This window comes from Pelobates fuscus, chromosome 3 (assembly GCF_036172605.1).
Source record: "Pelobates fuscus isolate aPelFus1 chromosome 3, aPelFus1.pri, whole genome shotgun sequence".
In the NCBI taxonomy this organism is placed as follows: Eukaryota; Metazoa; Chordata; class Amphibia; order Anura; family Pelobatidae; genus Pelobates; species Pelobates fuscus.
In genome coordinates this window covers 294,374,647-294,656,885 of record NC_086319.1, presented here as the reverse complement: position 1 = coordinate 294,656,885, position 282,239 = coordinate 294,374,647, and the positions used below count along the sequence as shown (strand labels likewise).

Below are 282,239 nucleotides of genomic sequence, written 5' to 3'. Positions count from 1 at the left end.
TTATCATATGCACTGTTAAAGTGATAGGCATCTAAAAAAGATCTATGCCAGTAGAGTAGTGTTTTAAGTGATGATCCGTACAGAAATGATGGAAAAGTGACGTGCCAATATAATGAAGTGCTAATAGTGATAAACAAACTTAACCCAAAAAAGTGCTTGAGGTGCCATCATATATATATATAAAAAAAAAAATCCATTCATCACTGGTTATTTGTACTATAACTATATAAACCAGTATAGGTGCATATGGATTAAAAACATATATAACTAATACTATATACTAAACACATATATATAATTAATACAACTATACACACAAACATTCTAAGATATACAATCCTATCCATACCAGTGTTGTCTTATAAAGTACACATTAGACTGTTCAATTAAATACACCTTTATAATATGGTATGAACTATAAATACTATCTCTAATCATACGCCATTCTAATGGCCATAATGTATAGACATCAACTGTAGTATATCGTATATCCAAGAATGTGTATCCTAAAAGAAATAAATCCTAGCTGGAATGCTGCTCCAGCTGCATATACTAAAATTCTATGCAGACACTTTGACAATTTAGTCAAAGAAATGAGCATAAAAAAATATTTTTTTCATAAAAATTCCCTTATAAAAAGGAGTGGAAGGAAATAGTTTCGTTCAAGCCTCTTGGGGACACTGTGTCTAATTCATAGATCCAAAAAGTCTCTCTATTCAATAACAACTTTCCCCGGTCTCCCGCTCTTCCTGATACAGGGACGTGGTCAATAGCTATAAATTTCAAGGTGGCTAGTGGATGTTTCTGCTCAAAAAAGTGCTTAGCCACAGGTTTATCGGACACCTCGTCTCTGTACGCCAGTCTGATGCTAGACCGATGCCCTCTGATCATAGGCGTGCGCAGCCTATTGCATTAGGGTGTTCACCCTAAAGCACAAACACACGCCATGTGTGTGTGTATGTATGTATGTATGTATGTATGTATGTGTATATATATATTAATTATACACACATACATTGCTCTGTGTGTATGTGTGCTGCATGAGGGTGGTTTGAGGGTGTTTGTGTGTGTGTGTGTGTGTGTGTGTGTGTGTGTGTGTGTGTGGGTGCTCTTTCTGTGCTGTATGTGGGGGTGGAGGTGTGGGTAGATTACTTAATATCCCCCCTCCCTTCTTACCTTATGTAGGGAGGGGGGATCCTTATTCCTGCTGCCTTCCCTGGTGGTCCAGTGGAGAGTGAACTCTAGCCCCTGTCGCGAGAGGAACCCGGCGGAGCTGCTCGTTGAGCTCCCCGGGTCGTCTCCTGCCTCCCTCCATGCTATGTGGGGAGGGAGGCTGAGCGCAGAGCCGGTGCTCGGATAGCGCCGGCTCTGCATGGACCGACAGGGGAGATCCTGAGATCTCCCCTGCCGGTCTCACTCCATAGGCGTGCCGCGGGGATTAGGGTGTGCCCAGACACACCCGGCACACCCCGTGCGCACGCCTATGCCTCTGATCCTCTCACACAGTGCTGTTTCCGTCTTTCCAATATAAACAAGGCCACATGGGCATGTAAGCTTATATACAGTTGCAAGAAAAAGTATGTGAACCCTTTGGAATGATATGGATTTCTGCACAAATTGGTCATAAAATGTGATCTGATCATCATATAAGTCTCACAACAATAGACAATCAGTCTGCTTAAACTAATAACACACAACGAATGAAATGTTGCCATGTTTTTATTGAACACACCATGTAAACATTCACAGTGCAGGTGGAAAAAGTATGTGAACCCTTGGATTTAATAACTGGTTGAACCTCCTTTGGCAGCAATAACTTCAACCAAACGTTTCCTGTAGTTGCAGATAAGACGTGCACAACAGTCAGGAGTAATTCTTGACCATTCCTCTTTACAGAACTGTTTTAGTTCAGCAATATTCTTGGGATGTCTGGTGTGAATCGCTTTCTTGAGGTCATGCCACATCATCTCAATCGGGTTGAGGTCAGGTCTCAATCAGGTTGAGGCCACTTCAGAAGGCGTATTTTCTTCTGTTTAAGCCATTCTGTTGTTGATTTACTTCAATGCTTTGGGTCATTGTCCTGTTGCAACACCCATCTTCTGTTGAGCTTCAGCTGGTAGACAGATGGCCTTAAGTTATCCTGCAAAATGTCTTGATAAACTTGGGAATTCATTTTCCCTTCAATGATGGCAATCCATCCAGGCCCTGATGCAGCAAAGCAGCCCCAAACCATGATGCCCCCACCACCACACTTCAAAGTTGGGATGAGGTTTTGATGTTGATGTGCTGTGCCTCTTTTTCGCCACACATAATGTTGTGTGTTTCTTCCAAACAACTCAACTTTGGTTTCATATTTTGCCAGTACTGCTGTGGAACATCCAGGTGCCCTTGTGCAAACTGTAAACATGCAGCAATGTTTTGTTTGGACAGCAGTGGCTTCCTCTGTGGTATCATCCCATGAAATCCATTCTTGTTTAGTTTTTTACGTATTGTAGATTCGCTAACAGGGATGTTAGCATTTGCCAGTGACTTTTGTAAGTCTTTAGCTGACACTCTAGGATTCTTCTTCACCTCATTGAGCAGTCTGCGCTGTGCTCTTGCAGTCATCTTTACAGGACGGCCACTCCTAGGGAGAGTAGCAGCAGTGCTGAACTTTCTCCATTTATAGACAATTTGTCTTACCATGGACTGATGAACAGCAAGGCTTTTGGAGTTACTTTTATAACCCTTTCCAGCTTCATGCAACAATTCTTAATCGTAGGTCTTCTGAGAGCTCTTTTGTGCGAGGCATCATTCACATCAGGCAATGCTTCTTGTGAAAAGCAAACCCAGAACTGGTGTGTGTGTTTGTGTTTTTTTATAGGGCAGGGCAGCTGTAACCAACACCTCCAATCTCATCTCATTGATTGGACTCCAGTTGACCATAGACTAATGACATCTCACTCCAATTAGCTCTTGGAGATGTCATTAGTCTAGGGGTTCACATACATCCAGATATTGAACTCTTTCAGAGCTGATGTTTGCCGTCATTCTAATAGGTGTTGATAGCTTGTTGAGTTCCTCCACCATGGTGTGTGCTTCAGAAACCTTTCCATATGATTAAGAGGTCATCTATATAGCAATAGTACCCCTGTATTAGATGGCCGTATGGTATCAGGATATTAATCTATTCATATACGGACATATATGCGTTCGCATACATGGGGGGGGCCATAGCCGCCCCATCGATGTACCAGAAATTTGTAGATACCATTGATTTTCAAACCGGAAATAATTCCGTTCCAGTGTTAATGCTAGAATTTCCAAGACATATTCAATGGGTGGCCCCCTATATACTGCTGAAGCTGTAAGCACCTGGCCCATGGCTCCTATCCCCCCTTCATGTGGAATAACAGTATACAAACTTTTCATATCCATAGTGATTAGTATAGGTTTATCATCCAGGAATCTGATGTTGTTAATTTTACTTAAGAGTGTAGGTGTATCTTTAATACAAGTTTCTAGTTGTTCTATCGGTCCCTTAAATAAGGAATCAAGCCACTTGGCTAGAGGTTATAGGATTCCTTTGATTGCGGACACAATTGGGCGTCCTGAAGGTCTTTGGGCATTATTGTGAATTTTCGGAATACTGTAGATGATAGGACTATGTGGGTGCTTCTGATTAAGGAACTGAAACGAGTCAACGTCAATAAAGCCTGCTCTTAAGCCCATAGAGAGAGTGTCATATAAAACACGTTGGAAGTCCACAGTGGGATCGTGGTCTAGGAGTTGATATGTGCTTGTGTCCTGTAATTGACTCTTCAATTCATTGGCATAGTCCATATCATTCATTAAGACTATGCTCCCTCCCTTGTCTGCCGAGCGTATAATTATGGATTTATCCTCTGCCAATTTTTTCATGAGGTGGTGCTGATACTTTGAGACATTCTTTCGTCTATTAATGGATTTGGACATTGCCACATGTGCATCCTTGTTGGTTAACGATAGATAAGTTTTTAATTGAAGATTTACCGGTTGGTGGATCAAAGGTTGATTTGAGACGAAATTTCTCTTTCATTTCATCATTGGTAGTGGTTATAGTAGCATCACCTTTATTAAAATATTCCTTCAGTCGAAGATTCCTGCCAAACTTGTACCATTCTACCTCCCACTTAAATTGGTTAGCATTGGCCGTGGGGACAAATGATAGTCCTCGACTTAATAAATCAATTTCTTCTTTGATTAACTGCCTGTGGGACAATATTATATATGGGGATTATTTATTGTGCGGTGGCTTGCCTTTTGGCATCCCTCTTGGTTTTCCCGCCTCTTCTGGTTCTGCGCTTCCTCTTCCATGGCTCCTGGTAGAGGCGCCCATTTCTGTGGCCCCTAAAAAAAAAAAAAAAAAAAAAAAAAAAAAAAAGTGGAGTTTGAGGCGTAGGTTCATTTATGTCATTGTTTGAGGCCGATTCCCCAGACGTGGTGTCAATGGTTACTATTCTGGGTTTGTCAATTCTTTTACATTGCCTTCTTGGTCTTTGTGTACTGTTTCCAGATAACCACCTATAGACTCTATGGTCCTGGTAGTGCTGTTGGACTTTCTCAAACTCCTCGAGCACCCAGGGAGACAGCGACAGTTCAAAAAAATTTTTTTTTCCACCAGTCTACCACTCAGATCTCCTCAGCCATCAGAAAAAAAATGGAGAATTTTGGCTGCAGATGATACTCTCCCTAAAGTCTTCCAAGAACAGCCTCTCATTTGCTTTAAAGGACCACTCTAGGCACCCAGACCACTTCAGCTTAATGAAGTGGTCTGGGTGCCTGGTCCAGCTAGGGTTAACCCTTTTTTTTTTAATAAACATAGCAGTTTCAGAGAAACTGCTAGGTTTACACTGAGGGTTAATCCAGCCTCTAGTGGCTGTCTCATTGACAGCCGCTAGAGGCGCTGGCGTGCTTCTCACTGTGAAAATCAGTGAGAAGACGCCAGCGTCCATAGGAAAGCATTGTAAATGCTTTCCTATGAACTGGCTGAATGCACGCGCGGCTTCTGCTGCGCATGTGCATTCAGCCGATGACGTCGCTAGGAAGGAGGAGAGTAGGAAAGCTCCCCACCTGGCGCTGGAGAAAGGTAAGATTTTAACCCCTTCCTCTCTCCAGAGCTCAGCGGGAGGGGGACCCTGAGGGTGGGGGCACCCTCAGGGCACTATAGTGCCAGGAAAACGTGTGTGTGTTTTCCTGGCACTATAGTGGTCCTTTAAGAGGAATAGGAATTTAAAAGATCTTTTGGTCCACACAGACCCTGTTTTAAGTTATACGGATAAAATCATTACTCAGAACCGAGGTAGTGTACTCTGTCTTGGCTGCGTAACGTGTGGACACATGACACCATCGAGAACTTTTTTACATCCAAATATTAATAAAAAATATTCCATAAAGAGCACTATTACGTGTAAGACCACACATGTCATATATAAGCTTACATGCCCATGTGGCCTTTTTTATATTTTAAAGACGGAAACTGCACTGTGTGAGAGGATCAGAGGGCATCGGTCTAGCATCAGACTGGGTGTCCGATAAACCAGTGGCTAAGCGCGGGAGACCGGGGAAAGTTGTTATTGAATAGAGACTTTTTGGATCTATGAATTAGACACAGTGTCCCCAAGAGGCTTGAACGAAACTATTTCCTTCCACTCCTTTTTATAAGGGAATTTTTATGAAAAAAAAAAAAAATTTTATGCTCTTTTCTTTAACTATATTGTCTGCATAGAATTTTAGTATATGCATAAGAGTCTTGGATACAGCGTTCCAGCTAGGATTTATTTCTTTTAGGATACACATTCTTGGATATACAATATACTACAGTTGATACAAGCTGTATGTGTTTATTGAATAAATCAATAGTATTAACAGGACTTAGTGGAAATGGAACTTAAGGATAAAAATATCTTAATGAATAGTAAAATATAAATGTATCAGCTAATCGGATCAATACCTCCCATATACAAGGGTAGGGGAAACCGAGAATCCCTGAAAAAATAATATAGTAATGGTTCTTAAACACCACTGTGAGAGAACCTATACAAATAAAAATAAAATAAAATAAATCAGAAAATGACTCATACCCCCTTAGAGGGTTAAAAGTCCTTGAAATAGTGTCAATTATATAGTGTAGCAGACAGAGTGCCTATTACAGATGATTTTATTGGCACATTAATACTGTCAGTACAATACACACACACACACACACATATATATATATATATATATATATATATATATATATATATATATATATATATATATATATATATATATATATATATAGATGTTCTTGGCACTCACCCCTCAGTAGAAAATATCTGTTGTAATTCTGCCTGGGTGCAACCTCAGCGTCAATATGAATATAAAATATACATTTCAAAATTTGGGATACATCTACTAAACGGTGTGTTTAGTTTACCATATTGTTTCAAGAAATTCACATTATGGAGGACTTTTTATCCAGAGCAGGAGCTCTGGCAGACATTGCTGAAACATTATCTATCACAGACATACAAGCACAAGCAGTATTATGGCCTGGGTCGGCTAGTGAATTAACTCACACCAACACTGCTAAAGATTTATACAATGATCTTATGAAATTAAAAAGACGAGAGATTGATCTCGATTTGCATGGGATCTTCATCTCCGATTACTATCGATCCAAAAGGATACCGAGAGGCTTTAGGATCAGAAATGCACCAACAATAGGGAGACAGAATCCAGATTTCTGTAAAAAATGGATGAACATCGCTAATAAATGCTCCCTCGACTGGATGGTCATAGTAGTCGAGGAAGTAGGAAAATAATTGATTCTGGTGAAGCATTCCATTCAGGAGTTCGAGATCTCCAATGTACTATCTCTGCAATCTTCAGCAGTAACCACCCAAATGTTAAAGTTACAAGATGATATTAACAAATACAAAAATGAACTTATTAGGCTCAAAAAGCAAAAACTAGCCAAAGTTAACCATGACTACCAGTACCATCAGGTGTACAGATGGCTTAGTGGCACATCATCGGCTAATAGAGAACAACCACCAAGATACAGACATCGAATCAGAAAACCCACATTTCAAACAGTGGACATCAGTTCAGGGGAGTCAGCGTCTGATGCTGATAATAGAGATGACAGACCACAAGGCGGATCAGAACATTTTTTAGAAAGAGACCCAGCACCTCAAGAGTCCCCAGGTACCTCTCGAATGGGCACCAGAGGCATAAGAAGAATAGAGTCCCACGTAGAGGACAGAAAGGAATACAAAAACATAAATTCCAAAGGCAAACCACCCTTGCGGAAGAGGTAACGAATGTCTTTAACCTTTCACACAAAATACTGACAACCGACCATGACTGCTGACCCGGACCAAAACTCCCACCACCCGTTGCCCAATAAATACACAACACCTTTTGTATGGGTAAGGGCAACGGCCACAGCTTTATTAACAAAATTCACATAAATCACCAGCGTCCACAACCTGTCAGCTGTAGGGGGATTACCAACAGACAGCTCTATCAAATGAATCCCACGAGTCCGATGCAGCCTGCCCCCGCAATCAGCTCTCAGCAGGCTGCGACTCCCCAAGCCGCTTGGGCACTTTCCTCCGAACCTCTTCGCTGGCCAGGACTACCGCGAGCTGTGACAAAACAAAGAAAACAACAGCACACAACCAAAACAACACCATCATAAACACTTTTTGGGTGGGCGGGCGGGAAGCTAGTAGCACTACACCTCTGCCCGGGGAACTGGTGAGTACCCTCCCATTTTTCCCCATTTTTATGCCCCCCATGTGCCACAATGTATCCCCTATAACCCAACCCCTTATCCCTGCCAGCAGTCATGTCCTCCCTTCCTTAAGATTTCCAGGGAGGTACTTGACTGCTGACCCGGACCAAAACTCCCACCACCCGTTGCCCAATAAATACACAACACCTTTTGTATGGGTAAGGGCAACGGCCACAGCTTTATTAGCAAAATTCACATAAATCACCAGCGTCCACAACCTGTCAGCTGTTGGGGGATTACCAACAGACAGCTCTATCAAATGAATCCCACGAGTCCGATGCAGCCTGCCCCCGCCATCAGCTCTCAGCAGGCTGCGACTCCCCAAGCCGCTTGGGCACTTTCCTCCGAACCTCTTCGCTGGCCAGGACTACCGCCACCGCGGTTCCTCCCTACCTGCTCCCCTGGAAGGAACCGCGCCCCCCGCAGCCAGCGCCTCCTCAATACCCGCCTGCAGACCCGCATTCAGGATATCTAACCCTATGAGGGAGAGGTGAATCCCATCCTTTCGCATCAGGTTGGAATTGTCCCCTTCCAACTCCCTGTGCCTAATTACAAAACCGCCCAGCCGGCGGACAAACTTACCAATGGCCACGTTCAGCTTACGCCTACTACGCTCAACACCCTTGGCATGAGGCAGCGAACGCCAACACGGCCTGGACACTATGTCCGACCAAATAAGGGTCAAATCAGGGAACAGAGCCATACACCTAGCCAGATCGTGTCTAATCGCATGCAGGAGGTCCACTGACCTACTGCGCCCTAGGTCATTTCCCCCTGCATGAAGCACCAGAGTCACTGGCCCGGACACGTACCTCCGAAGGGATACGCATTCGGCATACAGCTGCTGCCACAACATACCCCTAATACCCCTCCACCTTACCCTGGCCATCTCATAGGAAACCCCCAAATTTCTCCCGTAGGGCCGCTCCTCAGCTCGCCGCGCTGCCCAATATACGTAGGAATGTCCCAGAATCCAAATGCAGCGGGGCCGAGGACCTACGGAGAAAATGCATTATAGTAAATGAGGTCTGACATAGGACCTATAGCGCCGTGAACCCCATCTACCCAAGCGCTGGATCGCTGCGTCTGAGAAACCCCACAAACTAGCCTGGGTGGCCGCCCCTATACGGAAAGAGTGAGCAGAGTAATGACGAGGATCCACCCCGCATGCCACCAAGGCAGCACGGAACCTGGCTGAGAATTGATAACGAGTGAGGGGGGACCCATCCCTATGAATCAAAAAGGAGAGACACCCCATCGGCCTAATCTGCAAATAGACTGAGCAAAGACGGACTGGACAGAACCTGCCGCCCGTAGCCCCGATTCGTACACACGAACCCCTACCTACCTGGTCCGTCTTGGAACGACTTATGAAAACGTCCTCTGACCACCGGATATCCGACAACAGCAGAGGCCCAACCGACCTACGGTTGCGAGCAACCAACTCACCCACTCTAAATGCTCCAAAAAAACAAAAAGAAAACGCAACCCGAAATAAAGCGTCTTCGTAATCTGAGAAACAAACGGCCTCCAGAACCCCATGAATCCGTCCCAGCAAGTCAGCAGACACCGGGCGGCGGCGGTCTGGGACCCTCCGAAGTCTCCAACCCCGGATAACTCGCTGAATTCCGAACCACCGAGAAACATCTTGCCAACCCATAAACCTGCACAGAAAGGACAGGGCGGTTAATGCCTTCTCGGCCGCCGAGCAAGACTTACCCTGCGCCAACATAGACTCCAACATTATTAAAGTCGCCTCCAATCGCCCGGACTCCGACCCCAACACCAGGCTCTGCGAAAATGAGGAGAGCCATGTCCGCCAGACGGCTTGATATGCCTTCCAGGAAGAGTCAGCTAAGGAGTCCGCCACCAAGCCTCTCAATCCTCCAAATCGATCTCCCATAAGGAAACCGGGCATCGGATACCCACTGCCTTCGCGGCTGGAGCCGACTCCCGAAAACGGTCCCACTGAAACCGAGAAAGAGAGTCAGCTACCACGTTATGAACACCCGGAACATGACAAGCTTTTATCCAAACATTAAACTTAAATGAAAGAAGTACCAACCGTCGCAGGAGTGCAAGAACAGGAGGGGAACTGGCGGTTGAACGATTAATCACATGGACAACACTCATGTTGTCCGTGTGAAAAACCACTGTCCGGTTGCCTAGATCCTCCCCCCAGAGCTCCAAAGATACCACGATGGGAAACAGCTCTAAAAACGTCAGGTTGCGCATAACATCCAAGCCCAGCCAGTGTGCCGGCCATGCCTCTGCGCACCACTGACCCTGAAAGTATGCCCCAAACCCCACGGAACTGGACGCATCCGTGAAAAGGTTCAACTCTGCGTTAGACGCCGCCTCCAGCAACCAACAGGAGCGTCCATTGTATCGCTCCAAAAAGGAGCTCCACACCTGGAGGTCCGCGCGCAGCCGCCTCGTGACTCGGATAAAATGAAAAGGCTCCCGAACCCCTACCGTGGACAGAGAAAGGCGCCTGCAGAACGCACGTCCCATGGGAAGAACTCGGCACGCGAAAGCCAAGTGCCCCAGGAGCACCTGCATTTGTCGCAACTGAACCTTCGTCGCTCCACGAACCAGGTCAATCAGCCTCAAGAGGACCGACAACTTTTCATCTGGCAGCCGGAAAACCATACCGACAGAGTCGATCTCAATCCCTAAAAACGACAGGACCTGAACCGGACCCACCGTCTTAGCCTCCGCGACGGGGACCCCGAAGTATCCCATGACTGCCCTAAATGTGTTTAACAGCCGCTCACACTCACCCGAACCCGGAGGGCCAACGAAAAGAAAATCATCCAAGTAATGAGTAACCGATTCCAGACCCGCCTCCTGCCTCGTTACCCAATCCAGAAAACAGGAAAACATTTCAAAATAAAAACAAGAAATAGAACAACCCATGGGTAAACACATGTCGTAGTAAAAAACCCTTGAAAAAAACATCCTAATAGGTGAAAACAGGAGGGATGAACCGGCAAAAGACGGAAAGCTGACGCTATGTCAGACTTCGCCAACAAAGCACCGGGACCGGCCCGGCGAACCAACTGCAAAGCCCTATCAAACGAGGCATCCACCTCTGCCCGGGGAACTGGTGAGTACCCTCCCATTTTTCCCCATTTTTATGCCCCCCATGTGCCACAATGTATCCCCTATAACCCAACCCCTTATCCCTGCCAGCAGTCATGTCCTCCCTTCCTTAAGATTTCCAGGGAGGTACTTTACTCTGTACTCACTAAAGGACTTACATTCGTGCCTGTGTCTAAACCAGATCCTTTTAAGGTGGAAGTAGAAATGTACCAATTGCAACGCACGCTAATCAACAATGAACATCGGAAAGAAGTTCTACCACACACACCTAAGATTCCTTTCAAAGTGAAGTACACATCTGAGATAAAGACATCAAGTAACTCTATTAAGACCTTCATGCAAGTTCTAAAGAAAGACAGCGACTGCATTACTAAGAAACCACGGGACCATAGACAAAACTTAACAAAAGGTGAATGGGCAGCACTTAAAGATCTCAAACAAGATCCAGAGATCATTATCCGGGCGGCTGACAAAGGGGGAGCCATTGTTATAATGACATACCGCCAATATCAAACAGAAATCATGAGGCAATTGTCCGACACTACCACGTACCGAAGACTAACTTTTAATCCTACCACTAAATTCCAAAAGAGAATTAAAGAACATATCACAATAGGATTACAAATGGTATACGTGGATATGAACACATCTAAATATCTTTTCGTTGAGCATCCGATATACCCAGTATTGTACACCATCCCGAAAATTCACAAAGACACCGAGAATCGCCCTGGCAGACCTATTGTGTCTGCCAGAGGAAGTTTGCTAGAACCCATAGCAAAATATGTGGATTTCTACATCAAGGACAGTGTCCAGCAATTGCCCACATGCATTCGCGATACTAAAGATCTATTGAATAGATTACAAGACATCTCCTTTGAAGAACAAGATAGTATAATACTAGCCACCTTAGACGTACAAAGCCTGTACACCATCATACCCCATTCGGGGGGCATAGAAGCCCTCAGAGAAATACTCACGACATCGGACAAATATCAAGGACCGCCGATAGAATATCTTCTTGAATTTCTAAACATCGCATTAACTTGTAATTATTTTAAATTCGAAGAATTATTCTATTTACAACTGGAGGGGACAGCGATGGGTGCGGCTATGGCACCTTCATATGCCAACGCCTACATGTCCCAATTTGAACACCGGTATATTTTGAATTCAACACAGGATAAGATCTTGGCTTACTATCGGTTTGTGGATGACGTGCTTATGATATGGAAAGGTTCATCTAAAGAACTGGAAGACATGATAGTCCACATTAACAATCTGAAATCACCGGTTAAATTCACCTTGGCTCACAGTGAGAAAGAAATACCTTTCTTGGATGTTACCATATATAAAGACGGGAATAAATTTGGACATACACTTCATCGCAAGAGTACGGACAGAAACACTCTCCTTTCAAGCACCAGTTATCACCCACAACACTTTAAGGATGCGCTGCCTATATCCCAATTTATGCGGGTACTTCGTTACAATAGTGATGAGAAAAAACGTGAGGTACAACTACAAGAAATTACCCTCAGATTTCAAGAGAGAGGGTACCGGATTCAAACACTTGAGAAAGCAAAAACTCGGGCAATTGATAAATGGACACAGGAAATAATGAAGACACAAGTCAAATCTAACATAGATCCACCTAAAATCTATGTACCACTCACCTATCATACAGGGACCACACAAATCCGAAATTCAATTGAAAAACATTGGGACATACTTCATTCTGATAAACAATTACCTTCGATTTTCAACAGAAAACCTACTATCAGTTATAGAAGAAACCGTAATCTAAGGGACATCCTTATCCGCAATGATCCCACACAAAGTTACCTGAAAAAAGCAACATATAAGAAACCTGGATGTTATAAATGTAGTGGCTGCGTTACTTGCAGCCACATGATCCCGGGGAATTCGTTTTCCCATCCCCACAGTGGGAAAAGAATCAAAATTGCACACCACATTACATGTACCACGGACCACGTTATCTATCTCATCACTTGCCCATGTGGGTTATCCTATGTAGGGAAAACGGACCTTACCCTTCGTGACCGCATCCGAGGACATAGGTCTGGCATCATGACAGCCTTCAGAGATTCTAAAACGGACAAACCAGTAGCCAAACACTACCTTGCGGCCTCACACAGACTTCCCACATTGAAATTCATGGCCAATGATCATGTCCCCCCGTTACCCCATGGGGGTGACAGATCTAGAACATTGCTTCAAAGGGTAGCTTATTGGATTTTTACCCTGGACACAGTCACTCCTAGAGGTTTAAATGAATATAATACCTATTCGATGTTTTTGTGACATGGCTATGCACTAAGTGTATTATTATTTTCTAGGCCCCATGGTTGTAAAGCAGATAGAGTGATGTATCTTAACATATTCTAACCATAGAATTTCGTAGATCAGTAGACATTTTCTTTCTCGTTTAATTTGGTGAATAATACTTACAGAATATTATTTAAATTTTGGCAATAGATTTGCCTAGTTTGTATGCCCAGTCGGCAGCATTATAGACTCACAGCCAAGTCTCATCCCCCTATAGGATATCTCATTTTTTCAGCTAAGTAGATGTACACTATTACTCTACAACCATGTAACAGGGATTGAGGTAATGTTCTGTGATCTGGTAAACAATAGTATAATGTTAAGGCAATGTATGTAGTATACCACAAATTTTTATAGATTTTGCATAATAATTTAATCAATATATATGTATGGATCTATGCATTCTACAGATCAGTTAATATTGTATTATAGATTTGGTCTGAGAGTCTTAGGCAGTGGTGGAGTTACTAGGGTTATGGGACTGGTTCTTTGTTTTCACCATCACTATATGTATAGCTATGTCACTTGGTTCACAGTGTGCTTATTCTCTAGCTGCCCTATTCTCATAGAAAGGATTAAGATCCTCAGACTATATACATTTACATAATCCTCCTTTTGTTATGTTTTTAAAGTTGATAGGCATCCTACTATTGTAGGATCGATTTTAATTTCAGCAGGCACTTAATTCACACTCTTTTGATCCCCCCCAGAGCTGTCTTTAAGCTCGCGGCAAACACATATATCCACGGAGGATTTGTTTACTACGTTGCTTAGCAACGACGCACTATACACGCGGCATCACGCCCAATCACGTGGTTGCACGGGCGCACTTCCGGGTTTTGGATGGTCGGGCGGGAGTTTGTTGCTACACACCTGTTAGGTAAGTTTATCCTATTTACCTTCCTATATAAGCATGTTTATTTCACTGTTAGTTTGATCTTGAAAAAGACCCTTTAGTGCATATATATATATATATATATATATATAAGACTCATAAGTAAAATGTCAAAATGTCCCAAGTGAAAAAAGCAGAGTACCAGGTATGTATGCTTTTAGGAGTTTTATATAAGTGTTGTGGTCATTTTCATAACTAATATAGCTTGGTTGCTGCTTCAAAATGTGTGCTTGGAGATATTCTGGAGATAAACTGGAGGTAATCCGAGGTACACAAGAGAAACAAAGTAAGATTTATTTGATTTAAATTGCTCATCTCATTAAAATGGCAGACTTGGTTCAGTGTAATAGTTGTTATGCATTTATTTCACGTTCCACATTTTGGAGATTTGGATGCGGTCTAATATGTAGACCGTTCTCTATATTGCGGGAGGAGATTGTAATTTTGGAAGTCTGAGATTTGTAAATTATCTGTTAAACTCTGTCTGGGACTGTTGCAAAGCCACTGCCACAGAGACGTCCTAGGAATGGCAGATGGATTACTGTAGGGTCATGTAGACTTAGAGTTGTGGATAAAAGGCATATTGTACAGTCTGTTCTACATAATTCATTTTCAGCATTTTTTGATTGTAGTGCTGTCATGGAGATAAGCTCGGGCACTGAGGGTAGTGGTGTTGTGGAGACCGGCTCAGGCAAAGAGTTTGTGGAACCACCATCCTCTGTCAAAGTTATGCAAGACTGCAGCCAATGACAAAAAGGATAAGGTGAGGCCTGATCGAAAGCAGTTGATGAGGGGGATTGTGTCATAAGATGTGTTTAGCCGGACAATAGTGGCTTTGTGAAATGTCTTCCTGGAGCTACTGCTCACAGAGACAGGAGATGTATTTGAAATAATGTTAAGCTAACAAAGCAGGAAGGGGAATTGGATGTACTTGTCCATCTAGGGACAAATGAATTGGCTTGTAATGCAGTTTGTCTCTAAAACAAGTCGTTGAGGAGCCAACTCGTAAAGAGGCGATACTAGATTTAGTGTTAACAAATGGAGATTTGGTATCAGATATTACTGTAGGTGAAAGTTTAGAATCCAGTGATCATCAGTCAGTGTGATTTAATATAAGAACAGTGACTGAGTCACACCACACAAAAACAAAAGTTTTAGACTTTAGAAAAACAGACTTTTCTAAAATTAGAATATGTGTAAAGGAGTCATTATCAGTTTAAATGGAGTCCAAGAGAAATGGGATTATTTAAAAATTGCACTACTGAAGGCAACAGAAAATTGCATTAGGCTTGACAATAAAAGCAAAAGATTTAAGAAACCATAGTGGTACTCTGCAGAAGTGTCCAAAATAGTAAACTAAAAGTTATCATTTAGTAATTATAAAATAAACCAGAGTGAGGAAGACAGCCTCTTTCTGCCTAATCTTATAGATCATTCTAAGCAAGTTATAAGAGCTTCCAAATCTCACACACAAGCGAAAATTGCAGTCAGTAAAAAAAGGGACAAAACATTTTTTAGATACATAAATGAGAAAAGGAAAGTAAAACAAGGATTAGTTAGATTAAAAATAAAAGAAGGATGGTATATAGAAGAGGATAAAGGTCTAGCTGACTTCCCTTAATTAATATTTTTGCTCAGTATTTACAGATGAAAATTAAGGAATGGGGCCTCAGTTAGGAAAAAGGACAAATGACTCCTTTGTTACATGTGAGTTTAGTTATTTTCACTGTCAAAAGTAAAGACAAATAAGTAAATGGGGCCTGATGGAATACACCCAAAGCTATTAAGAGCTTAGTGGTGTACTAGCAAAACCATGAACCGATTTTTATTTAACCAATCCTGGTTAACAGGCGTAGTCCCAGAAGATTTGAAGTTGGCGAATGTTGTGCTCATTCACATGAAAGATAGTGGAGAGGAGTCCGGCAACTATAGGCCAGTAAGCCTTACTTCAGTAGTGGGGAAAGTAATGGAAACCATGTTAAAGGATAGGATTGTTGAACATCTAAAATCACATGGATTTCAAGATCAGAGACAACATGGGTTTACTTGAGGGAGATCATGCCAAACTAATCGTACTAATTTTTTTTTTTTGATTGGGTAAAATAATAGATCAGCATTGTTTACCTAGATTTCATTAAGGCTTTTGACACTGTTGCACATAGAAGGCTTATCCATAAACTGCAATCTAAGTTTGGATTCCAATATTATTGAATGGGTTAGGCAGTGGTTGGGTGACAGGCAACAAAGAGTTGTTACCAGTGGGCTACCTCAGGGATCTGTACTTGGACACATTCTCTTTAATATTTTTGTTAGTGATATTACAAAAGGTCTGGATGGTAAGGTATGTCTTTTTGCTGATGATATGTCAGGGTACCTGCGGTCTCTACCTCCGAAAGAGGTAGAGACTTAGCTGTTCCTCCATCCAGACGGCCTGATGGCTCCCTTCCCCACGGTCTATCCGGTCATGCAAGGCCGGCCGCGAGGGAGTGACTGCCTTTTACAGCATCTAGGCAGGAAGTTGTCATCAGGACACTCCTCCGGAACGACCTGTCAGTCAATTGCTGCAGGACCAATCAGGAAGCCTCGGAGGCGTGGTTACTGCTCTGAACAGGGTATTTAACAGAGCTTCGTTCATTAGCTCATTGCCCTGTCGTGGTTCTAGCTTGTTCTAGTCACTCAGTGCTTGTGTATTCTATTATCCCTTTTGGTTTTGACCCGGCTTGTTTACCTTACTCTGCTTATCTCTGTTACCCTTGATTCGGCTTGTCTCTCGCTTACCTGTCTTCTGTTACCCTCGACCTCGGCTTGTCTTTGACCATTCTATACTGTACTACTTACGTTAGTCCGGCCATTCTAAGGTCCGGTATACGTATCTGGCTACTGTTTGTACTCTGCGTGTTGGATCCCTGTCCCGATCCTGACATTACGACAGGGCCAATGGATCCTGCAAGTACAAACAGTCAGCTTGCTTCTCCTGATCCTAGGTTTGAAGCCATGGATCACAGAATGGATCAGATGGCGCTTGCGCTACAGGCTCTATTATCTCGTGCCAATAACCCACCAGAGGAGATACGTAATACCCCTGTTTCTCCTGTCGGTTCAGGTCTAGAGGTAGCCACAGTGGGTGCTTCTTCTCGCATTACCCCCCCAGTACGCTATGGTGGGGCTCCTGAGAAGTGTCGTGGTTTCTTAAACCAAATTAGTATCCATTTTGAATTGCAACCTCGCTCTTATCCTACAGATAGGGCAAAGGTAGGATTTATTATCACCCTACTTATTGAGAAAGCTCTGAGATGGGCCAACCCATTATGGGAGAACGATAACCCATTAGTTTATAACTATAACGCCTTTGTAGCTGCTTTTAGAAGAACATTTGACCCTCCAGGTAGAAAGGTTAATGCAGCCAGATTACTGTTGCGTCTGAAACAGGAGAACCGAACACTGGTGGATTATGCACTAGAGTTCAGGTCTCTGGCGTCAGAGGTCAAGTGGAATGAGCAGGCGTATATGGATGTATTTTTGAATGGCTTATCTGAAGTAATCCTTGATGAGGTTGCTACCAGAGAACTCCCTGAGAATTTAGAGGATTTAATTTCGTTCATCTCTCGTATAGATGAACGTTTAAGAGAGAGACAGAACACTCGAGAGAGGAACCGGAGACCTTCTTTTAGGTTAGCCCCCGCTTTTCCAAGTCCTGACTCCACGGTATCTTTGCTTCCTGAACCTATGCAGATAGGGTATACCCGCCTCTCTGAGGAGGAAAGACAGTACAGGAGAAGAGAGGGTTTGTGTATGTATTGTGGAGCTAAGGGTCATTTACTCTCGAACTGTTCTAACCGCCCGGGAAACGCTCGCACCTAAGTCTCTCTAGAGGACAGGCCTTGGGTGTTTCTATTTTGTCCTCTACTCCTAATTATAAAGATCACAGGCTTCTGCTACCAGTTTCCTTAACTTGCGGGAGGGAAGTAGTAAGGGCTATGGCTTTGATAGATTCCGGTGCTGCTGAGAATTTTATCGACCAAGCCTTTGCTAGTAAAAACAATTTCCCATCCCAGCTAAGGGAGACACCCTTGGCCGTTGAGGCCATAGATGGTAGACCACTACTAGACCCTGTTATCTTTCGTGAGACCATACCCATTGAGTTAAATGTTGGTATCCTACACGTGGAGAATTTATCTCTTCTGCTCATTTCGTCTCCTTCCGTTCCCATAGTTCTGGGGTACCCATGGTTGAAAGAACATAACCCTATTATTGATTGGGAGTTAGGGGAGATACTCTCGTGGGGCCAGGGCTGCCAGGATCGGTGTTTGTGCAAGGTTTCTCCATTAGCTAATATTAACATACAGGAGAATCCTACTCAGTCCACAGAAAGACAAATACCAGACCTTTACCTAGACTTAAGGGCAGTGTTTGACAAGAAGAATGCCGATTCTTTGCCGCCACACAGGTCATTTGACTGTAAAATTAAGCTTCTACCCGGGACTATGCCTCCGAGGGGCCATGTATATCCTTTGTCTGTTCAGGAAAACTCGGTTCTAGAGGAGTATATTCAGGAGAATTTAGAAAAGGGATTCATCAGGAGGTCTTCTTCTCCGGCCGGGGCGGGGTTCTTTTTCATTAAGAAGAAGGATGGCACGCTGAGACCTTGTATCGATTACCGAGGCTTGAATAAAATAACTGTCAGAAATGCCTATCCTATCCCACTGATTACCGAGTTATTTGATCGTCTTAAGGGCTCCAAAATCTTCACCAAGTTAGATCTCAGAGGGGCTTACAATTTGGTGAGAATCCAGCAAGGTCACGAGTGGATGACGGCATTCAATACCCGGTATGGCCATTACGAATACACTGTTATGCCATTTGGACTATGCAATGCTCCTGCAGTATTTCAAGAGTTGATTAATGAGGTACTTAGGGAGTTTCAGCATGATTGTGTTATTGTTTACCTGGACGACATACTAATACACTCTAAGGAGATTGAGACTCACCATAGACAGGTCAGAAAGGTGTTACACAAACTTCTGCAACATGGTCTATACTGCAAATTGGAGAAGTGCAGTTTTGATCAGTCTCAGGTAGACTTTCTTGGGTACGTGATTTCTGGGGAAGGTTTTAAAATGGATCCTGGTAAACTCCAATCTATTTTAGACTGGCCTTTGCCCAAAGGACTCAAGGCTATCCAAAGGTTTATTGGTTTTTCCAACTACTATAGGCGCTTCATTAAGGGTTACTCCTCTATCATTGCGCCTATTACCAATATGACCAAACAAGGGGCTGATACTAAGTTCTGGTCTGAGGAAGCTCTTGGTGCTTTTAAGACTCTCAAGGAACTTTTTGCCTCAGCTCCCATTCTAGTTCATCCGGATACGACTCTGCCTTTCTTGCTCGAGGTCGATGCTTCTGAGACAGGAGTTGGGGCTGTTCTGTCTCAAAGGTTAGCGGTGGATAAACCGTTACACCCTTGTGGTTTCTTCTCTAAAACATTTTCTGGGCCTGAGAGCAGATATGACATCGGGGAGAGGGAACTGTTAGCGGTCATTAAGGCTTTAAAGGAGTGGAGACATTTACTGGAAGGGACACTACACCCTGTTACTATCCTAACGGATCATAAGAACTTGTCTTATATTGGGGAGGCTAAGCGCTTGTCCGCCAGGCAGGCTCGCTGGGCTTTGTTCCTCACTCACTTTAATTATGTACTTACTTATAGACCTGGTTCTAAGAACTCTAAAGCCGATGCTTTGTCTCGTCAATATGAACCATCCACTATAACTGAACCACTTCTCTCCTCCATAGTTCCTAAGGGGAATACCATTGCTTTCTGAGATCATGAAGTTTCAGCATTTGGCACCCAAACAGACTCCTGGGGATCGACACTTCGTTCCTGCCGCTCTCCAACTGGAAGTGCTACGCTGTCTCCATAACAGCAAGGTGGCTGGGCATCCTGGCATCCGCAAGACTTATGCGCTGGTCTCTAAAGATTTTTGGTGGCCTGACTTACGCAAGGATATTAAAGAATTCATCGGGGCATGTGAAGTTTGTACCAAGACCAAGCTACCCCATTTGCTTCTATGCGGATTTCTGCACCCTTTAGAGGTTCCTGAAAAGCCTTGGTCCTGCCTGGCAATGGACTTCATTGTTGATTTGCCTATCTCTAAAAAGCAGACTGTCATCCTCACTGTGGTAGACAGATTTACTAAAATGGCTCACTTCATTCCCTTACCTAAACTCCCATCTTCGCCCGAATTAGCGGAGATATTCGCCAGGGAGATTTTCCGTTTGCATGGGATACCTTCCCAAATTGTCTCTGACAGAGGCTCCCAATTTGTTTCCCGTTTTTGGAGATCATTCTGCTCCCAACTAGGCATCAAATTGAATTTCTCCTCTGCCTATCATCCTCAGTCCAATGGAGCTGCTGAACGCACTAACCAAAAAGTTGAACAATATTTACGTTGTTTCGTTTCAGAACACCAGGACAATTGGGTCGGTTTGATTCCTTGGGCGGAGTTTGCACATAACAATCTCATTAGTGATTCTACGCATTCTAGCCCTTTTTTCTTGAATTATGGCTTTCATCCTTCCATCCTTCCTTCGGAGTCTTCTTCTCAAGGGATACCGTCGGTGGATGTTCATGTTGCCAATTTAAGAGAGTTGTGGGATCAAACTCGACAAATCCTTCTGCACAATTCTACGCTGGTTAAAAAACACGCTGACAAACGTAGAAGGGCAGCACCGGTGTTTGTTCCAGGCGATAGAGTATGGTTAAGTACTAGAAACATTCGGTTAAAAGTGCCGTCCATGAAGTTTGCTCCTCGATATATTGGATCTTACAGGGTACTGTCTCAAATTAACCCAGTTGCGTATCGTTTAGCGTTGCCTAGTGCCTTACGCATTCCTAATTCATTTCATGTTTCCTTGCTACAACCATTAATATGTAACAGGTTCTCCTCCACGATCGCCCCTCCCCGCTCAGTTCAGGTGGAGGGTCAGGAGGAGTATGAGGTCAATTCCATCGTTGATTCTCGAATCTCCCGGGGGAAACTGCAATATCTGGTCGATTGGAAGGGTTATGGTCCTGAGGAGAGAAGTTGGGTACCTCAGGAGGAGGTGCATGCTCCCCGTCTCCGCAGGGCGTTTCACTCTCGATTCCCTTCTCGCCCTGGTGTATTCCGCCCGGTGGGCGTATCTGAGAGGGGGGGTACTGTCAGGGTACCTGCGGTCTCTACCTCCGAAAGAGGTAGAGACTTAGCTGTTCCTCCATCCAGACGGCCTGATGGCTCCCTTCCCCACGGTCTATCCGGTCATGCAAGGCCGGCCGCGAGGGAGTGACTGCCTTTTACAGCATCTAGGCAGGAAGTTGTCATCAGGACACTCCCCCGGAACGACCTGTCAGTCAATTGCTGCAGGACCAATCAGGACGCCTCGGAGGCGTGGTTACTGCTCTGAACAGGGTATTTAACAGAGCTTCTTTCATTAGCTCATTGCCCTGTCGTGGTTCTAGCTTGTTCTAGTCACTCAGTGCTTGTGTATTCTATTATCCCTTTTGGTTTTGACCCGGCTTGTTTACCTTACTCTGCTTATCTCTGTTACCCTTGATTCGGCTTGTCTCTCGCTTACCTGTCTTCTGTTACCCTCGACCTCGGCTTGTCTTTGACCATTCTATACTGTACTACTTACGTTAGTCCGGCCATTCTAAGGTCCGGTATACGTATCTGGCTACTGTTTGTACTCTGCGTGTTGGATCCCTGTCCCGATCCTGACATGATACTAATGATATTAAAATTTGCAACTGGGTTGATGTTCCAGGAGGGATATAACAAATGATTTATGTAAACTAAAAAAATGGTCAGAGTTGTGGTAGCTGACTTTTTATGTGGATAAGTGCAAGATAATGCATTTTGGACGTAAAAACCCAAGGGCAGAGTACAGAATATTTGATGGACTCCTAACCTCAACATCTGAGGAAAGGGATTTAGGGGTAATTATTTCAGATGACTTCAAAGTAGGCAGATAATGTAATAAAACAGCAGGAAATGTAGCAGAATGCTTGGTTGTATAAGGAGAGGTATTGGCAGTAGAAAGAGGTAAGTGCTCATGCCATTGTACAGAACACTGGTGTGACCTCACTTGGAGTATTGTATGAGATATGTAGACCGCATCTTCAGAAGAATATTGATACTTTAGAGAGAGTGCAGAGAAAAGCTTCTAAACTGGTTCATGGATTGCAGGAAAAAAACTTACCAGGAAAGGTTAAAGGATCTTAACATGTATAGCTTGGAGAAAAGACGAGACAGGGGGGATATGATGGAAACATTTAAATACATAAAGGGAATCAACACAGTAAAGGAGACTATATTTAAATGAAGACCAACTACCAGAACAAGAGGACACAATCTTAAATTAGAGGGGCAAAGGTTTAAAAAAAAATATAAGGAAGTATTACTTTACTGAGAGAGTAGTGGATGCATTGAATAGCCTTCCAGCTGAAGAAGTAGAGGTTAACACAGTGAGGGAGTTTAAGCATGCGTGGCATAGGCATAAGGCTATCCTAACTATAAGATAAGGCCAGGGACTAATGAAAGTATTTAGAAAACTGGGCAGACTAGATGGTTCGAATGGTTCTTATCTGCCGTCACATTCTATGTTTCTATGTAGCTGTTTAACCTGGCAGAGAGCCGGACGTAATAATATATAGTTTACTAAAGTAAAGCAATTGATAGATGATACCGATACCAGGGACATTAATGTTTTACTCTAGTCAATTTCCTTCCTTTCCTATTTCCAATTCTAATACAGCACACGTAATACTTAAATACCCCTTTGAAGAAGCACTAATGGATAACGGGTACGCAAGGAGCTTCAATTTCCAAGTCTTCTGCCACATCCAAGTGAGACATTGATCTGTATGCCATTGAGACCCAGAAAGAGAGGTGAAGCTCTGTCAGATCCTTAGATGCAACTGGGAGGAAATAGAATGTTCACCTGGGAGTAGGAACCGGGGGGGATGGGGGGGGGACGCATCCCCCCCAGCAAATCATCCGGGGGGGGGACAGGTAATGGGGAAATCCCCCCCAGCTCCGCCGGCCCCCCTTTTGCTGCAGCCGCCCGAGCGCTCTGCAGAGAGCCTCAGGCGGCTGCAGCTCTGCCCGGGCTGGTGCGTCCATGAGGGCGCACCGCCCGGGCGCACCACCCGGGCGCAGCCAGAGGAGAGGGGCTGACAGGAGGGAAGCGCTCAGCGCTCCCTTTTGTCACTCCCTCAATGTAGCGTGGCCGAGCCTTGTATAGTCCGCCGGTACAGGGAGCATCTGTCTCCTGTACCCGGCTGGACTAAAAGGAAGTGCACACTCAGTTAGTCCGCCGGGTACAGGAAACAAAAGCTCCCTGTACCCGCGGACAGTACAGAGCTCTGCCACGCTACAACACAGGTAGGGGAGGGGGGAAGAAAGAAACAGGGAGGGGAGGGGAGGGGGAAAAGAAAGAAACAGGGAGGGGAGGGGAGGGGGAAAAGAAAGAAACAGGGAGGGGAGGGGAGGGGGAAAAGAAAGAAACAGGGAGGGGAGGGGAGGGGGAAAAGAAAGAAACAGGGAGGGGAGGGGAGGGGGAAAAGAGAGAAACAGGGAGGGGAGGGGAGGGGGAAAAGAAAGAAACAGGGAGGGGAGGGGGAAAAGAAAGAAACAGGGAGGGGAGGGGGAAAAGAAAGAAACAGGGAGGGGAGGGGGAAAAGAAAGAAACAGGGAGGGGAGGGGGAAAAGAAAGAAACAGGGAGGGGAGGGGAGGGGAGGGGGGAAAGAAAGAAACAGGGAGGGGAGGGGAGGGGGGAAAAAAAAGAAACAGGGAGGGGAGGGGAGGGGAGGGGGGAAAGAAAGAAACAGGGAAGGGAGGGGAGGGGAGGGGAGGGGGGAAAGAAAGAAACGGGGTGGGGAGGGGGGAAAGAAAGAAACGGGGAGGGGAGGGGAGGGGGGAAAGAAAGAAACGGAGAGGGGAGGGGAGGGGGGAAAGAAAGAAACGAGGAGGGGAGGGGGGAAAGAAAGAAACGGGGAGGGGAGGGGGGGAAAGAAAGAAACGGGGAGGGGAAGGGAGGGAAAGAAAGAAACGGGGAGGGGAAGGGAGGGAAAGAAAGAAACGGGGAGGGGAAGGGAGGGAAAGAAAGAAACGGGGAGGGGAAGGGAGGGAAAGAAAGAAACGGGGAGGGGAGGGTGGGAAAGAAAGAAACGGGGTGGGGAGGGGGGAAAGAAAGAAACGGGGAGGGGAGGGGAGGGGGGAAAGAAAGAAACGGAGAGGGGAGGGGAGGGGGGAAAGAAAGAAACGAGGAGGGGAGGGGGGAAAGAAAGAAACGGGGAGGGGAGGGGGGGAAAGAAAGAAACGGGGAGGGGAAGGGAGGGAAAGAAAGAAACGGGGAGGGGAAGGGAGGGAAAGAAAGAAACGGGGAGGGGAAGGGAGGGAAAGAAAGAAACGGGGAGGGGAAGGGAGGGAAAGAAAGAAACGGGGAGGGGAGGGTGGGAAAGAAAGAAACGGGGTGGGGAGGGGGGAAAGAAAGAAACGGGGAGGGGAGGGGAGGGGGGAAAGAAAGAAACGGAGAGGGGAGGGGAGGGGGGAAAGAAAGAAACGAGGAGGGGAGGGGGGAAAGAAAGAAACGGGGAGGGGAGGGGGGGAAAGAAAGAAACGGGGAGGGGAAGGGAGGGAAAGAAAGAAACGGGGAGGGGAAGGGAGGGAAAGAAAGAAACGGGGAGGGGAAGGGAGGGAAAGAAAGAAACGGGGAGGGGAAGGGAGGGAAAGAAAGAAACGGGGAGGGGAAGGGAGGGAAAGAAAGAAACGGGGAGGGGAGGGTGGGAAAGAAAGAAACGGGGAGGGGAAGGGAGGGAAAGAAAGAAACGGGGAGGGGAAGGGAGGGGGGGAAAGAAAGAAACGGGGAGGGGAAGGGAGGGGGGGAAAGAAAGATTGACATCCATCACACACTCACAGAATCATGCCACGCTTACACACACAAACACACAATTCATCCTTACACACACTCAATGCACCCCGTGCACACACACAATCACACAGAAACACACAATCACACAATGCATTCCTTACACACACTCAATGCACCCCTTATAGACACACACACTGCATCCCGTACATACACAGAATCACACCTTGCAGCCCTTACACATACAAACACAGATTCACACAATGCATTCCTTAAACACATATCAGGACATCCCCTACACACTCCACCCCCTGTGAACAAACTCATTGGTGGAACGTGAAGATGGACCCTGGGACCCAGACCTTGAGCTGTGTAAAGGGCCCCCAAAAAATGGAGCTGCTTCCCGTTCTCACAGAACATTGATTTTTGGGACCAGTTACAAACAGCCTCCAGAGAGCCTGTTCTACACCAGACCAGTGGAGCCAGACTGCAGCTAGAGCCCATCATCATCCTCATCTGGTTGTAAGTAGGCAATCTAGCATATTATTCGTGGCACTAATCTCTAATTTACCTCACATTAAAGAAACACTATAGTCCCCAGAAGCACTGCAGCTTAATGTAGTGGTTCTGGTGTCTATAGCCTGTCCCTGCAGGCCTTTTAATGTAAACACGGCGGCACTCCAGCACTGGCGTTAGTTAACATGGCAGAAAAATAATTGGAAAGGGTTAGGGGGGCTACTAATATGCAGTGGTGTATCCTGGTTTTGTGCTGCCCTAGGCAGGACAAAACTCAGGCGCCCCCCCCCCCCCCGCGCTCCACCCCCACCCAACCTTTACCCCGCCCCACATTCTAAATATACACACACACACACATTCACTGACAGATATGCATACACTAGCTAACAGAAACACACACACACTCACTCAGTATCAGACACACTCACACTCAGTAACAGACAAACACACTCAGTAACAGACAAACACACTCAGTAACAGACAAACACACTCAGTAACAGACAAACACACTCAGTAACAGACAAACACACTCACTAACAGACAAACACACTCACTAACAGACAAACACACTCACTAACAGACAAACACACTCACAGACACACTCACAGACACACTCACACTCACACACATGAACAGACACACACATGAACAGGCACACACACGAACAGACACACACACACGAACAGACACACACACACGGACAGGCACACACACACGGACAGGCACACACACGGACGGACAGGCACACACACGGACGGACAGGCACACACACACACGGACAGGCGCACACACACTCACGGACAGGCGCACACACACTCACGGACAGGCGCACACACACTCACGGACAGGCGCACACACACTCACGGACAGGCGCACACACACTCACGGACAGGCGCACACACACTCACGGACAGGCTCACACACACTCACGGCCAGGCACACACACTCACGGACAGGCACCCACACTCACGGACGGACACACACACTCACGGACGGACACACACACTCACGGACGGACACACACACTCACGGACGGACACACACACTCACGGACGGACACACACACTCACGGACAGGCGCGCACACACTCACGGACAGGCGCGCACACACTCACGGACAGACGCGCACACACTCACGGACAGGCGCGCGCACACTCATGGACAGGCGCGCACACACTCACGGACAGGCGCACACACACTCACGGACAGGCGCACACACACTCACGGACAGGCGCACACACACTCACGGACAGGCGCACACACACTCACGGACAGGCGCACACACACTCACGGACAGGCGCACACACTCACGGACAGGCACACACACTCACGGACAGGCACACACACACTCACGGACGGACACACACACTCACGGACGGACACACACACTCACGGACGGACACACACACTCACGGACGGACACACACACTCACGGACGGACACACACACTCACGGACGGACACACACAGACACACACTAACGGACACACACTAACGGACACACACTAACGGACACACACTAACGGACACTCACTAACGGACACACACTAACGGACACACACTAACAGACACACACTAACAGACACACACTAACGGACACTCACTAACGGACACTCACTAACGGACACACACTAACGGACACTCACTAACAGACACACACACTCACACTCACTAACAGACACACACACTCACACTCACTAACATTAACACTTTTTTTTTTTACTTTAACCCCCCCCAGCCTCCTTACCTTTGGGAATGCTGGGGGGGGGTTATCTCCCTGGTGGTCCAGTGGCTGCTGGGCGGTCGGGCGGCGCTGGTGGGAAGGCGGCGAGGGAGCACTTCCTCTGAGCTGTTTGCTCAGCTCCCTCGCGCGCAGCACAGTGATGCTGGGAGGCGGAGCCGGAATATGACGTCATATTCCGGCTCCCAGCCTCACTCTGCGGCGCGCGAGGGAGCTGAGCAGACAGCTCAGAGGAAGTGCTCCCTCGCCGCCTGACCACCAGCGCCGCCCGACCGCCCAGCAGCAGCCCAGCAGGTCTGTTAGCCGCAAGGCTAACAAGACATTTGCCTTGGGCATTTGGGGGTGGCTTTTTTTGCCGCCCCCTGGAAAATGCCGCCCAAGGCAAATGCCTTGTTTGCCTCACGGCTAATACGCCCCTGCTAATATGGATGGGAGGAGGGGGGAGGTAGAAAAATTATTGGAAGGGGTTAGGGGAGTACTAATATGAATGGAAGAGGTAGGGTGGGTTCTAATATGCATGGAAGGGGTTAGGGGGTACTAATATGCATGGAAGTGGTTAGGGGGGTACTAATATGCATGGAAGGGGTAGGGGGTTAATATGCGTGGAAGGGGTAGGTGGGGTTCTTTTGTGCATGGAAGGGGTAGGGCTGGTTCTAATATTCATGGGAAGGGTAGGGGTGGTTCTAATCAGGAGGATCCCGGCGCTGTATCCGGGTAAGTAAAACCCCTTCCTTGTAGTGACCCTTTAATGTTATTATTTAATCATTTATATAGCGACTGCAAATTCCGTAGCGCTGTACAATGGGATAAACAAATCCTAGTTTACGGAATAAGAATATACCCGGCGAGTAAAAATGCTATCCCCCCCAGATTTTTTTGGGTTCCTACGCCCATGAATGTTCATGCACTTACAGCAGCAGATATGATTATGACATCACCGCATAATAGAACAATCAGAAATTTGTCATGAGTTCGGCAAACTAAAAGCTTTATTATTTTTAGGAGTACAGTTTTAATTAACTGTAATTTAGTAAATAGACACCATTCTCTTGTTTTGAAGTGGTTCTCTCTTTATTTTGAGCAGAGCTGGAAAATCATGGGTCCCTGTATATTCTCCTGGTTAGCACATCACTGACTGGAAAGGAGGTTGCTATAATAAAGCGATGGTGTTCTGAAGTTTTATGATGATTGCTTATAAACTCATTTGAGCAAGGCCTTTTTCACCTCTTGTTCCTATCAATATTTTGTATGTCAAGTATCCCCATTCTATAATTGTAAATCTCTATAAATGCTAATAAAAATAGTAATAATATCACTACATTTAGAACGTGTATATTTGTAATTATCCACTAGAGTGCGCTCTTACATCTCTATTTTATGGTAGTTCAAATTCAGACAAGTCATATGAGTGTTTTCTTATATAGTTTCAGTATTTCTTACTTAAAAAATAGTACTCTTTCACTTATTATGATTAGTAATCGCAACACCGCAACTAATTATTTAAATCAGAAGATTCTATAGCACAATAGGCATGTCTTAGTCTGTGTTTGTCTCAGGAATGTATTATTCGTTTGTATATCTGGCTTACATTCTCAAGGTTATCCACTAAACCATATATTGAGAATTCATCACAGAATCGCAGATTTAATACCATAATAACTGGGCTCAGTGGGTTGGAAATATAGCTGACTTGGAGAATTGTCCCTTTTTAAAAAATTTATAGTATTCCATTCCCTGTTAAATTTCCAACAATTCAAAGTTTGATGAATAACACAACACTATTCTACACAGCAATGTTAAAGCCCTCTGATATATAGTCTACTTGTGAAACCCTAGGAAACAATTTCCAGTTTAGCAAGCAATTCCATATATGAAAAATGTTAGTCTACCCCTGTATGAAGGAAGCTCTGCTGTGAAAACAAGACTGTAAGCAGCGCTGTATTGAGCGCAAGGCAAACAAGGCATTTGCCTTGGGCAGCACTTTCCATGGGGGTGGCAAAAAACGTCACCCCCAAGTACCTTGGGAAATACCTTGTTTGCCTTGAATTATAGGGGACCCAAAAGTTGGCCAGCCCCAGGGTGCAAGGATAGTTTCTTTTACATGCGGGCAGCGAGGGAGCGCTGATCTGAGCTTGTCCTGCTCAGCTCCCTCGCGTGACCCGCAGTGATGCTGGGAGCCGGAATATGACGTCACTCCGGCGCCCGGCATCACTAAGCGACGTGCGAGGGAGCTGAGCAGAAAGATCACAGCTCCCTCGCCGCCTATTTTGCGCACCCACTCCCCCTTGCCTGCCTGTACTCCGTGCTGCATGCCTGCCCACCCAGCCCAGCAGCCCCACTGGACCCCCAGGTAAAAATCCACTTAGCTCTCCCAAAGGTAGGGAGGCTGGATGGATTTAAATTAAAATAAAAGTAACTAATTATTTGTAAATGTTGGGGGGAAATGTGTGGTTATATCTGTCAGTGTGTCTGAGTGGATCTGTCAGTGACTGTTTCTGTCAATGAATGTGTGTTTGTATGTGTGTCGGTTTTATCTGTGAGTGTGTCTGTCAGTGAGTTTGTTTGTCGGTGAATGTGTGTGCCTGTGAGTGTCTTTCAGTGCTTGTGTGTGTCAGTGCGTGGCTGAGTGATTGTGTGTCTGTCAGATTGTGTCAAATCAGTAATTGTGTGTGTCTGTCAATCAGTGGGTGTGTGTCTGCCAGTGAGTGTATGTCAGTGTATCTGACACTGTGTGCCTGCCAGTGAGTGGGTGTGTCTGTGTGTATGTCAGTCAAAGTGTGTGTTAGTCTTTAACAGGAAGAGGTGTGGTCTTGACAGGAAGGGGTGGGGCAAATTTAAATTAGGGGGTGTCCGAGTTCAGTCATACCTAGGGCAGCAGAAATTCAAAATACACCACTGACTATAACTATAGCCACACTGAGGAAATGAAACTTGTTTCTAACTTCCCCCTCACCCCCACAGAAAAATCAGATTCAAAATACATATTTTAGTTTATCATCATAAATAATTATCTGTGATACAACAAGTGTGGAAATAAATAGTAGGGTGTACTAGGTGTGGCGGACGTATTAACTAAAAATAGGAACTGATGGGCATTTAAAGGGAATTTCCAAATTTAAGTTAAAATAGTCAAACTGAAAAACTGACTTGGATGCTTTTTAAATTTGACTGTTGTGGCTTAAAATTTATAATTAACTTTGAATTCCCGACATTTCACATTTTATTAACTTTTACAGGATAATTCACTTAATTCAGAATTCAAAGTGAATTTCGAATTTAAGTGAAAAATAGCTGCATTGGAAAGATTCTCTAAGTTAGCTGTGCTTTCAGTTCAGTTATTTTGGCCAAAAATCTGAAATTCATGTTGAATTAACTTTGAATTTTTACTTTAGTGAATAACCCTGTCTACAATCAATATTTTGTTAAATTATCAAAAGTAATTATTACTCTCCTTTAGTGATGTCCCGAACAGTTCGCCAGGAACCGTTCGCTGGCGAACATTTCGCGAACACGCGCAATGTTCGGTCCGCCCCCTATTCGGCATGGAGGTGGGAGGGTCTGGGAGGGTCTGCTGCTGATTGGCTGGAATGTATCTGCTGACTGTGAGGTACAGGGTCAAAGTTTACTCAATGATGACGAATAGGGGGCGGACCGAAAATCGCGCGTTTTCGCGACGAACTGTTCGGGACATCACTACTCTCCTTAAGTTCTCTGCATGGGATTTATTTATCACATGCCGAGTTAAATAGTCTAGGTTAGAAAATTCGCTCACTGTTGCAGGTATTCAAACAGTAGTCAGTGTGTCTTGCACATATTTTCAAGGGTTATAAACATTTTTTGATACAAATAACAAACAAACAAACAAACAAAACAAATTTAAGTTAATTGACAATTACCACTGCTGGGTTTTGGTGAGGATGGAGCTGAAATAACCTTAAAAAAATTATCCTGAAAACAAACAAACAAAACAAAAATGAATTGCAGATATATTAGGCTGCAAGAATAAACAGGGTAACACGTTACAACCATGGCCTCTAGTGTTTCAATAAAAAATATACTTTTAGCCCATCGTGTATACTCAGCCACTATTTTCATACCTGTATTTTGGTGACAGATCGGTACATCTTCTCTATCTTGTAGGAAATTCATAGTTCTACTTTGGACTTTAGGCTGAAATATGTAAACATCTGGGGCCCATGGCTGTACTATTTTCCCATCCCTGACCATAATCCACCAGTGTTCATTTTTTTTTTTTTTTTATGATCCTCTTTTAAGGATTTGTACATTAGTTGGACGGATGTAAATTGTATAGTTTATGATATTAATATACGACAATTATGTGTAATGTCCTATTCAATTCTCATGTGACTTCACTAATCTATGCAATATCAGTGTACAAGTGGTTGATTATTTTTGTAATGGAAAGTTTATTCCTTAATAAAAAAAAAAAAAGTTAGAGACTGTAAGGCATATTGGCTTTCACCCTTGAGTTTTGTCAGTAAACTGGGAATTATCTTTAGCCCTTCAATGTTTTAAATCTTCTTTTGTTCACATAAGAGTTACCGTACTACTGAGATCAAACAAGATTTACTTATATGGGATCAATTCTTGAAAGATTATAACATAAGGTTATTATAGCAAAATGACTTTGTAGAGAACAGATAACTGGATTTAAATACTGACACGACGGGGTCCAAGAGTTTAATTTAACTCTACTGGAATTGTGCTCTGGATAAGAGGGCTATATAGCATTCCTCCTTAAATTTCAAATGAAGGCCACTTTAAATGTAGGGGTGTGAGTGGGGTATGTGGCCAGTGGCAGGGTTGTTCTGAGATATTGCAGGTAAGAACTAATAATTTATGTAGTTAAAATGTAGCTTAGAACTATGTATCTTATTTACACCAAGTTATTTCTAAACATGCTTATTGTAGTTTAAAGAAAAATTATTGTGAGTATTAATGCCGTGGAGCTCTGTTATACACGAATACATACAAACAAAATTAATGGTCACAGAAAAGAGGGACATTAAGATAGAAAAGAGGAACATAGACTTATGGGCCCAAAATAGGGACTCTCCTTCCTAAACAGGGACTCTTGGGTGGCAGGGCTGGATTTACATGTAAGGGACACTCACTGGGCATCACGTATAAGGGGCCCTTTTACAGCACCACCTGGTCCCTGTCAGGTGATGCTAGGAGGAAGTGAGGGTAGATCACATGCTCCCAATTAACAGAGAAAGTCGCGTGGGAAGGACAGGATGCAGAGAGGAGGGGGAAAGAGAGAGGAGGCACACTGAGGAAGAAGCAGACTCCCATCATCCTCAGCCTGCAGGGCCCACTGGACCCCAGGGAAGCCATCCTCATACACCCAAAGGTATGGAAACAGGATAGAGACTAAAAATAGGACTTGTTTGTATCAATGTGTGTATCTGTGTCAGTATGTATGTCTGTCTCTGTGTGTGTCAGTGTGTGTGTATCTATGCGTGATAGGGAACACATATACCCTTGCTTTCAAACACCAATGATACATACAAATGCACAACTGCATTTGAATTCCAACACTACATACAAACACACATCTGCTGTAAAATTGCAACAGTACATACAAATCCACTACTACATACACACATAGTCCAAACAAAAACATGTTTACATTCAAACGTGCAAACACTGCTTACAAATACTACCTTGCAAGGTTGGGAAAATGGTAGATCCGAGACTTGAGATTGGTTAAAGACAACTTTAACTTATTGAAGCAGTGTTGTTGTATCAATCATGCCACTGCAGTGTCTCTGTTCAATTCTCTGCCATTTAGGAATTCCCTTTTTTTACACAGCCCTAGTCACACCTCCCTGCATGCAAGGGCACAGCCTTCCTAAACACTTCCTGTAAAGAGAAGTCTAATGTTTAAACTCCCTTTAGTGCACAGTCTGTTTAATATATAATTTCTTATATCCTGCTATGTTTATAGCCTTCTATACCTTGCAGGAGTCTCCTTTGTGTTATTAAAAGTCTATTTACAGAGCAGGTAATAAATATACCTGACTGAAAATGAAACTATTTTTTTCATGCAGGCTGTGTCAGTCTCAGCCCGGGGAGGTGTGGCTAGGGCTGTATAAACAGAAGCAAAAGTGACATAACTCCTTAATGGCTGAGAATTGCACAGTGACACTGCAGGGACATGATCTATACAGTATAACTGCTTCATTAAAAAGTTATGTTAATGCCCATAGTGTTTTTTTTTTAAAGTTGTAGTATAAAGGCTGTTGAGGATTGTTGAGTTTACGGTTAGAACATACCTTCTAAGTGTCCCTGTTTAGGAGGGACAGTCCCTATTTTGGTCTTGAATCCTTCTGTCCTTTTCTATCCTAATGTCCCTCTCCAGGAAGTCCATATTGTTGGTGTGTCTGAGTGTATAACAGAGTTCCACAGCAGTAATACTCACAGTAGTGTATTTTTAAACTACAATAAATGCGTTTAGAAAACATTCTGAGGAAATAAGATACATTGTTCTTGTTCTAAATTATATTTAGTTACATAAATTATAAGTAATAATAATTTCTCAGAACAGCCCCATGCACTAAAAACCCATAAAGTACAGTGTTTAAAATGTTGGGAAATATGTTAGAGTTGGATTACATTTAGAATTGGGGTGTGTGAAGTTTTAGTTTTTAAAAGGAGTTAAACATCGGACTAAGGTAAAGCGTTTATTTTCAGATCCAGGCTTTGAGTGTGTCGTTTGAATGGTTATTTGCAAAGTAATTTCATTCCTATGTCTTTTGTAGACCTGTCAGCTTGATGATATTAGAGCTGCAGGACGTGTTATACACTGTGTATGTAGTGTGTATCAGATAAAGCTTTCCCTGATCCTCTGTGTTATACACTGTGTATGTAGTGTGTATCAGATAAAGCTTTCCCTGATCCTCTGTGTTATACACTGTGTATGTAGTGTGTATCAGATAAAGCTTTCCCTGATCCTCTGTGTTATACACTGTGTATGTAGTGTGTATCAGATAAAGCTTTCCCTGATCCTCTGTGTTATACACGGTGTATGTAGTGTGTATCAGATGAAGCTTTCCCTGATCCTCTGTGTTATACACTGTGTATGTAGTGTGTATCAGATAAAGCTTTCCCTGATCCTCTGTGTTATACACTGTGTATGTAGTGTGTATCAGATAAAGCTTTCCCTGATCCTCTGTGTTATACACCGTGTATGTAGTGTGTATCAGATAAAGCTTTCCCTGATCCTCTGTGTTATACACTGTGTATGTAGTGTGTATCAGATAAAGCTTTCCCTGATCCTCTGTGTTATACACCGTGTATGTAGTGTGTATCAGATAAAGCTTTCCCTGATCCTCTGTGTTATACACTGTGTATGTAGTGTGTATCAGATAAAGCTTTCCCTGATCCTCTGTGTTATATACTGTGTATGTAGTGTGTATCAGATAAAGCTTTCCCTGATCCTCTGTGTTATACACTGTGTATGTAGTGTGTATCAGATAAAGCTTTCCCTGATCCTCTGTTATACACCGTGTATGTAGTGTGTATCAGATAAAGCTTTCCCTGATCCTCTGTGTTATACACGGTGTATGCAGTGGTGTATCTTGGTTTTGTGCTGCCCTAGGCAGGACAAAACTCAGGCGCCCCCCCTCCCTCCGCACCACCCCCACCCAACCTTTCCCCCCACCCCGCATTCTAAATACACACACACACATTCACTGACAGATACGCATACACTAGCTAACAGAAACACACACTCGCTAACAGAAACACACACACACTAACAGACACACTCACACTCAGTAACAGACAAACACTCACTAACAGACACACACTAACAGACACACACTCACTAGCAGACAAAAACTAGCAGACACACACACTCACTAACATACACACACACTCACAGGCAAACACACACACACTAACAGCCACACACAGTCAGACACACACACACACACACTAACAGACACAGACACACACTAACAGACACACACTAACAGACACACACTAACAGACACACACTAACAGACACACACACTAACAGACACACACACAGACACACACACACACACACACAGACACACACACAGACACACACACAGACACACACACAGACACACACACTGACACACACACTGACACACACACTGACAGACACAGACACACACACACTAACAGACACAGACACACACACACTAACAGACACAGACACACACACTAACAGACACACACACACTAACAGACACAAACACACTAACAGACACAAACACTAACAGACACACACACACACACACTAACAGACACAGACACACACTCACCCACCCACATTAACACATTTTTTTTTAAATTTATTTTTCACACATTTTTTTTTAAATTTATTTTTCACACATTTTTTTTAAAATTTATTTTTCACACATTTTTTTTTTTTATTTAACACCCCCCCCCCGCCTCCTTACCTTTGGGAATGCTGGGGAAGGGGGGTGTATCTTCCTCCCTGGTGGTCCAGTGGCTGCTGGGCGATCGGGCGGCACTGCCTGGCTGGCGGGCGGGCGGCCGGCCGGCCGGCGAGGGAGCACTTCCCCTGAGCTGTCTGTTCAGCTCCCTCGCGCGCCTCAGAGTGAGGCTGGGAGCCGGAATATGACGTCATATTCCAGCTCCGCCTCCCAGCCTCACTCTGCGGCTGGCGAGGGAGCTGAACAGACAGCTCAGGGGAAGTGCTCCCTCGCCGGCCGGCCGGCCGCCCGCCAGCCAGGCAGTGCCGCCCGATCCCCCAGCAGCCCACCGGCATGTCTGTTAGCCGCAAGGCTAACAAGACATTTGCCTTGGGCATTTGGGGGCGGCTTTTTTGCCGCCCCCTGGAAAATGCCGCCCAAGGCAAATGCCTTGTTTGCCTCGCGGCTAATACGCCCCTGGGTGTATGTAGTGTGTATCAGATAAAGCTTTCCCTGATCCTCTGTGTTATACACTGTGTATGTAGTGTGTATCAGATAAAGCTTTCCCTGATCCTCTGTGTTATACACTGTGTATGTAGTGTGTATCAGATAAAGCTTTCCCTGATCCTCTGTGTTATACACGGTGTATGTAGTGTGTATCAGATAAAGATTTCCCTGATCCTCTGTGTTATACACTGTGTATGTAGTGTGTATCAGATAAAGCTTTCCCTGATCCTCTGTGTTATACACTGTGTATGTAGTGTGTATCAGATAAAGCTTTCCCTGATCCTCTGTGTTATACACGGTGTATGTAGTGTGTATCAGATAAAGATTTCCCTGATCCTCTGTGTTATACACTGTGTATGTAGGGTGTATCAGATAAAGCTTTCCCTGATCCTCTGTGTTATACACTGTGTATGTAGTGTGTATCAGATAAAGCTTTCCCTGATCCTCTGTGTTATACACTGTGTATGTAGTGTGTATCAGATAAAGCTTTCCCTGATCCTCTGTGTTATACATGGTGTATGTAGTGTGTATCAGATAAAGCTTTCCTGATCCTCTGTGTTATACACCGTGTATGTAGTGTGTATCAGATAAAGCTTTCCCTGATCCTCTGTGTTATACACTGTGTATGTAGTGTGTATCAGATAAAGCTTTCCCTGATCCTCTGTTATACACGGTGTATGTAGTGTGTATCAGATAAAGATTTCCCTGATCCTCTGTTATACACGGTGTATGTAGTGTGTATCAGATAAAGCTTTCCCTGATCCTCTGTTATACACGGTGTATGTAGTGTGTATCAGATAAAGATTTCCCTGATCCTCTGTGTTATACACTGTGCATGTAGTGTGTATCAGATAAAGCATTCCCTGATCCTCTGTGTTATACACTGTGTATGTAGTGTGTATCAGATAAAGCTTTCCCTGATCCTCTGTGTTATACACTGTGTATGTAGTGTGTATCAGATAAAGCTTTCCCTGATCCTCTGTGTTATACACTGTGCATGTAGTGTGTATCAGATAAAGCTTTCCCTGATCCTCTGTGTTATACACCGTGTATGTAGTGTGTATCAGATAAAGCTTTCCCTGATCCTCTGTGTTATACACTGTGTATGTAGTGTGTATCAGATAAAGCTTTCCCTGATCCTCTGTGTTATACACGGTGTATGTAGTGTGTATCAGATAAAGCTTTCCCTGATCCTCTGTGTTATACACCGTGTATGTAGTGTGTATCAGATAAAGCTTTCCCTGATCCTCTGTGTTATACACTGTGTATGTAGTGTGTATCAGATAAAGATTTCCCTGATCCTCTGTTATACACGGTGTATGTAGTGTGTATCAGATAAAGATTTCCCTGATCCTCTGTTATACACGGTGTATGTAGTGTGTATCAGATAAAGCTTTCCCTGATCCTCTGTTATACACGGTGTATGTAGTGTGTATCAGATAAAGATTTCCCTGATCCTCTGTGTTATACACTGTGCATGTAGTGTGTATCAGATAAAGCATTCCCTGATCCTCTGTGTTATACACTGTGTATGTAGTGTGTATCAGATAAAGCTTTCCCTGATCCTCTGTGTTATACACTGTGTATGTAGTGTGTATCAGATAAAGCTTTCCCTGATCCTCTGTGTTATACACTGTGCATGTAGTGTGTATCAGATAAAGCTTTCCCTGATCCTCTGTGTTATACACTGTGTATGTAGTGTGTATCAGATAAAGCTTTCCCTGATCCTCTGTGTTATACACTGTGTATGTAGTGTGTATCAGATAAAGCTTTCCCTGATCCTCTGTGTTATACACTGTGTATGTAGTGTGCATCAGATAAAGCTTTCCCTGATCCTCTGTGTTATACACTGTGTATGTAGTGTGTATCAGATAAAGCTTTCCCTGATCCTCTGTTATACACCGTGTATGTAGTGTGTATCAGATAAAGCTTTCCTGATCCTCTGTGTTATACACTGTGTATGTAGTGTGTATCAGATAAAGCTTTCCCTGATCCTCTGTGTTATACACTGTGTATGTAGTGTGTATCAGATAAAGCTTTCCCTGATCCTCTGTGTTATACACGGTGTATGTAGTGTGTATCAGATAAAGCTTTCCCTGATCCTCTGTGTTATACACCGTGTATGTAGTGTGTATCAGATAAAGCTTTCCCTGATCCTCTGTGTTATACACTGTGTATGTAGTGTGTATCAGATAAAGATTTCCCTGATCCTCTGTTATACACGGTGTATGTAGTGTGTATCAGATAAAGATTTCCCTGATCCTCTGTTATACACGGTGTATGTAGTGTGTATCAGATAAAGCTTTCCCTGATCCTCTGTTATACACGGTGTATGTAGTGTGTATCAGATAAAGATTTCCCTGATCCTCTGTGTTATACACTGTGCATGTAGTGTGTATCAGATAAAGCATTCCCTGATCCTCTGTGTTATACACTGTGTATGTAGTGTGTATCAGATAAAGCTTTCCCTGATCCTCTGTGTTATACACTGTGTATGTAGTGTGTATCAGATAAAGCTTTCCCTGATCCTCTGTGTTATACACTGTGCATGTAGTGTGTATCAGATAAAGCTTTCCCTGATCCTCTGTGTTATACACTGTGTATGTAGTGTGTATCAGATAAAGCTTTCCCTGATCCTCTGTGTTATACACTGTGTATGTAGTGTGTATCAGATAAAGCTTTCCCTGATCCTCTGTGTTATACACTGTGTATGTAGTGTGCATCAGATAAAGCTTTCCCTGATCCTCTGTGTTATACACTGTGTATGTAGTGTGTATCAGATAAAGCTTTCCCTGATCCTCTGTTATACACCGTGTATGTAGTGTGTATCAGATAAAGCTTTCCTGATCCTCTGTGTTATACACTGTGTATGTAGTGTGTATCAGATAAAGCTTTCCCTGATCCTCTGTGTTATACACTGTGTATGTAGTGTGTATCAGATAAAGCTTTCCCTGATCCTCTGTGTTATACACTGTGTATGTAGTGTGTATCAGATAAAGCTTTCCCTGATCCTCTGTGTTATACACTGTGTATGTAGTGTGTATCAGATAAAGCTTTCCCTGATCCTCTGTGTTATACACTGTGTATGTAGTGTGTATCAGATAAAGCTTTCCCTGATCCTCTGTGTTATACACTGTGTATGTAGTGTGTATCAGATAAAGCTTTCCTGATCCTCTGTGTTATACACTGTGTATGTAGTGTGTATCAGATAAAGCTTTCCCTGATCCTCTGTTATACACGGTGTATGTAGTGTGTATCAGATAAAGCTTTCCCTGATCCTCTGTGTTATACACTGTGTATGTAGTGTGTATCAGATAAAGATTTCCCTGATCCTCTGTGTTATACACTGTGTATGTAGTGTGTATCAGATAAAGATTTCCCTGATCCTCTGTGTTATACACTGTGTATGTAGTGTGTATCAGATAAAGCTTTCCCTGATCCTCTGTGTTATACACTGTGTATGTAGTGTGTATCAGATAAAGCTTTCCCTGATCCTCTGTGTTATACACTGTGTATGTAGTGTGTATCAGATAAAGCTTTCCCTGATCCTCTGTGTTATACACTGTGTATGTAGTGTGTATCAGATAAAGCTTTCCCTGATCCTCTGTGTTATACACTGTGTATGTAGTGTGTATCAGATAAAGCTTTCCCTGATCCTCTGTGTTATACACTGTGTATGTAGTGTGTATCAGATAAAGCTTTCCCTGATCCTCTGTGTTATACACTGTGTATGTAGTGTGTATCAGATAAAGCTTTCCCTGATCCTCTGTGTTATACACTGTGTATGTAGTGTGTATCAGATAAAGCTTTCCCTGATCCTCTGTGTTATACACTGTGTATGTAGTGTGTATCAGATAAAGCTTTCCCTGATCCTCTGTGTTATACACGGTGTATGTAGTGTGTATCAGATAAAGATTTCCCTGATCCTCTGTGTTATACACCGTGTATGTAGTGTGTATCAGATAAAGCTTTCCCTGATCCTCTGTGTTATACACCGTGTATGTAGTGTGTATCAGATAAAGCTTTCCCTGATCCTCTGTGTTATACACTGTGTATGTAGTGTGTATCAGATAAAGCTTTCCCTGATCCTCTGTGTTATACACGGTGTATGTAGTGTGTATCAGATAAAGATTTCCCTGATCCTCTGTGTTATACACGGTGTATGTAGTGTGTATCAGATAAAGCTTTCCCTGATCCTCTGTGTTATACACGGTGTATGTAGTGTGTATCAGATAAAGCTTTCCCTGATCCTCTGTGTTATACACGGTGTATGTAGTGTGTATCAGATAAAGCTTTCCCTGATCCTCTGTGTTATACACCGTGTATGTAGTGTGTATCAGATAAAGCTTTCCCTGATCCTCTGTGTTATACACTGTGTATGTAGTGTGTATCAGATAAAGCTTTCCCTGATCCTCTGTGTTATACACGGTGTATGTAGTGTGTATCAGATAAAGATTTCCCTGATCCTCTGTGTTATACACTGTGTATGTAGGGTGTATCAGATAAAGCTTTCCCTGATCCTCTGTGTTATACACTGTGTATGTAGTGTGCATCAGATAAAGCTTTCCCTGATCCTCTGTGTTATACACGGTGTATGTAGTGTGTATCAGATAAAGATTTCCCTGATCCTCTGTGTTATACACTGTGTATGTAGTGTGCATCAGATAAAGCTTTCCCTGATCCTCTGTGTTATACACTGTGTATGTAGTGTGTATCAGATAAAGCTTTCCCTGATCCTCTGTGTTATACACTGTGTATGTAGTGTGTATCAGATAAAGCTTTCCCTGATCCTCTGTGTTATATACTGTGTATGTAGTGTGTATCAGATAAAGCTTTCCCTGATCCTCTGTGTTATACACTGTGTATGTAGTGTGTATCAGATAAAGCTTTCCCTGATCCTCTGTGTTATACACTGTGTATGTAGTGTGTATCAGATAAAGCTTTCCCTGATCCTCTGTGTTATACACTGTGTATGTAGTGTGTATCAGATAAAGCTTTCCTGATCCTCTGTGTTATACACTGTGTATGTAGTGTGTATCAGATAAAGCTTTCCCTGATCCTCTGTGTTATACACTGTGTATGTAGTGTGTATCAGATAAAGCTTTCCCTGATCCTCTGTGTTATACACTGTGTATGTAGTGTGTATCAGATAAAGCTTTCCCTGATCCTCTGTGTTATACACTGTGTATGTAGTGTGTATCAGATAAAGCTTTCCCTGATCCTCTGTGTTATACACTGTGTATGTAGTGTGTATTAGATAAAGCTTTCCCTGATCCTCTGTGTTATACACCGTGTATGTAGTGTGTATCAGATAAAGCTTTCCCTGATCCTCTGTGTTATACACTGTGTATGTAGTGTGTATTAGATAAAGCTTTCCCTGATCCTCTGTGTTATACACCTTGTATGTAGGGTACATCAGATAAAGCTTTCCCTGATCCTCTGTGTTATACACTGTGTATGTAGTGTGTATCAGATAAAGCTTTCCCTGATCCTCTGTGTTATACACTGTGTATGTAGTGTGTATCAGATAAAGCTTTCCCTGATCCTCTGTGTTATACACTGTGTATGTAGTGTGTATCAGATAAAGCTTTCCCTGATCCTCTGTGTTATACACTGTGTATGTAGTGTGTATCAGATAAAGCATTTCCTCTGTGAGAGGTTACTCGTGAGCAGATGGGAACTGATCCCTTCTCCTGTCCAGTCTCACACACAGACACTGGAAGAACTGGGACAGCAATGAAATTTACATAGAATATAACTATTTTTGCAGGTCTACTATTAAAGGAACACTGTACTCACTATAAAAACTTCATCTAGATAAAGTTGTTATAGTGTTTACATTTGTTTCCCCCTCTCTAGTGGGCCCCAAATGTCAATAATTTAGTAAATAAAGGCTTGAAAGCATGACTGCAAGCCACACCTCCAAGCTGTTCGTTCATGAGAGCCAGGACTGAGCTTCTTGGCGTAGTGCCGTCACGGTCTTCCATAGAGAATCATTGAACTTGTAAGTGCCTCAGGGAGAGCAACACACATACCTCTATGTACCTCATTGCTCCTCTATATAGACATTGGATTGGTTTGTCATCGATGACGCAACACTAAGAGGAGGTTGCGGGTGTGCAAAAGGAGACTCATCACTGGAGAAAAGGTGAGTTATTTGATTCATTTCTATTTTATTTTTTTAGGAGGGAGAATAGCAGACAGAATAAAATTTTGCTATCTTGAATCCAGCAGAATTATATTTTATGGCTAGATAAAGGTGGTAAAGACAAATTACTGTTTCCATATCATTTACAATATTCTACATTAGGGTTTATGCACTTAATAGAGAATTGACCAGGGTTCAGAACATTTAGGGCCAAAAATAGCAACTTTCTGACTTGGCTATTTTTCCAATTCCCTGGTTAATTTCTATCAATTCTTAGTTTAATGTTTAACCCGGCCAGTGTCTGGTAAGGACAATTTGTCAATATTTAGCTACAAACAACTTGTGTGGCTTTTTTTCTTCTTACATTTATAAGCTAACTGTATGACAAAATGCTTATAAAACTTTGAAACTGTTTACAGATCAGCCACAGACGATGTTTTCCTTCACATTAGAAAAACAAACTAACAGGGTTATTCACTAAACACCAGAGTTTGCCTGGATGGACAAAAATCAGATGAAAATAACCAAATTCAGACGACAACGAAATTCAGTAGGACCGAGTGAATCTCCGATGCATTAGCTGTCCAGATTAAAATCAGTGCTTTAGCATCTGAATCCTAAACAAAGTATAGGATTTAGAAGATTCACAATGTACCACTTTTAACCAAATTTGGAGTACAGCTGGATGCACATTCGTCAATTATTGTTCACTTGCTTTCTGCAAATAAAGATCATTTTAAGTACTATTTGCCTATTTGCCAGGCGCCACATTATAAAAATAATAATAGCCAATAAGCCCCAATATTACTATAAGGGAGGTTGAAATATCTACTAAATGTTTAAAACTAACGACTGGGCAGCTGTTGTAAAATAACGTGTGTATGGGGGGAAGAGCATAAGTTGAGGGAATTTAAATTAAAATAAAGGGGGCTGGACAGATCGCTTTAAACACCCTACCCCCATCTGGGGCTAGCGGACAGGGACTTTTCATTTTTTTGTAGAAAATGTCTCCTTATGCCTGCACCCTTGGTCAGTATACAGGGGGGGGGGGGGGAGGATCTATATTATCAATAATAATAATAATAATATAGTGGGGGACCTATTTTCCATGTTCAAAGCCCTCCCTAATGTCAGCGGGTGGGGGCTCTTAAAATAATATGCTGGAGAGCGACTGAATGTTCCCATTCCAGGCCCCATGTATTGGCTGCGGTTGTACGCTATTGTACTTTATTAAAGGGGACGTAATGTCCCCACCAGTGGGGGTTATTATGCTAATATACCAGGGGGATCTAATGCCCCCACCCGCAGCCAAAGGGCAGAGGCATTAGGTCCCCTCTGGTATATTAGTAGGAGGGGAATTTTATCCGTGTTGGTCCAGTGGTCTTCACTCTGGGCAGACCTTTATCAGGTACAGTTTATGTTAAGAGCTCCCTCGCAGTCCCAGTGCTCAGTCAATGACTCAGAATGCTGACTGCGGTGCTCTGAGTCTTTGAGAAGGAGCTCTTAAACAGAAGCTACGGCCCCAAAATAACTATTTGTAGCAGCACTGTATTAAATGTTGCAGGTCAGATTTATCAGCACCATATTGAAAAAGTAAACAAATACATTACCAAAATGGTAGCTGCGGGCATGTGGGCTGTTCGGGAAGACTGACCATGGACCGATGGCCCCGCTCAGCGTGCCGACTCTGATGCAGCCACATAGGGAGTAGTCTCAACGCTGAACCCAGGTATCAATTATTACATGATGATTGATCACCTCTGCCAGCTGGGGCCATAGTAAGTGTAGATTTAGTATAAGGGTAAAGTAATGGCTAATGCTGGGTTAGGGTTGATGCTCTTTTAGGGTTAGTGATTCTGCAGGATTAAGACTAGGGATAAGGTTAGGGTATGTGTATGGCTAGAGATAGTATAAGCATATGGTTAAGGGTAGTGTTGGTACACGGTTCGTTGGAGGGGTTGCTATAAGGTTAGCGTCATCTGCCAAAAATGTATTTAGATCCTGGATATGAGGCATTTAGCAATCAGAACTGATATGTAAATCTATTTTGCATTCTTTTTCGTTAGTTGCACTTGATGTGTAAAAGTTATTATAATATATTTAGAACATTCCCTTGCTTAAATAGACCTCAGGGAGACACTAATGCTACTGGTTGACAGAAAAATATATTATATCATATCCTTACATCTGACAAGGACCAGTAGCTGCTGCTGCTGTGTTGTCTCATGGCTACTTGGCTTCTTGCATCTCTCCTTGCATCTGGCTTCTTGCATCTCTCCTGTGGGCACTACAACCCCACCCCCTGATGTAATGAGCCAATAATGGAACCTGAATAGCATGCCCCACTAATGCATAGTTGGCACAGTTGCAAATCCATGGGAAGCCTCTGAAATTCCTTATACAGGAGACTAGGCATGTGCAAATCCTGCTGAAACAGGACAGATTTGTTTTATTTTGACACACACGTAGACAATGACCTGAGTATGTTAATCTACCCTTTTCCCATATTTTTAAACTTATTTTCCCCCGTTGTCCTGCAATCCATTTTTTTCCACATTAAAACCAATGTCTCCGCTGCGTTCATTCATCACACACTTTGCTATTATGACAATTTTGTGCCTGTTACTTCTGCACAGATGTTAAGCTTATTTAGAATGTATGTTCAGAAGATATTTTCACTTTCTCTAGAAGTTCGCAGGTATGTGCTTCAGGGGTAACAGTATTACACAGGAGGGGTTTGGTGGTAATGTGATTGGATGTTGGTGGGTCCTCTCCTTATAATCACAGACTCAGACATTATTTGCAGAGCCCCTCCATGTATTAATGGAAGAAAATGTTAAAAGTAAGGCAAAATCCCATATTGGTAAAAAAGGATGCAGTTTTAAGCTCACAGATGATTGGGCTGTGGACCACTGTTGTCATCATCTGCAGCAGGAAATTAAATGATGTACGTATCTGAGGTTTTTCATCAAGGAACTAAATTATGATGAAAATATAATGTTTGCCCTGATCATTTTCATCAATCTCCCTGTTGAAAAGAAAACACTTGCTCTTTACAAATATGAACACTAGATGGCACATGCAGCAAAGAAACATTGCATATATGACAGAATATTCCTGCCAATACTTATCAAAATTTTCATTTCCTGCCCATTTTCTACAGCAGCATCACTTATGGGTTAAATTCCCCACCTAGCATGCTGTACAGGAAGAAAAATAAACTAATCCAAATAAAACTCCTCCCCTAGATTCAGATGTTAGTCTCTTTACAAAGTCAAAGGGAGCATGATGCTGCTGTGGGAAATGGCCAGGAGATGAAAATTCTGGTAAGTACGGAGAAGAATCTTCTGTTTTCCTAGCCAAACACAGCAGCATCGCTAATGGGGATTCCCCAAACAAATGAAGGGAGGGAAACATAGATAACTGCAAGTAAAATTTATTATAACCATATAATAAATACCATAAATTAGAAACTGAAGAAAGAACGCTAGTTCCAAACACGCCATCTTGTGACCTATGAACATTCAGAATGTAGTCTTTGGCAAATGTGGAACTGGAGGACCATGTCGCTGCTCTGCAGAGTACCTCTTTGGGAAGATTAGCCCAAGCTGCCCAGGATGCCACCATTGCTCTAGTAGAGTGAGGGCTTATGAAACCCTTCCAATCCCTGAAGTTTTATGGCTTCAGTGATGGCCAGAGAGAGCCATCTCCTGATAGTGGGTAGCCTTACACTTCCTTGAATCATCAGGGATAATGAATAGTCGTTCTGATTTACGCCAAGGTTCCGTTCTTTTAATATACAGTAAGAGAGCTCTTTGGACATCTAAAGTATGACAAGTCTTTTCCTCCCAGGAATGGGATGCAGGTCCACTCTGCCTGGAAAAAATATGGTGTGGAGAATTGCAGGTTAAGGCCTGGAGTTCTGATGCTTTCCTAGCAGATGTAATTGCTACCAAGAAAAGGTCACAGTAGAGGAAACGTTGAATGTTCAAATGGATCTACGGTGAATGCCTTAACTACTGAGGGCGAATACCAGAGAAGAGTAGTCTGTTTGATGGAAGGTAAGATTTTTAAAGTTGCTTACAGAAATCTTTCAAACGGAGGGTCTAGAGTCCATTTCTCATTGGTGAGAGCAGAGACTTTTGGACCTTAATGAATTTAGGCTCAATCCTTTCTGTAAGCCATCATGAAGAAATTCCAAACCATCTACATTTTTCAGACATAGAAAAAATCATTTATTAGTACCAATCCAGGACTTGAAATCTCCCAGGTACTGTGATTTTTTTTTTTTTAGAAATAATTTTATTTCTAGACAGAATCAAAGTGTCTGAAACGGAGTCTGGTACTCTCTGGTATTGTAGCATTATGCCTTTAAGAGTCATATTACTAAGCTGACATTCAGAGGATTTGGATGTACAATTGGCCCCTTATGTAGAAGGTTATGTAATGCTGGAAGGTACCAAGGCAACTCTGATGCTAGCCTTTGAAAAATGTGGTACCATAGTTGCCACCCAGGTTGTTGGAGGGGTGTATGACGTTGGAGACGTCCTTTTCCCAGCGAAAGGCTGTGCTGCAGAGTCTTCCCGATATCCCATCCGCTGGATCCTTGTAGAGAGGGAGAAGCAGAGCTCTTAAAAGAGCTAGTGATTAAGCTGGAAGCAAGTGCCCTTCAATAACGAGATGTGGCTACGTATTGAATGTTAAGCAGAACTGTTTTAATGACCACACAAGCATTTCTTTCATACACATTTTCCAACAAGGTTACCACCCACGTGGACCTTGTTGGGCACTGAGGACACAAACATAACAGCCAATCATTTACAGTTATACAGTTTAAACACACCCATTTATTACTGTGTATTCCTCCCCTCTGCTTGGGAGATAATTGAGTTAATTGGTGTATCAGCTCAATTATCTCCAAGCGAAAAATATACTTTTTTATCCCATTTCTGTAACATCAAAACTGTAGGTCTATTTTAATAAAAGTTACATATTTGGAACCAGCATAATTGGGGGACACACATATAAAAAAATCACACGAATCCGTTCAGGCGCGTTCGACAAAACAAAATGGCCGCCGCCACATGTTCGTACATACGAATCGATGGCCACCCATGGAACCACATTGAATGCTTGTGGTTTTGCGGTTTGGCACAGAGTCAAGGTTGTAATTGGCGGCACCTGACTGGGCTGGGTGGTCTCTCGTTTGGCAGTTTGTTCGTTCATACGAATGGGTTAGCAATGTCATTCGTTTTCCCATTCGTATGCTTTCAAATAGAAAACTGACAACAAAATAAAAGTAACGTATTCAATGTTACAGTCTGTGGTTCAGGCAATACCAATAGTCTCCTTAGCTAGTCTGGAGCAATGAGAATGATCATCCACTTCTCTTTTCAGAATATGTTTAAGGTACGAGGTGTGAGGGGAATAAGTGGGAATACATATCCAAGGCAAAATTTCCACCTCATGTCAAGAGGTTCTGATTGAGGTAAAATAACTGCTTGATTTGGCAATTGGATCTGGAGGCCATTAGGTCAAGATCTGGGTATCCCAATATCTCTGCTATCTGAGAAAACAGCTCGGTTTAGTAACCACTCCCCTTAATGGATGGGGAGTTGACTCATGTAGTCTGCTGCCATTTTGTCCATACCTGGGAGGTATACTGCTTTCTTGCCTTGAAAGTTCTTTGCTCCCCAGAACATGATTGGAGTTGTTTCCGTGAGGAGAACTCTGCTTCTTATGCCTCCTTGATGATTGGTGTATGCTGTAGCTGTCTTGTTATCGTTTTTTCTTAAGACCCATTTACCTGTCAATTGTTGTTAAAAGAATCATATAGTTTTGTGAATGACCCTTAGTTCTAGGCAGTCTGATGGGAGAATCCCTGTTCCATGTATTTTGAGCATATGATTTCTCTAAGTGGTCTCCCCACCCTTGAGAGCTTGCATCCATAACCACTGTTACCTATTCTGGTTCCTCTAGGGGATGACATTTCTGAATGTTTACTGATGTTGTCCTCCAATGCAGGGAATTGAGTGTTGAGTCTGAGATCCTGATGGGATGATCCCAGTTGAGGTCTGGATGAAAATGACTCAGATATTCTCATTGTAATTCTCTTGTGTCCCAGTGTGCCCATCAAATGAGTACTATAGATGAAGTCATGGAACTTAAGACCTTCTGAGTTGGATAACCTCTCCTCATCCATAGTTCTTTAACTGTTTGATATATTCTCCCTTGACGTTCTCTGTATTAATAAATTACCCTGGTAAGCGTGTTTATGTTTGCTCCTATAAATACTACTGGGCTTGAAAGGAAAATGCAACTCTTCATTTCATTCACTATCCACCCTTGACTTCTGACCCTGGAGAAAATATAGATATACTAAGTATGCTTTCACTAGTTTTGCAAGGGAGAAGTGTTGTCAATAGGGAGAGTCTGGCAAGTCTGATGATCTATTCTGTGTGCCAGATTCCAATGTTTACAATCGTGTTTGGTTTTATGGGTGTATTTGGAGAGCATTACATTGAAGTTGGCTTCTATTCCCTTGCCTAATTCATTCCATAGCAATTATTTCCTAAATAGCAAAGGTGTGCAAAGGAAAGAAAGCTGTTTGTTTTCTCAAATAATTTGTCAGAAGGATATACAGAAGACCTTTAAAGTTTCATGCGCCATCACTGGTCCTGTTTATTATAGCTTAAAAATAAAATGGATATATAAGCCATTTCAATTTTTATATCTATACGTTTTATATGCAGACTCACATTTTTTGCAGAGGTTGAAAACACCAGAATGAGTTCTGCTAAGCACAGCTCCATTTGATACGAAGAGTTTTCAAAACTAAAGGCAAAACTAAATGACTTTTTTGAGAAATAGCACATAGAGAAGTTATGGGATTTCCTGTTTTGCATATTACTTTCTTTCAGCCAATCCGAAAACAACTGGAATTTAACTCATGGTCATCGTTTTCCTAGAATAACAGATATGACACTCTTAGATGTGGGTGGTAAAACGGCTACATTGAATTGAAACACTAAGCAATGCCCCACTAACAGGGCGCTAAGGGCCACAGAAACACAGCAGTATTGACACGATTCCCTTAACCAAATGTTGTGGAGACCTGCGAGTCTCGTTGCGCATAAATGCTGATGTAGAACTCTGACGCCTATCTAACTACAGGCAAACAAGTTAAACACATTACCTGAACTTATAACATGTCTAGTCTAGACTCTAACGTAAGCTCAACCAAGTTGGATCTGTGAATCCAAAGTGCCTGAATAGGTTGTCTAACTGCTGACCAGAGACAATGGAGACCTGCATGTCTCATTATTTTGCTACGTAACTGTTATGTCTACCTGTTTTATTAGATATTCATCCTACAATAAAAATCTAATTTACAAAAAACAAAAAAACAAAATGTATAGATATTTTTTAAACTGTACCCAAGTTTTGGGAAGTGTACATTTGTTACATTTTATCTTTATGTATATATATCACATATTTTGCTATCTGACAATTATTGACCTCCACCTGCAGGTGACCGAACCAGCATGGTTTAAAAGCAGCAGGAAAGGAAGTCACGCAAGCTGCTGAAATTCTGATTAATTCTGACAGTCCCAACCTTGGGGCATTGCAGGGTGTGGGATGGTAATAACACAATGATAGACTACACAGAACAAATAAAACACTCTAATTTATATAATAAAGTGATTGATGGGGAACTGACTTTTCTATAATACATCATCAAGCACATGACAGTTTACTGTTACCCGTGATATTTGAATTATGCATCACAGTTTGATATACTGATTGCTAAAGCTTAAAGCATATATTTATCAAGTGCACGAACATAAAATGCTTTTTTTATCTTCTATTTTTTGTTCAGCCCATAGAATGTGCAAGTACACAGCACAAATCACGAAGACCAAGCAGCAACTGTGGGTGTGCATTTATTATTTATAAGAATTTATCTGCTCTTTGGTTATTATACTATTAAATCTCTATCAATTCCTTATTTTGTTCCTTTATGGCCCAGTTAGTAGATGGTATTTATGATATGCTGACAGAGACGGGTAAATTAAAACTCATTATATTTGCAAAGTAAATTTCAATGGGTATAAGAAGCTGGGGAATTGTGGCATGAAATACTTAGGATTGGACCATAGCACTCTACTATTGAAAAAGGGCAATCTTTATTAATCAGCCATACCCGACAGCTACATAAATATATAGAATTTCACAGTTCTACAAATAATCATATCAGCTTCCAATATTTGCAATGATTACTGTACACCCTGTTCCAAATTATTATGCAAATTATATTTTTCTCATTTACCTAAATAATTGATGTAAATAAGTCAGCATAATTATCATGTTATCAACTATTAAGAGTACAATTCAAATTTTATTGAACAAACCTCCTAATAATAACAGGATTTTTTTTAAACATAAAAAACTTGCACTGTTCCAAATTATTACGCACAGTAAGTTTCAAAACACTTTTTTTTTAATTTGACAATTTTTATTTTGTTGTCAAAGGGGTTGGGGGTACAGAAGGTAAACAGGGTATGGTATCATCACATAAGGCATTGCAGGTTAACCCCTTAAGGACGCGGGACGGTTCAGGACAGTCATCGGCATTTTCCCATTGCCGACCGACGACGGTCCTGAACCGTCCTTAATTTAAAATGTACTTACCCGATCGCCGTCGTTCCCCCGGCGGCGATCAGCGGTGCTCCCGTTGTGGGGAGACTGCCTGCAGCCCAGACAGTCTCCCCATGGCGAATTAGGACCCCTGGGGCCATGTGATCGCCCAACAGGGCGACCACATGGTCACAATCGGTGTCCTAGTCTCTGCCTGCTGGGGGACTGTCTGTGCTGACAGGCAGTCTCCCTGCATGTGTAAAATCATTAAAAAAAAAATAAAGTTAAAGTTAATTAAAAAAAAAATATTATTATATATGTGTATATATATATGATATATAGACATATTATACCTATATAATATATGTCTATATATCATATATATAATGTCATGCTAAGTGTATTTTTATATTAATATGTACATATATTAATATAAAAATACACTTATAATTAAATTACGCACGTATATATATAATATATATAATAACTATATATATTGTATATATATATATTATAAAATACGAATAATAAATAATTTAAATTAAATAAAAAAATTAAAAATAATAATAAAAAATTTAAAAAAAATTATATATCTATACGAAATTTTATTCTAACTGTATTTTGATATTAATATATATATATTTATATCAAAATACACTTAGAATGAAATTGCATATATATATCTATGTATATATAAATAAATAAAAAGAATACGAACTATTCATATGTCCATATAAAAAATTACATAAATAATTATATAAATATACACGTAGACTTCAAATATATAAATATGCATATATATTTAAATTCTACGTGCGTATTTATGTAATATTTTTACATAATGAAGTTATTTTATTGATTGCAATTTAAGGGACCTGCCTGCCAACCCAGACCGAAAGTCCAGAGAATTTAATTTGCTATCACTGTATTTTACCCTGTAACGTTCTACGACACCCTAAAACCTGTACATGGGGGGTACTGTTTTACTCGGGAGACTTTGCTGAACACAAATATTAGTGATTCAAAACAGTAAAACATATCACAGCGATGATATTGTCAGTGAAAGTGACTTTTTTTGCATTTTTCACACACAAACAGCACTTTTACTGATGATATAATTGTTGTGATACATTTTCCAGTTTTGAAACACTAATATTTGTGTTCAGCAAAGTCTCCTGAGTATAACAGTACCCCCCATGTACAGGTTTTATAGCATTTTTGAAAGTTACAGGGTCAAATATATGGGTCAAATATTTTTACATTGAAAATGGCCAGGTTGGTTACGTGCCTTTGAGAGCGTATGGTAGCCCAGGAATGAGAATTACCCCCATGATGGCATACCATTTGCAAAAGAAGACAACCCAAGGTATTGCAAATGGGGTATGTCCAGTCTTTTTTAGTAACCACTTAGTCACAAACACTGGCCAAAATTAGTGTTCAATTTAGTTTTTTACTTTTTTCACACACAAACAAATATGAACGCTAACTTTGGCCAGTGTTTGCGACTAAGTGGCTACTAAAAAAGTCTGGACATACCCCATATTGAATACCCTGGGTTGTCTACTTTAAAAAAAATATGTACATGTGGGATGTTATTCAGAGATTTATGACAGATAATAGTGTTACAATGTCACTATTGATACATTTTAAAAATGTATGTTTTGAAACCGCAATATCCTACTTGTACTTATAGCCCTATAACATGCAAAAAAATAGAAAAAAGCATGTAAACACTGGGTATTTTTAAACTCAGGACAAAATTTTGAATCTATTTAGCAGTTTTTTTCATTCGCTTTTGTAGATGAGTAAAAGATTTTTCACATAAAAGTCAAAAAACATGTATTTTTTTCAAATTTTCATCATATTTTTTCATTTAAAAAAAATTAAATTACATGAGATTATATAAATAATGGTATGTAAAGAAAGCCCCTTTTGTCCTGAAAAAAACAATATATAATTTGTATGGGAACAGTAAATGAGAGAGCGGAAAATTACAGCTAAACACAAACACCACAAAAGTGTAAAAAGATGCCTGGTCGCAAATGTACAACATCGCAAAAAAAGTCCGGTCCTTAAGGGGTTAAATACAGTAGCTCGTCAGGTTGTACACAGCTTTAGTTATTCCTTTAGATACAACATCACATTAGTTTCGAGGTGTGTCCTACGCACAGTGTTCTCCTCTGCAATGGCATGATGTGAGCTTATCTTGTCTTGGGGTCATGTGGATCGGGCAGAGCCCGACTTGGCCCCGGATTCTGCGCTACATATATTTATGGAGTTCCCTTAAGGGTGGTGGTGGGGACTAGGAGGGGGATTGGAATGAGGGTAAATGTTATGTGGTGAGGTGTGGTAAGGTGTTGGTCTGATGTGTGCGGTGAGTTCAGCCTCCTGCCGTGGAGGTGCAGTTTCTAGCTTCAGGAGTGCGTCGCATAAGGTTAGTTCGGTTTAGTTTTGTCCCACAGGTCCCACGCTTCAGTCCAATAGGGGTTAGCCTGTCGTGATTTCCTTGCCCTAATTTCATATTTTTTGGTTGATTCTATTACCTCAATGCACTGGTTGATTGTTGGAGTGGTTGGCTGTTTCCATTTCCTGCTTATGACCGTGAGGGCTGCTATACAGATGTGGTACAGTTGCATGTGTGTCATCTGTGGGAGTGAGAGCAACAGGAACATTTCTGGCGTGGGGGGTATCTGTACTGTGGTATATTTTGACGCTAGGTTTGCGACTCATGACCAGTATCATTGTAGTAGCGGGCATTGCCACCATATGTGTAGTAGAGTTCCTCGGTGTGCTTGGCACTTCCAGCATATGTCCGATGTGTTAGGGTAGCTATGTTTGAGTCTTGTGGGGACCAGGTACCACCTGTAGAGTAGTTTGCGTGAGAGTTCTAGGTGGGTCGTGCAGAGGGTTAGTTGTTTATGGGCCTGATATATGTCTTGCCATTGTTCGCTTGAGAGTGCGTGTCCAATGTCCTGTTCCCATGCCTTTTTGAAGGATGATGGACCTGTTAGGGGCTCTGTGTGCTCCGAGGCGTAGATTGTGGAGATGAGTTTCGTCGCTGGTTTTTCCCTTGTGCGTATTTTTTTTATTTTAGTCCAATGTAGGTCTGGAGGGTCAGCAATTTGTGGTGGAGATTTATCCACGATTGTAGTTGGATATAAGAGAAAGTCGCTGTGTTGGGTAGCTTGAACTCTGTGCAAAGATCTGAGAATGGTTTGAGGTTTTTTCCCTGCATTATGTGCGATATTGTGGTTATGCCATGCCTTTGCCAGAGCTTGTAATTAAAATCTGGGATGAGCTGTCGGAGAATCTTCAATGGCATCGCCGGTGAGTGTAGAGCTGTCGCAACCCTTTTCTTCCGGTAGCTGTCCCATATGGATAAGGTTAGTGCTGTGGTAGGAATCATTTCTGATGCTTTGGGTCTGTGACTTTTCGGCAGCCACGCTAGGGTGTGGAGAGGGATCTTCTGAGCGTGCCTCCTCTCCATTTCTGCCCACGCCGTGGGGACCAGGCTGTGAGATGCAGCAATGAGTGGGGCTATGTGAACTGCCCTTTAGTACGATGGCTTGTACATCGTGGCTTTGGACACCCTTGGTTTTTTATAATCCATACGAAGTCGTTTATGATGTGTTGCAGTTCCATTAGATATCTTTTGGAGAGGTGTAGTGGGAGTGTGCGGAACAGATATTGAATCTCAGGTAGGATCACCATCTTCACCGAGGCTATTCGTCCAGTCCAGGATACATATTTCCCCTTCCAGCTTTGCATTAGGGACTTGACTTCCATGAGCAACTTAGCGTAGTTTGCTTTGAACAGCGTGTTTGTTGTAGGTGTGAAGTTTATTCCTAAAAAATTGATGTGGTCCTGCCTCCAGTCGTAGTTAAAATTGGTTTTAAGGGTTGTCATGACAGGGCTCGGGATGTTAATCCCCATGGCTAGAGTTTTAGTGATGTTCAACTTGTAGTATGAGCAGGCGCTATATTGGGAAAGGATTTTGTGGAAATTGGGCAGGGAGAAATGCGGTTGTTGTTGTAGAGTTAGTAAGATATCGTCCGCAAACAGGGACAGTTTATGTTCCTGGCCCCTGGTCTTAATACCATGTATATTCGGGTCGTCTCGTATTAGTTGGGTAAGGGGTTCTAGCGCCAGGATGTAAAGCAGTGGGGAGAGTGGGCAGCCCTGTCTGGAGCCGTTGGATATATGGAAGGGCTTTGATATGAATCCCCCGTTTACTACACGGGCTGTTGGTAGGGAGTATAGTGCTTTAATGAGTGATATGAACTGTGGGGGGAATTCGAATTTTTGGAGGACAGCCATCAGGAAGGGCCAGTGGAGTCTATCAAAGGCTTTTTCAGCATCTAGGGATAGTAGGATGCTGGGGCTCTTTTTTTCCTGTATCTCGTAGAGTAGGTCTAAGGTTTTTCGCGTGCCGTCTGCCCCCTGTCTACCACCTACGAACCCCACCTGGTCTTCTTTAATAAGTGAGGGAATTATAGGAGCTAGCCTGTTAGAGAAGATCTTCTCTATGATTTTCACATCCGTGTTTAATAACGAGATGGGACGTAGGTTTTGGCATTTATTTGGGGTTTTTCCTGGTTTGGGGAGGGTGGCAACATGGGCCATGAGCATCTCTTGTGGCATGTTCCCATTCTGTAGGATGTGGTGGTAAACTCTTTGTAGGTAGGGGGCTAGGATTAGCGCAAACTGTTTGTAGTACAAGTTGGGTAGTCCGTCTGGGCCCGGTGACTTCCCAGGTGGTAGGGAATTTATACTGTCTACAATTTCTTGCACTGTGATCTGATGTTGTACAGTGTTTTTTTGTGCAGTTGAGAGTGTGGGGAGTTCCACAGTGTGGAGGAGTTCATCTATTTCTCGTGTGGTGGGTTGGTGTAATTTGGGGTCTGTTTTGAGGTTGTAGAGGGAGTGGTAGTAATCGGCCATATCGTCATTAATGTCTTGTGGGTTGTGCATTTTTTCACCAGTTTTGGTGATCAGGTGTGGGATTTTGGAGTTGGCCTGTTTTTGTTTAAGTAGATTGGCTAAGTGTTTCCCTGCTCTGTTACCCTGAGTGTATGTTCTTAATTTCAGTTTGGTAAGGATGTGAGCCGTTTTCTCAAGTGTTAGGTTATTAATTTGCTTAGTAATATCTTTTATGTTGTCTGTGTGCGTGTCCGATGGGTTCAGAATGTGTGCTGCCGTGACATCTCTTAGCCTTCGGAGAAGATCAATATGTTCCTTGTCCCTTTGGCGTTTGAGGTATGATGCTCGGCTAATCAGCCGTCCTCTCAAGACGGTTTTGTGTGCCTGCCATATATTGAGGATGGAGGTTTCTGAGTTGTCATTGGTGTGGAAATAATCTTGCAGTTCCTTTGTCAGTTTTGTTGCGAACAGTTTGTCCTGAAGGAGTGATTCGTTGAGGCGCCATGGTGGCTTGCCTCGGTGTTGGTAGTTGGATCGCAGGGTTAACGTTATTGGGGCATGGTCAGACCATACGATGTTGCCTATGGAGCAGTCCTCTATGAGTGGTAGTATTGTGCCCGAAGCAAGGATATGGTCTATTCTTGAATATGTTTTGTGTACTTTCGAGAAGAATGTGTATTCCCTATCAGACGGATGTCTTGTTCGCCATACATTGTATAGGCCATTTTCATGTATAAGCTTTGTGAATGCTTTGTTGTTTGGTCCCAGTTTGAGGTGTCTTGCCGATGTGTTAGGGGTTGTCGTGTCTATTCGTGAGTCCATAGTATAATTGTAGTCTCCGCAGATGATCTTGGGGTCATTCGAATCTTCTGGCAGTTTACTGAGGACTTTGTGAAGGAAATTGCGTTGTTGGTCGTTTGGACTGTAAAGGCACAGCAGAGTGAGTGGGTCGTTATTGATTATGCATTGAAGGATGATGTATCGACCTTGGCTGTCCGTTTTGACCCATAGGATTTCCACCGTTAGTGAGCTATGTAATAGTATGGAGACCCCTCTGGATTTAGAAGTGTGCATGGCATGGTACTGTGTGGGGTAGTCTCTATTTGCGAAAGTGGGGACTTGGTCCCTTACTAAATGCGTCTGCTTTAGTGCTTTTTATGTCGTTTATGAGGCGTATTGAGACCCTTTGTGTTGTGTGAGTAGATGATCATGGTTGTTGCGGGATGTTGTGGGAATTGGAAGACTGTATGTATTTTCGGTTGGCATGGGTTGGTTGGTGCGTGTGTATACTGTGTTGGATGGGTAAGGAAAGGAGTTGGGGGAGGGCTGTACGGGTGGGGTTTTGTCGGTGGTTAAGGTGATATATATACAAAAGACCGTATGGTCTGGTACGCTAGTCGTACCGTGGGGCTGCGGAGTTGGAGCTTCCAAGTATGTGGCTAGTTGGGCTCCATTTTGTGTAAGAAAAAATTGGGTATAGCTGAAATCTTGAATACAGTGTGGGCTAACAGTAAAACATTTGAACACAACTTTAAACATTATTTCTGGATAGGCATGCAGGTATCATTGGGAAAGAGAGTAAGCGCTAAATAACAAAAAGGCAGCAACCCTATAAGGGAATCCCTCAAAAACCCTTAGGAAATAAGACAAAGGAAATAACAAAAAAAGGCTGCGCCAGGGGAAATCAATATATACACGACAATAAGTCCAACCACAAAGCACTTTCTCTCTCCTCAGGGAGGGAAGTGTTTTGAGGAGAGAGAAAGTGTTTTGTGGTTGGACTTATTGTCGTGTATATATTGATTTTCCCTGGCGCAGCCTTTTTTTGTTATTTCCTTTATGCAGGTATCATTGCAGTAATTGATGCAGTTTGTTTTGATCGTAGCTGCTATAATTTTTACAAAGGCATTAAATGTTTCCCCCATTTTAACCTTCAATCTGTCTTCGCAATACTGCAGTTATTTGGATGCGTGCTATTTTAGACTCCCTTGGTCCCCCGTGGAGCGTTTGAGTTTACTTATGGGGTAGTGTCAGGTACTACTCCATCCATCTGGACCATCCAGGGTTACACGGCACTCATCAGTGAACAGGACTGTTTGAAAATTAGTCTTCATGTATTTTTTGCCCAATGCAGCCGTTTCTGCTTGTGAGCATTGGTTAGTGGTGGCTGAATAGAAGGTTTATGCACAGTTGCAAGACTCTGGAGGACTCTACACCTTGATGTCCGTGGGACTCCAGAGGCACCAGCAGCTTCAAATATCTGTTTGCTGCTATGTAATGGTATTTTAGCAGCTGCTCTCTTGATCCGATGCATGGATCTAGCAGAAATATTCCTCAATGTGCCTTTATCTGCACGAACCCGTCTGTGGTCGGAATCAGCCACAAATCTCTTAATAGTGCGATGATCATGCTTAAGTTTTCGTGAAATATCTAATGTTTTCATACCTCGTCTAAGGCATTGAACTATTTCACTCTTTTCGGCAGCAGAGAGTTCCTTGAATATGGTGCTCTGCTTAATAATGTGGAACACCCTCCTTTAGTAGTTTTTCCTTTAAATTGGGCTCACCTGGCAATCTAATTATCACAGGTGTCCGAGATTGTTTTCAGTGATCAAAAGAGCCCTGAGACACAATGCCATCCATGAGTTAAACTGAAAAACAAAATATTAAATCTTTGTGACACTTAAATATAATTTGCATAATAATTTGGAACAGGGTGTATATCTTCAGCTATATACAAGCATTAATCATGACCTTACACTAGAAATAAATAGATCCTCAAATAAGTGCTACCTTCACAATATATAGATGTAGTGAAGGCTGCCTATACCAACGTTTCAGCTATTTGCCTTTTAAAGGGACTGAAGGTTTGACAAACTAGTTGACGAAAGCAGAAGCATGACACTTTCTTTCTCATGAAGATGTTCTACTCATCTACTCAGCAAGGGTTAGACATGCACTGTCAATTGCACCATCACACTGTAAATTCTCCTGGGCTGGATGTTATATGTTGGGAAAAAGTACACTTTTTTGTAGTATCCTGTTTCCTTCACGGGACACTGTAGGCACTGTAACTGCTTCATCTCATTGAAGTGGTTATATAGCTATCCTTCTATTTATTGTTAGACTGCTTTGAAAGTTTTATTGACAAACAAGTATCCTCACGGATGTGGCCAGCTACGGAGCTGAATGGACGTGCACTAATTCAGCTCTCTGAGACCTGACATATAATCCAATGCAATTGGAGACCCAGAGTGAAGATGTGGAAACCACAAAAAGCAAAATGCAGCTCAACGAGCCAGCGGCAAAACTCCATCCTCGAAAACGAGTGCTCTTACCGGTTATTTTAAAGATAATACAGACCATGAGGTGGATGCCGCGGGAGCCAAGATGGTGGCTATGGGGAATCAGGCCGAATCCACACCCTCATCCGAGAGCTCCTGCAGATCACAAGACATCCCACAAGACCTCGAGATAAGGGACATACTGAGAAACTTACCATCAAGAGTGGACCTAGAGAAAATGCTGAAGAAACTGGAGACAGCTTTTCAGTCCAAAATGGATGCAATGGGCGCTGAGATACAACAAGTAAGTCTAAGAGTAACTGACTTAAAGGAGGAAAGAGATGTTGTACAGGCCCAAGTGACAAACAACTCCTCCACCCTAGAGACTCATGCCCAGACCCTATCATATATCCAAAGACAAATAGATGACTTAGACAATAGAAGTTGCAGGAACAACTTGAGGATCAGAGGGCTTCCGGAAGTTTAAGGGGAAGACGTTATGTCCACCCTCACAGAATTTTTTAACCTTACATTGGGTGAAGCATCAGACAACCAACTAATCATGGACAGAACCCATAGATCTCTACATCCAAGAAGCCCCTTGGGACATCATGTGCAGAATCCATTATTTCTCAGTTAAAGACAATATAATACGAGCGCTCAGGGATACCTCCCAGCCATTTTTGTTCCACGACAACCCAATCCAGATATTTCGAGACCTATCCTGGTTCACGCTACAGGCCAGACGGGCCCTTAGGCCGATTACAGAGCACTTGTGCAGCAGCAACATAAAATACAGATGGGGATTCCTGCTTGCCTTAATTGTCAATCATAAAGACACTACATACTCAATCGCAACTCATCTAGACGTAAAGCTGTTCCTTAAAGTATTGGAACTACCTGACACTCAAATATCGGACTGGTACACTCCACAGCCCAATCAAGAAACATCCATCCTACAGCAGCGCCAATGCTGGACCACTCCAGCTAAGAAGAGGAGAATAGCTCAACGCTTATTCTCCCCACAAAGGAGACCACAGACGAACCAGGGCGGCAACATTCGTTAAATCTACGTATCCATATGCATCAATGCCTAAGCTTCATAATACCGATTGACCCATCAACTGTGCCGAACTCACCGGGCCTGGTGCTTTGGCAGAGCCACGCGATACCAAGAAAAGGACTATAAAGATCTCTCTACACTGGTTTGACACTCTCACATGACCTAATCAACTGATCTAGGTGAAATTCTCCAAGCAACGATGTACACGGTAAACCTGGACAATTGAAAAATGCGAATTAATGTGAGTTTTACCAGGACTAGCATTGATGAGGGACTATAAAGAAATCTATTATTCTGTGTCTGCAACCGTTATCGTGCCCCAGGAGAAATGGTATACATGATGGACAATCCACAGGTCATATAACATTCACCGTAAAACATAAACCGAGTTCTGACATATAGATTGCAGTGACAATATATGGAAAAGTATTGCAGGGTGTCTACCAAATGATGCCAAGGTACTATTGGACACAGATAGCACAAGGGGTAGAAATATATTATCAGGGTTTAGGCAACCTTCCTACTTCTCTCCCCACCACATTCCCCCTTTCCCCAACCTCCACCCACATCTACCCCCCCAACTTTGGTAACGTCTCCCTAATATTACATAACTAGGCAAAGGATTGACATGCTCAGGTTCTCGCCAAGCAGCGCACTTGAATTAATTGTGTTCTGCCTCTTGCACGGGGACAAAATAGAGTAAACATTTAGATATAATTCAAAATCTAATCTACTATCAACTACTGGATACCCTTGGGAACAAGGGACGATAATGTAAGAGACATAGTGGTAGGCACGGAGTACTTAGACACAACACTTGTACACAAGTGGGAATTCTCGACTGGGAACCTACGGAGGTACTCCACCTATCAGAATTGTAAGCATTCTCTTTAAAATTGTATATAGTTTAATGGTACAACCTTTTGCTTTGCAGTTGAGGATAAGCGAACTGATTGGTATACTAAAGATGAGGTTATAGAAACGTGATTACTGATACCGAGAGAATAACATACAAACATAGAATGTGATGGCAGATAAGAACCATTCGGCCCATCTAGTCTGCCCAATTTTCTAAATACTTTTATTAGTCCCTGGCCTTATCTTATAGTTAGGATAGCCCTATGCATATCCCACGCATGCTTAAACTCCTTTACTGTATTAACCTCTACAACTTCAGCTGGAAGGCTATTCCATGCATCCACTACCCGCTCAGTAAAGTAATACTTCCTGATATTATTTTTAAACCTTTGACACTCTAATTTAAGACTATATCCTCTAGTTGTAGTTTTTCCTCTTTTAAATATAGTCTCCTTTACTGTACTGTAAAGAACCAACAGTGTGTAAGCGCTATAGAATATAGAACATACAGTCTGGCAGCACATAAACCCAGTGTTACAAAAGTATACACAGAATATAAACAAATATTTACCAAAAAAAGCACGCTAAACTGATCTGTGAATATAAAAGAGACAAATAATAGTGCAGACCATCTGGACTAGTCAAAATATATAAAAAGGGGTATGAGGGAAAAAACTCACAAATACCAGAGCCCTATCACCCCTGGCTCTGGGTATTCAATGCTCCACTGGAGAGGGGAAATCCCCACACTGATAAAACTCCACTAAGTATATTCACTGAAAGCTGGTAGTGCTGTGCAATATAGGATAGAGAGAGGCAGTACTGGAGACCAGGGCCGCCATCAGGGCATGACAAACGCAACGGTTGTCATGGGCCTGGGGGGCCCGGACTGCTCAGGTCGTCCGGGCCCCACATTCAGTGGGTACATACTGGGTCGCATGGGGCCCTGCGACCCCGGTATGTACCCACTGGGCCAGCCTCTTCTCCTGGGGGGTCCAGCAGCCGGTCACCTCAGGGCCCCCCAGAGGCTGGCCCTGCTGACAACCGGCGGGCGCGCGAGGGAGCACTCTCCTCTGAGTGCTTCCTCTTCAGCTCCCTCGCGCACCGTACTGATGCCGGAGCTGGAAGATGACGTCATCTTCCGGCTCCGGCATCAGTACGCGGCGCGCGAGGGAGCTGAAGAGGAAGCACTCAGCCAGGAAGAGTGCTCCCTCACGCGCCCGCTGGGTGTCAGGGAGGAAATTTGAGTGAGTGGGGGTGGGGGAGAAGGAGGGAGGAAATTTGAGTGAATGGGGGTGGGGGGGAGAGGGAGGAAATTTGAGTGAGTGGGGGTGGGGGAGGAGAGGGAGGAAATTTGAGTGAGTGGGGGTGGGGGGGAGAGGGAGGGAGGAAATTTGAATGAGTGGGGGGGAGAGGGAGGGAAGGGAGGAAATTTGAGGGAGTGGGGGGGAGAGGGAGGGAGGAAATTTGGGGGGGAGAGGGAGGGAGGAAATTTGGGGGGAGAGGAAGGGAGGAAATTTGAAGGGGGGAGAGGAAGGTAGGAAATTTGAAGGGGGAGAGGAAGGGAGGAAATTTGAGGGAGGGGGGAGAGGAAGGAAATTTGAGGGAGGGGGGAGAGGAAGGGAGGAAATTTGAGGGAGGGGGGAGAGGAAGGGAGGAAATTTGAGGGAGGGGAGAGGAAGGTTGGACATTTGAGGGGGGGAGAGGAAGGGAGGAAATTTGAAGGGGGGCGTGTAACGGACCGTTTCACTTACAAGAGGATAAAACCCAGTTTAGGCGATATCCCCCTTTCCAGATGCACAGGCAGCTATTGCAAACACCACTCTCCTGACTGGAACCACACGAACACTGGAACAGCTGAACAAGAAAAGCAGACATCAGCTTACACTCCTGGCAGTCAGCATACAATCCAATTCCCCCAAAGAACGAGACGACACATCGCTTTGAGGGTTAAGCAGTCACTCTGGACTGGCTCATCCAGCCTGGCTTTTATTACACTTGTACACGTACAGGCCACACCCAGGGGGAGGCATAAAATAACCAATCACATACATGGTTCCACCCACACATCCCCTCCCCTCAGATAACAGTAAACCCAATTATACGGTACACCTTTTTAGCCAGGTTCTGGATGTACCCCAAAAACAGGGGGTACACCTTTATTCAGGGGGACAACATATCCAAAAATCAGTTCATTCGGATAAACGGTTCGGGAGATATAGGGTTCCAAAGATTTGACCGACCGCATGGGTAAAGTATCCGAAAACAGTTCCATGCATTTTGGCCCTGCGGTCGGTCACAGACAAGGGAATGAAAACAGACGAATTGCCTGTGTTATAGAGCCTGGAGAGGGTTTGAATGAATTCCCTTGTTTGTGGGGTTCTTTCTACCGAACGGCGGGCCATTCGGTAGTTTCTAAACGAATTTCTGGAAGTATGGATGTCTCAGCGGTGTTTGCCTAGTCGAGTGTCCGATTTTAGTTCCAGACACTCGACGGCAAAACACCGCTTTTCGGTAGTTTAAGATGGCCGCCGCCACGTGTTCGTTTCCCGAATGGCGGCCACCCAGAGGACAAAGAATACATTACACTGATTGCCAATTACCCGTTTGCAACATTGTTGCAAACGGTAATTGGAGGCATACTTATTCCTGGGTGGTCTGGTTGTTCGGTAGTTTCACTCAGTATAATGAATGGAGTGATTCTACCGAACAATCAGATGAATGCTGCATACATATAACCCAGGTTAACTGAACACATTATAACATATGTAATATTAAAGGCAGTATACTGTAATATGCTCCACAGTCTTAAAGGGACAGTAGTCCCAAAAGTCCCAATATGTCCACTGATGCTTTTAAAAGGGCCAGCAGCAGTAATATAACGTACAATATGCCCCAAATAACCCAGGGGCCATAGTCAGCAGGTAGGAGGCTAGCAACCAGGCTTCTCCAGTTCACAGTGGCGAGGTTGGTTTCGCCACAGGGCGAGAGGAAGGAAATTTGGGGGGGAGAGGAAGGGAGGAAATTTGAAGGGGGGAGAGGAAAGACATTTGAGGGAGGGGAGGGAGAGGTAGGAATTTGAGGGGGAGAGGAAGGGAGGAAATTTGAGGGAGGGGAGAGAGGAAGGGAGGAAATTTGAGGGAGGGGGGAGAGGAAGGAAGGAAATTTGAGGGAGGGCGGAGACGAAGGGAGGAAATTTGAGGAAGGGGGGAGAGGAAGGGAGGAAATTTGAGGGGGGAGAGGAAGGAAATTTGAGGGAGGGGGAGAGGAAGGAAATTTGAGGGAGGGGGAGAGGAAGGAAATTTGAGGGAGGGGGAGAGGAAGGAAATTTGAGGGAGGGGGAGAGGAAGGAAATTTGAGGGGGGAGGGAGGAAGGAAATTTGAGGGGGGAGGGAGGAAGGAAATTTGAGGGGGGAGGGAGGAAGGAAATTTGAGGGGGGAGGGAGGAAGGAAATTGGAGGGGGGAGGAAGGAAATTGGAGGGGGGGAGAAGGAAGGAAATGAGAGGGAGGGGGAGAAGGCAATGAGAGGGAGGGGGAGAAGAAGGAAATTGGAGAGGGGGGGAGAAGAAGGAAATTGACGGGGGTAGGGGGAGAGATTGACATCCATCACACACACACACAATGCACCCCTTGCACACAGAAAAACACACAATGCATTACACACAGACACACATACACAAGCAATGCATCCCTTACACACAGCAACACACAATGCACCCCTTCCACACACTCAGTGCATCCCTTACATACACACACGCTGCATCCCATACATACACAAACTCACCTTGCAGCCCTTACACATACAAACACAGATTCACACAATGCATTCCTTACACACATCAGGACATCCCCCCATCCCCCCCCACACACACACCCCTGTGAACAAACTCATTGGTGGAACATGAAGGTGGACCCTGGGACCCAGACCTTGAGCTGTGTAAAGGGCCCTCAAAAAATGGAGCTGCTTCCCTTTCTCCCAGAACATTGATTTTTGTGACCACAGTTAAAAACCGTCTCCAGAGAGCCTGTTCTACACCAGACTAGTGGAGCCAGACGGCAGCTGAAGCCCATCATCCTCATCTGGTTGTAAGTAGGCAATCTAGTATATTATTCGTGGCACTAATCTCTAATTTACTTCACATTAAAGGGACACTATAGTCCCCAGAACCACTGCAGCTTAATGTAGTGGTTCTGGTGTCTATAGCCTGTCCCTGCAGGCCTTTTATTGTAAACACGGCGGCACTGCAGCACTGTGTTAGTTAACATGGCAGATCATATGGGTGGGGCATTGTGATGTCACATGGGGGGCGGCAAAAATCCTTGCACCGGCCCTGCAGACACTGCATCCCTGTGGGCGGACTCGGGGGCGGGGGGGGGGGGGGAGGACTCGGGTGCAGGCGCCGGGGGGCCCAGACCTTGAGCTGTGTCAGGGGCCCCAAAATTTCTGATGGCAGAAGGATATTGATACTTTAGAGAGAGTTCAGAGAAGTGCTACTAAACTGGTTCATGGATTGCAGGATAAAACTTACCAGGAAAGGTTAAAGGATCTTAACATGTATAGCTTGGAGGAAAGACGAGACGGGGGGATATGATAGAAACATTTAAATACATAAAGGGAATCAACACAGTAAAGGAGGAGACTCCACGAAGTATATTCACTGGAAGCTGGTAGTGCTGTGCAATATAGGAAAGAGATAGGCAGGACCTCCAATTGAATAGTATCAAACACAGTTTATTAAAAAACAATGGTTAAAACCTCTTACTTTATGAGTGGTGGGTTATGCTGACATAGCTACCCACATAAAAGCATGTAAACTGCAAACAGAAAGTCACTTCCTGGTTTCGTCCGCCCCGATCACGCGATCACTTCTAGTGACGTGTATGTGACGCGTTTCGCCCGCCTCCACAGGCTTCCTCTGACAATGTCATGGTTATCCAGCCCCTTCTTTTGAGTGTCTTACTCCTCCCCCTCTGTTCTTTCATTGGTCGGGTGGCGTGGTCTGCTCGTAAAGGTTGATTAAGTTCCTTCTTTCTAAGAATATGGGTCTGGACCTAATGTCCAGCCTACTTTTCTATAGACATACTAAATCTGGCAACCGATCTTTAATTAATTAAGGGCTGGTATCCAACCTATTATTGCACACAGATATTAGATCAAACAGACAGAAGAGCATAAACTGCCTTTTAGTCAAAGCCCTATTAATACAAATGTATATACAATTTCTGTCATAGACTTCAGAAAGAATTCAGCATCCAGCTTATACAGACAGAAACGCCATTTGAATTTTTACATGTAGATAAACAACTTAAAAACACACTAGTGTATATATTCATACCAAAACTGAATAAAAGGATATCCCTGTGCTGTGATCAAAAATTAGGTATTACTAGATAAAATCTTAAAGAGATAGTCCCCTCCATAATGTCGCACCTTATTTTTGCAAATAGTGTAGCGATCTACTGTAATATATAATTGTCCTCAAAGGACAATAACCCCAAAAGGTCAAATCAATCCAAGAAACCCTACTGGAGTCCAAAAAATAAGAGAAATAATGAAAATAATGTAAAAAAAAGACAATAAAAAATACTAAGGAGTACATATATTTACATGAATTCTCATACCATATATCCTCTTTTTCATGTGATAATCTTAATACTAGAACCGAAATACACAGGGATATTATTAAAGTGACAGTAGTAAGTACATGATGTTATAGACTTGACTTCTAAACGTCAAAAATTACATACATAGGGAGTAATGAAATAGACCAGAGATTATGCACCCACATATAAAGATACATAAAGATATTTTTAAAGTGACAGTAGTGGATACATAGTGTTATAAACTACACTTCTAAATACCAGAAGTTACCTACACATGCAGTAATAAAAATAAACCAAAGGTTATGTATACAAATGTTAGGACTTCTTCTTCTAAGAAAAAAGAAATAAAGAGAATACGAGACATCATAACAGGAAAAATAGAGCCTCATAGGAGAACATAGTAGACTTCAGGAATCGTTCTTCTGATATAAATTATAGAAAATGGCAGATCTTGAAGTCACTGTTTAAACCCTTGGGGGACACCGACTTCAATTTAAACACCCACCTCATCTCTTGTTTCGCCAATTTATTATCAAGATTTTCACCTCTGCAATTTCTACTAACCCTTTCAATCCCAATGAACTGCAGTTCTGTGACATCTCTTTGATGTTTGTGTATGAAATGCGAGGATAAGGGGTGCTCCTTGAAGCCCCTTTTAATATTTCGTAAATGTTCCTCAATGCGGATATGTACCTGTCTGGTGGTTTTCCGTACATAGTGCATATTACATGGACAAGTGAGGACATAGATACAGTTTGTAGTATGGCAAGTAATTAACTGCTTGACCTGATATGTTTGTTTCGTATTCCCTCCTATTAACTCTCTTTTTATGCATTTGAGGCTCCTGTGGTTCTGCACGCCAGGCAGTATCCGCATAGAAAAAATCCTATATAAATAACAAAAGTAAAGTATAAACACTAAAGGTGAAAACCGTATAACTGGAAGTGATCCCAGGTGTACTTCACAGCCACCTAAGAGAATATACACATATATATAAAGAAGTGGAAACCACCCAGAATACGTTAAGATCTATATATAAAAATAGAATGACCTGTATTGAGGTAAATCCTCCAAATATGCGCTCTGTATAAACAAATCAAATGGCTAACATAGCGTAAAATAGTTTAAATTAGGAATATAAGTAAATGTGGTGTATATGCACTCACAAACAGATGGGAGGATCAAGCCTTTCACCCACTCAGGGGTACTGTGATGAATATAAGATGTAGGATGTAGTCTTCCAACCAGATATAAAAAATAAAGGAATCAAATATAGTGAAAGTACGTAGTAAAAATATATAACACGTTTTATTGGTCGCACTTACACTTGGGATGTATAAAACAGCATATCTCCAAATAATTTTGGACCTCTCGATGATGTAAATCCAGAGTTTTCACAATGGGAGTCCAAAAGCAGTAATTAAAATGTAACAAAACATAAATTAAACAATAATAAATAAAAAAAGTTCACAGGAAAATCAATCCAACGCGTTTCGTCCGTTAGAATGCTGGACTTCTTCAGGGCATTTCTAGAGGTTCTTCCTTGTGAGTCTTTTATAGCTGGTAAAATCTCCATTTTACCAGCTATAAAAGACTCACAAGGAAGAACCTCTAGAAATGCCCTGAAGAAGTCCAGCATTCTAACGGACGAAACGCGTTGGATTGATTTTCCTGTGAACTTTTTTTATTTATTATTGTTTAATTTATGTTTTGTTACATTTTAATTACTGCTTTTGGACTCCCATTGTGAAAACTCTGGATTTACATCATCGAGAGGTCCAAAATTATTTGGAGATATGCTGTTTTATACATCCCAAGTGTAAGTGCGACCAATAAAACGTGTTATATATTTTTACTATGTACTTTCACTATATTTGATTCCTTTATTTTTTATATCTGGTTGGAAGACTACATCCTACATCTTATATTCATCACAGTACCCTTGAGTGGGTGAAAGGCTTGATCCTCCCATCTGTTTGTGAGTGCATTTACACCACATTTACTTATATTCCTAATTTAAACTATTTTACACTATGTTAGCCATTTGATTTGTTTATACAGAGCGCATATTTGGAGGATTTACCTCAATACAGGTCATTCTATTTTTATATATAGATCTTAACGTATTCTGGGTGGTTTCCACTTCTTTATATATATGAAAAAATCCTATATCCTGACTAAGGAAAGTTTTAATCTGACTTTCTTGTTTGAAACTACTTCTTACCAGATGGTTCCTGATATTATGTGTCCCTCTATATATAATCCTGTTTTTTTTTTTTAGATTATCTGGTCCAAAAGGGGATCCTCCTGTAAAAGAAACCAATATTTATTATGATCTTCTTCAGTTCTTTACTTCTCCCTGAATAATTAAAAATAAGTGAGACCTCATTACTCTTATTTCCTTTACTTTTATTTCACTCTTTGTAATTCCCTAAAAGTTCTTTCCTGTTGATGGTCTTTATCTCTTTATATGCTTTATCTAATATGGTTTGCGGGTAGTGTTTGGCTGCAAAGTCATTCATTAGTTTTTGTACTTGGGTTTCATAAGAATATATGTTAGTACAATTTCTTTTGATCCTCATCATTTGTCCATTGGGAATATTATCCAGCCAGGGACCATAGTGGCAGCTGTCATAAAAAATAAAATTATTAACATCTACCTTCTTGAACAAGGTTTCGGTGCATATCTTGCTGTTAGAAATGAAAATACATAGATCCAAATAATTGACCTGGCTATCACTATGGTCCATGGTAACCCAGACCCCCCCCCCCAAGAATTAGAATTGAGGTGTGCCAAAAACTAAACAAGTTCCTCTCTAGAGCCTCTCCAAATCCAAAACAAATCATCAATGTAATGGCGATAGGTGACCAGATTCTGCACCCAGCCATGGTCATATATAAAGGACTCCTCCCAATGGGACATGGATATATTTGCATAGCTGGGTGCGAATCTAGTCCCCATCGACGTTCCTAGGGTCTCTAAATTAAAAAGAGTCCATATAATGAAAATAGATGTTAGTCAATATGAGATGGATGCCTTCTAAAATGAAGGCTTGATGGTTGGGAGATAAATTGGTGGTGGTCAAGAAATATTTAACAGCCTCAATGCCTTTCTGATGTGGAATAATCGAGTAGAGGGATGAGACATCCGCAGTGACGAGGATATCCCCATCCCTCCATTCTACCCCCTGCAACAGATGGAGGATCTGGCTGGTGTCCCTCAAATACGCTTTGGTCTTTTTGACTATGGGCTGCAGGAATAGATCGATATACTCCGACAGAGATTGGCATCATAATCAAAAAGATTTTTTTTTACAAAAGATTTTTTTTCTTATCCTGAGTTGGATCACCTTTCAATTTGGTGTATGTGATCCCATCATTCAATTGCCTAAGTGATTCCTCTATGTAATATTCCCTATCCATGATTACAATGCCAATCTCTGTATTGTCCCGCAGGTAAATCAGGGCTTGTTGTTTCTCCTTATTCAGATTCATTTTGTTCTTATTAATTCTCTTAATTCTTTCCACCTCTCTCATAACTAATGCCTCAAATGCATTCATTGAATTAGTTTTGCAGTTTTTCGGAAAAAAGTTGATTTCTTTTTCAATGTGGTAAATCTTCTCTCCCTCTAAATATTGTGTATTATTTTGGGATTCCTTTTTTATGTCCATCTTATCTGCAAAAAAACGTTTCAAACATATTTTTCTCACGAACTTCTTGAGGTCTATATAGACGGAAAAGGGATCCAATTTGGCTGTGGGGCAAAACTTAATCCCTCTAGCCAATACTCTACTCTGCATTGTATTGAGGGTGATCTTAGAGGGGTTATATATTCCTTTAATGTCTATAACCTTCCTCTTTTTCCTTCTCTATATCTTACTTCCACCTCTTGTTCCTCTCTTTCTATTCTTCTTTTTAGTGGAGAGCTTGGAATGTTTAATTTTATTCTCTCTTTTCTTTTTTGTTCCCATTCTAAAAAATCTTTTGGTCGTTCTCCTTGCTCATAAATTGGATGTTTCTCGGTATGTATGTTAGATTCAGGGGGATCTAATTTTTCCATTCTATACTGGGCAGCTTTCCATATATTGGAATCTGATCTATGGTTGGGATCTCTAGTTTCCCTAGATTGTATTCTCTCTACCTGGGCTATATTCCTAGTTTGTTGCTTAGGAACTTGCCCCCCATAATCTCTAAATCAAGAGGAGTGGCAATTTTAATTGGGGGTCAGGTGCCTTTCACATATGATAAACAATGGACAGATGATTTAGGACAATTCCTATTTGTCAAAGGGAAACTAGGCAACACGAAGATCACTCTAGAAAATATATCCCTCCCAAATAGGAAGCAGTGTCAGGCTTTGACAAAGATTTTAAATAAACTATCCACATTTAAAAAAGACATATTAATCATAGGAGGTGACCTAAATATCACACTAGATGGGAAAATGGACACTTCGTCCACATCTAGCGACTAAACCAGCCCGCAGGCAGATGACCAACATTCTCCATACAGCTAAATTATATGATAATTGGAGGGCCGTACACCCATCAGGTAGGGACTATTGCTTTTCCTCACCTCCAGCAGGTACATACACCTGAATTGACATGTTGTTTCTACACCACAAAAATCTTCCCCTTATCAAATCAGCATCATATGGGGCAATCACATGGTCAGACCATGCACCCCTGACACTGGAAATGTCTATACCATCACTGCCATCTGTCTCACCTCAGTAGAAAACGAAATGATCTCCTATTAAACAACATAGAGGTAGTTGAAAAGTAAAAAAAAATGTATCAAGAGATAATTCACAAAACGACACAGCACCTGATATTGGATGAGAGGCACATAAGTGTGTCCTCAGGGGAGAACTGATTAACCCCTTAAGGACACATGACATGTGTGATATGTCATGATTCCCTTTTATTCCAGAAGTTTGGTCCTTAAGGGGTTAAGATAGCAGATGACCAAAAACGCCAAAGAGAAGCCAACATTAAAAGTCTAACATGAGACATAAGAACACTTGAGGAACTTGCTGCACTCACCCGAACATGCTTAAATGGGGTGCTGCTAACTAAACCCCCATTATTTTCTGCCTAGATTAGGTATTTTTAATAAAACTAGCAAAATCTGTCAGCACCAAAGTAGCTGTTTAGTAGATAAGGGAGTGCGCTGTATTTTCATTTTTACTGTACTTATTGGCCCCCAGCAGCACCCCCTTTTAAGCATGTTCAGGTGAGTTCAGGTGAGCCAGCCCCTTGTTTTCCCATATATATTTAGGAGTCTAGCCAGCTCCTTTGTTTTGCACCCCTCCCTGTCACAGGTGCCTCATCTTAGGACCCTATTTAACCTTGTACTGCAGAGAACTTGAGATGGAAGGATTTCCCCAAGTGAGTAGCTCATTTAGTAGACAGTTGGTTGTAAGAGTAGGACCTGCCAAAGATGGGGTACATTGACGTTGTGGCAGGCGTATGCAATGTATGATCATATAATGAAACTAAACCCCCATTATTTTTTGCCTAGATTAGGTGTTTTTAATAAAACTAGCAAAATCTGTCTGCACCAAAGTAGCTGTTTAGTAGATTAGGGAGTGCGCTGGATTTTAATTTTTACTGTACTTATTGGCCCCCAACAGCACCCCATTTAAGCACGTTCAGGTGAGTGCAGCCACCCCCTTAGGGTTGTAATGACTTGTGTATATAACCCACAATATAATTACTCCGGAGATCTTTCAAGGATTACTCAGCTTTATTTCCGTTATAAAAATATATAAAATATAAAAGATATATAGCTCAAACAGTAAATGTCACTGTATTTATCCAGCTCACTGTATTTGGGGTAGTTACAGTTTTTGTGCAGGTCCACCGTCCGCCGATGTAAGTCACATGGTGCCGATTTTTACGTATCCAGCATTTAGGGGAGAGGAGAAACAAGCAGCAACATCTCTGCTCTGTTATATACAAAGTGGATACAAGTCATTACAACCAAAGTGGAACAGAATAAGATAACAGCTTAGCCCCTGGAGTGCTGGAAAAATAAAAAAGGTGGTTATCTTTTGAGATTTGGACTGCTCATTTCTGGGATTCATTTATGGGACTCTCTCTTTCATTATATTTAATGAAAAAGTATTTTTGTGTGAGCACATATTCTGTATAAATTACATCTATAAGGTTAATAGGTTATAATTATAATTTCTTATTTTTCTGTACTTTCCAGTTGGAGAGCTTTCAAAAAAGATTGTGCGCTAACTGTGCTTAGAGCACCCATTGAAACACAAACTCCTCTCCACAATGTACAAGCTAATCCAACACACAACATCACCGGACCCACCGGGGTTCGTCGCCAAGTGATCAAAAGAACTGCAGATAGACATATCCGATGACCAGTGGCAACAAATATGATTATGTACTAGAACACATAAAATATCCACGGCCATGGCGATACAGGAGGGTAATTATAAGCGTCTCGCACGCTCGTACTATACTCCAGCTAAGCTTCATAAATGATTTGCAGAAACCCAGGACACATGCTGGATATGCAATCAAACAAAGGCAAACCCAGCACACATTTGGTGGCAATGCCCAATTATACAAAAATTTTGGGTACACATTCATAAACGTATACAGATCATCTCGAACACAAGGATACCATTCTCACCAGAATACATAATCTTCCTATTACCACCTCCTAATCTAATTGAAGCAGTGTGGCCTTTAGGTGTGCATGCACACTAATCTCAATGCTGAGAAAACATTGGATTGGCTGAGAACATCAATGATCTCAGCCAAGGAGGAGATATGGCAATGCAGAGGCCGGTGCTGCGATGGAGAAAATATAAGTAAAGTGTATTTTTTTTTACTCCTTTACTCCCTACAGGTTGGGGGGCCTAAATGGCAACCAGGGCATTTGTATCTGTAACCAGCGGCGTACATACCGCGGTCGCAATGGTCGCAGCTGCGGACCCCTGCAACCGTGCTCCCGCCATCACCATTTGCGGCCCCGGCCCGGGCGGCAAACCGCTGGGTCCGCCGTCCAAGGGGTCCATTGGGTGGCCCATGCTGTCAGGGATATGGATTGTCAGGGGGCCTGGTCAGCGCTGGGTGCTTTAACAGCGCTACCGGGCCCCCTGTGATGACATCACACAGAGCTGGGAGGAAGTGACTGCACGTCACTCCTCCCAGCTTTCAGACAGACCGTGCAGGAGAAAGGAGGAGGGAGTCAGAGTGGGAACTCTGACTCCCATCAACCTGAGCCACCACTGTACCCCAGGGAATGTCACCCTCCTGCACCTAAAAGGTATGAAACAGGAGGGTGACTAAAATATTTTGTTTGTATGTATGTGTCTTGTGTGTGTCTGTATTTATGTGTGTCTTGTGTGTGTGTCTGTATGTATGTGTCTTGTGTGTGTGTGTCTGTATCTATGTATGTGTCTTTGTATGTATGTGTGTCTTTGTATGTATGTATGTGTGTCTTTGTATGTATGTGTCTGTCTGTATATATGTGTGTATGTATGTGTTTCTTGTGTGTCTGTATGTATGTTTGTCTTGTGTGTGTGTCTGTATGTATGTGTGTATATGTATTTGTATGTATGTATTTGTATGTATGTCTTGTGTGTGTGTCTGTCTGTATATATGTGTGTCTTGTGTCTGTCTGTATGTGTGTGTGTGTGTGTATGTATGTGTGTATGTGTCTGTATGTATGTGTCTTTGTATGTAGGTATGTGTTGTGTGTGTGTGTGTGTGTGTGTCTGTATGTATGTGTGTCTGTATGTATGTATGTATGTGTGCATGTCTGTGTGTGTGTGTGCCTGTCTGTGTGTCTGTATATTTGTGTGCCTGTCTATTTGTATGTATGTGTCTTTGTATGTATGTGTGCCTGTCTGTTTATATGTGTGTGTGTGTGTGTGCCTGTATGTGTCTCTGTGTGTGTGTCGGTCTGTATGTATGTATGTATGTGTCTGTGTGTGTCGGTCTGTATGTATGTATGTATGTATTTGTGTATGGGTCTGTATGTATCTGTCTGTATGTGTCTATGTTTATGTATGTATGTGTGTCTGTGTGTGTCTGTCTACCAGGGGTGTAGGGGGCGGAAGAGGGAGGGAATGGGGGGGCCCACGGATCAGTTTCTCACCAGGGCCCCGTAGATTGTGTGTACGCCACTGTCTGTAACATTCCTTTAATGTACTTGTGTAGTACTCAGGAACATAGCTTTATAATCTAGGGACACTTAGAAAAGATTGCCAAAACCTCTTCTGCTTATCATCCAATTGAAGGTGTTTTCACTGTCACTGTTATTTCACTTTCAGCAATTTGTAGTATTTAGGAGTATCTGCCTCATAAGAAGAATAACATCACTTTAAATCATTAGCATAGATTTTACTTTCAGAATGAGAATTGATGTTTGTGCTGAACGATGACTATTTATTCCTGGCACCACATCGTCAAGAGTTTTAATATTTTTATTGTCTGCACATCGTGCCAGCTGTGTAAAGAAACTGGCAGAAATCCCATATCTAGCATGCTCACTGAGATAAAGAGTACAATTAATGCAAGGCTGAATCTTTTTTTGTAATATCCCCATTAGGAGACAGACTTATTGCATCCTGTGAGGAAATGTTCCATCAGGTTCCCTATATTTATGTCTGTTTTACATGTCTTGCTTTCCATTCTGTCATTGTCAATGCAAATTAGTGTCAATAGTGCATCTAAATATATATTCAGATAACTCTGGATGACTTTCTGCCATTTATAAAAAGTGACAACTGGCGCCAACCCCTGGCGCAACTTAGCTTCTACACCAGTTCACTTATATAGACACATTAACAGAACAAAATGTCATAGGCATATGTACCGCGTTTCCTTACAATATCCACTCAGGACATTTACTTTTAAAGGTAAATAGTTTGTGGTTATGTCTCACTTTAATACTCTACGTTTCTCTTTTTTATGTCCTTCCTTCTCCCTATTGTCAGGATTGAGCTAAGGAGGGTGTTGGCTTGTTTACCGGTTGTGTTGCTGTGATATAAACCCTTCCTGTCTCTGTCAGCACACCCCATTTATTTATAATCACTAGTGATGTCGCGAACACAAAATTTACGGTTCGCGAACGGCGAACGGGAACTTCTGCAAACGTTCGTGAACCGGCGAACCGGGCGAACCGCCATTGACTTCAATGGGCAGGCGAATTTTAAAACCCACAGGGACTCTTTCTGGCCACAATAGTGATGGAAAAGTTGTTTCAAGGGGACTAACACCTTGACTGTGGCATGCCGGAGGGGGATCCATGGCAAAACTCCCATGGAAAATTACACAGTTGATGCAGAGTCTGGTTTTAATCCATAAAGGGCAGAAATCACCTAACATTCCTAAATTGTTTGGAATAACGTGCTTTAAAACATCAGGTATGATGTTGTATCGATCAGGTAGTGTAAGGGTTACGCCCGCTTCACAGTGACAGACCAAACTCCCCGTTTAACGCACCGCAAACAACCGCAAACAGTCCATTTGCACAACCGCAAACTCCCCATTTGCACATGTTTTAGTGCAAACTAGTCTAACTACTAATATAGTTGAAACATGCTACTTTTATTCATGCCAGACAACCATGCAGGCCAGACTAACAAACATGCCAGGGCCAATCATAGTTAACCACATCAGATAGTAACATGGCTCCCTCTATATACAGAGTAAACATGGCTCCCTCTATATACAGAGTAAACATGGCTCCCTCTATATACAGTGTAACATGGCTCCCCTCTATATACAGAGTAACATGGCTTCCCTCTATATACCGTGTAAACATGGCTCCCTCTATATACAGAATAACATGGCTCCCTCTATATACAGAGTAACATGGCTTCCATCTATATACCGTGTAAACATGGCTCCCTCTATATACAGAGTAACATGGTTCCCTCTATATAGAGTGTAAACATGGCTCCTCTATATACAGAGTAACATGGCTTCCCTCTATATACCGTGTAAACATGGCTCCCTCTATATACAGAATAACATGGCTCCCTCTATATACAGTGTAAACATGGCTCCTCTCTATATACAGAGTAACATGGCTACCCTCTATACAGGGGTGTACCTGGAGCATTTGGCACCCGGGGCGGATGCTTTATTTGGCACCCCCCTCCCCAACTTTGAAATGTAAAAAACAACTGCAATTTGTTTTAAATGTATGTGTGTGCAGTGTGTGTATAGTGTGTACAGTGTGTGTGTAGTGTATGCAGTGTGTGCAGTGTGCATGCAGCGTGTGTAGAGTGTGCATAGTGTATGCAGTGTGTGTATAGTGTGTGCAGTGTGTGTATAGAGTGTGCAGTGTGTGTATAGTGTGTATGCAGTGTGTGTATAGTGTGTATGCAGTGTGTGTATAGGGTGTATGCAGTGTGTGTATAGTTAGTGTAGTGTGCGTATAGTGTATGCAGTGTGTGCATAGTGTATGCAGTGTGTGTATAGTGTGTGTAGACTGTGCATAGTGTATGCAGTGTGTGCAGTGTGTGCAGTGTGTGCAGTGTGTGCATAGTGTATGCAGTGTGTGTATAGTGTGTGTAGACTGTGCATAGTGTATGCAGTGTGTACAGTGTGTGCATAGTGTATGCAGTGTGTGTGTATAGTGTGTATGCAGTGTGTGTAGTGTGTGTATAGTGTGTGTATAGAGTGTGCAGTGTGTATGCAGTGTGTGTATATTGTGTGCAGTGTGTGTAGTGTGTGTGCATATTGTGTGTATAGTATGTGTATAGTGTATAGTGTATATTTTCATATTCTTAACACTGTGAGAATGTACATGGTGTTGCAAGGTAACAGATACATAGATATTCACAGAGGAATAGTATTTGGAGAGTGATTTCAACAAAATACTCAAACGCAATTACAGTGTAAGCATCAGACGTTTGTATCAAGGTTTTCAGGTTTGTTGTTGGTACTTTATCCACATTTCAACCAGAAAGAATTATAGTGACATATATCAATATTAGATCACATTAACTGAAAAAAAATAAACAAATTAAAAATTAAACGGTAATAATTTTAAAACATATTTGACTTAATCCTTTTGTTGCTGGTGTGTTTCAGTGAGTAATCTTTTCTTGATGTATTGTACTTGTGTTTTTCATACCAGTAAAACATATTTATTAAGATAGATAATGCTGTTTGTGGTTGCTGTACCTGTGTCTTAAAGCGTCAGTGTGCATGCATTCCTCGGTCATGTTTAACTGGAATAGGTGTTTTTTGTTGTTGTTAATCCTTTCCTTTTTAGATGAGGGAATTCGATCTAACGTTTTCCTGGCACTAGAGTGCCCTGAGGGTGCCCCCACCCTCAGGGTCCCCCTCCCGCCCGGCTCTGGAAAGGGGAAAAGGGTTAAAACGTACCTTTTTCCAGCGTTGGGCGGGGAGCTCTCCTCCTCCTCTTTGCCTCCGTTCCGCCCCGTCGGCTGAATGCGCACGCGCGGCAAGAGCTGCGCGCGCATTCAGCCGGTCGCATAGGAAAGCATTTACAATGCTTTCCTATGGACGCTTGCGTGCTCTCACTGTGATTTTCACAGTGAGAATCACGCAAGCGCCTCTAGCGGCTGTCAATGAGACAGCCACTAGAGGATTAGGGGGAAGGCTTTACCAATTTATAAACATAGCAGTTTCTCTGAAACTACTATGTTTATAAAAAAATGGGTTAACCCTAGCTGGACCTGGCACCCAGACCACTTCATTAAGCTGAAGTGGTCTGGGTGCCTAGAGTGGTCCTTTAAGAGAGTAGATAAGGTAATCTGCCGCACTGATCGTCTCAACCGGACAGTTTGCTGTCTCCTGAGTGCTTGGGTCCGGCATGTTGCCGACAGAGTGGAGGGATTATTGGGAGGGGCTGGGGATGACCCAGCTGTCATGGTCCATATTGGTACCAATGACAAAGTCATAGTAAAATGGAAGGTTCTAAAAAATGAGTTCAGGGATCTAGGAAGTAAGCTAAAGAAAAGGACCTCCAAGGTAATATTTTCAGAAATATTACCTGTGCCGCGCGCTACAGCAGAAAGGCAGCGGGAGATTAGAGAGGTCAATGCGTGGCTGAAGTCTTGGTGCAGGAAAGAGGGTCTGGGGTTTTTAGAGAACTGGGACGATTGTGCGCTTGGGTACAACCTGTATAGCCGCTATGGATTGCACCTAAACGGAAGAGGGTCTGCTGTGCTGGGGGATAGGATGGCTAGAAGGTTGGAGGAGATTTTAAACTAGTAGTGGGGGGGGGAGGGTGAAAGCAATCTATAAAATGGAGATAGAATAGAAAGGTGAGGGGCTTTAGCTCAGTATAACGGGGATGGAGGGGGAGGGTCAAGCTCAGAACAAAGGAAGTATTTAATATTGATAAAAATTCACAAAAAGTACAAATGACTCATGATAATACTAAATGTATGCTTACTAATGCATGGAGCCTATATAACAAAATGGGGGAACTAGAGGCAGCAGCATACACTAAATAATATGATATAATAGGCATAACAGAAACATGGTGGGATGAGACACATGACTGGGTAAACGTTATTTAGGAAGGATAGGAAAAACAAGAAGGTTGGTGGGGTATGTCTGTATGTCAACCATGTGTTAAAGTCAAATCTTAGACATGTGGAGTGTGACAAGGAAAATATGGAAACTTTATGGGTAGATATCTGCTTGGGGCAAACAAAGGGAAATCAGTAATTGGTTGAGATATGTTATAAACCATCTAATTGTCTGGATCTCGTTATAACAAACAATGTTGATCTTTTGACCAACCTTCAAGAAGGGGAGCATTTGGGAAATAGTGATCACAATAATTTTTTAAATAAGATATAAGGAAGCCAATGCTTGCAAAAAGGCAATTAAAGTGGCTAAACTAGAAAATGAAAAATTGATAGCCAAAGAATGCAAAATCAACCCCCCCCAAAATTTAAAAAACAAAAAAATGAAAGTGTAGGCACACTGGAAATAGAGATGGGTCTGTTAGTTAAAGGGACACTATAGTCACCTGAACAACTTCAGCTTAATGAGGTTGTTTAGGTGAGTGCTTCAGCTACCCGGAGCCTTTTTCTTGTAAGCACTGTATTTTCTGAGAAAATGCAGTGTTTACATTGGAAGCTTCCGAGTTCAGAGGCCCTAAAAAGGCCTCTCGTCCGATGCATTCTGGGTGAATGCATCAGACGGGCTATCAGCACACAAAGCACTGTGAACGCGCTTTGTGTGCTGACAGCCAGTCAGCACTGCTGTGGGCGTGGCTTCAGCTGACAGCTGAAGCCCGAACCCACAGGGATGCTGTCAATAGTGGTTGAAGGGGGGGGGGGGACACCTACTCTCCTCCCCCCCCCCCGGCCCCCACCCCTGAGCGGTGGGTGGGGGCCCTAAAAATAAGGGGGGCACATACCCTAAAATTAAAAATAAGGGGGGCACATACTGCCCCCCCGGCCCCCACCCCTGTGCGGCGGGTGGGGGCCCTAAAATTATCAATAAGGGGGGACCTATTGTCCCCCCCGGCCCCCACCCCTGTGCGGCGGGTGGGGGCCCTAAAATAATAAATAAGGGGGGGGGGACATACTGCCCCCCCCGGCCCCCACCCCTGTGCGGCGGGTGGGGGCCCTAAAATTATCAATAAGGGGGACCTATTGTCCCCCCCGGCCCCCACCCCTGAGCGGCGGGTGGGGGCCCTAAAATTATCAATAAGGGGGGGACCTATTGTCCCCCCCGGCCCCCACCCCTGAGCGGTGGGTGGGGGGACCCTAGTTAACCCTCCCCCCCAAAAAAAAAAAACTTATCTCCCTACCTACCCCCCTCACCCTAAAAATAATGAGGGGGGACCCTTTAACTAAAAACCTGTAAAGAAAAAAAAATAAGATAAAAACAACTTACCATTCGATGTTTTCTTTCTTCTAAAATCTTCTTTCTTCAGCCCCAAAAAAGGCCAAATAAAAAGCCATAATAACCGCCGCAATAAAAAAAAAAAAAAAAAAAAAAAACCGAGCGCAAAAAAAAAAAAAATCCATCTTCACCCATGGAGGGCTCCGCGCAGACTGAGCTCCGCAGGGCGGGGGAAGGCTTATAAAGCCTTGCCCCGCCCTGCAATTAGGCTAAGAACACTCTGATTGGTGGGTTTAAGCCAATCAGAGTGCTCTTTGTCATTTTACAAGCGTGGGAAAGTTCTTTGGAATTTTCCCACGCTTGTAAAATGACACAGAGCACTGTGATTGGATGGATTTCAAGCCATCCAATCACAGTGCTCTTTGTCATTTTACAAGTGTGGGAAAATTCCAAAGAACTTTCCCACGCTTGTAAAATGACAAAGAGCACTCTGATTGGCTTAAACCCACCAATCAGAGTGTTCTTAGCCTAATTGCAGGGCGGGGCAAGGCTTTATAAGCCTTCCCCCGCCCTGCGGAGCTCAGTCTGCGCGGAGCCCTCCATGGGTGAAGATGGATTTTTTTTTTTTTGCGCTCGGGTTTTTTTTTTTTTTATTGCGGCGGTTATTATGGCTTTTTATTTGGCCTTTTTTGGGGCTGAAGAAAGAAGATTTTAGAAGAAAGAAAACATCGAATGGTAAGTTGTTTTTATCTTTTTTTTTTTCTTTACAGGTTTTTAGTTAAAGGGTCCCCCCTCATTATTTTTAGGGTGAGGGGGGTAGGTAGGGAGATATTTTTTTTTTGGGGGGGGGGGGGGGGGGGAGAGGGTTAACTAGGGTCCCCACCCCCTTTGTATTTAGGGCCCCCACCCACCGCTCAGGGGTGGGGGCCGGGAGGGGGACAATAGGTCCCCCCCTATTGATAATTTTAGGGCCCCCACCCACCGCTCAGGGGTGGGGGCCGGGGGGGGCAGTAGGTCCCCCCCCTTATTGTGAATTTTAGGGCCCCCACCCGCCGCACAGGGGTGGGGGCCAGGGGGGGAAAGTAGGTCCCCCCCCTATTGTGAATTTTAGGGCCCCCACCCACCGCTCAGGGGTGGGGGCCGGGGGGGGGGGGCAGTAGGCCCCCCCCTTATTGTGAATTTTAGGGCCCCCACCCGCCGCACAGGGGTGGGGGCCGGGGGGGGGGGAACAGTAGGTCCCCTCCCTATTGTGAATTTTAGGGCCCCCACCCACCGCTCAGGGGTGGGGGCCGGGGGGGGCAGTAGGCCCCCCCCTTATTGTGAATTTTAGGGCCCCCATCCGCCGCACAGGGGTGGGGGCCGAGGGGGGACAGTAGGTCCCCTCCCTATTGTGAATTTTAGGGCCCCCACCCACCGCTCAGGGGTGGGGGCCGGGGGGGACAGTAGGTCCCCCCCTTATTTTTTATTTTAGGGCCCCCACCCGCCGCACAGGGGTGGGGGTGGGGGGGGGGGACAGTAGGTCCCCCCCTATTGTGAATTTTAGGGCCCCCACCCACCGCTCAGGGGTGGGGGCCGGGGGGGACAGTAGGTCCCCCCCTTATTGATAATTTTAGGGCCCCCACCCCTGAGTAGGGCCCCCACCCCTCAGTAGGTCCCCCCTTATTGATATAGTTTTAGAAAGCGAGCTGAGCTGTCAGTCAGACAGCTCAGCTCGCGAACGCGCATTCCGCGCACATGCGCGGTAAAGCGCTCAGGTTCTTCATAGGGCGGCTGTCAATGCCGCTCTATGAAGAACGCGATTGGTGCAGCGCGAAGCCGCGCATGCGCACCACATCGCCCTGACGCTTCTCTCAGAGAAGCGTCCTATTGGGCCCCGCGATTTCGTCATTTTGACGAAAAAGGGGGCGCGGCCTGGCTGGGAGCTCGGCGCTGGAACGGAGGTAAGTTTTTAATATAAAAACACCTCGAATTTTTTTTTAATTAAATGTAAGTTCATATAAAAGCAAGAAGGAAGGCTGGGGGACCTGTCTTTCTTGCTTTTATATGTAGACTATAGAGTCCCTTTAATGAAGACCAGGAAAAGGCAGACATTTTAAATAACTACTTTTCTTTAGTATATATTATTGAGGATCCTATGGCAAGATATATGCAAATGATTGCTGCAGAAAACTTGCAGATAACTTGTGAGTGGATTACTCGAGGAAAGGTGCTACAGCAGTTAAAGAAATTTAATGTAAATAAAGCCTCGGGCCCCCACGAGTACTTAAGGAGTTAAGTGGGGAAATAAGTGAACCTCTGTATTTAATCTTTCAAGATTCTTTTGTTTGAGGTATTGTACCAGAGGATTGGAGGAAGGCAGATGTTGTTCGGATATTTAAAAAGGGTTCAAAATCCTTGCCTGGAAATTACAGACCTGTAAGCTTTTCTGTGAAAGGGAAAATATTTGAAGGGCTATTGAGGGATAATATTCAGGAATCCATTGGGAAGAACTTTATTAGAAATAATCAGCATGGTTGTATGAAACATAGGTCATGTCAAACTAACCTAATTGTATTCTACGAAGAAGTAAGTAGAGGTATAGAAAAGGGTGTTGCAGTGGATGTAATCTACTTGGATTTTTCCAAGGCATTTGATATGGTTCCTCATAATAGGTTAGTTTTCAAACTAAAATACATTGGTCTGCACTTCGGGGTCAAGAATGCACAAGCAACTAACACACTGTATCAAGCATGTCAAACTCAAAGTCTAGCACGGGCCACATAAACAAAGTTTAAGTTTATGTGGGCCGCAAAAAAAAACAAAACCTTAAATTTTCATAGAAATGTAGGTTTATTTCGAAAAGTACAATATAAAAAAAAACATCCTCCTCTACTAAACCACAGCACCCCCTCTACTATATCCCAGTCCCCCCCTCTACTAAATCCCAGTCCACTCCATATACTAAATCCCAGCACACCCTTCTAGCCAACAAGCAGACTCTACTTACATTGCCACTGCCAATATGCGACTCCGGAGTCCAGCCACTGGTATACCCCAAATGGCGCTGTCTGCACCCTGTGCCAAATCTGGTCATCCCGCTACTTCTTGAAACCCTGTGAAGGTGGAGCACGCTGATGTCACGTCGGAATGTGACGTGGCATTGCGTGCCTCCATGCAACTCCAGGTACTCCACTGTCCAGTCACAGCCAATGCAACACTGACCAACACACACTCACTGACACAAACACACTCACTGACAGACACACACACAAACACACTCACAGACAGACAGACAGACAGACACACACACAAACACACTCACAGACAGACAGACAGACACACACACACAAACACACTCACAGACAGACACACACACACACTCACTGACACACACAGACAGACACACTCACTGACAGACACACAGACACTCACTGACACACACACAGACAGACAGACACACAGACAGACAGACTCACTGACAGACACACACACACAGACACATACTCACTGACAGATACACACACACAGACAGACACACTCACTGACAAACACACAGACACTCACTGACAGACAGACAGACAGACAGACACACACTCACTGACATACACACACAGACAGACACACACATACTCACTGAGAGACACACACATACTCACTGAGAGACACACACATACTCACTGAGAGACACACAGACACTCACTGACAGACACATACACACACACTCACTGACATACACACACACAGACAGACACACACACTGACAAACACACAGACACTCACTGACAGACAGACAGACAGACACACACTCACTGACATACACACACAGACAGACACACACATACTCACTGAGAGACACACACATACTCACTGAGAGACACACAGACACTCACTGACAGACACATACACACACACTCACTGACATACACACACACAGACAGACACACACACTCACTGACAGACACACACACTCACTGACAGACACACACACTCACTGACAGACACACACACTCACTGACAGACACACACACTCACTGACAGACACACACACTCACTGACAGACACACACACACACACTGACAGACACTCACACACACACACTCACTTGCAGACACACAGACAGACACACTCACTGACAGACACACTGACACACATACAGACACACTCACTGACAGACACAGACACTCACTGACACACACACAGACACAGACACACACATACTCACTGACAGATACACACACACACACACACACTGACCCACACAGGCAGATACACTCACTGACAGACACACAGACACACACACTCACTGATATACACACAGACAGACACACACATACTCACTGACAGACACACACTCACTGGCAGACAGACACTCACCGGCAGACAGACACAAACAGACACACACACACACACACTCACTGGCAGACACACAGACAGACACACTCACTGACAGACACACTGACACACAGACACACTCACTGACAGACACACAGACACACACATACTCACTGACAGATACACACACACACTCACTGACACACACTCACTCACTTACAGACACACACACACACACACACTGACAGACACACACACACACACACTGACAGACACACACACACACACAAACATTTACACATTCTTGCACACACATCATTTTCTTTATTGCTCTTTACCTTTGGGAGCCGATGTGGGGCCTCTAGCTGGGGTCCAGTGGGGATCTTCTATCTGCTCCTCACTGCTCCCTCGCGTGCAGTTTAGTGATGCCGGGTGCCGTATCTGACGTCATATTCTGGCGCCCGGCCTCACTACAGACGGTGCGCGCGAGGGAGCAGTGAGGAGCAGGAACATTGAGCCCCCTTGCTGGCCCTCCTACTTGTCCGGGTAAATTTTAGCAGTGTAGGCACCTGCAATGTGGGGAAAGCAGTTGCCCACTCTGCTTTAACACCAAGCATGTACTTGCGGTTTGCTGGGCTGCAAAGATGTCCATTGTGGGCCGCGGGTTTGACATGCTTGCCCTCAATGGTAGTGAATTAGGGATAACCACACATGAGAAGGATATGGGAACTGTTATAGACAACAAATTAGGCAGCAATATGCAATGTCAATCTACAGTTGCTAAGTTCAGTAAGGTTTTGTCATGTATAAATAGGGGCATAAATTCTCGGAATGAAAATATAATTTTGCCTCTTTATAAATCGCTGGTAAGACGATTCCTTGAATATGCTGTGCAATTTTGGGTGCATGTTTAAAAGAAGGATATCATGGCACTAGAAAAAGTGCAAAGACGAGCTACAAAATTCATAAAAGGTATAGAACATTTTAGTTACGAAGAAAGGTTAAAAAAATTTAAATCTCTTTAGTTTGAAAAACGACACTCAGAGGGGATATGATAACATTATACAAATATATTCTATTCATAAACAGGTCTATACATAGGACATGAGGTCACGCATTTTGACCTGAAGAAAGGAGATTTAATCTAAGACAAAGAAAATGTTTTTTTACAGTAAGAACTGTAAGGATATGGAATTCTCTGCCTGAAGAGGTGGTTTTATCAGAGTCCATACAGATGTTTAAACTGCAATTTGATAAATACTTCCAAAAAAAAAGCATACAGGGATATAATTTCTAATTAGTGGGGTAATAGCTGCTTGACATCTGACTGCTACTTTAGGGTCAAGAAGGATTTTTTTCCTAGTTTGTTGCAAAATTGGAAGCGCTACAGACTAGGTTTTTTGCCTTCTTTTGGATCAACAGCAAAAACATATGTGAGGAAGGCTGAATTTGATGGACGCAAGTCTCTTTTAAGCTATGTAACAAATACAATTTTAAAGAGGCTCTAATCATTATCTAATCATCTAATCAGCTTCAACAGTGCTCTAGTTTTCATAAAATAGTTTTCTGAGTGCTCTACTTTTCCTTATGTATAACAGTTAAAGTGGCACCGTCACCATCTGGCCAAATTCGCAAAGACCCCCGCCGGTGACATCGCCGCTGGGGGCCCAGTGGCCAGTGGGGGAGGGGAGAAGAAGGGCAGGTAAGGATGAGATTACTTACCTGTACATGCCCCTCGCTGGAGCTGCCATCTTTCTCGCTCTGCTTCTCATATAAGCGCCAGGAGTCAATGTCACTGCTGAGAGTACGGCATTGAGGTCTATGGGGGATTCTCCATAGTAGACACATCCAATTCCCTGCAGTCGACGCTGTCACTGGTAACGGGTATCGGGATTGACCCTCTGTGTGTCTATTTGTCCCCACTGCCTCTCTGTGAGTTTGTTTTTCCACTCCCGCCCTCTGTGGGTCTCTTTGTCCCCACAGCCATTGGGTGAGCCTCTTTGCCTATCCTCAGCATTTTGTGTTCTTTTTTGTCCTTTGTCCTCACTCAGCCCCTTGTGTGTCTCTTCATCTCCACCAAGCCCTTCTGTGCTTCTCTTTGCCCTCCCTCAGCCCTTCGTGTGCCTCTTTGTCCCTTGTCTCCTTCAGACCTCTCTGCTCCGCTTTGCCCCTTGCCCCCACTCAGCCCACTGTATGCCTTTTTGTCACTTGTCCTTCCTCTGCCCTCTGTGTGATGCAAGTTTGTCCCCTTTCTGCCCTTTGTGCCTTCCCCGCCCCCCCCCCCATTCACCTCTCTGTCAGCCTCTTTGCCCTCCCTGTCTCTTTGTGGTCTCTCCTTCCCCTGTACCTGTCCACCTGTGTGACATATCCTAACACATGTCCAAGAAAATGGATGTGTGTTAGGATATGTCTATGTATGTATGCTAGTGTGTGTCTATGTATGCCTGATAGTGTGTGTTTATATGCGAGTGTGCATGTATGTATATATGTCAGCATGTGTCTTTGTGCTAGTGAGTATCTGTGTGTGTAGGTGATTGTTAATTAGAATGTTAATTAAAACGGGGTAGGGATAGGGATAGGGATAGTTATATATGTGGTCACATAATAGATAAGGTGTGTCTGGCTAATTAGATGTTAATAAGTGACTGCTTGTGTGTGTGTGTGTGTGTGTGTGTATGTGTCTGGCTAATCATGTATATGCTTATGTGGTCAGGGGGAGTGGGCAAAATTGTCTTGCCCTAATCCCTGTATATGATAAAGGCTCACTGCAAACAATTAACCGATTGATACATAAACCTACAAAAACACCATTAATATGTCTACACAGCTCTATAAATCGGCAGAATGATCATCAAAAGGTAGGCAGCTTTTAATTTCTGCAAGCAATCTATCATATGCTTTCATTGGGGTTATAAATGCCTGTTGGCATAGTTCTCGAGTATGGGGTTTCTGTTTAAACGTTGTTTACTCTGTTAGATTAGCAAACACTCTCCCAAAGGCTATCAAACAAAATTACACTTTTCTTCGGTTCAGTTAACAAAAACCCTGAGAAATTACATTCCTGGCAGAAGTTTCTTTAGTGAACAAAATTATATCTAATGAAGTTTGTTCTCTTTTAGTACCTTAAATTTTGTTATAAATGTGTTATAAAATAAAAAAAAAAATCTCAAATGATTTTACCAGTTTTCACTTTGACTTGTCATTCTACTGACAACGAAAGCGTTAAAACATTTATTCTAATTTTAATAATAAAGTAAATAGTTGTAGTAACTTACTGAATGTCATCAGAAATACTTGTATGTGATATGAGCGATCACTTTATCTTCTCCACACTCTGTGAAGGAAATGATAAAGGGACATCCCAAGCACCATAACCACTACAGCTTATTATTGATTCTGTACAATAGGAGGCACTAGGGCATTTCTGGCACCATAACCACTACAGCACTGTAGTGGCTATGGTGCTTGGAGTGTCCCTGCAATGTTAAAGATATTCCCAATGTTTAGAGTTTATTATTCAGTCACTACTGACACTATCCCTTGAAAGTTATTGCAATGGATTCAAACTACTCCGTCTAGTAAGCTGGATTGAGGTAACAAAGAGTCTGTTGATAGTTCTGACAAAACAACATAATCTACATGAGAAGTACCAATTTAAAAGACTGACAAGAATGTAGCCGGGACACAATCTATGTCAATATGCTTATCATAAATGGGACATCTTACATATGGTGTTTGAAGACACATCTATTATGCGATTGGATGTGTTAATCTAACGTTTGCTAAAATGCTGCTGCTTGTGAGGTTGCTTGTTTCTGAGGATGCTGCTTGTGGGGTTATGTGTGTGTGTGTGTGTGGATGCTAATTGTGGGGTTATGTGTGTATGTGTGTGTATGGGGATGTTGCTTGTGGGGTTATGTGTGTGTGTGTGTGTATGCTAATTGTGGGGTTATGTGTGTATGTGTGTGTATGGGGATGTTGCTTGTGGGGTTATGTGTGTGTGTGTGTGTGTGTGTGTATGCTAATTGTGGGGTTATGTGTGTATGTGGGTGTGTATGTGGATGCTGCTTGTGGGGTTATGTGTGTGTGGATGCTAATTGTGGGGTTATGTGTGTATGTGTGTGTGTGTGTGGGAAAGCTGCTTGTGGGGTTATGTGTGTGTGTGGGAATGCTGCTTGAGGAGTTACGTGTGTGTGTGTGGGGATGCTAATTGTAGGGTTGCGTGTGTGAGGGAGATGCTGCTTGTGTGGTTGCAAGTCGTGTGTGTGGATGGGGCTGTTTGCAGTGTAGTATGTGTGGGCATGTAAATAGGGGCTGTTTTAGATAGGGACTATAGTGTGTGTTAAGGGGATAGTGGCTGTAGAGTGTATCTGGGAGGATAGGGCCTCTTTGTGTGTTTGCTGATGAAGATAGCGCTTATATTGGGCCTACAGTATGTGTTTTGGGAAGAAAGATGGGCCTGCAAAGTGTGTGTGTTGGGATTGTAAAGAATATACAGGGGGGAAATCAAATCTGTAGCATATGTGTGCAAAGAATAGGGACTGTAGTGTGCATTTTTGGGTGATAGGACTGTGTGTGCTAAGGAGACTGTGTTGAAAGGGAGGATGGGTTGTGGTTGGGGGAAAATGGGTATAGGCAGTGGTGTATCCTGGTTTTGTGCTGCCCTAGGCAGGACAAAACTCAGGCGCCCCTCCCCCCGCGCCGCCCCCACCCAACCCTTCCCCCCGCCCCGCCTTCTAAATACACACACACACACACACACACACATTCACTGACAGATACGCATACACTAGCTAACAGAAACACACACACTAACAGACAAACACACACTCACTAGCAGACACACACTCACTCACTAGCAGACACACACTCACTCACTAGCAGACACACACTAGCAGACACACACACTCACTGGCAAACACACACACTCACAGACACACACACACACCCACTAACAGACACACACACTCACTAACAGACACACACACTCACTAACAGACACACACACTCTCTAACAGACACACACTCACAGGCAAACACACACTCACTAACAGACACACACAGACTGTCACGGCTTACCTTGGTGGGAGTCCAGTGTGCAGAGATATGCTCACCCTTGCAATTAAACACAGGCCAAGGTGGTCAGGGAAGAACTCACCTGGCCTGTGAGTCTGTGCACGGGGGCTGTTCAGGATGACCAGGTCGAAGTACAGACAAGGACTAGAGCAGGAGAATCGTCGTGGGTAAGCCAGTGGTCAGAGGATGCCAGAATTCAGGATAAACGAGTAGAGAGCCGAGGTCAGAGGATGCCAGAAGTCAGGGTACAACGAAATAACAATCCAAGGTCAGGAGAACACTGGAACACGGAACAGCAATACTCGAACCAGAGTCAATGAACTGACACTGCCCTTAGGGAGGGGCAGTGTCTTATACCTTGTTAATTAGGTATCAGATTCAGCTGGAGAGTTACTGACAGGTCTGAGCCTGGTGAAGTCCAGCCCCCTAGTGCTGCAGGCAATTCAAGAATAAACAGGAGTTATCCAAAGTCCTGAAATGGCTCAGAGGTAACATATCAGGATACAGTCCAGAAGAACCACGGTTCAAATCCCCTGTTGGCCGCTTCTGGGGTGACCACGTCTGGCAGTCGGGATGTCACGGTGGCGATCATGACACAGACACACACTAGCAGACACACACTCACAGGCAAACACACTCACACTAACAGATACTCACAGGCAGACACACAGTCAGCCACACACTCACTCACTAGCAGACGCACACTAGCAGACACACACACACTAACAGACATACACACACTAACAGACATACACACACATACTCACTCACATTAACACTTTTTTTTTATATAACCCCCTTACCTTTGGGAATGCTGGGGGGGGGGTGTTCTCTTTCTCCCTGGCTGCTAGGCGGGCGGCGCTGGCGGGTGGTGATGTCATTTTCCGGCTCCCAGCCTCACACTGCGGCACGTGAGGGAGCTGAGCAGACCGCTCAGAGGAAGAGCTCCCTCGCCAGCAGCCAGCCCGCCCGCCCGCCCAGCATGTCAGTTAGCCACAAGGCTAACAAGACATTAGCCCTGGGCAATTGGGGCGGCTTTTTTTGCCGCCCCCTGGAAAATGCCGCCCAAGGCAAATGCCTTGTTTGCCTCGCAGCTAAAACGTCCCTGGGTATAGGTGCTGTAGTGGGGAGATAGTGGCTGTAGTGGGAACTGGGGTAGTGTGAGGGAGATCAGGAACAATGTTGGGGTGGGCAGGGACTGTGGTGGGTGGGATAATGGCTGTGATGAGGGGATAGTTGCCGTGGTAGGGGGATAGTGGGAAGTAGTGGTCGTGGTTAGGGGACAGGGGTCGAGTTTGGTGAATAGAGGCTATAGTGAGAAGACATGGGCTGTTGTGTAGGGGATATGGGTTAGTGATTTTAATGTTGTGGCTGATCAGTATATTTTCCACACCTTCTAAAATCTATTCCCAATAATATATACGTTTCCACAATGCTAAATACCCTGCATTCTGGTTTGCATGAGTGGATTAATTTGACGCTGAAGTACCATATTTTTGGCATTATTCTGTTGTCCATAAGTGAGCAGTGGGTATGTTATCTACTTCAGTTTATGTTAATTGACAGATACGTCAAATGAGTTTTGATGTAGTTGATGGGTAGACACTGCCCGTGATTTGAGATATATCTGGTGGACAGATTGTATGTCTGCTATTGGATAGGAATAATTGATCGAATGTGTGTCAGTCTGTATTTGTTTGATAGATAAATAGTGTAAACACTGTAGGGTATACAGTACATAATGGATATATGCTATATATGGATTGGGAATGTTTTGATATGTTTGATTGATAGATGCTGTGGGTTTTTCAGAATGTGTACGTGAATACTGTATGTAGGTTATAGGAAAATGACCGTACAGTTAAGTGTCCTTCATATTTCCCATGGACCTGCTCCTAGACTTGTATGCTCTTTCATGAATGATAAATAAGGGATTTGGCTTTCATAAACAGTAGTTTCTTCATGGCAGGTCTATAAAAAGAGACCACGTAATCTTTCCTAAATTAATGTATATGCAAATTTGAAGGAACACACTGATCTAAGCCATCTGTTATTGCATTAAGGGTTGAGCAGGAGGGTGATAAAGTATGCTGGCTGCTCCATAAGAATTCTGGTAATCTTGTTGACATTCATTCTGAATTTAGCTTCAGACCATTGTAGTTACCTGGAGATGTGGCAGGTTAGAAGGAATAGAGAGACACAAGAACAAGTGATGTATTTTCTTTTTTTTTTAAATTCATTATTAATATGTGATTCCCGTTTGAGGAATTGTAACGATATGAACAATTTTTCTTGATAAACGCTACATTTTAAACATAAATGGTCAAACTCATCTATTTTTTTAGCTCAGCTATTTTGGGACAAATTACATAATTTCCTTTTCAATTTTCCACAATTCACAGTTTAGTAAATTAAAATATCTCTGTCACCTTTAGTGTCTTTGCATATGTTGGTGACCTTGCTGCTGGCAGTGAGGTGACTCAGGTATGCAGGGAATGGTGAGTTTTACTTAACTGAACTTATCCCTCATGGCTGCCTCCATCTTCTGTGGGGTCCTCTTCAGCTCCTGGCGCTTTATCTACCCAGCAGCCAACATCAGTGCTTTACTCTCACACATTTGTGAGAGTACAACACTGATGTCTATGTAGGAATCCTGCAAGACCGTGAGATCCTCTATAAACAGAGCCTTTTCCCCTCAGCTGCCACTAGTGACAATGGAAGTCTTCACAAAGTTTGACAGTGGGGTCAAACTTTGTCAAGCCTATGAAAAATACATTAAACAAGGTAGTCCTTACTTTGTCTTATAATATCGTTGGTCTGTGTTGCAATTTCAGTGAAGTTGCAACACAGTCTCTATGAGAATTTCATAAAAATTTTACTTTATCAAATGTTCATTTTTTTTGGGGGGGGGGGGGGGGAGGGGATGACAGAGCTTCTTTACGTCTGCACCTCCATATGCACTAAATTGATTTTGATCAAAGCTTGAAAATAGAAAGGTGAATACATAGCCATACCCACAGAGCAAGGGTTCCGGCCACCACAGGTCAAATACACATGGTCTCGCTTCATGGTCTGTCTCTTTTGGATTTAAGAATATCTTTTCCTGTACAAAACAGCCTGCTAGCCAGCCTCCTGCCCCAGGATTATGGGCCATGCAAAATACACTAAAAAAAACGCTTGGTTTGTGAAATTTGGCTTATATTGTTCGGGAACCGAACAGCCGCATGAACCAGAGACCACCCGGGTGCTTGTTAAGCCCAATTGATACTTTGTAGCAATTTCCACCGCAGTGTTCTAAGTGTTTGTCTGGGTGGCCGCATTTCGTATGAACGACCACGAGGTGGTGGCCATCTTGTTCCCACGAACGCATGCAGCGGTGTTTGGGCATGAATTTCATGGAACTAAAATCGGACACAGAAACTCCCGAACACCGCTGGACCTCTATCATCGCCTGTGTTTGATTCTACAACACTTAGAAAGGCACTTGTCGGTGGAAACGTTCCCACAAACAAGGGGTACAGGCTCCACAAGTAACTTAAAGGGACACTCCAGGCACCCAGACCACTTCTGCTCATTGGAGTGGTCTGGGTGCCAACTCCCACTACTCCTAACCCTGTAAGTGTAATTATTGCAGTTTTTTAAAAACTGCAATAATTACCTTGCAGGGTTAACTCCACCTCTAGTGGCTGTCTACTAGACAGCCACTAGAGGTCTCTTCCTGGTCCATAGCACAGGAAACCTGTGCTAGAGCATCGCTGGACATCCTCACGCTGTGTGAGGACCTCCAGTGTCGCTCAAATCCCCATAGGAAAGCATTGAAAATAGTTTTCAATGCTTTCCTATGGGGAGACCTAATGCGCATGCACGGAATTGCTGCGCATGCGCATTAGGTCTCCTCGGCCGGTGGGCGGGATCAGTCTCGCCCACCGGCCGACAGAAGCACAAGGAGGAGCGTCGCGGAGGAGGAGACAGCGGCAAGGGACATCGCCGCTGCCACAGGTAAGTGACTGAAGGGGTTTTCACCCCTTCAGTAACTGGCAATTGGGGGGTGGGAGGGAGAGGGACCCTCCAGTGCCAGGAAAACGGATCGTTTTCCTGGCACTGGAGTTTCTCTTTAAGGATTCTGTTCAGTGTTTTATGTACTTTTGTGCTCCCGAAAGAGACACACCGTTAGCGCTGATTTCCTAGAACTGTTTTGGGCATAGGACCATGTGCACTGTCGGTCAAATAACTGACCACCATAAAAAATCCCGAACCCCTGAACCAATCTGGGTGATTTTTTGATATGTTGGTCACCCAGGTCGGGGCTCTCAGGGGATGTTACTTTTGTGGCATTTTCATGTGTTTTGGGGGTTTGTTAAATTGTATGTTTTTGTAACTGAGAGATAATTAAATTATATGTTTGTGTGCTCAGGTAATTATCTCTCGGGCACAGGGGATGAGTTGTGGAATGTTTGTTTGTAACTAGTTCCGTCTCAAGTCCAGAGGAGAATGCACCTGTAACATAATTTGGGAAACTCCTTGCATGGGAAGTTGCGTACCTCTTGCATGGGGATTGTCATATAAGGCCAGGGCCGCCATCAGGGGGTGACAACCATAACGGTTGTCACGGGCCCGGCGGCCCTGGGGGGCCCTATATCTTCAGGGGCCGGGTCCGCGCTGTGGCCGTTGTATAGCGCGACCAGGCCCCTTTAAAAAAATAAATAAATAAAAAAAGCAGCCGCAAGTGCTGCTGGGAGGAAGTGGTCACTTCCTCCCAGCACACTCCGCGAAGGAGGAGCGCGCACGCGCCAGTGAAGAGGGAGAGCCAGGCAGTGAAGAGGGAGAGCCAGGCAGTGAAGAGGGGAGAGCCATGCAGTGAAGAGGCAGCCGCGCCGACTCCCATCATCCCCAGCCACCCTCCTGCAAAGAAAAGGTAAGAGACAGGAGGGTGGCTGGAAAATGAGCTATGTCTGTCTATGTATGTCTGTCTGTATGTATGTGTATGTCTGTCTGTATGTATGTCTGTGTATGTATGCATGTATGTATGTCTGTCTGTATATATGTATGTCTATGTCTGTCTGTCTGTATGTGTATGTCTGTCTGTATGTCTGTCTGTATGTATGTCTGTGTATGTATGCATGTATGTCTGTCTGTATATATGTATGTCTATGTATGTCTGTCTGTCTGTGTATGTCTGTCTGTCTATGTATGTCTGTATGCATGCATGTCTGTCTGTCTGTATGCATGTATGTATGTCTGTCTGTATGCATGTATGTATGTCTGTCTGTATGCATGTATGTCTAGGTATGTCTGTCTGTATGCATGTCTGTCTGTCTGTCTGTATGTCTGTATGCATGCATGTCTGTGTGTATGTATGCATGTCTGTGTATGTCTGTCTGACTGTATGCATGCATGTATGTCTATGTATGTCTGTATGCAAGTATGTCTATGTATGTATATATGTATGTCTGTATGTCATTATATATGTATATATGTATGTCTGTAAGTCAGTATGAATGTATGTCTGCATATTATTATGAACGTATGTCTGTGTGTATGTGTATATGGATGTCTGTATGCATGTATGTCTGTCAGTATGTCTGTATATATGCATGTATGTCAGTCTGAATGTATGTATGTATGTATGTCTGTATGCCATTATGAATGTATGTTTGTGTATGTCTGTATGCCATTATGAATGTATGTGTATGGATGTCAGTGTCTGTATGTCTGTCAGTATGTCTGCATGTATGAATGTATGTGTGTGTGTATGTATGTATGTCGGTGTCTGTATGTATGTGTCTTTATGTCCTCGTGCATGTGTGTCTGTATGTATGTTAGTATGTGTCTGTCTGTCACTATGTATGCCTGTGTGTATGTCCCAGTATGTGTGTGTCAGTATGTATGCCTGTATGCGTGTATGTCTGTTTCAGTATGTGTGTGTCAGTATGTATGCCTGTATGCGTGTATGTCTGTTTCAGTATGTGTGTCTGTTAGTATGTATCTGTGTCCTTTTGTATCAGTGTGTGTGTTTGTGTCTGTGTGTGTATTCCCGTGGGCGGTATTTGGAGGCGGACCCAGAGCAGTGGTGGATTCAGCGGGGGGCAATGGGTCAATTGCCCCCCCCCCCCCCGAGAAAACCGACGGTCTCCCTCTCCCCTGCCAGCACATGCAGGTGCTAGCCCTGCAATGTGCTTGCGGACCGGAGGGGAGATCAGAGATCTCTCTCCCCGGTCCGCAGGCACTATGCTGGCAGCCGGCGGGGGAGGGAGAGAGGACCCGGGAGCTCAGCCTGCAGCTCCTCCGGGTCCTCCTCTTGCGAGCTTGGAGCGTTGCCGCGGTTACCACGGCAACGCTCCAAATCTCGCGAGAGTGATCTCTAGCCCTGGAGCTACGGGCTAGAGTTCACTCTCCCCACTGGAACCACCAATGAATCCCACTGGGACCACCAGGGATCAAGAAATGTCCCCCCTCCTCCCAGTAAAGGTAAGAAGGGAGGGGGGACATAATTAATATTTATTTTAATTAAAAAAAAAAGCATATTATAAAAAAATCCCCCCATGCCTTATAACACACTCTCACACCCTACACACATTGCCCCTCCCACACATATGCTGCCCCCCATTCACACACACTGCCCCCTCATACACACACACTGCCCCCATACAGATACACTGCCCCTATACAAACATACTGCCCCCTATACACACATACTGCCCCCATACACACACACTGCCCCCCATACACACACACACACTGCCCCCCCCATACACACACACACTGCTCCCCATACACACACACTGCTCCCCATACACACATACACTGCCCACATACACTGCCCCCATACACACACACTGCCCCAGACACACATACACTGCCCCCCATACACACACACTGCCCCATACACACATTGCCCCCCCCATACACACATACACTGCAACTGTCACACACACATACTGGCACACACATACACTGCCCCCCTAACACACACACTGCACCCCTGACATACACTGCAACCTTCACACACTGTCCCCCTCACACACACACACTGCACCCCTCACACATTGCACCACTCACACACACCACTGCTCCTATGCCCTATGACAGCCCCATTTCCCAGCAGACCTCAGGAAAGTTGTCAAACTGTTCTTAAACGGTTTGACTACTTACTCTGGGAGGGGGTCCCGGCACTATTGGCATCATAACCACTACACTGAGCTGTAGTGGTTATTGTGTCTGGATTATTTAGTTACATAATCTACAAGTGCCCCTCCCGAGATCAGGGTCTGGATCCGCCACTGACCCAGTGGGCATATTTGGAGGCGGGCCCCAGACCCTGAGCTGAGTTAGGGGCCCCTGTATAAGGCTCCCAATAAATCAGATCGTTTTACTCCTTCATGAAGTCTCGGCTCGTGTTTGGGGGATTGAGAGCTATACTCACAACCATAATCACTACTCTGCTTGGAACAAGGAGCTATAATCACTGCATCATTTCAGATGTGGGAGACTTACAGTGGATATACTCTGCCGGAGTATGGGGGATCCGTTACACACTATAATTCCTGAAAATTGGTTCATGGTTGTTTTCTTCAATAGTTTTAAGGCTGAGAACAAAAAAATCATAAAAATGTCCATTATCACTCTTGAATCTTATAGTCAAGATGTTTGGTGAACGATATGAATAACCTGCACCGTGTAGTGGGAACATATTTATCACCATTCTCCTATTTACACACCTGTTGGTAGGTATTGATGACCATTGACTATGACTGCCTTTACTTTAAAAATTTCCTTTCCTGATTTTAGCAATGCCGTGAACTGCTTAGCAAGCTGTGACCCATAGTAAGTAGAAGAGGCATTGTTGCAGCCATTTTACTGAGCATGTCTGCCCAAATCACATACTAGGCACAGCTAATGTCTCTGTATAAATAAAAAAAACTCAATGGCCAATAATTACAAATTGGTTTTATTAAAAGCTTGGAATTCCATTTAACCCACATGAAGGCTTTATATCCTGGAATGTGCATGTTTTCTCAGTATTTACCTTTTTAATAAATTTCAAAGGCAACTTAATAGATAAACGCCAGTATACACTGGTGAGTAACTCTTAAAGTTTAAACAATGAGACCAGATATGTATACCATAACCACTGTGTCACTGCAAGAATAGCCGCCACCTGCGGTTAAAAGTGTAAATATTGGGTACCTATTGAATAAACAATAGTGGTTTGCAGGACTCTGTGGAGATGGTTTTGTAGTTGCAATGTGATTTCACAAAATAACAAAATTATGTAGCAAATGGCTGGAGGATTGCTGAATTGAGTTATAAAGGCAGCCTTTATAACTCAATTCAGCAATCAAGCAGGAAAAATAAAGAATATTCTGAATAAACATTGGAAAGTTCTGAAGGGGGATAACGTACTAGGTACCATTTTGGATGAGAAACCTAGAGTCATCTACTCACGTGCACCTAATCTCAAAAGCATGTTAGCCCCAACACTTAACCCCTTAAGGACACATGACATGTGTGACATGTCATGATTCCCTTTTATTCCAGAAGTTTGGTCCTTAAGGGGTTAAAGACATAAAACAGGCTGCAGAAACAACCCGACTCAAGCATCAACAACTAAACAATTTCAGAATATGAAACAGGATGAGGACTTTAAAATCAGAACAACTTTGAGCTGTAATTCGAGTGGTGTCATTTACCTTTTGATTTGTCCCTGTGGAAGACACTATGTAGGACGGACTAAAAGAAAGTTTAAAATAAGGTTAGGGGAGCATATACGAAATATCAAGAAGGGATTAAGCACCCATAACCTCTCAAGACATTTTTCTAATTTTCATTCAAATAATCCAGTAGGTCTTAAATTCTTAGCCATTGATAAAGTAAATGTACATTGGAGAGGAGGCGATCCAGAGAAAGCCCTAGACAGAACTAAGGCCAAATGGATTTTTAAACTTAATAGTCTGGAACCAATAGGCCTAAATATTGATTTTAAACAGAGAAAGGATAGGGGGCACTCCCGAGACCTGAATTTTGCATGAAAGGTGCTGCCGCTGTGACCAAAATTTCATGAATGAGAAAATAGTGCAGCGCACTCAGACTACAAAAATACAAAAAACAAAGAAGGCTACTAAAATGCCTAACTAAGTATAAATATGGGGATTTGGTTCCACCATATGGCCATATGTTGTTAAGTCCACCACTACTTTCAAAGTACCCCATTGTCGGTGGGTCCTACACTACAATGTGGGAGACAAATAAATAGTAATAGTGTCATAAATAAAATAGTGTTAAATACTAGTAAGAGCATAGTGAGTATACAAACAAAAGTGATGAAAGCAATTAAAAGCAGTGTTAAAACTAAATAATTAATGTGTTAGTGCTGAAAATGAGTATACTCACTAATGCAGATGACTGTGTTCACTGGAAAAAATAATAAAAGTGACTAGACTAATGACAAAATGGCAGCACCTTTCATGCAAAATTCAGGTCTCGGGAGTGCCCCCTATCCTTTCTCTGTTTATACTATATTTGGAGTCCAGACCAGATTCCTTAGGGGTTAAGCACCCCGCCCAGGCCCCCCCAGCTTCAGAGTCTCCTTTAGAGGTGGCCACAGGTGTGTATATTAAGGAGGAGTTTGTCATTAGTCTAGTCACTTTTATTATTTTTTCCAGTGAACACAGTCATCTGCATTAGTGAGTATACTAATTTTCAGCACTAACACATTAATTATTTAGTTTTAACACTGCTTTTAATTGCTTTCATCACTTTTGTTTGTATACTCACTATGCTCTTACTAGTATTTAACACTATTTTATTTATGACACTATTACTAGTATTTATTTGTCTCCCACATTGTAGTGTAGGACCCACCGACAATGGGGTACTTTGAAAGTAGTGGTGGGCTTAACAACATATGGCCATATGGTGAAACCAAATCCCCATATTTATACTTAGTTAGGCATTTTAGTAGCCTTCTTTGTTTTTTGTATTTTTGTAGTCTGAGTGCGCTGCACTATTTTCTCATTCATGAAATTTTGGTCACAGCGGCAGCACCTTTCATGCAAAATTCAGGTCTCGGGAGTGCCCCCTATCCTTTCTCTGTTTATACTATATTTGGAGTCCAGACCAGATTCCTTAGGGGTTAAGCACCCCGCCCAGGCCCCCCCAGCTTCAGAGTCTCCTTTAGAGGTGGCCACAGGTGTGTATATTAAGGAGGAGTTTGTCATTAGTCTAGTCACTTTTATTATTTTTTCCAGTGAACACAGTCATCTGCATTAGTGAGTATACTCATTTTCAGCACTAACACATTAATTATTTAGTTTTAACACTGCTTTTAATTGCTTTCATCACTTTTGTTTGTATACTCACTATGCTCTTACTAGTATTTAACACTATTTTATTTATGACACTATTACTATTTATTTGTCTCCCACATTGTAGTGTAGGACCCACCGACAATGGGGTACTTTGAAAGTAGTGGTGGGCTTAACAACATATGGCCATATGGTGGAACCAAATCCCCATATTTATACTTAGTTAGGCATTTTAGTAGCCTTCTTTGGTTTTTTGTATTTTTGTAGTCTGAGTGCGCTGCACTATTTTCTCATTCTTAAATATTGATTTTAAACTGAATGCATTTCTTAAGTATATTTTATTTTATTTGTATACATATGTATTTTATTGTAACATTATATCTCTTTGTGATAAGATGGAATAATAATGAGAAATGTTATGTCTTTCAGAAAACCATCTAAGAAGAACCAGCTACTTTGTAAATAGGATGATTAAGTTTATTTTTATAACTATTAAATTATAACTTTTTAGGTAATATTAAATCTATTTTTTTAACTATTAGATAATTATTTATAACTATTAGATAAATCTCTTTTTAGGTATAATCTATTTTTTTATAATTATTAGTTATATCCTCATAGGTAACATTTAGTTCACCAAGTCTATTTTTATAATTATCAGATTCTTTACAATTATCACATTTCTTTAGGTTCAATTATTTCTTATTTTTATTTTTTTATTTTTTTATTCTTATTTCTTTATTTTTATTTTTATTCTATTTTTTTATTTTATTTTTATAGATTCATACTGATTTTTTAAGGTTCCAATGTATAACCTTCTAATCATTACTGTATTATTGTTCATAATGGGATTTGTTTAAAGTAATGTTAACATTTAATCAACTAACCTTTGTTTATATTAACAACGAATTATGGGTTCATTTGTATTTGCCTTATTGAAAATGCAAAGTGATTTATTTTATTCATTCTATCGAAAATGCCAAGTGTTTGAGTGTATTCATTTTATTAAAAATGCTAAAGTGATTTATGTAGTAGAAATTTGCTTTCGAAATAAACATGCTCCAGTAGATAAGGGGTTAATGTTGTAACGAAACAATAAGACCAGAACGTATTTAACAGAAGAGAGAACCGAGAATGCCATCCTCTGATGAAGTGATCCTCGGATCACGAAACGCGTAAGGCGGCATTCTACTCTGAGTCCCAGGAGAGCAAGCTGGAACGCAAACTGGAGCCGCAGTGGAACGCACGCGGCTGTCAGCAAGTCTGTCTGCAACACGAGGAGGTCCACATCTGATTTCATCCGGCCGGTGAGAGATTTTTACATCTTTTGGACACTCACAATTCTGAACTTGACAGCAGTTGCTCTCCACACTTGGGAACTTTTATTGTCTTTTATATTAAGTGTGTTAGTTATTGACAGTGAATTGTTGCTAATAAAATCGTGTATATTTTAAGCAATCTGTTGGCTGCACAGTATAATTGACATAGCTTTTTTCTACTACAGTGGGATTATATATATCTTTCCCCAATTTATTCATCTTCAAGTGTATTGGTTGATACATATAGTGAAACCTCTACTAGATTATTTTTATTCAGCTATTTTTTTATTTTTCTTGCCCACATATGGGAAGAAAAGATACAAACAGCTGAGACATTTGCTACATAATTTTGTTATTTTGTGAAATCACATTGCAACTACAAAACCATCTCCACAGAGTCCTGCAAACCACTATTGTTTATTCAATAGGTACCCAATATTTACCTTTTTAATAACCGTTTTTTACTTTTAGTAATGCTTACAACTTGCTTTCGATTTTATCTTTTTCATCTCATTCCTTTTTCATTGCTTCAGCAGTTTTGAGGCTTATTCTTTGATCTAGAGAAGAGATGAAACTCAGATCTGGTTAATTTGTAGCAGTAACTGGCAGATCAATATAATTTATCAAGTTAGTATCTGTGCAACTCTTGGCTCATTTTCTGCAGTCTTACAGTTTTTTGTTATTTGTGATGGATCATTTAGTCTAAGCTTTTATTTGCCAAATATGAAATGTACTTCAGCAAACTCCATGGTGCTGCAAACAGCCAGGATGAGCTAAACAACAGAGATACCTGAGTTATCTCTCTAGCAGGGACCTCACTGATAGGGGTGAAACTGGTGCTTATATATTAATAATTGTCAGGATGGGGCTGTGGCCCAACATTCAGAATTAAGTCAAAGAGATAATTGTATTACCTGGCCTTAGAATGGTCAGATTTAACGTAGAAAGAATAGTTAGAAACAAGCCAAAGTCAGGGACACAGAAAAGGAGCATAAACGAGAAGACAAAACCAAAAGGTCAGGGATACCAGAAATATGGATAGTCAGAACAAGCCAAGATCAAAAACCAGAATAACAATATACCAAACACGCTCTCGGATAACCAAAGTAGTAGAAACCACGACAAGGCACTGTTTAAATAACCTCCAAAGCCTGCTCATTGGTTAAAATAGGACCTGTAACCTCAAAACGTTCGTGTGCGTCGAAACGTAATGCTGCACACACGTTTACGTCACTTATGACGTTTTTGGGGGTGGCGCTATTGAGTAGCACAGGACTGAAGCGGTGGCGTCCATAACGTTGGACCGGGTTGCTACACCAGATGGCGCTCGAAGGGAGAGGCACTGTGGATTACATAAGTAACCTCTCCCTCCTGCAGCATGGCCACACTGATCGGGCGCTTCCACACGGCGCTGATTGGAGTGCCCTTAAATCCTGAACTCACTTGAGTCGGCCATTAGTGACATTTGTGCTTCTTTACATAGAGCTTACCCAGGGCCGGTGCAAGGATTTTTGGGTACACAGGTGAAGATGATTTTGGCACCCCCTCCAAAAGCATCTTAACCTGGGTGCCTCTTAACTCGCCTTTTGTTTCTTTATCTACTTTTTTAAAATGTCTTACTTCCTTTAGTTTATCTTATGCCCTATTTTTCACCATTGTGTGTCTTATTCCCCTGAGCCCCTTTGTGTGTCTCCTTCTCTTTCAGCCCCTTTGTCTTTTACTCTTACCAGCTCCTTTGTGTGTTTCTCTTTCACAATTAGCCGGTCTATCTCCCCACAGCCCCTCTGTGTCTCTTTTTCCTCCTCTTCAGCCCCTCTGTTTCTCTTTCACCCCCAGCCTCTTTGTATTTCCATCCCAGGCTCTTCTTTGTGTCGCTTTCATCCCCAGCCCCACTGTGAACTTTGTCACCCCCAGGCCAATCTGTGTGTCTTTCTCCCCACTCAGCAACCCCCTCTGTGCCTGTAATGAAAATATACCCCAACACACAGGATTCAACTTAGATTTCCCCCCCTCCTCTGTTCCATAGTGTTCTTTCTCCCCCCTCCCCTGTCCCATAGTGTTCTTTCTCCCCCCATCCCATAGTGTCCTTTCTCCCCCCCCTTCCCTGTCGGATAGTGTTCTCCCCTCCCCCTGTCCCATAGTGTTTATTCTCTCCCCTCCCTGTCCCATAGTGTTCTTTCCCCCCCTTCTCTGCCCCATAGTTTTCCTTCCCCCGTCCTCGGTGTGTCTCCTACCTTTCTGGTAGCGTGGCCGAGCCGGAGCAGACCACCTTACAGGAGCTTCAGTTTCCAGTACCTGGCTGGACAGACAGGAAGAGCTCTCTCAGTGAGCACTTCCTTTTAGTCCGGCCGTGTACAGGAAACAGAAGTGCTGTGCTGTGCGCCCACTTCTTGCTGGTCACTGTAATCTAGCGCCCCCCCGGACCGGTGCACCCTAGCAGCGCCTTATGGACACGCCGGTCCTGAGCTTACCATCAAGTAATTATGGCTCCCTCTTTCTATCTCCTTAGCTCTATTTCCATTTCACTCTTTGACTTAAACCCGCATTGAAAAGCTAGAGACAAATTAATATGACTTATTTGTCATACTAATTGTTCTTCACCAAAAAAAGGCCACACTCCATGGGACTTCAAAGTAATACTTTTTTGCAGCACTACCAAAAGATTGCTTACCCCGTCACATAAAATGTTCTGTCAGTGTATCCCTGAACATACGGATGTTTAGTAAAATCTCTAAAATCCTATTTATTTAGGAACATAGAAAGCAAATGCCTAACTGTTATCTCCGGAATCTTTTTCTGTATCCGCCTCCCCATAATGCTCTACCATTTTGTCCTCCGGGAGGCATAACCACCTAGCAAAGCTAGTGGGTATGCGGCAGTCTCCCGGAGTCAAATGCCAGAGCTGAAAAGGCTCGCGCTGTGCATCTGCACAGCAACAGCCTTTCAGCCAATCAGGTAATCAGGAGAGCCGTGCTGAGCGCGGGATTCCTGATTACCTCAGATTTTTAAAATGGCATCATTGATGGAGGACTCTATTTCTGTGTCTGCCACAGATTTAGTGGATGCCTCTCTTAAAGGCAGCCCCATCAATGTTAGAAAGCTCCATAAAAGAGCTTTCCTTGCCAGGGAACTTTCCTCTTCATCATCTGAGGAGGATTTGGTCCCAGTTTTAAATAAAAAACATAAAGGAAGACAGCTGGTCTCTTCCGACAGTTCCTCGTCTGAGGAAAACTTCTCCGCTTCTCCTTCCCCTCATACTCGTTTGAGTAAAAGAAAATTTAAAGGGACAGGACCCCAAAAAAGGAATAGTGTGTTTCCCTCGTTTGAGCACCAGAAACACCTTCCAGAGGAAAAGGGCAAATCTCGTTGGAGGTTAGATAGTCCCTCTCCTTCCTCTTCTAGAGCGTTCGCTCACTCTTCCTCCCAAAGCCGTCCCAGTTCCAGATACGGCTCTCCAGAAATAGACTGGGAATCCGAGGAAGTGGTTCGTTCAGCGGCTTCCACTGAGAGAGGGAAGCTAAGCAACGTTCAGATGGCCAGAGTAAGTCTCCTAGGAAAGACTCTCCCATCAAAATTATTTCACTCCAGATGGGCTATGGAGCACGACTCTGAGGTTAGAGATTTTGCTAAACTAGCCTTCAGATCTCCCTTGGTTAAGGAAGATGATCTTCTCCTCAGGAACCACATCGGTATCCCGGACATTCAGGCTTTAATGGCCCCAGAGGTAGACCCTGCGCTGTTATCCATCACAGGGAGCAGCGTATCCTCTGATCCCACAGACCAGACTTTTCGCAATATACAGTTTAAAATTGCTGATGCTGTGGGCCCGCTATTACTGATGCTGGATAAGGCAGAAAAGGAAGGCAATGTCCAGAAACCTTCCACATCATCTCTGTTAGCATCTAAGATGGCCCTTTTAAAAGCGTCTGGCAGGGCAGTGCTAATTATCGGCCAAGCCTTTAATTATATATTGAACATCCGCAGATCACGCTGGCTCCATGCAGCTGGTCTGTCCGACCTAGCCCCCAAATCGCATGAGTTCCCAAATCTGGAGGATTCTCACCTATTCGGTCCCTCGTTCATTCAGGAGGTTAAAGGCCGTTACAAGGCAAGGAGATCCTTTTCAGAGCTCAAGAAGACTGTCCCTGGCTACAAAAAGCCCTTTCGGACAGAGGGTCGCCCCTATAGGGCTGCAGGAGCGTCCCGAGAAGCCTCTCACCAGGCCCAGTACCGCCACTACAGTGGAAGACATAAGCTCCCAGGCGGTGGCAGAGGAGCGCATTCCAGAGGCGGTTCAGCTTCCAAAAGAAAACCCATGCATTCAAGTAAGTGTGCCTCCTCATATGCCACTAAATTGGAAGGATATTTCCTCAGACAAATGGGTCCTAAAGATTTTTCAAAGGGGTTTACAACTCCCCCTTTTAAGGTTCCCAGTCCAGAAGTTTGCACCCCTCAGAGAGGTGAACCCAGTGCTAGATGCCTCCCTTTCCTTAGCTTTAAGTCAAGGGAAAATAGAGTTGGCAGACACGTCTATTACAGGATGGGTCAGACCATTGTTCCCAATACCAAAGTCAGACGGTTCCTGGAGACCGGTCCTAAACGTGAGGCCTCTGAACGCTTTCATCAAAAGGAAAAGGTTCAGGATGGAGGGTTTATCAGATCTTCCAGGCTTAGTACAGAAAGCCTTTTTCTGCATAAAGTTAGACCTAAAAGATGCCTTCCATTCAGTCCCCATAGCCAAGAAACACAGGCGTTTTCTCAGGTTTCAGTGGAAAGGGAAAGTGTGGCAGTGGACCGTTTTGGTGTTTGGCCTATCCAACGCACCATACACATTCTCCAGAATTATGAAATCAGTGATAGCTCATGTCAGACTAAAAGGTTTCATGTGTCTATACTATCTAGACGACATCCTGCTCATGCATCCAGATGGGGAAGCCCTTGCTTCTCAAAGGGATTACCTTGCTTCCCTTTTACAAGACCTAGGATTTGTAGTAAACCTACAGAAATCAGTCCTAATTCCCACTCAAAGCATCCTCTTTCTGGGTTTCATACTGAACACCAGGACTATGTCTCTTGGAATCCCTCAAGACAAATGGGACAAACTACTGGTACATCTCAACTCATCTCTCAGGCACCAGAGTTGGTCCTTGAGAGACCTAGCAAAGATTATCGGGAAATTAATAGCTTTAACACCAGCATACAACAATTCCCCCTTACTTTGCAGAAGAAGTCAGCTGTTTTTAGGGAACCGACTAAGACAGGGTGGCCATTGGGAATCAAAATTTGTTCTCCCCAAGAAGGTCAGAGAAGAACTGAAGTCCATTCTGGAGTTAGAAATTCCACTTCCTCGTCCACTGTTAGAGCAGCCTGCGACAGTCACTCTGACGTCAGATGCCTCAAGTCACGGTTGGGGTGCGTTTACATCCCAGAACGCCATAAGAGGAATCTGGTCAGACCAAGAGAGTCACCTCCATATAAACATTTTGGAGTTACGAGCTATAAAATTAGCTCTCAAGGGCCTAGTTCCTCTAAACCAGTCACCGATGTTGGTAAAAGTCCATTCGGACAACAGGACAGCGGTGGCTTATATAAACCACAGAGGGGGTACAAGATCAAGGGGTCTTTGCTTAGAGGCTCTAGATCTTTGGTCCTGGGCCTTAGCAAACAACGTTCAGGTCTTCGCAGAATATGTTCCGGGAGAGGCGAACGAGCTTGCAGACTCTCTCTCTCGCCAAAGTCTGTCCCTGGCAACGATTCAATTAAAGATTGCTCTTTTCCAATGGATAGAAAGCAATTTTGGCCAGAGACAGGTAGATCTGTTTGCATCCCAAACATCTGCTCAAACCCCCAGGTTCGTCTCCCGAACCTGGACAAAGGGAGCTTGGAAAATGGACGCAATGTCTTTCCAATGGACGGATGTTCCAGCCCCTTATGCTTTCCCCCCTCCATCTTTACTGATGAAAGTGCTGGAGAAGATCCGCAGGGACAGGGTGCAGAGCTTAGTTCTCGTTTATCCAGTATGGACCTCCAGACCCTGGTATCCCTTGATCCATCAGTTAGTCAAGGGAACCAAGATCCCATTAGGCATGACAGTGGACTGCTTTCAGGGAACCAGCGATCTTCTGCTCAAGCTCCCGCAGCTATTGTGGATCGCAGCCCTGGTAGGCTGTTAACACATCCCCTTTTATCGGATCAGGTCTTGGATATTATTAACTCATCTTTAAGACGTAGAACTAGGGTAAGATATAGAAAGATGATCGAGGAATTCAAAGAATGGGAGGTTTCTTTTCTGTCTAACACACAAGGATCTGATACCATTCCTTTGGCGTTAGAATTTCTTACCCTTAAGTTCCATTCTGGTCTATCTGTCAGTTCAATCAAGACCTACGGATCTGCCTTAAACTTCCTGATCCCCAACCTTACTCAGGATGCCCTGTATTTGAGATTACTAAAAGGGTTAGCCGTCTGCCGCCCATATACCCCACGCTACACATCTACTTGGGATGTAGATGTCTTATTAAATTTCCTTAAGTCTTTGGATAATGCTAAAATTGATTTAAGATGGACTGCTATTAAGTTGGCTTCTCTGCTGTCCTTGGCCCTGGCAGCTAGAGGAGCAGAGTTAACTCAAATCCATATTTCAGAACCTTGGTTGTCCAGGACCCCGGGAGGTTTCCATATTATACTAAAAGGCAGACAAAAAACATCCCATTTTTCTCCTGGTCCGGTAGAACTGGACTTGGTCCAAGATTCTTCCGATCCAGGCTTATGTTTAGTCAGTTTGTTACAATCGTACCTTCAACTTTCTGCTGGATTTAGAAATGATATCAGTCAATTATTCATTACATCAAGGAATCCCTTTCGTCCAGCCAAGGTTAATACAATTAGAGGCTGGATACTTTCCGCCATGTCTACGGCTGGAATTGATGTTTCAGTGTTCAAAAGCCATTCAATTAGGGGAGCCTCGGCTACTAAAGCAGCAGGAAAGGGCCTTCCTCTCCCTAATATCTTAAAAGCTGCAAGATGGTTGTCCAGTAAAACCTTTGTTAGATTTTACTGGAGGCCATCAGAAGTTGAACGCCTTCAGTTTCTTAGGACCACCACCAGGTGTGTGCTATTCTACCCACTAGCTTTGCTAGGTGGTTATGCCTCCCGGAGGACAAATCAGAGTTTGCAGGAATCTATGATCTGCAAACTTTCTTTGTCTTAGGGATGAGCATAACCACCTAGCAATAGCGCCCGTCCCACCCTCCTCCAAGTTAAGAGTTTTGCCTGCTAGTGGTAGTTTGCTTTCTAAAACATAAGGTTATCTGGTGCTTATTCAACATTTGATAACCGTTCTCTGTTTTGTTTTTTACAGACTATAGCCGTACTCCAAGACCGGACCAACAAACCAAAGATCCACCTAAATAGGAGAAGTGGATGCAAGTAGTCTCGTCGGTTCAATATTCGCATGGACTCCCTGCATAAAGAATATGTTTGCTGAGACTTGTTTCAACATTTCTCTTCTCTTTTATTGAACTTATTTCGTTGCAATTTGTTGAATGTTTCCACTATTCATTTGTTACTCTCCTTTGGCATACATTGTTGCCTTGTTTTTCAGTTCAGTTGTTTTATACAAAGTTTCAAGTCTATCTTGTATGTCTTCATGATTTATTAAAGATTTTCTTGTTCCCCTGTACTATTGGCATCTTGAACTGTTTTATTTGCGTTTAGACGTTTAAATATATTCCCGTACACTGTCGGAAATATTTATCCTTAGTACTTCGTGGGATGTGCTAACCATCCGCAGTTTCCCAATTTAAAAAATCTGAGGTAATCAGGAATCCCGCGCTCAGCACGGCTCTCCTGATTACCTGATTGGCTGAAAGGCTGTTGCTGTGCAGATGCACAGCGCAAGCCTTTTCAGCTCTGGCATTTGACTCCGGGAGACTGCCGCATACCCACTAGCTTTGCTAGGTGGTTATGCTCATCCCTAAGACAAAGAAAGTTTGCAGATCATAGATTCCTGCAAACTCTGATATCTGGCTGAAACTAATCTCATTTTTTAATAACTGTGAAGGTTAACCCCTTAAGGACACATGACATGTGTGACATGTCATGATTCCCTTTTATTCCAGAAGTTTGGTCCTTAAGGGGTTAAACAACTGTTTAATTTACTAACAAACCCATGATCTCCCCCCTATCTTATTATATAAACTTTTAAAGCTGTTTACATTTCCTCTTATTATGACCTGCTGTTGATCTCTTCCTTTTTTAAGTGTTTATTCCTTGCTTATAACTAACTAGGACCATTAATATAGAGATACACAGCCCGGCAGGCCAGCAGGACCGATACATGATTGAAGATTTTGCTTTTCTTTTGCAATATGTAAAGCACTCTTTGTGGTGGTAATACATTGGAATTAGAATTTGTTTCTCCTACAAATTGTGTTTAATGATATTATTTTGATTGCTTGTCTGCTTGAGCGAACTAACATGAAGATTTAAATATTTATGAAATAAAGGCATTTACCAGTTGGTAGGGTACCAGGATTCAGAAGTCCAGAAATGCAGCAACTACAGCGCTCAGTAAACATCCTAAGAGAATCAGAAATATGGAATGATTTAAATAAGGTTTGCTGGACATCGATGGTAATATAAAAAAAAAATAATATTTGAATCCAGTCACAGGAATCAGTCCAGTGACTGGAATAAATAATTTATTCGATTCTCGGTGCCCAAATTGATGCAGAGTGTATTACTTGAAACACAGTCAGTGCCACCATATATGTTTATATGGTGTGTGTGTGTGTGTGTGTGTGTGTGTATATATATATATATATATATATATACCAAGTCAATATGGTGTTTTGTTTTTCAGGAGACCTGGCACAGCATGGATTAACCTGGTGTATGTATGTATATACTGTATATATATATGCAGACGTATGGCATGGCGTCACAAGAATGGAAATGGATACTGCGAATCATACTATTCATAAGTGTTGCAATATGAGACATCATCCTGGTGCTATGAGGCAGCATGTCATACAGGAGTGTAGAGGGAGCTCTGAAGCTGTCTCTGTCATTGGTAGACACAGAGATGGTTTAGGCTGATTTCATGCTGATTTCCTCTGCTCAATTCCCTTCTTCACTGCTAACAGATTGTGTGAGTGATTTGTTAGGTGTGTGAACAGCTATTTATAACTGGATATAATTATGTATGTCTGTGTGGATAATTAGGTGTGTGAGTAATTACTTACATATGAATGTGATGATAATTGATTAATTTAATATGTGTGAAAAGAGTACATCTAGTTTGCTACATGCAAATAATGCTGATTATGTGTGATTGTGAGCATAGTATGTGAGTTTGCTTATTAATTGTGTGTGTTTTGCTTATTGAAGGGTTAAATTGTAGTGGTTATGATAACAGGAGTATCCTGGTGTCATAACAGTTTACCCGCTTACCTGGGTCTCCGCAAGGCTCCGATGCTCCCTGGTGGTCCACTGATACTTTTTGGGCTGTTGCAGAGCCCGGAAGCCGGAAGGCGGGGCTGTTGTCATTCATTAATTGAGACTCATTCTTAACTAGTTAAGCTATAATGCCCTGAATAATTCTAGTCCCTCTTATAATTTGTTCATAGATCCATAGGTATGCCCCTTTTCGATCTCTCCGCTCTGCCTATGACCTTCTCCTGTCCGCTGCTTGCACCCGTACGGCCAACTTACGCTTGCAGGACTACTCACGGCGGCTCCCTTCCTATGGAATAGCCTGCCTACCGCCATCAGACTCTCCCCTAGTCTTCAATCATTTAAGAAGTGCCTTAAAACCCATCTCTTCAGGAAAGCTTATGGCCTCCCAGAGTAACCCCTACCTCACATACCTGTCTCTTGCTCTCTCCTAAAGGGCAACACTCTACTCCCTCTTCCAGCTCTGCTTCACTCCACCTTATTTTAATGCTATTGCCTGTCCTATACCCCACCTCCTATAGACTGTAAGCTTGTTGGAGCACAGTCCTTGTCAACCTATCGTTCCTGTAAATTTTTGTAATTGTCTTATTTAGTGTTAAATCTTTACTTGTGATAATATTGTAAAGCGCTACGGAATATGTTGGCGCTTTATAAATACCAATATAAATAATTAAAATAATTCAAAGCAGTGATGCTGCTAGAGGTGGAGTTACAGCTAAATTCCGTAGGAGCAACCCTGTAAAAAAATCTATACCAGTCCAATTATATATTGGTTCAGCATAGGGTGCAAACTTTAGTGCAAAAGATAGCTTGAAATTGAAAAATATTTCTTCAACGTGAAGGAAAGCACCTCAAAATAAACAAAAGAACTGCTTAACTTTAAGCAGATATACTTTAGCATATAGTAAATGTTTCAGTCTATTGACCTCCAAATTTGAGGGAAAGTTTAAAACCAATTTTATAAGAAGTCTTTCTCTCACCTGTCAATTAATTCTTCGACTCCTGTGCTGAAGACCAAGTATTGTGGTGGACTGGGGCATTAATGTAGGAGATAGGGGCAGTATTGGGAAGGGGCAGTATTTTAGGAGGATAGGGGTAGTATTGTGGGGGATTGGGGTTTTAGTTTGGGGTGGATAGGGGAAGTATTATGGGGTATTGGGGCTTAGTGTGAGGGGCAGGTGAAGTTTTGGTGTGTGGGATAGGAGCTGTATTGGGGATATTAGGGCTTTAATGTGGGTATTGAGGCAGTATTGTGGGGGATTAAAGCTTTAGTGTAGGACCATATGCACACACACGCACAAATACATTCAAAAACACTTATAGACACACAAACACAGTCTCACACACTCAAATACATACACACTCAAAAAATATTTTTTGTATTAAAGTTGTTTATTTGTTTTTGTTTAGATCCAACCAGTCTCCCTACTGTTAGGAGAGCTGGAATGTATCCTCCCCCTGGGCACCAAGGATGCAGTGCGGGCTGCTCTGCAATCCATATGCGCATGCCTGCACAGCTCCCTTGCTCACCTGTAGTCGTGCCTGGGCAGGAATGACGTCATATTTTGTCCAGGGGGAGGTTGAGGAGCCACTCACCTAATGCAGTAGAACAACACCGACCCCGAAATCCTGGGGAAAGACAGTCTGGTCCTGTGTGCAATGTTTCAAAGCAAAACACTGCAACAACAGACTCCAGGCACCATGACCACTTCAAATTACTGGTGCCTGAAGTAGCCCTTTAATTGCATTCTGACTCCTGCTTTTTGTCACTGGCTTTTAGATTGGAGGAAAAAATGTCAAGCGCTGTACTAAACCTATTATATCAATTACTGTTATTCTCACATCTACGTATTGTACAGGACGTCTGAAAACCTTGATGTTTTCCGAATAGACTACTACTATTATGAGGAATAATAGATCTTATGTGGCGGGTGGGGGGCTGCAGAAGTCTGATCCATGGAAAACTTGAAGATGTTTATGAATAGAGGGAAGTGGTGGAACTACCGCGGTCACAGGGATCGCAGCTGCGACTGGGCCCATCACTCCAGGGGCCCGGTCGCCCTGCGGACCCCTGCGACCGCAGTGCCCGCCTAAGTAACCCGGCCCCGACCCGCGCAGTATAACCGCCGGAGCCGCAATGAAGGGGTCCATCGGGTGGCCCAGGCTGTTAGGGCCACCCGATGGCAATGAATTTCCATGGGCCCAGTCAGCGATGCTGTGCTTTAACAGCGCGACCTGTATCTGTCTGTATCTATGTGTGTATGTCTGTGTTTGTATGTATGTGTGTATGTCTGTCTATGTGTCTGTATATGTGTGTCTGTGTTTGTGTGTGTGTGTCTGTATGTATGTGTGCCTGTATGTGGGTGTCTCTGTATATATGAGTGTGTGTCTATATGCGCATCTGCATGTGTATCTGTTTGTCTGCATGTGTGGGGGCGGGAACGTATGGGAGGGGGAGGTTAGAGGTATGGAGGAGTTGCGGCGGGTAGCCGTATGGGGGGGGAGGGGCAGGGCAATTTTCGCACCGGGGCTCCGTGGTTTCTAGTTAAGTCTCGAATAGGTGGTATTTATTGTAAATTACATTAAACTTTGTAAACAATGTTAAATAGTCAGGGGTCATATGAAGCACTTTAGAAAGGTAAATGCTACCCTAACTAAAACTTCCATTTAATATTTTTGGATATGCTTTTAAAATGATTTTATCGAAATATTAAAATATCAAAAAATATATCATATATTAAAAACATAAAAATATTTAAATGTTTTTAAAAAAGGTGTCCAAAAATATTACACGATTTAAAAGCTTATCCAATATCCAATAAAGTATCTTAATGTTTCTCACTGACTTTACTGGCGTCTTGGCATTCTCAGAGTGTTTGCTGTGGGATAAAGAAATGGTCTGAAATTCAATCTATTTTGGGGCATAGGGCACCTTTAGAGAAAAAAAAACTGAAAAACACAATCACATGCAAGGATCCTAAATCCTCTGTAGGAAAGATCAGTTTGATCTAAAAACAATTTCTTCCTTTTGTAGCCTGCTCTTTGTGTATGCTGAACATCTGTTTTATGTAACATTCTATCTCATCAAAAACTCACGCCATACATACCATAACAAAATACTCAAAGCACAATGAAAAGACAGACAGGCGGCACTTTACATTTTATTTCAACACATCCAAATATTCACTTTTAAATGGAGTTCACTTATTTCAGCAGAAAAAGTCGAATTTGCGGACAGATAAATCTATGTGGTAACTGACACAGACAGACAAGACATGCTTTGGCCTATTCAGGAGTCTGGTGCATACCAGTGACGGCTAAATATGGGGGATGTTTGTGGACATTTTCCCATGATGCTCAGCCAACCTCTAGGTTGATTAAGTATTCCAGGAAACGTATTTCACAAATATTTTCAGTGCCATTGCTGGATTTATTTAGTGCATTTCAACAGTTCTTAGTAAAGAAGGCTAATAGTGAGGTAATCGATGTGCTGTAATATTTTATTCAAAAAACATACTCACGGTGTTGTTATGAAACCATGCCGGCTAGAAAAATAGATTGTTCAATTAAAGCACAAACCAAGAGTATTTTCACAAAAATATAGGATTCAATACAGAACAAATTGCCCAGTTAAACATAGTTTCAATGCAAACACAGGCTTTAATATGCATATATATATCACCTCAAATATTTCATAGGTGTGACCTTGGGGTGTATTGACTAAACTCTGCAGTAGGTTAATGAATATGCTGCAAAATTTCGGTCAACACTACTGTCACTAGTAAGTGCATCCTGTAGGCTGAGCACAAAGTATCTGTTCACATTTACTTAGAATATTTCACAGAAAGCTTTTGACACAAATCCTTGAAGGAGATGAGACTTTTTTTGTAAGAAGAAAGAAAAACATGCAGTTAAATAAATGGGACTAATCTAATAAAAGTAACAGAACGTAATATGTCTTCAGTTCTCTAAATGAATAGCTTTTCTAGGGTAACAGATGAGGTACTGAAACAAAACATATGGCTCTTACATAATCAGTGTTATCACTGATATCATTCAACTGTAACTGTTTAGTTTTTAAAAGAACACTCCACACACCATGGCCACTACGTCGCTGTAGAATGGTTATAGTGCCAGAACTGCTTTGCTTTCCCCCCAATTGTAAGAATTCAAACCATTTTAGAATGGTTTGACTTCTTACTCATGGTCTGCTGGGCATCGCTCCCCGCCTCTACTACAGCTTAGTGAGTGCCGGAAACTCTCTTCACAGTGCTACGTTCTGCAGTGCAGTGCTAGCTTGTTAGGAAAGGGATGCGCTTAAGCTCTCAGCCAATGCGCCAGTCCTGCATTGCACACTCTATAAAAATCTCTGATTACACATCCTAATGAAGTATGTTATTAAGTGTTCCGAAACAGTACTCTCAGGACAGGAAGTAGAGCATTCTCTCTTTGACACAAAGGACAGAGTTGTTACCCAGAAGTCCTATAATTAGCTTCCAGAGCGTTCTCATGTATGAATAGTAGAGTCAGGCAAATTCAATAGGTAAAAGGGTCTCACACGTTATGATTTATTGTTACTGGACAACACCCTGTATTTTTGAGGACAAAGATTTAACAGTTGACATCACAAACCAGTTCAATCCAAGAACAGCGAAAGGCACATACTGCACAGGAGGAGAAGCAGAAACATATAACCAAGATGGAGGTGCTCAGCTTTAGGTGAGAGGTAAATATGGTAGTGTGGATTTCTACATATTTCTAATTCCAGACCTCACATACATACATTTGTTCTATACAGGGGATATGTAAACATAAAATTAAAACTTCTGGGAACCTACCATAAACACTTTAAAGAAAATAACTGAGCAATCTGTTTTGTATTCACTATCTGCGAATTGTGTAAAAACTAAGTTGCAAAATGCTATCTGTGTTAGGAATGGAGTTTCAGCGTAGAGGGCTGGATTACTATCTATGGTAAGTAAATAGCAAAAATGCTCTTATAGAGAAATGCTTATCGTGAACAGCAGAATCTAGTAAACACCAACGGTTGGCTGCTTACAAGCAGAGTGATGCTAAATCAGTCTTGCAAGGGAAGAAATGCCCTGGAAAGCCTTGTACTGCCACAAATGTGTCTTTACATAGGCTTGAACTGCACCTTGTGGGGAGTTTTCTTTGGCATGGCCCCAATCGGGACAACAGAGGAAAAAATACTGGGACAACAAGGCAGATCTGAAAGCAATATAAAAGATAAGAGGACAATAGAATGGAATATAGTGTAGTATCTTTGGTAACTAATGATTTGATAAGAGGAATAGCACTTACAATTTAACTGGAGCTTATGATCAGCTCCAGATATGTGCGCCTGGATGGTACAATCCCCGCCTGTGGATGTGTTGATGGTGTTGGTCCTTTATTGCAAGATTTTCCAGGCCAGTAGGTAGCTTTTGATGCCAAGAGTTGAGCAGTGTTGTCTTTCAGTGTGCAGTATTGTGGCAGTGGACATCCGCCAGTATACAGGATGAAAATAAAACAGAACATAGTGCTTTCTGTATGCATGAAATAAAAATAATAGAAGGAAGGTCCAAAATAAATAAAAATCTAGTTTTATTTAAGACAAATAATAAAACCAATATACAATATAAAAAATAACGCAATCTGCATAAAATGTAGGCTTTCTCAAAGTGCCCTGTGAGTGGACTATACCGCCAGGGGCACATATCTGGAGCTGATCATAAGCTCCAGAAAATCGGAAGTGTTATTCCTCTTATCTTATTAATCAGTTACTATAGATACTACACTATTTTCCTGTTTGATTGTCCTCCTATCTTACATATTGCTTCATCTCTACATGGATTTAAGGACATTCTGAAGGTACTCCAATACAGTATTAATTTACAGACAGAAAGTAGAGACCCTAGTTTGGGAATTGCAAGCTGCCATACTTATATCAGACAAGCACAAGAAATCTCATTTTTTTTTTATCTATTTGAAAAATGGGTATGTTCACTTCAGTTTGAGACTGCTGTCAGGTTTGTGCATACATTTATGTCTAGAATGCAATGGAAACAAAAATATGCAGCGATTTCAAGAACTGATCCTATATCTTGGGATTAAAGGACCACTGAAGTCACCAACATCACTTCATCTAAATGAAGTGGTCTTTGTGCAGTTGTCCTGCCATTTTATCCTGAGTGTAAAATGTTGCTGTTTAGTAGATGCAACAACATTTTCATTGCAGGGTAAACTCACCTCTAGTAGCTGTCTTCCTAACTGTCACTTGAGCTGCTTCCAACTCTGGAACTGAGTGAAACTCGGCCCTAGGATGAAATGCTGTTGACAGCAGCATTTGTTGGGAGGACTGCGGTTGCGCATGTCTAGTTCCAATCCATTGCTTCTCTAGATCGCAAGTGATGTCAGCTTGAATGCTGACATCAACAAAATAGGAACTGGGGGTTGCAGCTGAGGAGTCCTGGTGTTGGAAAGGAGCTAAGTAATCTTTATTTCCCTTACATTTTACTAAGTAAAGGGGCTTAAACATTAGGGAACCTTTAGTCCCAATATAACGATTGTTACATTCAGGGTATAGTTTCCCTTTAATGAGAAAATTTATGATATAAAATATGGATAGGAATGCAAAATGACTCTTGTTTTGCCTGTGAGTATTTCAAACTATTCACTTATACACAAAAAATTTGGCAGAGATTATATTGCATATTGGGGTCAAGCAAAACATGTTTTGCCAGTGTGTTGCATAATCATCACTCATGAGGCTTTCCAGTGTCTCTCAATTTAGCTTTCAACAACTAGTTCAAAAACTTTAGGCATTAATTACATTTATAATACGTTTTATAGGCGTGCACAGCACACTAAATTAGGGTGTGAACCCAGAGAAAAATAAAATGTTCATATTATTTAGTAAAAATAATAATTTAAAAATGTGGTACAAAATAGAAACTATTGGAGATTAATAACTAAGTGTATACAGAGATAGGCCTAAACAGTTTGGCCCTACATTACGGTGTGTCTGGATACCCTTGGCACATGCCTCGGATGACTTCACACCGTTTTGATTTGTGTAGTTTTATTATTTTCAAGGAAAATTCATGTTTAATTAACATTCGAGTGAGATAAAAATTAAATAAAGAAAACTCCCAGCTGATTAAAAGGAAATTTGTATCTAATGCTGTGCCTACTTCACCTACATATCCAGATCCCAAGGCAAACTTTAGAAAATGGCTGCTTCACACACATCTTTGAGAAAGAGTGTGTTTGCCATTCTCCCAGAGAGCTGTGCTGAATATGCAAATGAGCACTGACAGTGATCACTTTTTAGATTCTATGTATTAATTCAGATGGAATCTAAAGAGCAATTCTTGCTCGTGCATTTTTGCCATATTCAGGATCGCATTCCTGGAGAACTGTAGAAATCATTTTTATCTGAGCCTGTGTCTGAGGTAGGCATTTTCTAACACTTGCCTTGGGCTATGTAAGCGATACGCAACAGGGAGTTTAATTTATAAAAGTATACATACACATAGTCATGGCAGCATGAAAGACAATATAAACTGGTGCTATGTCTTGTGTGTGTGTTTTTTTTTTATAACATATAGTCGGATCGTTGGAGGGTGCTATGTGAAATCTTCTCTGAAAAACTCACACATTTAAGAACCACATATAAACCAATTTAAAGTTCTGGTATATTTTTGAAAAAAAACCAAAAGTGAGTATGTAGACTGCTTGTGTGTAGTGAGCTACTATTAAATACATTTGCTAAAAGCAGTCGTCCAGCTACGGTTGCTTGAGAATTAGCACACAATTCAAGAAACAATATAATTATTTTGTTTGTGATATCATTACTTGATGAGAGTTCTGTTTAAGCAGGTATCTAATGGGTCTATTTATAATACCTTAAACTCACTCACTGTCACTCCTATACTGAGATTTATTGGATCGAAGTTGAGTGCAGCTACCTATCTGTAATTAGTACAGTGAAATGATTACATGTGAGTTTTTTTAACTAAAAGTTAGCTACAGATTGTCTGACAATTATCCTTACAAGATTGCACTTTTTTTAATGTTCATTGATTTTGATAATTTATTTTGACTTCCTGGCAGCCTCGGCACAGCCAGAGCATGCTATGTAAATGTATTTAACCATCACAATCACCGATGTGCATCCATATTGTACTATGGAAAATTGTGCCGCATTTTAGGATAATAGGGATGAGCAGAGTAAACAGATATTTTTTAAGAAACATGAAACATGTAACAAAAACAATTTAACATATTAAACTTAAAACGACAAATAACACTGATTTTGGCCTGGTTCCTAAAACATCCCTTTAATGGTCTCCCTTTTTACAAATCATATTTCAAGAGATGGCAGGACAAAATCAATATCGATGCGCAAGCAAGATGGTTGTCCTTACCGACATTATTATGGAAATCTGATATCTACAGAAATTTAATTCACAAAAGAAAACGGAATGCATATTTTGTGCAATGCCACACTGATCCTGTCAAATCCACTTTCCCTAATTCATTTCTGCATGTCATATTCAATTTACTACATTGAAATTTGCTCATTGATCTCCCACAATCTAAGAATGTCTGTATTACATTTAGGTATGACGTCAAGTGTATTTGATTTAATGCAATTTTGTCACATGCACATCAAGACACATGGCTATTGTATTTTCAGATTCATGGATTGATGCCAGACTCAATAAAATTAGCTTGCAAAGTGAATTTTTGAAGACTACATGTGCATTACTGATGTCTGCAAGAGGCTGTCACTTGGAAATAATCTTGCAACCAAAGTCACACTATATTGCATATAAAGATCTGCAGTACTAAATATACACATTGTGATTATATGCATAATCACTGATATGGTTTAAATTTCCCTTCTCTAGTTTTGCCTTTACATAGCACCTTGAGGTTTTTAAGCATATCAGAGTATTTCATGCAGACTTCGGGTGGATATATAGCAGCAAAGTTCATGTGGTTCAAATTGTATCTGGTCCATAGAGTGGAGGAGGGGGCAAGAATACACAATGACATATTTTTTTAAAACCAGGGTAAAATGTGTTGAGTTTGGCTCAGTAAAAGACAATGGAATGTAAGTGATTTACGCTGGATTCGAACATTTTGTTAGCAAAATCCTGAAAAATACCAAATAATGGTTATTTTTATCCATCCCCGAAGTTCAAGTTTACAAATAAATCCCTCTAGAACAATTTAGTCCTTAATGTCCTTAATCTAGATTGCCTCCCCATTTTCACTGATGGATATCCTATGGATTTTGATAGTAGGTACGTCATGACACATCTGTTTCTGTTCAGTGCCGATACAGCAGCAGGTCCGCAGAAAGGACTTACTGTTCATCCTGGCTGTTGAGCAGTTTGAGAAGTCCCTTGGTGCCCCATAGGGAGTCGAGGGACTGGGCAATGGTGTAAAATATTTCCATTCACAAACTCCACCTGAGTTTGAGATCTTGTAAAAATTTTCTCCTGATCCCACAGGGATTCTGACCACATTTTTCAGCTCTTCTGAACCACGGTTCACAGGACTGTTCAGGATGAAGCCTGATGAGTATTTGCTGGCTGCTTGCCTCCTGGGCGAGCAACGAGCATGGAGAACATTTTGGAAAGCTTTCCTGAATTCTGGGCTAGAGCAAGGATAAATCACTGGATTGATGCAGCTGTTGAAATATCCCAGCCAAAATGTAATTTTGAATATTGTATCTGGAGGTTTTGCTGGAGGGTAAATGGAACCTGTAAAATTAAATCAAGAAGACAGAATTAGTAAACACATTAGATGATACCCAGAGACATATCAGGTTCCAACTATTTTCATCTTATCTCTTTTTTTTTTTTATAATTTGAATTTAATTTTGTGTTCTTAAATTATGCAATCATCCTGACCTCCAAAATATTTTGTACACATCAAACATGATATCGCTTGGAAGTGCATGCTTACTTACTACAAACCGGGACACAGGGAGAGATTTACCAAGACAATACAGTTTCTATTTTGGGTGCAAATATAATCTATTGATTTCCTATTATTATACTTTGTTTAAAGGGTTACTTCAAGCACCATGATCACTTCACTGCTTGAAGTAACCCTTTAAACAAAAAGGTAATGTTCTTTGCTGCTGGAGGAGTAACTCCATCCTTGGCAATGTCATTAGCAAGCCCAGGATGAGAGTTCCCATCTGGCTAATATAAAATTTGTACATAATTGCCACCTGTCATCAGCACACATAGCATACTGGTGACAGACGACCAATGGCTCCAAAGTGAAGGGAACAGCACCTACCACACATGGTGCACAAAATCTGGCTCCACCCAAGCCAGTACATGTATTCAAAGTAAAGAAAAAGTATTCCATCACTTCTTTTCAAACAGTGTCCCTTTATGTAAGTGCTGAGAGTGAACACAGCAGCAATGTTTCCACCAGTACAAAGATCTTTGTCAAATCGAATCGTTGCTGCTGTATTTACTCTTTGTCATCATTCGAAAGGATAAGTTGGAATAGTTTGTTTGTATTTTAAATAGACACCCAATGGCAGCTTGGCTCCCTGTCAATACTGGCCAGGTCCTTCCCTCAGCGTTTTTCAGGATGAATGGAGTGAATGGAGTGATGTCAACGCTGAGGAAGAACTTAAACTTGACCTTGGCATGGGAAGTTAATTCTTTCTATTTATTTTTTTAAGAGGGGGTACATGCCAGCAAGAGTTATTCCATCTAAAAATAGTGTTTTATAAAAACACTGTTTTTGATGGGAGTAATCCTTTAGCACGTTACCCCTGAATAGCACCTATTTTTTCCTTGATAATATGTGCCCAGGCTGGCAAATTCTCCAAAATTAACAGACAGGTAATGCTCAGTCCCTTGTCTGTATGTGTATTGAAGTGATAGAGAGGTGAATAGTTCACTGCTTCATCGCTTTCTTCTGTTGCAGTAATAAAGGCTCAGGGTTTCTCCTGTGGGCCAAGCACCTCAACATGCGCAGAAACAGCATTTAGCAATTGGTTAATCCATGCCTCCCACTGAATTTGCATTGACATTTAGTTTAGAAATACTACAGCCTATGAGGTAAATCTCACAGGCCGCCAAATCATCAAATAAAGCAAAATTTAATGTTGGCAGCTTTCCTAAACCCCTTTTTTTTCTTGTTAATGTTATCTATATTATGGTATTTAGCTAACATTAAAAAATAAATACTAAATCATTTTCCCTAGATAAATGGGGGGGGGGGGGGGGGGGGGTTTCACCCTGTGTGTTCAATGCTGGGTTTTTAGTTTGCAATTGATGTTTCCAAAAATACAATATAATAAGGTATGAAGTTGCAATGTTTTTGTTTTAAAATGTCTTTCAAGAAAGGCCAGGGCCTTGAAAATATAGTCCTGTTTTAACTCATGCGCTTTTGAAAGAGCATAAGATTCTGTGTATGTATTGTGCTAGCAAATGTATCGTTTGGGAGGAAAACCTGTTTAAAAATAGATTTTTTCCCCCCCAGCTCTCAGTCAATGCCTCAACAGACACTGAATGCCGAGGCATTGACTGACAAGGGAGAGCAGAAATAGCAACCGCTGCCGCTGCGCATGCGCATTGAAATTCCCTAGGCGGTGCTTCTAGTGCTGGCTAGGGAGTTTAGGAATGGCATGACGTGACATCACTCTATTCCGACGCCAGCACTCTTGCAACGAAGCCAGCATGTCGACGTCACTGAGCAAGTTTGCCATTCTTGGGAATATGTCCCCAAGCAGGGCAAATCAGAGAAGAATTGGAGGCAGAACGGAGGATGGCCTGGAGGTAGGTATTACATGGAGTGGTGAGTAAATCTCTACATTTTACATTTAATACATTATGTATCTTTGTGATATATATTGTGCATTCAATGTATATGGGAGCGAATTTAGGTAAATTAATATCTTCATTACAGGTTCACTTTCATCCATCCATTTGTCTCAGTGTGCTGTCTCTTTTGATTGTTTTTTTTTTTTTTTTTTATTTAGTTTCCTTTTTATAACACATTAGTATATTCACAAGCTAATAATGTTTTGGCTGTCACAAAAGCACATGATGGCTTTCAGGTCATTTTGTTTTTGTGAAAGTGGTGCTATAAGATTCTATACTATATATTTTACATTTCGTATTCAGTTTCTTTAGAAAAGGCACATTTCAAAGATTAATGGTCACGCAGAGCAAGAACTTTACAGAAAGTAACAATATACTTTTAGCACACCAGCACAAACGAAACAGATAATCCCACCTGGCTAATCTAGCATCTAGTACACTAACACCTAGCATTTATACAAAGTGCTTATTGAGCAGGTCCATGTGTTTGTAATCTAAAGGAGATAATGTGGATTTTTTTCTTACTATAGAATTTCAGGGCCAATACAGAAAATAATTGATTAGGTCTCTTCGGAGACTTGTCTGACCTCAACATACTGCTTTATAGGCCGATACGAAAGTCCACAAGCTATTTATTTCCTTGATACTGGCTGGAACAATTTATGCATTTGCCAGACTTTGTTCATTAGTTTATGTGAGTTACAAGACAGAACACATTGTCAACATCCAATGATAATGTAGAGTCAAACATACCTTGGCGTTACATTTAAAATTCTCTTAATTTGTTCGCTTTAGTGAATATCACTGTAAATATTATTACATTTATGTTCACCACTCAACTAGTGTATATTATTATCAGTACCAGAAGCATGCGTGGATAATATGTAATAAACATGCCACAATTGCTGTAAATAAAGGTGTAATATATCATTTATCATAGTGGGTACATTTGTGCTCAACTTCCGCTTTGGGACCAAACACACAGACCAGAAGGTAGATTTACAGAATCATTCACTAAAGTGACAATTGCTGGGAATTCAAAGTGAATTTAAAATTTAAGGTCAAAATAGCTGAAATGGAAAAATTCTGCAAGTCAGGTATGCTTTAGGTTTGGCGACTTTGGCCTTCAATTTGAAATAATTTTGAATTCCCTGCAATTATGACTTTAGTGAACAACCCTGTTACTTGGATGCAAGTTAGTTAATCTGCTTCAGTTACTTAGGTTAGTCTATCTGTGTGGAGGTTCTAAGTGAAAGTCACATTTTCATAGTAGACTAAAATTTCTATCTATCTATCTATCTATCTATCGTGGAACCCACGTTTAAACTTTATCATGATGAGAAAAAGCATCCTCATCACCGTAGAAGGAACAGTATGTCTATTCTGCTGAGTATCATTTCCTGTAAATAGCCTTTTTTGCATTTTAAAAGAATTCACATAACCACTGAGATAGAATAGCAAGAGCTCTCTGTCTTTGCTTAACACATTTCTTCAGATTTTGGGGTTGTACATGGAAAGCACTGCTGACAGTATACAGCATTTGTGTGCATAGCAGGGATCACAAATGGAGAGCTGTAATTATTTCCTGGTGTGCCTACCCTTTAGTATATGAATACTCCTGTCAGGAGTACTATTTATACACAGCCTGACAGCAGGGAACATTTATGTACTGTGTTAAAATGTTAATCTTATCCTTAGATGGAGAGCAATAGAGAATGCCATTTAATAATCGTGGCTTTCCCACATCTGTTTCATTATTAGTTAGATGGATTGGATGAAAATCAGCTTTTAGTTTTTATTTATTGAGTGGTCCCCTGAGGCTTTATACTTCCTTAAGAATCCTTTCGAAATGTATTTTCCATTTTGTTTCTGGAACTGTGAAATAAGGTCTGTGAGGTTAATTGTATTCACTCCTAACATAGACGTGATATATGCCTCAGTGTGCAACTGTGTAACAGGTGTATTTACATCACATTTTAGAGATTCACATGGGATAAATACACATGCCCTCAAGGATATAGAGACTAAAACCCCAGTTACTTCTATAATCATCCATAAAGTCTCTAATTACTGTTTTATAGTTTTTCATTAAAATAAAAGCTCCATAAATGGCATGAAAAGCATGTTCGTGTGGTGGTGAGGGGGCGCGGCATTGCTTGGCTGCAAGAGCACATGGCATCCCCATGACCTTCTGGTGGGCTGGTGGTGGTTCTGGAGCGACGGCCCGCGCGGAGGACATGGCCTTCCCAATGTTTGAGCCCCAGTTCGGTGCCGGCACAAAGGAGGAGGAGGAGCCCATCTACGGGAGCTGCTTCCGTGGCAGACGGGTCCGGAGCAGGCCATGTGGTGAAAGCGGCGGTCGGCGGGGAGAGAGCTGGGCCTGAGGTGTTGGCCGCGGAGGCCCCTGGCAGGCGGTCTATGCCAGGCGGTGTTGCTGGAGCGGGTCGGTGATGGGAGGCTGCACGTCTGCGACGAACGTGGGAGACGCCTCTGCTGCTCTTGGTGAGTCGGGCCCCACGGGCCTTGTATCCTTGGGTAGTATGGGGCAGGACGTGGGTGCCCAGGGGCATGGAGGGGAATGGGCCATAGGGGGTCCAGGCAGCAGGAAGGAGTCTGGTACAGCCCTGCAAAGGCCAGATCAGCTGTGGTGGAGGCCAATATCCAATATCCTAAGTCAGTGCAGGCGGCGGCTGGTTCAGGCAACCAGGCAGGGATGGGACATAGCAGTACTATGGCCAAGGAGGTGTCAGGCAGGCCTACAAGGCAAGATAGGAGCCCTGATAGTGGGGATGCGGCCAAAACAGAGTCTGTTAAGAAGGATGCCAAGGAAGAGGAGGAGGAAAAGAGACGGAGGTATGGGAAGATTCCCAAGTTTTTGGGGAATTGGCTTCGGGCATTCTCCATTTTAGCTTGTGTTTTGGGGGAGAAATTTCCCGAGCGGTGTTCTCAGTTCTGCTATGTGGATAGGATCTTGGAGGCTTATTGTACTTATGGGGGTTTAGCATGGTGGAAGTACGACGAGCAGTTCCGCCAAAGGTTGTCGGCTAATCCCTAGATGCGGTGGGACGAGATGGACCTACCCCTATGGATAAAACTGATGATGGCTCAGAAAGCTGCGCCCTTTCAGGGTGGGGCCGGCGTGGGATCAACTTCCTCTTCATCGGCCAGTCAAAAGAAAGGGTTCTGTTGGACGTTTAATGAAGGACAATGCAAGTGGGGTTCCTCGTGTAAGTTTAAGCATGAATGTACGGGCTGCGGGGGGGCCCACGGCCTCAACAGGTGCTTCAAGCAGGGAAAGTCTGCATGTGCCGGTGGAGCCGGGGGTGCGATGGTGGGGGCAACCTTGGCTAAGCTGTTACAGTAACCAGGGTGACGCACAATTATTGTTGGACGGGTTTGCAAAAGGGTTTGGTATTCCTTTCAAAGAAAAGGTTTTGGGTCGTTTGTGTGACAACTTGAAGTCGGTCGCAGAGTATCCGGAAGTGATTAGAGAGAAATTGGCTAAAGAGGTTCAGCAGGGTAGGATGGCGATGCCGTTTTCACAACCTTCGTTGGCGGACTTACGTATTTCACCTTTGGGCGTGGTGCCTAAGAAAGAACTGGCTAAGTTCCGTCTGATCCATCATTTGTCATATCCGAAAGGTTCTTCGGTGAATGATGACATTGATGCGGCCCTGTGTTCTGTCTCCTATGCATCATTTGACCAGGCGGTTGCATGTTCGACGGGGCTTATTTTGTGAACCTTTGCTTGCTCCATTTCATGTTCCTACTTCAAAATGTTTAGTTCCTTTTTGGAGTGGGTGGTGAAGGAGGAATCGAGTGGGGGTTCTTTAGTGCATCTTGATAACTTTTTGTGAGTGGGCACTGCCGGGTCAGGCCGTTGTGGTGGTTCATGCGGTTAACCGCTTATCCGCATCTTCGGATTGGTGAACTGTTGAGTACCTCTCTGGCGGGTGTTGGGGGGGGGTTCAACACTTGGACATCGAATTACGGACCGATAGGGTGGTGAATCGCTTGGGCCGTACAAAGACAGATGTATTTGGTAAAGGTTGTTTGGTGACACTATTTTCCCTGCCTGGGTCAGGAGTCTGCCTGGTTTCATGTGCATCGCACTACGTGGAGTTTCGCCCGGACGTCCTGAGTTGTTTTTTGGTACATGGGGATGGATCCACTCTGTCGAGGTTCCAATTCTTGCATTTTTTTCGGATGGGCTTAACAGAGCTGGGTTTGGATCCCATGCAGTTTGGGACCCATTCCTTCCAGATAGGGGCAGCGACGGAGGTGTCTCACGTGGGTCTACGTGAGGAACTGGTGAAACGTATAGGTAGGTGGGAGTCGGTATGGTTTAAGTCCTACTCGGCCCGAACACTTGGTTAAATGAACATGGATTAGTGGGTTGGTGTTTGATGTTATGCCTTGTCACTGATTCTGTTTTCGTTTTAGGTTGGGTAGCCTGGTTGGTGGGCCACTCTTACATCCAATGGGCGCAGAAGGGAGCCGCAGTTCGGAAACAAGGAGTGCAGCTGGGCTTTCCTCTGGAGTTGGTGACACTGGAGTGGTTTGGTTTTCGGGGTTTTGGTTGGCAAGGCATTAGTGGTGAAATTTGCCAGAGGGTGGCAAGGGGCACCATTCCAAATGTACTGTTAATCCATGCTGAAGGTAATGATCTGGGCATGGTCCCAAAAAAGGAATTGGTCAGATGGATGAAGAGGGAAGTGGACCGGCTACGACTGGCTCCAGGTGTGGTGGTGGTGTGGTCCGAGATGGTTCCTCGGTTTCACTGGCAACATGCCAAGGATCCACCCGCGGTGGCTCTGTGTCGGGGGCAAATCAATAAAATGATGGCGGTCTTTATTAGGTGTATAGGTGAAGTGGCAGTGAGGCACTGGGAATTGACATGCTTCCTGGGTAGTTCAGGAGGGATGGGGTGTGTCTTTTGGATGTGGGGTGTGATTTATTTATTTTGGGCCTTCAACAGGCCTTGTTTAGGTGTGGTGGGGGGTGCTCAGGAGCTTTAGGTGTCAAGTCCTGAGCTGTGGCGGGGAATGGGCAGGATAAATCAGGGGGTAGATGGAGGAGGAAGTGTGCATCCTGAGGTTTAATGTGGATTAGATGTTATACTTGGTTGGTAGGTTCGAGCCCGTCGGTGGCTCTGAACCTGGGGGTGTAGTGGTGTCTTGGTACACCCCTACAATTGAACTTGTGGGTGTAGCGGTGTCTTGGTACACCACTACAATTTAATCTGGTGGAAATGTGGTCATATTGGATGGCCAGTTTCTGTGTTACTATGTTATATAGATTGTTATTTATTATTATTATTGTGGGGTCATTGCCAGGGGTATGTTAGATATATGGGGGATGTTGGCTTTAATAAAATTTGTTGGCAATGACCCTATCTGTTATTCCTTAATTAATTAATAATTAATAAAGCTGTGGACTAATATTTCCAACAGTATAACCTTTGTCCGTCTCTTAATGGGTTTAGGGTAAGGTTAGCGCATATGCGGGTAAATCTGACTGCCCCTGTCAAGATCTTTAACTGTATATTCAAGCGTACTGCCATATCAATGAGATTCTTTCGAGAATTTCACACTCCGCTGAGAGAGATGTGTTCTATGAAACATTGTTTCAGGCTTTTATTCATTAAAAGAAATGGGATTTAATTCCAGTATCTTCAAGTGCTACCGTTAAGTGATTTGGATTTTAGACTTACGCATTACACATAAAAGAATTTAGAATAGCTTCTCATCCTCATTTTATTATTTCACGAAATTTGAAAACTTTTTATATCTCCTACCTAGCTACATGTCCTTAGGTGCTGATAGGAGGATATAATGTGTAACTGAGTAAAGAGCTAAATTAGCTTTAAATTAAAGCAAAGATTATCATGCCCATAAGAGAAGTTTTGTTTAAGGTCTTTGTCCATCTCAAAGAAACGTGTAGAACTTCATACAAATGTATCTGTGTCTCTATTCAGAGTTAGTAATTTGATTAAACTTGTAAAACCCCCAGACGAGAACCAATTTTGCTGGCTGTGTCCATCAAATGACAATGTAGACTAAAAGATCTTTCTTCAACAAGCCACCATTTAGCATGTTTTTTTTAGTTTGGCCAGCAGCAATGTTGTTTTGAGACCTGCTGAACTCCCATTAATATAATGTGAACTTGTTGCTGACCAAATGCGCATCCAAGCATCCCCATAGGAAAGCAATGAAGCATTGCTTTCCTATAGAGGCTTCCGCATGACGTGACAACATTTTACTCGGGTCGGTATTGCAGAAGCGCCTCTAGTGGCTGTCAGGAAGACAGTCTCTTGATTTGGATTTAAACCTACACTTTAAACATTGCAGTTTCTGAAAAACTAGAGAACCACGGCACCTAGCCCATTTTATTGAGTAACTTAAATGATTTCAATGTGCAATAAAGCTTAAACATAAACAGTACATGAAAAAGAAATTGGATATTTAAAAGCTATGGAACACTAAAAAGACCAGATAAAATGAGGGACAGAAAGTAAGAGGCAACTGAAGTCACAGCAGTAAGCTGATTGGCTTTTTTGATATTCTAAATCAATAAAAATAATGAACAATGAAAAAAGTCAAGGCCATTGACTAGAAAGAAACTGCAACCTTGTGCATTTTAAAATGATGGCTTCGATACTTATATGAGCTTCTGTAAATGTGTTTTTACTTTTTATTATATGAAATCAATGTTTAAATAGCTAATGAATCCCTTTGTTTTACTGTGCAGTATGTCTTACTTCTGGGCATTGTTTCTTTAAGAAACGCTACTATTCTACTTCCTAGCATGTCCCATTTAAACCTGCATGCATCCAGCATGCCAGCAAACCTGTCAAGTAGGCGTAGTAATTAATTTATATTAAAAGGCAACAAAATCCACAGAGATATATTAACAAACAAGTATTTGTAACAAGACAAATTGGACATACAGGAACAGAAGGTGCTGAGGGACCCGCTCAAATGAGCTTACATAAGATCTTAGTTCTTTATGCCCAGAAAATTGGACTAACCAGTGTGGGACTTGTAATAGAATTAAACAAGGATTTCTAATAGGATGCTATTATAAATCAGGAAAATAAAAAATAGAAAACTATTCAAATTCTATGTTTGTTGAGATTATGTGGTCTGTGTGTCTTCAGTGGCCCTTTACGTGTGCATAAACCTGGTGAATGTCCTACTTGTGAAATTATGTAATGATATTATTTGTATTGAACATCTGAAAAATTCCAACAATCTAACTTGTAAGTCATACTTGAAAATAAACATCATGGCAAAATAATTGGAATAAATGAGCACAGAGGATCGCTGCTTAGCAAGGCACAAGCAGCTACATGCCATGCAAAATATATATATATAATATACAAAAAAATCCAAATGGATGGCTGCACTCACGATTAAAAGTCCAAAGTTTAATAGAAAAACGATTTAAAACATCAGTGGATCAACGTTTCAGTCACATACGACTTTCATCAGGATCATAATATATATATATATAATATAGGGACACTATAGTCACCTGAACAACTTTAGCTTAATGAAGCAGTTTTGGTGTATAGAACATGCCCCTGCAGCCTCACTGCTCAATTCTCGGTCATTTAGGAGTTAAATCCCTTTGTTTATGAACCCTAGTCACACCTCCCTGCATGTGACTTGCACAGCCTTCCATAAACACTTCCTGTAAAGAGAGCCCTATTTAGGCTTTCTTTATTGCAAGTTCTGTTTAATTAAGATTTTCTTATCCCCTGCTATGTTAATAGCTTGCTAGACACTGCAAGAGCCTCCTGTATGTGATTTAAAGTTCAATTTAGAGATTGGAATACAATTATTGAAGGTAAATTACATCTGTTTAAAAGTGAAATCAGTTTTTTTTTTCATGCAAGCTCTGTCAATCATAGCCAGGGGAGGTGTGGCTAGGGCTGCATAAACAGAAACAAAGTGATTTAACTCCTAAATGACAGTAAATTGAGCAATGAAATTGCAGGGGATTGATCTATACACTAAAACTGCTTTATTTAGCTAAAGTAATTTAGGTGACTATAGTGTTCCTTTAAATAGCATGCTCATTCACTGTACACATTTATATTAAAGATACAATATTTTTAATCTGTGATTGGACTCTCTTTTTCTGTTCCTATCAATAAACATAAAAATATTCATGACTCTGTAAACCCTCTAGGGCAGTGATGGCGAACCTTTTTGAGCCCGAGTGCCCAAACCGCAATACATGCCAACTTTTTTTTCCTTCAAAGTGCCAACACGGCAATTAAACCTGAATACTGAGATTTAAATTTAGAAAAAAACAACTTGTACAGTTGTCCGAACTAATTAACGTCTTTTGTTTTAAAAGAAGAACACAACAGAGTTCAATGATACAAATATTAAATAATGATGTAAATAATAGATACAATTAAGCTTATATTTATTAGTATCTCCAACAAATGCAATACATACATACAAGTGTTGCGTTAGCTACAATAAAGGAGTTTTAAAGGACTCTAGTTATTACAGCCATTCCTTATTATCTCTACCTGCCCTCTGCATAACATAGTTTCAGCATCTACCATGCTGGATTATCGAATAGCTCTGCATGGGACTTTGTTTGATTATTTTGGATTCCTGACTTGTCTTGATTACTCTTTGTTTGCTGCCTGTACCGGTACTTGTAATGACTACTCTGACTTCTGGATCCCCCTGACCTTGGCTTGTCCCTGTTTACATTAATCCAAGCCATTATAAAGTTGCTACACCAAACGACTCAACATCCTACATTTAGCATGCTTATTAAAATGGTATGTAATCATGGGGGTAATTTTTTTTCTTCTAAAGGTGCCATGTTCTCTCCACGGCGACATAGTCCCATAAAATCACTTATTACATTTTTACAAGTTGAAAAGGGCATCTTATAAATTTCGCCCTGTGACTTACCAACAACACCCGAAAAAAAACTATACATAGGGGCACTCTTATATTTGTCAGATAATGTTACATAAATTGTTACATAAAAATATTGAGGCTTCATTGCACTAATATGGCAAACCTATGAAATTTACAGAGAAAATTGAATTTATGTATGTGAAAAACACAAATGGTAAGAACAAACAACTCAAAATACACCACTTGAAATACTCTGGTTTGTCTACTTTTGAAAATGGTATGCCATAATGGTGGAAATTTTATTACCCACACAGTCTCAAAATGTGACATTTGCCCAGAAAATCACTTTGTTAAATTTCCAGGTATTGCCATGCTTCATTTTTTGCCCTGTAACTTTCCAAAGTTCCATAAAACCTGTACATGGGGGGTACCATTGTACTCGTTAGACATTGCTGAACACAATTATGCGTGTTTTAGGACAGTAGAATATAAAAGGACGATGGTATCATCAGTGAAATTGCTTCCTTCTTTTGTGTCAAAAATGCAAAAATAAATATGAAAAATAACTTTGGCCAGGTTTTGTGACTAAGTAGTTACTTAAAAAACCTGGACATAACAAATTTTGAATACCCTGGGTTGGTTATTTTTGCAAATTGTATACCACGATTGCTATTTAAAAATAATTTTCATTTCTGGGCTGCCATACGGTCTCAAAGGCAACCCAGCACCCAGCAAATCAATCTGACAAATTTCAATGTGTACAAAATGATATGGACAAGCTCTATATCTGACCCTGTAACTTTCCAAAACATCCTAGTGGGACATCACAGGATACACATATGTGTGTTTTATGGCAGTAAAAGCTGACATTTACAGATAAAATGCCATGCAGAACTTGGAAAATAAAAACATTTCTTAATTTTTCACATTTCTTAATTTTCACTTTTTAAAATTATACTTTATTCATATTAAATTATATTTCATATATTAATACTTGGTTTGTTACCCCTACTATGACCTTGTGCCGTCTGGACCAACAGAAGTCCTAAAAAAGATTGCACCTTTGCCTAATCCCATTCTAATAAAGCTATGCCCCATACTGCCACTCATAGCTATGGGCTATGGGGTGACCGTGTTTTCTATTAGTCCCTCTGGTTAATGGTGTCTCTCATGGATGTGCTAGATTGGGTGTCTCCCATGGGTGTGCAAATCAAAACCCCATCTCCAAACCCTAACACTTAGTCAACAGTTCTTGGCTTATCAATAATGCTCAATTTTGAGTGGAGCAGGGTTATGATTGTTCTTGAGGAGAGCTTGATAGAAACTGGACAGACTGCACCCAAAGAATCCATGCAATAAAATCTTTATAATAAATAGTATTTATGGTGCTATGAATGTCTCCTTAAGAACATATTAAACAGCAGTCTAGGATACAAATACTTTTTATAATGAAAACCAAATCTGCTGAGATTTAAAAAAAGAAAAACCACAGCTAATTCTAATTCTAATTACATAGCTGCCTTGACATGACTCTTGAAATTAAAACAAATTGTTGGTATTTGTAATGTGATACTTATTTAAAAAGTAAAAGAAAAAACAAACAAAACTAAACTGGAAAATGTATGATAAGAGAATAGGTGAAAGGGAAATCAAAATGGTGGTTATGGCAGGCCTATTAAAGTGATCATTAGCTGATTGCTCTTAGCCAACTGGCTAAGCCCTTTACTGCCATTATTAGCAAAATCAATGCAAGATCAAGCTTCTGGCTCTCATTGAAGCTAAGTACTAACACCTGGTGGGCCACAGTTAAGTTATTAAACCATTAGAAAATAATTTGAATACATACATTTGGGGGGGCAATAGGGCACGCGTGGCACCCTAAGCACTACAGTGGACTGTACTGATTATGGCACTTGTAGTGTTCCTTTAATTTTGTAGGAAAGTGGTGATGTATTGTTATATCAAAATTATAGCAGAGCCAAGAATAGCAAGACCCTTCTTAATAGATTAATGTTGATATTTAGAAACCCGTGTGAAAAATGTAAGAAGATTACCATTTCTACCCATATTTTTGTAAATTCTTTGAGAATGCAATTGTTACATGATGAGAAAAATGCAAGATATTTCTATAAACCAAAGGTAGGCAACCTTTGAGTACATCTCCCAAAACGCTCTTACAGTCCTAATGCAAGCAAAACATCTACAGGGAGCTGTAGTCCACAACATCGAAATTAAACTAAAACTAAACTAAACTAAAATAAAAACAGTAAAAGTTTGAGACCTTAGAGAGGATTTACCAAAGTGCAAGCTACTGAGTTCCTCTAAGCTTTTGTCCGTTTTCACAGTTCTTATATTCTCTGTTTTTGTTACCCCTGCTATAAACCATAGTCTTCTTCCCTCTAGGTGCAATAAGTCAATCTGAAAATATTCTATTATTATTCCATATAGTCAAATCATAGCTATAAGCTTTCAATATTTGTGAATAGTGCAAGTATAGTAATCAATAGTTAATATGGAAGTTATGTCAATTAAAACTTTGTTCAGATAACTTAATTATGAATTGAATCAGTCGCCAAGTCAAGACCTCTGACTTAGCTAAATTAATCTGAAACTCTTAAAGGTACGAGTCATTGGAAGTAATATCAAAAAGCTTTGGCAGGTATGTGAGATTAGACATAACAGCAAAATGTTAACAGTGCTTCTGGTTACCTTATAACAACTTCTCCCACAACTGGACTTCCAATGTCAGGTTTTCTTATGTGACATTTGGGACCCTATATCTTATATATCAATCGGGTTCAAACATACATAAAATCTTTTAAGGCTCTCATCCACTGATACCTTACTCTGCTTCAATGCCATAGAATAAGAAGCATTCAAAAAGGACCCTGGAAGCTCTCAAGGTGAAACTTCCCTAAACGAATCTAACACTAGAACACGATTACAAACTTTGTCTCCCAAATCTTGTCAAAATCCCAGATTTTACTTTTTTCTATGCTTTGATAATGCTAACCAGAGTGGAAGATAAAAATGTGTAATAAATTAAACTAGATTATTTCTGGGTTGTAGAACACATTACCATTGCTAAACAATGATTCCTTGCCTTACTGTGCTCTTGCACAAACCTTAACTTGTTTCTATATGGTTTTCCCTTCCCCCCCACCTTTTAATGTATAGTAAACACTTTCATTTAGGTTGAATATTTATATCACTACTCATTGAGGAATAGATCCAACTGAAGAGATTATGCTTTAGTATTGGAAGGGTTGAATATGGTGGCACATCACCTCAGGTGCAGAGTTAGCATCTGATCTCTGTAGGGCATGAGAGGATTGAGATAATAAAAGAAGTGGAGTAAAGGACCCGGAGGGAGATGTGTTGAGGAAGACACTGTAAGAAAGAGAAAGACAGCTGAGAAAAAGAATGAGAAAGGGAATCAGGTTTTACTCGTTAGAGAGCCAGAATAAGAAAAATGCTCATGTTTAGTGCTAGAAGGATGTGATGGACCGCCTGGCACCCCGACTGGGTGCCTCCGCCAATCACTGCTTCCTAGTGCTTACTGAGTACCACAAGCACCGCACCAGACACCATCAGCACTGTAGTTCCCACTTCCAGCGTTACAACTTGATCGGGGTCTCGCTGTCCTCCACCCACCCTGGATCCAAGACCATGATCCAGCTTCCAGTGGGTAGTCCTCTCCTCCAAGAGAGTGAGGCAATATGCTCTTAAAAGAGCAAGTGATTATAATCCCAGGGGAGTGATATAGAAATCCCCAGAGTAGATACAGTTGCTTCCCCCACACATGAGATGAGACTCTATGTTGAGGGTAAGCAGGAACTCATTTATTGGCAGCCACAACTGGCTTATATGCAGGTCCCCATTCAAAGGGCACTCCCCCTGGACCTGAGAGTAGACTACAGTAAAAACATACACACGATTACATTGGCTCCCAGGTCCAGGACACTCCCATACAAAAAAGGGCATTCCCTCTCCTGTGCCTGAGAGATAATTGAGTGGAAGCAACTAGGGAAAGGGGGAAAAATTGTAAAACATAAAATGGAAAAAGTCTAGTGTCAATATGGATAACATGTTTTAATATACAATTAATAATAATGCAGGATGGGAATGATTAAACATTGTGAAATAGGAGTCTAAAAGTAGAAGACATCTGTATAGGAATATTATACCTACTTACAAGTTAAACAAAGCAGTGGATGGAACCTTAATATTTTATCTGTGTTTTTTTTTTTTTTTTTATTCTTTATTTTGGTTGTGCACGGAGTGAACAAATAGCCGGCGTGCGCCACACCAGCGACATCCGGTAGAATAGGTAAACAATTGATATGGCATGTTATGGCATTTGATTTACAGGCACATTTTTATAATATTCAAAAACAGTAGCTCAGGTTCACGCTTGGTTTTAAATATGGTTGCATATTGCCCATGTTATGGAGAAACAGGTAGAGAAGAAACATATGAGGGGAGCATGGCATGTGCATGAGAGTGTACATAGAATGTTAAGAAATAGAGTGTTTGAAAAGTACATAGGCTGATAACAGAAAAGCAGTGTCAACAGTAGATATTTTGCTTCAGCGCTGGATATGCTTAAAATTGCTTAGAATATGCTTAACGTATGCTTAAGATACGCTTATATTAACCACCCCATGTTTACCCAGGAACAGTCAGGCAAGAGTCCATGTCGATATACAGGATACAGTATGACCCCTCAGTGAGCAGTGCAGTATGTTGTATTGTGGTAAAATGCTTAATGGCTGCCTCTGTGCTGATAGTCCCATTGGGTGACCTGAAAGGGGGGTCGTAGTTCCATTCCTGGGTCACATGTGTTCCAGCTGAGCACTAGACTTGGGCCCGTGGTGAGTCCCGGTTGTAGTGGCTGTGGGTGGGTCATTCCTCCACTTCAGGCTCCCAACGGGGTACTGGGCTGTGTGCCAGGGTGGTCCGAGGTATTGTGTTCCTCCCTCGGGTTCAAAGTGCACTGGTGGGTCGAGCTGCCACGCTGCTCCTCCTCAGCTTGTGCGAGGTAAGTGTTTGTTCACCGGTGCCCTCGTTGGTGCGGTCCTCGTTCTGCCTGTATGGGAGCAGGAGAGGAGGGTGCGTCCGGCGGCCCTCTCTTCGGGGGTGCCGCGTGGTCTCCACCATTTTGGGAGCGGACTCTCGCTGGCGTTGCGGCACTTCTCTGGGTCACAGGGTGGGGACCGGGATCACCCCCGCCGGCCCTAGGGGGGGGAACAGGGCCAGACCCGCCTAGCCTTGCATTTCAGCTATACCGCTGGTGGGCAGGATAGCTGGGCGGCGGGCGTCCACCCCACTCACCGCCCGGGCGGTCTCCATCACGGTCGGCTGGGATCGCCCCACCGAGGGACTAGAACCGCGTGGCAAGTCTCTCCTCGGGACCAGGGTTGCCTCACGAACTGGGGTACAAGTTTCTGGCTGTCAACCAGCGTTTTGCCGAGCTATAGAGCCTAAAAACTCGAGTTTTCTGCAGGAGCTCTGTCTCCGTGCTTCCAGTCAGCATGGCGGTCCGGCCCCGCCCCCATTTTATCTGTGTTTTAAGGGCCAGAACTTAGTTAGCTTTGTCAGAGTACTTGTCAAATAGTTGTCCTGATTAGGGACTATAGCTCATAGCTATTCCAACACACACACACTCTCTCTTTCTCTCTCTCTCTCTCTCTCTCTCTCTCTCTCTCTCTATGTATAACTGATCAATATGACAGCTTCAATAATCTACATGTCAAGTTTAATTGTTTTTAGGTGTTTTCATTATTAATTTATGGCTATTACAGAGCAGATTATTTTTAAACTGCTTGTGTTACAGAGGTACTTTGTAAACCAGATCAGCATGACGTTTAAAGACGTTTAAGTTTTGCATAATTATCTGTTCTTGTGAACATCATATATGTGTCATGTGCCGCAGACAGAAACATTAAAAATTGGATTTCTGTGGCATGGCGAACACATATCACAAAGCACGTTATTTCAATGTATATTCAGAAACTAGATATAAGGTGACTAACCATATATATTCCAACAAAACAAATTAATGCAAAATACATCCGTTTTGCATTACAATGGATCCAGTCTGTAACCCCTTCTATTGTACAGAAGGGATTATATGAAACTCTTCTTCTCATTCTTTTCTTAATCAAGAGCAGAAGGAGAAGGCTCATGCCATATAAGGAAATTATCTCCCAGTGACACACCATCTGGAGTGGCCAAATTCATCAGTGTAGGGAGTGTAGAAAGACAAGTTATTATCATATAAGCTTATTGTCCTGTTGGCTAATAAACAACCTCCCCAAAACCATCCTGTTGGCTAGTAAACAACCTCCCCAAAACCATCCTGTTGGCTAGTAAACAACCTCCCCAAAACCTGCAATCTTATAAACAGCACACAAGGAAAAAAAAAATTCTCCACTGGAAAAACCAAAAGCAAAAAAAAAAAAAACTATATTTCATACTTGGGCCTTTATTTAATATTTTTAGATAAGCATTTCATATGATTTCATATTTCTGGATACATTTAAAATGATTTAATATTTTAAAAAATATTTTAATATTTTGATATGTTTTAATATCTTGGTATATTTTTACATATGAAATATTTTTTTATATTAAAAAATAAATAAATAGCTTATCCAAAAATATTAGATTGAGGCCTTAATCTTTTAAACCTCTATACAAGATACATTTTAGCCTACTTGTGTGATTAAAGAAGAGAAAACACACAGAAAGGACCAGGTGCACAGGCAATATAGAAACACAAAAGGCACCCAAGTTTATGTGATAATAAGTTGCTCTAGTCTGGATGGCAGGGCTTAGCTAAGTAGAGCAAAATGAAATTCCTTGCATGAGCTTCTGACTCTAGTAGTGTCAAGGTAAGTTGTGAAATCATTAACAGAAGGTTTGACTACTAACCTTGGGAGGATTCCAGACCACTTCTGCGCTCCCATCCCTTTTTCCTAAAGATGAAGGGTACTCCTTACTGGAGGTCTAATGGAGTGAGCCTGAGATGTGAATATTAAAAGGGTCACCTCTCTTAGCATCCATGCTTCCTTGCATTGTGTAGGGTTCTTTCAAAGGCTACAAGCACCGAGAGCAATAGAAATAGGTCCCAGTCACCATCACGCTACTCGAGGAGACAGTTTTTCCCAACAGTTAAGTTCTTCAAGACACTTGTGTGATGCATTGGCTGCCCAGCAATGACAGTCAGTCAGCTGATGGCATGATTTCTGTGCCCCCTGTGATCATGCAGGACAGTGTTGTGGTGCCATCTCTAGGTGTGTCCTCTGTGCAAATACCCGTTAAGGATGGCCATAAGGATGAATCTCAGATTTTTTTTTTTTTTTCAGCACGTTGCAGATTTTCAAAACAGGCTTTCACTCCATATATTGAATATAGCTTTTCCTTAATTCTCTTGTAATGATTTGAAGTGGGAGAGCACATTTAAATGCCCCTTGTCAAATTCCCATGAAGTAGACTCTGCAATAGGCACATCTTCTGGGTTTAAGCATTATTAATGGAGAAAATTACATGAGGTTTGTGTTCCTATTGTGGCACCAAAGCCCCACATGAATTTCTCATTTGTTGAACAAAAAATATTCAACGGGTGTCCATTGTGTACCTTGCATGCTGGCATCTTAAAAGTTTACTGGAAGCCAACAATTCATGTTTTTGATTATGGAATTAGATAGCTATATTTTACATTCAAAATATAGGCTTCGGAGAGTCAATCCCATTTAACAGATGCATAGCGGATGTGACAGCTAAAAGTTGTTAATAAATGCATTTTTGACTATTTGCCAAATGGCAGCACTAGCAGCCAGCGGTCAAATAGTTTAAAAAAAAAAAAGAAAAGGCCCATGGGGCCAATGTGACCTTTACATTAATACAAGGGAGGTTTTATACCTCCAACATGCCCCCACTCATCATGCCCCACCTATTTCTTATAATTATAGCCCCACCTGCTGACCATGATTGGAGCTGAGGTGGACACAAGTTTTTTTTTAGTTGAATTAAATGCCCCCACTGTGGGGTCGAGGGGGCACTAAGATGTCTCCCCTGCTTTTTAATGTAATAGCTCCCATGTGCTTGCCACAAGTGTGTGCACAAGGGGTGGAAAGATCATTGTCATCATTCAATTTAAACCCCTCCATTCAAAGATCACTAGTGGGTTAATTGGGGGGACAATAGTTTTTTATTTAAGCAGACAGGCACTGTCTGGTGACATGCACCCTCCAGTGGCATGGTGTGTGACCACTATAATAATATTGACCCCCCTAGGCTTTTAATGGATTTTTTTTTAAATGATTAACTTGGGTAGTCATTAGAAAAAGCCACAAAATTACTTCCAAAGTTCATTTATTGGGGGATTTTTAAGGAAGCAGCCAATCCATTTATCAGGTTTGGCTGCAAGAATATTAGCTGGTATTAAATGCAGATGAAATGTAAAAAAATATATTGTCCATTATATTTATGAACAGTTTTCAGCTGTTAAAACGAAATCAAGAACATTGTAGAAGCTGTGGGAGCAATACAATTCTAGGGTCTTTAAAAAATAATGCAATAGATGGGACACATTAAACATTCTTTCAGAATTTCAGTTCTATTCTCTGAGGATAATTCAAAACACGAAGACTAAGAGTGTGCTCCATGATTGTGTGAGCTGGTCGCTGAAGAGCTGTAATTATATTTTTTTCACATCAGTAGCACACAAATCAAAGGACACAACAGATATATTCCCTCATCATTTCTCTTCTATCTGTAATCTCTAAATGCTAGTTCAGGTAGAATAAGAAACCTATCATAAGGGTAGATATGGCTTAAATACAGATGTTCTGTTTATAGTGCTTTAAAGTTAGTATCATCTAACAAAATGCATCAAACATCATGTCAAGGTAATATATCATCTTAGATCTTTCACATCACATTGAAATGATGAAGAAGTATGTTGCATACTATTTGACCAACAACACAATAGAATTACAGGTTGGACAACATGCAGAATACAATGAAATGGAGCAGAAGATGAGATTACAGAATCATGAATGAATTACAAGTAGCTCCAAAGCTTTGCTGAACTACAGCTTCAATATTCTGTAGAATTGTGTATGCGAGATTGACAGACTTCCTCGAGTCCAACTCTCTGCTAGACCAGCTTCAGTCTGGTTTCCGCGCTAAGCACTCTGTGGAAACGGCACTGACCAAAGTATCCAATGATCTACTCTCTGCAAAATCTCGTGGTCACTACTCTATCCTAATTCTCCTTGACCTGTCTGCGGCTTTTGACACTGTTGATCATCAACAGCTTCTTCTCATCCTCTGCAATATCGGTCTACAAGATATTGCTCTCTCCTGGTGCTCCTCCTACCTCTCCCAGCGCTCTTTCAGTGTTTCTTTCTCTGGCTCTGCTTCTTCTCCCCAACTCCTCTCTGTTGGTGTCCCCCAAGGTTCAGTCCTTGGTCCCCTACTGTTCTCCATCTATACTGCCTCCCTTGGTAAACTCATTAGCTCCTTTGGCTTCCAATATCATTTCTATGCAGATGACACGCAAATCTACCTGTCCTCTCCTGATCTCTCCCCGTCCCTCTTGACTAGTGTCTCTGACTGCCTCTCTGCTGTTTCTAACTGGATGGCTGCCCACTTCCTTAAACTAAACTTGACCAAAACTGAAATTCTGGTCTTTCCTCCCTCAAGTGTTGTTACTCCTGTGTCTGTCTCCCTCCAAGTCAACGGTGCTACCATCAGCTCCACCAAGCAGGCTCGCTGCCTAGGTGTTCTCTTTGACTCCGACCTCTCCTTCAAGCCTCATGTTCAATCTATCGCCAAATCCTGTCATTTCCATCTCAAAAACATTGCGCGCATCCGCCCCTACTTAACGCCAGATGCGGCTAAGGTGTTGGTCCATTCCACTGTCCTTTCTCGCCTTGACTACTGTAATCCGCTTCTCAGTGGTCTTACGTGCTCCCAACTTGCGCCATTACAGTCCATAATGAATGCGGTGGCGAGGCTCATCTTCCTGTCCGCCCGCACCTCCCATGCCTCACCCTTCTGTCAGTCCCTACATTGGCTTCCTATAAAATATAGAGCTCAATTTAAAATTCTGGTTCTTGCTTTCAAATCTCTACATAATGTTGCTCCCACCTATCTATCCTCCCTTATACACAAGTATGTCCCGTCTAGGCCCTTACGATCTGCTGAAGACTTATGTCTATCTTCTGTCCGTACTCCCACTTCTGATGCTCGCCTTCAAGATTTCTCAAGGGCTGCACCATTCCTGTGGAACTCGCTTCCCTCCTCCGTTAGATGCTCACCCAGTCTCCACTCCTGCAAAAAATCGTTAAAAACCCACTTCTTCATAAAAGCATATCAATTAAACTGTTAATAGCTCCCAACTGATTCCTCTTCTGCAACTGTCACTAGTCTAATACTATCCTTACCTTTTGTGTAATTTTACCCCACTCCCTCTAGCATGTAAGCTCATTGAGCAGGGCCCTCAACCCCTCTGTTCCCTTGTGCCCAACTTGTCTGGTTATAACTACATGTCTGTTCGTCCACCCATTGCAAAGCGCTGCGGAATTTGATGGCGCTCTATAAATATCATAATAATAATAATAATATTCTGACTAACACTTGGCCCAGCAGATCCTTACAGCTGCTCAGTAAATCTGTTCAGCAGAAGCCTTAGCAGCAGATGCCCCAAAAGAGTAGATAACTCTTGTAGAGTGTGCAAGAATAACCTTGGAATCTGTAACCTGAAGATCTTTACTCATGAATAATAATGATCCAGCAATTGACTCTAATTTTGGTGGCATTCTGTCCATTCTTTGTTCCATTACGTATAAAAAATAAAAAAAACTGAAACCCTCTGCAGTACATGGTCGAGATAACAGGAAAACAAACATATGTTTTAGTTTCTTCCACTCTATTTCCACTCTATCAGTTGAAGAGATTGTGGACGCAGATCCAGAATCATGGGAAAAGCTTAAAAGTTGCATGCTTTCTTAGATAGGGCATAGATATGTTTATAACAAGTGGTTTACCAGGGGTTAGTTTTATATACATTTCTTCCCTTAAAAAATGAAAAGTTTTAGACTGTGACGGTTACAGAGAATTGCGTAGACATATCAGAGAGTGATTGTAAAGATAACAAATTAATCTGTATATATCATGCATGTTTTGGATTTTTAAATTACATATTAGTATAGCGGTAAAATACACATGACCAATAGTATTTCACCTTTGCCTATAGCTGTGAGAGACAAAATCTAGACACAGTTGGCTAGAATTTAAATACATCAGAGCTGCAAGTTCTAAAATATACTTTTGTCACCTTCCCTGCTAGCAAAATTTAAAGTGATGAAGATCCCTGACATCTCCACTTATGGTAATGGACTTGGTTTATATAAAAAGAGCAAACACACACCAATCCCCATTCTCAACTGACAGCTTCTATATCCAAACGTAAAGAGCAAGGCTTAACCAAGTCTGTTAAATTATGAGGTCTTTAATACCTTAAATATTTCCCTCTGTTTGAAAAAGGCACTAATACATATCTTAGTGGCACATATATTTCAACAATCTAACTAAGGAAAATAGTACATCCATGCCCAGTGTTTTCTGGATAGAGTAACATGTTTCCGTAACTGTATGTGCTGCATTCCAACGTGTAAAACTTTAGGTTGTCCAACTCATGCAAGCAAGCCATATTATTAGGCCTGGAAGCAGGGAAGACAACAGGATCTGGAACCACTATAAATTGAAACCCAGGACACAGGAGGAGCTGACCCTAGTGTAACGTAAAGGTCTAGAGTGGAATAGACTTGCTGTGGACGCAATACAACAGAAAATCCAATGGAATTGTCTGTAATGGTTCCATTATACAGAGGCAGGTGTATTGGTTTCTGGGAAGTATAGGTAGTAAAGGAAAATGCAACACCTATAAAAATTAACAATGTGTAAAATTTCCTTGTATTCTCATTGTTTCTGCCAAGCTCCCTAAACATTATATCCATAAAATTAACTATCTACACATCAGCAGATACCATGGTAAGCTCGGCATGAAAAATGAGGAAAGGTCTAATATTTAGCTTTTATTTCCGTTCGATTAAAATCCATATGCAGGAACATAAGCTTACAAAAAGTTGTGATTTCTGTGATTGGCTCTCAGGGCGACCACTTAGCTTTGGGGCAGGGGCTCAATTTACTAACATGGGCATTGCTAGGGTTAGTGTTTTCTATGGTAAGGGTATCATAGGGCTAGGATTATATATGGTCAAGGTTAGTTAGGTTATATCATGCCATGGTATGCATGATGGGGTTAAATTACAGTAGATTTAATTTTCCAAATGGGACATGGATAAAATAAATCAATGAATGAAAATGTAAAAACTGAAATGTGCATGTTTGCCAGAGTTTTAAGAAGTTATACGTACAAATATTTATATGTGGTTTAGTAGAATGCAAATCTGGAGTTTCTATGTTAGTGGGACACACAAGGTTTGTGAAATTTCCCATGAAAGTGAAACATGTTAAAAATAATTAGCAATGGTTGGTGATAAAATAGTTAAATGAAAAGTTTCAAAATGCTTAATTACCCTAGGGGGTCTACTTTCTACAACTATATACTTTTGTTGAGTCATTCTGTAGCTGCTATTTACATTATAATCTCAGACCAAATGTTATAAAGATTTAGCTTTAAAATCATAATACACTCCTTGCAATACTTGTCCTATAACTTCTAAAACAATATTAGAAATTATTATAAGCAAAACAATGAAATAAAGTATATATTTTATTCAATTTGCTAATATTTTATTAATTTAATATTGTAATATTGTTCTAGGCATACCATTAGTGTATAATAAGAAATCCCTATCTGTCCTTTAAAAACATGATATTGCATATTTATGGGTATCACTTTGTGGAAAACTGGGTAAATAGAGAGACCCAAACACAGGAAACAAAACGCCCAAAAAGCTTCAGTCATGAACACATTAGATCTTGGAAAAGGTTTAGTCACTAATTGGTTAAACTAATTTATGAGAATACATTTTCAGGTGACAATATCACCTTAAGGAGACCAGTACATAGAGCCTTTAATATGCATTAACAAAAAACACATCAAAGGAAAACAAACCACAACAGTACAGCTGTAAAATAAATTTAGTTCTATTAAACTTGAAGCACACAAAATGCAATCAATTGCATCTATGGAACTGTAATTTTACAATTCCCCGAGCCAGTAAGAAAATTGTGTTCAATTAACTATCCAGAAGTTTCCATTAATCATAACAGGAATATAATTAGAAGCACGGGAAACCCGATGATTTACTGGTGTTTAGAATACTCTGTCATTGCTTCATGTCCTAGAAATAATGAATTTGTGATGAAGCTGCTGTACATTACTCTTTTGCCATCCATGTCTGCATTAATCAGGATGCCTGCTGGTGCAACAATCCCACATATGTTCCATAGCTCATGATGTTCATCTTTTATTGCTATGGGCTTGGTTTTATATATATATATATATATATATATATATATATATATATATAAATGTATTATAAGAGAAGGTATGAGACTATAGTATAGTATAGTATTACTGATGGAGGCCCTTTAGGACTGAAGCCCTGATGTGGGCCCGCAGATTCCTGAACACACAGGTTGGGTCACATTTTTAATGTATTCTTTGAAATACATCGACTGGTGTGGCAAGCTTGTCAAGACTTGCCAGTTAGAGCGCTCTGACTAGTAGGCTTGCTAGGCAACCAATCAGTCATTGGATATTGCATAATGTAGAACATTTCCCCACACAGTGTGCAAAAGCCCTTATATGGGCTTTCACCTCTGAGCCTTCGCAGGGTAAAGATGAATTATTTTTATTGCGCCACATTTTAAAAATGTTTTGTTTTTTATTTATTTGTAAATTTGGGTTCTTTTTTCTTTCATTAGTAGGTTGGAAATTATGGAATTTCATATGCCATTTTTTGAGGGCTGAAAAAAAGAATAGTTGAAAAAAATGAAAAACAAAACAAACCCCTGTTTCAAAAAATGCCCTGTTCAGGGCCTGAATTTCAAGTTACAGACATTGTTAGCAAGATTCACACACTATCCCACAATTTTCACACAAACACACACTATAGCCGCTATCCACCAAACACACACTAAATCCCCTGTCTCCTAAAAAAACATACTACAGCCCTTATCCACATGCAGCCTCTATTTGCACACACACACACTACACCGCAAACAGTCCCATCCACACACGCAACCCCACAACAGTCTCCCTCCCACGCAACACTACAAGCCAGCTTCGCAATACATACATAACCGCACAAGCAGCATCCATTCTCACACACAACTTCACAAGAGCATCCCCAGAAACAAGCTACACCACAAGTAGCTTACCCTTAAAAATGCAGCACAACAAACAACCCCCCCAAAATCGCAACTCCACAAACAGCATACCCTAAGTATACAAAACCACAAAAAATCTCCCCCACACATGCACTCTAGAGAAGATTTCCCCACACATACACACACCGACCTTCTCCCAACCCTGTCCCATTTATGATCTAACCACCCATCTAATCACATTTTCCATTCAATCATTCCCCAAACTAATCGCATTCATGCATCCAGTCAAATATCTCAAATTATTTTTATTGGGGTAGTTGTGTAGGTTTACTTGTGATTTGTTTAGCATAAGTACATTGGCTTCCTGTGTCGCCTCCCTTTGTCTGCCTAGTGTGGGTGGATAGGGCTGTCTTGAGATCCTTTAGGTTCATGGGAGCTGGGTTCGCTATTAATGTGCTGCATTAGGTGGGCGCATCCCCTTTTGGGATACACAGAAAAGGGCCCTGCTGCAAAAAACGGTAGATTTTTTAGGATAAAGTGTCACTGTTGCTCAACACATGAAAAGTGCTGCCTTGGATTGTGTCAATTTCATCACAGCATTTCTCAGGTTTTCATCGATATACACACTAAACTGGATTTGGCAAAGCAAAGAGGTTAAATCTGTCCCTGCTTAGTGTAGTAAAGTTAGTAGTAAAAAAGCAAAGATAGTTAAGTATGTTCACAAGGCTCATAAGCAATAGCTTTCTCAGCTATCTGTATCAACACAAATTACACCAATGCCTTGTTTCCACTGAGCGGTATGGTTCGGGTCGGTACGGTTCGGAAGAGTTAGAATGATCCAGCCTATTCAGGTGAAGTCGGATCTCCAGGGGGCATGCGGGGTTTAGACCAATGCCTAGCGTGTCATTTGTCGTGAGCATTGATGTTTTCCTGTCTGCCAATCAATGGATTGTATAGTGTGACGCCAGTAGCTCCGCCCTAACCGTACCGTTTCCTATGGATCTACATCTGAAGGGGCCCCAGGAATGGTGCGGTTTGGTTCAGTTGTATGGGCCACTTTGATAATGGAAACACTCTAAATAGCGTACCAGACGGTACCGATCCAAATCGTGCCGCTCAGTGGAAACGGGGCACAATATGTGGAAAAAGGCAAGAGATAATTATCAACAATGGGGAAGATAAGATATAGTCAGGTTCATTTACTACTGAGAAATCAGAGTTAATTCAAAGAGAATTTTACATTTAAGGTCAAACTTAGTTAAACTGGAATAAGGCACTAATCACATAGGTTGTTTTACTTTGGCAACTGTGTCCTTAACTTTGAAATTTACTTTGAATTCTCACTTTAATAAACAAACATGATTGTGACTATATCCTTTCATATATATTTGTTTTTGTTTTTGACCAATTATTGCACCTAGGCCTGAAAGTCATTTAAATCTGAAGTTGTGTCATGTGATAAAGGATTACTATAACTACTTCAACTCATTAAAGTGGTTATAGTGTTGGCAGTTCCCTGGTGCCGTCCAATGCCAACAAATGTCATGAATGTTGTATAAAATATTTTATATCAAGCTGAAATTTGAAAAGAAATAATGTTTTCATAAGAAAAAAATTGTAAGATTTAAAAAAGCAATTTATAAAAATACATCTCTTTGTTACAGGTTTAATTTAAATGTCGATGCACAATCCACTGCATTTATGAGTCTATTTTATGTATTTTAGATCAACTGTAAGATAGCAAACACTTTCTTTTTTACAGGAACACTATAGGGTCAGGAACACAAACATGTATTCCTGACCCTATGGTTTTAAACCCACCATTTAGGTGGCTTGCCCCCCCTTAGCCTCCTTAAAAGCAATTAAAACTCACCTTATTTCCAGCGCCACGCGGGTCTGCCGGCGCTAGCCCCGCCCCCTTCGTGACATCATAAGAATTGACGATTTTTAGCCAATCCAATTCTTTACCATGGCGAAAGCATTGGACTGGCTGAAATTGGCAAGGGGCGGGGCCAAATTCCATTTCGGCCAATCCGCCCTTCCTCATAGAGATGCATTGAATCAATGCATCTCTATAAGGAAAATTCAGCGTCCCCATGCAGAGCGTGGAGACGTTGAACGGCACTGCTGCCTACTGTGCAGCACTGAGCCAGGAAGCACCTCCAGTGGCCATCTGAGGAGTTTTCTCTGTAAAGGCAGTGTCTGCATAAAAATGTTTGAAGGCAATGATTATACTCACCAGAACAACTACATGAAGCTGTAGTTGTTTTGATGACTATAGTGTCCCTTTAAGTACAATTTCTTAATAAGATATAGCTCTCAGCAATTTATTTATAAGATATAGCTCTCAGCAAGTATATGTGTTACAATTGTTGCTATGCGCCATCTATAATTACTTCATTTATAGCTCCATTGTACTTTGTTTCATGTTTCATGTGTAACACTTCTGACTGGCTAATTAGTGACTCTCAGGGATCAGTAGCACTAATTATCACTTAGTTAGCCATTACCTCAAGCCCTTCACAGTTCAGTCATTTGTATCTAGTTAGCCAAAGATTAAGTGCTTTTTATAGCACACAACAGGTTAGGTATGTAAGCCAGGTTTGCCGTTAGTTTAATTTTATTCCATTTTGTGAGGTGGTTGTCAAGTTCTTATCTACTTTTTTTTTTATATACCTGATAAATAAAATAAAGTTTTTAAAATTATTATTGGAGTAGTAAATATGACTCTTCACATTCACATTAGCCAGCTTGCATCATCCGCTAAACACAAATCTTTAGGATAGTACCATCCTGTTCTGCTCCAAGGTTTTTAATTTTTCTCTCTTTTCCTTTCCATTATTCTACTGTTAAATAAGTGGTCTGTCTGTCCACTGTGTTTTAATTAATTCTGTGATCTGATTCTATTTTCCATTTTACCATTTCAATCCACGGGTCGATCCAGAAGTAACTTTAAATCACATTTGTAAAAATATATGTAAAAACAGATCTGATCTACTGCACATAGCCGGGCATGCTTATCTTGTGGAATATCAATATCATCTGCACATTTTATTGAAACTGCATCATTTGACAGATGTACCTTATGTCATAATATGTACACAATTTCTAGCTGGCAAGAAACATACTTTTTATTTAAGAGGCAAAATTTTTTGGAATCACGTGAATCAGTAACCCTTTTTATACATGAAAGCACCTTACTTGCTTTTGCAGTGGCAAACCGGCATTGCATACTGTTGTCCAGTTTGTTATCTTTAATTGTTCCCAAGTCCTTTTCATTTTGTATTATGCCTAACTCAACCATATTTAATGTGTGGGTTCCCAATTCCGAAATATCCATGTATCATCAACATACAGCAACAAATGACTTTCAATGCCCACTTGGGCACTGCACTTACCACTTTTGTCTAATTTGAAAATGTTTCATTTACAATTACTCTCTGCACTCTACCGTTAAGGCAGTTTGCTATCCACACTACTACTATTACTACTACTACACACTTACATAGTATACACACACACACACACACATATATACACACATGTATAAACACAGCTACAAACACACAGACACAGTATATTCATAGACAGTGATATGCACACAAATGCACTTTGACATAGTATACATACACCACTACACAACTCAACATAAAAAGGGTGCGGTCAAATATTCACAGATATTTATTTAAGAAATATTTAAAATTGCACAATAAAATAAACGCACGCCACAAATGTAGGAGGATGGAGGACTCTGTAAGAACAGAGTTGATACTGTTGTACAGCCACACTTATAAAATTCGAGTAGCACGAATATAAACACCACGCTAAAACAAAGATGATAATATAGCACACGCACTCAACAATATCAGTTGACAATGAGCAGGACAATAGTCCCAAGTAAATGTCCACAATCCGAATATACTATAGTACCTGTGTGACAGAGAGAACCAGATGGCCGCAGGAATAATATCTGGAGTAATGATGATAAAGAGGTGTTCCTTTTAGAGAGGGCTCCTTAATGGTCCCAAATACTGTGGCTGATCCACAATAAAAAAACAAAACAAAGCATTCATGTACCACTGCTCAATTTGGATTCAGGTTCCAGCAAACAGCTGCGTGTGTCCGAGTAAATGTGACGTAGACAAATATAACAGAAATGACAACCTCACAAAGATTGAAAGGACAGCTCTAAAGGAACTAGCAGAAAATGAAAACTTGGTTATAAAACAAGCCAACAAATGTGGGGAAATAGTAATTTTGTCTAAAGAACAATACACAGAGGAATCAATCAGATTACTGGATGGCAGAGAAACATACACTTCTATCTAAAAATTCAGCAAAAGAAAATATGGAAACACTAGAACGTGTGTTAGACAGAGGGCTATTAAATGGAATATTAAGCAAAAACTAATACAATTTATCTTTAATGAATTTCCTGCAAATTCCAATATTTTATTATCTACCAAAAATATATAAAGATAAGCATAATGTAATGCCCTAGGAAGGCCAATATTCTCAGGAATCCATTCCTTAATAGCCAGCCTATCTCAGTACATAGACATATTTCTACAACCATATGTGATAAAATCTAAATTATATTTGAAAGATACCCCAATCATTTTGAGGATTTTGAAAGAGTTTGAATGGAAAGAAGTCACAAGTGACTTCTCCTCACTATACACGAATATTGAAGACAAATTAGGATGTAGATCGGTCATAATAACATCAGAATACATGAGAGGTTTGGATGATATGGATGTTTTACAAATTGATTTTATAATATAGGCTGTCAAGTTTATATTAAATAATAATATTTTTTGACTGGAGTACCAGATTTCTCTTCACAGCAAAGGTACAACTATGGGCACCAGATTTGCACCCAGTTTAGCTAACCTTTCCATGGCATCCTGGGAGGAAGAGTTTTTATGGAAACCAAACAGTTGGAGCAAATATCTGGTGACCTATAAGTGGTATATCAATGATATTTTTATGATTTGGAATAGCACTTCATATAAACTTGAAATCTACACCAAAACCTTTTTTAAGAAGTACGCCAGGCACGTCAACCACTTTATACTACAGGACAGCTGTCATCTTTCATAATGGTTGAAAAATGTGCCCAAAAACAAAATGAGAAGGATAACAAGGAATTGATCAGTTAGGAGTGTGCACAGAGAACAAGCAGAGGCTATAACAAGAGAAATTTGTCGGAATAAACTACAAGATTGCAAAGAACTACAAAGAAGAATGGATTGCTTGCTGTATAGAACATACCTCATGCATTAAAAAAAGATTTGATAAAGGAAAAGAAGAAAGAGATAAAGAAAAAGGAAACAAAACCACATCTAATTCAGGATTGTAATAAAACAATATAAAGAAAATTATAAACAAAAATTGAAATGAAGAATTTACTTAAAAAAAGATGAGACATTAGAGGGAATTTTTGAAGAGAAACCTGAGATAGTATTCAGGGGAGCTCCTAGCATAGAACAAAAACTTACAAAAAAAGTGTCACGACACTCCTTAGTCGACATGCCCTCGTGCAGTACTCGCACTCACCACTCTTTCTGTTTGGCACTGTTCTCATTTCCTTTCGTTAGGCACTACACCTGGCCCTTGTTTAGCACCTATATATTCTGGTTTCTCCCCTCACTCCCTGTCAGATCATTATCCTCTATCCTTGACCCTGTACCTGCTGTTTCCTGGTTCCCGTGATTCTGGCTCCTTGCTCCTGTCTCCTGTGTCTTGTTTCCTGAGTATCCTGTGTTTCCTGATCCGGTGTTCCGATGTCCTTATGGTCCTGTGTTCTTGTCTCTGCCTGGTCCTGTGTCCTGTGCCTCCTGTTCCAGTGTTCGCCTGCAGTGTTCCTGCCTAGACTCCTTCTCCAGTGATTCTGACCTTGCTGCATTATTTCTGTGTGACCTGCTTAGGACTTTGCCCCTTGATGTTCATTTTGTACTTGGTGGCTGCACTACCTGACTAAGCCTTTACCTTTGCCTAGGACTATCGTGGACTCTGCCTGCTCTATTGTATATATTGGGTTATTGTATATATTTATATATTTGTGGCATTGTCATATTTTGTTTTGTATATATTATATATATCTATATCCTTTTGGTTTGCCTTAATACATTTTCTTTATTACTCCATTTATCGTGTCCTAGAATTATTTCTCTGCTAAGTTGGTTCCCACACTTAAAGGGACAGTGCTGTTGCAGGGCAGCACCCCTTCATGTCATGACAGAATGATCTGACCACTTGGAACCGGCAGAGTATAATGTCTAGGATCACAATGAAGAACCTTGTTGGTATTCACGCTGATTCACAGCAAGAGTGTGCTCTCATTGAGACTTGTTGTAATCAGTTAGGAAAAATTCAGCGGCAGATTGGAAAGGCCTCTAATTTATGCTTATCTATTATAGATGTCTCCTGTCAAATCCAGAAATCTGTATTATGTGGATTTATCTATGAACTTCAAACTTTTCACAAAAACATATGTGATTCATTGCTTTTTCAGTTACCTAATTGCGATATATGGTTGAGAGAGCCTCCTGGGATAAGTAGGGTGTATACACTTATCCGTATGTCTCTTAAAGAGATATCACATAAAAAATCTTTATCATATTTGCAGAGACAAGTGAGAGTAATGCACAATAATCTTGTTGCCTTGTTACCTGAAGTGCAATTTATTATTGATCTTGTACAAGAAAGAATGACTGTCTTTATGCCTGATAATAATGATGGTATTCCCTTTTCTGATGTACATAGCATAACAAATCCTCCTGACTCTGACTTGGGAAAATGGCTTGTTGGTCCTCCCGACTGCAAAACCGAAGTCCCTCTGGAAATTAAAGCTGAATGCCTTCCTGCCCAAACAAAAGACGAAGATGTTGAGGGGTTATACAGCACTGGCGATCCCCTCATGGACCAAGTCTTTGATGAACTGGGTGCTCGTTGCATAGCAGCTTTAGAGGACGAGCAGTCTGAATGGGAAGGTAGTACCAGTACGCAGTTTCCTAATGTTGTCTCAGTACCAGAGACACATAGTACCCATATATTACCATCTCTTTTCTGCAAGATCCACTCGCCTATTCCCAAGGTGAAGCTACCGGCTACCAAGATGAACGATCTCAACACCGTTCAAGAGGGTACATGTCTGGTCAGAGAAAGTCTCAAGCAAACTCTGTCCAACCACGAAGCAGAAACAGACTCCCCTGAGTCTGCAACTAGAGATACGAATTCCTACCTCACCGTGCCAATTGAGGAGACCACCAGTGACCTGAACCAGGTAACGGGATCTGATCTGAAGGCCTGTCCCACAAAGGACAATGCATCCGAACTAGAAGAGTCACCTATAAAATGTGCTCCGGGTGATGCAAGTGACGACAAGGTTGGACCATTGAAATTGGGGACCAATCTCGTTGAAGGTGAATCTCCTGTCAAAAAGTCACCACGTAGGAGACGTGGTAAACGACCTACTTCTTTCAAGACACTGGCTGAAAAGGCTGAAGAACCAAAGGTGAAAACTTCAGAACAACCAGTGGAAGAAGAGGCTATTGTGCCAAAGGCAGCTCATGACGTTGATGTGGGGAGGCTTGATGATTCCAATTTTAACCCTTCTACCTCTGGGGGTTTGAAGATTGGCACCCCTCTCACAACCGCAACTGTGGAAAATGAGTTGTCGCCAAGTAAAAAAGACAGTTATCTTCAAATAGAAGACAAAGACTCAAACTGGGTGCAACGTGACAAACCCGTGATGGATCAAGCCCAAGAGAAGAATCTAAATGAGACCAGGCTTGTTCTAAACCCACAGCCTGAAGAAGACTCTACAGTTCTTCAAGGTACATGCTCTGGTAGAACAATTTCTCTGCTGCAAGAGGAAACCCCAACTACCAAACTTGTACCTGAACCAAGCGCCGAAGATTATTCTAATCAGCTGCTTAACCAAACGCCAAAGGAAAGGAGTGTAACCGAACAAGGAGGTACCTGTTCCCATGATGAAGGAAGCTCCTTCTATGACATTTCAGTTACCATGATGTCTATCACTCCACCTAAACTCCAGCAAGTATTAAATGAAGACTTGCCTTCAGTTGAAAGTCTATCTACGACAAATAAACAACTACCTCGAGCTGTGTTCACAAGGGAAGAAGAGAATGACTTCATTAACCAGGTATCTCTAGCCGCTACAGAAAAATGTCAATTTGAGAGAGAGTCGTCTCTGCTTCGGTTAGCCCCGTGCTCGGAGAAATTTGGGGAACCCTTCCTTGATGCATATCTGCGGTCTGTGGAGGAAGGCTCGCAGAATGTTCTTGATCCTGTACCTATTAATTTAGGGGATTCTCCTTGTTTGGTTCCAGTGGTACCTACCCAAGATTACGCAGAGACTGTTCTCCCTTCGACTGAAGTTGCATCGCAGTCTTTGTTCCGAGGATCCCACAAGCCAGAAACCAAGTCAGACCCAGGACTTCTGAGTGATGAACCTGTTACTAGCAATAGTCCCAGATCTAGTGGGTTAACACATTTGTCGGTCACTGGTAAAGAGTGTTTCTTATCTTATGTGCCTTTACCTTCTGTTTCTGTGTCTGCCCTTCTATTGCTAAATGTTACTCTACAGTCCTTGCTTTTGTATGTTTTTATTCTGCCTCGTTGGTTTCTCCCATGGGATTGTCCACCTCTCATTCCTCCTAAGCCTCCTCCTTGTTTTCCTCTACTGGTTGGGTGGCCCTGATTTTCTTCTGTCACCCGTGGGGGATCTTTGGGTTTTGGAGCGCCGGGAGTCGCTCCTTAAGGGGGGGGGTACTGTCACGACACTCCTTAGTCGACATGCCCTCGTGCAGTACTCGCACTCACCACTCTTTCTGTTTGGCACTGTTTTCATTTCCTTTCGTTAGGCACTACACCTGGCCCTTGTTTAGCACCTATATATTCTGGTTTCTCCCCTCACTCCCTGTCAGATCATTATCCTCTATCCTTGACCCTGTACCTGCTGTTTCCTGGTTCCCGTGATTCTGGCTCCTTGCTCCTGTCTCCTGTGTCTTGTTTCCTGAGTATCCTGTGTTTCCTGATCCGGTGTTCCGATGTCCTTATGGTCCTGTGTTCTTGTCTCTGCCTGGTCCTGTGTCCTGTGCCTCCTGTTCCAGTGTTCGCCTGCAGTGTTCCTGCCTAGACTCCTTCTCCAGTGATTCTGACCTTGCTGCATTATTTCTGTGTGACCTGCTTAGGACTTTGCCCCTTGATGTTCATTTTGTACTTGGTGGCTGCACTACCTGACTAAGCCTTTACCTTTGCCTAGGACTATCGTGGACTCTGCCTGCTCTATTGTATATATTGGGTTATTTTATATATTTATATATTTGTGGCATTGTCATATTTTGTTTTGTATATATTATATATATCTATATCCTTTTGGTTTGCCTTAATACATTTTCTTTATTACTCCATTTATCGTGTCCTAGAATTATTTCTCTGCTAAGTTGGTTCCCACACTTAAAGGGACAGTGCTGTTGCAGGGCAGCACCCCTTCATGTCATGACAAAAAGTCTTAAAAAAAACAAGAGGCCACTGGAAGAATAAAGGGTTTCAACAAAAGCGGGAAGTGGTAATTTTTAATCATATTGTCTCATCTGATTTTGATCCATTCCACAAATGAGATCATTCACTTTTGGAATTTATAGGTATTATGAAGGTGGATAAGAATTGGAGAGGAGGTAATCACCTCCACACCTTATTGCAGGAGGAGATGAAATGGAGTTTTACATTACATACTCTTTAACCAAAAGGAATGAATATTGCATTTGAATTACCGTATGTATTTTTTTTTATAAATACTTTTTTTCCTTAGTGGGTCTCAATAATATCCCCTTACAATGTTTTTAATACTACATTTTTAATTTTTACCATATATTGGCTCAAATGTATTCTTTTTAATCTCACTGTTTTATGATATTTACCATTTGATTATATAACCCATATCAAAGTAAGACTTTTTTACTTAAACAATGTTGGATATGCCACTTACATATTTAACAATGTTAGATTTTTTTTTTTTTTTATCTATCGGACTTATGTTTTTATAAATTGATAAATTGGCTTACATGTATTCTCTGTTTCCTTAATTGCCTCCTTTTTCAATCTATGGTATTATACATTATGAAACACTTATTTGTAACATATTTATTTTGCTTTTGTATCCGCCTCAATTCACTACCTTGTAGCTTAATATTTTTCAATAAAAAATGATATTGAACAGACATCACTTATCAGCCACTGAGAAAATATCAGGAGTAAGAGGAAATGCATCTGATTACCATGATTGCAGGCAGTCTGTCTAAAAGTCATGAGGAACACTGAAGGAGATCTGCAGTGGATGCGAGACCCGAAACACCGACAATCAGAGACTGTGACAGTAGTATTTGGGAATACTCTGATTTAATGTAAGCATATTTTTACCTTTCTAATAAAATTTGTACAATTTTACACACGGAAAGCCTCTTTTATTCATATGCCCATCTCGACTAAGTTTTACTCGCAAAGCAAGTTTCAAACTTGTGTGTCGTGTTCACAATACCGCAAGAGCAACTTTGTTACAGACATCTAACAAAATTGATAAACACAAGTTAATGCAACTTCCATACGAGTGTTCAGAAAAGTCCCCTTTAACATTTGACAACTAACGCTTTACTTGTGCATTAAATTAGCAATTTGTAATGTTCTATGTTTCAGAAACAAATTATCTGCTGTTTATTTGCTCTTTTATCGAAAAATGTTGGGAGAAGACTAAGCATATCTGTCTGTTCAGTTGTTTGTGTGTATGCGTATTATTATGCTTGCTGACATTTATATGTGGCATTTGTATTTGGCATTTCTATTAAAACAGTCTTTCTAAATTATTTAATTTAAAAAAAAATACAAATGTGAGGAAAGGTAATTTGCTTCTTAACCACTTAACAACCAGATGACAGTCTATGCTGTCATGCAGCGAGGAACCAGTAACAGCATAGACCAGGGGTAGGCAACCTACGGCACTAGTGCCATGCACGGCACTCGAGGTGTCTTTGCACGGCACTCAAGGCTGCTAGAGCCAAACAGGCTCCGGCCTATCAGGAGTCCCAGGGAATCTTCAGAAATCTGCTTATATGAAAAGGTGGTGATGGGCAATCCTCAATTTATGCATTGCGGCACGTAGAGGAAGTCATCTCAGATCACTTCATTCCAGCACTTGTGAATGGGAATCCACACTGGAGTAGAGCAGCCTGCAGCTCCTGTCCTTGACTTGTACCTGGCAAGCCTGGTCCCCATTGGAACCCAGGGAAACCACTCACACTGCTAGATATACACAGAGATGCATAATAACCCTCCCCTTATACAAATAATACAAACAGCCCACATACAAATATACACACAATCCGCACAAACTCAACACCACTGACAATCCACATACATGCACATAACACCACATGCAGCCTCTCACATGCAATAACCCAAACAGCCCCCACACATACACACACATACACACACACTACCAAACACACAATGTGACCATCCACACACACACAATTCCACAAGCAGCCCCCATACACAGCCAACATTCCTAGATATCATATACGATACCACAAAAAATAATCGCTCATATAAGCACAAATGCAACTATACAAAGCAACTAGAGTATAACTAACACAAGCAGAATACAGCAACATACACACCTCAATTTAAAAAAAAAAAAAAAACAGACCGGCACGCTACGGGACATCACAATCCTATTTCGGCACAGTGCTGCTAAAAGGTTGCCTACCCCTGGCATAGACCATCTTGCAGTAACACCCTTGATGGTACTAGACTGACAGATTATCTATGAGCAGTACTCAAAGTGAGCATGCTCATAGCCCTTTAAATCTTGTTCGGCTTGCAACTTATACTGACTTATCCAGTCTTGCAAATTATTAAACACCCTGAATAAAAAACAACAGCACAAATATGCAAAACAGGTATTGTCTCAAGCACACCTGATTCAACTAATCAAGGGCTTCATTAGTTGCACCAGGTGTGCTTGAGCTGGATCACTTGAAATACCTGAACTGGCTAGGGTTTTGCTGAGTGTCATGTTTGACTGCATGTTAGAAATATGACTAAGTCAGAAGAATTGTCCACAAATTTAGGAGAAGAGATCATCGCCTTTCACAAACAAGGAACAAGTTTAAAAGAGATAGCGAAGGCACTAATTATTCCTATTCAGACACCATCGGAAGCATAGTTTGCAAGTTCAAAGATCCAGGAGCAGCCGTTACACTTCCTGGCTACAACCAGATTTCTGAGAAAGCAAGTTCAAGTTACTGCAAAAGACCTGCAGCAAGACTTAGGGGGGAGGGGGGGGGGGGGGGGGGGGAGGGAGGGAGAAAGGCACTGAGGTTTCAGTGAGCACAGTAAGGCATGCATTAAAGTCAGAAGGTTTCCATGCCAGAACTCCAAAATATACACCACTACTGACACAAAAGCACAAAATCAAATAAATAAGCCACAGAAATTTGGGGATTCTGTTTTGTGAAGCGATGAAACAAAACTGGTATTTTTTGGCCCAATGGATCAGCGGTATGTCTGGAGAAAAAAGAATGAAGCATATGCTAAAAAGAAGACTCTACAGTTAAGCATGGTGGTGGTTTAATGATGCTGTGTGGCGGACCTGGCATTAGTCCCTGGGGTTTGTATGAACAAACGTATCACTAAGTTCAGGAACCGAACAGAGCGTGTGTGGTCCCCCCCCCCGTTATTGAATTAGAACACCGACCACCCCTGGCTGTTAACCGCAATTAAGGAGTACTTGAGTGCTTTCCCTGTGTGACCTACAGTTAAGCATGGTGGTGGTTTAATGATGCTGTGTGCAAACAAATGGCGACCATTTTGTCTCCCAAACGCGGGCAGCGGTACATGGATGTCGACGGCGTGGAACTTTTTTCGGCTACACGACCACGCGAACACCTGGTAAACTGGTACCGCTGCCCATCCAACTTCCCGAACAGTTATACGAACAGTGTTCGGGAGACATAAACTACCGAACAAGGGAAACATTCAAACACTAACTGCCACTAAATGTCCCTCTTGCCCTCTTCCACGCCATGTCCGCCAATCCGTGTGTCTCATCACAGCTGTTCGGTATTTTCTAAAGTTCAAGTCCATTGAACTGGACATTCTGTTCCAGTACATTGTAATCAATGTTCACAATTTCATACCCATAATCTATCTTGGGTGGTTATAGAACAAGTATGTCTTGGTGAAAGAGGAGGTGATATCACTATGAGACTGAGACAAAGGGAGGGATACTGGATTCACAAACTTAAAACCCTTCAACCCTGTGGGTTGAATGTGGATTTTGATTTAATTTGCTTTCTCTAATTTCTTTATTTATTTCATTTTTATTTAAACTTTTTCCATATATATATTTTTATATTTTCAATTTTTATTTTTAATTTTATTTTTATTTTTATTCTTATTTTTATTTCTTTATATTTTTTACATTTTATTTTATTTCATTCTTTTCTTTACATTTTTACATTTTGTTTTTATTTTTATTTTCATATTTATATTTACATTTATTTTTATATATCCATTTATTTTTTATACTTACATTTATTTTTACATTTATCCATCTTCTAATTTCATTTTTATTACGTTTTCATTATTTATTAAGTTTACTTATATAGTTTGTGTATTCCAATATCGCTCCCTTAATGAGCATAAGTCATCTTTATTTTTCTATGTGTACCATTACTTTATTCTGTGTTAATCTATTCTGATATATATTTATACATTTAATCATTATGTACGCTGAACCAGTTTTGGGTTTACCAGCCTTTTAGGCTCTCTGCACATTGTGTTTAAAGATTATTAATTGAGACATTTACACATATGTTCTTCTCCGTTTTGATTTTCATTTTATTCTTTTCCTTTTTGGGACCTCGGCTGGGGTGGAACGCATATGCGTTCCAGCCGCGGACTGATGACGTTTTTTCAGAGACGCGAAACGAAGGTCTCTTCCTGATGGGTGGAACGCATGTGCGTTCCACGGCGACCGGACGGAAGTCCATATATGGACTTGAACTTTAGAAAATACCGAACAGCTGTGATGAGACACACGGATTGGCGGACATGGCGTGGAAGAGGGCAAGAGGGACATTTATAAGAAGACAGAAGATTTGAACTTTTATTGATGTATTTTTATTTGATTGTATCACTTGCATTTTATTATTTCTCCTCATGAAGTCTAACTTTTAGACGAAACGCATAGAGCTACTTGTAATCCTGTGACCTGCTCCTTCCATTTACCATCTTGGAGAGAGGGACACAGAGCTTTGATGAGCATTTTTATTTCCTACTGTTTGTAAGTTTTTCAATTAAAAGCGTATTTTTATATCATTAAGATTTTATACTATGTCCAGTTCTTCTTTCTTCTGCATGTACCCCTGAGGAATCTCATTGCAAGATCAAAAGATAATCTGATGGGCTTGAATTACTCCTTCATTCTGTGAGTGCAATATTTTTAGCAGGTGACATCTCTACTTAATGGTGTTTCCCTATGAGTGTTCTCTGCTTTTGTTTTTTCTAGGTGTATCTTGCTTTGTCTACTGATTTGTGAGGATTTGAGGAATCCTTTGTTACAGCCTAGATACAAAGGGAAGTAATTAACCTTTCTCTTAGATTATATTGCTGCACCTGGGTGGTCTTTTTGTCTATTTCTACATTATAAAACCCAGACCATATCAGATAACTTTAATTTGAAAGGCATTAGCTTCTTACAATGCTTCTTCCTGATTATTTGAAGTGTAAGATTGTGCCTACATTTACACAATTTAAAAATAGTTAATTATAACTCCTTATTGTGGCAAGTTTTTATTCTTAAATATACTTCCATATCACCTTGGCTAAAATAATAGCGGCAATCGAGATATGGTATTGATTCAACAAAAAGTGAAATGAAACTCAGTAAAAGACTTCTCCTATATATTATATTGAACCCGTCCTGAGCTCACATGGATTAATCTACCTGCTCTCTGTTCATCCTCTAACAAACAATGCTTCTCCATAACCCGTTACATTGAAATGAAGATGGAACCCTTTCTCTCTTCCAGTTATCTGACCTTAAAGGTCCTATGCTACTTGTGCAGTACAATATGTAATAGCAGATAATGAGTTGCTTGTTTGGAACTCCATCACATATACATATTATTGAAGGTTTAAAGTACATTCAATTGTGTTTAAGCAATCTTAAGCATTCTTCAATACCTTAGGAACAAAATAGTAATAGGTAAAAGCATATCATCTTGTACCCAGTCATGGTCATAACAAAGATAAGTGGCTAAGAAATACAATGTCACACTGCGTAACATACCTTATAAAGTCATGCCATTGGGGAAGATTTATCAAAGTGTTGCTGACACTTTTATGTTTTTCAGAGATGTTTTGATTCACTCATTAGTTTTTTTTCCATCTGTTACTTTTTTTTTGCTTTCCAACCATCATGTTTGAATTTATACCTTTTTTTTCTTGAAGCGGTGGATTTATCAGTCTTCCTGACAAAAAAAGGGTTCTGTTTCTCTTCTCTGTTTTCCATCACTCTACATTTTGCAGTCTTCTGAAATCTAAGTTTCTGTGAAAACTGGCAGATTTTACTGTGAAGAAAACTGCCCCTGTTCAGATCAGTTTTAAAAAAGTAAAAACTGCAATCAAAACAATGACGGAATGTAACTGTCACTGTTGTGCACACTTTGGTAAATATCTCCTATTTACTCAGCCAAACTCATCCCAAAGATAATGTTTTGCATATGGCTTGATAGTGTGCATGGCTAGTAGTACATATGTGAATAACTCTTGGCACTGGAGATGTTATAGTTACCTTTGCCCAAGAACACAGCGTACACATGCAATCATGTTTACAATCCCTTATGTGTTGTCCCAGGACCAAGCAATAATACATCATTCAGTAAGAAAAGCAGTTTCCTCAATGGACTGAGAGCTTTCACCAGCTATTTCAAGTGTTTCCCACTGGACAGAACCGCAATTAGTTACTCTGTGTGAGTTTTTTTTTTGGCATTTAGCTTATTGTCCTTGGCTCTGTGTTTAATTTGAAAGGAAATACATTTTTCCCCATTCCAGGTTAGCATCTCTCGGAATATAATTGAGAGTGCATAGTAAAGGTAGGAAAACTGAAAGAGGAATGAATTGCTGTATGGTATTCTTCACTCAAAATACGCTGGGGATATAAACGATAATCAACAAGGTTTGGTTAAATGATAACTCAACTGGATCTATTCTGTATGTCTCCTGAGGGTTCTCTGAGTGTAGAATTGCTTGGTAAGTAGTGTACTAGTATTTTGCATACTTAACATTTGTATCAATTCCTAAAGGACAGTTTCAAATTGCAGTTTTTATGAACTGCAATAATTACCTTGCAGGGTTAACTCCTCCTCTAGTGGCTATCTATGCTATAAGGTCGCTGGACGTCCACACGCTGTGTGAGGACCTCCAGCGTCGCTAAAATCCCCATAGGAAAGCATTGAAAGCATTTTCAATGCTTTCTTATGGGGAGGTCTAATGCGCATGTGCAGGTCTTCCCCGCCGACGGAGTGAGAGCGGACCCAGAACCACCGCCAAGGGACATCGGCAGTGGTCTCAGGTAAGTCACTAAAGAGGTATTTACCCCTTCAGCAACCTGGGATGGGGGGTGGGAGGGAGAGGTGACCTGCAGTGCCAGGAAAACTAATTGTTTTCCTGGCACTGGAGATACCCTTTAAACCTATATATATAGTAAAAACCAAAGAAAAGAAAATGTTACTTGCGCTTTCTCCTTAATCCCTATGTATATTTTAGACAAATGGAGGTCATTTAGTTGCTCCAATGGCCATTGGAGGAATGCCCGCCTGCCAACGTCAAGGCAGACCCCCTTAAGCGGGTCCTAACACTGACCCTTCAGCCTGCTTCCTTGAGCTTCTGGCAAAGATATCTCTAATGAGACAGAAAGGGGTATTTTTTATATACACCCCTATACTTATTAACCCTTAATAGGGAACACATGGGATGGGTAGCAGCATTGTAACCAGGCTGTGAGATGCAAAGTAAATACAAATACAAAAAGAGAAGTCCTGCGCTTAAGCAGCAAGGACTACAACACACATCAGCCCCAATATATAGTAAAAACCAAAGAAAAGAAAATGTTACTTGCGCTTTCTCCTTAATCCCTATGTATATTTTAGACAAATGGAGGTCATTTAGTTGCTCCAATGGCCATTGGAGGAATGCCCGCCTGCCAACGTCAAGGCAGACCCCCTTAAGCGGGTCCTAACACTGACCCTTCAGCCTGCTTCCTTGAGCTTCTGGCAAAGATATCTCTAATGAGACAGAAAGGGGTATTTTTTATATACACCCCTATACTTATTAACCCTTAATAGGGAACACATGGGATGGGTAGCAGCATTGTAACCAGGCTGTGTGATGCAAAGTAAATACAAATACAAAAAGAGAAGCATTGTAACCAGGCTGTGTGATGCAAAGTAAATACAAATACAAAAAGAGAAGTCCTGCGCTTAAGCGCAGGACTTCTCTTTTTGTATTTTGTATTTACTTTGCATCACACAGCCTGGTTACAATGCTGCTACCCATCCCATGTGTTCCCTATTAAGGGTTAATAAGTATAGGGGTGTATATAAAAAATACCCCTTTCTGTCTCATTAGAAATATCTTTGCCAGAAGCTCAAGGAAGCAGGCTGAAGGGTCAGTGTTAGGACCCGCTTAAGGGGGTCTGCCTTGACGTTGGCAGGCGGGCATTCCTCCAATGGCCATTGGAGCAACTAAATGACCTCCATTTGTCTAAAATATACATAGGTATTAAGGAGAAAGCGCAAGTAACATTTTCTTTTCTTTGGTTTTTACTATATATTGGGGCTGATGTGTGTTGTAGTCCTTGCTGCTTAAGCGCAGGACTTCTCTTTTTGTATTTGTATTTACTTTGCATCACACAGCCTGGTTACAATGCTGCTACCCATCCCATGTGTTCCCTATTAAGGGTTAATAAGTATAGGGGTGTATATAAAAAATACCCCTTTCTGTCTCATTAGAGATATCTTTGCCAGAAGCTCAAGGAAGCAGGCTGAAGGGTCAGTGTTAGGACCCGCTTAAGGGGGTCTGCCTTGACGTTGGCAGGCGGGCATTCCTCCAATGGCCATTGGAGCAACTAAATGACCTCCATTTGTCTAAAATATACATAGGGATTAAGGAGAAAGCGCAAGTAACATTTTCTTTTCTTTGGTTTTTACTATATATTGGGGCTGATGTGTGTTGTAGTCCTTGCTGCTTAAGCGCAGGACTTCTCTTTTTGTATTTGTATTTACTTTGCATCACACAGCCTGGTTACAATGCTGCTACCCATCCCATGTGTTCCCTATTAAGGGTTAATAAGTATAGGGGTGTATATAAAAAATACCCCTTTCTGTCTCATTAGAGATATCTTTGCCAGAAGCTCAAGGAAGCAGGCTGAAGGGTCAGTGTTAGGACCCGCTTAAGGGGGTCTGCCTTGACGTTGGCAGGCGGGCATTCCTCCAATGGCCATTGGAGCAACTAAATGACCTCCATTTGTCTAAAATATACATAGGGATTAAGGAGAAAGCGCAAGTAACATTTTCTTTTCTTTGGTTTTTACTATATATTGGGGCTGATGTGTGTTGTAGTCCTTGCTGCTTAAGCGCAGGACTTCTCTTTTTGTATTTGTATTTACTTTGCATCACACAGCCTGGTTACAATGCTGCTACCCATCCCATGTGTTCCCTATTAAGGGTTAATAAGTATAGGGGTGTATATAAAAAAATACCCCTTTCTGTCTCATTAGAGATATCTTTGCCAGAAGCTCAAGGAAGCAGGCTGAAGGGTCAGTGTTAGGACCCGCTTAAGGGGGTCTGCCTTGACGTTGGCAGGCGGGCATTCCTCCAATGGCCATTGGAGCAACTAAATGACCTCCATTTGTCTAAAATATACATAGGGATTAAGGAGAAAGCGCAAGTAACATTTTCTTTTCTTTGGTTTTTACTATATATTGGGGCTGATGTGTGTTGCAGTCCTTGCTGCTTAAGCGCAGGACTTCTCTTTTTGTATTTGTATTTACTTTGCATCACACAGCCTGGTTACAATGCTGCTACCCATCCCATGTGTTCCCTATTAAGGGTTAATAAGTATAGGGGTGTATATAAAAAATACCCCTTTCTGTCTCATTAGAGATATCTTTGCCAGAAGCTCAAGGAAGCAGGCTGAAGGGTCAGTGTTAGGACCCGCTTAAGGGGGTCTGCCTTGACGTTGGCAGGCGGGCATTCCTCCAATGGCCATTGGAGCAACTAAATGACCTCCATTTGTCTAAAATATACATAGGGATTAAGGAGAAAGCGCAAGTAACATTTTCTTTTCTTTGGTTTTTACTATATATTGGGGCTGATGTGTTTTGTAGTCCTTGCTGCTTAAGCGCAGGACTTCTCTTTTTGTATTTGTATTTACTTTGCATCACACAGCCTGGTTACAATGCTGCTACTCATCCCATGTGTTCCCTATTAAGGGTTAATAAGTATAGGGGTGTATATAAAAAATACCCCTTTCTGTCTCATTAGAGATATCTTTGCCAGAAGCTCAAGGAAGCAGGCTGAAGGGTCAGTGTTAGGACCCGCTTAAGGGGGTCTGCCTTGACGTTGGCAGGCGGGCATTCCTCCAATGGCCATTGGAGCAACTAAATGACCTCCATTTGTCTAAAATATACATAGGGATTAAGGAGAAAGCGCAAGTAACATTTTCTTTTCTTTGGTTTTTACTATATATTGGGGCTGATGTGTGTTGTAGTCCTTGCTGCTTAAGCGCAGGACTTCTCTTTTTGTATTTGTATTTACTTTGCATCACACAGCCTGGTTACAATGCTGCTACCCATCCCATGTGTTCCCTATTAAGGGTTAATAAGTATAGGGGTGTATATAAAAAATACCCCTTTCTGTCTCATTAGAGATATCTTTGCCAGAAGCTCAAGGAAGCAGGCTGAAGGGTCAGTGTTAGGACCCGCTTAAGGGGGTCTGCCTTGACGTTGGCAGGCGGGCATTCCTCCAATGGCCATTGGAGCAACTAAATGACCTCCATTTGTCTAAAATATACATAGGGATTAAAGAGAAAGCGCAAGTAACATTTTCTTTTCTTTGGTTTTTACTATATATTGGGGCTTATGTGTGTTGTAGTCCTTGCTGCTTAAGCGCAGGACTTCTCTTTTTGTATTTGTATTTACTTTGCATCACACAGCCTGGTTACAATGCTGCTACCCATCCCATGTGTTCCCTATTAAGGGTTAATAAGTATAGGGGTGTATATAAAAAATACCCCTTTCTGTCTCATTAGAGATATCTTTGCCAGAAGCTCAAGGAAGCAGGCTGAAGGGTCAGTGTTAGGACCCGCTTAAGGGGGTCTGCCTTGACGTTGGCAGGCGGGCATTCCTCCAATGGCCATTGGAGCAACTAAATGACCTCCATTTGTCTAAAATATACATAGGGATTAAGGAGAAAGCGCAAGTAACATTTTCTTTTCTTTGGTTTTTACTATATATTGGGGCTGATGTGTGTTGTAGTCCTTGCTGCTTAAGCGCAGGACTTCTCTTTTTGTATTTGTATTTACTTTGCATCACACAGCCTGGTTACAATGCTGCTACCCATCCCATGTGTTCCCTATTAAGGGTTAATAAGTATAGGGGTGTATATAAAAAATACCCCTTTCTGTCTCATTAGAGATATCTTTGCCAGAAGCTCAAGGAAGCAGGCTGAAGGGTCAGTGTTAGGACCCGCTTAAGGGGGTCTGCCTTGACGTTGGCAGGCGGGCATTCCTCCAATGGCCATTGGAGCAACTAAATGACCTCCATTTGTCTAAAATATACATAGGGATTAAGGAGAAAGCGCAAGTAACATTTTCTTTTCTTTGGTTTTTACTATATATTGGGGCTGATGTGTGTTGTAGTCCTTGCTGCTTAAGCGCAGGACTTCTCTTTTTGTATTTGTATTTACTTTGCATCACACAGCCTGGTTACAATGCTGCTACCCATCCCATGTGTTCCCTATTAAGGGTTAATAAGTATAGGGGTGTATCTAAAAAATACCCCTTTCTGTCTCATTAGAGATATCTTTGCCAGAAGCTCAAGGAAGCAGGCTGAAGGGTCAGTGTTAGGACCCGCTTAAGGGGGTCTGCCTTGACGTTGGCAGGCGGGCATTCCTCCAATGGCCATTGGAGCAACTAAATGACCTCCATTTGTCTAAAATATACATAGGGATTAAGGAGAAAGCGCAAGTAACATTTTCTTTTCTTTGGTTTTTACTATATATTGGGGCTGATGTGTGTTGTAGTCCTTGCTGCTTAAGCGCAGGACTTCTCTTTTTGTATTTGTATTTACTTTGCATCACACAGCCTGGTTACAATGCTGCTACCCATCCCACGTGTTCCCTATTAAGGGTTAATAAGTATAGGGGTGTATATAAAAAATACCCCTTTCTGTCTCATTAGAGATATCTTTGCCAGAAGCTCAAGGAAGCAGGCTGAAGGGTCAGTGTTAGGACCCGCTTAAGGGGGTCTGCCTTGACGTTGGCAGGCGGGCATTCCTCCAATGGCCATTGGAGCAACTAAATGACCTCCATTTGTCTAAAATATACATAGGGATTAAGGAGAAAGCGCAAGTAACATTTTCTTTTATTTGGTTTTTACTATATATTGGGGCTGATGTGTGTTGTAGTCCTTGCTGCTTAAGCGCAGGACTTCTCCTTTTGTATTTGTATTTACTTTGCATCACACAGCCTGGTTACAATGCTGCTACCCATCCCATGTGTTCCCTATTAAGGGTTAATAAGTATAGGGGTGTATATAAAAAAATACCCCTTTCTGTCTCATTAGAGATATCTTTGCCAGAAGCTCAAGGAAGCAGGCTGAAGGGTCAGTGTTAGGACCCGCTTAAGGGGGTCTGCCTTGACGTTGGCAGGCGGGCATTCCTCCAATGGCCATTGGAGCAACTAAATGACCTCCATTTGTCTAAAATATACATAGGGATTAAGGAGAAAGCGCAAGTAACATTTTCTTTTCTTTGGTTTTTACTATATATCGGGGCTGATGTGTGTTGTAGTCCTTGCTGCTTAAGCGCAGGACTTCTCTTTTTGTATTTGTATTTACTTTGCATCACACAGCCTGGTTACAATGCTGCTACCCATCCCATGTGTTCCCTATTAAGGGTTAATAAGTATAGGGGTGTATATAAAAAATACCCCTTTCTGTCTCATTAGAGATATCTTTGCCAGAAGCTCAAGGAAGCAGGCTGAAGGGTCAGTGTTAGGACCCGCTTAAGGGGGTCTGCCTTGACGTTGGCAGGCGGGCATTCCTCCAATGGCCATTGGAGCAACTAAATGACCTCCATTTGTCTAAAATATACATAGGGATTAAGGAGAAAGCGCAAGTAACATTTTCTTTTCTTTGGTTTTTACTATATATTGGGGCTGATGTGTGTTGTAGTCCTTGCTGCTTAAGCGCAGGACTTCTCTTTTTGTATTTGTATTTACTTTGCATCACACAGCCTGGTTACAATGCTGCTACCCATCCCATGTGTTCCCTATTAAGGGTTAATAAGTATAGGGGTGTATATAAAAAATACCCCTTTCTGTCTCATTAGAGATATCTTTGCCAGAAGCTCAAGGAAGCAGGCTGAAGGGTCAGTGTTAGGACCCGCTTAAGGGGGTCTGCCTTGACGTTGGCAGGCGGGCATTCCTCCAATGGCCATTGGAGCAACTAAATGACCTCCATTTGTCTAAAATATACATAGGGATTAAGGAGAAAGCGCAAGTAACATTTTCTTTTCTTTGGTTTTTACTATATATTGGGGCTGATGTGTGTTGTAGTCCTTGCTGCTTAAGCGCAGGACTTCTCTTTTTGTATTTGTATTTACTTTGCATCACACAGCCTGGTTACAATGCTGCTACCCATCCCATGTGTTCCCTATTAAGGGTTAATAAGTATAGGGGTGTATATAAAAAATACCCCTTTCTGTCTCATTAGAGATATCTTTGCCAGAAGCTCAAGGAAGCAGGCTGAAGGGTCAGTGTTAGGACCCGCTTAAGGGGGTCTGCCTTGACGTTGGCAGGCGGGCATTCCTCCAATGGCCATTGGAGCAACTAAATGACCTCCATTTGTCTAAAATATACATAGGGATTAAGGAGAAAGCGCAAGTAACATTTTCTTTTCTTTGGTTTTTACTATATATTGGGGCTGATGTGTGTTGTAGTCCTTGCTGCTTAAGCGCAGGACTTCTCTTTTTGTAAACCTATATATATGGTGATTCATTTTTATCATTCATTACTGTGAGTTCTACTGCTGTTGGCTACATACAGCACATAACTGTGAGGCTCTATTGTACAGTCATTCACACTGAACACTACTGTGTGCATCTACAATGTTACACATTTTACTAGAGGCCTCTAATGCAGACACACACTTGTAATGTAACCATGCTTTTTTATGAAAGAACCTGTGCATCAGCCACAGTCAAAAAACATGAATGAGTTACTGAGACTTCTGGATCTAACATACTAGCCCTTAACCCCTTAAGGGCACATGACATGTGTGACATGTCATGATTCCCTTTTATTCCAGAAGTTTGGTCCTTAAGGGGTTAAAGGCACACTCCAAGCTTCAAAACAACTTTACCTTAATGAAGCAGTTTTGGTGTGTAGATCATACCAGGGGAGGAACTAATGTAAAGAGGGCCTTCTAAAAAAATATTTGGACTACACTCTAGCACAAGGGTGGCTAAACGGTAAATCCTCAAATGTCCTGCATCTCCCACAATGTTTTGCCAGCTAGAGATATACCATTTCCCCATCCTTGCATGATTGTATGTGTGAGCAGTGTTAGTGTGTTTGAATGTAAGCATGATCCTCCATAGACAGAGCCAATTCACTGCATTCCATCAGGGGATTGACACTTCTTGATAATTCCTCAGATTCCTTAAAACAGATTGTAATGCAGTTTCATTTGAATTTATGAAATTGAAATATTGTCCAATACTGATCTAAATATCCCATAAATCGTACTAAGCAGAGATTGTGTTACATAAGGCATTAAGAGGGGTATCCTTCATCTTGGAGTGTCCCTTTAAAATACATACACCGTAACTATTTAAGATTAATATACATTTCTAAACCAGTTCACCCAGATTGAAATGGAGACTGGTTATTTGAAATATACTTTTACAGAATACTGTACAAAAGATGTATCTCCTCAGTAATGGTCACACAACCCTATGAGCACATTATGGACACACAGGGGAGCCTATCTAAATTCAGAGACTAACGGAATGACTCAGGTTTTAACATACCCATAAGAAATCCAGCACACACTGGTTCTGTCTTCTCTCACTGGGGGTCACAAAATAAGAAATCTTTCTGTTATTTTATGCAGCCAATCCATCAAGCACTGAAGCGTTTTAGACATTTTGATGAATAAGCTAACCAGAATAACAAATCAGGCAAAATGTCTTATTTCTCTCGAGTAAATCTCGTTTGATGAAAAGACCTGCTGAATAAGGAGTTGTTGGGCATAAGGTTTTTGTTTTTCTACATTTTTCCAGAATGCATTGAAAAGTATCACTGGCTGAAATGTATGTTGTTAAATTGCTCTTAATGTTCATTTGTAACTCTTTCCATGTGGTGGCAAGGAAAGTTACGCCTGTATTTCTTGTCTCTTCCAGTCACTGATTACTTTGTTTCTCTCTTTAGAGAAGGTCCGTTACTTTCCTTGGTGACAAAATGCTGTTGGGATTTTCTCACAGAGCTCACTTTCTTTCCTTAAAACATGCAGAAAGGCCTACATAAAGTCTTTTTAAAGTTTGCTTTAATGTTTGTCAGGACTATGGAATGAGTTACATCATCTGCTTCAGAATGACTCCCTTATCGGGGCTCAGTCTATCACTGTACTTAAATCCTTCACGCCCCACATGTACAGTGTGTATGAGAAAATGTCAGTGCTTCACAGCAAACGACTCACAGTATCAATTTTAAAATGCGTTTGTTATGAACATAGTGCCGCTTTACAAGAAACTATATTGTATATTTACACTGTGCTAACCATATTTCTAACACATATACAGTTTGAAAGTAATTCCCATTTTTATTTATTATTTTGCCAGAGGCTTAGCATTATGTACTACAAATATGGAGTCTTCAAATATGGAGTCTTCAAATATGGGGTCTACAGACAGCTGTCTGAACAGCCACCCTTACTTCATATGAAGCATTGATACCCCAGAATAGCTCCCGTGCAACTGCATTCTGTAACCATGTCCTTCTCTGAGATGCTATAGACATCATATAGGAAAATAACAGCTGAATGCACAGTCACACCATGCACCTTTGATAAAAACACTGGAGTAGAAACCAGGGCCATTTTTGGGACTGCAGTCCCACGGTCATCCTTGCCTGCAAGCTCTAGTCTGTTGCTGACACACTTTGTTTATTTGTGCTCAGCCTGCCCTCTACATGTCGTGGCCACACTGAATTTTTCCCTACATCAGTGGACTGTGACTGTATGTGTGGGTCTGTATCAGTGTGTGACTGTATGTGTGTGACTGTATGTGTGAGTCTGTATGTGTGAGTCTGTATGACTGGGTGACTGTATGTTTTGGTCTGTATGTGTGAGTCTGTATGAGTGGGTGCCTGTTTGTGTGGGTCTGTATCAGTGTGAGACTGTACGTTTGATCTGTATGCAGCACTATATTTAGCGCAAGGCTGACAAGGCATTTGCCTTGGGCGGCACTTTCAAGGGGGCAGCTTGCCAGCCTCTTGTTGTGGAGTGCCGAGGAGCTGGCCACCTCAGGGCCCCCCATGAGGCTGGCATGCATTGATGCAGGAGCCGGAATATGATGTTACTCCAGCCCCGGCATCATTGAGAGGCGCGCAAGGGAGCTGAGCAGGAGGATCAAAGCTCCCTTGTGCCCGCCTCCACCGTTCACCTGCCTGTCTGCCCGCCTGTGCCTGCTGAGCCAGCCCACATGTGCCTGCTGAGCCAGCCCCACTGGAGCCCAGGGAAGAATACACTCCAGCACAAAAAGTAATGTGAGTAAAAAAACAATTTGTGAGTGTGTTTTAGTGAGTATGTGAGTGTGTTAGTGAGTGTTGGTGTCTGTTAGTGAGTGTTAGTGTTTCTGTTAGTGAGAGTGTGTGTGTCTCTTAGTGAGTGTATGTGTTTGTCAGTGAGAGTGTATATGTGTTTGTCAGTGTGTGTATCTATCAGTGTGTCTTTGCATGTGTCAGTGTGTCTATGCGTGTCTGTTAGTGTATATATGCGTGTTTCAGCATGTCTCTCAGCGTATGTATGCATGTTTAGCATGTCTGATAGTGTGTGTATGCATGACTGTCAGTGAATGTGTATGTCTGTGAGTATGTCTGTCAGCTAGTGTATGTGTGTCTGTCAGTGAATGTGTTTCTGACACTGGCTGTATATATGTCTGTCAGTGAGTGTTTATGTGTGTTTATTAGTGAGTGTATATGTGTTTGTCCATGAGTGTGTATGTGTGTCTGTCAATGTGTGTGTATTTGTCACTGAGAGTGTGTGTCTGTCAGTGTGTGTATGCGTGTCTGCCAGTGTATGTATGCGTCTTTCAGCGTGTCTGTAGAGTGCTTGTATGCGTGTCTGTCACTGAGAGTATGTGTGTCTGTCAGTGAATGTGCATGTCTGTCCGTGTGTGTCTGTCAGTGAATGTGTGTGCCTGACACTGAGTGTATAAATGTCTATCAATGAGTATGTATGTATGTATGTATGTTTGTCAGTGCGTATCTGTCAGTGAGTATATGTGTGTCTCAGTGTGTGTGTTTCTGACACTGAGGGAGTGTTCGTCTGTCAGTGAGTGTGTATGCCTTTCTGTCAGTGACTGCGTATGTGTCTGTTGGTGAATGCATGTCTGTCAGTTAGCGTATATGTGTGTCTGTCGGTGAATGTGAGTGTGTGTGTGTTTGTAACTGTGAATGAGTGAGTGTGTATGTCTGTGAGTGTGTATGTCTCTGAATGTGTTTCAGTGAAAGTGTGTGTTGGTGAAACAGTGTGTGTGACAATGACTGTGCATCTGTAAGTGAGTGTATGTCAGTGCATGCATCAGTGAGGGTTTGTGTCTGTCAGGAAGAGAAATTTGGAGTTGGGGAGGGGGTGGGGGGGGGGGCTGCCAGGGTTTTGTCATGCCTAGGGCAGCACAAAACCAGAATACACCACTGTCTGTATGACTGGGTGACTGTATGTGTCTGTATGACTGGGTGACTGTATGTTTTGGTCTGTATGTGTGGGTGCCTGTATGATTGTGTACCTGTATCTCTAAGTCTGTATGAGTGGGGGTATATCTGCATGTATGGTGGCTATATATGTGAGTAAGAGTTTATTTAAACACCTGATCCTTTTGGTTCCCCCGACAAGCTCATATACTAAACAATCTTTCGGTGATTATATGGAGTATATCTTTAAATCTATACATTTGCCAGCACAGTGTGAAGAGTAAGTGAATACCTACCTGTGTGACTGTTTTATCCATGAACTTTGTGCACAACAGTTTTACGTTAAGCTCAGTAAAGGTATTTTTGTAAATCAAATATATAGCATTCTTTCCCTGGTGTCTAGTGTAGAAACAAAGCAATTTCTGACTTTTCTGGCAGCCAGGAAATCTTTAGTTCTCACTTCACTTGCTGTGTAATGAGTCAAAGTGACAGCAATGACATATGACATTATATCCCATGACTCAGTTTCATCCATACAATTAAAAACTGCAAAGAAGCACTGAAGCTGTTTCTGCCACGAGAAGGTGAGGGTCAGCTCATCAATGTCGTAGTCTGGGAAATAAAGATGTTTTGATCTTCCCAACTTGTTCATAGCTTCTATAAATGACTCAATGGGACCTGGTTCTCTAGACTAACATGCAGACTCTTAGCCAGTACTTGATAAGACATATAAACTCAATTTTCTATATTTTTATGTCGTATAATTGTCACAGGAATGTTGCCAAAATTCGTGAGAATTGCCCAAATGGTCAAAAATGTTCTTCATGCTTTGCAGTGATCACCTTATGTAGGTTAACAAAATAATGATCGACCATGAAACAGATTCATTCTATTACAAGTATTATATCTAACAGAACAATATAACCTGATATGCATGTGACGAAGTGCCCTTCGCCACTTGGTCCTGGAGAGGCCTGGTTGCCAGCCTCCTCCCCTGTGACTATGACTCTATGATGAATTTGGCTTTAAAGCCCCTATTCTACCTTCAGACAGACTATTTATGTAGGTTGCTTTCTTTCTATTATGTTTTAGTCACCCTGTACCCATTATAGGTGCAGGGTGTGTGTAATGTAATTGTTTATAGTGTGTGTGTGTACTGTGAAATGTATTGCCTGCTCTCCCGTACTGCTGAGGATTGCTACCAACTAGGTGGATTTGGCTATGGAGCTTGTGTAGTGCCCTCTGTTGGTAGCAACAGTAATATGCACTACCTGAATAGCAAGAATGGTAATTTGCATATTTGGGTAGATTTGCATATCGCTAATTCTGCATGCAGGAGAGACATTTTGTGTTAATTATGGTCTTCCCCACCCATTTATAAATATGTAATTATGTTATAATAAGTCACTGTATGTTGCCTGCTATGATTTGACTGTTTGTAATTTTATTGAGTTTTCACAGCAATGTTAATGTTATGACCATGTGGGCTAGTCCCAAGTAAAATAAAGTTTTAGACAGTTCTTCTTGATCCCTCAAAACGTAGCCTTGTCTCGTTATTGGAGGTAGCTGTTATAATCACACTGGGGATTGCTATGCTCTGCGTACTCCACTGAGCTTGAATCACATAGCTCTTTTAAGAGCTGTTCCTGTTACGCTCTCCTTGGAGGATAGTTCTTCCCCACACAGTCCTGGATGCTGGAGGTTCATACAGGGTGGAAGGAAGAGGTCTTTCCCACACGGTCCTGGAGGACAGAAGCCGATCCAGGGTGGAAGGAAGATGGCGAGACTCCAATCAAGCCACGGCAGTTGCGGAGTCTGCGGTGGTTGTGGTGTGCGGTGCGGTTCTTGTGGTCCTCGGCATAAGCTAGGAAGCGTCCATTAACGGAAGGATCCGTTACAGTGGTGGCAGCGGTGGGATGGCTTTCTAGCATGAGGAGCAGCATCCTGGAGACACCGGAATTATTACGGAGCGAAATGGAGCCAGCAAGTCCCTGGACAGCGCTCGAAGTGGAGGATGAGTTCAACTCTGATACTGGCTCACCCATTGGGTGAGCCAGTATCAGAGGCAACCATGTTGAACTGCAGAGAGGGCGCCAGGAAAGAGATGTGGGACGAAGCCCTGGAGGATATCCAGCGTTGGCGAGGTGAGCGTCTCCCCAGCGAGGAGCAGCGACTACAGGCCAGAGTGGCCCTATGGATGCCTATGATGGGACAACAGCCCAGGTGGGAGTTGGTAATGCAGCTTAATTCTCTGGCACGGAGGGAACTGGGGCTCGACGACGCATACCAGGCGCTACATTGGTATGCAGTTCAGCGTGTTCCCGGGATGGCTAAGTGCGACAGACCAGAGGGCGAGGATTACAATGGCCCTGGCCTATTACGGGATGCCTTTGCCGGACCAAGGTTCGGGGACACTGCAGAGTCACGGCTATGGGACATATATGAATCCAGAGCAATCATACTAGATCTCCCTATGGATGAAGACCTAGAGCCAGACCTATTTGAATTGGCCATCCAGGAATGGGAACTGGAGCAGGATTACCAATACCTACTCAGTTCCAGTCAGTCCCAGTATACCTTGGAGGTACCGTCAGGGCAGTGCGAGTTCCAGGGAGCCGAAGGTGTCGTCCTTCCTCCCCAGCGGCAGTGTGGGTCCCAGGGAGCTGAAGGTGTTGTCCTTCCTCCCCAGCGGCAGTGCGAGTTCCAGGGAGCCGAAGGTGTCGTCCTCCCTCCCCAGCAGCAGTGCGAGTTACAGGGGGCGAAGGTGTTGTGCTTCCCCCCCAGCAGCAGTGTGTCCTACAGGGAGCAGAGAAAGTTGGTATCTCTCCCCAGCAGCAGGACAATGTTACAGGAGTGGAGGCAGTCGGTCTCCCTCTCCAGCGGCAGCATGTGTTTCCGGGAGAGGAGCACAGCCCCCTCTCTCCCCAGCGGCAGCTTACCCTACCAAGGGGAGACACCAATTTTACAGATGGCGCAGATTACAGAGGAGATGTTAACCCCCACGTTCCCCTGGCTACTGAGCCGGACTATGTCCCAAGCACCCCAGCAGAAGAGCTGCCAGAGTGCAGTTGGCGCCGCTGGCCTCTGCCCTCCCGACCCCCTTGTTACAGGACTGGCCTGCACCCCCCTCATCCCAGCAGAAGCGCTGGCATCAGGGCAGGGCACCGCTGGCTTCTGCCCCTCAAGTCCCCACAGTGTGTTGCCCCATCACCCCCGAGGAATACCCAGGTGCAGTCACTGTTTGCTGTGGGTGGGCTGCTCTAATAACTGTTTGTTGTGGGTGGGCTACTCTGGCACTTGCTTATGGTCGGTGGGTGAATCGACTAACTTAGGCACTGACCGACAGAAAGTCAGGTGCCTGGTTAGTCTTCCCCCCGAAGGGGAGATATGTGATGAAGTGCCCTTCGCCACTTGGTCCTGGAAAGGCCTGCTTGCCAGCCTCCTCACCTGTGACTATGACTCTTTGATGAATTTGGCTTTAAAGCCCCTATTCTACCTTCAGACAGACTATTTATGTAGGTTGCTTTATTTCTATTATGTTTTAGTCACCCTGTACCCATTATAGGTGCAGGGTGTGTGTAATGTAATTGTTTATAGTGTGTGTGTGTACTGTGAAATGTATTGCCTGCTCTCCCGTACTGCTGAGGATTGCTACCAACTAGGTGGATTTGGCTATGGAGCTTGTGTAGTGCCCTCTGTTGGTAGCAACAGTAATATGCACTACCTGAATAGCAAGACTGGTAATTTGCATATTCGGGTAGATTTGCATATCGCTAATTCTGCATGCAGGAGAGACATTTTGTGTTAATTATGGTCTTCCCCACCCATTTATCAATATGTAATTATGTTATAATAAGTCGCTGTATGTTGCCTGCTATGATTTGACTGTTTGTAATTTTATTGAGTTTTCACAGCAATGTTAATGTTATGACCATGTGGGCTAGTCCCAAGTAAAATAAAGTTTTAGACAGTTCTTCTCGATCCCTCAAAATGTAGCCTTGTCTTGTTATTGTAGGTAGCTGTTATAAACACACTGGGGATTGTTATGCTCTGCGTACTCCCCTGAGCTTGAATCACTTAGCTCTTTTAAGAGCTATTCCTGTTACGCTCTCCTTGGAGGAGAGTTCTTCCCCACACAGTCCTGGATGCTGGAGGTTCAGACAGAAGCCGATCCAAAGTGGAAGGAAGACGGCGAGACTCCAGTCAAGCTACGGCGGTTGCGGAGTCTGCGGTGGTTGTGGTGTCCGGTGCGGTGCTTGTGGTCCTCGGCACAAGCTAGGAAGTGTCCATTAACGGAAGGATCCGTTACAATGCACAATGGTGTTACTATATGATTCAACAATCTACTAATTCCAGACACATTGTAACATTGAATGCCATTTTCTCGCACCCTGTGATATGTTTAATTATACGCTATATATATATATATATATATATGCCACATTGATTTTTCTTTATGTCATTTCGTTTTATATTTATTTATTTCAATTTGATCTTAATTTTCTTTAAATCTTTTTCTTATTACCGTTTTTTATGTCTGATAAAATGTAAAATCCCATACACTTTGATTTGTAAAAAAAGAAAAAGCACTACCTTGACTTAAGTTCGGAATACTCTAAATTCATTTCTAAAATAGTTTTTAAGATATACGTGAACTACTGGCAGCTCTGCTTATGTCACTGGTGACCTTCAGTCATATTGTCAGCCATATCCAAGATGGAAGAGAGAAAAAGGTTCAGGCACTCCAAGGTATCAAAAAGGCAAATGTAATAGAACCCAAAAGTCAGCTGACCTTGCATGTAATGTTATGTATGTGTAGCAGCATGTATCCAGTGTATATTTGTGTCAGTGCATGTATACTGAGTGTGTAGTATCGTGTCATTGCATCTATACTGTCTGAATAAGTGTTTGTATACTGTGTCTGAATGTGTGTGTGTGTGCACAGCAGAGTGTATGCTTTTCCCTAGTGTGTGTATAGCGATGTGTGCGTACTGTGTCTGAGTGTTTGTCAGTATGCGCATGTGTGTGTGGGGTGGGTGTTTGCCATTGTGTGTATACTGTGTCATTCTCTGTGTTAATCTTTGTGTATAGCATTGTGTTATGTATGATGGAGGTGGATATTATGGCTCCATTTCTCTCACCACTCTCCCAGAGTCTCGTCAGAGACAAATACCGACCTTGGCATTGCCGGTATTTTTGCAATACCGACACCGGTCAAACAGTCAACCCTACTCCCAAGTTTGCATGTACTACAATAAACATATTGTGTGAATTATGGCAATGAATTTATTATGCTGTTTCCATTAACCACTTGAAAGGTGTCCCTTCTAGAGATGTCCCGAACAGTTCGCCAGGAACTATTCGCCGGCGAACATAGCTTGTTCGCGGTCGCCACGGCGGGCAAACATATGCGATGTTCGGTCCGCCCCCTATTCGTCATCATTGAGTAAACTTTGACCCTGTACCTCACAGTCAGCAGACACATTACAGCCAATCAGCAGCAGACCCTCCCTCCCAGACCCTCCCACCTCCATGACGAATAGGGGGTGGACCGAACATCGCATATGTTCGCCCGCCGCGGCGACCGCGAACAAGCTATGTTCGCCGGCGAACAGTTCCCGGCGAACTGTTCGGGACATCTCTAGTCCCTTCGTATCTGCCAAGTACTAAAGTAAAATGGATTTCAATAAAATATCTGTCACTAAAGATTCTTTCAACATCTCACTATATATTGTTTTGTTTCCTGTTTTTTTTTAAAACGAGTCTTTTTTTTTTAAAGCTTTTGTTTTAATGTATGCATGTACATACACATACATACATATTCTCATTCACACACTACATAAAAAGACAATAACTGCACACCTACAGAGGTAAAATTGCAGTTAAAGAAACACAACCTCTTGTGTTTATGGTGTCAGAAGTGTCCTGGTACTTATCAGTGTAATTTGTCAAGCTGCTTTAGAAAAGTTTGACAACTTACCTGGATTTTGAAGGATACCCAGACCTGCATCCCCTGCTTCTGGATACTGCTTGCAGGAAAATCCAGTTAGGTCCATTGAGCTAAGCTTTGGCCTCATCCTGTATTCACTGGGGCAAAGTACCACTAATAGAAAGATTCCCAAAGTTCTAGAAATTTAGCAGTCACAATGGAAAATAATGTTTTTGTTGTTGTTTTGTTTTTTGCATGGGCTCCAATGGAGATTGTTACTCCATGGAGATTGCTAGTAACCTTTTCTTAACCCCTTAAGACCGCAGCCAAATGTACAAGTTGTGATCCCAAAAAAACGTAAACAAAAACTGGAATTTGCGCTATATGTCTGTCCAACCGTAATTCACCTCTTTCATATTAAATGCACCCACACTTATTATATATCATTTTATTCAGGGGAATCAGGGCTTTCGTTTAACATCAAATATTTAGGTATGGAACATAATTTAATATTAAAAAAATATTAAAAAAATGAGAGAAAATAAGAATTTTTTAAATTGTTTTAGTTCTACGTGACATTTTAACTGTGAATGTCAAAATACTGTTTGCTTTTACTGCAATACAATACACATATTTGTATTCAGCGATGTCTCACGTGTAAAACAGTTCCCCCTATGTACAGGTTTTATGGTGTTTTGGGAAGTTACAGGGTCAAATATAGCGTGTTACATATTTCAGTTTTTTCACATTGAAATTCGCCAGATTGGTTATGTTGCCTTTGAGACCATATGGTAGCCCAGGAATAAGAATTACCCCCATGATGGCATACCATTTGCAAAAGTAGACAACCCAAGGTATTGCAAATGGTGTATGTCCAGTCTTTTTTAGTAGCCACTTGGTCACAAACACTGGCCAAAGTTAGTGTTAATATTTGAAAATGCAAAAAACTAATTTGAACGCAAATTTTGGCCAGTGTTTGTGACTAAGTGGCTACTAAAAAAACTGAACATACCCTATTTTCAATACCCTGGGTTGTCTACTATTGCAAATGGTATGCCATCGTGGGGATAATTTTCATTCCTGGGCTACCATACGGTCTCAAAGGCAACCTGGAGAATTTTAATGTGAAAAAACTGAAACGCAAACCTTATATTTGACTCTGTAACTTTTGAAAACACCATAAAACCTGTAAATGAGGGGTACTGTTATACTCAGGAGACTTCGCTGAACACAAATATTAGTGTTTCAAAACAGTAAAATGTATCACAACAATTATATCGTCAGTGTAAGTGCCATTTGTGTGTGAAAAATGCAAAAAATGTCACTGTCACTGACGATATCGTCGCTGTAATATATTTTACTGTTTTGAAACACTAATATTTGTGTTCAGCGAAGTCTTCCGAGTAAAACAGTAACCCCCATGTACAGGTTTTATGGTGTCTTGGAAAGTTACAGGGTTAAATATAGTGCTAGAAAATTTAATTCCCTGAACTTTCGGGCTGGGTTGTCAGGCAGGTCCTGCAAATTGTAATTAATGAAATGACCTAATTATGTAAAATTATTACATAAATATATACGTAGAATTATTATTATATATATGTGTGCATATATATATGTGTATATATATATGTATATAATTTTTTTTATTAGTTTTATTTATCTATTTATTTTTTAAATTTTATTTTTTAACATATTTATAGATTTATTTATTTTTTATTATATATAAATATATATATAATGAAAATTATATATATATTTAATCAATATCATTGTACGTGTATTTTGATATTAATATATATATATATATATAATTATGTATATATTAATATTAAAATACACGTAGACAGTGTATGTATATTTATGTGTATATGTGTATATGTGTATATATATACTTAGATCATATATATAATAGATATATATATGATCTAAGTATATATTATTTAATTTTACACTTATTTAACATGTTTCATTATTTTTCAGACAGCAGGGGGAGTACCTGTCATTACAGGCACTCCCCCTGCTGGCATTGACATGGACGGCTATGCCCTCGATGTGGATGGCTATGCCCTGGGGGGCCGAAGAGGACAGAGGGGGACTCCTTGGGCTCCCAGATAAGTCCCCCATACCGCGATCGCCGGCGTGGGATCGCCGGCGACCGGGTAAGTACAAAAGATCGCAGGACGTTCTATGCTGTCCTGGGGCGTTTAGAGCCACCAAAATAAGGACGGCATAGAACGTCCTGCGGTCTTAAGGGGTTAAATCACCTAACCTACCTGTTTTTGCATTTTCTTGAACTTTACATAGACATAGGCTAAATAAAAGGATTCAAATAACCCCTTAAGGACAGGGGCAATTGTACAAGTTCTGAACCAAAACAAAACCTGAGATTTGATCTGAATGTCTGTTTAATCATAATTCACTTCTTTCATATTTAGTGCTCCTACACTTATATATCATTTTCTTCAGGAGAAACCGGGATTTCATTTCACATCAAATATTTATATATGAAATAGAGCTTTAAATGAGTAAAATATAAAAGCGTGAGAAAGCTGCTGTTTAGTGAATGAATGAGTGCGCTGGATTTTGTGTATAGTGTAGAATGGATTTTATACACACACACACACATATATAATTAAATTCTTAGTGTATGTTTAAGTTTTGTATATTATTTTATTAATTATATGTTTTGGAATCTTTTGGAATATGTTTTAGAACCTAAGCAGTCCCCTGCAGTCAATCTGTCAATCACATGACTCGGATTGGCGGAATTGAATGCAGGGGAACTGCCTCGGTTATCATGCAGTCCCTCTGATTGGATCCGGCGAAGATGGTGAGTGCTGGTACATTTCTCAGTATGTACCATTGGGAAATAAATATAAAAGAAACAAATTAAAACCAATGTGGCTTACTAGAAAAGTAAAACAAGAGATTAAAAATAAGAAAAGGGCATTTAAAGCATTTAAATCGGACAAATCAGACGCATCTTATAAAAGATATAAGGAAGCAAATAATGCGTGCAAAAAGGAAATTAGACTTGCTAAACTTCAAAATGAAAAAATGATAGCTAAAGAGAGCAAAACCAACCCCAAAGCATTTTTTAAGTACATAAATTCTAAAAAAAACCAAAATGAAAGTGTAGGTACACTAAAAACTGAAACGGGGGTGTTAGTCAATGAAGACCAGGAAAAGGCAGGAATTTTAAATAACTATTTCTCCTCTGTATATATTAAGGAAGAACCCATGGCAATAGATGTGCAAATGATTGCTACTAAAAACTTGCAGAATAATTGTAATTGGTTAAGTCAAGACAAGGTGCTGCAGCAACTAAAGAAAGTGAATATAAACAAAGCTCCAGGGCCTGACGGTATCCATCCACGTGTACTTAAGGAACGAAGTGTAGAAATAAGTGAACCTCTGTTTTTAATCTTTCAAGATTCTTTTCTTTCAGGAAGTGTTCCGGAGGATTGGAGGAAGGCAGATGTGGTTCCTATATTCAAAAAGGGTTCAAAATCCTTGCCTGGAAATTATAGACCTGTGAGCTTAACGTCTGTGGCTGGTAAAATATTTGAAAGATTATTAAGGGATTATATTCAAGAATTCCTTGAGAAGAACATGGTTATCAGCAAAAATCAGCACGGTTTTATGAAGCACAGGTCGTGTCAAACTAACTTGATTGCATTCTACGAAGAAGTAAGTATAAGTATATATCAGGGTGTTGCGGTGGATGTGATCTATTTGGACTTTGCCAAGGCATTTGATACAGTTCCACACAGAAGATTAGTGTTCAAACTCAAGGAAATCGGTCTAGATGAAAATGCTTGTTCTTGGGTAGAACATTGGATTAAAAACAGAGTACAAAGAGTTGTCGTTAATGGTAAATTTTCAAGCTGGACAGAGGTGGCAAGTGGTGTCCCTCAGGGGTCTGTTCTGGGACCCCTTCTATTTAACATGTTTATAAATGATCTTGAAGACAGCATTGAAAGTCATGTTTCAGTGTTTGCAGATGACACAAAACTTTGTAAAATAATACAATGTGAGCAAGATATTACTTTGCTGCAGAGGGATTTAGATAGACTGGAGGACTGGGCACTCAAATGGCAGATGAAATTTAATGTTGAAAAATGCAAAGTTATGCACTTCGGCGTAAAGAATACACAAGCAACGTATACCCTTAATGGAAGCGAATTAGGGATAACAACACACGAAAAGGACTTGGGAATTGTTATAGACCACAAACTATGCAACAATGTGCAATGTCAATCAGCAGTGGCCAAGGCCAGTAGGGTATTGTCATGCATGAAAAAGGGCATTCATTCTCGGGACGAGAATATCATTTTGACTCTTTATAAATCACTGGTAAGACCACACATTGAATATGCTGTGCAATTTTGGGCACCTGTTCTAAAGAAGGATATTATGGCACTAGAAAAAGTGCAGAGGCGGGCTACAAAATTAATAAAAGGAATGGAACATATCAGCTATGAAGAAAGGTTAACAAATGTAAACCTATTTAGTTTAGAAAAACGTCGCCTGAGAGGGGATATGATAACATTATACAAATATATTCGAGGCCAATACAAACCATTGTGTGGAAATCTATTCACAAACCGGACTTTACATAGGACACGAGGTCATGCGTTTAGACTAGAAGAAAGAAGATTTCGTCTAAGGCAAAGGAAAGGTTTTTTTACTGTGAGAACAATCAGGATGTGGAATTCTCTGCCTGAAGAAGTGGTTTTATCAGAGTCCATACAGATGTTCAAACAGCTACTAGATGCATACTTGCAAAAACAGAATATTCAAGGATATAATCTTTCAATGTAGGGTAATAACTGCTTGATCCAAGGATTAATCTGACTGCCATTCTGGGGTCAAGAAGGAATTTTTTGGTGGAAAAAAAATTGGTGCAAAAAGTGCTTCAGACTGGGGTTTTTTTTTGCCTTCTTTTGGATCAACAGCAAAAAACATATGTGAGGAAGGCTGAACTTGATGGACGCAAGTCTCTTTTCAGCTATGTAACTATGTAACTATGTAACTATGTAACTATGTGTGTTTGAGGGACCTAACTGCATTAGGATGGCATAGCAGGTCCTAACACAAGGAAAGAGTTAACATGTTTCAGTTTACTTTTGAGCCTGACTTGTGAGCAAATTTTAATTAAGATTCCTATTATTGATCTACTATTACAACAAACTGACTCTATTTTATGCACTTTCTAATTACTTTTAGGAATCCATTTCACGTCTCAAGTATTGACTTTTTTAAGGGTGATTTCCTAAAGTTTCTAATCAATCATGGCTGCAAGGGATCTCCTGCATGAGCATGTGAGTTTTTTTTTAACCAAATTTCACCCTAGCAGCCATTGTTGAAACACTACTAAATTGATTTAAGTTTATATACTCTTCCACTTTTAGTCTCACCTCATTGCCCTGTTTTTAGATTATATGGACTATTAACGCTCAGTAAATTAATGACTGGCTCCTGCAAGCTGCCAAAAGCATAGATTTTGGACAAAGCTGTGTACAAAGAATAATAATATATCCCCATACATAACAGCTAATGATGCTTAGATACAAATGTCTTACCACTGGATGAATCAACAGATGGGTACTCGGGATTACGAAGGAGACAACTGTATGAAGAATCAATGAATGCATTTTAAAATAATAGGTCTGTTCCATCTGGTTGGGGTTTGTAACAGAATGTTCCTCAAAGAACACCTGGCACAGTGTATTAGCTAGGTCGCGTCTGAAAACTATGGTGCTCAGAAGCATCTGCTTTATTCTTGCAAACAAAACTATTTACGGTTTTGTTTAAAGATGGAAAACTAACTGCACTGGATTTTCAGAATTTTATATTAACATAAACTCTGTAATTTATTGCTAAAAATGTTGAGTTGTTGGAAAGATTGTTATGTGACATACTGAATAACATATTGCCTAAATAAACACATATTGTGTGTGCAGACCGGAATTGGGTAGTATGTTACTGTGCTTGCTGCCTTGTTACTTAACCATGTTCCAATCCCTATATCTAATTTTAATAAATCCATGATAAATCATTTCTAAATGCAGTTAGGGTGTTGATTCCTGCCCTCTAGAAACAGGCTATGGCCCCTAACAGGGCTGGAATAAGAGCCCATTGAGCCTTGTGCTGACAATTACGATGGGCCTCATTACAGAATTGTATTGACAGAAAACACTAAAACAGTCATATGTCTCAAGCATCATGTGTCTGGTGGCAGTATTGCCAGATGGAAACTCACAATATGCAGCTATTAGAAAACATACCCTATGCTAATCTCATGTGTTTTCCTTTGCCGTTGGTTACTCATTTATTTGTAGTTGACTCAATCCTTATTTACTAAGCAGCTTGCACTTGTTTTCCTTGCTCTGTATTTTTTATTCTTTTAGAAACACGACTAATATATATATATATATATATATATAAGTAAAGATTGTCAGAAAAGAGAATGTTACTATGAGGTAAAAGGTCTCTTTAAAGGAGCACTATAGTGCCAGGAAATAAACTCGGTACAGGGTCATTAGGTCCCACCCAACCTCAGGGCCCCCCTCTCGCTGGGTTTAAGGGGTTAAAGCCCCTTCAGCCACTTACCTTTCTCCAGCGCAGTGAGAATCGATGGAAGCGCCTCTAGCGGCTGTCAGTGAGACAGCCACTAGAGGCTGGATTAACCCTCAGTGAAACATAGCAGTTTCTTGATTTTCATTTTGGGTGTGAAATTATATATATATATATAAAGTAAGATATAATAAAAGGTATTACTTTTTTTTTTAAACGTTATTACATTTTAGGACCTCCACTGAAAGCTCTCTATTAGATCTGCAATGCACCACAAGAAATTCTCATATAATGCCTTTTTTTCTTCAGATACAGTCAAGTTTCTATCATTTTTTTTTTACTTAGAGGGTTACTCCAACAAAAATGTAGATGTGTCGCCATTATATACCTGTTGCCATCCAATATGACAAAATTAAAGTTAGGAACTCTTCTTCCTGGCTGGCTAATGACGCCCCAATGAAGCTACCGTAGATGGATTTACTCCTTTGTCAGCAAAGGGGTTAAACTCTGTATGTGCAGCATTTCTTAGAGAAATAATGCACATACAGACTCCAGGCACCATTACCACTTCAAATCGCTGAAGTGGACATGGTGTTTGGCGTAACCCTTTCACAATATAATTTATTTGAGTACTAATGAGTTTATTCACTAAACTGTGAAATCAAATAAACTGAAAACCATAATGATAATGATTGCTATTTCAAGAGAAATCAGTATTATTATAAAGCTTCTAGGTTGACCCATCTGGCTGCATTTCCTCACATGCTTTAAGCACTCATCTAAAGTCAAATTGAGGGATTTTCATAGAAAAACAATGATTTTGATGCTTCTCTATGAGAAGCATTGCTGGCGCAGCATTGTGATTGCTGTGCGTGCGTCCGGCCTCGTATGCACCTCTATGAGAAACACAGGACTGGCCGAGAGATCATTCCTAGTATCAGGGGGTGGAGGAGGGCGTGTTGAGAAGACCCTCTCATGATTGGACTTGAGATATGGCAGGTGATGCACCTGTCATGGTTGATTATATATTTCCTACCTGCTCTATGTTATGTTTTGTGTATATTGTGTATTCATATTGTTTTTGTATTTCATTGTACCCTAATTGTAACAATGCAATGATTTGTGGACCCAGGACATACTTGAAAACGAGAGAAATCTCAATGTATCTTTCCTGGTAAAATATTTTATAAATAAATAATATGTAAGCTTTTTTTTTTACAGGAAAAAAGGGAACCTATAATCTAAATACAGTTTATAACACTCCAGTATTGTAAACAAAATGTATATATTTCTAATATTGTAGTGTTCCTTTAAATATCTGCAGAAAAATTGTGATAAAATAAATGGAATTCAAAATTAAATTTTTTTCTTTTTCATCTTCTCTTGATAATACTTTCTCCCTAAAAGACAACATATGCTGTGTGACAGACAAGGTTTGTGTGGGACACAAAAAATTAGATATATCATTTAATTAATTAATCGGTGCAAAACTTGTACTCGTTAAATTCTTGCCATGTCCTAGGTCAGGGATAGGCAACCTTCGGCTCTCCAGATGTTGTGGACTACATCCCCCATAATGCTCTTACACACATAATGCTGGCAAAGCATCATGGGAGGTGTAGTCCAAAACATCTGCAGAGCCGAAGGTTGCCTATCCCTGTCCTAGGTGTTTCCCTACAGACTTTATTTTCCTGGCCAGAGAGACCTTTAATAGATATTAATAACAAAAAGATCATTGGGTAATGCAGGGTTTGGAAAGTGGTCTGGGTGGGTTCTTTCTGTGACATCACCTGACAAAACTAGATGGGAGGCTGCTCAATATTATATGGAGAAATGAGATGTAAACTCCTTCACTACCAAGCACTTTTTCCTTTGCAAAAATATTAGCATAATATTTATTTAAAAACACAGGATGCATAGCTACAACATATGTATGATAAAATAGCCACTTTGTGGATAGAACATTAACATTTTAATTTACATAATCTTTATTTTTCATTTATTTGCTCATCCGTTATAGAAATATCGAGGGAATGAAAACGTTTAAATCATATTTATTACCCCTTATCTTGCAATTTTTCACACAGGGTCTGAAATATTAGTAAAAAGGCAAAAATAAATATACTAGATAAATAAAAGCAGCTTAATAAAATGGTGAAGTAACACAGTGTAAATCATCGCATAGCGCCAACATACACTAAATGCAGTGAAAACATATATTTCAAAAACAATAGCTAGTTAAAAGGGTCACCAATTTCTGTAATGCTAAAGGGGTTATGAGAGATATCTACCATTCACTCTTCTCCCTCCTGATTATGATTGTAGGAATGGTATGATCTTTGAAGCTTCCTTTAATGACTTCAAATGTGCAATAAATCTCAGCCTCTCCCTATTCATTTCAAACAATAAATAGGTGCACTGGGTTCGTGGCAAATAAATTCATTCCAATGTAGCATCCACGAGTTGCTAATCATTCCAAGAGTATAAACGAAAGTAAGTGAAGCTTTATGGACTAAATTTCATTTCGCAATGCAAATGAATGTAATACCATATATACACATTCATGAAAAAAAAGCAGACATTTGCTTTCCCCGTATTGCTTAGTCTGTAAAAATTTTTTCTGAAATGCTACCCATTAATTCAATTCAGCTCTACATATCTACATAAGACTCTCTCCGGTAAACTTACATTCAGTAACATTTATAATGGAACTAGTAAATGTACACAAGACAAGGGACATACATGTTACATTACTCCACTTAAAAACATTTTTTTACAAATAAAAAAAACATACTAAATTGTTCCATGATATTGTTTTCATGTTTTACAGGATAATAAATTCTTGTTAGAAGGAAAACCATCTTAAAGGGACACTATAGGCAGCCAGACCACTTCAACTCATTGAAGGGATCTGGGTGTAGGGACCCTGTCCCCTTAAACCTGCAATGTTAATTATCGCAGTTTCTGATAAACTGCAATAATTACATGGAAAGGTTAGGACTGCCTCTAGTGGCTGTGAATCAGACAGTCACTAAAGGCACTTCCTGTTTTCTAGGCGACTTTTGGCACCTGATGCTGGACATCTTCACGCTTAGCAAAACCGCATAGAAAAGCATTGCAGCAATGCTTTCCTGTGGGGTCGGCCTAATATGCTTGCGACGCATGTGCAATAGCACCACTCGTTGGGTCATGTTGGAGGAGGTGGAGTGCCGACTCAGTACAGAGTGAGATCGTGGCAGGAAGTGTGGGGGTGGGGGAGGGGAGCAGAGGAAAGTATAGTTCTAGGAATACAGATTTGTAATCCTAGCTCTAAAGTATCCCTTTAATAAGAAGTACAATGCAAAAACAATGTAAAACTATTGAACGCTAAACAACTCTCCTCCCTAAAACAAGTAAATGCACTGCAAAGTATCTGTTTCTAATATACAATACTTATTGAGCCCTTTGTGGCTCAAATTTAGAAGAATTCCACCACAACAATCTATTGTGATTTTAAAGACCCACTATCAAAATGCAGTGTTCCACTTATTCAGCAAAAGCAGAGATGTTCAGAGGTGCTCATGGTATTCCATGCCCAGGAACCAGATTTTGAGGAAAGCATCAACTGTTCTTATTCCTTAAGGGTTAAGGATGTCATGTATTAATAACATATTGAATTTTGTAAACAAGGTACAGCTTACCATTTGACCAAATAAACATTTGTGTCTATCTCTTTATCTTTTCAAAGAGCCTACAAACTGTGATCTCAGTGTAATAAATAATGGTAAAGTACTTAAACCATTTTGCTAAAACCTTAAATTCAAAACATGTAATGAGAATAAGTTTTACTCACCTATGGGCATAGCTAGAAAGAATGGGAGCCAGCACAGCACAAAACATCCTACTACTATTCCCAATGTCTTCGCTGCTTTCTTTTCCCTGGAAAACTTGAGAAGCCTCACCGAGAAATGAGTCTTGTGCTTTGAGCTATGTGTAGAATTTATGCTTTCTGGCGTGCTTTTTCTATGGATGCGCAAAGTCACTTCCTCAGAGTCTGACTTATCAAACTTCATCCCACGGGTTAAGACTTTGCCCTCTCGTTTGGCCACAATATAGACTCGAAAGTACATCACCAGGGTGATAGTCAGAGGCAAATAAAAGGATCCAAAAGCTGAGAAGATCACATACCCTGGCTCTTCTGTTATCTCACAGATTGTTTCATCTTCTGGTGCTGGTTCCTTCCAGCCAAACAGGGGTCCAACTGAGATGACTAGGGATAAAACCCAAATACAAAGCAGAGAAAGAATTCCTCTCCTTTCAGTCATAATGCTTGGGTACCTTAGAGGGTAACTAACCCCTATGTACCGATCAATAGATATGGCACAAAGGCTCATTATGGAAGCTGTGCAACAAAGAACATCCACAGCTGCCCAGATGTTGCAGAAGATGCGACCAAAGAGCCAATATCCTTGTATCTCAAAGGTAGCTGAAAAGGGAAGCACCATGGACATTAAGAGTAAGTCAGCCACGGCCAGGTTGGCAATAAAATAATGTGTGACAGTCTGCAGATGTCGATGGCAGGCTACAGACAGAATGACCAAAATATTCCCCAGTACTCCAAATATTATGAAACCTCCAAAGATAACCCCGACCACAACTGCTTTGGAAATATTAATTGTGGCCACATGATGTGTGCAATTTAGGCATAGAGGCACACTTTCTACTGTGTTATTCTGGTTTACAAGGACCATAGTGATATAGGTATTAGAAATGTTGCTTCAGTCGTCTTTTCATTTGACTTTTGTCATATCACATCCTGTGGACATTTTCAGAATTTGTTAGCTTTCACTATAAAATATATCCAAGTTATTATTATGCACATCCAGTTCAATGTTTATAATCTATTGTTTGAATTGTTTTAAAATGGTTATTTACGGTAGTTATTTTTCAATCCTATTCTGGACAATTCTCAATTTATTGGTTGAATCCCAAATTTCTGGCTTGATCTCAAGCTTTCACAATGAGACTATAGACGGTTACTGTAGCAATCTTAAATATTCTTACAACTTGCCAACAGTCTTGCAGTTGTAGTCTTATTTTTGTCTTTTTCTAGAACATTTTGTCTGCAGTAAAACACCATCATCTTAATAGGAAGCTGGAGCAGGTTCTCCTTTGCAATGTGTTGTTCTTGATTTTGGGTGGTCATGGAAAGTGCTTTTATATTTTAGTGGCACATTTGTAAAATCTGGAAAACATCATCTAGATGGAATATCCTGGCCTTCATCATAAAATGCAGCAGCAGTCCAGTTCTCAGAGCTGAACAAGGGTGCAACTTATGATTAGGATAACATCGTCTTCTCATGTTTTTTTAAGTTCGACTCCCGCTGAAAAATAAAAAGTAGAAAAAAATACATAAACAATCTTAAATAAATCTAATTATCCATAGAATTCAATGATCACAAGATATAATATCTTTAAAAGGAGCACCGTAACCAAACATTTTACTGTAGTGGTTTTGGTGCACAGATGCTGTCATATTTTTTCAGACTTTAAAATACCTTCTTAAAACCTTAAAACCTGTATATTCACTGAGGTATATGTCTCTGAGGAAGTGCCAGTAAGGAACATAACAAGTAGCCTTCTATGCTTCTAGCAGCCACCCCATTTTTTTCACATGCCTATTAACTCCTTAAGGACACATGACATGTGTGACATGTCACGATTCTCTTTTATTCCAGAAGTTTGGTCCTTAAGGGGTTAAGAACAAGCTGCTTTGCATTATACAATTCAATGCAACTCTGAGAAATGGCAACGTTTACATTTTGCTGAGAACATGCCTCTAGTAGCTATCAGGCAGACAGCAACTACACTAGCTTCCTCTTTCAGATCCTTCAATTTTCAGAAATTTTAGCGTTCAGCCTAATCACATGATGACGCTGTGCTGGTATAATGCTCCTCACAGAGAAGCACTGGATTCAATGCTATGAGAAACAATGGAGTGGTGGAACATATTAATTGCTGTTCAAGCTCTGTATATCCTCTTAGTAACCTAAATTGATAAATTGATGGAACATATTGATATATAGTGTTTGAGTGTTCCTTTAAAGAATTTGACGTAACATTCTCAATACATGAACCTTTTTTTCCTGAAATCCATAATAATTTGCAAATGTTTGACATGTGGAATATAAATCATAAAAAGTTAAAACACATAACTCCTCGTCTTTCTAATGCGTCTCCAAACTAAATTAACTTGAATGAAAATAATGGAATGCAAATCTCTTTTTATTTTTAGTTCCTAATTCTAACTTTATTAATAAGTATATGTTAAAATTAATTCAAGATAATACCCGAAGGATCTCTTCATAAAAAGTGATACATTCTTCAGTACTTTCTATTTATTTACTGAAAGCTTGCCTGGGAATGTAATTTGCCAATCTGTCTTCATATGAAGTGATTTAATTATTAAAAACTGTTTTTGCTCATTATGTGTTGATTAATTAGGAAATAATCATTAGATAAACAGACAGACGTAATTAGTGACTATGTCTGAACATGCAGCTGAACACAAATATTTATGAGGTTATTCAATAGAGTCTGAATCTAGGACTGCAAAATTCAGACATTGTTCACACTATTTAACAATGTCCGGAATTTGCAATGGACCTTAACCCCTTAAGGACACATGACGGAAATATTCCGTCATGATTCCCTTTTATTCCAGAAGTTGTGTCCTTAAGGGGTTAAAGGGAAACTATAGTGCTAGGAAATCAAAGTGGTTTTCCTGGCAATAAAGAAGTTATTGCCTGGATGTTGGGAAAAAGTAACATCCCCATTACGCACTTGGAAACCAGAGTAATCTGAACGTACCTTTCCTGGTTAAATGCTTTGTTATTATTATTATTTCCAGCACTATGAACGCTACACAATGCCCTTCACAAATATTGTCACTCAGGACACCAAATATGTGGCTGAGAACAGGTTTATGAGAATAAGAGATTGTTTCTACAGTTGTCAGTAGAATGTAGCCATTAAGTAAGAACATTTCTGACAGCCAGCAGACGAGCATTGCTCAAAAATACTGACAGATTTCCTTGATCAACACGTGAGTATAATGTTTGCACACCACTCACGTCCCATTTCAATTTCTGTACAAGTTCTTCGTGCCACGAATTGTCTCTCCCTGTGGCGTATAAGAAAACTGAGCTTAAAAAAGGTCAACTAATGGTCACTGTCAGAAACAAATAGAATACAGAAAGCAAAATTATTTTTAGAGAAATGAACACGAGTAACGGGGTCAGAAAATGCAATCAATGTCAACTAAGCTTCAGTTCACCTGCAGACAGGAACAGAGGATCCAAAATCCGTGGTTATGATAAATTGTTTGTGCTGAATTTTTTGTTTTAACTGATGCTGTGTAACTAAAAAAAAAATGCAGCGTCATATTTGGCAGAGAAATATACAGTCCGATATAGAAGACAAATATTTTACACCAGTGGCTTGTGTCTTTATGTCATGGATTTTCCTCAATCCAGTGATTTGTACAGATTATATACATAGTGTATTAAAAAGCAATGTAGAAAAAACTAAAGAAAATTATAATAATGCCTTCCGATCACAAGATAGAGAATCTAACCACAGCTTTAAAATGGATAGTTTTTCTTATCAGGAAGTGACTCCACCAATCATGAGACTTTCATTCTTGTTTATGGGGTCTGAACTTAACCCATACATTCCTGCCCAGTAGAGGTTTATGGGATAAATAGTTCATCACAAATGGTGAGTGGAAGTGCTCTATAAAGTGGTATCTGCCATACTGTCCCGTTTTAAGCCACTATCAGGACAGAAAGTAGAAGCACGTTGTTATGATGCTTAGACTACCCGTTTATCATTACAAAATGGGGAGAACTGAGACATAGAAAATTGCAACCATATTCACAGATTTTATAACGTTTAGAGGAAAACTGACTTTTCCAAGTATTTTGAAAATATGTATTTCTGCGGTGTAAAAAATAAAAATTAAATGCAGAAAGCCGTACCTCTTTATTCTGCATCTGGGCAGTTTTTTGGCACCTGGAATGCAGCATATAGAAAGCACATAGAGAAGTTGGGAAATTGAAAAATATTTCTATTTCTCCTCTTCATTTGTTCTGTGATGACATTGAACTCGTTCAAGGCCTCTCAGTCAGAGAAGAATTGAATTCAATGCTTCTCTATGAGAAGCATTTGAATTGTGAATTGAGATCAAAGCCACACATACACTGTGTGTCTCAAATGGTTGTCTGAGCAAATGAATGGACTGGATACAAGTCATCATAACTTATGACTTCATCAGAGGTGGAGTGACTTCCCCTTTCCCCCCAAAAAATACCGCCAACAAAAAACAAAGAGGACTACTAATCTAGTTACATTAGTACATAATATATTTAAAAATATTTTTTGTTGTGAATGCAATTTTTAAATGAACCTTATAGTGTCAGGAATACAATATACCATAGTTCTAAAATAACAGTTTAGGTCTCCAGACCCATCTGTGAAAAGAGATACTCACCTTTTTCCCCATCAGCGGATCTCCTCGTGGCTAGCTCTGCCTCCACTTCGTACCCTTGACTGAGATCATCAAACTTTATAATCTCAGCCAATCCAATGCTTTAATATAGGTAAGTAGTGATGTCCCGGACTGTTCGCCGGTGAATAGTTCCCGGCGAACATCGCTTGTTCGCGTTCGCCGCGGACGGCGAACACATGCGCTGTTCGGTCCGCCCCCTATTCGTCATCATTGAGTAAACTTTGACCCTGTACCTCACAGTCAACAGACACATTCCAGCCAATCAGCAGCAGACCCTCCCTCCCAGACCCTCCCACCTCCTGGACAGCATCCATTTTACATTCATTGTGAAGCTGCATTCTTAGTGAGAGTAGGGACAGTGTAGCTGCTGCTGATTTGATAGGGAAATTGATAGCTAGGCTAGTGTATTCAGTGTCCACTACAGTCCTGAAGGACTCATCTGATCTCTGCTGCAAGGACAGCATCCCAAAAAGCCCTTTTTAGGGATAGAACATCAGTCTGCTTTTTTTTTTGGTCTGGTGTAACAGTAGTGTACATTTAAAAAAAAAAAATACAGTTTTGACTGTAATAGATTGAATAGCAGTTAGTTGTCTGCCAGCGTGTGTGTCAGGCTCACAGCGTATACTGTGCCCACTTGCCCAGTGCCACCACTCACTCACTGGTTTCCCAATAGCTTGTATTTAAAAAAAAACGAAACTTTTTGGACTGTAATATAATAGCAGTCAGTTTCCTTCATGAGTGTGCGTTTCAGAGCCTGCCCAGTGCCACCACTCACTCATATCTGGTGTCCCAATAGCTTGCATTTAAAAAAAACTAAACTTTTTGCACTGTAATATAATAGCAGTCAGTTTCCTTCACGAGTGTGAGTTTCAGGGCCTGCCCAGTGCCACCACTCACTCATATCCGGTGTCCCAATAGCTTGCATTTAAAAAAAACTAAACTTTTTGGACTGTAATATAATAGCAGTCAGTTTCCTTCACGAGTGTGAAATTTGGGGCACTCCTATCTGGTGGCACATTAGATTGTATGCACAGTGCCCCAAATTTGAAGTAGGAGGACCGACCAAGCATCTTTTTCCATCTCCCACTTCCTGGGTGGAGGAAGAGAGACCTTCAATGACATCAGTGAGGACAAGGAACGGGACATGGCTAGCTTGGTATCCAACCTTGTGCAAATGGGGAGTTTGCGGTTGTGCAAATGGACTGTTTGCGGTTGTTTGTGGTGCGTTAAACGGGGAGTTTGGTCTGTCACTGTGAAGCGGGCGTAACCCTTACACTACCTGATCGATACAACATCATACCTGATGTTTTAAAGCAGGTTATTCCAAACAATTTAGGAATGTTAGGTGATTTATGCCCTTTATGGATTAAAACCAGACTCTGCATCAACTATGTAATTTTCCATGGGAGTTTTGCCATGGATCCCCCTCCGGCATGCCACAGTCCAGGTGTTAGTCCCCTTGAAACAACTTTTCCATCACTATTGTGGCCAGAAAGAGTCCCTGTGGGTTTTAAAATTCGCCTGCCTATTGAAGTCTATGGCGGTTCGCCCGTTCGCGAACATTTGCGGAAGTTTGCGTTCGCCGTTCGCGAACCGAAAATTTTATGTTCGCGACATCACTATAGGTAAGCATTGGGAGGCTATCCCTACAGAGATATATTGAATCAATGCATCTCTATAAGGAATGTTCAGCATATCCATGCAGAGCGTGGAGACACTGAACGTGTGCAGCACCGACACAGGAGCTATAAGTGACATAATTAAAAGAACAATCTGAACAAATCCAATAGGTTGTTAAGCAAATGAATTGTTTTGTCACGTAATTAAAATTAATAAATGACCCATTTACCACTAATTTCGCAGTGCAACACAGCTACAGTACAGCATGCCGACAATTCCCCTCTGGGTCAGTATATTTATGAGCATTATATGAATGTCTACAAAGCAAAATTTCCACTTTGCTTTATCACCCTATCATAGTTCTTATTAAAACCCATTATGAGCCAGATTTATTTTCTAAATCTTTAATAGTGCATTTACATGACATTATAGTCCTTTTTAGATATAGATTCTAAGTAGTCAGCAATTCTCACGTGTGCAGAATAATACATAACATGTACATAGAATGCACATGAGGCACACTCAGAAGTAAATTCATTTTTAAAGCAATTGTTTCTGATCATTTAACATTTTAGAAGCGTCTATTTAACAACCTGTGCTGCTATAATTAAATGGCAAACACTTAAACAAATTATACATAAGTGCGGTAATTGTTAAATGACAGATTTGTAAGTGCTGGGAAATCCACAGTTATAAGGTTACATTTTTATTTTTTTTTTATTATCTTTTACAGAAGGAAAGTGATTTACTGAGCCGTGTACTAAAAGCAGAACTGCAAAAATCTGCAAAATTTCCAAACAGAATTGGAAAATTCTACACCTTAGCTATTTTAAAGAAAATTAAAAAATGATTGTTTAGGTTCAGAGTTTGCTAATTAGTTATCAATTCTTCACAAACAATAGGGGGTTTACAAAAACGGCACAAAACGGCTTACGAACAAGACCCTCTTTAACGTTTTATTTGTCTGTGTATATTGTGCGTTCTCCTCTAATTGTACAGCGCTGCGGAATATGTTGGCACTTTATAATAAATAGCAATAAATATCCAGTAATGAATAAATAAATAAATAATGAACTGTATTGAATTGCAAAATTCATGCTAAAAAAAGCCAAGCTGTGACTATAGATGATTCAGAGTTTTTATTCAAAATCATGTTACTTGTTATGTATCCAAAATTTAAATAAACTCTCAAAGTCTTTCTGCGGGAAAAGTGTAATTACGCCACAAATACTTGTTTCCGACCTGTTCAATAGATAGCAACTCCTAGCTGTCACTATTAACAGCCACTAGTTAGCGGATTCTAACAGTGTTGCTTTTGCTAGTACAGACAGCAACCACTCACAAGTTAATCACTTGCAAGTAAGCACAAAAACACGCGCTGTGTAAGCTGTTACCATGGCAACCACAAACAGACATTAAAGGGAATGAACATGCGCATTTTTACCCTATGGTCTTAGCCAGAGATTGGAACTGTACTTATCGTGTGTATTGAACTGTCCTAACATTCCTAAATTGTTTGGAATAACCTGCTTTAAAACATCAGGTATGATGTTGTATCGATCAGGTAGTGTAAGGGTTATGCCCGCTTCACAGTGACAGACCAAACTCCCCGTTTAACGCACCGCAAACAACCGCAAACAGTCCATTTGCACAAACGCAAACTCCCCATTTGCACAAGGTTGGATACCAAGCTAGCCATGTCCCGTTCCTTGTCCTCACTGATGTCATTGATGGTCTCTTCCTCCACCCAGCCACGTACAACACCAAGGGTCCCCGAAAGGTGACAACAAGCCTCCTGGGATGCCTGCTGTGTTTGGTCTTCCACCTCCTCAAAGCCACCTTCCTCCTCTGACTCCTCTTCTTCAGACTCTTCTCTCTTTGCGTTGCCTCTCTCTTTTATTATAAGGTGTGTTAAGTAGTACTATTCCTATCAGTTTAATCCCTGTTATGTCCTCTATCAGAAGACAACCCTGGAGAAGGTCCCAGCGGGACTTCACCAACTAATGATAAAGAAGAAGCTACAGGTTCCAGCCCTGACAGAGACAGGCAGACAGCGCCAGAAACACAGTTGGTCCCTTCTACCTCTGCTCCCAACTATAGCAGAGACTCAGGATCCCTGTCAGCCACAGAAGAAGGTGTAACTGCTGCTAGCTACGGCTTGTTGCCAGGAGCAGGGCAAAAAAGGGTTACAGGGTTACAATGGCATAGATTTTAGGAACCGGGAGATGGAAAAAGATGCTTGGTCGGTCCTCCTACTTCAAATTTGGGGCACTGCACGTGCAATCTAATGTGCCACCAGATAGGAGTGGTGTGTTAAGTAGTACTATTCTTATCAGTTTAATCCCTGTTACGTCCCCTATCAGGGGACGTGTATATAAGGCATCGATTTTAGGAACCGGGAGATGGAAAAAGATGCTTGGTCGGCCCTCCTACTTCAAATTTGGGGCACTGCGCATGCAATCTAATGTGCCACCAGATAGGAGTGGTGTGTTAAGTAGTACTATTCTTATCAGTTTAATCCCCGTTACGTCCCCTATCAGGGGACGTGTATATAAGGCATCGATTTTAGGAACCGGGAGATGGAAAAAGATGCTTGGTCAGTCCTCCTACTTCAAATTTGGGGCACTGCGCGTGCAATCTAATGTGCCACCAGATAGGAGTGGTATGTTAAGTAGTACTATTCTTATCAGTTTAATCCCAATGTCACGACTACTAGTGTGGTCCAGCACGCAGAAACTATGTAAACATATACATAGGCAAGAAAAGTAAAATAAAAGGACAGAGCGTAAACCGGACCTTAGAATGGCCGGACTAATACGTTAGAGACAGAGAATGGTGAAAGGGAAAGCCGAGGTCAAGGAAGCCAGAAAATACACAATACCGTTTACACAAGCAAAGTCAGGGAAACCAGAATTCTGAATTACCAGGGAAAAGCCAAGATCAGGATACCAGGAAATCAGATTCACAATGATGAAGCACTCTCAGGAAACCAGGAACAGGAAACCACGACAGGGCAAGGTACTGGGGTGAGCTAAGGATTTAAATATCACGCGGCGGGCCGGCAGCCGCGACACCCTGTTACGCCCCCCTCATCAGGCCTTTTTTAGTTGAATGTATCGCCCACTGTCAGTCCCTTCGGGATCCATCCCTCATTCATCTTAATAAAGGTGAGGTAATCTAGACTTTTTTGACCTAGGCGACTTCTCTTCTCAGTGACAATACCTCCTGCTGTACTGAAGGTCCTTTCTGACAGGACACTTGAAGCGGGGCAGGCCAGAAGTTGGGATAGCTCAGGCCACAGGTCAAGCCTGCACACCCAGTAGTCAAGGGGTTCATCGCTCCTCAGAGTGTCAATATCTGCAGTTAAGGCGAGGTAGTCTGCTACCTGTCGGTCGAGTCGTTCTCTGAGGCTGGACCCCGAAGGGCTGTGGCGATGCGTAGGACTTAAAAAGCTCTGCATGTCCTCCAACAACAACACGTCTGTAAAGCGTGTAAAATTACTTTCACCTCTTCCCCTGTTAGATTCACGTTGTGCTGTGACATCACCCTTATACGCTGTGTAAAGCCTACTTTTTAATTGATTTTGGAACTGCTGCATCCTTTCCGACTTGCCATAATTCAGTAACATTTCAGGCACTTTCTGCTTATACCGGGGGTCTAGTAGCGTGGACACCCAGTACAGGTCGTTCTCCTTCAGCCTTTTTATACGAGGGTTCCTCAACAGGCACGACAGCATGAAAGACCCCATTTGCACAAGGTTGGATGCCGAGCTACTCATGTCCTGTTCCTCGTAGCCACGTATAACACCACGGATACCAGATAGGTGACAACGAGCACCCTGGGATGCCTGTTGTGGTTGGTCTTCCTCCTCCTCCTCAAAGCCACATTCCTCCTCTGACTCCTCTTCTTCACAATCCTCTTCCAGCGTTGCCGCAGGTCCAGCAAGCGATGCTGATAAGGCTGTTTCTGGTGGTGATGGTGACCACAACTCTTCCTCTTCATGCTCATCTACGGCCTGATCCAGCACTCTTCGCAGGGCACGCTCCAGGAAGAAAACAAATGGTATGATGTCGCTGATGGTGCCTTCGGTGTCACCTCCTCAAAAGGACGCATGAGCCTACAGGCATTGGGCATGAGCGTCCAGTAACGTGGCAAAAAAATTCCCAGCTCCGCAGGCTGTCCTAGCACCCCGGTCATACAAATAGTCGTTAACGGCTTTTTCTTGTTGGAGCAGGCGGTCGAACATTAGGAGTGTTGAATTCCAACGTGTCGGGCTGTCGCCTCACTGCGCCTCAAGCGCCTCACTGGCATGTTTTGTCGCCGCTGGATATCGGAAAAGTGCGCCATGGCCGTGTAGGAACGCCTGAAATGGCCACACACCTTCCTGGCCTGCTTAAGGACGTCCTGTAAGCCTGGGTACTTATGCACAAAGCGTTGTACGATCAGATTACACACATGCATGGCACATGTGTCAACTTGCCCAAATGCAATGCCGCCAACAAATTTCTTCCGTTGTCACAAACCACTTTGCCGATCTCCAGTTGGTGCGGTGTCAGCCACTGATCCACCTGCGTTCAGGGTGGACAGGAGTGCTGGTCCGGTGTGACTCTCTGCTTTCAGGCAAGTCAACCCGATCCGTATCCGGGATGTGGGACAGTACCTGGGGAGCTGGGGGGGGGGGTGCCGTTGATATGGAGCAAGACGCAGCAGCAGAAGAGGACTCAGCCGAGGAGGTTATGGAAGAGGATGGAGTAGGAGGAGTAGAGGAGGTGGCAGCAGGCCTGCCTGCAAGTCGTGGCGGTGTCACCAACTCCTCTGCAGAGCCACGCATTCCATGCTTGGCAGCCGTCAGCAGGTTTACCCAATGCGCAGTGTAGGTGATATACCTGCCCTGACCATGCTTTGCAGACTAGGTATCAGTGGTCAGATGGACCCTTTCCCCAACAATGTGTGCCAGACATGCCATTACTTCCTTTTGCACAATCGAGTACGGGTTGGGGATTGCCTTTTGTGCAAAGAAATTTCGGCCGGGTACCTTCCACTGCGGTGTCCCAATAGCTACAAATTTTTGGAACGCCTCAGACTCCACCAGCTTGTATGGTAAAAGCTGGCGGGCTAAGAGTTCAGTCAAGCCAGCTGTCAGACGCCGGGCAAGAGGGTGACTTTGTGACATTGGCTTCTTACGCTCAAACATGTCCTTGACAGACACCTGACTGTGGGCAGATGAGCAGGAACTGCTCAAGGCGAGAGACGAAGGGGTGGATGGTTGAGAGGGGGCAAGGAGGACAGCAGTGGTTAACGTGGCTGAAGATGCTGGACCAGGAGGAGGATGGCGGCTTTGAGTTTGTGTGCTGCTTGTACTCATGTGTTGATCCCATAGGCGTTTGTGATGTGCAATCATGTGCCTTCGCAAAGCAGTTGTACCTAGGTGGGTGTTGGACTTCCCACGACTCAGTTTCTTTTGGCACAGGTTGCAAATGGCATCGCTGTTGTCAGAGGCAGACACACAAAAAAAATGCCACACTGCTGAGCTCTGCAATGACGGCATTCTGGTGGTGGCAACAGCATGCGTTGATTGGCGTGCTGTCTGGCTGACCCCGGGTGCCGATGCATGCTGTCTGACTGTGCCACTAGCTCCTTGCGACGACCTCCCCCTGCTTCCAACTCGTCTCCTCCTCCTCCTCTCTGTCTCCCCATCTGAACTTTCCCCCTGTTCTTCTAGCGGGCACCCACGTGACATCCACGGACGCATCGTCATTATCAACCGCTTCACTTGTATCTGACAACTCAGCAAAGGAAGCAGCAGGTACAACATCATCATCATCACACCGTACGTGTGTAATGCTGCCTGACTGAGACATATCCCTGTTATCTACATCCTCTGGCAATAATGGTTGCGCATCACTCATTTCTTCCAACTGATGTGTAAATAACTCCTCTGACATACCAAGTGAAGCGGCTGTGGTGCTAGGGTTGGTGGTGGCGGCAGGCGGGCGAGTGGTAACTTGAGAGGTGCCCGAAGCTAAGCTGGAGGAGGATGGTGCGTCAAGGTTCCGAGCGGAAGCTGTAGAAGATTGGGTGTCCTGTGTTAGCCAGTCAACTATGTCCTCAGAACTTTTCAAGTTCAGGGTACGTGGCCTCTGAACACTGGGCATTATTCTAGGGCCAAAGGGAATCACAGCACCACGACCACGACGGCCCCTGCGGGGTGGCCTGCCTCTGCCTGTCATTTTTTTGAGTGGCACTGTGCAGTGGCTGAAGTTGGCAGAGTAGACGCTGTAGGCCTGACACACACGCTTGCAGACAACTAACTGCTATTCAATCTATTACAGACAAAATTGTATTTTTTTTTTTAAAAATGTACACTACTGTTACACCAGATATGAGTTGCACTGGTGTGACACTGTGCCCTGGCAGGCCCTGAAACGCACACGCGTGAAGGAAACTGACTGCTATTATATTACAGTCCAAAAAGTTTTGTTTTTTTTAAATGCAAGCTATTGGGACACCAGATATGAGTGGAGGCACTGGGCAAGTGGGCACAGTATACGCTGTGAGCCTGACACACACGCTGGCAGACAACTAACTGCTATTCAATCTATTACAGTCAAAATTTTATTTTTTTTAAAAATGTACACTACTGTTACACCAGATATGAGTTGCACTGGTGTGACACTGTGCCCTGGCAGGTCCTGAAACGCACACGCGTGAAGGAAACTGACTGCTATTATATTACAGTCAAAAAACTTTTAGTTTTTTTAAATGCAAGCTATTGTGACACCAGTGAGTGAGTGGTGGCACTGGGCAGACCCTGAAACGCACACTAGTGAAGGAAACTGACTGCTATTATATTACAGTCAAAACTGTTTTTTTTTAAATGCAAGCTATTGTGACACCAGTGTGTGAGTGGTGGCACTGGGCAAAGTATATGCTGTGAGCCTGACACACAGGCTGGCAGGCAGGCAGGCAACTGCAATTACATTACACAGAAAAAAAAAAGCAGACTGATGTTCTAGCCCTAAAAAGGGCTTTTTGGGGTGCTGTCCTTACAGCAGAGCTCAGATGAGTCCTTCAGGACTGTAGTGGACACTGAATACACTAGCCTAGCTATCAATTTCCCTATCAAATCAGCAGCAGCTACACTGTCCCACTTCTCACTAAGAATGCAGCTTCACAATGAATGTAAAATGGATGCTGTCCAGGAGGTGGGAGGGTCTGGGAGGGAGGGTCTGCTGCTGATTGACTGGAATGTGTCTGCTGACTGTGAGGTACAGGGTCAAAGTTTATTCAATGATGACGAATAGGGGGCGGACCGAACAGCGCATATGTTCGCCATCCGTGGCGAACGCGAACAACTGATGTTCGCCAGCGAACCGTTCGGGACATCTCTACCTGTCACCAATGGTGCAATTTATCACTTGGGAAACAGCCACGACTTCATAGCAATTATGTCAGGCACTTTAACATGTAGTGGCTGGTTAGCATGTTGTAGTGATTACACTGGAAACAAGACCTTAGTGTCTATGCCTTTGCATAACATTGAAAAAAATTGCTGCATCAAAATTAATAAAAAGGATGAATATTATGTTTAAGAACTTTTCTGAAACCTAATACATTCGATTGGGTGCAGACTGTAATTTACAGACGGTTTTATTACTCTATAACAAAAATGTTGACAGGTAGGAATAAGAATGCTACATTTACAACAGAATGCAGCTATGATTGTACCTGTTTTTGTTCTTGTATACAAAGCATTCCATACATGTACCATGTAGTTGTACCATGCAGTTGTAATGAGAAAGTACCATGTAGTTGCTGAGAAAACTAACTCCAAATGGAAGGTAATTAGTATCTGAATCGATTTGTCAAAACAAAATTAAATTGTTTTTGGCAATTCAGGATTTTGGTTCAGACAAATTTCATGCAAACAATCATTTTAGAAAACAATATTCAGATGGACCAAAAGGGCATGCAAACTGGTCAATCAGTATACTGCAAACTATAACTATAATGTATATATTTCACAGTACATGTGCTAAGACTGATCCTCTTTTTCCTTTATTGGTAATTTCTCACTTAATCTGTGAATAACATCAATGATGTGGATGGTCCTTCTCATGCAGAGCATATAATATATATATTTATGTTTTAGATTTGACAGATGTAGACTGTCATTCTGTAAATCCTGCCTGCTGCCTAACCCCTACAATACTATACCAATAAACATCCTAATGGAATTCCCATTTTTTAAGTCTATGGAAGAATGGTGTGAGAGTAAAGTCAACAACCCCTATGATAATGTTTGCAATTGCCCCACATGCCAGCTTTCGCCTGCTCACTCCCCCCCAAATAGTCATCACTAAGGTCTCCTTTTTGCTCTATATATGCAGCTTTTGGACCATTTCTCCGTATGATACAATGCCTAATGACATATGAAAAGGTGAATGAGCATATGTTGAACTCAGAGACCCAGTACAGTTATCTGAAAAAATAATTGTGCCCCATGACATGGCTAGATGGATAGATAAGGAACAGTTAAACCTGTGTGGCATTTAACAAGAACATAATAGCAATTGATTTTTTTCCCAGTTCCTTCTGGGGGAGGGGGCTAACATTTAGGTTTTGTTTCATGAAACTTTATAACAAAGATACACAACTAGAACTAATAGTATTTTGATATTTTAATATTATTGTGTCTCCTGTTGTAACAATGGATTGTTACAAAATCTCAACATATCCATCCTGGTAAAATATATATTTTTTTATAAATAATAACTTTGAACTTGAGATGGAACAAAGATGATACTTGTTTTGTAACACTGAAATACTACTGTTTTGTAACACAAATGGCCATATTAAAGCGAGAGAGCTGCTATTTTTGGGCATAGTGCTAATTATTGAGAGACTATATTGGTTTTTGTATTTGGCCAGCAAACAATCTCACCTGTTTTTGCCTTAATACGACAGAAACCAGTTGAGACAGTCTGATGCATAAATTTAAACCTCTATACCTAATTTATCAGGATAATATTGCTAAAATGTGTGGTCTTGTGATCAGTGAATCACATTAGAGTTTAAGCAGCATTGACTTTGAAACTAATGGAATAGGGATGGAATAGATAGCTTAACACACTAAAGATCTTGCCAAGTTACTTACTGCAACTGACTATTTAATAGCCAATCAGCAGCAAACAGTCTCTCATTACCTGTTTAAATTTATTCCCAACACTCGGCAGTTTATAAACAGTTTGTATATAGTGTGATTATGGTCTGAATTAAAGCAACATACTTTAAAATAAATTTTTCAACCAACTCATCTTTAAAAAAAAAAAAAAGTTAAGGGGTGGGCAGACAATTTTCACAAAATGAACTCAAAACATTGAAAGGGCAGTTAGGCATGGGGGGAGTTAATGGAGGGGGCAGGGTTTTAGTTCAGTCATCTATAACACGGCAATCTTGAGAAGGGGCCATCTTAATCACATCTGCAATTACTTGTTAGTTGTCTGTCAGGCTTGTGGAGGTTTTCTGCTTTTTTACAGATGGATCCGATTGAGTTCCTGACTGGAGTTTGTGCCGTCGTGAGGGACCATGGTTTTGCATGGCTGCAAGAGAGGACTGGTAAAGCAGCGCGGATGTTCCAGGACGCCGGCACGTGCGGAGGACTAGGCCTCCATAACGCCTGAGTCCCAGTGAGGTGCCGGCTCATTGCCGCAGGAGGAGCCCATCGACGGCTGTCGGTGGGGCCGGTGAGTCTGGGAGTGGATTGGAAGAGGCGAGTTCGGCACGGCGGCCTGTAGTGGTGGATCCTCCCACTGCAGGTCAGGAGCAGGTGGTTGATCAACAGCGTGTTGCGGCCAGGAGAGGGCCCCACCATCTGGTGGCTGGCAGGCGCAAGGACACCGCTGGAGGCGCCACCCCATGGTCCCGGTGAGTTGGCCCCCAAGGGCCCAGAAACCAATTCCATGTTGGGAAGGAAGGGGTAGATCCTGGGCTGATGGGGACAGCAGGCCAGGGCCACTACTCCACCGGGAGGGGGAGATCTGAAGGAGTTGCCCCTGTTGCTGGTGGGGTCAGGCTGTCAACTGCGGCTGCTGGCTCAGGGCCAGGCAGTCAGGCTAGGAAGGAGACTGTGGATACTAGCATAGGACCAGGCAGCCAGGCTAGGGCAGTGACGGCCAGGGGAGGGCCTAGTTTACACCAGGAGTGGGCTGAGAGCCAGGTCATGGTTGCGGCTCAGCTAGGGTCGGCAGCGCACAACACTTGGCGGCACCAGCGTGCCAGGCTGTCAGCAGAAAGGTACAGTGGGTACATGGCTACACGAGAGGGCCAGAGGGGGTGCTCTCAGGCGTGGCGTAGCGCGTAGAGGAATGATAATAGTGAGGAGCATCACGTGGACAGGCACAGGCGCCACGGTGACAAGCGATCCACTGCTAGGGAATAGGAACCCTTCTGCTAGGTGTCACAGCAGGAGGCGAGCGGCATCCCCTGTCAGGAGGAGCAGCTATGGGCGCAGCGCTTCTAGGTCCTCTACTGGAAGCTCACCACCTAGGCAGGTTTGAGCAGGGCGGCCATTCAGGCAAGCTCAGCAGGTCTCGCGACAGGGTCTTACAACAGGAGAGCAGGGATGGGGGTGGGGTGGGTAAGGTCACCTGTGAACATTTTACCCAGGCTATCCTCTACTCACATTTCTGCAAGTCGGCGGGACCAGGCTGAGGAATACCTTTGTTTCACTAACTCTCCGAACCTCCGTCTAGTTGACGGACAGACAGCTCCACCGCGGGCTTGCGACGGCCGTGGGCTCTGGCGGTAAGTCTTATTCTGCACCACACGCAGGGAACCTGCTAGGTAGTGTTAAGTCATTTTTGAACACTTGGAGCTTGAGGGGGACAGGGGTCACATTTCAGTCAGGTGTGGGTTCCTCCAGCGGGGACAGCAGGGCGGGAGTTGCAGGCGCAGCTAATGGGGTTGGCGGAGTACTAAGCGGGACTGGGGGGTCGTCACAGGTGTCTGTGGCCTCAGGGGTGGCCGGCGAGAGAGCTGAGCTAATGGGGGATATCCCGGACGTGGCGAGACAGATTGTGCAAGTGTCTTTTGCGGGGCCACTGGGCTGTCACTTAAAACAGGAGCTGATGGAGAAGATTTGGAAGGGTGAATTTATTAAGATCTTTTTTGCTTCTCCCCCTGGACGAATATTTGGATCTGAAGGAGGAGGATAAAAAGATTTCAAGAAAGAGGAGGAGAAGAAACGGAGACGTTATCGGTAGATACCGATAAAGTCGTTTGGGAATTGGCTCAGGGCCTTTTGTATCTTGGCAAGCGTGTTGGGGGAGAAATCTCCTGCCGTTGTTCCCAGTTATTCTGTTATCTAGATGGGATCTGGGAAGCCTACCGGACTTACAGAGGCTTGGCATGGTGGCAGTACAACAAGCAATTCCGGCAGCGCTTGTTGCCAATCCGGCTATACGGTAGGACCAGATGGACCTGCTGCTCTGGATGAAATTGATGATGGTGCAGAAGGCTGCGCACTTTAATGGCGGGGCTGGCGGGAGCACACTCGTCTCTTCGTCGGCCAGTCAGAAGAAAGGTTTGTGCTGACTCTTTAACGAGGGGCCTGTGTAAGTGGGGGGCCTCATGCAGATTCAAGCATGAATGCCCCAGTTGTGGGGGGCTCTCGGGCTCGCCAGATGCTTCAAGCGCGGTAAGTCTTCCACTACCAACAATGCCAGTGGTCTGACCCGCTGCCACTGGGGTTAACCACCGGGCAACTATGTTGTAATTTAAAGTCGGTTACTGAGCACCCTGAGGTGGTCTGTAACAATTGTTTAAAGAAGTGCAATTAGGGAGGATGGCTGGGCCGTTTGTTGAACCCCAGCTGGCTGAGCTGCGGATCTCGCCACTAGGGGTCATCCCCAAGAAGGAGGTGGGTAAATTTTGCTTGATACACCATTTATTGTATCCTAAAGGATCATCGATGAATGATGATATCAGTGTCGCCCTGTGTTCCATTTCATATGCATCATTCGACCAAGCGGTTGAGTTGGTTAGGAGGGCGGGAGCGGGGCGCTGATGACAAAAGCTGGACGTAGAATCGGCTTTCCCTTTATTGCCTATTCATCCCGATTGTCACTGCCTGTTGGGGTGTTTCTTTGACGGGGCTTATTTTGTGGATCTCTGTCTGCTCATGGGCTGCTCGATCTCATGTGCTTACTTTGAGAAGTTTAGTAGCTGTGGAACAAGACAGGGGGGAGGGGAGTGGGGGCTATTGGTGCACTATCTCAATGATTTCTTGTGTGGGGGCCCGGCTAGGTCGGATCATTGTAGGCAGACGTTGAGGTCCTTGGAATGGGTGGCTCAGTCTTTCAGAATACCGTTAGCAGCAGACAAGATGGTAGGGCCCTCAACGTGCCTTAGATCTTTGGGCTTGGAAATTGACTCATTGTTGGGGGAATGCCGCTTGCCTGTGGACTAGCTGACTGCACTCTGCTCGCTCATGGCGTCGTTCCGGAGTGCTCGGAAGGTGACGCTGAGGGTACTGCAGTTGCTGATGGGCAGCCTCAATTTTGCATGTAGGGTTATTCCGATGTGGAGGGTCTTCAGTAGATTCTTGACTTGCGCTACTTGTGGGGTCCAGTTCTCGCATCACTATGTGCGTGTTGCGGGGCCCATGAAAGTGGATTTGGAAGATTGGGATACTTTCCTACAGGGCTTCATGAAACTACTGAAACTAGTGATATATTATGTATGCGGAATGCGTCACATTATTTTTCCTGGACGATCTCCTTCGGTTCAATTCAGAGAATTCAAGACTACGTCAACACTTGCGATTCTCAGTGGTTCAGCTGGAATCGTCGGATTATCCACTTCTTAGGATTCGTAAGCTTTCCTCTTCAAAGGTCTCCTCTATCCTCAAGGAATATTCGCACGGTCCCCCACTGCAACACCGTGACCCTACACACACAGATCGGGGATACTGCCCTCTTCCATGCAGGCTATCTTCCCAGACCCGCTACGTTACCAGGACATACAATGATTACTGGTAAGGTTTACTCATGCTGACCCCTACGTTTAACCGGACTTCGTTCGGGAGTCGGATACCAGCTTGTGGGGCTACAAAGACAACTTGCGAGGCTCTACTTCTCTATCTGCAGGAGTATTCCATTGGTGGCATCCTACTCCACATGGACAGAGTGTTGACAGTCAGGTATACCAATCACCAGGACAGAACCAACTCCCGTCTTCTATCAGACATCATGAAAGGCATCTTCGATTTCTGCCTTCCTCACAGAACCCCGTTGATGGACTATCTCACGTGGGGGACACATATCGGAGGGACCGCCAGAATGCAGTGTTCTTCAATTGGCACAATGCACGATGGTGCACAATTGTGATCGCACTCCGGCCTACTGGGCCTCCCCGGGGTGCGTATGCTTTTTCCCCCTTCGCAATGATTGCAAAAATTCTCCATCATCTCGTACCGCTGTGACATAATCAACCTTGTTTCCTGGACCTTCGGGGACTGACTGGTGAGGTTCTCCTCCTCCTACATTCACATCCGACTATTCTCACGGACTGAAGGGGAACCCACATCTTCTATTCCTTGAGGGTCAGCTGATTCTGGTAGCCTGGACTCTTTCTGGGGGTTTTAGCAGATCGGCGGATTATAGCAGGCTGCTGGGGACCTCTTAAGAGTCTCTTGGGCCCCAGGGACGTTACGATGCTACTGTTCCATCTGGGCGTTCCCAGTCTGATCTGTGTTTGGAACAGTACCTTGATCCATTATGTAGTGGTTTGGACAGTTCAACGGCCCGTGTCCTGGTCTGGGGACTCCCAATGGACAAGGATCCTGTTGTGTACCAACCACCCAGTGACACCCACCTCTGGGTTATAGGATGTGGAGGTCGTTCTCGGTTTTTCTACGGGACTGGGCATCTACCGACAGACTTTTATGCTTGGTCTGGTGACTTTCCGTCAGGTAATGGATGTTCGGCCGTTCGACAGGGATGGTTCTCCCTTAGCACGACATTCTATGTCTCTCGTCGCACTTTCGGATTCTTCATTAATTTTCTATTTTTTTTCTCAGTGTTAATGTTGTAAAATTGAAGATTATTCTATACTATGGGATAATGTATACGGTAGGTTACTTGGACATTCTCTTTTCAGTATGATTCGTCCCTGAAGACATTTTGTTGTTCATGTGAAACTCTGGAAGTTTGCTCCTTCGGATTTTAGTTAGTCTCTGAAAACATTTTGGTTGTATGTGTGGAATTCACGGGGAAGTTTTCTCCCTAGGATGTTGAATTTAGGAGTTATTGTTATGGCTTGTTATATGTTTGCTTTTGCTTGATGTCGCTTTCTGAAAGAGGTAATGATTAGGTCACTATCCCTACTCTCTTCCGGGATTAACTAGAAAACCGTATGGAAGGGGAGTAATAACCCGGGAGCCGGCGGGAGCCAGCGGAACCAGCGGAGGGGTAGGGAGTAAGCCCCAGCAAGGCCCAAAAGTTGTTAAAGACTCAGAGAAGGGAAAGTAAGAAGGGGAGAGGGCTAAGCAGCCAGAATAAGGTAAAATGTAAAAATTACATAGACAAAAACAAAACAAAACAGATGCCTATAGAAGCACAGCAAAACAAATAGCAAAGCCTATAGAAATACAATCTCAAAAACAGTCCCAAATAGGCAATAGAAATACAATAATGGAGAAGAGTAATACTCTGACCTGTCTGCTTGATGGAGGAGCAAAGAAAGAGGAAATTATTAAGTCACTATACCTCATGTACATCCTACTCTCCTGTGATTGGTTATTTTATTCTATGTGTTTCTTTGCTGCTGTGGAGCTAGTAAAGAGAGATTAGGTAAAATACTTGCCTCCTATCATTACTAAAATTAAGATTATTAGTGCACTAAAGCTAGCATAATCTTTAATTGTTATAATTTATGATATATTTAATAAAGCTGTAGACAAATAATTCCAACAGTAGAAATTGGTGTCTGTTGTTTATTGGGGCCTGGGTTTTGGAGTATAGATCTGCCTCGATGCGATTGTGCGCATGTCAAGTGTTTTATCAAATTGTCAGTCATTTATCCAACATACAGGAATACTGAGGTGCAAAGTATATATTTTTTATTTCTAATAATTAAACCACAAATTATCACTTTTACTGATAGTATTGGAGAAAAAAAAGCAGTATACCATTAAGTCCACTAGTAAAAGTGACACATTTGGAAAACAAATACGGACATGCAATCGATATTACAAAGTCTTTCAGGTGATGGCTTTTTCGTTGTATTTCGTTGTAAGATTTGTACTGCAGGATATTACACAAACACCTTGTGTATGCAATATTTACATATTTTAAGTAACCCACTGTGATGGTTCAAAAATAAAGCAGTACTTATTTTGTCATACATAATACCTTAATTATTACAAACATAATTGTATTTTTGTACATGTATTGTACTTTTAAAAAGTTATTGCTGTTCTGTTGCTGTTGGAATTATTATTTATAAAGCCCTTATATATTCCAATGTGCTGTACAATAGGAATACAAACATAATAATTGCGACGAGACAAGATAGACATGGAAACATGTGTTGAAGGCCAGGCTTAAATTAGCTTACATTCTGAAGGGAGCATGGCATTATTATACAAAAGGTACAGTGAGTGCATTGTGTACAAAGTGAAAATGTAATGCAATGTGTATTTACAATATTATAAAATCAGTGAACATTGCAAGACACATTTAGTGGAGAAAATAGATGCAAGGTAGTGAAGAGCAGGGAGTGTGGGAAGAAGCAACAGACTGTGTCGCTTGTATTACATATTGAGAGGACACTGCTCACATTAAATGACTTAATATATTGGAATTAATCTAAGTTATGTTTATCCTGAATAAGCTGGTGCAAGCCTGATTTTTGGAGAGCTCATCTTCTTGTGGCATCCTTGTTGCCCTCATTTGTGAGTCAATATCTAACTCTCACAGATGATCAGGGCTGTCTTTAAAACAAGGCAAATGGGGCAGCTACCCCGGGCCCTATTACTGCCGGGAGGCCCAAGGCAGCTGCCCTGTTTGCCCTATGCTCGCAACAATTTATTTTGGGATCGCCGATTCTGAAATAAATTGTTGCGGGCAGCAGGCCCACACACTAAAGGGGCCCATGCATTTAGGGCCACCCAGTGGGCTTGTGTCAGCAGGGTCCCGGTCTGGCACTGTGGCCCTTTAACAGTGCGACCGGCCCCTTGCTTTTCGGCAGCCGTCTGGGAGGAAGTGACAGCAGGTCACTTCCTCCCAGAGAACACTGAGCCGTGCGGTAGGGAAGAGGACCAGTTGTTCAGAAGGAGGCAGTGAGGAGGGAGCCAGGCCAGGAGAAAGCTTAACTCCCAGCCACCCCAGCCAGCACACTGGACCCCAGGGAAGCCACCCTCCAGTAAAAGGTAAGAAACTGGAGGATGGCTATCAATTTGTAAATTTTGCACATGTGTCTGAGTGTGTGTGTGTGTCAGTATGTCTGTCTGAGTGTGTGTATGTCACTGTGCCTGTCTGTGTGTCTGTGTATCAGTATGTCCGTTCAGTGTGTCAGTATGTATGTGTGTATGTCTGTCACTGTATGTGTGTTTCAGTATGTCTGTCTGTCAGTGTGTCTATGTGTGTCAGTATGTCTGTTTGTGTGTATGTGTGCCAGTATGCCTGTCTGTGTGTGTGTCAGTATAGCTGTATATCTGCAGGGGGCCCAAGCAAATACTTGCCAAGGTCCAATCAATAATAAAGACGGTCCTGCTCATGATTAATATTCAATGATGTCTGAGATAATCTAATGGAATATACAATATACCTGGCAATTATGATCATTCTATTTTATTTGATTGTGAATATATTACTCTGATGACTTCTGTTAGTAACACTTTTATAAATCTTTCCCATAGTGGTCTCAACTTTGTCATATGTTTAACTCAAAAATGTAATTATTGGGGGCGGAGCCTGACCTGCAAGACGAACGGTTGTGTGTCCGCAGGGCTCCCGCTCATCTCGGCAGATTTCCCGACTCAAATCAAATCACACAGCTTGAACACACACCAAACTGCTCTACCTAAAACGGGGGAGAGCTGGTGTACCTCCTCATACTCGATTTGAGCGATTCCGACTTTGGGAGCCTGAGAACGGCGGAGATGGGGAGAGGCGGCCGCTCTTCTCGTCCCGACGACAGCGGCACAAACACAGCGACAGTATACCTCTCCCCCCCCCCCCCAGGGACCGGTGGGGGTTATCCCGGTCCACTCCAGGGAGGCAACTCTGCTCCACAAGCAACACGTACAGGCAACAAACGGGTGTCATCCAGCCGGAGAGAAGCCAAAAATGGCGGACGCCACGTGCTCTCACACAAGCTGGGACTTTGAAGCTAAACTGAATAACCTGTTCACAGCCTTCTGGGAAAAACTGGAATCCAGGCAACAACAGGCTCAGGCACAAGATAAGAATGAACACCTACCTTACCGGGCACCTCCGCGATCCACTGGCAGACCCAAGCTACCCAAGGTGAAGAGGGCCCGAAAATGGCGGACCACACGACCCCGCTCACGACGCTCCTACGCTGCACATCGAAACATAACCAAGCATCCCAGCATGAAAACGGCGGTAACCGCAGCGGCTAACCTGCCACAACCAGACCGGGCCGGCCCTAGACTCCTGCCTCGCAACTTACACATGTATGCGGGCCCCTACCCAGGAAGGCACCATGGTACCGTAGCGGGACTCTCGGGGCTGGGATGCAGAGTACCCCAGCATGGCATCGGATGACCCCAGGACTGAGTACAGGTACCATGGTACCCCAGCAGTGCACCCTCGGTGCCCACACCTTGCGCCCAGATAGACCTAAGTTTAACCCACCGTAATGCCATGTTTCCTTCCTCTATCTTCACAGCGGGACTCAAAACCTGATATACCTGGCGAGCCTCCCGGGAGAAACCTTTATAAATCACAGTGCCTACAGCTTTTATGTTTATGTTTATGCATTAGCCAACCCCTCACTAGCACTGTACTCATGAATAAGCTTACACTTTACAAAAATGTGCAGTATGTTTTTTCCATTGCTTTGCCCTAAGAAATCTCTGTCTGTAATTATATCGAATGCATGTGCTGTTGGGGCACTGCAAAAGTGAATGTACCAGTTTACTATCCTAATGCACGCTAAAAATAAAGAATATAAAAAAAATGTAATTATTAAAAACATGCCACTTAGTAAATAATGTTATTTAGTAATATTTCCCACAGGTGAAAGGCCTCATATATCCATACCATATGAGATGAGTGGACACGTTTTGACCATATAGGTCATGATGGAAAATTATTTAACTCCCACAAGGATGTTTTTGCAACTCAAGTAATTGTTCTCATTTAAATGGGTTGTCAACTCACTGCAATTTGGCATTGAGGGGATAGTTCCCTTCGAAGTAGCATTGGGTGCTAAAGATAATTGTTCCTATTTGTAATGGAAATTGAGCCAGGTTTTTATCATCCCACTAATAAACATAGTCAATGGGTGTTATTCAGTGACAGTATATTTTCAGATTAATATTTGTTGCTTTGTGATTTTGTGCTTCTTCGATAAACTAATATTTTTATTTATTTTTTCTTATTATTCATTGTGGTTATTTATAGGTTACCTTTTAGTAGTAGTATTATCTTGAATTTTTTTGTGGGATGTGTAAAAAATTCAATATGCTTTTTGGTGGTTCATACCGTCTGGATGTTGCTTATGTGTGCAATTAATTAATCACAGTTGTTCTAGTGGAATCCTGGCTATAATTAATTAATTTATTTTCCTTAGTCAATGTAGAAATACTCTTCTGCCCAAGGACATGCTCAGCCGTCAAGAGTGGACGAAACACCTGTGACTGAGGTTGGTGGGAACATGTTGAGGGCTTTTTGGTCAGATTGTTTTTAGCTTAGTGATAATGCTCTAAGTCTGGCTGTGTGAAGCACTTACTTGCTGGAGAGGTGCAAGGATGTGAGCAGATAGCTGGCCTGCTACTAACCGCAAGCTGATATCAGTTTACTTCATTCTGTCAAGTAAAATGATCCATGCGCCTGAAACATTACCACAGGCTCAATTTTCAGATAGTGACCTGCAGGAGGCTTAAGGGACCACTGTCACTTCAAAACTATTTTTATATAATTATCCTTTCATCAAGCTTTGAAAGGAAATATATAATTTTAATGATGTATCGCTAGACAAATTGTATAAATGTATCCCTACCTTTAGTATATGACAGGATCCTTTAGCCATATACATGCCAATTGGGTCAGACAGTGCATGGAAATGGACAGTTAGTCTCTATGGTCTTCCCTGTTTCACTCCCTGCACAGAAGCAGTGACACTATAGAGATTAGATGTTGGTTTTCAAACACTCTCTGACCCAAGATGTATATGGCTATAGAATCCTGTCATATATTAAAGGTGTAGGAATAGGTTTTTTTTTCTTCTAATTTTTATATATATATTTCATAAAAGCAAATCTATTTCCTTCAAAGCTTGATGTATATGGCTGAAGGATCCTGTCATATACTAAAGGTAGGGATGGATTTTCTCATTTTTCTAGATTTACATCATTAACAAAAATCTATTTCTCTTTTATAACTCAATGAAAGGATTATATTAAAAAATAGTCGTGTGATAACGGTTGTTCTTTAAAATGTATCAGTCAGGGTACGTACAACGTTTATTTCAATTATAGAAAGAAATTGCTAACACATGCACAAGTTTTCTATAGGTATATGGTGCCTTTCTTCACCTGTCAATCACTTTTTGGCATATGGGGATACCCAATAACTGAGTGAAAGCAGGAGAAGCATTATACAGGTAGTTCACCTTTGTATCCCTCTGGCGAGTGCATCTTGCTCTTTGCTGTAGGAGCAAATAGGAGTACACGGAAACATTAACAGATGTCACTTAGTTCTCAGATCCCAAGAATAAATGACGATGAAGTCAGAATGCCAGTAATGAAGACGATAGACCCTGCCTGGAGAATTGTTCCTAAGTGCAGACAATCCTTTAGTAGGGTGGTGGGACTTATATCAGTGTAACACATATGAACATTATTATGGTGGTACTGGCATCGACAGAGAGTGGGTAAATATTGAATTACCATCTTATAAAGCAATTACTTATATGATATCTTTGTATGATAAATGCTATATTTGTTGCTTAAAGGAACACTCCAGAACACTATTAGTGACTAAATCTTATTTTTGCAACTGGTATCCCCCTATAAAGATAGTACACAATTTGCACATACATTGAAAACTAATGAATATGTTGGATTTTGAAAAATATGTAATAACAAATTAAATTTCTCTTTAGAATGAACCAAGATTAGAACAAAAGATGATAAAAAGTCACATTATCTCTCTTAATTGGTTAGGGGATAGCAACATAGTGCTGTTTAATGCACAGAGGCTTGAAGGTAAAACGTGGGATTAAAATAACAAATTAAAAACAGATTAACTGGCACCATTACTCTCGAGTGTAATTTTTGATTTGTTGATTGTCAAGTTCATGTTGACGTTTGATTAACCACAGTAATACGGATTTTATTAAATTCCTCTCTAGGTATTTCAAATTTGTGGCTTTACTTGCATCAGGCATGGCATTTAGAAAAAAAAAATCAAAAGTCTTTTATTAGCAAAAAAATAACAGACATAGCAATTACCTGTTTCATTAGGGAGCAAATCGAATTCTCCGGTTATACAGCTTTCAAACAAAAATCAATTATGCTACTCCAAGTCTGTTTAATAAATGAAATCAGGCACGCTGATAAGAGTGACATTAAAGCAGTCATGACATGACATATCAATGAGTTATGGATAGGTTACATTCTCTGCTTTAACAGACTGCTCATTAATCATCATTCATAATCTACTGAAACAAAAGTTAACATTGCAGATGGATACACCAATGCTGCTTTGAAAGTAAACTTGTGAGAGTAGCTGCCCTAGCTGCCCCTGTGTACTGCCCTGCCAGTGCCTCCGGGGCCAAGAAGCTATACTGTAAAAAGAGCCAATTCCATGAGATAAAAATATCCATGACCATTCGCACTCAAATGCCATTGTAGAATTTATTTTATAATGATCTTCCGATAGTAACTATTTCCTGATCAAGAATGATCAGAATTACCATCCACAGCATTTTGGAGCCATGTAACCCCCCACCATAAGTCCCCTAACCCTAAGTACCTCTACATTTAATTAACACATAATGTTACGTTTGGACTGCAGTAACGCAATATCTGTAATATAGCAAGTATATTTTCATCTTATCTATACAGTAGGACCTCGGTTTACGAACTTAATGCATTCTCCGGGACGTTTCTTATTGCGAAACATTTGTAAACCGAAATGCGGTTTCCCATAGGAATGCATTGAAAACCAAATAATTCGTTGTGGAGGTCAGAAAAAAGTCAAAATGAGCTGGCATGGAAACCAACCCACAATGCAGAACACAGAATAAAATGCATGCAAACGACAAAGCTCATCTCCATACCTTTCCACAGCTTGAGAAACGCACCAAAAAGTCCCAAAACAACTGCAAACAATTTCCAGTGTGGCTCCAAAACTCGACGCAAAAGCTGCTCCAACACCTCCACACTCAACACCACGTGCTACCCACAGACTCCAGCATGCAGGGGGCAGTGCTATAAACCTCCCAGGTGCAAGGCATCTTGGGGAAACTTGCTATGTATTGCGAAAAAAGTTTGTAAACCGAGGCATTATTTTCAATGGATTTTTATTTGTAAACCGAAAATTATGTTAACCGAGGCGTTTGTAAACCGAGGTCCCACTGTACAGATATTCTAGAGCAAGGCTGAGCTTGATAGTATATATCACATTTTTTTATTTCCTTGTTTAGTTATACAACAGTCACAAGCAGTACAGAACAAAACAACATATATAGAGTTTGACAAAAACACTGCAGAGGTGATACCTTCAGAAGATGCATTTCACATTAATGTGTTCTAGTCAGCTCCTAACTTACTGTGAAATATCACACAAAATTCAACAGAACTATACATACAGATACAAATAGGGTTGAGAGACCTTCTCTCAGGTTTACTATCTAGAATGCAATTCAGTGTTTTTACCAATTGTATCCTTTGAATAAAGCTCTCTAGGATATGCCATTTCATGGGTTTTGCTGCATAATTAAATAGAATTCTGCAACAATTTGGTGCCTCAAGATGACAATTACATTTTTAGCTATCTCAGTAACAGATGACTACTGTAGTAAAAGTGTGATGTTACTCAGGATGTTTTTGCAGAACTGTTGCAGAGATGTATATTATGGCTGCTTTTTTTATACAGGCCGACTGCATCAAATACATGGACATACCACCCAAACTCTTGTCCCAATTTAAACTGAGTGGACACACACACTGTTACACACACCACTACACATGTTGCTATCCACACTATGAAAAACAAACACTAACACAGACATACACTCACAGAGATACATACACATAGACATATGCTGAATATGCTGTGCAATTTTGGGCACCTGTTCTAAAAAATATATTATGGCACTAGAAAAATTGCAGAGACAGGCTACAAAATTGATAAAGGAATGGAACATTTTAGCTATGAAGAAAGGTTAACAAATGTAAACCTCTTTAGTTTCAAAAACAATCTCCTTAATGATGACATTATACAAATATATCCGGGGCCGTCACAAACCATTGTTGGGACATCTATTCATAAACTGGACTATACATAGGACACAAGATCACCTGTTTAGACTGGAAGAAAGGAGATTTAGTCTAAGGCAAAGGAAAGGTTTTTTTTTTTTACAGTAAGAACAATAAGCATGTGGAATTCTCTGCATGAAGAAGTGGTTTTATCAGAGTCTGTACAGATGTTTAAACAGCAACTATATGCAGACTTGCAAAAAACAGAATATTTAAGGATATAATTGTAGGGTAATAGCTTCTTCATCCAAGGATAAATCTGACTGCCATTCTGGGGTCAGGAAGGGCTGTTTTTTTTTTTGCTTTCTTTTGGATCAACAGCAAAAAAACAGATGTGAGGAAGGTTAAACTTGATGGACACATGTCTCTTTTCAGCCTATGTAACTATGTAATACACTATGTAATATGAATACACTCACACAAGAACACACACTCTATATGTATATGTGTATGTATACAACCTTATTTAATCATATTTAAGTAATCAAATTGTTTTTCCTTCAGTTTAGATGAGTGGAGAGAATTTTCTGTGTACAGGTACTTGCGATATAAATTTGGTCCTCTATGTGGAAGTCAGTCTCAATTTCATACATGTTCAGATGGGCAAAATGTATTCTGTATGTGGTACACCCCAATTTTGGATGTGTGTATATGTAGCTTCCTATATCTGGTGCCACTCATATTGAGTAAAAGGCTGCTTGTGGATACTCTGTACATGTTCATCGTTACAAATTTAGCTTTTCAGTGTGTGTCAGCACAGCAGTTATTTGAAATGTATCTGTCAGAGACAGCACTTCTAGTATTGGAAATAAAAGGTTGGTTGGTGTTTATAGGTCTTTGGATACCACATTTGCAGCGAGTGTAGTTATATTGTGATTTCTATGTATTCAGGACATGGGCACCATCAGCCATCACTGAAAATATTACTATAGAAATCTAAGATTGAAAATAATGGAGTTGAATAAGGACTATAATATATATATATCAGTCATAGTGTATTATTAAATAATCTTGACGTCCAACGAGCATTGCAATTATTGGCATATATTTTGTTGTGCACTATAATTATATTTTCCTGGAAAAACAAAGACTTATGGTGTGAGTACAAAAAAAAACCCCTTTTTAAATAACATATATTATTTCACACAAATAGTTTGTTCTTAAATGAAAATTGTGCAGTAATATATCACATTCAAACCACTTAAGGACCACAAATGGTGGTTTTTAACCCCTTCACATCAGCACTTGTGTATACACGATTCCCTGGGTTTTCAAAATCTGCCCTTACTTGAAAAGCAACCTGCACACAATGTCACCACCGCTACAAAAGCCGCCAGGTACGTCGCGCACCGAGGTGCTTTTGGAAAGAGCTGCAGGGAGGACCAGCAGAGGACCAGCAGAAGCATGGAGAGACCCTCTGTTGGAGGAGAAGTGAGGAGAGCAGCAATGGAAGCCGCAGCCAAGTTCAGGTCAGTATTTTCCTGCCAGTTGGGGGGTGGATGCCAAATGGTTGTGCAAGGAGCCATATAAAAGGGGGGGGGGGGGAACACACAACAAAACAACAGTCAAATCATAAAAAATGGTGGGGTAGACAAAAACTGTAGGGTATAAGGAGTAATAGAAGAATAGGAATAGAAACACAGGGGACAGATATGTATGGAGAGAGGGTGCGAAAAAACAGGGACAAAAAGGAGCAGGGGGCATAAACAGAGGAGCCATGTTTTAAAAATGTGTGTGTGGGGTGGTGGACACATAAATACGGCCTCCTCATACACATTCACACTCCTACTGTCATTCTCCATAAACACCTCCCCCATTGTCACCTCAACACACACAGCCGCCCCCTCATATACTAAAAGTCACCACCATACATGGTCTCGACACTCCAAATTACAGTGTGCCAGAAGCTATGAGGCATGTCAAGGTGTTGTCATGCTTTTTTTGTGGTATTGGCACAGTAAAGGTTTCTTTCTGGAAACTCGACCATGCAGCTCATTTTTGTTCAAATATCGCTCCTTGAAACAACCACACCGTCTTTTTCCAAAGCAGCCTGTATTTCTCCTGAGGTTACCTGTGGGTTTTTCTTTGTATTCCAAACAATTCTTCTGGCAGTTGTGGCTGAAATCCTTCTTAATCTACCTGACCTTGGCTTGGTATCAAAAGATCCTGGAATTTTCTGCTTCTTAATAAGTGATTGAACAGTACCGACTGGCTCTGGATATCTTTTTAGATCCTTTTCCATTTTAATAAAGTTCCATTACCTTGTTACGCATGTCTTTTGACAGTTCTTTTCTGCTCCCCATGGCTCAGTGCATCCACGTGAGAGCCAACAAACTCATTGACTATTTGTACACAGACACTAATTGCAATTTAAAATGCCACAGTTGTGGAAAATTAATCTTTAATTGCCACATTTTCTGCCAGGGCATACAAACTTTTGAGCACAACTGTAGCAGGCAGACCTCATAAAGAGGGCATAAAAAAAAAATAACAATATATTAAGAAGTAGTGTCCAAACCGAAAAATAAACACCAATGAAAAAAATAAAATGTTGTATTGATTGGTTAAATACCTAAGAGGGCTCTATATGCGTTTCATGTCTACCCTGACGTACCATATTAGACACAAAGGTGGCTATGTATAAAAGTGTAACATTAATTTTTTTAGGCTGGTTTTCTGGTGATTTTGCTATTTGCGCTAATTTATTACCGAAACACTTCTATCATTTGAGTTTCCTGCTCTATTTTAATTGCCCCTTCCAGTGTTTAAAAAAGAGATGCAAAGATCACCTCTTTTTTCAACATTTCCTCAACTATCAAAAGGGCAGCATTTCCATGATAGGTAAGCAGCATTCACATTATTTTTATTTAATGTATAACAAATCCTTCAGAGTGTGAATGTGCCTTTTTTTCCTAGTCATATTTGTATTATCTTGTGAATATAATGAATGCTAAAATAATCAGGAGCAGAAAAAAGCTCAAAACATTCAAAAGAGAAATAAAAACTGGCGGAAAGACAGATTATTTTGGCGCACTAAATATTTTATAACTGTGCACAAAACATAAATGCAACAGTTTTTATACTTAAAGGAACACTATAACCACCATGTAGCCCCCACTGGCCCCACTATATATAGTAAAATCTTACTTGCCTTCAAGTCTGCAGATCAGGGGCAGAGCCAGCACAATTCAAACACAGCCCTGGCCAATCAGCATCTCCTCATAGAGATGTGTTGAATCAACGCACCTCTATGAGAAAAGTTAATTGTCTGCATGCAGAGGGTGGAGACACTGAATGGCAGTGCAGCACTGCCCCAGGAAGCACCTCTAGTAGCCATATGAAGAGAGGCCAGTGGAGTTATTCCTAGGCTGTAATGTAAATACTGCATTTTCTATGAAAAGACAGTGTTTACTGCAAAAAGCCTGAAGGGAATTATTCTACTTATCAGAACAAATTCAATAAGCTGTAGTTGTTCTGGTGATTATAGTGTCCCTTTAACCTCCAAAGAATTGCGTCTGGATGAAGACAGGTCAGGTAAAAGGTCATAGCTGTGGATTTTCCTTACATTCTAAATAGGGCAACAATAGGGATTAATAGACCAAAATAATAAAAAGGAACTATGTTTACTTATATACCTTTTAATCTAAGTATGCCACTAATGGCCTTCAACATGGATTGTTGAGACTTTGAGGACAGCACATTGTATCTCATTGTTTCTCAAAATTATTTTTTTCAGGCCACTTGAATGAATGCATCAAATTGCACATAATATGTGAACAATTAACACTTCTAAGACACAAGGTTCAGCGCTATCACTGTTTGAGCACCTTAGGAAATATTGTAGATACACGGTAAAACAAAACGATAAAAAGGAGATCAGTGGTGAGTGGTTGACATTGGAATTATTTGTAAGCATAAAACACCATTCTTCAATGGAGCAGCTTTGCTACATGTTGCTCTTATATCAGGTAGCACTACGAAACGGTTAAGATCAGAATACATTAGAATCACTTAGGGGACACAGTTTTCCTTTGAACTCAATTACTGATCTTTGTGTCATCTGAAAAAGACATACTTTGCATTTTTCCTTCATTTAAAATATATCACAGATTGAGAAAGTTTGTCACCTCACCTTCAATAAATGCTCTAGAACCAGAGCAAAACGAACATTGTTTTACCACCAGTATCAACTCCAATCCTGAACAGAATTCCGATTTATGTAGCTAGCCAGACCTAACAGTTCCATTTACTAGAAACCCAGTGATCTATTTTAGCCAAGGCCTAGGGTGGCACCACGGACAAAAGAGCAGGTATCTTTTTTTTTTATTTTTATCAAACTAGAGGATGCTTAAAGGGACACTATAGTGTCACCAAAACAACTACAGCCTAATGTAGTGGTTCTAGTGTCTGTAGCATGTCCCTGCATGCTAAGCAATGTAAACATTGCCTTTTCTGCCTAGTAACACCTCTAGATGCTGTCACTCAGACTGCCACTAGAGGTGCTTGCTATCGCAACGCTTTGCATGTTGACACTGAACACTCCCCATACAGATAAATTGACTCATGCATTGATTGCATGTGCAATAACCTTCAAATACTTTCCTTCAGGAAAGCATTGGTTTGGCTGAGATCATCAAGACTAATGATCTTAGCCATGAAGGCAGAGCCAGCCACTGCCGCGCATGCGCATTCTGTTCCACTCGGGAGCTGACGTCGGTGGGGGAGGAGAGGTCACCAGCGCCGAGGGAGCCCGCCGCTGGATTAAGGTAAGTAACTGAAGGGGTTTTTACCTCTTCAGCGCCACGGGAGGGGGACCCTGAGGATGAGGGTCCCCCAAGGATGACATAGTGTCAGGAAAACGGGTTTGTTTTCCTGACACTATAGTGATCCTTTAAACACATGTACAGTACCAATTTCATCTTTGGAAAACAATGTCGACTTTGCTTAATCTGTACTAATCTTTTTTAATATGTTCTAGTGTTCTAAATGGCAGTACAGTACTTATTGGAACAAATATTTTTTCTATATGTAATCATATACAGCCCCGGTATCCTTAACATACCACAGATATATTTCATATTAGACTGTTTTTAATACCAATTTTAAAGTACCTCTAGCTTTATACAGAACTTCCTTCTGCCATCTAGTCATTTTCCTTCATACTAGGGCAGATGAGATAACTAACTCAGTGGACAGCACTTAAAGGGACACTATAGTCACAAGAACAACTACAGCTTAATGTAGTGGTTCAGGTGTGTGGTGGTTAAGTAAATAAATCCCGTGTATTAAAAAGTTAACTTTTTATTTCTGGCAATGTACTAAATGTTCTTTGACAACTACTTAACCTTGGTTGATGAAATATAGCTTTTATAATACAATGCCCTTTCATTACAGCTCTTTCCTACTTTGGCACCGACTGCATATGCATCACAAATGTCTTATTCTGTTAACACTTAGAGCATACCTCCCAACATTTCAAGTTGCAAAAGAAGAACACTTTAATGTCAGGATGTGAATGGGGGTGTGGACAGGGGCTGGACAGTTCTGAGAAATTTCATATGACTTTCTGACAACAATTTATGCAAAAAAAAATATTATCTAGAACAAGAGCAATGCCTCCTATTTACACACACTGATTTCTAAACACATTTATCGTAGTTTAAAGACACATTACTGTGAGTATTGCTGTGTTGTTGCACATCAACAATATGGACCTCTTAGAAAAGGGGGACATTAAGATAGAAAAGAAGGATTTGTGCTCCAAATAGGGAGAGTCCCTCCTAAACAGGGAGAGTTTGGTGGTATGTGAGAGGACCTATAACGCATTGGTTAACACTGAGTTAAGTTTCCAGGAATTCATTTTACAATATGTTGAGCTGGTATACTATCACCTTAAAAAGTTTTTAATCCAATTGGAAACCAAAGTGCAAAGTGTCATCCAATTATTGTTCCACTGAGAGGAAGCTTAATTAGTCTGGATTCAGATTCTATTTGTAAATTACCTGAACCACATATGTTGGCTTCTCATTTTTGTTTTCTGGAGAAATATCATCTGCTGCTGTAAACCGTGACATTTCTGTAATACAACTTACAATAAAAAAGCAAACACAATTTTCTGTTGTCTACCCAAATCAAATGCAGAAGCCAGATGCGCTTTGTAAATAAATCACATGGTTTTGGCACGGCGCTGAATATTAACAAATAGATGCAGGGTGATGTTTATGTTACTTATCTTGTGTCCCAACGATTGGGACATTTCCTTTTCATAGCATGTCCTAAACTGAAACAGCTAATCTGTGTGCTATATATAAAGCTGTTTACTAGGGACAAAGCTACCTACCATAAGGCTTTTCAGATTGTGTGACAGATTTGCCACCCACAAACCAACGGCAAACGCTTCCCACCATCCAACATAGAAAACATTCAAAAAAAAAAAGCTGCTCAGGCAACATATAAATGTCCTATTTCTTACACAATATTAGTAATGAGGAGAGGGGTATTTACACTATAAATGCGTATAGTGATTTAACATTGTCCGGTCCTTCCTGGCTGAACACTGAACTACAGACCGAACTACAAACATAAACAAAACCATCACATCTACTAATTATCTGATCTATATCTACAATCAAACCATACCTGTAACATCTTCTGTGTCTACAGTCAAACTACACCTGCAACATGTCTTCTATCTACATTTAGCCATACATGTAAACCATACTTCTATCCTTAGATACGATTAACTGGTTTGTATGTTTTAAATATGATATGCAATAGTTTTACCTATGCACAACATAAATCTAAAACTAAGAAACAATAAATATAAATACATGGGTTCCGAACCTTATACATAAACACACAGCTGATGTTCCCCGTTTCCTTGATAAGAAAGCAAAGTATTTTTTGCTTACACTGTTTCTCCTGTTGTACCACTGGCCAGCTCATACTTCTTAAGGAGCTTCACAGGGAATTAGATAGTAGCAGGAACAAAGTTACGTTGTTAAGGAAGAAGACTGTTTTCCAATTCCTGTCCTCAAGGCACATCAACATTGCAAGGTTTAGACATTTCCCAATTCTGTTTCTATGGGGATTCTGACACACCTAATCCATTCTTGTGCAGTAAAATACGGCATGGAAACTAGACACAGGGGAAAACAATGTGACTTGGTTGGAAACTGGAGATATGCACAGGGTGATTTTTTTTATTTATTTTTATTCGTTAATTTTCAAATTTTGTTTGGAATTTGGAAAATATTGTTTTGGAAGAAACTAAATTCAACCGAAAAATTTCAATTTTTTAAAATTTGGACACTCATTATTGCCTATGGGGAATTAATTATAGTGGTAGTCACAAAGTTAAAAAGTACCAATTATCTGCTAAATTGCTGAAAGATCTAAATAAACACCCTTTTCTTAATTTTTAGTTTCCGTTTTTAGTAGATAACTCCCTAATTTGCTGTCCTTACGTGCGATTGCCATATTTAAGAATACCAAATGAACTGAATTGCACGATAATTTCGTATCCTTAAATATTGCAATCACACATAAGGGTACCAATTTACAGAGTTATGTGCTAAATTGCTCAAAGATCAAAATAATAAGCTTCCAGCGTCTTCCAGCGTCTTCTTCTGAAAATCACAATGAGACAGCCACTAGAGGCTGGATTAACCCTATTGTAAACATAGCAGTTTCTCTGAAACTGCTATGTTTACAGCTGCAGGGTTAACCCTAGATGGACCTCGCATCAAGACCATTTCATTGAGCTGAAGTGGTCTGGGTGCCTGTAGTGGTCCTTTAAGCATGGCAGGCGTTCTATGCCGTCCTTTTTTAGGCGGTTCTTAATGCCAGAGGGCGGCATAGAATGTCCTGGCCGTCTATACTACTTATCAGGTCCCCCCGCCGGCGGTCATGATCCTGGGGACTGCCTGGGAGCTCAAGAAGTCCCTCTCCGTCCAATCCGGCCCTCTTGGGCCGTGTGATCGTGGGGTCCTCATGAACACATAGCCGGAATGGCTGTCTGCAGGTCTACTTGCAGGAGGGCTGCCTGAGCTCTCAGGGAGTGCCCCTACTGCTGTTAAAAAGTTTTTATCTTTCCATTTTTACTAATGATCGGGGATGTCAATTTTATAAAATTGGACTTCAATTTATTTTTTTTAGACAGGTTAGTCCTATATTTATGGTGCTTTACCTATCGAAGGAGAGTCTATTCTCCTCTGAGTCTAAAGGGGCGGGACAATGTATGTTTTATGTTTGTGTTCAATTTTGGTTTTGTTATTTTGGACTACCGCAAAGGATTCAGGGTGGGCATATGCAAATTAGTTTAAAAAATAATCACATTTTTGCCTCATTCCATTTTAAACATAGATTCCTTTGAGCTTGGGAAGGAAAATCCTTTGCGGTAGTAACATTACTGCAGATTTGTGATTTATATGGGAAAAGTCTTATGGCTTGACTGGTGTGCAGATTTTTGTTTAATTTTTTGTATTAACTATCCACAGACTTCAGGTGGAAGGGGTTTTCAATCACACCATAACCTTTTTGGATTTTGCTTCCCAAGCACTACCAAGCCTCAATAGCAAACCAGTAACCAAGCTCATGCTGATGATTTCCATTAACAATGAAACAGCTGTCCATGAGATGTTTACTGGCTTTGCACCTTTTCCTAAGTTGTGTTTCAAAGCTGTTGTATACAGCAAACACAGACTTAAAGGAATCCATGTTTAAAATTGAATGAGGCAAAAATGTGATTCTTTGTTAAACTAATTTGCATATGCCCACCCACAGATTTGTGATTTCTGTGTGAAAGCAAGTCTTATGGCTTGACTGGTGTGCAGATTTGTGTTTACTATTGTATTGTATATACTGAGGTTGCCTTAACAGATTCAGCACAATATATTATATATTCTAATATGCACTTTATCTCTTATTCACTCACTCCCATGGAAACGGACGCGATGACGGCACGTCACGACGGAGCCTCTTTGCACATGCGCACTGAGCCAGATAGAACGCCGATCAGGAATGCACTTCACCTGGGGGTTAATGTATTTTCCTATATATGTCTGTCAGTTTCTTTGTGTAATTGTATTGATCCTGAGGAAAGTCCCATCTAGTGGACTGAAACGTTGATCGTGATTTTTTTTTAAATGACCAAATAAAGATTAGAACTTTTATACTCCGTGAGTGCTGCTACCTCTATGGATATCTATATCTATATATATATATATATATATATATATATATATATATATATATATATATATATATATATACATTTTTGTATATTACATACATTTAAATTCTGCGTATAAATGTATGTAATATTTTTAAATAATTATGTAATTAATATTTGAGGGACCTGCCTGACAACCCAGGCAGAAATTCCAGAGAATTTGGTTGCATATTTAACCCTGTAACTTTCCAAGACACCTTAAAACCTGTACATGGGGGGTACAGTTTTACTTGGGAGACTTCGCTGAACACAAATATTAGTGTTTCAAAACAGTAAAACATATCACAACGATGATAGCATCAGTAAAAGTGCAATATTTTGCATTTTTCACACACAAACTGCACTTACACTGACTATATTATTGCTGTGATATGTTGTACTGGTTTGAAACCCTAAAATTTGTGATCAGTGAGGTCTCTTGAGTATAACAGTACCCTGCATGTACATGTTTAATGGTGTTTAAGATGATATAATGCTTGCATTTCATTTTTTTCACATTTAAATTTGTCAGATTGGTAAAGTTGCCTTTGAGAGCGTATGGTAGCCCAGGAATGAGAATTACCCCCATGATGCCATAACATTTACAAAAGTAGACAGCCCAAGGTATTACAAATGGGGTATGTCCAGAGTTTTTGAGTAGCCACTTAGTCACAAACACTGGCCAAAATTAGTGTCCAAATTCATTTTTTCCATAAAAACCATAAAACCTATACATGGGGGGGTACTGTTTTACTCGTGAGACATCGCTGAATACAAATAAGTATACTTTCTTACAGTAACCACTAACAGAATTATGACATTATCAGTTACAATTCCATGCAGAACTAAAGAAATAACAAAATTCTTAATATCTGATTTTTTTTTATATTTTATTCATATTAAATTATGTTTCATATCTAATTATATTATTTTAAATAAAAGCTCTGTTTTTCCTGAATAAAATTAGATATAATAAGTGTGGGTGTACTTAATATGAAATAGGTGAATTACGGTTAAACAGACATGTAGCGCAAATTCCAGGTTTTATTTACATTTTTTTTTTATCACAACTTTGATAACAATTGGCTCAGTCCTTAAGGGGTTAAACTTGACTGCATAGTCAAATTTGACCCTGTTTCTTGAGTGATTTAGCTATTGCAGAGCTCTGATTGGTGCAGTGGACCATGGGATTACTGTTATAACTAAATGCAGTTCTATTCTATACATATTTTTCTTTATATGAAATTACCAAACTGGCTCCCACAAAGTGCTACAGCTGAGAGGAACTGCTTTCATTTATAAAAAGCATTGATGTTTTTACAACACAGTATGAAGCATGTCTTCTCCCAGAAATTACAACACAGTGCCTAACCCGCCCAAAACATTTACAACTTTCTGATACCTTACCAGAAACTGTCACCTCAATACCAGTACAATCTAAGACATAACTAAAAGCTATATCCTGATTGGGCTTTTAAAAAAAACCAAAAAAAAACTTCTCTGTTTCTTTTATTTTAATTACCTTGTATTCCTGCATTTGCAGTACTCTGTGTGTGTGCATTAGTACGGCATTTCTCCATTAGAGATAAATACAATTTTTTTGTATTACAACATATAAAATCATAAATATTGTACACTTTTTTGGTCCTATTTGACATAAATTTTGTAATTTTAGATGGAATAGAATGATCTGTAGTTTTACATACAATACATTGTTTACATCTATAAAAACCTTTCGTCTGAGGGAAGAAGGATACATTTTTGGAAGAAGATTTTTTAGTAAAATTTGTGGTTAAAATGGACTTAAAATTGGGTGCTCCTCTAAAAACAATATTTGGATGAGTAGGTATGATAGGGTTAAGTATCTCATCATGTTTGAGTATATGCCAATGTTTTTTATTTTTTTTTAACATCATTTTATTATTAAAATTAAAAATAACTGGAAGTGATATTGGTTCATTGTTTTCTTTATTTTTATCCTTCAGAAGTTCATTTCGATCTTTCTGCTTCACTATACTAATTGTGGAATTTAGATCAGGTTCTAAATACTTTTTTTCCATGAATTTCTTTTTTAAAACCTCTGCTTGTTCATTAAAATCTGTGAGTTCTGAACAGTTTCTGCGAAGGCGTAAGAATTGACTTTTTGCAGCACTCTCAAGCCAAGGCTTATAATGGCAGCTAGATCTGTCTATAGCCGTATTTACACATACTTGTTTAAAAAAAAATTTGTTTGAAGTTGTCCCTTATTGAGAAAAATGTTAAGATCTAAAAAATTAATAGACTCCTTACTACATTCATATGTAAGTATGTGTAAATACGGCTATAGACAGATCTAGCTTCCATTATAAGCCTTGGCTTGAGAGTGCTGCAAAAAGTCAATTCTTACGCCTTCGCAGAAACTGTTCAGAACTCACAGATTTTAATGAACAAGCAGAGGTTTTAAAAAAGAAATTCATGGAAAAAAAGTATTTAGAACCTGATCTAAATTCCACAATTAGTATAGTGAAGCAGAAAGATCGAAATGAACTTCTGAAGGATAAAAATAAAGAAAACAATGAACCAATATCACTTCCAGTTATTTTTAATTTTAATAATAAAATGATGTTAAAAAAATAATAAAAAAACATTGGCATACACTCAAACATGATGAGATACTTAACCCTATCATACCTACTCATCCAAATATTGTTTTTAGAGGAGCACCCAATTTTAAGTCCATTTTAACCACAAATTTTACTAAAAAATCTTCTTCCAAAAATGTATCCTTCTTCCCTCAGACGAAAGGTTTTTATAGATGTAAACAATGTATTGTATGTAAAACTACAGATCATTCTATTCCATCTAAAATTACTAAATTTATGTCAAATAGGACCAAAAAAGTGTACAATATTTATGATTTTATATGTTGTAATACAAAAAAATTTATTTATCTGCTCGAGTGCCCATGTGGCCTCCAATATGTGGGGATGACCACAAGGTGCTTAAAGATAAGACTGAGCGAACATTGCAGAAATATCAAAAATGGATACTTGAACCACACAGTATCCAAACATTTTATTATACATAATAAAGACCCACGTCTATTAATATGTATTGGTATAACCAAATGTTCTACCCCTTGGCGTGGAGTTGATACAAAAAAGATGCTTGGAAAAACAGAGATGGAATGGGTGTATAAACTTCAGACTCTTATACCCCATGGTCTTAATGCAGATTTTGATTTACACAATTTTTTATGAAAATTGTTGCCTGTACCTTTAAAAAATTATGCTTTTATTGTTATTTATGGAATATGCATTTTTTTTATATACAGGTATCTTTAAAATTGCTTCATTTTTATACCTTTTTATGCTAATAAGTTCCCCTTTTTAAGTCTCCTCTTTTTTATCCATATTGTAGTTTGCCATGTACCGTATATACTCGAGTATAAGCCGAGTTTTTCAGCACATTTTTTGTGCTGAAAAACCGGAACTCGGCTTATACTCGAGTCAATTGTCTGTATTATGGCAATTTGCATTGCCATAATACAGACTGGGGGGAGAGGGGGCTGGCAGAGCTGTAACTTACCTCTCCTGCAGCTCCTGTCAGCTCTCTCCTTCTCCGCGCTGTCCGTTCAGCATCTCGGTCAGCTCCCACTGTAAATCTCGCGAGAGCCGCGGCTCTCGCGAGACTTACAGTGTGAGCTGACAGAAGAGCTGCACGGTCGGCGCGGAGGAGGAGGAAGCTGACAGGAGCTGCAGGAGAGGTAAGTTACAGCTCTGCCAGCCCCCTCTCCCCCCACTGAACTGCCAATGCTGAACCACCAGGGAGTAAGAGCCCCCCTCCCTGGCCAGCTAGCAAGCAGGTAGGGGGGACGAAAATAATAATAATAAAAAAAATAATAAAAGTATTACTAATAATAATAATGAAAGATTATTAAAAAAAATAATAACAATAAAAAGTTAATATAACAAAAAACAATTAGTATTAAAATAATAAAAAAAAAAAAAAATGCCCACCCCCACCAAGCCTCTGCATCACACACTCAAACACTGCATTCATACACACTGCACTCCTACACACACACTGCACTCATACACACTGCACTCATACACACTGCACTCATACACACACACTGCACTCATACACATTGCACTCATACACACTGCACTCATACACACACACTGCACTCATACACACACTGCACTCATACACACACACACACTGCACTCATACACACACTGCACTCATACACACACACACACTGCACTCACACACACACACACACACACACACTGCACTCATACACAAACACACTGCACTCATACACACACACACTGCACTAATACACACACACTGCACTCATACACACTGCACTCATACACACTGCACTCATACACACTGCACTCATACGCACTCATATTCATACGCACTCATACACACACACTGCACTCATACACACACTGCACTCATACACACACACACACACTGCACTCATACACACACACTGCACTCATACACACACACACTGCACTCATACACACACACACACTGCACTCATACACACACACTGTAAATAAATATTCAATTAATATAATTTTTTTAGGATCTAATTTTGTTTAGAGATTTACCAGTAGCTGCTGCATTTCCCACCCTAGTCTTATACTCGAGTCAATAAGTTTTCCCAGTTTTTTGGGGTAAAATTAGGGGCCTCGGCTTATATTCGGGTCGGCTTATACTCGAGTATATACGGTATTTATTTTTAACTTATGCATTATATTATTAATTTCTATTTTATTTATTTAACTGTTGTACCTTATCCCTATATTTATGCTCCCATTATCGTTGGTCAAACCACACTACACGTCCCAATATGCATTTCGGCTAAATCTTCCGATTTGTGGAAGTGCCGAATATCATGTGACTAATTTCAACCCGTTTTAAAATGTATTTCCCCCCCTTGTTTTACAATTACAACCTTATCAATTACTTTGTATCGGCTTAAATTGTTTGGACATATGTTTGTATTTTATGTTTTATGCGGCCGCTATTCGCGGCCATTTTGACTATATTTCCCATGTGGCATTGCGTTTTACTTCTGAAACGTGGAAGTGCCGTTTTGTCACATGACTTTTTAATAATGTTTTAAAATACACTTTCTTACCTTTGTTTTTGATTTAAACATATCAACATCATGTCATAGTATTATTATCTATGTATTCACTGAGTCATTTATGCAATTTAATGTTTTAATTATGTTTTTATTTCTAATTGGCTGTACCATTTTTAGTGCCAAATTCAAATTAGTTTTGTTCTTATATAACACCTATTAGCCAGGTACCATATGTTATTCCATTTGAAAAAGTCTTTTTTGACGAAACGCGTTATGGATATTTAAATTTGTGTTCTTTTATATATATTAAAGTATTTTTGGTCATTTATTCGTGCCAATCAACTTTTTTAAAGACACATAACCTTTCTTTTTACCCTGGCTTTTTAGTATTATTTTACTTACTTTTTTACTGGTTTTACTAAAACCTTTGTAAAATATTCCTGGAAGTTTCCTGTACTAAAAGAAATCCTTAGGTGGGGATCAATCCACCCAAGCTGTCATCACAGAGCAGCTGGCCTGCTCTTGCCTTGTAAGTACATTCTTTTATCATTTTATCAATATCACTATACAGTGAGCACTATCGGTTGTCTCTTTTATCCCAAGAACTGGACACCAGCGACGGAGAGGAACCCATTTATATCCCATAAGTGGGGATTTAAACCGCTGTATGCGCTTCACTCCAGAGCTGGATATTAGCTCTGGTAAATGTGAGTTTTAAACTATTACTCCTTTATATTCATTTTTGAATTTTACATACTGCACTATTGGTTGTCCTTCTCTCTATTTTTATCTTTTATACTAAGTGGATCCACCACAACAGTAGAAGACCTCACCACCAAAGACTATCTGTAAGTATATCATATTTGGATCTTTTCCTTTTTATCTGACTTTTTATTACTGACTGTGGCGCAGCCTTTTTTATTGTTTTTACTTGTCTCTATCTCATAGTCTGCTGGGAATCAGAAAATAGAACAGGACCGTACCATATAAATGATTCAGAATGAGGAACTGTTCATATATTCCCACCAAAGATCTTTGGGGAATCAAGTGTAACCACTGCTAGTTGTGAAAACTGACTCTGTAATTAAAGGAAACACAGTTTGAATGACTTCAGAGCACAAAGTTCTGCAACGGCGCATTTCACATAGCTTTTATGAGAACCTTTTTCCCTTGTGTATCTCTGATTAACATTGAATGCTTCCTCTGTACAGTATAGGTTTGTCCCACTATACTGCATTTTATTTTTACAGTATTGTATTGTTTACAGTATTGTTTATATAGACGTTTGAGAAGATAGATCCTGTTGGCTGTATTGTATCATTAAAACAGGAAGCTGTGTAACACAATTTTCATAGATGTCAGATATGACAAATAACCACAAAAACAAGATAACGAGAACATTAATTCCTTTCTGGAACGTGCCAACTTGTTGCAATAGATATGCAACAAAATTTGGTATAGCTCCTCCTAATGATCTGAGTGCTAGTAACAAATTTAAAACATGGGCAAAAACAGAAAATTAGACTGCATAAAAAACAAACAAACAAAAACAGATAGCCAAGTTAATAATTTCTGTTTCAGTTGAAAGGACACTATAGGCACCCAGACCACTTCAGCAGATTGAAGTGGTCTGGGTACACGGTCACTGTCAGTTTAACCCTGCATTTGTAATTATTGCAGTAATTGAGAAACTGCGATAATTACCTTGCAGGGTTTACTCTACCTTGAGTGATTGCTTACCAGACAGCCACTAGAGGCTCTTCCAGATAGTTAAGTGACTTTTGGTACCATTTACAGTAATTAAAGGACCACTCTAGTGCCAGGAAAGCATACTCGTTTTCCTGGCACTAGAGTGCCCTGAGGGTGCCCCCACCCTCAGGGACCCCCTCCCGCCCGGCTCTGGAAAGGGGAAAGGGGTTAAATCTTACCTTTTTCCAGCGCTGGGCGGAGAGATCTCCTCCTGCTCTCCTCCTCCGATCCTCCTCTTCTCCTCCCCGTCGGCTGAATGCGCACGCGCGGCAAGAGCTGCGCGCGCATTCAGTCGGTCACATAGGAAAGCATTCATAATGCTTTCCAATGGACGCTGGCGTGCTCTCACTGTGAAAATCACAGTGAGAAGCACGCAAGCGCCTCTAGCGGCTGTCAATGAGACAGCCACTAGAGGACATAGGGGGAAGGCTTAACCCATTCATAAACATAGCAGTTTCTCTGAAACTGCTATGTTTATGAAAAAATGGGTTAACCCTAGAAGGACCTGGCACCCAGACCACCTCATTAAGCTGAAGTGGTCTGGGTGCCTAGAGTGGTCCTTTAAAGGTTTGTGGGTAAGAAAACTCAATGTCCTCATCGCACAGTATCCCATACCCATGCATCTCCTTTAAAAATAAAATTAAAGTCCTGCTCTATGCTGACCCAAAACGTACTTTCATTTACTGTAGTTGTGAGCAGTAGCACACTACAGGGGTCGCTGAGGTCACAAATGCGCCTATCACATGGGCCCATGAGCGGGGTGGCAATACAGTGGGCAGAGTAGATGCCTGCTTACATGGATACCGGGTGGGCTGAGCATGGGCATTAAGCACTGATCTCTGTGCTCTTCCTGCACAGCTCACTCATACACCATGCAGTGATGCCTGGAGCCCAGTTATGACGTTATTCACTAAACTGCGCATGAGGGAGCAGTGCTGGAAGAGCATGACGATTACAGCAGTCCCACTAGACTGGATCCACTCCAGCTCTCTTAAAGGATAAAACTATAAATCCAATTAATTTGTAAGTCTGTGCAACAGAATGTGCATGTGTGTGTGTCTGTCAATGAGTGTGTGTATGCCTGTCTGTCTGTCAGTGTATGTCTGTCAAAGTATGTGTATCTGAGAGAGTATGTCTGTCAGCAAAAATGTGCATTGGTTGAACAGTGTGTAAGCCAATGAGAGTGTGTCTGTCAGTGAGTGTATGTTAGTTTATGTGTATCAGTGAGAGTGTATGTCTGTCAGTGAGAATGTGTTTCTGTAAGTGATGTTGGTTATACAGTGTGTGTGTGTGTGCCAATGAGTTTATGGGTCAGTGAAAGTGTATGCTTAAAAGAATAAAGATGCTTAATTAAAAAAAAAAAAATTAAGCTTGCCCAGGATAAGCTCTTGGATGTCCTTTGGCCCTTGGCCAAAGTGTTTCTCCTGGAAGATGAATCTATGTCTCAGGTCATCTCACTGGACCTACCCTTCATCAGAGATTGAGATTAATTTGTCTCTTGGGTAATGCCAACGGGGTTGTGCACTGAATGGAGGAAAGCTATTCTACTTAGGATTGACTCCCAAATCTCAGACTTGTTGGTCTAAGAAGCTGGGTCCTTTGGCTAAAGGACTTTTGTTTAGAGAACCATTTTCACTTGTGAGGCTGAGTATGTCAGTTCAATTTCCTCCTATTTGGTGGGTGTAGAGCCCTCCTTTAGTGCACACTCTATCAGAGGTGCGGTGGCTTCTCTTGCTTTTTTGGCAGAAGCCTCTCTTGGGGACATCTTGCGGTCTGTGGACTGGTCTCAGAAGGACACTTTCAGATGATTCTACTTTAATCCTTCCTCACATGCCTCTTTTGCTTTGCTATCAGAGTGTTAAGACAGAAAAATATGAAGCCTCCTGGCATGTAATACAATTGTAGAGTATGCTAGTTTAGTGTATATATAATCTTAATTTTATTAATGACATGAGGCAAATATTTCCCCAACCTTTTTTTTTTCCTATTCCCTTATTTAGTTTTTTAGAACCAGGTTCTGGAGGGGATGTATACATCCACAGTTTATTTGATTATGCATTGTTTACCTTGTTTATTGTGGAATTAGGCATACTATATTATTTGATCTATTGGTTTTATATATATTTACCATATTCACTACATTGGTTTTTCTTGGTTTTTGGCTCTTTTGCCCTCGTTTCAGTTATATTTCCGACTCTCTGTATTTTCTTGATGACTAATTTTTTCATTCAAGTTTTGAAGACTTCTTTTCATTGTGTTTTAAGTTACCATTGTTGACTTTGTTTATAGTGTATGTTCCCTGTACTGTGTGTTACACACAGCTCGAAAGAGGAGGTACTGGTGGAGTATGTGACATATATTTTGCCTTGATGTTTTCTGATTGGTTATTTCACTTGGAGTTGTAGTAAAGAGTGACTTAAAGCTAAATATGAAGCCATCGATCTGTCTTTAATTAAATTAAGATTATAGGTACACTGAGGCAAGCATAATCTACAATTTACATCTAGATTTCAATATGAGCCTTTCACAATAGTATTCATTATTGAGAAACATCAAGTAATTTGGAAAAATGCTGGATCTCGAAAAATAAATAAAACTTTGCTTTATAACTATCCATTGCTGTGCCAGAGTTCTGTAGAGAGAAATGCAGTGATACTGTCAGTTATCATTGTATATTGGAATAGGACAGTGTTGGCTTAACCCCTTAAGGACCAAACTTCTGGAATAAAATGGAATCATGACATGTCCCACATGTCATGTGTCCTTAAGGGGTTAAACAAAAATGGAAAAAGAATGTGATTATTTGAAATCAAAACTGCATTCTTTTTAATTTGTTTGTTTTTTATTGTAGGTTTCTAAGTGAATTTAGATATTTTCAAAGGCCATGTCCTAAATATGGGTCTGATATGATGTTCTCTGACATAATATAACTTTACAGATCCTAACTGAAGATTAAAGCAAAGATTTGGCTTATTATCATTCAAAACTTTGACTTGTTCTAGCTCATGCTTCTCAAACTAAATCTAAGTTAGCAAGTTCTTGACATGCAATTACTTTACACTTTATTTTGCCTTAGCTTGACCTTATCCACAATGGATCAGTGAAAAAGTGGGAGCGGTTGTGTAGAACCTTATTAAATAAAGTGATAACATATTGCAGCGAGTAGCAGTAATCCCGAGTAATATAAATACATCACATCCATTTATAGAAGTACTCAAATATGTTTTTTTTGTTTTGCTTCCTGTTCCTACTTTCTGTACTCCGAGAATAGAAACATAGAAACATAGAATGTGACGGCAGATAAGAACCATTCGGCCCATCTAGTCTGCCCAATTTTCTAAATACTTTCTTTAGTCCCTGGCCTTATCTTATAGTTAGGATAGCCTTATGCCTATCCCACGCATGCTTAAACTCCTTTACTGTGTTAACCTCTACCACTTCAGCTGGAAGGCTATTCCATGCATCCACTGCCCTCTCAGTAAAGTAATACTTCCTGATATTATTTTTAAACCTTTGTCCCTCTAATTTAAGACTATGTCCTCTTATTGTGGTAGTTTTTCTTCTTTTAAATATGGTCTCCTCCTTTACTGTGTTAACCTCTACCACTTCAGCTGGAAGGCTATTCCATGCATCCACTACTCTCTCAGTAAAGTAATACTTCCGGATATTATTTTTAAACCTTTGTCCCTCTAATTTAAGACTATGTCCTCTTATTGTGGTAGTTTTTCTTCTTTTAAATATGGTCTCCTCCTTTACTGTGTTAACCTCTACCACTTCAGCTGGAAGGCTATTCCATGCATCCACTACTCTCTCAGTAAAGTAATACTTCCTGATATTATTTTTAAACCTTTGTCCCTCTAATTTAAGACTATGTCCTCTTATTGTGGTAGTTTTTCTTCTTTTAAATATGGTCTCCTCCTTTACTGTGTTAACCTCTACCACTTCAGCTGGAAGGCTATATCATGCATCCACTACTCTCTCAGTAAAGTAATACTTCCGGATATTATTTCTAAACCTTTGCCCCTCTAATTTAAGGCAATGTCCTCTTGTTGTGGTAGTTATTCTTCTTTTAAATATGGTCCCCTCTTTTAATGCTCTCAGAACTCTGTAATGGGTTTATTAAATTGCAGAACCAGGATCAGAAAAACTAGGGAACTCAACTGTATAGAGAAAAAAAAATGGGTGAAAGACATTTTTTCTGACAAATAAACAAAGGGGTACATCCAGGTGATTTATTACGTTTTATATACATTACACTATCTGAGTCACACACTAAGGTGAGAATTCAAAGTGAATACATTTTTTTTTAAAGAGTTCATTTTTCAAAAAGTTAAAAATAGCCAAATCAGAAGGATAGATTGATAGATAGGATAGATTTTTATAGTTTGGCTATTTTGATCTTCATTTTGAAATTCACTTTGAATACTAACTTATGTGAGAATGAGCTAATGCATTAAAATAAGGCATGCACACTAAACAACAAGCAAGACCTACTGTCCAGGATTCTAGAATGCTCATATATGTAACCAACAGAGAATCGCAGCACGAATGTTTACTGCCACGTGCCCATATAATGCTATGCTATTGAGACATTACCGCATTGGCCGTATAACCTAGACAGAACTGGAAGTGTATGAGCCTACCCATTGCTATCACCAAAGCAGCAGTCATTCCAATAATGAATCGTTTTATAGTGAATCTAAAATTCCAAAGATTGTGTACCTCCACCAATTCACGAATGCTTTGTAAGAATTGCTTACCTATGAATCTAATAAAGAAATTTCTGGTCTACATAAAAAAAAGAGAATTAAAAATAGTGATATCTGAATTTCTTTCTTTTTGCAGAATTTCTCAGAAAACTCCTGCAGTGACTGCCTGCTGCCATCTACTGAAATCAAGAACTGGCTGCTGTTTCCAGACAGACTAAGGTTTTCCCTTTACTTTCAAAGATTGATTATCATCATCATCCTCATTTATACGATGACAACATTTTCCTCAGTGCTTTACATTAATACAATAAGGGTATTTAACAAGCAATCGATTCACACAAATAATGTTGACAGATACAATAAGTGAGGAGAGCCTTGCTCAAACAAGGTCACAATCTAGGATCATTGATTTGAGGTCAATTCCTCTCATATTCACCCTGTAAAAATGTACGTGGGTGCAGTGAGCCAGAGAATCTACCTAATTACCATGATGCAAAACAATGAAACCAGATAAACACTTTTAACAATTTCAGGACTGGTGTGTACCTTTCATAAAGCACTATGTGACTGTTAGAAAGACTATGGGATTTATTAACTGAACAGTGGATTGAAAAGTGAATTGTAAAATGGAAAAATGTACATAAAAAAAAACTAAATTGGAAATGTTTTAGTCTCTAGCAAAATTACTTCCCAAATAAGATCTCTGATGTATCTTTCCAAGAAAAAAAAAATGTACACAGCTAGTGAAAATCTTAACCCCCCACCAGCTTTTTTTCTCCCTTATGTTGGTTCAAATATAGTAGCATTTTACATTGTACCTGAATTTTATACTGTTCAAGATAAAAAAAAACACAAAACATATAAAACACAACTGAGAAAAATAATATATAGATATATATATATATATAGGCTCAGTCCTTGGTCCCCTTCTATTTTCTCTTTATACTGCCTCTCTTGGTAAACTTATTGCCTCTTTTGGATTCCACTACCACCTGTACGCTAATGACACTCAGATATACCTCTCCTCCCCAGACCTCTCCCCTGCCGTCCTGCAACGTGTCACTGCTTGCCTTTCTTCCATCTCTGACTGGATGTCCTCACGCTTTCTGAAACTTAACCTCTCTAAAACTGAACTCATTGTCTTTCCTCCTCCTAATACTGATCCTCCTCTCTCGCTCTCCCTTCAAGTCAGTGATATCCACATAAGTCCATCCCTGCAAGCGCGCTGTCTTGGCGTCATACTTGACTCTGGTCTCACCTTTGAGTCTCACATCTAGTTTGTTGCCAAGTCCTGTAGGTTCCAACTCAAAAACATAGCCCGCATCCGCCCCTTTCTTAAGCAAGATGCTTCCAAGGAGCTTGTCCATGCTCTAGTAATTTCCCGCATGGATTACTGTAACCCTCTCCTGATTGGTCTCCCCATAAGCCGTATTGCCCCGCTACAGTGTGTAATGAATGCTGCAGCTAGACTGATTTTCCTCTCTAGTCGGTCCTCTCACACCTCACCCCTCTGCCAGTCCTTACATTGGCTCCCTGTATGCTATAGTAGTCAATTCAAAGTGCTAACCCATACATTGAAAGCACTGAACAATTCTAGCCCCTCTTATATCTCTTCACTGATCCATAGGTATGCCCCTCCTCGTACCCTCCGCTCTGCCCGTGACCACCTCCTGACCGCTGCTCGCACCCGTACGGCCAACTCACGCTTGCAGGACTTCTCGCAGGCGGCTCCCTTCCTATGGAATAGCTTGCCTACTGCCATCAGACTCTCCCCTAGTCTTCAATCATTTAAGTTAAGGCCTTAAAACCCATCTCTTCAGGAAAGCTTATGGCTTCCCAGAGTAACCCCTACCTTACATGCCTGTCTCTCCTATGGGACAGTGCTTTGCTCTCTCCTCCAGCTCTGCTTCACTCCTACTTGATATTTCCTGTCCTAATGTTTCTAATACCCCACCTCCTATAGACTGTAAGCTCGTTTGAGCAGGGTCCTCTTCAACCTATTGTTCCTGTAAGTTTTCTTGTAATTGTCCTATTTATTGTTACATCCCCCCTCTCAAAATATTGTAAAGCGCTACGGAATCTGTTGGCGCTATATAAATGGCAATAATAATAATAATAATAATAATAATATACACTCTGTGCACTGCTCCTACTTATTTACAGATATAGATACTCACACACATATGTGTGTGTGTGTGTGTGTGTTTGTTGCTTGGAACACAGGGGCACAAAACATACTATCCCTAATATAGAGTTTATTAAGTGCTTAAAATATAAAGTGTGACAAATGTTTAGCACATTATATTATAAACACTTTATTATTTTTATCTGAGACATAGTACACTCTGTGCCGTCATGTTAGCAATGTTTTTATATTACCCATGACATGAGCCTGCAGTCAAGAAAACAGCTGTAACTGGATTCACATTCAGGTTAGGCAATATTTGATTTATTTCTCACTCTGAAACTCAATACTTACAATAAATGTAGTATTATTTTAATGTCAAATATTTTAATGTCAGATTCTGAAAAGCAATTAACTTGTGTTGGCAAAATCCAACATCAAAATGTTGTATTAAGCGGAAAGAGACCTGCGAGATCTTTTTCTATATCTCGTACAGATAATCAAGTGACGCAGCACATCTGTGGGAAAGGCAGCTGTTCGTCAAGCAGTGTAGGAGGTCAGTTTACTCAAGACTGGGAGTGGGGAGCAAGGCTGGGAACTGTCAAGGTTTGCCCTTGACCTTTAGTGTTTTTAATACAATGGGAAGGTGCACGACCTTGTTAGGATACACAGTCTAGAGTTGCAGTCTTCCTGTTCACACTGCTGGGACGTTGCTGATGCTTGGCAGCTGGCAAATCACAACGAAAAGCCCTGCTTGAGAACTAATGACCCACCAAGGCATTTATTTAACCACATCTGCCCCATGGAGATTAAAAACACATTGTGAAATGTTGGCTTCGTGGGGTGTTTATCACCAGCTTACAGCAAAATGTCATCTCATAATAACTGGATGGCGTTTGCTATAATTTTGTAATTTACATTTAAAACGAGGCCTGCCCTTTCTTCTTTGTTTCTTAGTATCATATTAAAACCATAATCAGGCAATCTTAACATTTGGTTTAATGTTTATTTTAAATATCTTGGGTTCAGGAGTTTGAAGATTTCCCAAATGCCAGACTTCACGCTGACACATATAATATAACTGTCTGGATGAACAAGAATAGCTGTAGGAAAATTCTCACCAACATTTATTTCTTGATAACATGACTTAATGGGTACCATAAGCTTAATTATACTGATTGAGGCAGATGAATGCATAGAGAAAGCACAAAAGGCACGCACATACATGTGTGTTTTCAAAATATATATATATACTATTGTTGTTTATAAAATGCCAGCAAATTCTGCAGCGCTGTACAATGGGTGGACTAAAAGACAAGTATTTTTAACCAGATGAGTTTGACACACAGGAACAGAGGGGTTGAGGACCCTGCTCTAATGAGCTTACATGCTAGAGGGAGTGGGGTATAGTGACACCAAAGGTAAGGGTAGGGTAGAAAAGAAGGTTACTGGGATAGTTTTCAATGTGGGTTTATTTTTTATTTATTTTTTCTATACAGTATATTTATACAGTATGTATAAATACCTTATAAGAAGTTCAGCACTCAAGAGGAGTAGTTTTATGCTTAAATCATAGGTAGTGCTTTCTAATGTAACTACACTCATCACATTTGGTCCCTAAAAAATTACTGGAAGGGTATTTCATGAACTTATATACAGTTAACCCCAATAGAGACTCTACTGCAGGAAAATCCATGAGTGCTAGCAGCAAATGCTCACGGACACAATTGGTTTACACAATTTGAACCAGAGTATCTTGGGGAAAAGAAGATTTCAATGAAATGCCTGTCTGTGCTGTTTCAGAAAAGATATGGTGCTTGAGTGTACTTTTGGTCATATACATTTTTTTCTTTGTTTCTTAGTATCATATTTTAAAATCATAATCAGGCAATCTTAACCGTTGATTTAATGTTTATTTTAAATATCTTGGGGTCAGCAGTTTGACGATTTCCCAAATCTCTTTGCCAGACCTCACATTGACACATGGAATATAACTGGCTAGATGAACAAAAATAGCTGTAGGAAAATTCTTACCAATAATTATTTCTTGATAACTTTACTTAATGGGTACAATAAGCTTAATTATACTGATTGAGGCAGATGAATGCATAGGAAGAGCACACGTTTAAAGGCACCAGGCACATACATATAGAAGTGTGTTATTTGTATATATTCAATGAAATACCTTTCTGTGCCTATTCAGAAAAGTTATGGTGTCTGAGTGTCCTGTTACTAATCTAATATATTTTATATTTAAGTCCAAAATAACCAAATTGGAAAGGTTCTCCAAGTCAGCTATGGTTCCATTTTGGTTACGTTGGCTTAAAATTTTAAATTTACTTAGAATTTTCAACAATTCTCACTTTAGGCAATAACCCCATGTATATGATAAAAAAAAGCCATGCAGATACAGAATGTGCATGTGTTGGAGGTTTCACAGATAAAGTGCATGGAGCTCAGCCTTGTAACTCCAGGAGAGGAATTAAAGGGACTCAAAAGAACCCGTACGTGGTGTGGCAAGAATTAAGTTGACACTGTAGGCATTATAACAATTTCATCTCATTGAATTGGTTGTAGTGCCTGGTGTCCCCTGGCACTGTCCCTCAATTCAGTGGTAAACCATTTCCGAGCAGTTTAACACTAAATAAAGGTCCCTGACCTCCCACCCTTCTGCCCAACTCAAGGTATGGGTAACGCAGAGATTACACCTTATAGCCATACTGATTTATACCACCAAAGAACGTTGTGATAGTTTGAAAGCGGTCAGCTGATACTCTCAGTCAAACATTAGCCAAAGCAGCACAGAGAGGATGGGCTTCTCTTGACTTTCATTTAGCATTAAAATGTTAAAAGTGAGTTAACACGTAAATGAAAAATGGCATCAAGTTACTCCTGACACCGTAACCACTTCAGTGAGATGAAGCAGTTGTACCTACATTGTCCATTTAAGCACCCCCACAATCAGAAGAGGGTTTTGACATGGGGACTTAGAAATTAGTTTAACACATAATTAGTTGATTGGAGTACACCTGTGTGTACCAGTGTGACCATTGAGATATTAAAAATCGCAATCAGAGTTGAGTTTTAAAAAAAATATCCCAAACTGTGAACATCCCTTGAAGCATCATTAATTAAAATTGAAAGAAATCAGCACAAATGTGACTCTTAGAGGTCATCCACACTAACTGTGTAGATATAGGGCATTAGAGAAGCAGCTCTGAAGGAGCTGGAGAGGTCTGGTGCTTAGATGGGAGAAATAATGAATGCAACAACTGTAATCCTCACAAAGTTGTATTTCATGGATGCACAAGTCACTACTGAAGAAAAATAAAACATATGAAATTCCACTTGGTGCTTGCCAAAAACCGTTTGGAAGACACCACAAACATTTGGTCTGATGAGACCAACATTTTACTTTTTGGCGATATAGCAAAATCCAACACTTCTCATTACTATGAGGACATTGTTTGGCCTGGCAGATACAGAAACACTGAACAGAACTGAGGTCAAAATAAATGGAACTAAATACTGCGCGGAGAACAACATTTTAAGTTGAGGCAACCTCTAGCTGGATAACAACCAAAAGCACAAATTCAACGCTACACCAGCATAGTTTAAAGCCAAGGATCGGAATGTCTAAGGATGTCAATAGAAATCCCAGACATCAATTTGATGATAATTTGTGGAAAATCGTAAAATTGCTTTGCACCAGTGGTTCCTGTCACACGTGACAGAGCTTGAGCAATTTGGCAAGAAGAATCTGAGTATGCAAAGCTTTCAGAGACTTACCCCAAAATATTAATAAATAATACCAGCCAAAGGTGGTTCTATCAAGTATCGACCAGGAGTGGGGTGGGAAGCAATTTTTTTTTTTTTTTTTTTTTTACTAGGAAAACAATAGCAGTAGTCCCTTGTTAGGAATGATTTTATAAGTCAGATTTAAAAACCCCAAAAGTAAAATCCATTTTTTGTCCCGGTTATAGCACTTCAAAATGTTGAAACTACCCAAAGCATTACTTAACAACATGTAATAATGTGGTAATTATGACATACACATTTTTCCTTCCTGACTAGTAAATTGCTGGCTTTCCACCTTTGACCCATTACTCTTACCTCTTGGAATATGTGCGTTTTGCTCTTATAATGCATAATGTCCACCTCTGGGATTTAAACAATGAGTAACGATACCAAAGAGCTCATCTCAAGATACCAAGGCGGACCAATTTGAGCTAGAACACCTCCACTGTCTGTACTCTGTACTCCACTGTCTGTACAGATTCAGTAACCCTAAATTAAGCATGTGAGATACAGATGCATTCAGAATCCTCTGACAAATAATATCATAACAAGAATCTTCATATTATTGCTCCTCACATAGTGACATCTGGGCAGCCTGTTCACTAACACTTCATCTAAAGTCCCTCTCCAAGCATTAGTTACTATTTTTTAATTCATAATTAGGGTCAGGGTTTTGTAGTCCAGTCTCATACACTAGAAAGTGTTTAGATTGGGCACCAGGCTGTCTGCCACAAGCTATAACCATCATCGCTAACTCTGGCACTTCAGATGTTTGTCTGTTGTGGGCAGTGATATGTCTGCTGTATTCAATAACAGGCTCTGCTAACTTTGTACTGCGGGCTTTGTTGACTGCATGTCACATAGTGATCATTGGAACTAAAGGTTCAAAGGAAATACAACAAATACACACAGGGATCTGCAGAGCTAAGTTTATCCATCACCACTCTATGAAGTCCTGCCTGCAAGTCCACTGTGATTTACCTGTCAATTTTCTGACAAATAACTTAACTGTAATATCCTTCTACTCCTGGCTGCATCAGACGTTGCTCCTTTGTGTGTCCCTATGCAATTTGCTTTTGTTTTTCATTAGTTACTGTTCCAGTTTGAGTTGCCATTCATAAATTCCCTTATATATGTGCATCAATGTGCATTACTGAATGCAACAGGCAAACAGGACTGTAACTCTATCACTGTGTTAGCATGTTGGTGTCTTTGTCAGTGTTATGTTACCTCTTTCTTTATGTTTGCGTTGATAGCAATGGCCTACAAGCCTGAGCTAGTGTCCAAACGTGTGTTTATATTTGATGGTATTTGCAGGCTGATACATATCTGTCACTATTCGTCTTGTGGTTTTATAAGGGTATTTGCACCTCTCAGATTGTTTACCTTTCACCTAAAAATGTTTGAAATGTATACACAAGAGTCTGTGGGCAAAATGCAATGTATACTTTAATGCATTATCTTTTAATCTGGCAGTGTGCATATATAATACCAGGTATAAACATTTACCATAATATGGCAAAAGAATAAGTTTTTTGTTTTAAATTTATATATATACATACACACATGTGAGTGTATCTGCATATTTTACAGCCAAGGTACCAGTAGAACATGCACCTTTCTGCTTTTGAAAGTTAACAGATTTAAAGTACCCTAATATATGCATATACATTATTTTATTATGGTGAACATAATATTAAGTGAAAATGTTTAAGTTGAATTATTAAGTTGTGCAGATAAGTCTGAATAATGCAATGACCCTGTATTTTTCAGCATATATATGTATGTATTAGGGAGCCTGTGTACAGATCTGTGTGAAAGTGTGTGCATTTGTCCTATGTGCAGATCTGTGTGAATGTGTGTGCAGTGTGCATATGTCATTATTGTGTGTTTTTAATAGCCTGTTAGTCACTGGAGCATGTCAGTATTAGTAAGTGCGGTAAGCTCACCCTGCAGGCAATAAATGGCTAAAATCAGTATAATGTGTTAACAGTAGATATCAGCAGATGAATGTCACAAAGCACATTAACTCCTTCATGTTTGCAGCACATGCTATAGATTGCTACTGCTAATGTGCACTGCATTGAATTTTAATTGATGGTGGACACCGAATGTCAGTGATATCCCTAATGTATGTGAAGGAGTCTAAGTGCTGCCAACAATGAAATAATTGACAATAACCTTTTGCAGACAAGACACTCCTAGCATCTTATTAACCTCCCAGTCATTTGGCAAATAAATGGTGAATCGTTACCAGTGAAAGAGCAGCAGCCATACTCAGGATCAATATGCACCCAGGATTAACACTTTAAATGCCATCACACTGTGATTTTGGTTAACACATAAGGTTTCCCAAAATTTCATTAAAAAGTGAATTTTTAATGCAATTTTGAAGTCTGATTTTACTGAAGTCACAGGCAGTAAGTGGAAGTAGATATCACTTACCTTGTTAAATGCCTGGTGCAGTTCCCATGCTGTGACCTGTTGTTTCACAGCATCAGTTCCCTGGAGTTGGAGATCTGGCTATCCAATGCTCATGGCACATGCATCTGTATGGCAGGACAGTGCCTGATGCTCACATTAACACCCGCATTATGTGACTGCAACTTTACTCATCTGCACATGTACCAGAATGGGAGAGAGAGAATGGAGAGCGAGTCAGGCTCCTACCGTAATGCACAGTGTACAGGAGCACTCTGAGCATCCTTTTCTGCTTCCCTATGGCTTTGGGGGGCTTCCCCGGATCATGTAACTGTGTGACTCTGTTCTCCTTGGCTTTAAAAGGAAGAATGGAAACACATGGCATTTGTGGTCTACACTGAATGAAAGATTTAAGGACATTGTGCCATGGCTGCCAAACAAACCAGATGCATGTTGCTAAGTGTGTAAAATAAACCATGCCATTTTGGCATATACTACTAGTTTCAATGTCTGGAATTTAGTTTATATAAATAGAAGCTATCTATGCTGTAGCTATTGGAATTCTATGATCTGGATTTTGCTACAATGTTTGGCCAAACATAAATTACACTTTTTTTTTGTGTGTGTAATGACATAATATCAACATTTACATACATTTATTTATAAATACATTTAAAATGGAAAAACAAATGATCATTAAACGTAGACAACACAACAGTCCAGAACCAATGCTGGTTATACAGACTGAGACTGCACTGTCTTACCAAAGGACTTTTTGCTAACATGAAATCAATTTTATATGTGATTGGTAATAGATCATTGAAAAATAAAATTCGTTTGATACCCTGTGGTATATTATATTATAAAAAAAATAATCAGATGTTACATTTAGGGTTTTTGTTTCTCATCCTTTTTGCCATTTTGGTAATTCTGAATTTTTTTAGGTATATATTATTATTATTATTATTATTATTATTATTATTTTATTATTTATATAGTGAAAGCAAAATTCCATAGCACTGTACAATGGGTATAAATCTATACACACACACTGCCCTTCACTAATATTGGTACCCTTGATATATATGAGCACAGAAGGCTGAAAAAAAATATTTATTGTTTCACCCTTGTTCTTTTTTGCTCTCGTGGATATCAAATAATTACAAACACAACACAGGTTTATAAAAAGACATTAAAAATCTTTGTTAATTATATGTCTGACACAATAAGTGGCACCCTGTCAGTCAATACTTTGTACTACATTCCTTTGCCAAGATAAAAGCTCTGACTCTTCTTCTATAATGTCCGATGAAGTTGAGCATACATGGCAAGGGATCTGAGAACATTTCTCCATACAGAATCTCTCCAGATCCTTCAAATTTCAATGTCAACAATTGGATTTTTGATCTTAAGTTTGCGCCACAGGCTTTCTATGTGGTCCAAGTCAGGAGACTGGGAGGGCCATGGCAGAACCTTGATTTTATGTTATTATGACCTTTGTGATTTTGTTATTATTATTAAATATGTTTTGAATAATTTTCCTTCTGGAAGATCCACCCAAGGACCATTTTAAGTTTTCTGGCAAAAATAGTCAGTTGTTCATTTAAGATCTGTTGATATTTGATAGAGTCCATGATGCCATGTATTCTAACAAAATGTCCAGGTCCTCTGGCAGAAAAATAGCGCAAACATTAAAGAGCCACCACCACATTTAACCGTGACCATGAGTTATTTTTCCATATGGCTTCCTTTATGGTTTTTATTACCAAAAAGATCTATTTTGGTTTCACCTGACCATAACCAGATCCCATTTGACGTTTTAGTAGTGTCTGGCTGTCACGGTACACCCAGAGCCCTGCAGACAGCAAGGCGTGGCCACCCCTTTAAGAGACCTGGCTGGGTTTGAACTCACAGCTCCCAGTCAGGTTCTCTGCCATGATATCCACCAGGGGGCTTCAGTTTTGATTTGCATTATTCTGCTTCCTGACCCCTTGCCTGGATTAAGCAGTGCTGATCCACCTGCAGCCCTTTTCCAATTAGGGTCAGCTGCACCTAATTAGCAGGCTGTAAAAGCCAGCCCTGCCTGAGACCTAGGATCTGGTCATTTTGCCTGTTTGGTGTTTCCTGCCGGATCTTTGCTACACTACTGACTGATTTCCTGGACTCTGACCTGCTTTACCGACTACGTTACTCCACTGCCAGCCCTGACTTCTGCTTCTCGTCTGACCCTGCCTTTGGATTACCCCAATATCTGTACTGTGCTTCTGGTTTTTGCCTCCTCCCTGTGCCATCTCCTGCAACTGGACTCCAACTCCTGTTAAACTGTTACATAAGTCCCCTGGTGACTGTTACACTGGCAAACTAACGACGCTTGTGCCGGTTTTTGGATGAGAGTAAAGTTTGTTTTCCTTGAAACCTTTCCTAATAGCTTGTGGCGATGTTGGTGATGTCGGATTGTAGTTTTGGAGACTTTCTGACCCCAAGACGCAACTAACTTCTGCAATTCTCCATTTTAGATGCTTGGAGATTTGTTTGTCCACTCAAACCACCCACTCCACAGTGCATTGCGATAATTTAGACATACGTCTTCTTCCAGGTTGATCCATAACATTTCCAGTTGATTGGAACTTATTAATTATTTCCCTGATGGTAAAAATGGGCATTTGAAGTGATCTGCTATTTTCTTATTGCCACTTTCCATTTTGTGAAGTTCACCAACCTTTTGCCATACATCACAGCTTTATTCCTTGGTCTTACCCATGGTAATGTATGTCTTTTTGCTGATGATACTAAGATATGTAACAGGGTTGATGTTCCAGGAGGAAAAAGCCAAATTGGAAAAGGATTTAAGTAAACTAGAAAAATGGCCAGAGCTTTGGTAACTGACATTTAATTTGGATAAGTGCAAGATAATGCATCTTGGACTTAAAAACCCAAGGGCAGAGTATAAATTATTTGAGAGTCCAAACCTCAACATCTGAGAAAAGGGATTTAGGGGTAGTTATTTCAGATGACTTCAAGGTAGGAAGACAGTGTGATAGAGCAGCAGGAATCGCTAACAGAACGCTTGGGTGTATAGGTAGAGGTATTAGCAATAGAAAGAGGGAAGTGCCCATTGTACAGAACACTGCTGAGACCACACTTGGAGAATTGTACATAGTACTGAAGACCGTATCTCCAGAAGGATATTGATACTTTGGAGAGAGTTCAGAGAAGGGCTACTAAATTGGTTAATAGATTACAGGATAACACTTACCAGAAAAAAGGTTAAAGGATCTTAACATGTATAGCTTGGAGGACAGGGGGATGTGATATGAACATTTAAATACATAAAAGGAATCAACACTGTAAACGAGAAGACTATATTTAAAAGAAGAAAAGCTACCGGAACACGAGGACATAGTGTTAAATTAGAGGGGCAGAGGTTTAAAAATTATATCAGAAAGAATTACTTTACAGAGAGGGTAGTGGATGCATGTAATAGCCTTCAGCTGAAGTGGTAGGGGGTAACGCAGTGAAGGAGTTTAAGCATGTGTGGGATAGGCATAAGGCTATCCTAGCTATAAGGTAAGGTAAAGGACTAATGAGAATATTTAGAAAATTGGGATCACAATTATTATAATTGTGATCCTGAAGAAAGTCGCTCAAAGGGACTGACACGTCAATCTGTTTTTTAAATGATATTGAAATAATGTTTGGATTTTATTAAGGACCAAGAGTGCAGCCATCTTCATATAACCAATATATATCTATATAGATATATAGGTACACAGTTTAAATAATATTTTATTGAATAACAAAATAATTAAGTACAATCTCTTATATGCTTAAATTGGTGGTTCCCACTATTTACACATTGCTGTAATCAAGTTTTTACACTCAAGCACACTTTGGCACAAAGTTCTTCATTAGCATTAATATCTTGACACGCTTCTTTTATGAGTCGAATTAGGTTATCAACTGCACATAGTTTTATTCAATATACCTTATCTTTGATAACTCCCCAAAAGGTTGACCATGGTGGCCATATAACCGGGCAACGTTGATATTCTCCTATTGGATACTTTGTAGTCAAGAAAAATACACAGCACTACATCATAGTAAGGAGGGGATATATTTTGCTGAAAATAAAAGTTTCATTTTAATGCTCCATCTGCAATTGTGGTATGACATTTTCTTGGAGCATTTTAACGTGCAGGTATGAGGTAACCATTGTTTTGAAAAAGATAGGCCCATGTACCCCTTTACATGAAAGGACCACCCAAATTGTAACTCCGGGTTTATTCAACTGTTCTCCAATTGTTGCATGGTAGTTTTCTGTTGAGTAATAGACACAATTGTGCCTATTAACTGCACCTGAAAGTTTAAAGGTGGCTTTGTCAGACCAAGTTATTTTTCTAATCATGCCACCTCCTTGTGTTTCTTCATTTAAATTTGCTTCACAGTATTTTAAACGCAGATTCAGATCATCCTTTAATAATCCATGGATTAATCTTGGCTGATACATTTTCAGCCCTAAGTGTGCATTGGACAACCCAAACATCTACGGATAATGTCCAACTCTTTAGAAGCTCTCTTTTTTGGTTTTGTTTGGGCTTTGAGTTAATGCAGGGTCACTAACATTGCATTTACATCAGTAGTAACACTCACTGGTCAACCACTTTTTAGTGCATTACAAATGGATCCAGTCCTGTCAAATGTGCCACATATTCGGTATATTGCTAGCCTAGTTGGTGGCTTTATTTAAATTACCAGCCATACTTTTATAATATATATATATATACACTGATCAGTCACAACATTAAAACCACCTGCCTTATATCGTGTACCTGTGTACATCCCTACATGGACTCCACAAGTCCTCTGAATATGTCCTGTGGTATCTGACACAAAAAACATTAGCAGCTTTGGATTGGATTTGTCGTTGTAGCACATCCCACAGATGCTCAATCGGATTGAAATCTGGGTAGTTTGGGGGCCATGGTAACACCTTGAACTCTTTGTCATGTTCCACAAACCATTCCTGAGCAATTTCTGCAGTGTGACTGGGTGCATTATCATGCTCAAAGAAGCCACTGCCATCAGGTACCGTAATACCATTGCCATGAAGGGGTGTACATGGTCTGCAACAATCTCTAGGTGGGTGTGTCAAAGTAACATCCAAATTAATGCCAGGACTCAAGAACATTGCCCAGAGCAAAACACTACCTTCGACGGCCTGCTTTCGTTCCATAGTGCGCCATGTTGCCACCTCATCCACAATTAAATGACACACTAGCACCCAGCCATCCACCTGATCAAAAAGAAAAATTGATTCATCAGACCAGACAACCTTCTTCCATTGCTCCATGGTCCAGATGCTCCTGTCTTCATTGTAGGCACTTTCAGCAGTGGACAGGGGTCACCATGGGCACTCCAACTGATCTGCAGCTCCATAGCCCCATACTCAGCAAAATGCGATGCACTGTAAGTTCTGACACCTTTCTGTCATGGATAGCATTACGTTTTTCATTAATTTAAACTGGCCTAAAGTGGCTCTTTTGTGTGATCGATATAGATGGGCTAGCCATTGCTACCCAAGTGCATCAATGGGCCCTGGTCCCTTGTCAAACGTCACACAAATCTTTGTGCTTGCCCATTTTTCATGCTCCCAAGTCACAACACATAAAATTGAAGAACTGACTGTTCCCTTGTTGGCTTACATATCCCACCCCTTGACAGGTGCCATGGTAATGATGTAATCAATGTTATTCACTTTGCCAGTGGTTTTATTGTTATAATGCAGATTAAAGAACAGCGCACACAAAATAGTTTTACCTTTTATAAGGCTACTTAAAATCAGCTATCTTAGCAAATAAATATGAGGATTCAGTTCCACCATATGGCCATATTGTGTTAAGCCCATCACTATTTCACAGTACCTGAATGTTACTGTTGTGGCTGATCAGTAGATAGAGAGAGAGAGAGAGAGAGAGAAAGAGAGAAATTTTTATCTCAACTGTGTGTAGTACAGACCGATACCTCAGCCATAATTAATGTATTTGCCCTGAGTTCCTGAGTTTAGGAATATTTAATTTGTCTAGGGAATTCTCTTCGAGGTTATAGATCAGAGATGATATGAAGTGCTTAATTGATTCTAGCTAGATGCTTTCTAACTTAGTAAAATGTACCTCTTCATGCACCATAACTACTACAGCTTATTAGAACCATCCTGTGTGCAATTCAATAAAGCTGTATTTGACACTTAGCTACTACTTGCCTAGAGTGACCCAGCCGAACATCTACTTGCTAAGAAAACACTTCTAAGGGATATGCTGCATTATTTCCTGTTGTTGAGAATCAATTAAAAAATTAAAGCACAATAGGACAAGGTTTGGATCTCATACTGAGAACCAGCTTCCCTGTACTAGGAATGAAAAATAGGAAGTTTCACTTATCATTATTTGCCCATAATATTTGTATGTGAAAGCAATATACACCCACCTTGAATTGTTATTTCTTTCATGACCAATTAATTGACACAGGTTCAGAAAGGGATACTATTGATTCCATATGGCTGAGTACTGCTGATCTGTATGAATAGTTTTTGGAAGGATAAAACCTGGAGGAACAGCTCTCATAGACTATTGTGCCATAACTACAATAAGGTATAATATTTATGTTGATTGGAGTGCTCCTGTCATCACACCCAAAATTACCACTCAAAATTGTATATTTCTGAAAAGTAGGTATTTACACATGAACATTTTTGTGACATTTTAATGATTTTCCAGCTTCTGGCTATATTTGTTTTATAGTACATTTCTATATTAGCAAACACATTGAGGTTTATTAATTAAAACAGGAATTGTTGTATTGATGCAACTGAAGATTTTAGGCCAAAATATCAATGGTTGAGCTTGTTTCCAATCTGCATAATGTGACCTGAAATATGCAATCCGTTTGTCAATTTCCAATCTGTGAATAAACTCTTCTGTATTATTATGTGATAAAGTGCTCTGTGTATAAAAGTAGGCGCTTAAGGTAAAACAATTTGAAATGTCAATCTATCAGTTGCTGCAACACTGTTGTGTAGATCTATCTGATCTATCAGGTATTAAGGTATAGAAAACAAGGGCACTAAAAGGAAGTTAAAAGAAAACATCCACCATAAAACCCTTAAGTGGAGCGCTGTATCAAAAAATAATACTTACCCCTTAAAATAGGGGTACCAATTAATCCAATGGAGATATATATATATATATATATATAAAATAGAAAGAGAAAAAAAATCTAATGGTGAAGTATGTTAAGAACTATACAACCAATGAAAAATGGTATAAAACAAACTCACAAATAAAGAGCCAAGGAAAGGACTGGCTCAAATCCCGATCACTTTGGTGTATTAAGATGACACCTTCTCTCTCCTCATTTCTTTCTTTAAATGCACAGAGGGAAACACAAAGAGAATTGCTTCTAGTGCAATAAGTTGATATACAAGGGTGAATGAACCAAATGGTAAATTGCTCACCTTATCCAGAGCCAATATAGGTAACCTGGCTCTGGGTGAAAAAGCTTGTTACCCACAAAGGGGGGTAAACCTTATTTTGGAGGTAGATGGAGTCTGCAGCCAGTAGTACTATAAAAATCAGTGGATGAGTTTATTAAAGTATTAAAACACACATACATATAAAAAAAAAATGTCCTCATGCAGAGCTGGCTTTCTTTGAGACGCATTTCCCCCTTTCCTCTGGGCTTTCTCAATCGAAGTTAGTCTGATCTCTTCTCACATTCTCCTTTTAAATTGATGTCCTACCGTTCGGCTTTTGTCCAATCAGGCTCGCAAACAGTGTGGACGTCTTATCAGCAGCTGGTTCCACTCACCAATCCGATTTCTGGATGTGATGTCACGCCCATTCGTCACATGTGACTACATGGCACTCCCAGATGCACATTCCAGAATTAGCACCTGGCATCAAACCGGTGGCATGCATCCTCCCCCAAGCACTCTCACAGGCACACTACATGGTGTCTGAAGGGAAGTTCACTCCACTTGACCACCTACAGCCACAGTCTTTGGCCAAATTCTGCTATAAACAGCTACGTAATTACCTAACATAACTCGCCAAGCACCTGTATTTGTTTCAGGACACAAAACCCTTCTAACTACTATGCACAGACCACAGCTCACTACCACATGGCGTCTCTTACTTATATACCACCCTCCAGAACGAACAAAATGTATCGTCCCCTCCTTTCAATCTAGATAGGAGCAGGTAACAGGGGATCATTCACTGCAGCTCAATGGCACAAAATGTGCAATCTGGTACACCACTGGGCAATAGCCAGTGAGTCAGGTCCAAGAAACGGCCTACAAAATAGTGTCCATGTAGTACATCACGCCAGACTGGCTACTGGCAATGAATCCAGCACTAGAAGGCAAGTGCTGGAGATATGAGCAGTTGAGAGGAACATTTATCCACATATGGTGGGAATGCCCAAACATAGTGCCATTCTGGAGGAGCATAGCAGCAATAAATATAATAAAGTATTTAACCAGAAAAGGTACATTCAGATTATTCTGGTTTCCAAGTATATCCCAAGGAAGTTATTCAGAAGTTCTGAGACAAGCCACCACTATTCCGTCCAGTCCCTTACCCTTAAAGGTTACAGTGTGCCACATAACAATTTAATTTAAATAATGTTGTGATGGTGCCTAAAGGTGTCTAAGCTGTCCTTTAAATCCATTGGAGTGAAACTAAAAAACTTCAGTTATTTAAAAATACATAGGGATTCGGGTTAGTGTGCAAGTAAGTTTTTTCTTTGGCTTTCATTGTATGTATTAGGGCTGATGTTTACTATAGTCATTGCTGCTGCCCAGTAGTAGTGGGAGGTTGAGCGCAGGGCTTAATTTTGTATGTTTGTATTTACTTTTGTATTACACAGCCATGTTATAGGGCTGCCGCCCACCCCATGTGTTCCCTCTTTAGGGTTAATAAAGATGTAGGGGTTTAGAAAAAAAAAACATTTTCTGACTCATTAGAGATTTGACCTTCTAGCTGAAGGAAGCAAGGTGAATTGTTAGTGTGGGAGGCACCAAAGAGGTTTTGCCTTGACGTGGCAGGTGAGCTTATATTTAAATGACCATTGGAGTGATACTAAAAAACCTCCAGATATTTAAATATGCAGAATTTGGAATAATTGGAATAATAACTGTTTTCTTTGGCTCTTAGAATGAATGCATACCATTTATTTTGCTGTGGTAAAAGTAGATATATGCATCTGAAAAATAAATGTGTCCCTTTGCTGCTACATACAAAATTACTTCTGCAAATGAGAATTCTAACTGGATATTTGGGGAAAAAGCAGCTCTGTGTAAACAGATTTTCTGCTCACATAAGGGATTAAAATAGTAGTAATCAAAAAATGATTTACAGTGTAAAATCTGGCAGCTGCGTCATACAGATTTAAGCAGCTGGCAATGTAGAGTCCAGGCAATGTATTCCGAATAATGAGGAGACTTAGTGGACATAATTTAACTATAATCTCCTCTCTATTCCCTACAATCCGAGTGCCAACAGAGAGGGAGAAAACAGGAGTATTACTGTATACTTGCTGTGATTGGTTAATTTCATCACAGGCAATATTAGGCCAATGATGAACTGCCTAACTCTCAAACTATCTAGAAGCAATGAGTACTGAGCAATAACACAATACAAACTAGAATGTGAATATGGCAATAGCACATAAAGGACATGCTGGTACTCAATGTCTCCTATTCAGTAGTGCATTATCTACTTAAAGGAACACTATAGTGACAGGAATACAAACATGCATTTTATTCAAGTATATTAGGCTTTATCTCTTTATTTATTCCTCAGCAGCAAAGAAATTACATTTAAATATTAAGAGAGAAAAAAAACAAGTACCCTCAAAGGGTTAACCATATAGCATATTTAGTCAATAAGAACAGTCCACATTCCATAAACTCCCATGTGACCCTAAGCTACTCCTTTCCTTGCTGCTGCCTCAACTAAGTACCAAATACTTTTTCTTTCTCTGTCATTGTTTTTGACTATTGCTACTAATTTGTCAGTTTTTCCCCATTTTCACCTAGTTTTATTATGCTTGTTTAGGTATTTACTCTGTCAGTGTTTTTTGTTTTGGTCAGGGCCTTCATTTGCTGACCACCTCTTTTTTTTCACTTTCCTTGCAGGATTTTTCACACCTTCCGGCAGGTAACTCTCCCTCTACCACCCCTTTGGGTTGTTTGTTACCTGATTCTTCCCTTCATCTAGACATCTCCTCTCACCTCACTGCTCCTTCAAACCTCTACCAACCCCCACTTCCCTCTCTTTCCCATCATTTGAAATTCATTAGATTCGCCTTTTCAAACCCTTCTCTGCTAACATTGCTGTTATTTATCGCCCCCTGGTTCCCCTCTCCTCTTCCTTGACCACTTTGCTGCCTGGCTACCCTACTTTCTCTCTTCTAATATTCCATCCCTAATTCTCGGGGACTTCAATATTCCCATTAACCCACCTTTGACATCAGAAGCCTCCAAACTACTTTCAATTACTTCCTCCCTCGGGCTATCACAGTGGGCTAATTCTTCCACCCACGTAGCTGGCAAAACACTCAACCTCATTTTCTCTTATGCATGTACAGTATCTAATATCTGCAACACTCCATTTCCTCTCTGATCACCACCTCTTATCATTTTCTCTCAACAACCTCAGCCTAACCCCCCTTAACTCAGGAGGAACCTTAATTCTATTGACCTCCAGCAGCTGTCAGCTGACATTGATTCACAACTGCTATCCATCCCTTCCCTCTCCTGTCCCTCACTAGCCATCTCTACATTTAACACTGCCCTCACCTCTGCCTTGAACGCTGCAGCCCCGCTCAAAACATGCACCTCGAGAATGACAACCCCCCAACTGTGGCATACTAAATCAACACGCTACCTGCAAAGATGCTCCCGTTGTGCTAAATGCTCCTGGAGGAAGTCTCGCACCCAGGCAGACTATCTCCATTGTAGATTCATATGGTGTTCATCCAGCGCAGCCCTTGCCCTCGACAAACATTAATACTTTTCCTCTCTCATTAGTTCATGCTCCCGCAATCCCAGGCGTCTCTTTGACACCTTTAAGTCTCTTCTTCGCCATGCTGTGGTCACCCCCCAAACTAACCTTACAACCGATAGCTTTGCATGTTACTTTACAGACAAGATTGAACAGCTAAGGAAAGAATTCACCCCACCTTGCCGTTCTCTTTCTCAACCACATGTAGAACATGCCTTTCCTACCCTTCAGACTTTCTCCCCGGCTACTGAACAAGAGGTGGCTGTGCTGCTCCTTTCCTCTCGCCCCACCACTTGCCAGCTCGATCCTGTCCCATCACACCTTTTCAGATCTCTCTCCCCTTGTCTTGTGCCTTCCTTAACACACATCTTTAACTGATCTCTCTCTTCTGGCGTTATCCCTGCTGACCTTAAACATGCCACTGTAGTACCTATCCTGAAAAAACATCTCTTGGCCCGTCCTCCCCCTCTAACTATCGTCCCATATCCCTGCTCCTTGTTTTCCTCAACGTTTTTGGAAAAAAACTTATCTTTATCTGTATGTCTCACTTCCTCAATTCCAGTTCTCTCCTTGACCCTCTTAAATCTGACTTCTGCCCTCTCCACTCTACTTAGACTGCTCTTATCAAAGTTACTAACGACCTAATCACAGCTAAATCCAAAGGCCACTACTCCATACTAATTCTTCTTGACCTGTCTTCTGCCTTTGACACCATTGATCATGCTCTCCTTCTTCAAACTATTCAATCATTCGGTTTCTGTGACTCCATCCTCTCCTGGTTTTCCTCTTATCCCTCCATATGCTCATTCAGTGTCTCCTTTTCTAATGATACTTCCTCCCCTCATCTTGTCTCGATTGGAGTCCCCCAAAGCTCTGTCCTTGGGCCACTTCTATTTTCTCTTTATACTGCCTTTCTTGGCAAACCTATTACCTCATTTGGATTCCACTACCACCTCCTCCCCGGAACCTCTCCCCTGCCATCCTGCAATGTGTCACTGCTTGCCTTTCTTTCATCTCTGACTGGATGTTCTGCCGCTTTCTGAAACTCAATCTCTCTAAAACTGAGCTCCTTGTCTTTCCTCCTCCTAATACTAATCCTTGTCTCAAGCTCTCCCTTCAAGTAAGTGGTATCCACATAAGTCCATCTTTGCAAGCGCGCTGTCTTGGTGTCATACTTGATTCTGGCCTCATCTTTGATCCTCACATCCAGTATGTTGCCAAATCCTGTAGATTCAATCTTAAAAACACCCCTTTCACCCGTTTTTTACGAAAGATGCTACCAAGACGCTTGTCCATGCTCTAGTAATTTCCTGCATGGAATATTATAACCCTCTCCTAATAGGTCTGCCTACAAGTCGTATTGCTCCGCTACAGTCTGTAATGAATGTGCTTGCCAGACTGATTTTCCTCTTTAGTCGGTCCTCTCACACCTCACCCCTCTGTCAGTCCTTACATTAGCTTCCTGTATCCTATAGGAGTCAATTCAAAGTGCTAACCCATACCTATAAAGCACTGAACAATTCTAGCCCCTCTTATATCTCTTCACAGATCCATAGGTATGCCCCTTCTTGGGCTCTCCACTCTGCCCATGACCTTCTCCTGTCCGCTGCTTGCACCCGTACGGCCAACTCATGCTTGAAGGACTTCTCACGGGTGGCTCCCTTCCTATGGAATAGTCTTCAATTGTTTAAGAAGTGCTGGACATCCTGGGCCCCTTAGCAAAGATACTATACTTTGCATACATAGCCCTATCCCAGGGTACGCAACTGGATCCCCACGCTGTGCGGGAATGGGCGCAACGCAGCATATGGCTCCTAGGCAACACTAATGAGACCCTCAACACCGAAAGACGCTGAGGGGCACTGGTCCAGATGGATACCAAACTTCTGAACATGGCCACTAAGGAGCTAGGGGCGGGCTCTCTATTGCAAGTATATCGCCTGGATGGAGGCGGAGAGTAGTTTTCACAAAACTACTGAAGCCCGTCATGGCACATCTACGCACCACGGGAGTCCGGTGCCTAGAAATAATTATAATGATAATTGTGGCGTAAGGGCAGATTTTTCTCGGTTTACAACAAAACCCAGGGATTCCAAGAAGTCCACGATAAATCTCGTCTGAGATATTAGTTGTGAGGTAAACACCATTTTTATCTAACTACGCTTTTATAAGCCCACCACACCTTAATATCTGGTGTGCCTTTATTTTTATTTTCTAAAAAGAAAAGATTGGTTATTTTCTTAATCTCTTCCACATTAGTCTTTTTATGTAATATATAGTCTTTTAAGTGATACTCTTTATGGAAAGTATCAAAGGTATCTTTAAATTCTAACATAATAGGGCTGTGATCTAATCCTGTATCCCTATTCTTTTAACTAGATATAGCATGGTCATGTTTTACAAAATAAGGTCAATTCTGGAATAAGAGTTACATGTTCTAGAATGGCGTGTATAATCTAGGTCAGAGGGATGAAATGTTCTCCATATATCTCTCAAATTATAATTATTCAATACATTTTGCATTCTATTCTCACTTTCTTTCCTATTCTTTTGGTCATTCTGGCTCTTTCTATCTTTCAGAGGATCAACTACGCAATTGAAGTCCCCCATAATTAGTACCAACCCTTGCTCTATTTTCTTAAAGACTTTTGTAATAAAGTTTATTCTATATTTAAACAAGTTCAAAATACACAAAAATGTGGAATAGGTGGCGCTTTTTTGTATTCGTGTACAATTTAGAGAAAATAGCCGCTAAAACACTCCGTGGGTACTCCTATAAAACCCACCACATATAAAAGATCACCAAAAATCAACAATGAAAACCTGCGTTTTCTTGAGTGTAGCGCTAAATGTGATAGAATAATACAATAGTGAATAGTGCTCTTAATTGCACTTACCCTCTTTTACACACTTGTATACATGAAAAAAAAGGGAAAAAAAATAGACAAATAATTGTGCAGTATGTTTAAGCTGAATTAGAAATTTTTTTTGTGAATTCTGAAGATAGAGTCAAGTTCACTCACATTTGTTAGAGCCTTTTATAGATATAGGGCTCTAAACTTCCTGGCATCTGTGTCTTTTAGGGTAGACCACACGACCCCCCTCTCACGATATACGTATACGTGTTTTCCTCCAAGTTTAGATAGAAAAGAGACACAGGTAATCTGATCTGAGCGTAGTATTCCCAAATACTATAAATATCAATGAAAAAATAAGATATAGTATTGCTCACCTTTTTTAGAGCCTTTGTTAACCGGCTCTAAGTATATTAGCCTAGTGTCAATTTGTGGGGTGACACTACCCCTTTCTGGAATCACTTCGACAGGATACAGCAAAGAAGGTTGAGTATAAAAATATATTTATTATAAAATGAATATTCTAAAATTATGTATACAGTTTTACTAGAAAATAATAAAATCTGAAATATCATATATAAAATACAAATATTTGTTGCCAAAACGCGTTTCGCCGTCACACGGCTTCCTCAGTCGGCTTTTGATCTTCTTCTGAATAAAATCGCTTATATGTCTTTAAATCGACCGCCAAAATCTCCTAATTTTTAGTCCGGTGTGTTTCCAGTGGCTCGGGTTGATGTCGTCGCGTCACTTCCGGTCCTCCGTACTACATCTCCCATGGTGCTGTGCGGATCTCGGCGTCACTTCCGGTGTGTGTCAGCGGTGTTATGGGAAATTGAGTCCAAAGTGACATCGTTGTATAGTTCGTTTTTAGTCCGTGATTGTATTTCAAGCATATAAATCATATGTTCCGGGTAGAAGTAGAACGAGATAATTGTAACGTTAGTATTCAGGAACAATTTGACAGAAATGTGCAAATATTGAGATGACAATAAATAGAAATAAAATGGAAATAAATAGAAATAATAATCAAATCTATAATAGATTATTCTCTGTTTTTATAATTTTATTTCTATTTATTGTCATCTCAATATTTGCACATTTCTGTCAAATTGTTCCTGAATACTAACGTTACAATTATCTCGTTCTACTTCTACCCGGAACATATGATTTATATGCTTGAAATACAATCACGGACTAAAAACGAACTATACAACGATGTCACTTTGGACTCAATTTCCCATAACACCGCTGACACACACCGGAAGTGACGCCGAGATCCGCACAGCACCATGGGAGATGTAGTACGGAGGACCGGAAGTGACGCGACGACATCAACCCGAGCCACTGGAAACACACCGGACTAAAAATTAGGAGATTTTGGCGGTCGATTTAAAGACATATAAGCGATTTTATTCAGAAGAAGATCAAAAGCCGACTGAGGAAGCCGTGTGACGGCGAAACGCGTTTTGGCAACAAATATTTGTATTTTATATATGATATTTCAGATTTTATTATTTTCTAGTAAAACTGTATACATAATTTTAGAATATTCATTTTATAATAAATATATTTTTATACTCAATCTTCTTTGCTGTATCCTGTCGAAGTGATTCCAGAAAGGGGTAGTGTCACCCCACAAATTGACACTAGGCTAATATACTTAGAGCCGGTTAACAAAGGCTCTAAAAAAGGTGAGCAATACTATATCTTATTTTTTCATTGATATTTATAGTATTTGGGAATACTACGCTCAGATCAGATTACCTGTGTCTCTTTTCTATCTAAACTTGGAGGAAAACACGTATACGTATATCGTGAGAGGGGGGTCGTGTGGTCTACCCTAAAAGACACAGATGCCAGGAAGTTTAGAGCCCTATATCTATAAAAGGCTCTAACAAATGTGAGTGAACTTGACTCTATCTTCAGAATTCACAAAAAAAATTTCTAATTCAGCTTAAACATACTGCACAATTATTTGTCTATTTTTTTTCCCTTTTTTTTCATGTATACAAGTGTGTAAAAGAGGGTAAGTGCAATTAAGAGCACTATTCACTATTGTATTATTCTATCACATTTAGCGCTACACTCAAGAAAACGCAGGTTTTCATTGTTGATTTTTGGTGATCTTTTATTCTATATTTGTTTGGTGCGTAAATGTTAGCTAGTGTGAATAGCTTGTTGTTTATTTCACATACAAAAATGATGTATCGGCCTTCTGGGTTCTTCATGTTTAATATTTAGGGAAACATTTTTTGCAAACATGAACGCCACACCTCTTGTGAGACCTATTGTATTTTTACTGGATTTATCCAGTAGGTTTCTTGAAGGGCATAGATTTGTACCCAATTTTTTTTATCAATAAATCTAAACTTATAGACCTTTTATAGGGAGTGTTGATCCCGTGGGGCATTTATTAAAGTTAACTAAATTACAGTTTTCTATCAGTTCTCAGGGCTCCCTCTCTCCAAAAGTTACCATGGATTTGTTAAAAACAAGAAAACAATATGTGTTTACATAAAAATACGACTGGTTGTTACAAAAAAATGGGATCAACGTAAGACATACATTTTGTATGGCAAAACCCCCCGCCATACAGTATCTCGAGTAATAAAGGACATTACTCGCATGTAGGTCCCAAATGTCGTGTGGGAAAAGCGTACTGAGGCTATACGATCTATGGAGGGCCAACCTTAAGGCATTCCTAGAAATAAAAATACAAAACAAATGGATATGAGTAGGGACGAAAGAAGACCCCACTAATCTAAACCACACACACACCTTACAGCTTATTGTTGACTCAATCATTATATAAGTGTTTCTACTCACTATTACTTTATTTCCCCATTGTGCAAAACTTTTGTTCCCAATCTAACCTCTCTATTGGATATTGTTATTTGTTTTTTCCTTGTGCAAAAATATTGTTCCCAATCTAACCTCTCTATTGGATATTGTTATTTGTTTTTTCCTTGTGAAAGGTACACCTTTCTGTGTCACTAGATCTTCCTTTTGTTCTTAATGTATATTTAGTGTGCATTTTGTGTCATTTAATTCTTAATTATTGTGGACTTTTATATCAGAATAATTATACTTCACATTGTGAATTGCTTAACTTGCTAACTGTGTACTTAATTTCCTAATATATTTATACTTTTTTCCTTATTCTTTTCTTATATTTCCCATTATCCCCTCTTGCTTTTAGACTAAAAGTAAATAAATACAGTAAAAAAAAAAAAAAAAAAAAAAGTACATATGTATATTTATCTGTGGTTCTTATTTTTTCATAGACTCTTCTCTTTCATCTTCCCTACTTAAGGAGTTAAGTGTCACTAGTGCCATTTTTCCTTTTCTTTGTTAGTTGGAGACTCGCTGTTGGTTGAAGGGTGATTGGGGCTACTTCCAATTCTGTTTGCGGTTAGCCAGCCTTTTAGATCTTCTGCTCGATCTATAGGAGTAATCTTTCCTACATGTGATATAGTATTTTTTGTGGGGAATCCTCATTAATATTTGATGTTGTTGTGTCTCAGAATTGATGTACTATCAGAAAAGTTTTTCCTCTTTTGTCTAGTTGGCCATGACAAGTCCTGAAATGTTTTCAGGGTTTTCGTATTCTTCTGCGCATTTGTCACTTCTTGTAGCTCTCAGTATTTGTGTCTTAAGTTTATAAGAGGCGCAGCATATCAGTACATCTCTTGGAAGGTGGTCTGGGACGCCTTTAGGTTTATTCACTCTGTGGCATCTCTCCATCATAGGAATTCTGGCATCCCATTCCACATCCAGGTGTTTGATCAAATCTATATTTTTTTTGCAATTATTTGTTCTGATACTCCTCTGATTAAGTTTTTCTGTCTTGACCGGTCCTCCAGGTCTATCAATTTGTTCTCTATGTAAAAGATTTTCTTTTCCAGTGCCAGGTGTTCTTCCTTGTGGACTTTTTCCTTGTATTCCATCCCGTTTAGTTTCTCTTCTATCCCTTGTATTCGTAGGTTAAGAGTCAGCAGTTCTTTCTTAATGTCCAGGGTATTAACTTAGATTTCTTCTCTTAATTTCCCAATTTGTGTATCTAGGTGTCTGAGTTGGTGGTCATATTCATTTCTTTCTTCTCTTGACTCTTGATTTTCCTCCGTTTGTCCTTTATTAATATCTCCCTCTATTGGGATATTTGACAGGAGAGATTCCTCCAGATTTAACTTATTACCTAGGGGGGGTGGTTGGAAATAAAAGCAAAGGCGGAGGGAGCGATGAGGTAATTTGCACCCTTGTAGAACATGGCTGAGGGGGCGATTGAGGAAGCCGACCAATAGCTGAGGGGACGGCTCAATCTACCTGGCATGCTACTTGAGGTGCTTCACAGATCTCCACATAATGGTCAAAGAGGACACTATGCCGGGCTGAGAAGTAGGGAGCTAGTCACCTTCTTGCCGGACAGAGATATGCACTACAGCTAGCTCCTCCACGGATAAAGACAGCAGGAGGAAACAATAAAGCAGATCCGGAGAATATCTCAAAAAGTGCCCAATGATACCAAAATGCATGTGCATAGCTTGTAGGGGAAAGTACAAATAATATAGAATAAATATTTGGTCATTTGAATACTAAAGGACCCTTGAGAAAGAGGGGGAAATATAGGACAATATAAAGAGCAGAATTAACTGATCTAAAGTTCATTTGATGTTGCTCACAGTGCTGAGCTGATTACCTGACAGTCTAAGCGGGTCAGGTTAATATTCCGTGGTGCTTTTGTTTGTTTTAATTTATTTTTTACTTTACTTATTTTTTGGTTTGTTTCGTTTTTCCTCTCTTGCTGTTCCTTCCAGCCGCCTTGTACTCCGTCCCTATTCTTTCTATTTTTCGCACTAAACTAACAACTCCATTAAAGCAGGAATAAGTTAACATGAAATAGAATAAGAAAGACAAAAATATAACTGGGTATAAAAGCAGAGGTGCAAAGGCAGGGGGGAAGGTGAGGAGGAGAGGGGTCCAGGAGGAAATGTTAAATATAAAAGGAAAATCATACCAAAATCAATGATATCACTATTCCAAAGCGTTTATAATCTCTAGAGAGTCTAAATAAACCAATAAACAAAATGGCCACTAAAAAGACACAAAATGGTACGCATTTGAAAAAAGAAAAGAAACCCAAAAACACAAAATCTAGGTAAAAATGTTAGGTTCTCCAACTCCGCTATTTAGACTAGAATTGTTTTGCTATTACATTTAATTTAGTTTCTGTTTAATAAAAACAAATGCATCTTGCGAGTGAACTAGGATCCTTGACAAATTGTCCGAAATAACTAAAATAAAAAAAATCTAAAAAAATAAACCTTGTCTTTTTTCAAGGTTAACACGCTTCAATTAACAGAAAATTCTAGTAACAGATATAAACTGACAAAACCAAATTCCAAATTCAGTCTTATAGAAAATATAGATTTTATCAAAGACAGGAGGCGATTATGCATAAACCTTCTTTACTTAACTCCAGCAGCAAAGAAATTTAAATAAAGTTTAGTAAATAACAGAATAAAAAACAGTCAAGAAACTGAAGTTGACCATTCAGTAGCCAATCAGCATCCAGCATCGTCTTTATATTGAGTGATCCCCAATCTTCCTCTTTCGAGCTGCGACGGAAGAATAGTCCAACGGAATAAATTCCTAGTAACAGGTAACTCGAAAACAATGGAAATTCCAAACTGGATCAAGCTGAAATGCAAATAAAACGTTGGTTTAATGGGAAGGATAATATTCGCCTCCTATCTTTAATAAAATCTGTATTTTCTGAGTCAAGACTTGGAAAATCTTTATAACAAGACAGAAGGCTCATATTATGCAAGTTAAAAGCGTTAAAAACTAAAATTCACAGTATAAAAAAAAATTATATAAATTTATATAATATTTTGACACATGAGAGTTAGGCCTAAAATAAAACCTTTTACAAGTAAATTCCGAGGACCAATCTGCAGCTTTTAATTAATCTGCATCCTGCTTGAAAAACCTTAGTAGACATAGCTCCTCTGGAAGACTAAGCTCCAAATAGAACTATCAATACCTGCCATAAACATAGTTTGTCTTACCCATCTGGTTAAAGATGTAGAAGAGGCAGGGGGAAAACATTTACGAAATTAAATTAATAGTAGAGACAAATTAGAGTGTCTTATAGAAGAAGTTTTAAGCTCATAAGTTTACGCACATAAAAGAGGATGCTCAAGGAAAGAAGGGCAAAAAACAGAAAGGAGTTTAGTTTTAGTATGTCTAACAATAGAAAATTGAACACCATCCGGTGTATATTGTCTTCTTTAGGTCTAAAGCCTTAACATCAGAAACTCTCTTGAAAGAAATTAGACAAAGTTTAACAGTGAGTTTAAAAGAAAGGAATTTTGAAGATAATGAATCATTGTCACCCCAAGATTATATTCATTGGAGAACCAGATATAAATCCCAAGTAGAATTATATTTAAGGCATGGAGGGCATTTGAATTTAATGCCCTTTAAAAGTCTGCATACTCGGGGGTGTTTGCCCACAGGAAATGACTCAATTGGGTAATGGTTTGCTGATATCGCTGAATATATACATTAATAGTGCGGTATGCTTTACCTGAGTCAAATGAAAGACAAAAAATGTAGGATATTTGCTAAATCGGAATGTATGGGATCCACAGCCCATTCCAAGCACCAATTAAGACAAATTTTCCAGGCTGATCCATAGCTTGCATGGGTACCTGGTGCCCATGCTTCTGAGAGTATGTTTCGAGTTGAATCTGAAAACCGAGCGCAAAATGAGATGTGTGATCTGAAATGAGAGAGGTAGTTGATCTGATATTGTCAGGATTACTGTTTGATCAAGCACGTAGAACTGTATAGCATGGATGACAAATAAGTAACGTATTACCGGTCCTTAGAATGGCCGGATTTAACGTACATAGAATAGTCAAAAATACTAGCCGAGGTCAGGGAACACAGAAAGGGACGCAGCGATGAGGAAAGCCAGGAGTCAGGATACCAGAATATAGAGAAGTCAATAAACAAAGCCAAAGTAAAAAAACAGGTAGGAAACTAACAGGAACACGCTCTCGGACAACCACAAGGGAAACCACGACAGGGCACTGAGCAGGATGAGAACTGGGCCTAAATACCCCTCCTTTAGTTCTGATAGGCTGTAACTGGCCTTTGACCCCAAAGTCAGTTACCAGGTTTCATTTGCATAATTGCTGCTCAGCATTAACCCTTCTGTGGATTAGGTTGCTGCTCAGCACAACTTTTCCTGTGTGGACAGTAAATGTCATTAACCACATTTCTATAAATGGATGAATACGTGACAGATATCACCAGGGGGTGAAGATTCCCGTCCAGATCGCTCAGCGAATCTCGATGCATTTGTATGAGTCTTGGGTAATCTATCAGCATGCTGAGAAGTTGAGGGAACCAAGGCTGTGATAGACAGAGGGGAGTTATCAATACTAGGGTTGATTTCTGAGACCATGCCTTTAGAAGAACCTGAGAAATCAGCGCAAATGGTTAAATGCATAAATGACTCCATTCCTGCAACATTGAAGAAAAGCATCTTGATCTAGTGCTTCTGGACCTGGACGCCAGTTGAAACAAAATTGTTGAGGCATTATGCAAAGAGGTCGTATCAGAACGGACATCATAGGGAGTACAGACTTTGGAAAATGATGGTATCCAACATCCAATCGCTGTTTGTATTGGAAAGTCCGGGTAGATATTTCGCTCTCAAAACTATTTTTCGATCGAAGCAAAAGTGCCAAAATCCTTGGCAATATCCGCCAGTTTAGATTTTGTGCCTCCTAAACAATTCACATATTAGACCGCTGAAATATTGTCCATCTTGAGTAGGATGCAACAATTCGATTTTTCTTTTGCAAAACTTCATAAACAAAAATCCCGGCCATGAGTGCCAAGCAATTTATATGTCAAAGACCATTTGCATCCCGTTGAGTTTCTTCCGCAATGGGCACCCCAACCAATCCGACTTGCATCAAATTTTATAATTAGATCTGGGAACAATGTGAAAATTGCTTTCCCTTTCCACATTTGGACATGATCTAGCCACCAGAACAGTTCTGTTCTCGTATGTGGAGTAAAAGCGATCTCGTTTGAATAGCAAAGACCATTTCGTTAATGTTTTTTTTTTTAGCCTTTTGAGTGCATGGTAGTGAAGAGAGGCCAGGTATATCGCTTGAATTGAAGCTGATAATAGGCCCACAATTCTCGCTAGAGATCTGATGGAAATACGTTTTGTTTAAAACTGATCTGATCTCTTTCCGAATTGCCTTCAATTTCCTTGATGGAAGACTGAGAGTAGCCAATTTGGAATTTACTATAAATCCCAGAAATTCTATTTCCTGTAAGGTAGTTAAAATGGAATTATTGTAATTAAAAGGTTCAACGTCCATTGAGCATGTATTTGAATAGTATGGAAACTAACATTATTAGAATATTATCTAGATATATAATCAATCTTACTCCTCTGCTCCGAAAAAGGGATATTACTAGTTTGAGTATTTTGGTGAAACACCAAGGTGCAGAAAATAAACCAAAAGGCAATGATTTGAATTGCCATTTCTTCCCTTGCCATATGAACTGTAAATAATTCTGACAGGAGTGGTGAATAGGTACTGTGAGGTACGCATCTTTCAAATCTTTTATCAACCAGTCATTGAGTATTAACAAATCTTTGAGATAATAAATGCCCTCCATCTTGAAATGATGGTATCTGACAAAATTGTTTAGATATTTTAAATTTATGACTGGTCTGTGACCAGCATCCTTCTTTTTACCAGTAATGTATTGCTTACAAAACCTGGAGTGTTCATAGGAACCTGGACAATGAAATTTTTTGACAATAACTTTTGTATCTCTTTGTGTACCAGAGTCTGGTCTTGATTCGAGAATTTTATTGGGAAAGATACATTTGTTTGTACAGGATTTGAAATCCAGGCATCGTTTGTGGATCCTGAGGAAGACCCGAACGTGTCGAAAAGTTCATCAGTAAACCCTTTGATAGATTAAAACACCATAATTTTTCTTTAAAAAGGCCAAAGAGTGCATCTTTATTCTACATAATATATATCTATCCGAAAATATGATGAAATGTGAGGAAAAATTTATAAATATTAATCATAAATATCGAAAAATATTATTGATAAGGGTTAAATAATATTAATTGTAATGTAATTCATACTGAAATATACATTTAATTAAACTAAAGTAAAAACTGTAACGTTATGAATTATATTACTATGCTGGATGCTGATTGGCTACTGAATGTTCCACTTCAGTCACTTGACTATTTTTTCTTCTGTTATTCACTAAACTTTATTTAAATTTCTTTGCTGCTGGAGTTAAGTAAAGAAAGTTTATGCATAATATGAGCCTCTGTGAAATAATCTATATCACCTCCTGTATTGTTATTAAATTACAGATTAACAAAGCATTTCAAATTAGGGAAGGATACGCTTATGGATATAAACTAATATCGAGGAAGCTTAAATTAAACTCAAGGAGCTACACTCAATAAAGTAAGATCATAAAGAGTTAAATGGTTAATTTTTTTAATCTGTAGCTGAAAAAGTTTCTAAAGCTGTCTCTAAAAATAGATGATGTTTCATGTAAAACAGATTATATTTCTTCTAAATACGTCCTTGGGCATGTTTTCAAGATAATGTTTTATTGAATTTAACTTTTCATTGAATACATTGTAACCAGGAAAATGTTATATGCATAAACCTGTGTGGGTCTTGCAATATCCCATGTATCGAATGTGCTCACCACAGTTACACAAAAAATAATTTGCTGGTGTGGCCTATCCTCAGATCACCTAATGACTATGCTGCTATACAGACAGGGTTGGATTTACATGTCAGGTACCTGTATTCACAGAATTCTAAGGTGCCCCCAGTTCCCTCCCCCAAAAAAGGAAGACAAAGTGATTATAAATACATTCATTTACTGGATAATACAGGCATAAAAATTACATACATACATACATACATACAATTGTTTTTTTTGTTTTTTTTTACAATTGCAAATGTCTATATATTTGTGCATATTCCCAATATCTATGAGTGAGTGTATGCAGCTGTGTAAATACATGCAGGTTTGAAGACAATGTTAGAATGGTTAGGGTAAAGAGAGGTTTAAGGATTATTCCAACCCTTAGAGGGGGTGTAAAAAGCCCTATTGGGCATTATGAATAAAGTCCCCCCTCCGTTTGCAGAATAAGCTGCAAAAAACAAAACAACAAAAAAAAGGTATTTTATCTACCTGGAATCCTGCCTCGGGCAATGCTCTTGGCGCTGACTTCCATGCCTGACGTCACATGGGACTTATGCTGTCCTATCACAGGGTTCACATAAAGGAGTAGAAAATAAATAAAATTAAAAATACATGTGTGCATTGCAGGGAGGCTGCACACAGTGGGAGGGAGATAAATAAGAGGGATGGCTGACAACAGGTGCAAAAGTTAGAGAACATAATTTACATTAGGTAGCTCAGTCCCATGTGCTGTGGGTGCAACTAGCCCCCAGCACACAATTGCCAATAACTCAGTTTGTGCCGTGTTTCAAGCAGAAACAGAAAACATACATACTCTTACCACCAAAACCACTTCAAATCACTAAAGTGGTCATGGTGGTTGGAGTAATCCTTTAAAGTAAGAGAAGGGGTGAATTTCAGGGTGAGAATACATAGGTTGTTAGGGGAATTTAAAGCTTGAGAGAGGTTATAGTTGTGGTATAAGGGATGATTATGATTATTTGGTTTAGGTCTAGTGTGGGGTAAAACTTAGTATTGGAGTTCGTTGAGTGTTTGTTATTTTAATTTTTTGGGGAGTGGTAAATTTAGGTTTAGGCCAAAGTATGTATGAGGATCTTACCTGATGTGGAGTCCGGTAGGCAGAGATTTATGCTCACCCTTGCAAATAAACACAGGCCAAGGTGGTCAGGTAAGAATTTAACTGGCCTGTGAGTCTGTGCACGGGGGAAGTGCAGGATTTTGCTCCAAGTCACAGTACAGGCAAGGACACAAGCAGGAGAATCGTCGAGGGTAAGCCAAAAGTCAGAGGGTGCCAGAAGTCAGGATAAACAAAGGTAAGCCAAAGTCAGAGGATGCCAGGACACACGATAAGAAAAAGCCAAGGTCAGGAGCCAACTGGCGAACACTGGATCACAAATTCAGGAACCAGAGTCAATGAACTGACACTGCCCTCACGTAGAGGCAGTGTCTTATACCTGACTAATTAGACATCTGCTTCAGGTGGACTGAGATAGACAGGAGCAGCCACAGGTAAAGTCCAACCCCCAGTGCTGGAGACAAGGCAAGGATAAACATCAGGCTGTTACAAGAGCTGAAGTGTGACTCAGAGGTAAGACAGCAGGATTAGGACACAGAGGACCACAGTTCAAATCCCCTTAGAGCCACCTGGGGGGTGGCCACGCCTGGCAGTCTGAATTGCACGGTATATAGGGGTGTATATAAAAAAAATACCGCTCTCTGTCTCATTAGAGATATATTTTCCAGAAGCTCAAGGAAACAAGGTGAAAGGTAGGTGTAGGACCCGCCTAAGGGGTCTGCTTTGACGGTGGCCGGCGGGCTTTCCCTCCAATAACCAATGGAGTAACTAAATGACCTCCATTTCTTTAAATATACATAGGGATTAAGGAGAGAGCGCAGGTAACTTTTTCTTTGGTAATTACAGTGAGGGAAAAAAGTATTTGACCTCCTGCAGATTTTGAACGTTTATTCACTGACAAAGAAATGAACAGTCTATAATTTTAATGGTAGGTGTATTTTAACAGTGAGAGACAGAATAACAAAAACAAAAATCCAGAAAAACGCATGTCAAAAAAGTTATAAATTTATTTGCATGTCAATGAGTGAAAGAAGTATTTGATCCCCTATCAATCAGCAAGATTTCTGGCTCCCAGGTGTTTTTTATTCAGGTTACGAGCTAAGTAGGGAGCACTCTCTTAAAAGGAGTGCTCCTAATCTCAGCTCGTTACCTGTATAAAAGACACCTGTCCACAGAAGCAATCAATCAGATTCCAAACTCTCCACCATGGTCAAGACCAAAGAGTTGTCCAAGGATGTCAGGGACAAGATTGTAGACCTACACAAGGCTGGAATGGGCTACAAGACCATCACCAAGCAGCTTGGTGAGAAGGTGACAACAGTTGGTGCAATTATTTGCAAATGGAATAAACATAAAATAACTGTCAGTCTCCCTCGGTCTGATGCTCCATGTAAGATCTCACCTCGTGGAGTTTCAATGATCATGAGAACGTTGAGGAATCAGCAACAAAGGAGTGGCTCAAGAAGAAGCACATTAAGGTCCTAGAGTGGCCTAGCCAGTCTCCAGACCATAATCCCATATAATATCTGTAGAGGGAGCTGAAGGTTTGAGTTGCCAAACGGCAGCCTTGAAACCTTAATGACTTGGAGAGGGTCTGCAAGGAGGAGTGGGACAAAATCAGGGCCGGTGCAAGGATTTTTGCCGCCCTAGGCAAAAGTAAAGTTTGCCGCCCCCCCCCCCCCATATGACATCACAATGCCCCATGTTAACTAACACAAGTGCTGCAGTGCCGCCGTGTTTACATTAAAAGGCCTGCAGGGACAGGCTATAGACACCAGAACCACTACATTAAGCTGCAGTGCTTCTGGGGACTAAAGTGTCCCTTTAATGTGAGGTAAATTAGAGATTAGTGCAACGAATAATATACTAGATTGCCTACTTACAATCAGATGAGGATGGTGATGGGCTCTAGCTGCAGTCTGGCTCCACTCGTCTAGTGTATAACAGGCTCTCTGGAGGCTGTTTGTGTTCTGGGAGAACGGAAAGCAGCTCCATTTTTTTAAAGGCCCTTTACACAGCTCATGGTCTGGGCCCCAGGGTCCACCTTCATGTTCCACCAAATAGTTTGTTCACAGGAGTAGGGGATGTCCTGATATGTGTGTAAGGAATGCATTGTGTGAATCTGTGTTTGTATGTGTAAGGGCTGCAATGTGTGTTTCTGTGTATGTACGGGATGCAATGTGTGCGTCTGTAAGGGGTGCATTGAGTGTGTGTAAGGAATGCATTGTGTGTTTCTGTGTGTGTAAGGGATGCATTGTATGTAAGGGTTGAATTGCTTGTGTGTGTGTGTCTGTGTGTGTAATGCATTGTGTGTTTTTCTGTGTGCAAGGGGTGCATTGTGTGTGTGTGATGGACGTCAATCTCTCCCTCCTCCCTTGTCACTCTCTTCTCCCCCTCTCCCTCCCTCCCTCGTCACTCTCTTCTCTCTCCCCCCTTGTCTCTCTCTTCTCTCCCCCCCTTGTCCCTCTCTTCTCTCCCCCCCTTGTCCCTCTCTTCTCTCCCCCCTTGTCCCTCTCTTCTCTCCCCCCCTTGTCCCTCTCTTCTCTCCCCCCCTGTCCCTCTCTTCTCCCCCCTTGTCCCTCTCTTCTCCCCCTCTTCTCCCCCCTTGTCCCTCTCTTCTCCCCCCTCTTGTCCCTCTCTTCTCCACCCTCTTGTCCCTCTCTTCTCCCCCTCCCTTGTCACTCTCTTCTCCCCTGCGTGTCCCTCTCTTCTCCCCCCTCCCTTGTCACTCTCTTCTCCCCTCCCCACTCTCATTCCCCCTCCTAACCCCGTCAATTCCACTCCCTGTCAATTACTTCCCCCCACCTTGTCAATTTATTTCCCCCCCCTTTCAATTTATTCCCCCACCCTGCCTGTCCATTTATTCCCCCACCCTCCCTGTCCATTTATCCCCCCCTCCCTGTCCACTTATCCCCCCCCTCCCTGTCCACTTATCCCCCCTCCCTGTCCATTTATTTCCCCCCCCCCTCCCTGTCCATTTATTCCCCCCTGTCCATTTATTCCCCCCCCTCCCTGTCCATTTATTCTCCCTGTCCATTTATTCCCCCCCTCCCTGTCCATTTATTCTCCCTGTCCATTTATTCCCCCCCTCCCTGTCCATTTATTCTCCCTGTCCATTTATTCCCCCCCTCCCTGTCCATTTATTTCTCCCCCCCTCCCTGTCCATTTATTTCTCCCCCCTCCCTCTCCATTTATTTCTCCTCCCCCCCACTCTCTCCATTTATTTCTCCCCCCTCCCTCTCCATTTATTTCTCCTCCCCCCCACTCTCTCTCCATTTATTTCCCCCCCCCTCCCTCTCCATTTATTCCCCCCCCCTCCCTCTCCATTTATTTCCCCCCCCTCCCTCCCTCTCCATTTATTTATTTATTTCCCCCCCCTCTCAATTTATTTCCCCCCCTCCCTCCCTCTCCATTTATTTCTCTCCCCCTCCATCCCTCTCCATTTATTTCTCTCCCCCCCCCTCCCTTTATTCCCCCCACCCTCCCTACCTATGTTGTAGCGTGGCCGAGCTCTGTACTGTCCGCGGGTACAGGGAGCTTTTGTTTCCTGTACCCGGCCGGACTAAAAGGAAGTGAACACTCAGTGTTCACTTCCTGTTAGTCCGTCCGGGTACAGGAGACAAATGCTCCCTGTACCGGCGGATCATACAGGGCTGGCCACGCTACAGTGAGGGAGTGACAGGAGGGAGCGCTGAGCGCTTCCCTCCTGTCAGCTCCTCTCTTCATGCTGCGCCCGGGCGGTGCGCCCTCATGGACACACCAGCCCGGGCGAAGCTGCAGCTGCCTGAGGCTCTATACAGAGCGCTCGGGCGGCTGCAGCATTAGGGGGGCCGGCGCTCCTGGCGGCGCCCCTTCCTAAGGGGCGCCCTAGGCGGCTGCCTAGTCCGCCTTAATGGTAGCGCCGGCCCTGGACAAAATCCCTCTTGAGATGTGGCAAACCTTGTGGCCAACTACAAGAAAAGTCTGACCTCTGTGATTGCCAACAAGGGTTTTGCCACCAAGTACTAAGTTGAAGGGGTAAAATACTTATTTCCCTCATTGACATGCAAATCAATTTCTAACTTTATTGACATGCGTTTTTCAGGATTTTTCTTTTGTTATTCTGTCTCTCACTGTTAAAATACACCTACCATTAAAATTATAGCCTGATCATTTCTTTGTCATTGGTCAATCGTTCAAAATAAGCATAGGATCAAATACTTTTTTCCCTCACTGTACTTCACTCGGGGGTCAGCACAATGATACTGTTACCTTTCCCATTCTTCTTGGGTTTAGTGGAAGGGGAAAAAAATGCTAATTAAAAATGTATGTATTTGAAGTAAAATTATGAAGTTTTCATAGACTGATAGCATTTTTTTATTCTTGAAAATGAAAGATGACGGGGTGATTTATCAATAACAGGAATAACAGGTGCTATTTTAGGTAGAGAGTGCTAAATGTTGAAATATTGGTTTCTATATTGATTGCTCCTTTCTTAGCACTTTGCTCCCAAATAGATGATATAGTATTTCCATTTTGTGTATTACTTTGTATGCATACATGATATGCATGAGTTAATACCTCTTTTCTGTGCATCTCTAGTTACTTTTTCACTGAGATGCTTATTTAAGTTGTTTTTAATCTGAAGGAATATTTATTTGCCAACACTGTGCGGATTGAACACATGAAACTGCCATTGAGCATGTTTTACAATTCCTGGCACTTGTACATTATGTCAGGGTTTGTGGAAAAAAGTATTCAAATATAAAACTGCTATAAGTAGGTTAAATAAAAACATCTGTTTTTAAATTACAGCAACATTTATTACTGAATTGCTTCAATAGAACAACGAACATTGGTGAATACTACATAATTTAAATTAATAGTTTTTTTAAGGTGACAATAAAATGGAGTCAACATTTTGTCTATTTTAGGTGACAAAATTTGTCTATTCCTAGTTAAAGGAATACTAATACATTAATTAACCCCTTAAGGACAGCGGGCATTCTATGCCATCCTTTTTTGGGTGGCTCTAAACACTGACAGGCGGCATAGAACGTCCCTGCCGTCCTTGTTTCTTACCCGATCGCCACCGTTCCCCCCACCGGCGATCGGTGTTGCTCCCGGTCTGGGGGGACTGCGTGACAGCCCAGACAGTCCCCCCTTGGCAAATTAAGCCCTCGTGGGCCATGTGATCGCTCTGATCGGTCCCATGGCCACACTAGGCGTTCATGCATCTGCCTGACAGGCAGTCTCCCTGCTTCTGAAAAAAAAAAAAGTTAAAAAAAATAAAATAATAATAATAATATATATATATAGTGTGTGTGTTTTATATATAATATATATATAAATATATATATATACATATATATATATATGTTATCTGTTTTTTAAATATTTATAAAACAGATAAATTCGTATCTTGTAATACCTTTTTTATTGAACTAACAGAATTTTTTAATGACAAGCTTTCGGGAGAACCTCCCTTTCTCAAGTCTGAAGCATTTCTGAGCAAGACGACACATAGAATTCAAGGTTGAGTTGTTATACAGGAGTTAAAGCGACCTGAGTGCAGACAAGACACAGGTTTGATAGAAAATAGACAACATTCTTGCAGAGGGTCCTAAATATCTTTCTGAAGATCAGCGTGAGGGGGGAGAGGGAGAAAAAAACAGCCAAGCAGATTGTGCAGAAGATGACTTTATACATACACACACACACACACACACACAAATATATATATACTTACCATATCAATTAAGAACGTTTTAGTGGCATCACATTTATAGCATTTTAACCTCAAGGTTTTTATGTTTATTTTATTATAAAACAAAATATAGTTACAGTTTCCAGTCCTAAAGTTGTTTGTCCAATCCATTGAAGGAGAAATATGGCATTTTTCACGGATGTAGAGTAGCTGCTTCATAAATATATGCGCTGGTATAACAATATTGCACTGTTATCTGCTACTTGTATTTATCATTGTTGCTGTACCTGCTGATGGATGAATCCTTTAAAAAACAAAAGAGAGAGAAAAGGATGAAAGCATAAACCAAAAGGGCAAGAAATAAACATGGAATTTGAAGGCTAGCATTACATTAACTGTGCAAAAATACTGCTGTAAAGGTGTTCATTGAGATATATATATATATATATATATATATATATATATATATATATATATATATATATATATATTTCACAATATATATATTCACAATTGTACTTCTCTGTAAAACAGACCAGAGAATATCTGATTAATGAGAAGATTGGGGAGAGTGCAACCCAAACCAGGTTTGTTATAATGCTGCTTTAACACAGTTGTAAGGTGCAGTGGAGAATATTGTTATTTAATTATTAGTGCCTACAACTATACACACTGCTTAAAGTGTATCATACATATTTTGCTATAATTGGTATTTTTTATTTTTTTTTATTTGTATTTTACATGAAGTCTGACTAAGTATCATTCTGACAAAATGTTTAGATTGTGCCTTATATCAATATCTATATGTTGATCTGCCATGTAAGAATACATATATGCTGTCATAGGTAGGTGTGAGTTTTGGAAGCGAAATACCCAGATGCAGGACTCTTTAGCCGTGGATGGCTACACTTGATAGAGGGATCAGGAGGATATTAATATTTTTTTATTTTACATCTGACAGCTGTTTCTCACAGCAGATGCCTGATATAAAATATAGATTAGTAGTATCGTACTCTCCTGTCTACGTTTCCCTGCACTCTGTTGCTTATAAATTCAGTGATTGGCAAATAAGCTCCTTGCCCATACTAGTGGTACGGAGTGTGTAGAAATCAGTGTTAATTTTGTCGACTAACAATTTTAGAACTAAAACAATTCAGATGACTAAAACTAAAATGGCATTTTAGTCAAAAGACTATGACTACAATTAAAAAGAAATGCAGTTTTAGTCATAGTCTGTCAACACTGCACAGAGTTCTAACCTACATATACCATAAATCTTTGTTGGGCAATAGTTGTGGAATATACTGACCAGTCCACGGTAAACAATGGGAGGCCCAGCCAAAACTAACTAATTTTTTTTTTTTCCATGTGGAGAGTTCTATGCAGAAGCTGCAAACCATGTTCTCAACAAATGTAGGAGCTTTAAATGTATTGGGAAAAATAACAGAAAGTAATTAAATTCTGGATAGATCCAGTATAGAGAAGTAGAACAGTGATTAAATATATACGCACAGCAAAAGTTACCTAAGTGTGCAGTTTAGCACATTCAAATTGAGTATTTCTACTATTAAATGCAATAGTGTAGAGAAACAAGAACTATTGGACAATGTTCCTTTAATTGAGTTAGCTACATTGAACGTTATAGAAAGGTCAATAGAATAAAGGTTCAATAAGATGTAGTGATAGTAATTGTCTTTTTCTGTGAACTCTATATGTCCCTACAAAGATATTGAGTAAGATTTCACTTTACATTGAGCAATGGAAGACTGCTACAGTACAATAATGGAAAACACTATATTTGACCTGCAGATGCTAATTTTTCTTTTTCTTTTTTTTATCAGTGTTGCTGATACTGAATGTTAATACAAAATCAATTATCTAAGCAAAAGGTTACAGTCTGATTCATTTTATCATCCAAATGTCACGACAAAGGGTCATTTCACAGACATTTTCACAAGGTGACTCTGAGCTTAGTTTATACTAATCTTAAAGGGTCACCATAACAACTTTGCATCATTGCATAGAGTAGCCTGCTTTCCATTTACCTGCTTGGTTTGCAGCATGTGCAGTACGATAAGATATTCTAAACCTATAGAGGCTATTTTTTTCATGGAGGGAGCCTGTTTCAATTCAGAAGCAACTAAAAGATTAATGGCAATTCCTGCAGCTCAAGATATTACAAATCATCTATTTATTTTTCGAAACACTTGTGACTATAGAGTCAGTGAACCATAGCTATCACAAGAGGCATTACTTCAAGGTTTATTTTCTGGATTTACATCTCATGTATTTGTAGGCATAAAAATTTTTTTAAATTGTTTTAGAAAAATATTTATGCAGCCTGTGAATGTATTTATTATGTGAATGTATATACATGTTTGTACTGTGAATACATGCACGTGGTGTATGATGTAAATGTATACATGGAGTGTATAATGTGAATGTATGCATGTAGTGTGTAATGTGAATGTATGCATGCAGTGTGTAATGTGAATGTATGCATGCAGTGTGTAATGTGAATCCACGCATGGAGTGTGTAATGTGAATCCATGCATGGAGTGTGTAATGTGAATCCATGCATGGAGTGTGTAATGTGAATGTATGCATGGAGTGTGTAATGTGAATCCATGCATGTAGAGTGTGTAATGTGAATGTATGCATGGAGTGTGTAATGTGAATGCATGCATGGAGTGTGTAATGTGAATCCATGCATGGAGTGTGTAATGTAAATGTATGCATGGAGTGTGTAATGTAAATGTATGCATGGAGTGTGTAATGTAAATGTATGCATGGAGTGTGTAATGTGAATGTATGCATGGAGTGTGTAATGTGAATGTATGCATGGAGTGTGTAATGTGAATCCATGCATGGAGTGTGTAATTTGAATGTATGCATGTAGAGTGTAACGTGAATCCACGCATGGAGTGTGTTTAAGTGTACACAGGTTTTAAATGTAGAGCATTGTTTGGGTTGCTTCCAAGCCACTTCACATACCTATGTCGGGAAGAACAGCTGGCAACGAGGCAGTACAATATGCAAGGTGGTCATTCAGCCCTCAGCACTTTGCCTGTTCAGTTACATGAAAGCCATGATGTCAGTTGTCTGGTTACAAGTACATGTCTGTTAGTCCACCCATTGTACAGCGCTACGGAATCTGATGGCGCTATATAAATAATAAAATAATAATAATAATGTCTGGATAACCTCATCTCCCTATTACCTATCAACTATGATTCCTGCTCACATGGGCACATTACAGGGATCTACCTTACGCAAATTCACCTTGGGTGGCAGCAGAGATTGAAGACGCTGCAGCTCCCCTTTCAGACATGCGCAGGTAGGCAGCTGCCTACTCTGTCCTCTGGTAAGTCTGACCCTGGGGAGAGCTGACTTCCTAAGAAGATATAGAAAATGCCACTTTTTTTACATTTTGGAAAATAGAAAGAATGCATATAACCATACATCTCAGTTTACCAGAGACACATTTGATTAAGACTGGATTGTTGGATCATTCCTAATTTTCTTAGGTGACTCTATAACCTTAGAACAACAGTGTATATTAATCAGTGTTAATTTAGTCGACTAGCAATTTTAGTCAAATTTCAGTTGGCTAAAATTTATGAGATTGTCGACTAAAACTAAACTAAAACAAACAATTCAGATGACTAAAATATGACTAAAGGAACTGCAAGGAAAAAACTACTCCAACCAGTCCCACACTCCCATCAGCCTCAGACACCAACAGGAACCAAGGAAACCACAAAAGGTATGTTA

General features: G+C 41.1%; 1 protein-coding gene across 2 annotated transcripts; it reads right to left on the bottom strand.

Annotated features, from left to right (window-relative positions):
* Window positions 1-118,478: 118,478 nt before the first annotated feature.
* On the bottom strand, window positions 118,479-248,230 carry ADRA1A (adrenoceptor alpha 1A). 2 transcript variants are annotated; one of them, XM_063448686.1, is made up of 3 exons: window positions 248,015-248,230; window positions 189,819-191,343; window positions 118,479-120,836 (listed from the first exon to the last, which is right to left on the bottom strand). In XM_063448686.1, the coding sequence occupies exons 2-3, from the start codon at window positions 190,714-190,716 to the stop codon at window positions 120,322-120,324; spliced, it is 1,413 nt and encodes a 470-aa protein (XP_063304756.1). In that variant the 5' UTR covers window positions 190,717-191,343; window positions 248,015-248,230; the 3' UTR covers window positions 118,479-120,321. The 2 variants fall into 2 exon arrangements, with proteins under 2 accessions (XP_063304756.1, XP_063304758.1); XM_063448688.1 differs by having other exon boundaries at window positions 189,819-191,349; window positions 248,019-248,230.
* Window positions 248,231-282,239: the final 34,009 nt, after the last annotated feature.

What these genes read in the sequence shown, in the direction of transcription:
- ADRA1A (XM_063448686.1), bottom strand. Translation starts at nt 190,716, where the DNA reads ATGGTCCTTGTAAACCAGAATAACACAGTAGAAAGTGTGCCTCTATGC. An exon ending in CTTTCTAGCTATGCCCATAG is followed by an intron (nt 120,837 to 189,818) that starts GTGAGTAAAACT and finishes TTAATTTTACAG; the next exon opens with GTTCCATTTACCCTCCAGCA.